Source organism: Phocoena sinus, chromosome 21 (genome assembly GCF_008692025.1).
Source record: "Phocoena sinus isolate mPhoSin1 chromosome 21, mPhoSin1.pri, whole genome shotgun sequence".
NCBI classification, from domain to species: Eukaryota; Metazoa; Chordata; class Mammalia; order Artiodactyla; family Phocoenidae; genus Phocoena; species Phocoena sinus.
This window is the reverse complement of record NC_045783.1, coordinates 12,563,368-12,821,030: the sequence shown is the minus strand read 5'-3', so window position 1 is coordinate 12,821,030 and position 257,663 is coordinate 12,563,368. Positions and strand designations below refer to the sequence as shown.

Below are 257,663 nucleotides of genomic sequence, written 5' to 3'. Positions count from 1 at the left end.
TATTTTTTTTTCTTTGTCAGAATTCTGAATGTTAATTTAGCATTATTGTAAAAACTATAAATGACCAAATAAAATAAAAGCCCTTGTCATTTGGAAGAAGAAAGTCAGGGAGCAGTTAGATGACGAAAAGGGGGTGTGGCCAGGGGACCACATTTCGGCTGGTGGATGTGGTCTGTTGATGTGATAGCAGGAGGATCGGGCCGCAGTTCCCATCCAGGCTCCGTCCTTCAGGGAATAACTTGAATTCTGTGGTTCTCACTGTCTCTGTAAATCGAGAGGAGAAAGCCAGGGTGAACATTAGGAGACCTTCCCAGGAAGAACAATCCAAGTGTTCTCCTGCAAAGTTTTAGACCATTGGTGTGTGGGGGTGTCAGCAGGTGTGAGGGACAGGGGGAAAGGGGCCTTGCGCCAGCGGCCCGCTGACTGAGGGAACAGGTGACGGCCTTCCCTGAACTGACCAGTTGTCCTGGCCTTGTGCAAACCCAGTGGCGGAGCCAGGCCACGTGCTGTGGGCGGTTTCACCTGCGACAGGGCCTCTGTCTCACCAGTTTCTTGCGGCCCTTCGGCCATGCATCAAGGTCCTGGGATCCGGTGGTTTTCAGAAGGACGAGCTGGGAGCGGTTGAATCTTGCGCCTGGTTTGAGGGCTCCCCTTCCCTTTCCATCAGCCTCTCCGGCAGCCACAGATCAGGGCGTGCACTCTGCCGCAGGGGAGAAGCAAGGGGGCCCGACCCATTTTCCCTGTGTTGGGCACAACCAAGGAAACCCTCCACGGGTGAAGGGCTTAGGGTGCAGGCCAGGGGGCTCAAGAGACTCTGCTACTTCCCCTCCCTCTGCAGCACAACGTCCTTTTCTGGATGGGCGATGCCAGTGAGGACGGATTCACCACCACTGGCAAGGGGACCTACTGCCTGGGAGGTGCGGGCGTTACTCTGGAGGAGGGGCCTCTGAAGTCTCTCTCCCCATGCTGGCAGTCACCTCCTCACGCCCAGGACCGTCCTCCGGCGAGGTGCTCAACACTGATGGATCCTTGCTCCCTCGCAGATTCGTTTCCATCCTCAAGAGTTACTAAGCCGTCCATCATCCGGGTCTAGAGCAAGGAGAAGCTTCCTCAAAGGTGGGCCACGATTACCTAACTCAGAGCTCCCTCTTCTGTCACTCCAAGTGTCAGAATTAGAACTGGGGGAGAAAGCCATCATTTTCAGATTCAGGTCAAATAGGCAAAGTTTAAAATCTTTAGTGCCTTCAATAACCGTAAAAGATAGCAGAAAGCAGACACCTGTTTAAGACGTGGAGCAAGGGGCATTTATAAGTAATTCACCTTCTGAAATGTGCCGTCAGGAAGTTCCCCAAACAGGCACAGTGAAAAGCTGCTACATGCTGTTTTAGGCTGAAGTTGTCAATAAGTTATAGCCAGAGGTAACGGAAAGAAGAAAATTTCAACCCTTTGAAGTAACCATGATAAAAAAAAAAGACTCTCAATCACTTAGCACACCTTTCTTCTAATGCAAGACAGCATAATAACAGGGAGGCATCTTCTAGATGTGGTCATTTGGACACGTGTTCATTCATTTATTGAACAAACATGTGTCAAAGGTTTAGGATGGGCAAATTAAGGAGGCAGTGGGAATACAGGGGTAGGATCTCCACGCTGCCCAGAGTGACTTTATCAGTGAACACAGGAAGTAGATAATTAGCAGACAGGAAGTACTCTACTATGATACATATCCAGGGTTCAGTGAGAGGAAAAAGACTCATGTCTTCAGTTTCGGGAACATTCCCAGGAGAAGTGACACCCACCGCTGAGCCTAGAAAGACCTAACCAGGCACAAGGCGGTAAGTTGAGGCAAGGGAGTCGGCAACATGGGAACTGAATGAGGGCCCCAGAGACATTCCGGGAAACTTGGGTAGTTCTGTGGGCTAGCCCTGCAGACTTGAGTCTTCAGTGTCTCGAGAGCAGTGTGCCTCTCAGATGGTAGAGTGAGACCCGGGTTCAAATCCCACCCCTACCACTTATTAGCTGTGCAAGAAGCTTTTCCCCACCCCATGCACCCTTGACCCCATATATGCACACACAGCTTGGTCTGCTCAAGAGTGTTCCCACCTCTAGGGACTGCCCTGGTGGTCCAGTAGTTAGGACTTCATGCTTCCAATTCAGGGGACGCGGGTTCGATCCCTCGTCAGGGAGTCCAAGATCCCACAAGCCGTGCGGCGTGGCCAAAAAAAAGACTGCTCCTGCCTCGTAACTTAGAATCAAGAGGTCTACTAACCACCTAAGCCTAAAATCTCAAAGGCTTAACACAAAAGCAAACCTATTTCTTACTCACATTACACGTCCAACAATGGTCAACTTGGCTCTACTCCACATGGACACTTGGGGACCCAGGCTGGTGGAGGTGCCACCATATTGTAGCTGAACCTTCTAAATAAGTGGCCTCTGGAGACACCACGAAACCTGAAGAGAGACCTGGAGAGCCAGGTAGGGGCTGCCGAGGCCAAGCCTTGAAATGACAAAACTTATTTCTACCCACATCTCCTCAGGCAGAACTGAGCCACCTGGGCCCAGTCTAACAGCAAGAGAGGCTGAGAAACGCAGGGGAACTTGAGGATTTTCAGTAAAAGCGGATCGTTGCTGCCGTACCTGGATGGTAATGAGAAACTAAATAAGGTCAAGATTGCAAAGCATCTTGATTTCCAGGGTCAAGTGTTAGCACATTACCCTGGAGGCATCAAAGAGGCACCACAGAGGCACAAGTAAAAGGCCAACGTTCAAAGTGTTGCTTTAGAAAATTAAAACTAATGCCAGGATAAAGGATGGGTTAGAAGAAGGCCCTAGAGTGAGGGAGACCAGTTTAGAGGATGTTGTCACAGTCTTGGCATTTGGTAATAGAGATGTCTGAGCACGAGAGAAGGAGAGAGAAAAGTGGAGTGAACAGTGCATTTTCTGTAGAAGATTGATTACATGGACTGTCGAGATTGGAAATCCAGATTTTGGAGTCAAGAGGTGATATTTGAAACCATGAGAGCCTGCAAGGGAGGAAGGAGAGGGGTCCACCCAGAGCTTCGCTTTCCCTTGGCAAATAGGGCCTGGTGCAGGGACAGTGAAAAGTCAGCTCCCTCAAGGGCAGCCAGTGTTGAGAAGGCAAGATCTAGATTTGGGCTTTCTATGTTTTTGGACATTTCTCATGCTTTGCAGGAACAATCAAAGGACCAAGGATGAAAGTCAAGATTTCCCTGGTGGCATAGTGGTTAAGAATCTGCCTGCCAATGCAGGGGACACGGGTTCGAGCCCTGGTCCAGGAAGATCCCACATGCCGCAGAGCAACTTAACCCTGTGCGCCACAACTACTGAGCCTGCGCTCTAGAGCCCGCGAGCCACAACAGTTGAAGCCTGCACGCCTAGAGCCTGTGCTCTGCAACAAAGAGAAGCCACCGTAATGAGAAGCTCGGGCACCACAACGAAGAGTAGCCCCTGCTCGCCGCAACTAGAGAAAGCCCACGCGCAGCAACGAAGACCCAACGCAGACAAAAATAAAATATAAATAATAAATAAATTTATATTAAAAAAAAAAGACCCAATGCAGCCAAAAGAAACAACGAAATAAAATGAAGGCATGTTACCTTTGTAATAAGATTATAAAGTAAGGTTTTTAATATAAAGAAGAAAAGAAAAATGTCGAATTAAAAGCAAATTTCTATCTCCATTAACCGATCATTCTTCCATGAGAATCACATGTGTTTCAGTCCTGTGACCCCTGCCCCCAATCCTGACACACGTTTCCTGGACCCCAACGCCCACGGGAACTGGCTGGGAAGATTTTACCTTGGTGAACACAACATAACACACACACACAGCCCTGTTACGGGCAACTCAGTGGTTCTCTCTGTTCATCTTTATCCAGTCATTCCCTGACCTATCAATTAGTGAACTAGACTTACTGTTTGGAATAGAAAGTATCACATTCACTGGATGCGAAGAGAAAATCCCCTTTCTAGTCTTCCCACACTCTCCCCTTAGGCCACCCACCTCGTTCTTTATTTCAGGAAGCTCCTCTTTAAATGCCAGGTGTTGCAACGTGTAAGCTGTTGGGCACAAGACAAGTAAAACCCGCTCAGAATACAGGTGAATAAGCAAAATTCTCCTACTGTTTTTAAGAAAAAAAAAAAAGAAAGCTCAAGGTGGGTGCTGTATGCGCAGAGTCAAGAGCCTATCTTCATATATGAAGGATGACATCCTGCTAAAAACACAAAGGGTTCTGCTTTCATGTTTGACACTCTCAATCCGTGGTGTCTTTAGGAGACTCCTATATCAATACCCGCGATAAGCATAAATGACAAAAATAGACCATAGAATAGCCCAACACAGTGGTTAAAAATACTGCCTGTGTATTTAATCGTATTTGGATGCAGAACCTGGCTCTGTCCCTCCCCTCGTGAATGACTCTGGGCGAGTCCCCGGGCCTCCATTCCTGCTTCCTCGCCTGTGGAAGGTCAGCCGTGACTCCGCCGCACAGGGCTGCGGCAGCTACAGGAAGAGACAAGCATGGGAAGTGCTCAACCTTGTGACTCGTGCACAGGGAGCCCCTACAGATGAGGGGCCCTCTTCAAAACACTGCCGTATGATGAGAAAGTGAAGCCCCAACGTTTCAGTGACAGGACAGGGCTCAGCACAGGCCAAGCCACCCTCCTAGGACCCTGACACTTGCTGGCAAATTCACTCTTTTACTCAGTGAGGAGTGGGACCCACTCAGGTGCCCTCGGTCTCAGACATTTGGGCTGGGGAGGGCACCCGCAGCGGCAGCACAGCCAGACGGCATCCAGTCCTGGCAGGGAAACTGAAGGCAACACACTTCTAGAGATGCCGTCATCAGTCCCTTTGGTGGGACTTGCCCTTGGCTCTCCACGCTACAGCTCTGTCATTCTGGAGATCCAGGCTTTCCAAGGCCATGGCTGAATAACCAACTCTTCCTCTTGCTTCTTACTCATCCAGGGCTTCCGCTGCCTAGAGGCTCTGCTCACTGCCTTTCTCTGCTCCTCTGAACTCCCCAGAAGGGGCTATAGACATGGTAGGCGCCAAAGGCATCTTCTATGTAGCTAAAGCACATTGGATAAATTAAACATAGAGCTACCATATAATTTGGCAATTCCACTTCTGGGTAGATAACCAAAGGAAAGGAAATCATTATCTCGAAGAGGTATCTGTTCTTCTATGTTCCTAGTGGCATTATTCGCATAGCCAGAAGATGGAAACAACGTAAGTGTATGTCAATAGATGAATGGATAAAGTAAATGTGATATATATATACATATATATATAATGTATATATAATTGAATTATATTCTTAGAAAAAGGAAGGAAATCCTATCATTTGCAATAACGTGGATGAACCTAGAAGGTATTACGCTAAGCAAAATAAGCCAGACAGAGAAAGACAAATACCACATGGTATCACTTATATGTGGAATCTTCGGAAAAAAAAGTTGAACTCATAGAAACAGAGAGTAGGAAAGTGGTTTCCAGGGGCGGGGGGTGGGGCTGGGGAAAATAGGGAGCAGACTTTCAGCTATAAGATGAACAATTTCTGAGAACCCAAAGTATAGTACAGTCACTACAGTTGATGACACTGTTTTATAATTGAAATTTGCTAAGAGAGTAGAACTTAAATGTTCTCACACACACAAAAGAAATTTAAATACGGGGAGTGATGGGTGCCTTAACTGACTCATTGGGGAGAATCCCTGCATAACGTATGCACATGACAAATCACCACATTGCCCACTTTATCTTACAAATCTATTTGTCAATTATACCTCAGTAAAGCTGGAAAAAAATTCAGATCCTTATGTATTCCTCTACTTGAGAACATTAATTTGGGGTATTCTGAAGTTGGCCACTGATTCCTCTTATCCATGGTCATCAACTCTACATGCGGGTGATCAGAAAAGGAACAGCTCCTCTGTTTCAAATTTTGTCCAAAATGCACCATTCACTGATTTTTTTCTTCACAGTGGGAAACGTGATGGACTGGAAATTTTTCCATAATATAAAATAATCGTAATTATCTGATTCCATGAAGTAAGCAATGCCTCTTAGGAAATTGGAAACAGTTTTCCATTCTACTCATCTTCACCGGGCTCTGGTTTCCTTTGAATACCTCCGAAAGAGACATTGGATGTTTTCAGTTTCAATGTTATATGCTCAGTAAACTTGCATTCACTAAACTGAGTTTGAAACTATCTCTAATCCAGTTAAACTCAATATGGGGCAATCTCAGAAGGCAGGGACTAGGATATGATTTAATAAAATCAACTGTGTGGTGCCTTGATTGGAGAAAGACTGGGAACCAAAGCCTGGCAGGCAAGCGCTCAATAAACTTTTTCATGTGCACAGCTTGGCCAGTGGGTGAATATACATCCAGAACTTGGAAAAAGAGGAAAGGCCAAATAATCAGGGATTGACAAGATTGATGGGGCACAACCCATGCAGACAAGCAGGGAATCAATGGACACAGATGGAGTCAGAAGAGGTAGCCAGGCTGCTGTCTTCAGGCACAAGGAACAGGTCACTCCCGCGCCTGGATGCAGCCTCTCCTGAAACAGCTCACTTCCCTTGCCTCTGAATCCTTTGCTCACCAAGCAATCTACGGATCGCTTATTTAAATTCTCAGGTGAAATTCAAACTGGGAAAGGGGTAGAGACCTGAGCATTCTGATGACTGGAAAGGGATAAATATTTGGGAAGCACTGAAAAATGTTGACTGTGAAACAACTTCGGAATCGGTACCCAGAAATCTCTGTTTCGCATGGTTGATTCTTCTCCTACTCCGTCCAGAGCTCCAATAGATTTCAAAACCAGCCGTGAGCTTTGGGAAGCAATTTGTAAGAAGATGAACAACAACAAATCTGACTCTAAGCTCCAAATTCTTCTCCTTGAAACACCACGCATCTGGTTTCTCCCAGAACACAATCTCTCTTAATCCAATTTAAAAGCATGGTTTCCGTTCACTTTTCAAGAATTATGCAAAATAAACATTTCAGCAGACAGGACTGTGTATTAGCTTTGGCTATGCCGCTTCTTGATAGAATTATCTCACTGCCTTCCACGGTATGGCTTTCTAAGCATGGTACCCTCTGTGGTCCCACATTAGATAAATAGCCGGTAGAACGTGCCACACAGTCCAGATATGGAAGTGTCACATTTACAAAGTCACTACTCTAGCCCTGCAGTGAGGGAACAATATTAATTACCTCACTCCTGGTGTGGAAAATGACTAAAATGACCCATGCCACAAGGATGTCAAACTGTCTTTTTTAATCTGACACCTGCACTGGAAATGCTAGGAATCTGTGACACTCACAATTAAATACCTGAGATTACCGAGCACAAGTTCGGACAAGGCTAATTTAGAAATTATTGTCAAGACTCACTGAGGAACTGTCATCATCTAGGAGAGAACAAAAGGTTAAAATACCAAAAAGCCCCGCAGAGGGGCTCTGCACATGGTTTCCCCATTTAGAAACTGAACTGAAAGTCAAGGACATCTACTTCATTTAGACTAAAAGTCACAAAGATTCAAAGACAGGTGGGATTAAGAACAGTCAGTGGTCTTGAGCTGTTTCCAGAGAAGAGCTCTTTCCAGGAAGAAAAAGGAGAAAAATCCAAATACTGAACCTCCCTTCTCTCCTAGGTTTTGGCGAAGAACAGAGTTCGTCTCTGACTAATGTTTTTTTTGCGGTACGCGGGCCTCTCACTGTTGTGGCCTCTCCCGCTGCGGAGCACAGGCTCCGGATGCGCAGGCTCAGCGGCCATGGCTCACAGGCCCAGCCGCTCCACGGCATGTGGGATCTTCCCGGACCGGGGCACGAACCCGTGTCCCCTGCATCGGCAGGCGGATTCTCAAACACGGCGCCACCAGGGAAGCCCTGACTAATGTTTTTGTGTTAAAGTTTTGTGACACTTTTTTTTGCCCTGCACCGAGTAAAACTGAGACAGGAAGTAGTAAAAGATAAAAGTGCCAGGTGACGAGAAAACCAAGATCTATCCTAAGACGGACTCAAACTCTCAACAAGTCTCAAGTATAGCCCAAGTCATCCTTTAAAAAAAAACAAAACTAAACTAAGACTCAGAGAAGCACTTTCTATATCTTACATATGACAGGAAGATATTTCTCCTCAACCCCTTACCTGGCCAAATACAGACTCTCTGACCCATTTCAAAGAGATTGTCCATGTCTATCTGAAATATTAGTATTCAGAATATGAATAAAGTATTTTTGAACAAGGCATGACTTAATGTAAACCAAAGCTAAGAGAGTGGGAAGGAAGATTAATCTAAGAATATTACATGCAGCATAATGACAAACTAAAACCTGGCCAAGATCAGATACATTTCTTAGGGAAAAAAACCACCCTGTGCACTAAATCATGAAGTTGAGTTTTCAGTTCAGTAGCTCATGCTTGGGCAACGGCAAGGTGGGGCCCATTACAAAGGTGGGTGTCGTGCTGATGGAAAAGTTGGTGGAGGGGGGATTATAACATGAAACCATTTGGCATCTGTTAGCCAATGACAGCTCCAGAAAGGCCCAGGAAAACCCACAAACCGGCTGCGGGAATGACAGGTGTGAGAGGCCAGCACTGGTTTTTTTTGTTTGTTTTAACATCTTTATTGGAGTATAATTGCTTTACAACGGTGTGTTAGTTTCTGCTTTAAAACAAAGTGAATCAGGTATACATGTACATATATCCCCATATCTCCTCCCTCTTGTGTCTCCCTCCCACCCTCTCTATCCCACCCCTCTAGGTGGTCACAAAGCACCGAGCTGATCTTCCTGTGATATGCAGCTGCTTCCCACTAGCTAGCTATTTTACATTTGGTAGTGTATATATGTCCATGCCACTCTCTCACTTGGTCACAGCCTACCCTCCCCCCTCCCCATATTCTCAAGTCCATTCTCTAGTAGGTCTGTGTCTTTATTCCCATCTTACCCCTAGGTTCTTCATGACCCTTTTTTTTTCTTAGATTCCATATATATGTGTTAGCATACGGTATTTGTCTTTCTCTTTCTGACTTACTTCACTCTGTATGACAGACTCTAGGTCCATCCACCTCACTACAAATAACTCAATTTCGTTTCATTGTTTTGAGAGTTTTACATCCAAGACCCCAACCAGGAAAGAAAGAAGTGGACCCACCTGCTCTCCGGAGACAGCCTTCTCCTTCCCAGGAAGCGGGACCTGACTCAGGACACAAGGACACATGCAGGATGTGGTACTGGAGGTCAGGTTGCCTGCTCCCTGTGAAAAACCATTAAAACAGAGTTGCTACTTGCTTTTTGACATTCCTGCGACCGCTTTAAAGACACAATCTCTCCGCTTCAATCCTCAGGTTACCAGCTCAAATATCATAAACGCACAGCAGGCTGGGGGTTGAACTGTAAAGTAGGCAAAGCCAGTTTCTTGGGTGGCCACAGCTGTCTGTCACTGAGCTGTTTTCTTTCCTCTCTACCTCCGTATGTGTTGGGGTCCACGTGTGACATGGAACAGAGCTGGCTGGTCCTCCCGTGGCTGTGGTCGATAGATGCCCTTCGATGCTACTCTGGCTTGTGGTGTTGATGCGGGTGCCTTGTGCTGCACAGGGCCCCCCTCTGCTTCTAAGGATGGAGGGCTCACTGGAGAAAGAGTAACGGGGGCCGCGGGTCAGTCATCAGGGGAGGGAGCCTCAAATTTGAACCTGGAATTTGGAGGGAGAGCCTCAGATAGGACAAAGAAAGGGACCTGGTTTTCGGGGCCACGATCTTGATGGGTGAGTACGTTCTCGGAAGATAAGACAGGAGCTGGGACTCGACAACGCAGACGGGCTGACCCGGTTTGTGCCAGGTCTTTGGAGATGGAGAGGAATGAGCTCAGCCTTTGAAAGTAAGCCTGTTTCAATGTTCACATGTACAGTGTTTTCTTCTTCATCTGCTTCACCTTCTAGAACCCTGTTTGAAGGGCCCAGTCTGCTGTAGCTGTATTAACGGGAACACGGAGAAGGCAGTGGTGCCCAGGCTTGGGCAAGAACTTTCAAGTACGTACAGCCCTGGGGTCAGGGTCGGCAACAGAGCCCAGTGACATAAGAGAACCCCAGCAGAAGTGAAACCTTTACGAAGAAGGGAGCCCGGGGGTCCCTCTCCACCTAGAGGTTCTCTTCTGGCTCTAACCTTTGATTCTGGACTTTGGATTCTCATTCTAGATTTATTTAATTTTCATTAGGATGTTAGTTTTGCTAGTTTTACTAGGAAAGTGGTGATCTTACATTCTAGGCTCTTTCCCCCTACCTCCTAACAAAGCTCACTCCTAAGAAAAAAATCAGATCAATTTATTTAGCCAATATAGTCAAGACTTTCTGTGTGCTGCGCTCCAGGGAATGTTCTGGAAGCTACTACTGGGTGCTTCACTCCTGGCCCGCAGGGAGCCGAGACTCCCACTGGTGAGCGCTATCTCCACCAGCTGGTTCCATTCTAAGCCTTATCTCTGAGAGGGAATGAGAAAGTTTTATTTTATCCTCCCTTCAAGGAATATCCGATGTCACCAGCAGTTCGGGGCCAGTTTTCCGGACCCTCATATCTTTGCAAGGCCAATTCCGGGCACGGATCCCAGCTGACCATATTCTCTTTCGTGGCTCTACAACACTGATCAGATGAGGATACTTAGCACATTACCGAGTGACTCGATCTGTTTACCTGTGAGTAGTGAACAGGCAGAAACATGCTGCACCCCAGCTGCCTGGCTTTTAATCGCACTAAGTTCAATCTCCTAACAACTGTTTTCACAGTATCTTGCCCACTAACAAATTTAAATCGACACCCGGATAATAAACTATATTAAATTACAATGACTCTCCTAGCCTTTGGTGAGATACATATGCTAATAAAGCCTTATTCTGAAAGGAGTTAAAAAGTAATTGTTTCCCTCCCTCTTCCTGTGAAAGGCAACACCCAGACAGGAAAAGAGTGAAAAGACAGAACTTGAAAATAAAGAGAACATCAAGGTATCATCCCTACAGATACACATCAAAAACCAGGGAAGTCCATCCTCTTCTGAGGAAAGTCTAAACTTCCAAGCCTTGTCTCAAAGCCTTCTCACCCCCAGTGCCATTTCGGCCTCAGGCTCAACGCCCAGATTCAGTGCTTACAAAATGCTGTGAAATTAAAAACAAGAAAAAACTAACTGCCGTAAAAATACGAAAATGAAACTACAATATTATTTCAAATTCAATTAGATATCTAGTGTATTATTTTACTAATACCTAATAAAGAACCACAGATTGGGTATTGAACAGAGAAATTTATTTTCTCACCATTCTGGAAGCTAGAAGTCTCAGATCAAGGTGTCGACAGGGTTGGCTTCTTCTGAGGCCTCTCTCTTTGGCTTGTAGATGGCCATCTTCTCCTTGTGTTTTCATATGTGCTTCCCTGCACATGTGTTTGTGTCCTAATCTCTTCTTAGAAGGATGCCAATCATATTGGATTAAGGCCCACCCCATACCTTCATTTTACCTTAATTACCTCGTTAAAGGCCCATCTCTAAACACAGTCGCATTCTGAGATACTGGGGGTTAGAACTTCAACATATGAACGTTGGGGATATTTATAAAATATTTATAAAACACATTATGTCCGTATGATTATTAAACTTAGAATCTACAAATATTTTATTTACTTGAGATGTTTTATAGATTTTAAAAGTTATCACTTTATATGAATTCCTAAGTGCTCTCAATATAAAAATTATGCCCAATTGTAAACTAGATGAATTACTTGTAGACAAGTATTCATGGGAGCGATTTATATTTCCAGCCCATACTTCCCTTCCAAACACCACACCTGTATAATCTAACGGCCTGTTTGACATTCAGATGTCTACCTGACGTGTCAACATCAACAGGTGCAAACCCCCAAACCTGCTCCACCCACAACTTTCCCCTTCATCCTCATGGCAACCACGTCAATCGCTCAAGTCAAAAACCAGGGGGTCCAATCCTGGGTCCTGAGTTTTCTCTCAACCCAAATCCAATATAAGGAAATCCTTCCGGCTCCAACTTCAAAACACATTCATATCTGAACACTTCTCACCTCCTCCCCTGCAATGGTAGAGTCCCCGTTATCTCCAGCCTGGTTACTGCGCTCGTGTCCTAACAATCTCTTTGACCCAAGTCTTGTCTCTCTCTCTGTAATCTCTTCTCAACACAGCAGCGAGCGCAGTCTTTGTAAATCTCAGTTAGACCGTGGCAAACCCTGTCATGCTTTTCCAGTTCACTCAGAGTAAAAGCCAAGGCCCCCAAACAACCTACAAAGCCCACAGCATTCTGGTTCCCTGCTCCCTCTTGGAGTTCATCTCTCCCCCTTGCCCAGTCTTGGGGGCCTCCTTGCTGTTTTTCCAACGTGTTGGGGTGCTCTTGCTTTAGCAATTCCCTCCGCTGGGAACAGCCTTCCCCTAGATAGAGGAAAGCTAACGTCCTGACCTCCTTCAAGTCTAAGCTCAAATCTAACCTTCTCTAAAAGGCTTATCCCAGCCACCATTAGGAAACCTGTCCGCTCTCCGGGGATTCCAAATCTCCCTTACGCTGCGCTGCCCTTCCTTCCTTCCATGGCGCCCTCCGGCACACCATCCGTTTCGGATGTTTATTGCTGCTGCTGCCCCACCTGCCTGCAACCTGCTCGAGGTCAGCTCTGTGTCTGCTCCCAAATGCATCACTGCCGCCTAGACTGACATCGGCCCCACAGGTGGTGCTTGGTAAATATTTGTGGAATGACTTACTTCACTTAGGATGATAATCTTGAGTTGCATCCATGTTGCTGCAAATGGCATTATTTCATTCTTTTTTTTACAGCCGAGTAGTATTCCATTGTATATATGTAACCACATCAGCTTTATCCATTCATCTGTTGATGGACATTGAGGTTGTTTCCATGTCTTGGTTGTTGTGAATACTGCTGCTATGATAAACCATAATGGAAAAGGGTATTTTAAAAAAGAATGTGTGTGTGTGTGTGTGTGTGTGTGTGTGTGTGTGTGTATATATATATATATGTAAAGCTGAATAAAAAATATTTGAATGAGTGAGTAGATAAGTGAATTCAGGTACAAAATCTTTGCAACACTTTTCAATAATACATCAAAAGTGGTATTGAATGTAGAATATGGAGGACTTTTACATGAGGGTTGCTTCTAAAACTAAGAAGGCTTAGTCTCTTTGGATATTCTGCTCTGGCGGCTCCTCTATCTGTTTTTTTTTTAACAGAACTTTTACAATTCCTAACAAACAAGGGTATCATCTTCTGATTTCTGAGATAATTATTCACCTCTTCCTCCTATTTCTCCACCAAAATAACTCCAGGATTCATGTCTCTTCCTTACGACCAGGTATTTTCTGGACAATTTCTAAAAGAAAACAACATCCCAAAAAATGCCCTTCTGGGGCTTCCCTGGTGGCACAGTGGTTGAGAATCTGCCTGCTGATGCAGGGGACACGGGTTCGAGCCCTGCTCTGGGAGGATCCCACATGTCGTGGAGCAACTAGGCCCGTGAGCCACAACTACTGAGCCTGCGCGTCTGGAGCCTGTGCTCTGCAACAAGAGAGGTTGAGATAGTGAGAGGCCCATGCACCGCGATGGAGAGTGGCCCCCGCTTGCCACAACTAGATAAAGCCCTCGCACAGAAACGAAGACCCAACACAGCAAAAATAAATAAATTAATTAATAAACTCCTAAGCCCAACATCTTCTAAAAAAAAAAAAAAATTGTCCTTCTGGAGCCCAACAGCCTGGGTTTGTACCTGGCTTCCCTTTCCTCATCTGTACAACATAATAATTCGCGGTCGTTTGAAGATTAAAGGAATTAACACAAATTCTCCAGAACAGTACCTGGCATACAACAAGAGCTAAGTGTCAGCTATTTTTCCTGTCAGTGTTACTGCATCATAAAGAAATTTTTCTGTTAGATATACACTTTATTAGTTTAACTTGGTTTTAAATTATGTAGATCAACAGAACCAAAAATAAAGCAAAGCAAAAATAAAACTTCTGTCTTTCTGCATCACACAAAATATCCAGACAGGTTTTCACCAAATGTGGAATCATGTGACTTCAATACAGTGTCAGTGGTATGGTCAAAATTCACTTTGGGAAAACGCCAAAGGAAATTGCAGAATGATAGGCGGTATTTGTCCAGAACAGCAGAAACTCAAGTGTAACAAGAGTCTCATAGGACTGAAAATTAGGAGAGACGTGCTACACATATTAAGATGCCATTGACAGAGAAAATCGGAGACATTTTGAACGTAAGCCCTAAACTGCAAATCACAAGGGCAAACACTCCTAAATGCAGATACTGAGTTGCTTTCGAGCTACTTTCATATGAGTAACTCTGTGCAGGCTGACCCAGGTGAGATAGGGGAGTTGTTACATAACGGTTAATGCTTCTCCAAAGCAACGCTAGGGCGATCGTGGATCAGGTAGAAATAAATCAGTCCCTTTGGAAAAAAAACCCTGAAATTATTCACTCACTCAACTTTAAGTCTGAGGGAGACGATGAAACGTGGTGAAGCACAGGCTTTTGGGATATAAGGTCAACTCATGAGTAGGGAAGAGATTTATAACAGAATTTAAAAATTATAAGTGACTTTAGAAATGATCATTTTGCAGTTGAGAGAAATTAATAAATGGACAGGTTAAATCCATAGCAAAAAGAAAAGAAAAATCTCCTCTCTTGGGGCTCCCTATAATGTATGGATAATAAAAGATTAAAAATATATTAGCCTGCAGTGTCAAAGAGACTGGAGAGGGGTTATGTGCAGATGAGGGATTTCCACCGAATTCTGTGAGGTAGAAAGCCCGTGGAAAGTGATGGATGGGCCAGGCGAGGAGGAGGGAGAAGCAGCAAGTGCCTACCTGGGGGAATTTGGATCAACGGGAGGGAGAGACGGTGGGCCCAGCAGGACTCCTCTGGGCCTTAGGAACTGGAGACTTCAGAATGGCAAAAGCGGGGTGAAACTTGAGGCCGCAAACATGTGGCTTCTTTAAAGATCAGTAAATTAAGCAATCAACCTCCCAGCCTATTACACAGAATACTATTAACCTAAGCATTCCAAAGCTGAAGAATCATAGTTTCTCTTTTGGAAAATGAAATAGCTACCCTCTCCTCAAAAGACCTCCACATTCTGGTTTTTGATGGGCTCCCAGCATAACAGCTGCCTTCCTGACTGATAGACCTAAAAAACAAAACAAAACAAAATAAAACAAAAGCCCAATCTTATCCCAGTATATAAAGTTCTCAACCTACTTTTAGATTCTTACTCTTAAATATGAATGGACAACCTGGGAGCAATAAAAAGCACAAAAAAGAGAGTTCATGATAAACAGATTGAAAATGTGATCCTAGAAGGAAAGGATAATGTGGAAAATAGGGAAAGAACTAAATAAACATACAACTTTGGCATTCCCAAAGACATTGAAGAATTACATTGTATCTATAAAATGAAAGCAGGATGTTTTGATAAAGGAATGGATATGAAATAAGTTGAAAACTATTACAAATTAAAAGTGTGGAGCCAAGATGAAATAAACCAGTTGTGTAATTGGAGGAAGAGGTCAAGGAAATCTCCTAAAAAATAAAACTGACAAAGACATGGTGTAAGAGAAACTATAAGACACTAAGAGGAATATGCATGAGGTCTTACATCTAACAAATAGGGATTTGGGGAAGAAAGACTAGAGAAAATGGAGTGAAAATTAGCAAAGATATAATACAGAAAAATTTCTGGTTGAAAAATCAGTCTCCACATTTAAAGAGCCCACTTTAATAAATGGACAAATGGATGTATGAAAAAAGACTTGTATCCAAGCACATCATAAAGAAATTTCAGAATACTACAGATAATAAGAAGAATCTAATAACTTCTTGGGAGAAAAATCAAGTAACATACAAAATATCAGAAAACAGAAGCAACACCGCAGCCTAGGAAAAAGTAGAGGGAAAAGTATACTTAACCCTAGGCAAATAATTCATCAGTTTTGAGGGTGGATTATAGTCATTTCCAGATGGGACAATCTGCAATTACTTGAAGATATGCTTAAATTAAGCAAAGAACAGGAAAATAAAAGGTGAAGGGAAACAGAGTCTCAGGCAAAGTACAGATGGAGGTAGGTCAAGGGAGTTTCCATGTAACAAGTCTGCAGAGAAAGTAACCAAGCTTCCAGCAGGAGAATCAGAGCTGTGAAAGGGGGATTTCCCGGAAAACACTGGGCACAAGAGAAATACCTACTGTTATAGAACATTTCAAAAGCTTGAGGACATAATAAAGAAAAGCAATGCAAAAAATAATAATAACTTAAAACGCCAGGATAAATAAAAGGCTGTTTACAAAAAGAAATCTCATAAGTAATTTTGTGAATTTTTAAAAATTGTGGTAAAATGCACATAATATAAAATCACCTTTTTAACCATTATACAGTGGTGTTTGGTATATTGACAACGTTGTACAACCATCAACTCTATCTATTGAATCGTTTCAGTGCTTTACTCCAAAAGGAAACGCCATGCCCGGAAGCAGCCATGCCCCCTCCCCACCTCATTCCCACCTTCTCCCAGCGCCAGCAGCCACTTTTCTGCTTTCTGTCCCTATGGACTTGCCTATTCTGGACATTTCATACAAATGGAATCATACAATGTGTGGTCTCTTGTGTCTGTCTGGCTTCTTTCACTTGGCATAATGCTTTCAAGGTTCATCCACTTTGTAGCATATATTGGTACTTCGTTCTTTTTATGGCTGAATAACATTCCATTGTATGAATACACCATATCCATTCACCAGTTGATGGACAGGACATGTTTGGAGCCTATCTCAAGCTTCAGTGGAGCATCAAGAATAAAGGACCTTAAGATTTATGATTAAAGCTAGGCTCCAACAAATAACCTGTCTCCTTTTGGGAGGTAACAGCTCCTGGCTTGTCATTAGACCCTGGTGCTGGGGGGACAACTCCCTATGGTCCACCAGGTGACCAGACACCTGATACTTGCCATTTATGAACTGGTGTTCTCTGGTCCACCTGGCCATAAAATTGGAAATGTCAAGAAGTGCTCAACCATTCCAGAAAGATGATATACACAGGTTGATGCCTACCTGCTCCTGAAGGCACAAATTAGACCCAGGAGCAAGCCCGTCACAACCCAGCACGCCCGCCCTGGCCACACTGGCAAACCTCGGCCGGAACCCACGGCCTCAGGGCAAGTTCTCAATGACCAACTGACGAAGAAAGACAGCAATTCAAGCCAGATTTAGATGGCTCTGGACCAGATGCCAGCACCAGCCCAAAGTGGGCTATCAGTCATTGTAGCCCCACTTAGGGGCAGCCCTGGACATGGGGGAAAGGAAATCCTCCCATGGGCAGTACTTTGCCTGTAAGGGGAGATGGCCTAGAGTAAGACCCTGAATTGATCCATGGAGTGGCTAATGGCTGGCCATATGGTCAGAGGCAATGTCATGGTTAAAAGAAACCCCAGAATCTAATTTTATTAAAAGATATATATATATAATTTTTTTTTTTTTGCTGTACGCGGGCCTCTCACTGTTGTGGCCTCTCCCGTTGCGGAGCACAGGCTCCGGACGCGCAGGCTCTGCGGCCATGGCTCACGGGCCGAGCCGCTCCGCGGCATGTGGGATTTTCGCGGACCAGGGCACGAACCCGTGTCCCCTGCATTGGCAGGCGGACTCTCAACCACTGCGCCGCCAGGGAAGCCCGACACATATTTAAGGTTATGAAGCAAGTCTACTCTCGTGAAAGCATTGCAGGAAGCGCTCTAGCGTGTCACTGGCTTTCCTCTCTGCTCTGCTTTACTTTGGGAAACGCCGTAATTGGAGAAAGAAAAAGCTTCACTCATCCCGGGTGGATGAAGCTTGAGAGCAATAAAAGAGCTCTGCACTTAGAAAAGCATTTGATAAACTCCGTGGCCACAAGAAAGCCCTACACTTCACCTCGGTCCCGTCCACGATCTTCCCCCACATCAGGAGGAATCCGATGCGGCAGTGGTACCGGCAGCGAGCGCTGAGCTCCAGCCGCGGCCCCCAAGGGCAGAATGAGCACTTCTGCCAACTCTGCAGGGTTCGGTGACGTCATGCTGATGATAGCCTGCAATCAGCCGAGCTGGGAGCACTTAATGGCCACAGGCCCCTGCACACATGCTTTAAAGTTAGACAGGTTTGGATTTGTAGCCTGCTTTAACAATCTTATTAGCTTTGGGCCATAAGTCAGGACCACCGTGCTTTCATGAATCCTAGGCCCCTCATCTATGAAATCAGGTTGCTGAATGCATCTTGAAAGGCATAATCTCTAATCTAGGAGAAGGGCCAGCATAATACTGGGGAAATAAGGGAGGTTCAATTATTACCTAGTTCACTTTCCTTAAGGCAGCTGGAGACTTAACTGAAATTTTCTAGGGACCTGGCAGTTTTCCCTATGATTTTAAGGCAATAAGGGATAAAGAAAGTAGGAACGACTCAACCACAGCTCTGAGGAAGTAGAAGTGCAGGAGGCACAACCATGGGGAAGGCTAGAAATGGCCAGCAAGCCACTGCCCTGCGATGCTGTTCACCCCACAGTCCCCTCCGCATTCCTATGTGAGGTCCCAGTTTGCTGCATCTGAGCTATCTCCATCTCCAGGCAACCCCAAAGTCCTTTCGCCCTTAGTGCCAGCTGTGATTACTGAAATGTGGAGCAAGTTATCCATCAAGTGAGGTTATTAAGCCTCAAACCCTCTGAATCCTTTGGAAAAGAAAGAAAAAGATGTGTGTGTGTGTGTTTGTGTGTGTGTAAGAGAGGGAGGGAGGGAGTGAAGAAGAAGGGGCAGGAGGAGATGAAGGAAGGAAAAAAGAGAGGAAGAGGGAAAAAGCGCACAGCTCTTTCCCTTGATGTCATCTATTATGTCTGGGAATGATGGTCTTGCAGAAACATCTGGGACTCATCATCTGCTTTCTGCTCCACCAGAGAAGAGATGATTTCTGGATATTAATCTAACATGGGGGCACTCTATAAGCCTACCAAAGGGAACGGCAGGCTTTTCTAATTTATTGTGCCAGATGAGAGAATTTAGAGATTTGAGGGAAAGTTTTCATTGCAACGTCAATGTGGGAGTCCTCAGGACTCTCCCTATCCAGATAAGCACAAGCGGCACCTGTTCTAGGGAAGACTCAGACTGAGGAAAACCAGCTCACATTCTTGGTTTCATGCATACACTCGAAAGAAAAAATAAAAGTTCAAGGGCTTTTGAGACTTTAGTCAGCTAGGGTAAGAACAAAGTCGCGTTTTCTAGACGCAGTCAAGCCGTTTGCAGCTGCGATTCTCTTCTGTAGGTATTGATGATCACTAATAGCTTGAAAGAGTAACCTACAGAAAAGCTGGTGTTCAATTCACCTCTAGCGGAAACAAGCTGGCTCAGGTAGAAAATCACCGTCCAGAGCTGACAATGAATTTGCTATCACGGCCGACCATTTAGAATTCACTTCAACCTCAACAGATCTTGGGACAATTCGGAGATGATTTCTGCGATGCCTTGATTTCCTTTCATAAGGAAGGAAGCTCCAAGTTCAGAGTACATGTAGGAGTATGGTTGATATAACATATAAACAGATGTCTAATAACCAGGAAAGATATCAGCATACTTGCCAGTTCCCTGGGTATATAGAAAAGATGGTTTTAAGTCAAAATACAGCTGAAAGAAGTGCTCTTTTCTTCTTGATGACTTAAAAAATGAAATATTTATAGGATTTATAGAATTTTGTAAAAGCAATCATTTGCTGATTGCCAATTTGACTGTTATTTTCAATTAGGGAAAGAAGGTCTCCAGCTTTTGTGTGTTAAAAGTTGTAACTGTTTCTCGGGGGCTCGAGACCAAAACCTCTCATTTTATCGATGCTTATGACATATACTCAGCTATTAATCTTTAACAGTAAAGGCGGAGCATTCCGTCTAAGTTCTAGCATTCAGTGAGAATCTAAACATTTTCCCCCAATATTCGTTCATTACAGACAATTTCTGGTTCAGTGAAAGTGCACGGCATTACAAGACAACATTTGAAACGCTAGGGAGAAATATTTTTTCACCTATTTATCATCCTACAGGGTTTTCATTTTCTGCTGACTGTTATGACTTGAGAATAGACGGCCTCACTCAGGGCGGGGGTGGGAAGCTATTTATGAATAGTTTGTGATTTGGAGCAGCTGCTCTTCACCATATATCATCCTTTTCTTGATAAGCATGTTTTCACAAAAAGCTACCGCTAATAAGCAGGTGCGTGCTAAACGAACGGCAGCAGGGCTGTTACCTTGAAAGAAAGATGTCAGATAAAAAGCTCCTCCAGGTTGAAGTATCCTTGACTTTCTTCATTATAAGAGAATAATAATTCTGAAAACATGTTGCATCTTGGGAGTCTAATGTTCCAGATAGAGAAGAATACTGTCAAGTAGTTTCCATGCATCTTTCACTCTGGACTCAAACGAAAAACATAATGAGAGGTGGCATCCTCACGGGAATTAGAAATGCTTGCATTCAACCTGTACAGACAGGCTGAAAATATCTGGGTTGTATTGGAAATGTTTTCCTACCAAGCTGGAGACCTAATCATACCGGCACTGTGCTTCGAACTTGAGAATGACGAAGTGGGAACAATTCTGAATTGGAATATGCTGTTGCCGGCCATCTAGATGAAAAAGATATATAAGCAAAATAGTTCCTTTTCCTCAAGACGTTTATAAGAAATGACTAACTCAGTTTCCCATGGTGTACTTCTAAAGGTGAAAAAGCCAAGAAATCTGTTATCCTAATACTATTTTATTAAAACTTAATTAGGAGATGTGCGATACCCTTGCCTGCTGGAGGCTCAGTCGATAGGCAGAATAATTCCCCAGATTATACACCAGAACCTAACCCTTGAATACAGATGGTAAAGGAAAGGATACAGTTGCAAAAAATACCAAAATGAAATGACCTTTAAATATGTTAGAAACTAAATTTTATTATAACTTCTGGAGGGAGTGTAATTGGACTCAACAAATTGGGAATGGTAATTTGACAATATATTTTAAAAGCCTTAAACATGCATAGAGCTTTTGACCTAGGAATTCTAATCTCAGGAAACATTCAGATTTCTTCAAGGATGTATAGTGCAGCCTAAAAATTCCAACATCAGGAAAACGTTTAAAGAAAAGTCCGACAATGAGAAACAGAAGGAAAATGATTCAAGGAAAGACCCATTATGCAGCCATTTAGAGGAATATGGCGGAAGAATATTTAAAGACATGAGAAATGTTCATGACAACTATGGAAAAAAGCACGTTAACAAAAATAGTTTGGACTACGTGGTCCCAATTTTGTTTAAAGATATTGTAAAAATGTTAAAAAGAAATGCATACTGTATACTACTTGCGATCATCTTTGGGTGATATGACGATGCATAATTCTCGTTTGCTTCTTTTCTGCTTTCTTGTAATTTTCAGATTTCCTATGATAAACATATATTTGTTTTTAATTAAAAAAAGAATTAACATCAGTGAGGCATAATGAACAGACCAGACATTCCAAATGTTTATCTGTTCCCCACCTATGAATGGCTGTCCCATTCCTCACACTATTTGTGTGATACTGCACCACTATTGTTTGTACGTGTGAATACACACCTGTGTGCTGGAATCTTTTCGGCCAAGTACAATGCAGTGGTCATGTGGTACAAGGGGGTCAGTGGTTCAACGACAAGGCTAGTGATGGTTCAGGAGAGATTTGTATTATAAGCTTAATTCTAATTTTACTCATTTTTCAAATATATAAATAAGTTCTATCTCAAATATTTTTCAAATATCAGTGTTTTTGTTTAAAAAATTACTGCTGATAATGCTTCCCTAGGAATACTGATAAGAATGCCCCCCGCCCCCCGCCCCAAGAATATGTCAGGAACAGAGCCACAAGTTTTTGCTTAGAAACTTCTTGAAAGAATGGACTTTCATTTCATAGGCTCTTCATTTAGCTATCCACTCTTTGAAACAAAACAGAATAAAATGACATATGTTGAGGGGAATTTGGTATAAAGTCAACCCAGAGCAAGGCTTAAAATTTTTTCTTAGCTGATTTTTAGTATTTGGGAGTAATAGGCAAGGATTTTGTTAGAACTCCCTGGTTAGGCTTTTAAAATAGTCACCGCTACAAAATGAGTTAGTCACATCTGGGGACACTCTTGTAGGCAGATATGACAAAGATGGTCAAGAAATCAAAATCAAGGACTTGTTTTAAAAGTGTGTGGTGGGGTGGAGGGGAGAGAAATGAGCATATTAAAAGGTACAGACTACCAGTTATAAGATGAGTAAGTCCTAGGGATGTCATGTGCAGCCTGATGAATAGAATTAATACTGCTGTCAGCTATATAGGAAAGTTGCAAAGAGAGCAAATCCTGAGCTCTCAACACAAGGAAAATTTTTTTTCTATTTCTTTAATCTTATATCTATATGAGATAATGGATGCTCACTAATCTTTTTGTGGGAATTACTTCATGATGTATGTAAGTCAAATCCTTATTATTTAAGTACACCTTAAACTTATATAGTGCTCTATGTCAACTGTATCTCAATAAAACTGAAAGAAAACAATTTGAACCTCATGTATTTATCTAGCTTTGCAAAACCTAGTCTACAACTATAGGGTCCTAAATTTTAAAAATGCATCTGCTCTCATGGACTACATTTTTGGGGTGATATTTTTTTAAAGTCTATAGTTGAGATATATTTATTACAAATAATGGTAAGAATTGATTAAGTGCAACATGAATTGACAAGCACTAGATTTCCAGGTAGAGTAGGAAGTATCTGAAGATTCTCACTTAGATTCTGAGGGCAAATGAGACAGATCATTTGGGAAGAATATTCAATTACGAAAGTAATGACTAAGGAAAAAGAATCAAGCACCAGCTCATACCGCGTCCACATGATTCATCTGTCTTCCCTATGTGATGGCTCTTACTCCGCCCTTAAAAGAAGAAACAGTCCTTACCTTTAATCCTGGATTTCCCCCCTCTTAATCCTACCTCCTCTGAAGAAATTCTGGATTGCATTTTATTGAGACCAGGAGATTGTTTTTGCTCTGGAAAGCAGGAAGCACATAGATCTGCAACTTGAAAAATTAAGAAGTCTTTTTATACTCAAGAGAAATGTGCAAGCTTCAGAGTTCAGCCCCATCAGAGGTGAAGTGTCCAGAAAGTGCTGAGGGGAAAGGAAGGACTTAGTTGCCCAGGGAGGATTAAAACACAGGACGCACCTCACTCATGATTTATGACCTTTCTTTGGGTAACTGTATTCTTAAACATTTTATGTTTTCATAAACAGTGCTCTGACTTTAAATTAACATACGCTTACCGTAGAAAAATTGGAATATACGGAAAACTAAAATTAAGAGGTGGATTTCATAGAGGCAAGACTTTTAAGAAGAGTGGAATTAGAAGCCTCTGTTCAAGTTACCTGCAAAATCTCCCCGAGGGAACTAGACTGTGTCATCATTGAAGTCACCTTGACCCACAACCATACCCCAGGGTAGGACCCACATCCCCATTTCTGAGCCCTGGTGCCACAGAAAATAACATTGCTCCAGCACGCCTGCCCAATATGCCAATCTCCAACACCACAGCCGAACTAGAGCTTGAGGGGAATTTGGTATAAAGTCAACCCAGAGCAAGGCTTAACATTTTTTCTTAGCTAATTTGAGTATTTGGGAGTAATAGCAAGGACTTTGTTAGAACTCCCTGGTTAGGCTTTTAAAAGAAGTCACCGCTACAAAATGAGTTAGTCACATCTGGGGACACTCTTGTAGGCAGATACGACAAAGATCGTCAAGAAATCAAAATCAAGGACTTGTTTTAAAAGTGTGTGATGGGGTGGAGGGGAGAGAAATGAGCATATTAAAATGAAAAATTAGCTGTAGTCAAGATCTCACAGATGCAAAAAGAGAAGTAGCAGGAGGTTCGGGGAAGAAATGACAAGAAACAGAAAGAAAAACATGCGGCTAAGATGGGCGAGAAAACCCCTGAAATCCAGGGTGCAAATTTTCTGTTATGCTTCTGTGGATTGTTTGCATAAACAATAGTCAGCAGTCTTTAGATCTGAGATACGGTTAAAAGGAAACATATTGTGTCCGTGGCCACAGACAACCCCACCACTTTGGGGAGGAGCCACCCCTCACCAGCAGCCTCTTATTCCCCCGCAAAAGGACTCCCCACATGCCACTGAGTGAGCTTTGCCCCCTTCCCATGTCAGACAGTGGTCCATTCAATGGCTCCCGAGTCACAGCCCAAGAGCAAAGGATGGAGATGCCCTTGGAAGAAGGGACTAAAGCTTCCCATTAGCTTTAAATCTCTGAAAAACTTTCTGACACTTCAAAAGCCATGCCCTCGTTACTGGTGTTCTTTTGGGAGAGGGAAGACGCACCGAGGCAAAGCAGCAGTAACAGTAGTAAGCCCATCTCCAGAAGGCAACTTAGGTCAGAAGCAGACACGAGCAAAGCCCCCGAGGTTGTTGAAATCCTGCTTGAAGCCATCTCACCGAGCCCATTCCTTGCACAGCCCAGCCTACAGAAGATTTCCAAGCTCATAAGGGCCACCAAGAAACAGTCACAAGAGAAGGTCCTCCCCCAACCCCAGGAAATCCAATAAGTAGTATGAAAGTGCCATAAATTGCTTAGCTGAGGTCATGGTTTGGGGCGGGAGTCCGAAGCCTAGACTTTAAGACAAAAATTGGGAACACAGGGTTGGAAATGATAAATTTGCTGCAAGAGCGGGAAAGAGGCCATACTCTTGTCAGGACATGGAAGTAGGAAGGGATGTTCAGAGAGGCCTTGTGATAGAGAAGGCATTTGCTCTGGACCTTGAAATATGGCTACAATTCACATATGCAGAGACTGGAAGTGGGGAGAAGAAAGTAGTGTCTTATCAACAAGCATATGGGTATTGCTATTAAGCCAGCATACCACTTTCTTTCCAAGTACTGACAGTGTGACATAAGGAAAGAGGCACATTAAATAATATTAATCATGACCCTTTCCCCTCTCACCCTTAAAATTCTTCAGCACGAAATCCCATTAGGACCTACTAAACCCATTAATAAGTTTGTGATCTTCACAGCACTGCCATATTAAGTAAGGAAAAGTCGAGGAAACGTTCCATTCTTTCCACTTTCATGTTTATCCATATTTATCTAATCAGTTTCACAAAATGCAATGGATGAACTATTATACACATACACTGCAACTGAACAATTAAATGAATGGACGGTGATGGTGGGAGCCAGGATCCTCACTGCTGGAGTGGAGGTTATAGCTTAGCCGGGGGGCGGGGTGGTGGTGGTGGCGGTGGAGGGAGAACGGTCTATGCAGTAATGGATACGAGCTGGATACAACAGTATGAACTCACATTCAGCTTACTAGAGATACAGATGTTCCATCTGGAAATATTTATAGACATGTACATGTACACAGGTTAGTATACACACAGGTGTCTCCTTGTTCTATCAGTTGAGAGGGCTTAGAAATTATGGCTCTCCGACACTGGTGGGCACACCGACCACCTAGATCTTGGTTTCTAATATCATCTTTCAGTAAAAGAAACTAGGGTTCCTTGGAGAAGTGACTGATTCCGAGACTGGAGTGGGATATACAGGAGGAGCCTAGAGCATCCTATAGTGCCAGGAAGTTAGGACATGCTCAACAAACGAACAGACAACCACAACAGTGGGGGTGTGCCAAAGGGATACAGAAGCCCACCAAAGGAGCAAACAATAGCAAAAGCTTGAAAAATAGAGGCATAACATAAATAAAGTGGTAATGGACCACATCTCAAAACATAAAATAAGTATCTGTGGGCATACAGCAATGTGAATAAATTATTGTATAAATAAGTGGGGAAGAGACAAATTTCCCGTACAGAATTTCACATAATCTATTTAGATACTCTGCCCTTCAAGAGATGGAGCATAGCTCCTCATTCCTTGAGTGTGAGCTGTGCTTAGTGACTTTCTTCTAAAGAGGACAGTATGAAAACGAAGAAAAAGAGTGACTCTGCAGTGAAGAGACCTCACATTACCTGAAGCCAGGTGATCAACATTCACGTCAACAGTGGTGAGTCATACTGATAATATGCATTCTTGATACACGATGATGAACAGAAAAATGGCGGTAGGGACAAACTGAGGGAATCTGAGTAAAGTATTGCTTTAGCTAATAATGTATCAGGATTGGTTCATTAGTTATGACCAATGTGCCACCCTGAAGCAAGATACTAATAATAGGGGAAACTGGTAATGGAGCATACAGGAATTCTCTGTACTGTGGTTGCAGTAATTCTGTAATTCTAAAACCGTAATAAAATCTTTGTTTAAAAATGCAATGGAGGGACTTCTCCAGTGGTCCAGTGGTTAAGACTCTGTGCTTCCACTGCAGGGGGCACGGGTTCAATCCCTGGTCAGGTGACTAAGATCCTGCATGTTCCATGGCGTGGCCAAAAATAATAATAAATAAGTAAAGCATTTTTAAAAATATTTAAAAAATGCAGTGGAAGTGCTTTGCTCTCAATAAGCTGTCTACAAAATATTCTGACTGCTGAAGTCTTTAGGGAATTCTCTCCAAGTATTGGTAGTTCTATCAACTGGCTAGAGCAAAAGTCAATTGTAAAAGATAAGCTCTATTGTGCCCGTTTGGCTGACTTCTTATGCGGCCAGATGGAGCCCCCCCACCATCCATCTAATTAGATCCCTTTTAAAGACAGGAGACACGGAAGGGAAACAACTGGAAATGGCATCTTCTGTTCCCAAGGTCATCTCTCTATCCCCGAGAACCTTGAAACCTTCCCAGTCTGAATATCGATCCTTTGACATTCAACACAGATGTCCCACGAACTACCATCAAAAACATATGAAGGGACGAAAGAGAAAAAAACCCTTGTCTTTTCCAGTCCATTTAGGATTTCTTAATCTGTCACACGTCTTGTCAACAATGACAAGCAATATGAAGCTGGACTATGTAGGGCAGACCAATTGCCACCTCTGCAATCTGATAGGATAGCAAAAGGGGAAATGTCATGATTGTGGAAGGTATTCAAGAATGACATTTTAAATGCTAGAACCATTGAGCTGTTATTGATGTTAAAGGAGGTGCCTTTCAGGGGGAATTTTCCCCTGCAATATAAGATAGAGTAAAGAATGGGAGATGCTGGCTTGAAGCACAGATACAAGAAGGTTCAAAAATAATTTCCCGGGCTTCCCTGGTGGCACAGTGGTTGAGAGTCCGCCTGCCGATGCAGGGGACACGGGTTCGTGCCCCGGTCCGGGAAGATCCCACATGCCGCGGAGCGGCTGGGCCTGTGAGCCATGGCCGCTGAGCCTGTGCGTCCGGAGCCTGTGCTCCGCAACGGGAGAGGCCACAACAGTGAGAGGCCCGCGTACCACACACACACACACAAATTTCCCAAGCTAACAAATTCTCAATACATCATTAAAACGGAGTTACACTCTATCTTTCTGCATGACATCTCCTTTTGTTTTGTTGCCATTTACAGATTATAAAAAATACAGAGATCTTTGGTCTAATGCAATATCTGTGTATGTATCTATTTAATCATCTATCGTCTATGTATTCATCTACCTAATCATCTATCTACCCATCCATCTAATCGTCTATCTACTGATCATCTATCTATCCATCCATCCATCCATCCAATCGTCTATCATCTATCTATAGCATATATCGATCTCTCTATCATCTATCTATTTATATCTCTGAAAGTTTCTGGTGATTTCTCAGGCCTTTGATGAATCAGCTGGTAGTAGATTTATAGCTAAGTGTTGGAGAACAAAAGACTCTTGGTGCAAAGGTGAGTGGAAATGAGTTTGAGGAAAGATAGTGGCCTTTGGATATAAGGAGTGTAAGGCACTATAAATGTGAAAATATAAGTGCTAGTAATCAATTGTAGTTATATACAAAATTACTACGTATATAACTTTCATATTATTATACCTAATATAATATATACAATGTATATACAATTGTGTGCAAGATATACAATAATATACAATGTTATAATTATATTAATTTATGTCTTATATTAACATAATAGTTATTATTAATATAATTAGTGTTATAGTCTATATATTCTATTCTATATTATATACTACATTATTATATAAAAAATTGAGATCAGGAATGAGTTCAAACATTAATAGACAAGAAAGCATAACAAACAAAAATTCTTAGTTTTATACAGAGAAAAGAGTAATAGAGTGAAATAAACCCAAGGTAATAGAAAAGAACAATGATGTCCAGAACTTTATAACAAGGAAGGAAGAGAAACAAGGGGGACATGAGGTGGTCTGGGAGGCACGTGTTTGAGGACTTTGGGGGCTGCCTAAGTAACCCACGTACACGTTCACCTAGACAAGCCCAGGCTGGCACGTCCACTCCAGTTGAGCCACAGACACTAGTCCTAGATCTGATGCTGAGGAAGAGAGAATCTGCTCTTCACTGAACATCAGTAGTTCAGTTTTGCCCTTTGAATTTCCAAACTAACACCTCTGGCCTTACTTCTCTTATCTAACACATTGCACCTCCCTCCCCCTCTTACCATCATACTTGTAATGCAACGCTTCTAAGAAGATCCACCCCAAACCCTACCCAGCCTATCTTGCGTGCAGGTGCCTTGAATTTTTCTTGAAATTCCTGTGCGGTGTGTTAGGCTCTGTGAACACTAGTCACACACACTTATTCCATGTGTTAGATGACTAGCTATTTGCTTCACAGGAAAAATCTGGAGCCATGGAACGCAAAGAGGGGGAATATCACTAAATCCAAGTATTCCAGTAGTAGGGATAAGATTTCACAGTTAAATAAATGATTAAAGTCACCAGGTGAATAACTTTATTATTCAGTGGCTCTTGATTTCACAGCTGTAACAACAGAGATGGCAAATACCAAGGACTCTGCTTGGATTTTCTTTACAGAGGAAAAAACCCCAACCACTCCAAACACTTAAAAATAAATTAAAACCACACCATTTCCTTTGGAAAGAAAAGATTTTTGTGAACTGTGACCATTCTTACAGAGGAGTCAGAATCCTGCCTTCCAGCTTCTTAGTGAGTCACTACATTTCCTTCATGTGTGCAGCTCACTGGAAGGTTCTCAAAGGAACAGACAATTACCTCTCCTCCAGCACAGAGGTTTTCGGTCCTAGCAGAAAACTCACAATGTACTTCCAGTATCCTTGTTTTTCCTAGCTCCATGCTTGAAAAAAATGAAGCGTCTGTATTGAGACAGTTTAAAATACATATAGACAAACTTAACTAAAATAAGGCTTGTCCTTCAAAGTAGTCACCTTGGGTTTTCCACACTTACCCAAATGACACTGTCATGGTTCAAAAGATCTTGGGAAGCCTGCTTTGAGTATTGCCTTTACAAGACAATCAGGCTCCACCTTACAGCTCCATATACTGGTTTTGACTAATAATGTTGTTTCCTAGCTTAACCATCTGCTTGACAGCAGATAACTTTTGGTTTGCAAAAATCAGGTGCATTCTCCCAGGGCAGCGGTGACTCTCGCCGCCGCTGGGGAGAGTCAGAGCAGTGCGGAATAGATTCTGAGGGCAATTAAACATGGAAGCACTCCAAACTTGTGCAAGGGCCTCACTGGAAGACGTGAGTAGCCTCTGAGTATGTTCTGGAGAGGGGATCACATTTATTTGGGGGTAGCAGATGTGATATGAGTGATAACAAAACAAAACGAGAAAACCAACCACATTATAATTCCATTTATAAAACTTAATTATATGCATCCATAAGCCTCACTCAGTCTCAAGTTTGAATAGCTAGCTAAAAATGGGACTTTTCAACATTCCTCGAAAAATTTTGATCAGAAATTTCCATTTTCAGTTGTTTTAATTCAAAAGCTCTAATAACCAAGATTGTGCAATAAAAATTTGTTATGACGTCAAATTAATTGAGGAGAGAAATAAAATGGTCTTATGTAAGGTATTTTCTCTCAAGTACTAAAAAAAAAAATCCACTTAGACATATAACCAAATGTTATTTAATATCTTAAAAAGTAACACAATCCAAAATGGATATTTCACACAACACTACATAAACATGAACACAATATTACCATATGGAGGGACTTTCAAATATAGACTTACAAAAATCCCTGTGCTTTTTTTTCTTTTAAGTTATTATACTAAGCATGACAAGTAATCATCATTTACAATATGGTACACTGACACGATAAAAACCATGTTACAAATGTGCTGTTATAAATCAGTAACATTAGGGAAGACATTTCATGACTGTAATTATTTCATATGAAATACTATACAATATAAACAGAACATCCATCTTGGATGACCTTTACAGCAACCAGAGACCAAGTAATTAAAAAATTTTTTTTTCAGTGCAAACACATTTTATTCAAGGCAGTCTTGGCTGCAAAACTCCTTTCTAACATACAGTAAATCCCACTTGCACTTCTTAATTCATTTACCCTAATGCAATAGTCACATTCAGTCACTCAGAGAAAGATACCTGCAGAATTATGATCCCTTTAAACTTAATGTTGAAATTTAATTCTCTTCTAGACAGTTGTATCTACGTCAACTACGCTAAGGACCTTAATTTGTAGCTGTCAGTACTTACATGAAGGTGACCCTAGGGCAGCTCTAGTCCTAACCCATCCTTGTGTGCACAATACCACACACTGCTTTGCCCTTCCAATGTGGAAACCACGGCGGTGTATCGGTATGTAAGTGGGGGGATGGGAAGGAGGCAGGGAGGGTGGACCTCGGAAGCAAGGAGCCGTAAGTGCGTACACCAAGATGAACTTCCTGTAACTGCAGAGGATTCGTGTTGGAGGAGACCTCAGATCTCAGATTTGGTAGCTCTTTTTGGTGGGCGCAAGGGAATAGGCATGCCAAAGCCAGCCTCTGGACAGGGAGGGAGGCAGCCGTACACGGACCAAGCAAGCTCTTAGCCTTACACTGGCTTCCAGAGTCATTGCTGCCTCACCTAGGAAACCCCCTTTCCCTAGTTGGCAGGGCGTGTGTGTGTGTGTGTGTGTGTGTGTTTTCACATTTGAAGCCAGCAACGAGCAGACAAAGCCCTGTAACTGATCATAAATATACGATCATCGTCATCAGGTTTAGTTCCCCTTGTGCCTTGTAGAATTCTGAACCTTGCAAATCAGCAACTGTAAGTCCTAGAACAAGTGTAAGAATACAGGATTCTGTGTGAGAGGGGCACTGGCTGGGGAATCCCTCCCTTGGGATGTTGCTGTAAAAGACGCAGAGATTAACTCCATCAGGGAGACGCCAATGTCTATTTCCAACACACCAGGAAATTTAATAACGAACTTGCTCATGGATGTAACTTATGAAATGTCTCCCAAATAAAAATCTATGGCAAAACATTGGATGTATCCTTAATACTGTAAGACCTTCCGAGAGAGTTGACAGAGTGATGGCTGATTCTTTTATCTTACTTGGCAAAGATCAGACTGATAGTAACCTCTTTCCTGCCCGTATTTTACTATCCCAGAGCAAAGCAATGTCTTCCATGGCTTCTGCATTCATTTTTCCTGTGTTCTAGCTTCCTCAAGCCCTCAACGTGTGCAGAAATTGGCTCAACAGAAGAGTATGGGTGGGAGGGGCCTGGGGGGCTGGGGAGTCGGGGGTAAGGAAGGGATCGCTTCTGCGGGGGTCCACTGTCACCTGACAGCGCGCTGATAACTGGTTCTGTGACTGGCCTGTGATACACGGAGAAGGTCCCCGACCAGGATCTTTCATCTCATAATTTGAGAAAAAAACACTTAGAACTAGATCGGCTTCCCTGGGAAATCCAGATTCTTCAAAGTAGGGCTCAATAGAGTGTACTGAATTTCAGTTGTGCTAATGAGAAGCACTGTGGAGAGTACTTGATAACGTTTTTAATGAAAATTTCTGTCTCAGCACCTTCCACTGACAGGAGCAGTCGTGTTCCTGAAAGACAGTATTTTAGCACGGGATTTAGAGAAGCCCAATATGAAATTGTAAACAAGGGTGTATGTCCAGATCTACCTTGGACCACAATAGCATTTGGGTGGATTTCTGTGAAACTCCCAACACCCTGAACTTTTTGAATGAAAATGGACAGAAGTATCAAGTTGTATTCGTTTTCTTTGACTTTATTAGCACACATCAGAAAAATAGCATTGTATTTCGTGATTTCTCATGATGGTCTATCAAACAGATAGAAAATAGATCACTGATAGCTGCCACTGTGTTTCCGGGTAATCTTATGTCACTCCTCCTGTTTATTCATTTCAAGTATGGGTATTACAAATGTGACCTGCTTTGTTAATTGTGAATCCGAATGCTTTGGAAGCACTTTGAGATCCCAGAATGAGTTTGCAAAGTCCTCATAGGTTGTTGTTGGTTTTTAATCAAGCTCCAAATACTGCCCGTGTTATAAATTGTTAGACTTTTCAAATCAAGATCACTATCGTACTGTGAGCAATATGCCTTTCATTTAAGTTAAAAACTTTATTTTCAAGTACACTTTGTGGTGATAAGTGGTTCATCCTGGGTAGAATTTTACAAAGCTGTGCCAACCTAAAAAACAAACAATGCTTTCGTTACCGCTGAACAGGTTTTTTTTTTTTTCTCCCCATGGTGACTGCAATATAATTTAAATTTATATTTTAGAAATGCTGGTTGGGTTATGAAAAAGGGAGACTGGGGAACAGCTGGTGTTCAGATTGTTGTGACTCCAGATTAACTCTCAATGGATGCTTCCTGAACTTGAATTTCACAACATTGGAGAAGCCTTCATTTGTTACTTTTATCCAGCTAAGTCCTTTTTCTGCTCTTCTTATTTGTTTCCTTTTTTTGATGGACCCCTCCCCCTTTTCATATGCTTATGAAGGTCCCCTGAGATGTGCAAAATATATAAAATGAAATAAGAATTATGGAACAGAAGTTGTGGATACAACGCACAGCTCTTTTAATTCAAATGAAGTCTGAGCTCGATATGGTAGCATGCAAGTAGTGAGGCCCAAAGTGCTTCAAAGTTGGCAGTCCAAATCTCTGGTGTGTCTTGTGACCGAAAACCTAGAATTCAGATCAGATTTTATAGGAGTCAATAGCTTGCTGAATTATGTTTATCAAGTGGCTCTTCGCCGGAGAGAACTCACAGCAGGAATGAGGTCCGGGGCTGGTGGCAGGAGCCGGGGCAGGGGAGACAAGAAATTTAAACTTCCTTTTTTCATTCACAACAAATTCAAGTGTGCTTTTGTGGGGAAGAAGAGAGACAGGTTTACAGACGAGAGTGAAATAATGCCGTCAGAGAAAAACCATGGCAGTGAAACAGTCACAAGTCCACATAATCACTGACACACACACAGAACGCCATGGCCTAATGGTTAAGAAAGTTTTCAACTTTGCTTTTCCAAACAATACACTTGAACGCACTGCTGCCGCTTCATCAAATTTATGGAGGTAGTTATATGTAAAAATAAAAATTACCATAAAGTAATATGCTGTATCATAATAATACATACGTGTGCAAAATGCCGACAGATGGGTTGACCCTTTAAAGTTGAACACTACACAGAGATTCAACCAGATTCAGTTTTGTAAACCTTTCAGTTGATAAACTCTAAGTGAAGTCTAGATAAGCAGCCATGGGCCACAAAGCTATCGTTTCCTGGAGGAAAAGGATGCTGGCAAAGCTTGGAGTGGGTCACTGAGAACATCGCTGCAGACCATCTAGGGTCATATTTGTAATGTGCTTCCCGCCACCACTTCTCCCCCGTTCAAGAATCCTGATTCGATTCAGACGGGCATATTTCTACGTGGAACGTCTGCTCACATCATATCCTCTTTGAAGTCCATCATTTCTATGCTAATGGCTGCTGGTCTAAGGGAGTTTTTTTTTTTTTTTTTTTTAATCATGTACCTCATAGCATCAGGCAAAGCGTGGTACACATTTTATTCCAATGTCTTCTGTAAACCTATTTCTTGTGAAATGTTGATAAATTCATATTTTAAAGCTTCTCTTAAAGGTAATGCTTTCCTTTCCTGTTCACACAGTATTTGATTAGTATAATGGCTACCTTAGGAGGATCAACTAGAGGCTGATGTATTGTTTCAATGGTTCTATTATTTATGAACTGATGGTGTGACAGACGCTGGAGGGCAGGGTTTTGGGGAAAAAAAAGAATTTAGAAGAATTTAGTAATTGTGTGGCATACAACTCCCCAAGGAAACAGACTCTGTATATAGTCTATTCGATACGTTATCATTCCTCCCAGACAAATTTGAGCAGTGAGAGAAGAGTGCATTTCTGAGAAATCAAGGCATGCCTTGGAGGAAATAAGGCATGGGACTGAAAGCCAACTGACTTAAGCATCTTAAAGGTGCGGGAGTTTGCCAAGAAACGTGCTCACGTTTCACTATAAGCACAAAAAAAGGAATCTGTACTAAACTTGATGAGTCCAGTTTGACCCAATGCAACTTCCAGATACCTGAAAAAGCATGAGGAAGGACCCAAATGTTTCAAGAAACAGTTCAACTGTGTATATGACTCCACTCTTTAAACAGATGCCTAGTGATTCAACCTAATACCGAAGCAGAAGTGTTTCACAGATCCTATGCCAATTGCTGAAATCTGAGGTGAAAAGTTTTGGATATATATTTTACGGTATATGGCTCCAAACATCACATGCCACTTAACTAAATAAAACTTTTTGTCAGACCATTTACTTGTGTCACATGTAACCCTTTTGTGAATAATTTTCCGTTATCTATAGATTTATTCCATGGTTCTCATAAAATAAGACATGGGAACTTGGAGGTGCCTCTTTCTTAGAAGGCTGAATCTTGATTATTTGTAATCCCTTTGCTGCTGAGAACCTTCTTTGTATTCAACATGACATATTGTAAACCAAAGCAAAATGTTAACAAACCATTCTGAAATAAGTTGGGCTAAAAACTATACATCTACCTAAAAATGCCTCCTGAAACTGGTTACGAAGTATCTGTAAACATTACTCTGGCATAGTTCATGTATGCATAATTGTTATTCCAATAAGTTTTAGGGGCGTACAAGTTAGGATGACACCACACTTGCAGAATGATCACATTCTGTTGTTAATTACATGGGCACATGTATATTTCTAATCAAAAAGTATTTTAAAGTTTTCTCTATAGATATCTTCCCAGGAATAAAAGGCCTGAAGTTCAACTCCCCCTAAATTTGCTCTTTCCTATAACCACTAAAAATTATCTCCCACAGCCTAATTTAGGCATTCTATTTAAAACTACATAAAATAGATTTATGTCCTTCCATTAGAAAGAATAACGTCCCCAGGCCGTAGTCTTCGTTTGTATCACAAAGAACATTTTGATTTTAAACAAATTATCATATCTATTATAGTAAGATAGTATCACCGTCAAGTATCACAAGGAGGAAATGATCTTCCTTCAGTATCTGATGAACACCTCTACAGGTCCCCATTACCTCTCCCATCACTTAGTGCTGTGCCCCAGCCAGGCTGGGAGACCCTTCCTTTGTCCATTTCAGATTCAAAGGCCTATATTCCTGTTTGTGATTATGGAAGGTTAAAAAAATCAGACAAGCATCCGTGACACATTTAAAATCCTGAAAACAAACACTCCCAGTATTTGGATCACGACCCCTTCTGACACACTTCCGTGGGCTCCCGCAACATCTTGTCACGAAAACTCACAGTGCAAAATGACTGGGGCCTAAACGATTCACACACACTGGGCTGGGGTCCCCTTTAGTCAGTTTGGCATTGATTTCCCTAAAGGTAGACCCTTGCAGTTGACATTTTGTGGAGGCTTAGTTTTTGTTTTGTTTTGTTTTTTGTTTTTGGAAGTGTCAAGGATCAGTGTTCTGTGGCACCACTCGGTCACAGACTGGGAGCAACACACATCTGTGGCATTTTAGAATGGACTTGGCAACTGCATGACATCGAAAACGCATATTACACTGACAGTGTCTAGACTTTCCTATGTGTGCTCAGTTACAATTAGTGAAGCAAAAGTATACATATCACCCCTACTGCTATTCTTGTTGCTACAGAGCCATAAATGTGAAAAGCAATACTCTGAAATAACGATTTTGTTGTTGTTGTTTTTTGCCCTAGCCTACTTAGCAGCACAGTTTAAGTCAACACAAAAACTGCCGTTGAGATGCTTGTCTTCCCGAAGATGTAAACAACAGTCCCAGTGCCGTAAACTTGGCTGTATCGAATGAGACAGGAGATGTGAGGCAGAATGACTATCACACGCTAGTAACAGAAGCTTGCAAGCAGCTGGAAGGTTTCTGTAATTTCTCAGCTTCATTTGTGGGGCTGTCCGTACTTGTTCGGAAATTGAAGGCCGGGCCAGCTCCACCGTGGGCCGGGCTCCAGGTAGGGTTCTGACGACGGTTACTTTCAACAATGCTTGATGTGTTGGAAGCCAGGCTCTCCCGAGTGCTAAAAGAGTAAAAAGGTTTTGTTTGGTTTGGTTTGGAACATAAATAATTATATATCGAGCCCTAGAGGAAGAGCAAATGATGCAGTTAATGGATTTCCTCTGTCGGTTCATCATGTCATGTATTTACCATCTCATACTGATTATTCACATATGCTCCTCCAACCTGGACTTCGGCAGCTTTCACAAGACATGTTATAATCAGCATGCTGAGTAAAGGGTTTTTATACAGCTAAATAAATGTCTTCCCTTGCCTTTCACACTCAAGGAAACGCCTTCAAGATCTGATGTGCTAGATGGCTATCGCGTTCGTTTTTAAAAAAGAATAGTCTTCATAAATATACACAGGTAGTGATTTCATTTCAGGCTTGAAACTCATTGACAGAACTGCTCCCGAACAAACTCCATAATTTTACCCTGATGATTTTGTTTTCATTCTCGAGTAGCAGATTTTTGACTTTGGCGGTGAACTTCAAGTAAGGCCACTAGCCAGTATGCCACACTGATGGGAATAAAATTCTTTTTAAACACTTCATACCTCTGTTTCAAACATATAATGTTATAGTAAAAAATACATTCTATTTTCAGATAAGGAATCTTAGATTTTCCCTGTTTACATTGACTTGGTAGAAATATTTTATTTTTTAAAGGATTCTTATAGAACAGAGGTGGTTTAAAGGCTTTAGTATTTCGATTTCTCTTTTAGTTTTTCTAATTTAGAAATACTTGAAGCTATTTTATTGTTCCAAGAGGTTTATAAAATTTTACATGTCAGATGTGTAGGGCAACAGCAGAAATAAGATTACTTGGCCTGATTGATCAGAATTGAATGGGTTTCACGTTCAAGGTCCTCAAAATGGTAGTAAGAAACATCAACTTATAAAGAGGTGGAAGAAACCATAATGATGCTCAAAACATCCACTCTACTGGATAGATTCAAGATGTATAAAATATTCTACATGTGGGTCCCCATCACTGACTGAAGGTCAAACTACATAGGGGACATCCTCACAGCTCACTTTCATTCCCATCCTAAACTGACAGCAATTCTGTCTGAACATTATACCGTGGCAGCCATTCCTGACAGGCTATTTCATCCTAACCCCCTTGTGGCCTTAAGTTTGCTTCTCATCAAAAAGCCAAGAGTTAATTGTTTAAAAGGAATGTTGTTCACTGGCTACCAAAAAGACAAGTGGACCCTTCCTGACTGCAGAGGGCACGTCTGGAAGGTTAATACATTCATAGAAGTAAGTTAAGTTCTCTCATGAGGCTTACCGTAAATCTGGGCGTGCCCAAAGAATACATCATCACTAAAGCAATGGAAAGTGCCAGACTTACCTACTTACCTGCTTTACACCTCCTCTAAGAAAATTCATCAGAGGTTTTCCAGGACTACAACTGAGGGTCAGGTGGAGGAGGGAAGAAGGCAATAGACATGTAGAACCTCAAAGAGGTCACGGCGCGTTCCTTCAGTTTCATTCTTAATCACAACGATAACTTTTTATGGCATTTGACTTCCTCATCTTTAAAACAGGGCGAGCTATGTGTCACACCTACTCACTGAGTGACTCAGAAGAAGAAGTAAGCGATAATGAGGAATCCGTACACCAAAAAGCTAGAGAAACACAAGCTATTTCTGTAGCACATCTGGCATCTGATCAATTAAGCAGCCACTGCGGGTAGGCTTGGGAATCTATACACTACTAATGCCGTCTTATTTCTATGGGAAAATGCATTTTGAGGTCTCAGGGATCCACTTTTAAACCAGCTTTTGAGGCGGGAGTTTAATTTATCAAGACCCTACTGTCTTCCAGGCACCATCAACACACATCATCGCAACAGATGGTCTAAGGTAGGAGCTCTCTGTACTCAGACCACCCTTGACCACGGCCAACATGTTAATAGTGATAAATACATAGAGCGTTCCAGTGTCTCCAAAGGGTATATCTCATTATTGCTGTGACACTGAGTACAATGTGCGACAGTCATATGGAAGGCTGTGGATATGATGGTGAAACAGTTCACGGAGATGGAAGGTTAGCAGTAACAATAGACCCCCAATTTAAAATTCCTTACTTTTTTAAAGAGAACTAATGGAGTACGACATTAAAAATAACATCTCAGGAATTTATAGGCAGAAGAACGGAACCATAGGCCCTGCTGCGCCTCTTGCCGCACACGTTTCCCTTGGACCCACACTCGGACGGCACGGTACGCTGTGCAGACACATCCCTGGCAGCCTGAATCCCTCTGATTTTCATATTGTGGTTATCAACCGGTTTTTGGCCTCAGATTTGGAATAGCAGGCTTTGCATGTCGGGATTTTTCATTTGCAATATTAGATCTCACAGCATAGTTTAAGTTTCTGCCTTGTTTCCTTCTCTCAGTGCCCTTTGGTTCCCGACAAGAGGGACTGAAGACTTTTGGAAATGTGGCTGAACGTGACCTCTGAGCCAACACTGAAGACTGAGAGTATGAAGATCATCTTTTCTGATTTTGATTTTTCTCTTTTTTTTGGCAGCGGGGACGAGGTTAGATCGTAGTTGCTCTGTCAATTACTGAAAAATCTGAGTAAACGGCCCACTTAAGATTCCTGTATCTCGCAGTGGTGGAGAGGTGTCAGCGTGATAATACTATACGGCTAAAATGCTCACGCTGGAGAATAAAACTCCTTGTAACTCAAATATTCTCCTTCGCAGACCATCTTCATACATCAGAAAGGTAAATTAGGGCATTTACTGAAGTATAGGGAGATACTTCAAATGAGATAAAATAAAATTTTAAAGTAGTTTAAAAATAGATATAGAAAATAAGTTTGTCACCCAGCTTCTAACCAAAGGATATTAATTACGAAAGGGGTAAAATTAGGAATTGTTCTGTAGATTCTCTAACTGCATGAAATTTACGGGTGATCTACCTTTTTCTGTAGAGAAAATTCCACCTAATAACACTGGGCAGATACATAGCTCCTGGGTGAAGACTGTCTCCTTAGGAAGACCTTTTTCTTCTACCAGGACAACGCATTTGACCTTGACTACATTATTAAAGCAACGCAAATAAACTTAGTTCAAGAAATAATCCCATTCATAAATTCCATATTCTGTACTCCAAATCTAGAGATAATAAAATATATCCTGTGGAGAGATTGGTTCAATGATTACATGAACGTTTCTTTTTACTTGTTCCCAAACAAAAACTTTCAATATTATGCAGTGGTAAAGTTCTGAGTTAGAACTCACTAAACTACTCTCAAGGTCTCCTTAGCAGCTATCTCTGGAGTATTGCGGTTTTCCCTCCGTGGAGGTCCAGGGGCCAAGAGGGCCAAAGGAATTGCTGGAAACTGGTGCAGAGAAGCATCAGGCAGGGAGGCTATATAATAAGAAACAGTAGAGCATAACGTCCAGGCAAATGATGCACACCTTCCATAAGCGATGGTACTGAACTTCTACCATCAATAGCAGACTTTCACTTATGCTTATCTGGTATCCCTACTAGGAAATCAAGAGGAAAAACAAGAGTTGAAGAGGGAAGTAGAGAGAAAAGAATATATAAAATAACTGGTTAAGATTCGATTTGGGATTAAAAAATATTTAGCAAAAATTACGTTTTAGAAAAGTCACTTAATAGGCCAGTAGTTTTCAGACTAAGTGCCATGGCCCCCCGTAGTCTCTTAGGGTCCTTGAGGGATGGGCAGAGGAGATCTGGGACTCCTGGTCTCCACTTTAACCAGAGTGCCATCTCTGTGGTTTGTTTAGACATTAGACTTCCACACATGTGTTAACTTGGAAAAGAAGGTTACACGACAATAAAAAAAAAAATTAATAATAATAATAAAAAGAACTAGCCCTTTAAGAAATAACAAAGGCCCAATAAGGGACAAACAGAATAACGATTCCCAATTCTGATTTTGGGTTGCTCTGTCCCCAAATTATCCATAGATAGAGTGAAATGATTACAACATAACTAATTTTAACTCTTAATAATTAAAATATATGAACTACATAATCATATCTTGGACTTGTTAAAATAATAAATATTGTAAAAAGTTGGGAATCACAACAAATGGGAGATGTCAATCTCTCAATGTTATTTCTGCATCTCAGAGTCACCAATCTGGAGTAGAATTTAGAAGCAGAATCAGGTCCCAAGTTGCTCTTGGAAGAGAAGGAAGAATTAAGGAGAAAAAAGGAAAGTTGCATAGACTCCCTTTTGCTTTCGAACCCCCTGAACCACTTCACTGCATTGAACGTGGCCATCGGGCACTGCACACTCTTAGCTGTCAACCTCTGCTGAATTACCAGCACCTACTGAAAAGAAGACACCACGATCAGCATGCCTAAATGGTGTTAGTCCTGCAGGAGGAGAAAGAAAAGTGCTGGCACATGCTTTGAACTGATGGCGCACAGGCCCCTAATCTTTATGTAACAGGAACAGGTTCCATGTGTCTGCAGACTTTTGAGCGTGAGAGGAAGATGTATGAGAGCAAGGGGCGAGGGCAGCATAAAAAGTCGGGATTAAAATAGTAACAGGCTTCTAGATCCACTGGAAAGGTTTTGAAATTGGCTATTATATTCTCATTAGAAGGACTCCCCATCCTTGAGTCAATCAAGTTATTCCCAACCCCTACCTCCCACCTCCACACTGACTACTCATTCTACTCAAAAAGTTACTATTTTTGAAGGATCTTTAAAAAACCCTTCCTTTATCAGCATGGTGGCAATATAAACATCAAAGGAGAAATACTGGGAAATGTTGGTGTTAGATTGGATGGGAAGGGGCCAACCCACCAGTCCAGATTGGTGATCTCTACAGCTGCAGAAACATTTGTTTCAATTCCTGAAAAAGAAGTCAGAAACAGGCTGTTAACAATACAACTCACACAACTCTTAACCCTCATTCACAGAACTGAGACTGTGAAATCAGAAACCTTCCGAGTTATTTTATAAAGCCCCAGGCCCCGGTAGGTGTATGTGTGTGCAGAGAGATGCCTCTTCCTACCGTGGGGAGTTGAATCCACTGTCCACCGTGATACTGCTGCTGTCCATGCTGTCCAGACGCGCCGAATGGGTGGCCCTCTGGTTGCTGCTGCTGTCGGTTTCCTTTGGGGCAAGGAGGGTGAGGTTCTTCTCAAATTTCCTCTGTAAGTCTCTTTCCTTCTCCCTTTCCAGGAGCCACTGCATGGTTCCCACATCGTCTCTGTTTTTCTCCTCCTCTGTGTTCTTGTTTGCCCCTTCCTCGGACTCATCATCATCAGAGACGTTGTAATAGTCAAAAGAGGCCTCCTGGTTCCCCACTGACTCCTGCTGACGCTGGGAAGCTGGCATGGCTTGTGCAGCCGAGGTCCCTAGGGACGGCTCCAGCTTCTCACATCGGCCTGGCAGTGTGTCTGCGGGTGTCTTCGGGTGAGATCTGAGGACGGACAGGCTTGATTTGTGATAGCTGTTTACAGACAAGGTGCTGTGAAGAGGCTTGAACAGTGTGTCTTTGCTGAATATCTCTTTCCTCTTGTCCAGGCCGCTGGGTTCAGCACCGTGATGCTGGATGAGGCGTCCATTGGCAATCCCCTCGGCCACAGCGCCCGAAGCCACTGGGCCCCCGCCCGGCCCCTTTGGCGACTCCTCCTTGTGCCCTACAGGCTCCCTGGAGGGATGCGGGGCCTGCCTGTCCGACAGAGGCAGCTTTTTCACCCCTTCCGCCAGGGTCAGAGTGTCATGGTCCTCTTTGTTCTTTCCCAGAGGTGACGGCGCCGTGAGCACCGTCTCGCTGGAGGTGTTACACTGGAAATAGTCATCCGCAGCTGTTTTTGTTGGACAGGAGTTGAGTTCACCAAAGGATGGCAAACTCTCGGGCAGTTTGCCTGGCTCCAAGAGGCTGCAAGCACTGGGAGGTTCCTTGCTGCCACTGACTATTTCTGGAATACACACCTCTTTGTAGCTTGTGGACGAAATGTGAGCCCTTTGATGACTGACAGTCTGTGCAGGCCTTAAAGTACTGTCGTCAATGTAGGATTGGCTGGGGGTCTGGTCGTCTTGGCTACAGCCTTCAGCCAGGTCTTCAGGCATCCCCAGAGAAGAAGCACCCAGAGGACCTTTGGAGTTATCCATGGATCTGGACCTCTCCTTGGCCTTGTTGGATCTCTCATTCCTGGACCTTCGGTCCTGGGTATGGCTGTGGCTTCGGTGCACTTTTGAGTGGGAGCTTCCCCGGGAAGGCTCAGGAAAAGGCATCTCAGTTCTCCTTTTGGCCAGTTCCCCAGACACGTCCCATTCTGGAGTCATGGGGAAATGAGACTCAATCACGTTCGCGTTGCTATGCATGACGAAGTTATCACCTTTGTGTTCGATGATGAAGCAGCCTTCCCGGGGAGCCCTGGTAAGAGGATCGCAAAAGTCGTACTCTCTTTCACCCGGGATGTCCAGACGGGAGCCATCTGACGGGTCTCCTTTGGACACTCGCGTCTTGCTGTGCGACCGAGACTTTCCGTGGGACTTGCGATGCGTCCGACTCTTTTTACTTCTTCCGCTGTGATGGGCGGAGGACCCGGCTTTACTCCTGTGTGCTTTCTCTTCTTCAAGTTTCTTCATTAGTGCAGTGTGCCGCATGACATTTTCCACGGTCAAGTCCGGGTTAATGCGCCTAATGAGCTCCATTTCCACCTCCCGAGGGATAGTAGTTGGCGTGTCCTCGTCTCGCAGGGGCCACTCTTCGGGAGGAAACTGGGCGGAAAAATTGGCTAGCTGTTTGGTCTTGTCTTTTTTAAAACTGAGCCGGAATAACTTGAGTCCGAATTTTTTGGACTGCTTTTCACTGTCTTTAGGTTTGGAGAGAGTTTCCGTCTTATACGAAAAGTTGACAGTATTTTTGCTCTTTTCAGTGGGTGGCACCTGGCAGAGGGAAGGAGGGTAGTACGGGTCTTTGCAGTCCTTGGCGGTCTTCCTCTGCAGGGTGGCCGTGTGCACGCCGTGCACATCTTCCCTACAGCAGTGGCAAGAGTCGCAGTGGTTCCTGGGCAACGTTCTTTCCCTGACGCAGCCTGAGGCAGAGGGCGTAATGGTCCCGGGCTGGGGAGAGGTACACTGAGACCTGTCAGGTATCCTCTCATCCAAATGGTACCATTTACTGTTAGTTCTTATGAGGGAAGGAGTTATGAAATAAGTCTGTGGGGTTACGATGAAGTAGCCATCTGGAGTCGGGTAGATCTTCCGCTCCCGGACCAGCGTGTTCAGCGTATGCCGGAGAATTTCTTGGCTTGGGGTGGGAACACCTGAAACCCAAAGGACACACTCGTGAGAATGAAGAGGGGACGTGGTGTTGATTCCGGAGTTTTCCAAGTATGCTCTGGACTGAATGGTCCCCCTGCCGACCCGATCCCCACGTTCAAGCCCCGAACCCCAATGTGACAGTAATAGGACGTGGGGTGTTTGGGAGGTGATGAGGTCATGAGCGTGCAGCCTCTGTGATGTTGCGTTATGAGAAGAGCAGAGACTAAGCCCTCTCTCTCTCTCTCTCTGTGTGACTTGAGGGTACGGCTGTCTGCAAAACAGGAGGAGGGCTCTCACCGGACACCAAGCCTACAGGCGCCTTGGTCTTGGACTTCCCCGCCCCCAGAGTTGTGAGAAATAAATGTCTGTTCTTTCAGCCCCCCAGTCCATGGTACTTTGTTACAGTAGCCCGAATGGACTAACACAGAATCTAACTAATTTTGCAAGCCTCTAAGTAGTATCAGACAGAAACTAAGCAGGATTCACAGGTGTTCATTGAGTTTAGTGTGAATCCTAGTTTTCTCTGATAACTCTTATGGAATATTACTACCAACAGAACAGGAAAATATAAAGGCTGGGAAGTGAGACAGGGATGATAGATGGCGTTAGGTGGCTGCTGTTGTTAAAAACCTTTACTGAACTGAATCGTTAAAGACAGAAATTTTTTTTTGGCCTCCCGGCATGTGGGATCTTAGTTCCCCAACCAGACATTGAACCTGTGCTCCCTGCAGTGGAAGCACTGAGTCCTACCTAACCACTGGACCGCCAGGGAAGTCCCAAAGACAGAATATTTTTAAATGAAGAAAAAACGTTTTCGGTATATATAAATTTACAAAAAAGACTTTTTCAATAAAAGCAACTGGGGAAACAGGGTTGAAATAGCCATCTTGGTATTGAAAAACAAATCTAAAATACATAGAGGCTACCACGTACACTTGGAGTTACTCCACGCACTCATTTTAAGATTAAGTTTACTTAATAAACTTAATTTTATAAATTATATCAAAGGGCAACTAGACTTGACCATTGTTTAGGATGTACTCTCCAATTTTGAAATCATCACCTTCAAATTTGAAAGTGATTGGTGGAATTCAGGTGAGAAGTTCATCCTTGTTGGCAGGAGCCAGCAGGATGAAGGTGGTTTCTCAGATTCATAACCAGAGAGCTCTAATAAATACACCAGTGAAAGCTTAGAGGCTCTACATCTATCTGGTCACTGAGTCCCAAACTGCTGTCTTTGCTAGAATAGAAATTCCAGAAAAAAATCACAGATATTCCTTTGTACAGGGACTGATATCTTTTTCAAAGGGTTTTGTGTGCACGTTTAAGCATTGTCTACTTTGAGATAATTAAGAACATACATTCTTAAGAGAGTATAAATTCTCTAGGCTGTAGCGCATTTATTTTATTTCTTTCGTATTCTCCCTGCCTCAGTGCTAGGCAAATCACGGGTGATAATATTTCTAAGACTGACCTGAATGATGTCATTTGGAAATAGGTCAGGTTGAATCATCCTGGCAATATTCAACCGTGTCTGACCCACAAAAATGGCAATTTCAGTGGAGACTGAAAGCACGCCACCCCCCATTCATATGTTTAAGTCCTAAACCCCAGTACCCCAGAATGTGACCTTATTTAGATATGTGGTCTTCATCGAGATAATCAAGTTAAAATGAGGTCATTAGAGTGAGCCCTAAGCCACTATGACAAGGGGAAATTTGGACACAGAGACATCACAGAGAAGAGAAGATGTGAAGAGACCCTGGTAGAAGGCAGCTAACTACTAGCCAAGGGGAGAGGCTGAGACAGATTCTCCCCTCACGGCCCTTAGAAGAAACCAACCAACTCTGATGATATGACTGTTTTAGAGAACTACTACAGCTGGTGTCACCTTAGGCAACTTGCTTAACCTCTCTGAGCCTCTACTGACTGTCATCAAAATGTGGACAATAATAGTACCTACCTTCAGAGGGTTGTTGTGAGTTTAAATGAGTTTAGTGTATGAAGAACACTGCCTGACACAGTGAGCGCTCATAAATGTTAGCTATCAGTAGTCTCAACTTTGGGTCAGGATCCATGGAAACCCCCGTTACCTTCCAAGAACATTGTGTAACAGCCTAGAACAGCTGGGTAAGCTGAGAAGTTTAGGCTCCCCCAATCCTTCCAAAACTATGAAAGTGAAATACAAAACCACTGGAAACGGCCTGCAGTTCTCAAGGGGAGAGTCCATGTATGAGTAAGTTACATACCCATTTTTGTCACCCTCGTCAGAGGGCACCCATTGTGATCAAGGCAGAAAAGATAACACTGCTTCTGAATGACGTATTGTTTAATATAATTATTTAATTTTTGAGCTACACGGTTTCCTTTTTGTCTAAGGTTCTACTCTGGAGCAATGTATGTTGGTTTTTATGCAAATGTATGTTGGTTTTTAAGGCTGGTATAATAACAAATTTTTTTTTTTTTTTTTTTGAGGTACGCGGGCCTCTCACTGTTGTGGCCTCTCCCATTGCGGAGCACAGGCTCCAGACGCACAGGCTCAGCGGCCATGGCTCATGGGCCCAGCCGCTCCGCGGCATGTGGGATCTTCCTGGACCGGGGCACAAACCCGTGTCCCCTGCATCGGCAGGCGGACTCTCAACCACTGCGCCACCAGGGAAGCCCAATAACAAATTTTTTAAAAAAAATTTAAGGTAGTTTCCGTACAAAACAAAAATGAGTGCCAATTGAATTAGTGATACAACCCAAGCTATATATTTGCAATTCGTGAGAGCCAACATCATACAGAAAATGCTTTGCCCATGAGAGGAGCAACTTAAAAGCAGCTTCTACGCCCCTGCTAGTAACACTACTAATATTCTGCTTCTGCTGAACAACCTCAGGGGGCGCGAGTCACACAGAAATTTTTCAAACAATGGTAAGGCTCATTTAGAAGAATTCATGATTGACTGGTTTACGACGCTGCTATAAAAAAGGAAAGCTGGGCTTCCCTGGTGGCGCAGTGGTTGAGAGTCCGCCTGCCGATGCAGGGGACGCGGGTTTGTGCCCCGGTCCGGGAGGATCCCACATACCGCGGAGCGGCTGGGCCCGTGAGCCATGGCCGCCGGGCCTGCGCGTCCGGAGCCTGTGCTCGGCAACGGGAGAGGCCACAGCAGTGAGAGGCCCGCGTACCACACACACAAAAAAAGAAAAGCTGGAGAGTTATTCATAAAAATAGCTATTACTATAAAACAAAAAATTCACTGTATTACAGAATTTGCTGATTGGAGGCCAACCAAGTGCTGATCTTAGAAAACTCACAAAACTATATGGAATCATGACTACAATGCAATCATGTTTACTTACCACTTTCTGAGTGTTCCCAAATGAAGGAATAAGAAAGAGTTTCCAGAGAGAATTTACATTTAAAGTTTTGATGTCTTGGATTTTCAAGTGGATCAATCAAATAATGTTTAATTTGAAAAAACAAATTAGAAACATTCCCTGTCCAATCCATTTTCCATACCCCTACCTGTGAGTTTTCAAAGCTTTACCTGAAAGTCACTGATATTTATGATTATTATTTTATTATTAAGCTCCAGTATAATGACTGGTATCTTCAACTGTCTATGAAACCCAGGATTCCACTGGAAACCTGTAGGGCTCAACTGAAAAGGGGATGTGGCTGTGATAGAGATTGTCAAGGTCTGCGTATTCCATCACTTCCGTATTCTAGTCCCAAAGGTCATCATGAGTTTGGATTTTGATAGCGTAAAGAGCAAAGGTAAGCTTTACACTCAAATAGAGCTGGAATCTGACCTCTCTCTTTTCCTACACTTTACATCTCTCAAAGCAAAAACAGATATTTCAATATACTGCATGCCAATGCAAGGTTATTTAGACTTATATACCACTTTAATCTTGCAAATCTGACAATTGTTGGAACAGAGCACATATGTACATGTTCTGTATGGTAAGCATTGTAGACTGAAAACTTAATGGGCTTCTTCGGATGATTTCTTCGTGTTTGTGAAGGACGTTGGCTGAGGGGGAATTCAGTAGGAAGCGATGTAAATGGATGAACTGGAGACAGAACACAGTACAGATAATGTTAGTCTCCAGCAAACTCGAAAGTCAACTTCAAGCCCATAAGCAGACTTATAGGTCTAATTCTATTCCCCTGAGGGTCAGCTTTCCTCCCGGGAAGATCCAGGTGTAATAACTTAACAAGTAGTAGTCCAATTTAAATGATCACTCTGGATGGATGAGGACCTATTTATTTATTTTTAAAATTCATTTACTTTTAATTGAAGTATAGTTGATTTACAATGCTGTGCTGATTTCTGCTGTACATAAAAGTGATTCAGTTATACATATATACATTCTTTTTTATATTCTTTTCCATTATGGTTTATCACAGGATATTGAATACAGTTCCTTGTGCCATATAGTAAAACCTTGTTGTTTATCCATTCCATATATAATAGTATGAGGACCTATTTAGAAAGCTGAGAAGCAGTAATTATTCTTTTCAAACCTTTAAAAAATATTCTTATTTCTATAATGTGAACTGGTATATAAAAGTTGTTTTCAAAAATTTAACCAATATAGGGCTTCCCTGGTGGTGCAGTGGTTGAGAGTCTGCCTGCCGATGCAGGGGACGTGGGTTCGTGTCCCGGTCCGGGAGGATCCCACATGTCGCGGAGCGGCTGGGCCCGTGAGCTGTGGCCGCTGAGCCTGCGTGTCCGGAGCCCGTGCTCCGCTGTGGGAGAGGCCACAGCAGTGAGAGGCCTGTGTACCGCAAAAAAAAAAAAAAAAAAAAAATTTAACCAATGTAGAAAGATGATAAAAAAGTTTAAGTATCTGCATATCAGACATTTTTACTAGAAGACTTTTTAATAAAAAGTTTCTTTAGAATATGGATGTCCAAAACAGGAAGAGGCCAAAATCTAGACTATTCTTTCTATTTATAACATATGCATTAAAAATAAGAGCTTGAATGTTTTAATAATATTCAGTTAGACTTCAAAACTTTATTTTCAAGTAGTAAAATAATAAAAAGTAAACAGTGTTACCTTTAAAAAACAAAAAAAAAAATTTGAATCCCTCCAAAGTTTTAGAATTGCACTGAAATACATTTTTCAAACAGAATTTGAACAGTATTAAGTTTTCTAAATTGTTCTGTTCTGAAGTAACTTAAATGATGCGAAAGAAAAGCAGAAAATCAAAGGAAAAAAAGAAAAAAAGGAGGAAGAGAGATAAGAAAAGAAGGAAGGCAGGCAGGAAACAAAACTTCATTTCGGGAAATAGTAGTTTAAAATACAGAGCTACTGCTGAACAAAGTTTTAAATAATTACTACCTTGCCCTAAACCAGTGGTTGGCAAAGTTTTTCTGTAAAGAGCCAGATAGTAATAACTATTTCAGGCTTGATGAGCCATATGATCTCCCAGTTGCCACTATTCAACTCTGTAGCCTAAGGAGCCAAAAACAATATATAAACTAACAGGTGTGGCTGTGTTCCAATAAAACTTTATTTACAAAAACAAGTGGAGGGCCACACGCAGCCTGCAGGCCATAGTCTGCCAAGCCCTGCCCTAGACTCAGGTTTGTATGGTGTCCTTGCAAACTTCTAGGGTTGACCAATAAATCATCATATGAAAAAGGTTGTTAGCTCCTCTTGGTCCATCTGAATGCGAGGCCTTGGGATTTAGGGTCACTTACCATAAAAACTAGCAAAGAGTTGTTCTATGGATTTCTCTACAAAATATTCCAACTTAGTGGCACTGTTAGCAGCTGTCTGGCAGTGACCCACAATTACCTATTACATACTTGCTCTGTGTTCTCTATTTTTTTAAATGAATTTATTTTATTTTATTTATTTTTGGTTGCATTGGGTCTTTGTTGCTGCACGTAGGCCTTCTCTAGTTGCGGCGAGCGGGGTCTACTCTTCGTTGTGGTGCGTGGGCTTCTCATTGCGGTGGCTTCTCTTGTTGCGGAGCACAGACTCTAGGCGCACGGGCTTCAGTAGTTGTGGCTCATGGGCTCTAAAGCGCAGGCTCAGTAGTCATGGGGCACGGGCTTAGTTGCTCCACGGCATGTGGGGATCTTCGCAGACCAGGGCTCAAACCCGTGTCCCCTGAACTGGCAGGCGGATTCTTAACCACTGCACCACCAGGGAAACCCTCTGTTCTCTATTTTATGGTCCTGTAATGGGAGACATGTAACCAAGTTTGGAAAAGCTATGGGATCTCTCATGAACCTACATAAAAACAGAGGGATTTTAAAAGCAGCTGGGATGTTTGATGTCAGAAGAGGCTACCCAGGTAAAAGGCCAAAAAGAACAGCCTTCCTTCACAAGAGCATTAGTTCATGAACACATTTGTCCCCTTAAGTAATCTCACCTGGGATTCTCTTATCTTACTATTGAACGGGAAAGGAGTCGCCTGGAAGTTAACAGAGAAAGACAGACAGTGAAGAATATTCAGAAATAATAAAATGTTAGAAAATTTAAGATAATCAATAGGTTGAAGGGGTGGGCTCACGTCAGAACTTTTAAAGAGTACATGTAATTTCAAAACATATTACCGTCGACACTTGAACAAGGCAGGGGTTAGGGGCAGCGCTCCCCGTCGTGGTCAAAAATCCGGGTACTGCTATCTCTGCCTCAAAAACAGAGGAATTGATAAATGACTCACCCAAGGGCAGGAAGCTGAGATAGTCTGGTTTTGATTCCACATATCGTGATCTCTAATTGAACACAAACATTCCCTTACCCTTAGTTAATTTAAAGATCTATGAAAGGAAAATACAGATACTAGATTTATTGAAAAAAATTCATGGATAAATGAACTCGCACAGTTCTAACCCGTGTTGTTCAAAGGTGATAGTTAGAAAACCCCAAAAGGAGGGGAAAAAATCACTGGGAGAGAAATATGAAGTTCCTTTGGGGCAACAGGAAAAGTGGGGAGACTCAACACGGTGGGTGACTATTTAAAAGTAGTCCCTCTGCCGTCTCCCCATGGGTGGGCTGCATTTCCCTACACCTTGACTTTGAGTTTGGCCAGGTTTGCTTTGGTCAATGAAATGTTAGTGGGCGTGGCATGACCAGAGGTCTGAAGAGCCCCAGAGCCCCTGGACTTGTTCTCTTGGGCCTCTGCCACCCCAACGAGCAGAATAGGTCCCCTTCTCCAAAGAGGACGGAGTACAGGTGGAACAGTCACCTGGCAAGTTCCAGCCTGGACCAGCTGACTCGTGGAGAACCCGCAGACCCACGAGCTAAATAAATGTTCATTGTCATACATCACTGATGTTCTGTAACTGTTACCCAGCATTTGTGTAGCAAAAGCTAACAAATGCAGCCAACAGCTCATTTTACTGAGGTTTAAGGTCTCTTCTAGGTCGAATGAAAAATATGTCAAGTGTTTGTCGCTCATTTTTAACGTAAGCTCTGTTTCAAGCTAGGTATGGGTTGAGATCAGGCCAAGTTGGCAAACTGGTGGCCCAATAATGTGTTTTATTCGACTTGTATGTCGTCAGCATACACATGTTAAAATACACACACACATGCAAATTGCCATTATTTAAGGAAATTTATAGATTTCACCTAAAACTGTATTTCCAGGTTGTCTTAAAAAATTAGATTTGGCAACTCTGGGAGGGTTCTATATTTTTTGGGGGGGCAGATACAATACACTGGAGCTGAGTAGTGGGCTGCTTCTCTTGAGACAGGACATGAGAATTCCTCAGCTTATCACCACTCCTAACATCTTCTAGCACTGGAGGCATCAGATACTATTCATACAGTGGCTGGGCTATTATCTTCTTTTTATAATACTTAAGAGAAAAAGACGATCCTGCAATCCCACTCCTGGGCATATATCTGGAGAAAATTCTAACTTGAAAAGATACATGCACTCCAATGGCCACAGCAGCACTATTTACAATAGCCAAGATGTGAAAACAACCTAAGTGTCCATCAACAGATGAATGGATAAATAAGATGTGGGGTGTGTGTGTGTGTGTGTGTGTGTGTGTGTATTTTCTCCCCCCAATAGAATATTACTCAGCTGTTAAAAAGAATGAAATAATGCCACTTGCAGCAACACGGATGGACCTAGAGATTATCATACTAACTGAAATAAGTCAGACAGAGAAAGACAGATATATCAATATTACTTATATGTGGAATCGAAGAAAAGGATACAAATGAACTTATTTATGAAACAGAAACAGACTCAAAGACATAGAAAACAAACTTATGGTTACTAAAGGGGATAGCAGCGGTGGGGGGGGTGGTGGCAGAGATAAATTATGAGTTTGGGATTAACATGTACACACTACAATATACAAAATAGCTAAACAACAGCGATCTGCTGTATAGCACAGGGAACTACACTCAATATAGGGTAATAACCTATAATGGAAAATAATCTGAAAAAGAAAAAATATATATACATAATCACCTTGCTCTACACTTGAAACTAACAACACTGTAAATTAACTATACTCCAATAAAAGAATTTAAAAATTTTAAAAATTTTAAAAGGAAAAAGAACCATTTTGTTTAATTTTTTTCTTTTAAAATAAGGTCAGTTTAATTTATCAAATAGCATACTCTTAAAACTCATCAGGCCGTGACACGAGCATGCAAGATAATGTTTATTTTTGACATGACTCTCTTTGTAGCTGAATCCCTTAGGACTTAAATTTTCAGTTGTTTCTGACCCGGTCCCACGAATGAAGATGTTCACGTACTTTAAGAAGGTTGTGTTGTAAAGGTTAAATGGAATTGTGGTAGTCTTTCACAGAATTCTTCAAGGATTCTGATTTAATTTCTTTCCCTCAGTGCCAATTAAAAACTATTACAGCTGAAGAAGGCAAATCATTTTTGAAGTGACACTAATGCTTTGGTTTTTAATTACAGAACTAAGAAAAGTTACTGGTCAGTTTTGTCAAAGATTTTTCTTTTCCTATTGAACTTAAACATGGGATGAACTGTCCATAGGAAGTCCCAGGACAGCCAGAGCACACATCCATTTGGGAAGTGCCTCATTCTTTTCTTGTTACCTGGGAAACAGGTGGTCAGGTGCTCCATCAGTGCTTCTTGGGTGACAGGTTTTCTTGCCGAGTTCATTGCGGAGATGGCCAAGCAAAGGATTTCCCCGAGTGGGATAAACTGAGATTGACTGATGGGAGACATACTGATTGGTGACACATCACCTGTAGAAAGACAGTTTTCAAGTAAGTGGTTCATTAAGACCCAGCCACTTGTCACACACACACCTCCACACACACAGGCGCCTCTCCCGTGACTCTCACCTGTTCCTTGTGCAATGAATACAATCAACCCTCAACACTGAGGTGCATTACAGCCACGTCCTCTCAGGTGGAAAGACGTGCACAGAACGGCGGAAGCTTCAATTGCTTCTACAAAGAAGACTTGCGTTTAAAACCTGAGATCTTGTTTAAATAGACTTGCTACTGAAAGGCTTGCAACAACGGAGCCTCTTCAAATGATCTCTGCTTTTATTAACTCGGAGCTGATTTGTTTAATAACTGTCATTCACATCTCGACAAACGCACTTGTGGGAACTTGAGGATTCATTCATTCAAATGCTGGGTGCCCTTTGCCCCAGGCATCTGCTGGGGTCTTGGGAGTCACTTGGAAAAGTGAATAAGTCCCCTCCCACCAACATCTCTGCCCTCAAGGAGTTTCCATTTAAGCGGAGGAGACAGACCAACGTTCATCGTGCGCCAGAGAAGGCTGAAAAATAAACTCTGGGGCAGAGGGTAGAGTGATGTATGTACACCAGCCGGAGGTGAGGACAGAGCTTAGAACCAGGAAGTGAGAGGAGGTTTTACCAAGGTCGTGCAGCCTGAATCCGGTGCTGAAGTGGGAGTGTGCCGGGTGGCTGTGGGGCGTAGGGGTATTTTCTGGGGAGCAGCAGAGAAGGGAGACAGGTATATAGGGACTATTAACAGCAAAGAGCTGAGTGCCCAAGACCTTCATTCTATGAAGGATGGTGCGCCAGAGAAGGAATTTAAGGAATGACAATGTCAGATATGAATTTCAAGAAGAGGACTCCAGTGGCCACGTGGAGGATGATCTTACCACCCAGGAAGGGCTCTGGCATATCCTGCACACGTTTGCATCTGAAAGAGCCAGTGCAGGTGGGGGGAGGCTGCAGACCCAGAAGCCAGGGGCAGACATGGCCAATGCAGGTGGGGGGAGGCTGCAGACCCAGAAGCCAGGGGCAGACATGGCCACGTTTAATGCACATAACTGCCTTCCTTTCTGCAATCTTGGCGTCACAGTGTGGTGATTTTCAAGTCATGTTCCAAGGAAGGATCCCTAGCATTCCCCAGAGAGGCTTCTGGGGGCAGGGAGGGGTGCCCCCAGCAGAGGGAGGGGTGGGAGGGCAGGGAAATCTGCTCCTGACATCTGGGTGCCACCTGTTTCCTCCTTGGGGTTCTGTAAGGTTTCACTTGAGAAAGGCCATTCAGAAAGGGGGTGAAACCATCAGCGGAGTAGAAAATCTGTGAGCTTCTTTCCCACATGGATTTACATAATCTCTCCTCTTGTTTCCAAGTATGATTTCACTCTTGTTATAAATCACCGTGACTAACCAGAACTGGACTTGGGCCAACCTGTGGCATTAAACAACAGCCTCCAGGAAGGTGTCTGGGTGCTCTGGGGTGGACCAGCCTGCTGCACCCAGCCACAACTCCTAGTTTGATGGGGGAATCCTGAGGCCTTTTGGGAAAGAACGTGAACCCTGCTTTGATGGACTGGATGGGAAATGCTTTGCTGGATAAAACCAGGCAACAGCACCTGGGAATGAAAACCAACAGGTGAGGGGGTAAGTCTAACAGGTGCACCAGATGGAGCATCAGGACCCCAGTGTCAAAGGTTGAAGCCTGACCCCCCCCCATCCCCAGGACCAGCTCAGTCCAATGCTCCCCTCTTTCCTGCAGCCCTCGGGGCTCCAATCAGCTCTGCTGTGGCTCCATTCTCTGAAAGATGGGTCTGACAAGAGGGAGACACTTCCTCAACAGCCAGAGAGAGGGGGGAAATACACAAATCCAGAGCAGCAGAAACCAGGAGCTGACCTAACTTAAAACCCACAGACTGCCAGGGCCTATGGGATGTAAGTCTCATAAAGAGATAGACCTCTGAGAGATGCTCGCAAATATTTGTTGGGGTAGCAGAGGGCAGAAGCTGGAACACGGAATTCTGGGAGGCAGCTGAGGATGTGTTTCACTCACTGGCTGGTGAAGCTCAATTCATATTGGTGACTCAAAAATGACAGAATTGGGCTTCCCTGGTGGCGCAGTGGATGAGAGTCCGCCTGCCGATGCAGGGGACACGGGTTCGTGCCCCGGTCTGGGAAGATCCCACATGCCGCGGAGCGGCTGGGCCCGTGAGCCATGGCCGCAGAGCCTGCGCATCCGGAGCCTGTGCTCCGCAACGGGAGGGGCCACAACAGTGAGAGGCCCGCGTATCGAAAAAAAAAAAAAACCAAAAACCAAAAATGACAGAATTATGTGGACTGTGCCCATCTCAGTAGGCAAGCTTGCTACTGCCTAGAAGAGTGTATTTAAATCTTTGAAAAACTGTTGTACCCTTCATTCAAACACAACCGTATTCTAAAGGCTCCTGTGTAAAGGATGAACTAATGGTGGTGGTGAGATGCAGTAGAGGGGTGTGTTTGGAGCTACTCATGTTCAAATCTCCCCTCCCCATGGTGGCTGTGTAGCTCAGCCATAGCCACTCTAAAGATCTCTCCTGTGGATCCTTCTCTGTCCCTCCACCTTCTACAGGACAGGATGAGCCACAGTGAGGCAGGTTTCTTAAGAGTTGCTAGGTTGGTTACGTGGACTTCAAAGTCACCCGGAATTTTTTTTTTTGGCCATGCCACACGGCATGTGGGATCTTAGTTCCCTGACCAGGGATGGAACCCATGCCCCCTGCAGTGGAAGCACGGCATCTTTTTTTTTTTTTTTAATATCTTTATTGGAGTATAATTGCTTTACAATGATGTGTTAGTTTCTGCAGTATAACAAACTGTATCAGCTATACATATACATATATCCCCATATCTCCTCTCTCTTGCATCTCCCTCCCACTCTCCCTATCCCACCCCTCTAGGTGGTCACAAAGCACCGAGCTGATCTCCCTGTGCTATGAGGCTGGGAAGCAGGGCATCTTAACCACTGGACCTCCAGGGAAGTCCCTGGAATAATTTCATAAGTCAGATGAAAAGGACAATGGGGTCAGCTGACAAGCACGCAGTGGGGTGGGGTGGGGAGATCAAAGCACGTTCCAGTACCTTTGGCTCTGTGCATCATTTGGGAGGGTAACACCTTCTAGAATTTGCCTGTCATACTTATGGACTTCTCAGAAGACTAAAGATACAAAAATACTAAATAGGATTTTTAAAAAATAATGCAGGTCTATTTTCTAATTTCATATATGTTATAGGGAACTTGAGCTTTCTGTAAAGAAGGAATGACTATTAGCAAAATTAACGAGTTTAGGTCATGCTTGTCCTTATGCTGTTAGCTGAAATTCTTGTTTAGTTTAACTAACAAATATCAAACGTTTACTGATCTTCTAAGTTAATTTCTTTTCAGTCATTGCAGCCAACTGTAAGAGGCAAGTAAGCTTTAAGTGTCTCTTGAAACGCATTGGTATTGAAAAAGCTCAGTTTCACTATAATACTGAATACGTGGAATAACATTTAACTCAGGAGAGAGAATCAAATGGAATTTGGATGCTCTAAGTGACCATCTCCACGTCCTCTTGTTTTTATTTTATTTAATTAATTAATTTATTTATTTTGCGGGACGCGGGCCTCTCACTGTTGTGGCCTCTCCCGTTGCGGAGCACAGGCTCCAGACGCGCAGACTCAGTGGCTATGGCTCACGGGCCCAGCCGCTCCACGGCATGTGGGATCTTCCCGGACCGGGGCACGAACCCGCGTCCCCTACATCGGCAGGCGGACTCTCAACCACTGCGCCACCAGAGAAGCCCGTCCTCTTGCTTTTATACTGCACTAAGATAAATTACTTCTCACTCCCGTCCCACCCCACCGGCCATCCTGTGTCCTCTACACCCACATGCTTCCTGGGTCTCTTCCCTCCACTCCATCTGCCATGTGACCCCTACCCCAGGTCACTGTCCCCCTCACCTGGCCCATGACAATGGCTTGATGCCTCCTAGCACTCTCTCCTACCCAACTCTCCGTTCTCCACAGAGCAGTCTTCTTAGAAAAGCGTAAAACACGCTGCTTCCCTGCATGAAATCCTGCAGTGACTGCCGACTGCGCCTAGGAGATCGGAACTCCTTGCCGCGTCTACGCTGGCCTGAGCCTGTCCACCCACATCTGGGACCATCCGCCGACCCCTCTTCTGCTCCCCCCTACAACATGCTCACAACTTCCTCTGTTCTTTGAACTCACCAAGCTTTTTCCCCACTCAGAGCCTTTGCCTTTGTTGAGCCCCTGCCTGGGATGTGCTTCACGCAGATCTCTGCAGGACGGGCTGCTTCTCCGCCTCTGGGTCTCCATTTAAACAGGGCCTCCTAGGGAAGCCCTGCCCAGGCACCCGGTCTAATGCTGTCCTAAAACCACAGCACACTCTCTCTCATGTTACTGGATACTATGGTTTATAATAAGAAATATATGTTTGGTCTTCATCCCCATGTCTGGCACAGAGCTCCTAAAACCCTTGGAATTTCCTAAGTGGCGAGAGAGATCAAGGTATCTTTGTTACATCAGTGAGGTGATTTTTGGACCCGCACCTAAGGATGGGGGCTCATAGCCAGGAGAACTAACCACGTGGTTACAGGGTTGGAACTTTCAGCCCCGCCCCCGACCTCCGCCGGGGAGAGGAGAGTGGCTGGAGGTTGAATCAATCTTCAACGGCCAATGATTTAACCAAGCATGCTTATGTAACGAAGCCTCCATAAAAAACCAAAGGATGGGGTTCAGAGAGCTTCCAAGGTTGCTGAATACGTGGAGATTGGGGAGGGCGGTGCACCTTGGGAGGGCATGGAAGCTCCGTGCCATGTCCCTATTCCCTGCCCTATGCATCTCTTCCACCTGGCCCTTCCTGACTTGTATTCTTTTATAATACACTGGCACACGAGTAAGTAAAGTGTTTCTCCCCGTAAGCTGCTCTAGCAAAGTAACTGAACCCAAGGAGGGGGTGGTGGGAGCCTCCAATCTATCACCAGTCTTTCAGAACACAGGTGACAATCTGGGCTTGCAAGTGACATCGGTGGTCAGGGGTGGGGTGGGGTGAGGGCACTCCTGTGGACTGAGCCCTTAACCCATGGGATCTGATGCTTTCCAGGTACATGGTGTTGGAATTGGGATGAACTGTGGGACACTCAGCTGGTGTCAGAGAATTGCTGGTGGAGTGGGGACCCCCGCCCCACTACTGGAATTGGTACCAGGGTCCTTCCAAGTCACTGTCTTCACTCTCTGAATGTGTGTATGTGTGTACTGGTATACTGTCTGTCTCACCCACTAGAATATAAGCTCCAAGACAGAAGGAAACGTGAACCCCACATTCCTACATTCTCAGTGCCTGCAATAACGCAGAGCTCACCCCAGACACCCAGTACTTGTTTGCTGAATGAATGAATATCCATTTACAACATCGGAATCCAAGGGATTGCTCAGGGTATCCAAAGAATTGTGATTTTATTAATATATGTTGCTAAATAATTGCAAAACGAACACAGAATTTAATGAGACCGAATATACTTAACCATGAAATTTCTCCCTATTAATTTTGCCCCAAACATAGCAGTTACCACAGAAAAATAATTATACATTAAGTGAGGGCTAAGACATGCATTTAAGATCTCTATAAAAGGAATTATAGGTATCGATCAACACAACACAACATCTTATTCAAGTTTACAATGATTTTCTTTGGATCTTATATCAGACCTACTTAAGGAACCAACAAGTCATTCTTAAAATATGCTACTAGAAAATTCTTCCAACAACTGGACCACATTTATGGTCAAAGAAGAAAACAAAGGAATGTAAATACTGCTAAAATATTATTGGTCATCATAATCTATAGAAACGACCACATTTTGCATAAACTATGAATTGTTACTTGTCTATAATTTATAGGATGGATTTTTCTATTGCCAGAATTAGTTCTGAACATATTCATAAAGACAGCTCCGGGAAAAGCTCACGGCTACCTTGTGGGCTAGCCAATTCTTTCTAAAATGCTATCATTCTGTCCTATTGTTCTAGAAAGCAGGGGTAAATAGGTTTTATCTCAGCTTTATTTTCTTACGAACATCCATTTAAGTCCAGTCCTCAGGGAACATTTGTCAAATCCAGGATCAGTCAGATCAAGCCAAGCACAGTGCCTTGGACAGAGCAGGCATTCAATAAATTTCTGTTAAATGAATTTAAAATGTGAGAAGGCATGACAATATTACAATTCTAAGTAAACCTTGTTGATTTTAAGAGCATTTCACATTAGATTCCAAATACCTCAGGGAATATTTGGACACTTCTTTCGCTTAACGTACTACAGTCAGGCTAAGAAGTATGAGGACAAAGGTAAATGTGTCCGGTGGTGATGAGGAGAGTGAAGGATGCAGCCGCCGTGGCAGAGGCGGGAGTGAGCGTGTACGGCGCAGTGCGCTGAGCTGGGGATGCTGACGGCCTATTCTGGCACATCTGGAGCAGGCTGGGGGTGAGACGGAGAGAAATGCAGCCTCCTCGTAGACCAGAAGGCTCCACACTCTTACCCTTTATGCTGACAGGAACCCTGTGTATGTTTATACAGGGGAATTACATGACACGTTTGTGTTAGAAAATCACTCTTGTGCAACTGTGGGGAACAAACTGGTGACTATTACCACCGCCAGGCAACTGAAAGGAGGGTCTGCGACAACAAGCAGAAATCATGCATGTGCCGACTTCCCGTCTTTTATCTTCTACAGATGGTGACTTCTACCTCAGAAATATCTTTATCAGGCCCATGCATTTTTACTATTTAACCCCTTCTATCTACTCTCCCTTCCAACTTCTGGCCAGTTACTTTAGTTAGAATTCTTTCAAAAAAATTCTCTCTCACATAATTCATCCTTTCAAGAAATTTATTTGAGTGCCTCTTAGATACCCCAAACCTCTGAAACTCGAGTTCCAAAATCGTTCCTATCTTGGTTCTTTTTGTAGGAGAAAAAAAAAGTAACCAAAGCAACTATAATAAAGCTCAGTCCTCTATGAATGCCATTTTCCCCAGTCACTAATTTAGGTTCTCTGTGCTCCCCAACCTTTGCATACGCACGGGGGGGCAGGGCGGGGGAGGGTCGCAACTAAGAAGATGTGACTTCCATGACAACCTACATCCACCCCTTCCCAGATGATACCCATAGCTTTCCAAAAGATACCTACCAGAAAGACAAACGTAAATCTATTTCCTTTCATCTTAAAGTACCCATCTTCATACCCATCAAATACGAAAAGGAAAGCTGTAATTTTTCCAGGTGGATCACATCACAATAAACTATAATACAACCTTGAAAGTTCCCCAAAGTTCATCTTCTATCTTAGCCTTCTTTGAATAATCTTTTTTTCCCCAAGTACCAGCATTCCGTTCAAATTATCCTGTTTTCCTCTTTATTTTCACATACTGTTTTCCATCGTAAATGTCAATTCACTCTGTATTCTGGATTGAAGTTACCTTTGACCCTAACGAAGTTCATGAACCAAAGCAACCTACTTACAAACGTAGTTCTGAAACTGTACTAATTTATCATTGGGAAACTGCCAATATAAGAAGGCATTCAGGAGATAGTTTGGTAAGTGCCCAGTCTCTAATAACAAAATATAATTGCCACTCTGTGTCTGCAGGTGAGGGTTGGGATGACATAATTTCAAAGATTCCTTCAGACTCTCAAATTCTTTGATTCTATATCAATGCAGCAGAATTCTGGCATAAAAGCAGAATATAGTACCGCTGTCTACCTCTGTTTCCGTCTTGCTGGAGAAAACTAGTTTAATGCTCATCCAACCGGAAAAAGTAGGCTGTAATTTTAAAAACGAAAGCAAAATAGATTGATCGGCTATTAACTTTTTCCCGTGTAATAAAGGCTTCATAATTTACTCTTTTCTAACTCAAAGTCTTGCTCCTTAGGACCAAAGTGTGCCTGTTTTTGTTCTCTGGACTGCCAAAATTAACACTAAAGTTAATATTATAGATGTCAATAAAACTACCACATGCAGTAGATACCGTGACTCGTAAAAATGGTCAAACACGCCTGTAAAATGTACAGTGGGCACAGTGATAATACAGGTCTATTCCTTTCAACAAACTATTCATAGAACAACGAATGTGCCGAGTTTTATCTTCAATACCCTTGGGCCTGGGGAAATCATAAGCTCTCTGAGGTTAAGTGAACAGTTTCTCGGAGGCAGAACGAATCAGATGAATCTTGTGTTTTACAATTTAGTTCAATTTATTAGCTCCGATTTTATGTATAGGTGTTGTTTTTGGTTCTTTTAACAGACGGTTCTTTTTTAAAACGCTGTTCTAGAAAAACACACATCCCCTTCCTATACACCCTCTTGCAGACCGAAATACCCTTACAGAAGGGCAGAACACACAACAACCCCCATCAACTCACACGCTGCTTCATTTTAAGTAGCTTTCCCTTGAAACCAAATTACTATACTTGACTTTCAAATATTTGTATCTGAAATTTAAAAGGCACCCAGCATTGAAAAAGGCATTTTTACCAGTTTACTGTATGTCTGGCTTAAATGTCACTGATCTCAGAAATTTAAGGCCGAGTCTTCATTGTAATCGTCGATGGCAGTAAAGTTGACAATAAAAAATTTTTTTGGAAAATTTAGAAATTCTCTAACAGCTTTTCTAAAGCTCCCTGGTGCTTTATTTCAACACTTGATGGAGTTCTCTTAAAGAAGGTCTAATTCCTAAGCTTATTATTTAGATAAACTGTTTTAATTCAAAAGAAAATGTAAATACGAGGCTCTCATTAATAATCCTACAGTTAATGGTGTCTCTTAGCTATGACTTACTAAGAAACTTCTAATGAGAGTTAAATAAGAGTGGTCATGGTGGCAGATGGCAGACACACACACACACACACACACACACACACACACACACGGGTTAACGTCCACCGTATCACCTGAATCTGCTTAGCAGCCTGTCTAATGCAGAGATGCACTAGGTATAATGACAAATCAGCTGGTTCATTGGTTTACAGAAGAAACCCGTTATGTTCCCGAGGCTACAAGCTTTCATTAGCCATATTAGCTACTACTCTTGCTACTGAGATTTGACTACTGATGAAAAACTGTCATAGGATAAGCAGAGATGGACAAGCCACAAAGGGTGGAGAATCAGATAGAGAAGGCAATCAGTGGACAGGGAGAAGTGAGAACTGTAGTTCGGGAGCTGTCTTCACCATCACCAAGGATGATAACAGACATCTCTCTAATCATAGACCTTGAACACTTCTGGATCGTTCCGCTACTGCAATAGATTTGTAGCTGAAAAGTCACAATGAAAATATGAGCCATCGGGCCAATTATCCGTTTCCATAATTCAAACCTTTGCTAAGAAGTCTCCACATTATAACCCGAGTGGGGCGTATGTTAGGCACTATGGAATAAAACATTCGCACATCGGGCACTCAAATGTTGTTGAGTAAATAGGTACTACACATATAGACGAGGCAAGGTGAGACCCTGCTAACCGCCGAGATGTTTCCCATCAACAGCAGCCTCCTTGCTCCCTAGTCCCTCATCCAGGGCTCAGTGAAGGCCATTTACCACCAGTGATAAAATCATGATGAAATACCAGTCCTAGATGACAACAGGTAATAAAAGCTCTCAGATGTCATGCAATTCTGTACGGCACCTGGCTAACAAGAGTCCTGTGGAATCGAGTGTCTTCTTTTTCTGCGTTATAAGCGCATCATGTAGGACAGAATCTAACGCCCTATTTTAAGCTATCACACACTTCTCTTCCTTCTCCGTTCTGTATCAGAACCTAACGCCAGAGACATATCAGATGCTCCAAGTTCTGCAGATGATACTCTTCAACTATAGTTCAATACGTCAGTGTCAAATATCCAGGGTCAGCCTCTTCCACTCTTTCTAAGTTAGAAGCACCACAGCTGACGCTCAACCTTTGTTTTCTTTGGTTCATCTGTTTAGGTCCCAACTATACTGCAACCAATTTCTGTAAAATACAGTCGTAATAGAACCAGAAGGCCTAATTAAGTGCAGTTCAAATATATATGTTGATAGTTCCCAAATTACAACCAAATCATACAGAATGACTGCCACCAACTCCCCAATGAAGGAACACCTACCACCCCTTCAAGCTGTCATTGACAGAACTATAGACAAGTACACAGGGATGAAAGAGTACAAAAGGCCAGACAGACACACACACAGAAAAAACTCCCAACTCACTGTACCCGAAGTAACTTTTCTCTCCAAAGTCAGGCATTACAAGACAGTGGCAGAGGCCATGGACTCTAAGCCACAACTTTAAGTTCAGAGCCCAGTTCTGCTCCTCATGAGCTGTGTGATTTGGAGCAAATTAATTCATTTTTTGAGTCTCACTGCCTTCTTTTGTAAGGTGTACACAGTGGTGTTCACCTTGTAGAGTTATTGAGGGGATTAAGTGCTGACATGGTCCCTGAAACCTAATAGATATTTAATAAGTAGTTAGTATTAACATCATTGTCCCCAAGCCTATCTAAATTTATTCAACTTACTCTTTTTTTTTTTTTTTTTTTTGCGGTACGCGGGCCTCTCACCGTTGCGGCCCCTTCTGCTGCGGAGCACAGGCTCCGGACGCGCAGGATCAGCGGCCATGGCTCACGGGCTCAGCCGCCCCGCAGCGCGTGGGATCCTCCCGGACCGGGGCACAAACCCGTGTCCCCTGCATCGGCAGGCGGACTCTCAACCACTGCGCCACCAGGGAGGCCCAAACTGCCTTTCTTCTTAATCAACTATTTGTTGAGTGCTTTCCATGTGCAGAGAACTGCTAGGAGATGGGAATTGTGGAGAAAGGCACAAATCTTGATCCTTGCCTTCAGTGAGCTTATAATTTAGGTGGGGAAACATGATATAAATGTGTAGAAATATAAGCAATTATAATATGTTCAAATTACTGTTTAAAATGTCCTTAGAAGAGATGTAAGAAGAAAGTACTTGAATGGCTAGCAAATTAACTCCTATAATTCCTATGATAGGAATTTGGTCTAATTATATCTATCTATCTGTCTATCTAGAGAAGTTAATTCTATAACAGGGCTAAGAAATGACCTCCTGCTGGAGTATCAGAGAAAGCCCTTCTGTGGGAGGGAAATTTTGAATAAGGTATTTAAGGATGAGTAGAACTGATGGGTGTGGGGACATTATATTCTCAGCATGGTATGATGTGATCAAACATCCTTTGAAACTGACTCAACATCCTCAACTTTGCTTTGAAAATGCCAAGTACTAGGCACAAAGAAGATACATCTTTACAATGAAGAAAGGAAGCAAGCATTCTTTCCTTTGGTGAGAGGGCGAGCTATGGGGGTGGATATGAGAGCAAAGAGAAAAGAGATGTTTGAGGGCCCTGTCCAACGTACGGTTTGCATTATTCTAAAATGTTCTAATTATTATTACAAATGCGTTTCACATTCTCAGAAATATTTTTTTTAACGGAAAGCGCTAAAACCATAAATTGGATGAAGTGGTAAAACCATGCTTTCAGATTTGCCAAGGTTCACTTTGGAAAGGTAGCATGTCACGTACATTGGAGAACCAAATTTTACCACCTCACTATTTAAAAAGAAAAAAAAAAAGCTTTTGTGTGAAAAGCCCATGGACGTTGTAAGAAAACAGCTCAGTAATCGTCTGGATCCTACAACAGACTATGATGAAATACGCTTACTTCCCCAGCAGTTAACAGCTAACTCTGTCTGACGTTGGAAGCAGTCCCCGAGCATATAAAGCAGGCTTTCTCGGATTTTAGTGCATTGCGTGTAGGTTAACAGGCCAAATAACACACCAAATTTAGGGAGTATACTGAAAAGAAAAAATTTCAAAAAATATTTACTGAATGCCTCCAGCAGAGGAATGAAAGAGATATTTCCGCTGATGGAAATCTGGAGAAGTTTAATTATTTCCTATTTGCACATCCTACAGCTGACTCTGGTCTCTGATGTGAGGCTGTGACATGAATCATGCTGGCAAGGCTGCATCTGGTGGGCACCTCCATGAAGCACTTCTACTGCCTAGGACTGAGGCTGCGGGGGGATTATCACAGCAAGACCACGTTTCAGAGGACAGGGCACCCTTATCAAGGGAGTTGATGACCATACATTTGTATCCATAACCATACAAAATATGGATACATTTTACCATATTTCTTTGCACACAACAACTCTTGAAAGAAAAGCAGGGGAGACCTACCTGACCCTTTCTGGACTGGCTCCATCCCCCAGGTAGCTTTGGCGCTAAAGCCTGATGCATGCTAGGGGGTAGTATTCAGGCACAAGAAAGAACCAGTAACAGAAACAGACGTCCTAGAATCTGGAATAAGAAGAAAGAGTAAACCTTCAAGTCATAATATCCTAAATGAGCATTTCAGGTTGGCTACTGAGGGCACGTGGAACCCAACAGGAATCTGGTACTTTACCTTGATACGTCTACTTGGAAAAAAAAATGAGTCCCTCAACTCTCAGCTCTTCTGACAATTCAGGGCTGGAGATGCTGTTACAAGTTCAGTTCAAAAGCTGGCAGGAAGCACCTTTAAAAAGCTTTATGAATGGACTTTGCTGGTATGATTTCAGAGGGAAAAAGTCCTCTTTTCCGTTCTTTCCTCCTATTTGCCTGGAACAGCTGGCATTCCGTCCCATACCTATAGTCCCGTCTATCGTGGCCACTGGTCCTGAGGCAATATCCCACCGCAGTGCCTTGGGCATCTGCGCGTCACTCCTCTACTGCCTTGTTCTCTGCAAAGTGAAGTCATAGGGCCGGGTCAGCTAACCTGGCTTCTCATTACCCTGCCCAGAATCCTTTGTGAGCTGAAATGAGTCATCACTCCAAGAAAAGCTACAGCCTCTGGTTGTCGGCAGGGGCGCCTTTGTCTGTGCAATGCGGAGACTCTGGGCTGGGAATGCACCCCAGGCCCGGGGCTGCGAGGGGCACATCCTCCTCTCCAAGGAGCCCAGGCCCCCTCCCATGCATTGAGCACCAACTCAGATCTTTTCATCATGAGAACAGGGAAAAGGGCAAATACCTCCGGATGTTTGGAGAAAACACACACACACACGTTAACAAGGATCTGCCATCATACACTCACCAGTTCATAATTATAAACCTGACACATGCGCTCTCTTTTTTTTTTTTTTTTTTAAGGCTGGCTTTTCATTGCAGAGAAGGACGTGTCTCCCTCCTGTGTGTAAGAGGCGGTTCGACTGTACCCCAGATCAAAGTTTAGCTGCAGCGAGCTATCTGTCAAAAATTCCAGTTGCCGGGCAAGTCCTTGCAAGCCTGGGTCGCATCATTCCCAATGCAGTGCCGGCCGCCTTGCAGCAGAGACAACCCGGGAGCCAGCACAGCTTCTGCCAGGAGAAGGGTGGCATGGGGAATGAGGTCACTGTGTCAAGAGCTCGTTCTCCCCGTGAGGTGCCCCTGAGCTCCCAACACCACGGAAACCACGGCGGGGAGGGGGGTTGGATGATGCACAGGGTTTCTTTTACATTGCTGCTTCCTCGGCTTTTTCTCTTTTCTTTTTTAGAATTTCTGTGCCTCAGATCGGTAAGGCACAAAAAAGCCATTCCAGATCTGTGCAAAAACATCCTTTTCACTGCACTGTTTGTACTGCACCACACGCTTGGTGAGCCCCACGCTGAATCGCTCTGGCATAGGCACGTGTACACATTGTATTTACACACCCACGGACACACGGACACACAGAGGAACTTATTTTGACAGAACCGTAGAGAAAATGATTCATCTCTGTTTACAGTACAAGAAACGACACAGGAAATGGCTCGAGACGGAAAAGGGGTGGGAGTTGGGAGAGAGGAAAGGAGGAGAGGAATATCAACCATCCCGTTAAGACCACAGAAAAATGGAGTCTGAGAGGAAAAGAATAATTAAGAAGGACATGAATGCTGTTGTGTTGGTACTAATTCTGCCCAAACTCCCCCAAACAAAATAATACCCAAGCAGGCACCTCTCACTAGCTCCACTCAGGAACCAAAGAGATACCGATAAATTATCCCCTACTCCGAATTGAAGTAGATTTGGGTAGCTGAGGATGTCTGCAGAGCAAATTCTCCCACATCCTCATGAATACAGTAGCTAACCAACAATAAAGATGAAGTCTAGGATGAGACTGGAGCTGGGAAGTACAACAATGTAATGAATCTCTCAGCAAGACTACCCCGAATCTCTGAGGTAGAAGGGTTGCCAGGCTAAAGCTCCACCAGAATCACAGGGTGTCTTCACACCTGTGATTTAGCCCATCTTCAAGGCCCTCTTCCCTCAGACCTCGGGCCTCGTCCGAGCCAGGCACATCCTCCGGTGAAGGCCTCCCCCGCCAGCTGAGTCCTGGAACCCCACACAGTGGTTCCCATTCCGCCCTCAGAAAGCTAACCGACGCAGAACCCTCTTCTGTCTGATAACTCATCTGATGGCTACAAATAATAATCCCGTGCCTACATTCTAAGCCGTCTCTTCTCTAGCTGCCCACAGTGTGGGACACCGTAGGTAAGTCTTATTGTGCATTTATGGATCTGCTGGTATGTTCCATCTCAACATTATTAAATAAAACTTCTTCAGCTCCTTCTACCACCTGACGCTTTTCAAATCCTCTGCCCTCCTGGTTCCTCGCCTTTGCTCCCGCTCGGGCGTCTCAAACTCCCTCTAAAAATGTCATATGAAGAACGAGATAGACTCCGTGTCTCCCCACGGCACCATCACCTCCCCCGCTCTGGGCTCTATATCCACCTGATCTGAGACAGTGGTAGGCTTTTTGCTATTGTCACACTTTCAACCCCTAGAGAACTTTTTCACATTATCTGCAATTAAATCGGGTCTCAGTTATGCAACTTTAAAAAAAGAAAGAAAACGTCATCAATTATGCCGTATTCGTCTTATCAGAAACAGTCTGGTTGTGGTGTTCCCTTCCAATGTATTAATTCCTCTCCTTGGATATGCCACCTGAGCTCCCATCCATGACAATGTCTCAGTCTGCGGCCCAGCGCCAGGGCCTCCTCCCAAGACAGCTCACCTCTACTCAACACTCTGAGCTTGTTTATGTTGGTAGTCGTTATAAATCCACTGAAATCCACCTAACTCAGCCCAGTCCTCTTAGGCATAGTCTGATCGCTATATATATATATCGCTATATCGCTATATATATATCAGATATATATATATATCTGATCGCTTATATATATATAAGATCTATATCGAGACATCTTGACCTCTGGCACCCTAAGAGAATCTAGGGAAGCAGCTCTAGGTCACTGGACCACCTCTCGACAGCTAAAATCTCGTTTCCTCTATGACGTAGAAAAGGTTAAGTAAGTGGATAAATATTTTCTAATATCCAAGCTTGTATGTTTCCATCTCTATGTGGGCCTATTATGCCCGCATATAAAAACTCATCCAAGCTTTATAAGGACCCACTGAGGTAAGTACTGTTATTAGCACCGTTTTAAAAAGAAATTAGTTGCCCTCCTCAAGCTTCCACAGCTGGTTAAGTGGCAGAGGCAAGATTTGAACCTGGGGCAGGAGGCCTCAGAGGTCTGCCTGTCGACTATAGCCACTGGAAACAAAATTAAAAAAAAACCAGAACTCCATCCCTCAACTTTTACCTTTAAATGGAAGCCAATTCCCTTTGTCAGCACATGAGGCCAGTAAGGTGAGGCCCCCAGGCTGGGAGCAGGTGCCTTTGCTCAGTTCTCTAGCCCCTAACGGAGTGTGTTACAGCCTCAGCCACAGACTGTCATCGAATGGCCATGCAAAGGGGTGCAACTGACCCGCCAAAGCCATAACCTCCTTTTGCAGTCCTACTAATACAGAGATGAGTTTTATGATGGACACTCATTAGCCTCAACTCAGAAATAAAGGCAAGAAATCAAGGCACTCTGATGTCTTAGCTGCCAGTCTCTGATGGAGAGATGCACACACGAATCAACTGCAGACATAATTAGCAGTCCTTCTCCTCCGCCTGGTACCTTTTCCTCCTCTGAATAACAGAATCAGTGCTACAGTCAAGACGTACGAACCTCAGATAGAATATCGCGGAGGTGATCTCCTCGGCTGGTGGGGTGTAGGCAGAGGCTGCGCTTGGCATGTGGCTGGTTCCTCAGCAGAGGATTAAGTAGCAGCAGCACCAGTACTGACACAGTCACACAGGATCTTTAAAAAACGCTTTGATGACTAACGGTATAGTACGGTCTTAGGGCGACCGTACTTGATAAAACGGAGAGCCACGAAATGCCCTCAAATCAATTAAAGATATTTATTAGGGACCTAACTGCAAACATTTAAGATAGTGTACATAAGGCAGGGTATATACGTGGGTACACAAACTTTTTCATGAACAAATGACATGGTCTCCACTCTCAAGACGCTTCTAATGAAATCGAGGAAATAAGGTATTCACACATAAAGAGCACCAAGGATACAAGACAATGTCTGTCAAAAGGGAGGAACAGGTAACAGGTGCCTCTAAAAATGCAGGAGAGAGAACCTGGGCGGAAGCAGTCAGGAACGGCTTCCAGGCAGGACAAGCTCGTCCTAGCATCTGGACAACAGGGAAAGGGCATACCACCAGTTAGAACGCGAGCTCCATGGAGAGAAGGATTTTTGCATGCTCTATTGTTTACAGATGCATTCTTTTTTTTTAAATTGAAGTAGAGTTGATTTGCAATGCTGTGCCAATCTCTGCTGTGCAGCAAAGTGACTCAGTTATACACATGGAGACATTCTTTTTTATATTCTTTTCCATCACGGTTTATCACAGGATACTGAATATAGTCCGTGTGCTATATAGTAGGACTTTGTTGTTTATCCATCCTATATATAACAGTTTGCATCTGCTAGTCCTAAACTCCCCATCCGTCCCTCCCTCACCCCCACTCCCCCTTGGCAAGCACAAGTCTGTTCATACAGATACATTCTTGAAGGGTGCTTAGCCACCGGCAGGCAATAAATCACTCTGTGCTGAATGAATGAATGACCTGGAGAGAGGAAGTATGAACCAAGGTATGGAAGTACAGATGGGAGGGGCATGAGGCAGGAGCAGCGTGTTCATAGCAGGGCGCACAGGGAGAGGAGGGAAGAAGAGGTGTCCTCAGATCCGATTAAGGAGAGTCTTTGAACGAATAAGAAAATGACCCACCTGACACTTGCCATAAATTTCACTTATTTGTTATAGCCTTAATCAATCTCCCCCCCTAAGAAGCATTACCCTATCTCTAAAAACAAGTATTTATAAGCTGACGGCAGCTCATTAGAGGGAAGCTATGTTGACGGCATGGTCAGACGTTGCCCACCCCCGGGGTCCTCTCCACCTCCCATCACCACGGAGAAAGAAGTCTGTGATGCTAGGACTCTCTTCCCTTTGCAAAACTGTACCAATAGGGAAGAAAAAAAAAATCCTAGTCTGTAGCAATATTATATTAAACCTACCCTAATTCAATGCAGTTCAACTCGACCAACATTTACTAAATACAACGTGGAAGACTCTCTGCTTGTCGCTGAGGTCAGTACAAGGATGAAGAAGTCACAGCTCCTGTCCTCACAGTGTGGCAACAACATCTGAGTCATTCAAGGCAAAGAGGGACAGAGTGCCACGAGAACAGCGAAGGATGGTTATTTCTAATACAGGAGAAAGACGGCAAGGAAGCATGGAGAGAACTGGGTGGCATTTCAGGAACAAGGCAGCAGTTAAGGGACCCCAAAGATGGATAAGGAAAGGGGGAGGAAGAGAAAAGTTGGAGACGTCTTTCCAGGCAGTGGAGCAGCGTGCACAGTGCTGACGTGGAGTAGAGAGTCCAGGAGGTTCTGGAGCATGGCTGATGGTCTATCTAGCGTGGCTAGAGTGGATTCACAAAGGAGGTGGGTAGAGATGAAGCCAAAGAGTAAGTCAGGCTAGGTAAGATTTTGAAGAACATGAAATTCTAGGAGAAAAAGGCAGTTTTTACAGGGGAGTAATGCTACCGACGCTGAAAGTTTAGGTTACTCTGGCAATGGGGTATGGGATGCATCCAAAGAGAGAAGATAATTACTGAGACAAGGGAAGGGCCAATGATTGTGAGAGACCAAATGAGATGCAAAGAGGGCTTAAACAAGGAACAGAGAGAGGCACAGAGATATGAGGTACTTTCCTGTTTCACAAAGGGACTGTCCAAAGTTTCCAGCATGAAAATCAGAAATGCATTTCTCGAAGTACCATGTACATCGAACACAACTTGCCCAGAATCTATCCAACTGTCTGTGCTACGGTGATAGTCTGACATCTGGAGAAGTGCCCAGGGTAGAACATTAGTTCAAACTGACAGATAAAGGGAAGAGACGAAACCCTGTAAACAAAAATCCTTGGGCACCCGTAACAGATCAGACTTTCCTGGTTACACAAAAGCTGGGGAAGGGGCACAAATTAAAACTTCAGCGAAAGTGGTTTCAAAAACAGAAAGCTCCAAAGTTTTCAAGTTATAGCCCAGGGTTTACTGAGTTATGTGCATTTTTATTACGGTGGAAGAAACAATTTCAATTAAGTTGGATTTGATGCAGCACGGTATAGGCAAGGAAACTAAACATTTAAAGAACAAATACACTTGGTATTTGTTAAAGAGCATCGGTGTGAACACAAACTGAAGAGCGTGGCTATTCCATGTAACTTCATAAAATTTTCACACTCTTTGGATCAGTCAATTCTCATAGGATTAGGAACACAGAATAATGGCATTTTCGAGCTGGAGGAGACAGAAAGTCATCTCGTATGTTATCATTCGACTGAAGATAATCCTGGGGGCCAAGCGGGGAAGATGACTTGCCCAAGGTTACACAGAGTTAGTAGCAAAGCTAGAATTAGCATCCAGACCTCCTGATTCTCAGTGCAGACATCTCCCCACGACTCCACAACACCCTGTACAATTGATTCAAAGAAAATTAAACTCTAAGGCTTCTCCGATGCACTTTGGATGCACTTTGGATACAATACAGTAAATTAAGGAGGCAGATGTGCAGTTCTCCATACTACACACTGTGGGACAGATTATTTCTCCGTTCTCAGTTCTTCTAATCAATGTCCAAAGAAGGCAAGGAAGGAAAAAGAAAAACGGAGAGGCTGTGAGTTTTCAGTTTAAGTGGTAAGAAAACTATGGAAAAGTGTGGGGGAAATGAGAGGTTACCCTTCTCAATTATGATTTTATTACAACAGCATTTGGATTTGTGGACTATTCACTTCCAACACACCTGAAGGGATCTCAGACATTTCTACTTAGTATTTTCCATTGCACAGGATAGTGAAGGGATGCCCAGAGAAGTTTGCAATACGCAGAAAAAAAAAGATTCTGCTTGGAAGTCTCCCTGAAATTCATACAAGCTCTGTATTATGCTCTCTAACATATCGCTTTTGTCTTAATAAAATTTTTAAAAATTGTATCCATTGAACAATATTCAACATTACTTTCCAAAACTGACAAGTGAACTGACCCTCTGGGAGGACCTCCACGTTGATCTTGAGGTTGTATAAACCTGCAGAATAGGGCCCCGGTCCCCGGAGGCAAATATGCCCTCAATTTGAGAAGCAACAACTACATCTGAAAATACACCTGAAAGAGGTATTTCCCAATTAGCTTTCAAAGTTATCATCAGTATTTCTGTTGCTTTAAAGATATACCATGATTGGGTCCTAGAGCTCTTTTAGCTGGAATTAGTTAGAAGATCAAAGAGCTGAGAAACTGAATTACTTTATCACTGGCTTATTTAATTATGACCAAGTTATCCTCTCTGTGGGTTGCATTCCTCCTCTGTAAGATGGAATCGGGGAAAAAAATATGAAAGTTGCAAAGGCTGCCATATTTTTTCAAAGGAGACATATCTCCAGAGCTAACCTTTGACCTCAAGGTGCTTCTAATTAACTAAGGAATGAAAAGTAAACACACATGAAAGGAAGGTATCACAATACTTCCCCAAGAAAACTATGAATAAGAGGGGGAAAATGACTGAAACTAAGTCCAGATGGACTGGAAAGTAAAGAAATACCAGCCAAATCTTTCCATCATGAAGCTGAACTCGGCGTACTGGGTTATATTCATATTTCCTACAGGCTCCCATAGAATCTGTCAAAAGGGGTGAGCCACTAAACCAACACACGCTTCAGAGAAGTTGAGTCTTTCCATGGACTGCTTTCCTGACATTTCAATACACCCTGGTCTGACTGCAGCTAATGGCTACTCTACCCCTATTCCCAGAATGAGAACAGGGTTCACTGTATCTTCAGTACCCCAAAGAGTGGTTTCAGCCCCTAAAGTGGTCAAATATTTGCTGACTGAAAACAAAACATTATTTGGGTTCCTTATCACACACTTCTCTGTATCCACTAACTTCTTTTGCTGACGTCAATCCTCAGGGTTACCTCCACAAATCGTCTTATAGAATTTAGATCATACACCTTTATTAATAAAGTGTTTATAAAGCTAGGGGAAAAAATCATAAAATCCTGATGTCAAAAACTACAAGCCAGTCATATTTTGCTTTTATCTCTCTATAATGAATAGATGAAACTAAGAGAATTTCTTTGTTGCCTGGGATCACAGTGATTATACAATATATTTGCTCAGTGTAATACAGTAGCTACTGGCCACATGTGGTTACTTAATTTAATTTAAACGAAATTAAGTTTAGTTCCTCTATTTCAAGTGTTCAGTAGCTACACGGCACTAGTAGTCACCATACTGGACACAACACATAGAGAACATTTCTATCATTTCAGAAAGTTCCACTGATCAGTACGATCTGGTTGACTAAGAAGCAATCACAAGACTATCAGGTATCATTCCCTTTGACCATGAAAACCTATAATTTTAAAAACATAATTTAAAAAATTAACATATGCAAAATCAAGGACTTTTTTTAAAATTTATTTTTTATTTATTTTATTTTTGGCTGTGTTGGGTCTCTGTTGCTGCACGCGGGCTTTCTCTAGTTGCGGCTAGCAGGGGGCTACTCTTTGTTGCGGTGCGTGGGCTTCTCATTGCGGTGGCTTCCTTGCTGCGGAGCACAGGCTCTAGGCGTGCGGGCTTCAATAGCTGTGGCATGTGGGCTCAGTAGTTGTGGCTCCCGGGCTTTAGAGTGCAGGCTCAATAGTTGTGGCGCACGGGCTTAGTTGCTCCATGGCATGTGGGATCTTCCCAGATCAGGGCTCGAACCCATGTCCCCTGCATTGGCAGGTGGATTCTTAATCACTGCGCCACCAGGGAAGCCCTCACACATCTTAGTTTTAAACATAATCAGGAAAAATACTGGTTGGAAATTTGCAAACACAAAAAGTGTTTGTCTTTTGGTTGGTGAGATTACAGCTGACCAGATTTGAGATTTTTCCAAATTTCCTAACGCTTCTGTACTGAATATGTGTTACTTCTTTAATTAGAAAAAAAATTTTTAATGTCATTTAAAATATTTGCCTCTTAAATCAGACATTTTGAGGTCCTTTCCAGTCCTTTTCTTGATGCAGTGGGGACTGCACACTTGCCTAGAATTTTGTACTCCTCCTCCAGGTAGGTGATATTGATAGAGGGATGTTTGGAATACCAGGGCTACTGCTCAGAGAATTCTTCACTAATTTTTATGGGGTCAATCCACTTCTTTCTCCCAAGAAGGCTCCAGGTAAAATGCTTCGCCCTCTGATTAACTGCAATTTTCTCTTTGTTGTCTTTCAGAAGGCTGACTGGTAACACACACCATCCAGGGAGCCCCTATTTTTTTTCTGAATTTAATTTAATTTTTTTTATATAGCAGGTTCTTATTATTCATCAATTTTATACACACCAGTGTATACATGTCAATCTCAATCTCCCAATTCATCCCACCCCCCCCACACCCCTGCCACTTTCCTCCTTGGTGTCCATATGTCTGTTCTTTACATCTGTCTCTATTTCTGCCCTGCAAACTGGTTCATCTGTACCGTCTTTCTAGGTTCCACATATATGCGTTAATATACGATATTTGTTTTTCTCTTTCTGACTTAATTCATTCTGTATGACAGTTTCTAGATCCTTCCATGTCTCTACAAATGACCCAATTTCGTTCCTTTTTATGGCTAAGTAATATTCCATTGTATATATGTACTACATCTTCTTTATCCATTAGTCTGTCAATGGGCATTTAGGTTGTTTCCATGACCTGGCTATTGGAAACAGTGCTGCAATGAACATTGGGGTGCATGTTATTTTTATTTTTATTTTTTTTTGCACTACGTGGGCCTCTCACTGCTGTGGCCTCTCCCATTGCGGAGCACAGGCTCCGGACACGCAGGTCCAGTGGCCACGGCTCACGGGCCCAGCTGCTCCGCAGCATGTGGGATCTTCCCGGACCGGGGCACGAACCCGTGTCCCCTACATCGGCAGGCGGACTCTCAACCACTGTGCCACCAGGAAAGCCCGCATGTTTCTTTTTGAATTATGGTTTTCTCTGGGTATATGCCCAGTAGTGGGATTGCTGGGTCATATGGTAATTCTATTTTTACTTTTTTAAGGAATCTCCATACTGTTCTCCATAGTGGCTGTATCAATTTACAATCCCACCAACAGTGCAAGAGGGTTCCATTTTCTCCACACCCTCTCCAGCATTTGTTGTTTGTAGATTTTCTGATGATGCCCATTCTAACTGGTGAGAGGTGATACCTCGTTGTACTTTTGATTTGCATTTCTCTATTAGTAATGTTGAGCAGCTTTTCATGTGCTTCTTGGCCATCTGTATGTCTTCCTTGGAGAAATGTCTATTTAGGTCTCCTGCCCATTTTTTGATTGGGTTGTTTGCTTTTTTAATATTGAGTTGCATGAGCTGTTTATACATTTTGCAGATTGATCCTTTGTCCATTGATTCATTTGCAAATACTTTCTCCCACTCTGAGGGTTGTCTTTTTGTCTTGTTTTCCTTTGCTGTGCAAAAGCTTTTAAGTTTCATTTGTTTATTTTTGTTTTTATTTCCATTACTCTAGGAGGTGGATCAAAAAAGATTTTGCTGTGATTTACGTCAAAGAGTGTTCTTCCTATGTTTCCCTCTAAGAGTTTTATAGTGTCCAGTCTTACATTTAGGTCTCTAATCCATTTTGAGTTTATTTGCATGTATTGTGTTAGGGAGTGTTCTAATTTCATTCTTTTACATGTAGCTGTCCAGTTTTCCCAGCACCACTTATTGAAGAGACTGTCTTTTCTCCATTGTATGTTCTTGCCTCCTTTGTCATAGATTAGCTGACCATAGGTGTGTGGGTTTACCTCTGGGCTTTCTATCCTGTTCCATTGATCTATAGTTCTGTTTTTGTGCCAGTAGCATATTGTCTTGATTACTGTAGCTTTGTAGTATAGTCTGAAGTCAGGGAGTCTGATTCCTCCAGCTCTGTTGTTTTCCCTCAAGACTGCTTTGGCTATTCAGGGTCTTTTGTGTCTCCATACAAATTTTAAGATTTTTTTGTTCTAGTTCTGTAAAAAATGCCATTGGTAATTTGATAGGGATTGCATTGAATCTGTAGATTGCTTTGGGTAGTATAGTCATTTTCACAATCTTGATTCTTCCAGTCCAAGAACATGGTATATCTGTTTGTATCATCTTTAATTTCTTTCATCACTGTCTTATAGTTTTCTACATATAGGTCTTTTGTCTCCCTAGGTAGGTTTACTCCTAGGTGTTTTATTCTTTTTGTTGCAGTGGTGAATGGGACTGTTTCCTTAATTTCTCTTTCTGATCTTTCCTTGTTAGTATATAGGAATGCAAGAGATTTCCGTGCATTAATTTTGCATCCTGCAACTTTACCAAATTCATTGATTAGCTCTAGTTGTTTTCTGGTAGCATCTTTAGGATTCTCTATGTATAGTATCAGGTCATCTGCAAACAGTGACAGTTTTACTTCCTCTTTTGCAATTTGTATTGCTTTTATTTCTTTTTCTTCTCTGATTGCCATGGCTAGGACTTCCAAAACTATGTTGAGTAATAGTGGCGAGAGTGGACATCCTTGTCTTGTTCCTGATCTTAGAGGAAATGCTTTCAGTTTTTCAACATTGAGAATGATGTTTGCTGTGGGTTTGTCATATATGGCCCTTATTATGTTGAGGTAGGTTCCCTCTATGACCACTTTCTGGAGAGTTTTTTATCATAAATGGGTGTTGAATTTTGTCAAAAGCTTTTTCTGCATCTATTGAGATGATCATATGGTTTTTATTCTTCAGTTTGTTAATATGGTTTATCACATTGATTGGTTTGCCTATATTGAAGAATCCTTGCATCCCTGGAATAAATCCCACTTGATCATGGTGTATGATCCTTTTAATGTGTTATTGGATTCTGTTTGCTAGTATTTTGTTGAGGATTTTTGCATCTATATTCATCAGTGATATTGGTCTGTAATTTTCTTTTTTTGTAGTATCTTTGTCTGGTTTTGGTATCAGGGTGATGGTGGCCTCATAGAATGAGTTTGGGAGTGTTCCTTCCTCTGCAATTTTTTGGAAGAGTTTGAGAAGGATGGGTGTTAGCTTTTCTCTAAATATTTGATAGAATTCACCTGTGAAGCCATCTGGTCCTGGACTTTTGTTTGTTGGAAGATTTTTTTTTTTTTTTCCGGTACACTGGCCTCTCATTGCTGTGGCCTCTCCTGCTGCGGAGCACAGGCTCTGGACGCGCAGGCTCAGCAGCCATGGCCCACGGGCCCAGCCACTCCGCAGCATGTGGGATCCTCCCAGATCGGGGCACGAACCTGTGTCCCCTGCATCGGCAGGCGGACTCTCAACCACTGCGCCACCAGGGAAGCCCTGTTGGAAGATTTTTCATCACCGTTTCAATTTCATCAGTTGTGATTTGTCTGTCAAATTTTCTATTTCTTTCTGGTTCAGTCTTGGAAGGTTATACCTTTCTAAGAATTTGTCCATTTTGTCCAGGCTGTCCATTTTATTGGCATAGAGTTGCTTGTAGTAGTCTCTTAGGATGCTTTGTATTTCTGCGGTGTCTGTTGTAACTTCTCCTTTTTCATTTCTAACGTTATTGATTTGAGTCCTCTCCCTCTTTTTTTTGATGAGTCTGGTTAATGGTTTATCAATTTTGTTTATCTTCTCAAAGAACCAGGTTTTAGTTTTATTGATCTTCGCTATTGTTTTCTTTGTTTCTATTTCATTTATTTCTGCTCTGATCTTTATGATTTCTTTCCTTCTACTAACTTTGGGTTTTGTTTGCTCTTCTTTCTCTAGTTCCTTTAGGTGTAAAGTTAGATTGTTTATTTGAGATATTTCTTGTTTCTTGAGGTAGGCTTGTATTGCTATAAACTTCCCTCTTAGAACTGCTTTTGCTGCATCCCATAGGTTTTGGATCATCATGTTTTCATTATAATTTGTCTCTAGGTATTTTCTGATTTCCTCTTTGATTTCTTCAGTGATCTCTTGGTTATTTAGTAACGTATTGTTTAGCCTCCATGTGTTTGTGTTTTTTACGTTTTTTCCCCTGTAATTGATTTCTAATCTCATAGCATTGTGGTCAGAAAAGATGTTTGATATGATTTTAATTTTCTTAAATTTACTGAGGCTTGATTTATGACCCATGATGTAATCTATTCTGGAGAATGTTCCATGTGCACTTGAGAAGAAAGTGTAATCTGATGTTTTTGGATGGAATGTCCTATAAATATCAATTAAATCTATCTGGTCTATTGTGTCATTTAAAGCTTGTGTTTCCTTATTAATTTTCTGTTTGGATGATCTGTCCATTGGTGTAAGTGAGGTGTTAAAGTACCCCATTATTATTGTGTTGCTGTCGATTTCCTCTTTTATAGCTGTTAGCAGTTGCCTTATGTATTGAGGTGTTCCTATGTTGGGTGCATATAAATTTATAACTGTTATATCTTCTTCTTCGATTGATCCCTTGATCATTATGTAGTGTCCTTCCTTGTCTCTTGTAACATCCTTTATTTTAAAGTCTATTGTATCTGATATGAGTATTGCTACTCCAGCTTTCTTTTGATTTCCATTTGCATGGAATATCTTTTTCCATCCCCTAACTTTCAGTCTGTATGTGTCCCTAGGTCTGAAGTGGGTCTGTTGTAGACAGCATATATATGGGTCTTGTTTTTGTATCCATTCAGCAAGCCTGTTTCTTTTGGTTGGAGCATTTAATCCATTCACATTTAAGGCAATTATCGATGTGTACGTTCCTATTATCATTTTCTGAATTGTTATGTGTTTGTTTTTGTAGGTCCTTTTCCTCTCTTGTGTTTCCCACTTAGAGAAGTTCCTTTAGCATTTGTTGTAGAGCTGGTTTGGTGGTGCTGAATTCTCTTAGCTTTTGCTTGTCTGTAAAGCTTTTGATTTCTCCATCGAATCTGAATGAGATCCTTGCCTGGTAGAGTAATCTTGGTTGTAGGTTCTTCCCTTTCATCACTTTAAATATATTGTGCCACTCCCTTCTGGCTTGTAGTTTCTGCTGAGAAATCAGCTGTTAACCTTATGGGAGTTCCCTTGTATGTTATTTGTCGTTTTTCCCTTGCTGCTTTCAATAATTTTTCTTTGTCTTTAATTTCTGTCAATTTGATTACTATATGTCTTGGCATGTTTCTCCTTGGGTTTATCCTGCCTGGGACTCTTCTGTGCTTCCCAGACTTGGGTGGCTATTTCCTTTCCCATGTTAGAGATGTTTTTGACTATAATCTCTTCAAATATTTTCTTGGGTCCTTTCTCTCTCTCTTCTCCTTCTGGGAACCCGATAATGCGAATGTTGTTGCATTTAATGTTGTCCCAGAGGTCTCTTAAGCTGTCTTCATTTCTTTTCATTCTTTTTCTTTATTCTGTTCCTCAGCAGTGAATTCTACCATTCTGTCTTCCATGTCACTTATCCGTTCTTCTGCCTCAGTTATTCTGCTATTGATTCCTTCTAGTGCATTTTTCATTTCAGTTATTGTATTGTTCATCTCTGTTTGTTTGTTCTTTAATTCTTCTAGGTGTTTGTTCTTTAATTCTTCTAGGTCTTTGTTAAACATTTCTTGCATCTTCTCGATCTTTGCCTCCATTCTTTTTCCGAAGTCCTGGATCATCTTCACTATCACTATTCTGAATTCTTTTTCTGGAAGGTTTCCTATCTCCACTTCATTTAGTTGTTTTTCTAGGGTTTTATCTTGTTCCTTCATCTGGTACCTAGCCCTGTGCCTCTTCATCTTGTCTATCTTTCTGTGCATGTGGTTTTTGTTCCATAGGCTGCAGGATTGTAGTTCTTCTTGCTTTTGCTGTCTGCCCTCTGGTGGATGAGGCTATCTAAGAGGCTTGTGCAAGTTCCTGATGGGAGGGACTGGTGGTGGGCAAAGCTGAGTGTTGCTCTGGTGGGCAGAGCTCAGTAAAACTTTAATTCACTTGTCTGCTGATGGGTGGAGCTGGGTTCCCTCCTTCTTGGTTGTTTGGCCTGAGGCGACCCAACACTGGAGCCTACCCGGCTCTCTGGTGGGGCCAATGGCAGAATTTGGGAGGGCTCACGCCAAGGAGCACATCCCAGTACTTCTGCTGCCAGTGTCTTTGTCCTCACAGTGAGCCAGATTCACTCCCTGCCTCTGTAGGAGACCCTCCAACACTAGCAGGTAGGTCTGCTTCAGTCTCCTATGGGGTCACTGCTCCTGGGTCCCGATGTGCACACTACTTTGTGTGTGCCCTCCAAGAGTGGAGTCTCTGTTTCCCCCAGTCCTATCAAAGTCCTGCAATCAAATCCCACTAGCCTTCAAAGTCTGATTCTCTAGGAATTCCTCCTCCCATTGCCAGACCCCCAGGTTGGAAAGCCTGACGTGAGGCTCAGAACCTTCACTCCAGTGGGTGGACTTCTGTGGTATAAGTGTTCTCCAGCTTGTGAGTCACCCACCCAGCGGTTATGGGATTTGATTTGATTGTGATTGCAGCTCTCCTTCCATCTCACTGCAACTTCTCCTTTGTCTTTGGATGTGGCGTATCTTTTTTGTTGAGTTCCAGTGCCTTCCTATCGATGACTGTTCAGCAGTTAGTTGTGATTCCGGTGCTCTCGCAAGAGGGAGTGAGCGCATGTCCTTCTACTCTGCCATCTTGAACCAATCTCCTCAAGGACTTTCTTGATGTACACATTCTATAAGCTTTAGCACATATGCAGATTTGTGTAACCACCATCACTATCAGGATAGAGTCAGATATAGAACACTTTCATCACCCCAAAAAACTCCTTCACACTGCTCCTCACACACCTCTAATCCCTGGAAACAACCAATATGTTCCTTGTTCCTCTCATTCTGTCTTTTCCAGAATGCCATGTAAATGAAATCACACAGTATGCAACCTTTTGAGACTGGCTTCCTTCACTGAGCATAATGCTACTGAAATTCATCTATGTTGTATATTGGGTCATATGGTAAGGGTATAAAAACCTTCATAAAAAAACCACCAAACTATTTTCCAGATTGGCTATACAATTTTGCAATGCAACCAACAATGTAGTTCTAGGAAATTTTTTTGTGGATTTCTTGGGATTTCCTACATGGTCAATGATGTTGTCTGCAAATTAGAACAGTTTTATTACAACTTTTAAGTGTTTAGTTCTTTTTTGTTTTTTTTAAGAAATTTTTTTTAAGGAATTCCAAATTGATGCTGAACAGGAATGGTGAAAGTGGCCATCCTTGCCTTGTTCCCAGACTTAAGGGGAAAGTATTCAGTCTTTCTCTATTAAGAATGATGTTAGTGCAGAGTTTTGTTCTTTATCATGTTAAGGTAGCTGCCTGATACTCCTAGATTAAGAGTTTTTATCGGAAATAGATATTGAATTTCATCAATTGCTTTTTCTGAATCAACTGATAACATCATGTGATTTTTCTTGTTTAGTCTTTCAATATGGTGTATTACACTGATTGATTTTCAAATGCCTTGCATCCCAGGGCTATTCCCCTCCTGGTCGTGGTTTATTATTTTTATAAATTGCTGGATTCAATTTGCTAATATTTTGTGGAGGATTTTTCCATCTATGTTTATGAGGGACATTGGTCTGTAGTTTTCTTTTATTTACTATCTTTGTCCAGTTTTGGCATAAAGATAATGCTGGTTTCAAAAAATGAGTTGTGTCACCTCCTCCTCTATTTTGGGGAAAAGACTATGTAGAATTGGTGGTATTTTCCCATAAATTGTTTGGTAGAATTCTTCAGAGTTCTATCTGGACCTGTCTTTGGGTTTTGGTTTGCGGGGGAGGGTAAATTTTAACCATAAATTAAATGTATTTAAAGGATACAGGATCATTCAAGTAATTTATTTCTTCCTGGGTGAGTTCTGATTTGTCCTAAAAGAAACAACATTTCTTTCCATTTCATCTAAATTGTTGAATTTATGTGCACAGAGCTGTTTGTAGTACTTGCTTCTCATATGTTCGATGTCTGGGGGATCTGCAGTGATATATCCTCTTTCACTCCTAATATTGACAATTTGTGGCTTCTAATTTGCTTGTCCATCTAGCTAGAGGTTTATCAGTTTTACTGCTATTTTTAAAGAACCAGCTTTTGACTTCATTGGTTTTCTCCATTAGTTTTGTTTTCAAATTCATTGGTATCTACTCTTTATTATGTCTTTCCTTCTTCTTTAGATTTATTTTGCTCTTCTTTTTCTAGTTCCTTTACGTGAAAGCTTAGATTGTTCATTACAGATCTTTTCTTTTTGAACATGAGCATTTAGCCTTTATATTTCCTGCTGAGCCCGGCTTTGTCTTCTTCACATGAATTGTGATATGTTCTATTTTCATTTTTATTCACCTCAAAATACCTTCAACTTTCCCTGACACTTCCTCTTTGGTCTACGGATTACTTAGAAGCACATTGTTTAATTTCCTAGTATTTGGAGATTTAACAGTTATCGTTCTGTTATTGATTTCTTGTTAAATTCCACTATGATAAAATAACATACCTTGAATTATTTCAATCCTTGTAATTGCTTTTAGGTTTCCTTTATGTCTCAGGATATCTGCTATCTTTGTGAATGTTCTCTGAGGATTTGAAAGGAATGTATAGTTTGCTATTTGGAGGAAGAACTTTTTATAAATGTCAGTTAGATCTAGTTGCTTGATGGTATTGTTCAATTTTTCTATATCCTTACTGCTTTTCTATCTACTTTTTCTATCAATTACTGACAGAGTGGCTGAATTCCCAACTATAATCATCCATTTCTCCTTTTAGTTCTATTTGAAGCTCTGTTGTTAGGCACATACATGTTTAACATACTCTTTTTTAAAAAAAATTATTTTGATAAGAATTGTTTAAAATGAGATCATCCTCTTAACAAAATTTAAAGTGTACGATAGAGTATTGTTATCTATAGGTACAAAGTTGTACATCAAATCTCTAGAATTTACTCATCTTGCGTTACTGAAATTTTACACACCCATTTCCTCATTCCTCCAGCCCCTGGCAACCACTGTTCTGTTGTTTGCCTCCATAACTTTGACTATTTTAAATAATTCATATAAGTGAAATCCTGCAGTATTCATCCTTCTGTGACTGGTTTATTTCACATAGCATAATATCCTCAGGGCTCATCTATGCTGTTGCATATTGCACAATTTCTTTCTTATTTAAGGTTTAATAATATTCCACTGAATGTATACACCACATTTTCTTTATCCATTCATCTATCAACAGACACTTAGACTGTTTCATACTGATAATATTGCCTATTGTGAACAGTGCTGCAAGGAACACGGGAGTGCCAATATCTTTTCAAGATCCTACTTTCAGTTCTTTTGGATAAAAACCCAGAAGTGGGATTTCTAGCTCATATGGTAGTTCTATTTTTAATTTTTTGAGGAACCTTCATACTGTTTTCCATGGCAGCTGCATCATTTTACATTCCCACCAATGGTGTACAAGAATCACAGCTTCTCCCCAACGCTTGTTATCTTTTCTTTTTCTAATAACAGCTATCCTACCAGGTATGAAGTGCGATATCTTATTGTGGTTTTTGATTTGCATTTTCTGATGATTAGTGATGTTGAGCATCTTTTTATAGACCTGCTGGCTATTTGGCTTTTTTTTTTTTTTTTTGGTACGTGGGCCTCTCACTGTTGTGGCCTCTCCCGTTGCGGAGCACGGGCTCAGCGGCCATGGCTCACAGGCCCAGCCACTCCGCGGCACGTGGGATCTTCCCGGACCGGGGCACGAACCCGTGTCCCCTGCGTCGGCAGGCGGACTCTCAACCACTGCGCCACCAGGGAAGCCCTGGCTATTTGTATATATTCTTTGCAGAAATGTCTATTCAAGTCTTAAACTGTTCAGTTATTCAGTTACTAGTTTGTTTCTTTGTTTGCTATTAAGTTACAGGAGTTCCTTACATATTTTGGAAATTAACTCCTTATCAGACACATATGTGATTTACAAATATTTTCTTCAGTTCTGTGGTTGCCTTTTTACTCTGTTGATTGTTTCTTTCACTGTGCAGAAGCTTTTTAGTCTGGTGTAGTCCTACTTGTGTAATTTCGTTGTCTGTGCTTTGGGTGTCATTTCCAGTGATAATCACTGAAATCATTCAATGACTATCATTGCCAAGACCAACGTCATAAAGTTTTGCCTCTGTTTTCTTCTAAGAGTTTTGTAGTTTCAGGTCTTATATTTAAGCCTTTATTCCAATTTGAGTTGATTTTTCTGTATAGTGTAAGAGATAAATAGACTTTTTAATGACATATTGGGGAATTTACCCATTTACTTTTATGTAATGTTCTTTATCCTCAGTAATTTTCTTTGCTCTAAAGTCTACTTTTTCTGACATTGATATGTCCACTCCAGCTTTCTCTCTTTTTTTCCAGCCCTGATTAATCCCTTCTATGTAATATTAGCTTCCATTTATTTATTTGTTTGTTTTTTATTTGCATGGCATATTTTTTACCTTTTAACCTACTCATATCATTATATTTAAAATGTATTACTTGTAGGCAACATATCCTTTGGTCCTTTTTAAAAAATCCATTCTAACCATCTCTGTTATTCATTTGGTATGTTTATTTATATTTGGTGTAGTTATTTATATTTTGGAATTTAGATCTACCATTTTATTATTTGTTTTATGTTTCTACTCTCATTCTGTTCCTCTGTTTTCCTTTCCTACTTTCATTTGGACTATCTGAATGCTTTTAGTAATATTTATTTATATAAATAGTATAATTCTATTGAGTTTTTACTATGTGTCTTTGTACAGTGCTTTTAGTTATTGTTCTAAGCATTTCAGCATACATATTTAACTTCACAGTCTACTTAGACTTAATATTTTACTGCTCCAAGTGACCAACCTTACCACCACATTGGTTTCTTTACCCTCCTCTCTTTATGCCATATGTATTACATGTATATACACTGAAAACTCCATCAATGCTAGATCTGTTTTCCATCATCATACATATTTTAAAGAACTTAAGAGAAGAATGGTTAATTACATTTACCCAGATATTTACCATTATTGCTTTTCTTTCCTTCCTGATGTCCCAAGTTTTCCTCTGGTATTATTTTCTGTCCTTCAACATTTCTTTTAGAGCAGGCCTTCTGGAAGTGAATATTTTTGCTTTCTTTTATCTGACAATGTCATTATTTCACCTTCTTATCTGAAGGATATATTCACTGGATATTTTAAAAATACTTCATTCTGGGCTTTGTGGTTTCTAATGACAAATCTGCAGTCTTTTCTACTTGTTGTTCTATTATACATTGTTTTTCTCTAAATGCTTTTAAGATTTTTCTCTTTTTAGTTTTCAGGAATTTACAATGTATCTGAGCATAGATTTCTTTCCATCTATCTTGATTAGGATTTGCTGGGCTTCTTGAATCTGAAAGTTTATGTCTTTTACCAAATTTAGGAACTTTCTGGTCATTATTTCTTCAAACGTTTTTTCAAATCACACTAGAACTTTAATGACACAAATGTTAGACATCTTTGGTATTGACCCACACACCGTGAGGCTCTGGGTTTTTGTTTTTGTTTTTTTTCAATCTTTTATTCTCTGTTGTTGAGATTGGATAATTTCTATTGATCTATCTCCAAGTCCACTGACTTTTCTATTATCTCCATTCAGTTACTGAGCCTATCCATAAACGTTTAATTTGGGTTATTACATATTTCAGTTCAAAAACCCTACCTTGGTTCTACATTATACCCTCTATTCCTTTCCACTCTACTTTCCCATTCTTTTCAAGAGTGTTTATCCACAGTTCTTGGACCATAATTATAATCGTTGATTTAAAGCCTGTCTAATATATCCAGCATGTGACACCTCAGCATTGGCAACTGTTGACTATCTGTCCCCATACAAATTGAGGTTACCCTCCTCCTTCATACGTTGAGGAATTTTGAGTAATATTAATCATTTTGTCATGAAACCCTGATTCTTTGAATCCTAAGGAAGATGCTGATTTTTTTTTTTTTCATTTTAAGAAGGTGATCCATTTGGTTAAGTTCCAACTGCCATTTCCAAATCACCTCCTGTCAGGTGTGATGTGAATGTCAGTGCGCTCAAAGCTTGTGCAATGCTATCTGGATCGGTCCCATGTGTGTGCCATCCAGTGGTCAATCTGAGACCCCTGTGATGGTCTAGTTCACATTTCAGCTCTCAAAGCGTCTGGAATGCTACTTAGGGTCAGATCCACACACGCACAGCTCCGAAGCGAGCCGCAGTTCATACAGTATTTTACGTGACAGCTCTCCCGCGCTCCCTCCTCTGTGTGATTGTCCCAACACTTTCCAGTTCCCTGGGGCCCCCTTTCATGGCCCTTCTGCCAGAGCCTGGGGCTTCAGTTTCCTTGCTCAGCTGCGTACTTTCAGCAACTGTGTCTCAGTCTGGTGCCAAGTGGTGGGAGGACAGAGAGAGGAAGAAAGCAGTAGGAATTCACCCCACACTCCTGGGACTATAGTTCCTCTCATCAGAGAGAGGGATTCCCCTACCTGCACAGTCTTAGATGGCTGTCCAGCACCTCCTGCTGCTGCCTCTGCAGGACTGACTGCAGGTTGGACGGGAGAGAACGAAAAAAGAGGAAAAACTCACTCTGAACATAGGAGTCCGTTCTCCTGGTCCTCAGGCCGGAAAGTGAGGACTTTGATCCTGAAGATCTTTTGTGCATATCAGTGTGTCCTACTGGGCTCTGGGCTACCTCTATGCCATGTGATACTAGAGAGAGGGACACAGGAAACTCACGACCAGTTTGGTGGTACTTCTAATTCTCATCTCCTTCCCCAAGCAGCCCTGCTACCATGTACTTTTCAGAGTCCTAAGAGATGCTCCAGGTCCTCTGTCCAGGGCTCCTGCTACAGTCAGTGGGAAAGCCAGGGTGGAGGGTACTTATCCCACCCTGCTCAGAAGTGGACTCTTCTTTGTGTTGTAATTACTTTTCATTGTTTGAATAACAATAATAAATAAATGATAAATACGTGCTGTTAATAATAGAAGCAAATACGTTAACGTTGGTCTTTGTTTTCCTTTTATAGGGACTTCCTTTTATTTTAGGATGTATTTAATTGAGTTCTTTTAAAAAAGTTCAGCCTCAAAAAGGTATCCTTTCAGTTCATCTATTTGCCAACATACCAAACAACTCCCCCTGCCCACCTCTGTGAAAATAGTAGACAGACATGTTAACTAGAATTTACCTCCTTTTTTTGGTCCTGGCCTCTTTGGCATAACATTTGCTTTAGACTCACTAATGAGCAGCTGAAGTGATTGACGTGGGTGCTGTCCTCTCATTCGCCAAGTCCATGCTCTGGCACGAGGACTAATGAGCTTTGTTATCAGTGTCAGAGGGACCAGGAGAAATGAGGCATGCACGCTACCCACACACCAGATCATTAGCAACAGATGTAATTACTGCCTGCCCTGCTTCCCTCTCTGACCCTCCCTCTTTCATCTACGCCTCCCAGAGAGAAGCAATGGGTGCTTCAAAGACTCCCCCCGCAGCCTTGGCTGAGGCCATTACAACTGAGACACACTGAGAGTTTTACTCAAGTACGTCCAGTCCTCCTACTTTTACTTCACACTGTTGGCACTTGTGGTCCCCAGAGGCGTGTCCCTCAAATTGGTTCATATCTGAGCCCGACTAGCTTCTGTCCTCTATCCACTCACAAAACTGCACCAAAAGCAAAACTCTCAAACGTTACCTCCCAGCAATTATACCCCCAGCCATAAATAACTTGACCCCTAAAGTCTAATGGCCTCCTCACGGGGGGATGCCACCCGATGGTTCCATTAAAAAGAGCTCTATGAAGGCAGTGTTCACATCACACGTCAGATGGTGCCTATCACACAGTATGATGTAGCTACAGCAGTTTCGTCATAACGGGACCGCCAAAGGCACCGTTGAACAGGAATTGTTAGTGGATCGCATGATGAGCGGGCAAGGTATATGTACAATCTACTCTATTCCTGAGTGGAAGCTCAAAGTCCCATCTGCAGCATGAGTACATTTGTTGGACAAGGTTTATGTAGAGGGGATAGACTTTCCTGCTTGGCCCAAATGAGGATTTTAATTCTGGCTACTGGCAACAGTGCGTGGGTGGGGAAAATGAGGAAAGAATGAAGGGCCACTCAGCTCAAACTGCTTTACGTGGAGGCCCCCATGTTGCGAGTGGGGAGTCACCACAACATCTTCCTTAAGCGTATGCGGTGACTGCCCTTCCTTCTGCGTGATCCCCCCGTGACCCTTGAAGGGCAGACTCAGGTGAGGTGGGGGACGATGATGTGACCTGGGGTGGGGAATGGGGCCCCGGGGTGTCCCCTCAGTGAGGGACATGCTGTGCCTGGCGGGCCCTGAGCAGTGGGACGCCCAGAGGAGCTCCCCCAGCCACCTGAGAAGGCACAGCTCCCACTGTCCACCCCGGGCCTGGGAATCGTCGCAACCGAGTTATCGGTGTGGACACCTCTGAGAGGTATTCAGAGCACCAAGGCCACTGGCAACGTCTGAAATGCGACATTCAACACCATCGTTTACTGAAACAATGAGAAATTATAAAGTGAGTAGAATCTGATTTCTAAGTCAAACTCAGGATAGAAAATTCAGCTGAAACTACACACACACACACACACACACACACACACACACACACACACACACGGTTATAGAGAGAGAACGAGAGAGCTGGCAAGGATGTATAAAGTATTTTCTCATATCTGGGCAAAGAGCAGCATGCATAGTCTATATAGAGATGGGAATGGGTGACTGATGAGCTCTTTCATAAGGTTTATTTAAATCTGTAGCCCTAGATCAATAGTTTCCATAACACCAGGGATGTACATTTACCATCTAAAAACTGCAAAGCCTGCAAATTATAACACGAGAGTCAATATACCAGGAAAAAGTACAAATCAAACTCCTTTTTAAGAGTTAAGTGTTTCTGAACTGTTGATATAATTCTAAATTTATAAAATTTATCAGCAAAAGCTATCTGTATGCTCCTTTACAAAAAAGAATCATGGTACATTTTTTTCTTCCGCATTTTAACTTTTCTTCTTTTCCTTGCTGATACAATCACTGCCATACCAAGTTTTCAAATTTTTATCGTCCTTTTGTTTTTCTGCTAATGTCTTTTTCAAGTACCACAAACACTGATGAAAGAGACTGTTCTCTTAATAATCTGTTCAGATTAGTAAATGTTTGTTAATTTTGAAAAATCAGCATGTCTACCACATTCATATTTTTAAATAAGGGAGTCAATTCTTATAGGGATAGCAAAACTGTCCTCTTTAAAGTTCCACACCCCAGAAAATGCTTGTTTTAAGACCAAACAACTGATGAAGACACCATTCCCAATGTGATACAATATACTATTACTTTATGTTAGAATCTGACATATGCTTGCTGCTATAGCGTAAAGATGTGTGTACTTTTGCAAGTATTTAAAATTTCACGTTCTTGTATTTATACTATTTACCTTTTATCCCTTCCTCCCCCCACCAACTCAAACTAGTCTCAAGAAAGAAAGAAAGAAAAATTCCCTGGCAACAAAGCTCCTTTTGATCAATCAGCTTTGGGGCACAAAGTGGTCCGGAAAAAGTGTTAGTCTTTTCAGCACTGGGCTTGCAGCAGTGGAAGTGCCAGGATTTCTGTCTCCCAAGCTGTCCTGGGCTGGTCACCTGGGAGCTGGGTGGTCCAGACGGCTGGTCCAATATTTTCCAAATTCTGGCCCTACCTCTGTGCTTGACCGGACAATGATGTCACCAGTTCACAATAAAAAGAAGGAAAAATTAGGACGCCATGGAAAATTGTTCACTGAAAGCTGCCTTTTACCATGCTGTTCTTTCCTCTTGTTTGCGTGTGTGTGTTCGTGTGTATACGTATGTGTGAGACGTCCTCGCTTTTCATGTTAAATGTCCTCTCTTTTATGATGATAATAGACGATAGTTTTTTTAAAAAGTACTTTCTTGCCAGAACTAAAAGTTGGTGATCTTAAGTTGGTCTACACAAATTTCACTGAAATGCTTTTGGTCTCTGTGAGAACCGTCAGATTAGATTTCAGATTGACGGGAGGAAGGACATAGATTAAGCTGACAGTCCTAAGTTGACAGTCCTAACACACAGCCTGCAGCCATCCCACACCCCATTTGTGAGGCCCGGGATTTTGAAAGCAAAGTGTTACTGACGCTGATATCTTCTTGATTCATAAAAGGCATGATTTTCAGCTACTTAATCAGCATGCACTAATCAATTTTTTTTTACTAGATCGCCTCATTGTTTTCCCTTAAGCTTTGTCTTCTTCATTTTGTCTTTCTCTGATTTTAAAAAACTGGACTTTCATCTTTCAGTTTCCAAGATTAACATTTCTAAGTCACCGGTGTATAAGTTTTAATGTTCTCTACTTTTTTAGCACTCTGTATTTCATAATCCAGAGCTGTTGATGTTTTGAATCCAATACAGGATTCTCACTACTTTCCTTCTTAGTATCACCGTTTTCACTACATCCTAGAAGCCAACTATGTCTGACTTGAGAAAACTAAAACAAAACCAGCAAGACAATTGGAGCATAGGGCAATCAACAAGTTGTCTAAGTGAGGTACACCTTGGGCCCCAAATATCCAACTGTCAAGCTATGGTCAACCCCCTGGGTGGCCAGTGTATGTTCCAGTGTCTTTCCCACCGTCCTTCATTCATCCTTAAGGACAACCAAATACTATCATGTTCCCCTTTCCTCCTCTTGCACCGTTTACACTTTTGTGATAATGGCACCCACTATAAGCTTTTTCACTTGTGTGCACACACCCCAATCATCTTTAACCACTTTCCTCTCACTTCTAATGCCCACCTAGTACTTCAGAAGCTTTCTCCCTTCCCCCCTCCTATTAATAACAATATCTACACTTTATTGAGTGCCTGTACGTACCAAGCATTATCAAGGGGGCTGTAATATGCCATTTCATTTATTTGTCACAAGAACCTTATGAAATAAATACTATTATCTCCATGTTATACATGAAATCCAGGAGAGTTAGGGTCCCAGTCAATAAACAGGTTTAATAACAGATGATCATAATAACTATGATATTGATAGAGTTATATCAAGGGAAAGGGAAAAGGTTTTAAGCAAAATTTGACAAAGGAACAATATGCTTCTTTTTGTTTTTTTTGCGGTACGCGGGTCTCTCACTGCTGTGGCCCCTCCCTTCGCGGAGCACAGGCTCCGGACGCGCAGGCTCAGCGGTCATGGCTCACGGGCCCAGCCGCTCTGCGGCATGTGGGATCTTCCCGGACCGGGGCACGAACCCGTGTTCCCTGCATCGGCAGGTGGACCCTCAACCACTGCGCCACCAGGGAAGCCCAACAATATATGCTTCTTTTAATAGCTCTCAAAAGTACTTAGATTAAGCTGCAATTTCCACACCTGTCGTAGGTCAGTCCCTCGAATTATAAACTTATTTATGCATTCACATTGAAGATGGCTAACAACTATTTTTAATTCTGTTTCTGTTTTAGTGTTTAGTGTCTTCTATTCTCCACAGCCATCTGTAGTACTTTTATTTCATGAACTGAATTGTGTGGTTTGGCCTGAGTACATAACCACCGCTGAGCACAGCTTCTGGAGAAAGTGAATTCCTGGAAGGGTGCAGCGTGATGAAACGGCAGGGTCTCTGATGGACTCGGGAGACCCATCAGTCTGTCAGTCAAATGCAGAAGAGCTGACTTAGATGACTGTGGCTCATTCCAGCTTTGGCTTTTCAGTTCCAAACAGCTGACTTATCAATTTCTTTGGGGAAACCAGTCATGTGTAAACCATTAAAAGGAAATCTGGATTCTAAATTCACATCTTGGGTCTGAGTTTCCTTTGGCTGCTTCTAGAAAGGAGTGCTTGCCAGGGCTCCAACCTTTACCCTCCTCTCTGCCCTGCTAAATCCCCATCAGAGGCACTCCCATCCACCATCCCGGTTGTAACTCTCAGCTCTATAGACGTGATGGGGGCCAACTCTCCCTCTCTCTGGTCCTGAAACTCTCCCTGACCCCCCGACTCATCTCTCTCTCCTCTGTCCTTAACAGACAACTCCATCTGCATGTCCCCAGTGCCTCAAACTCAACATGTCCAAAACAGAATTTGTGATCTTTCCCATAAATCCTGCTACCTCTGGTATCTCTTAGTCTGGATGATAGCACCATCATCGAGGTAGACACACCGTGAATGGAAGATTCCTGTTTTCTCTTCATTGACCATCTGCCCTACTCCGTCGTATAAAGAGTCAATAAAGCCAGTCTGCTCACTGTCTGGATGTCTCTAAATCTGTTCCTTCTCTTCTGCTTTGTTGTTAGCCAGATTTCTGCCTTGTTGGACCACCATAAAATCCTCCTGCTGTCTTCTTCCACCTACTCTAAGCACGACTACCAGAATACTCTTCCTGTCTGATACTCCTGTATTTATCTAATATGCCTGGTTTCATCCACTTGAACATAGGGATGTAATCAATATCAAATACTCTAAATACGTTGATACCAATGACATCCCTAATTTCAAGTAGATAAAACCAAAGATGTTACATAAACACAACTGATAAAATTTTATCATATCAGAAAGATATCCCTCTAGAATAACATATCAGAGTTGAAGAACAAATCATTTTTCTCTTATCCCAGCAGGAAAAATATCTCAGGAAGGCTAGAAGGATTTGGTCACGGGAGCAATTAAATGCCAACAGGAAATAAAGAGCACTGGCATTTATTGAGCAGCTACTACATGGCAGGTACTATATATCAGGTACTTTATGCAGGTAACCGTAATCAATACAACCCTGAGGGATAATCCTCATTTAAAGAGCTAAAACTAAGTAATCTGTTCTATGTCTCCTAGTAAGTAAGTGGTACATCCAGGATTCAAATGGGGTTCTGATCAGTATTCCAAACCTCTACACTCATCACCACCCCACATCCCCTCTTACCAAGAAAATGCTGAAGCTTACAGGAGCAATGAGTGACTAAAAGATTCACATACACGGTATAACTGTTTACATTTAATTCAACCACAATACTTCCTTTCTTGCTGAAATTTCAAATTTCAAGAACATAAGATTTGTATGTTGATTGAAGGAGGAACTAGGTAGAGATGAGAAACTATTTGATGATAAGGAAATTCAACTGGCAGCATAGGTAAGATTTCAGAGATCCCTTCCATTTCCTGTGTCTGAGGTCAAGAGTCACTTTTCCACATAAAAACCCACCATTTTTTTTTAGCAGCCTGATAAGATATATGTATCAGCACCTATTTTATACTTAGCACTAGGTGAGGTGCCATGAGGAACAAAAGGAAAATAAAGACATGGTACTGTCCACCTCCAAGTAAATGATCAACTCAGGGACGCCAAGATAAACATGTAGTAATTGATAAAGTCAGCAACTGCTATCCCAGTACCTGACACTATATATTACATACAACTTTACCATGTAGTCAACCTAAACAATAATAGTTCCAAATATAAAAGGATTTGACATATTAAAACCACACAAATGGGTACATTACACCATAATAAAGGAGATTCTACATCATAAAGACCTGAAAAGTAGTCCTTTCTAAGCCTGACATATGAATATTAATTAATAATCCATCTGAAGAACTGATGTGACTTGAAAAGTTTATTCCCTAAAGCAGATACTCTCCCTTGCATAATTTCCAGTGCTGTTAACTCAACTAGAAAACCCTCTCTTCTTGAATGGAGGAGAAGTACATTTCATACTAGTCACTGTTTCAATTATTAACATGCTGAATTAGCATGCTGTGAATTGCTAAGGTTTTATTTTTATCATATTAGAAAGAATACAACATTTCTAAATGAAATCAACACGTAACACTGAGTTCCCTATTACAAGAAGTTGTGCCACTTATAACAATTACTTTAATAGCACTTGATTAATGAAGTTAAGGGTTATACAAATGAAACTTTTTGATGTCATGATAAAGTCCATGAGAACAGAAACAACATTTTTTTTCAATTGGGGATAAGAGTTATTACTCTCCTCATGTTTCCATCTGAAAGAACTTCCTTTAGAATAAAGATCCGGGTGTGTACATGGGTCCCCCTCACTCCCACCCCTGGGAGGCAGTGACTTTTGTGACTGGGGGGTCAAGGGAGAAGGATCAACTTAGAAGGGATAAGTGACCAAAAGTCACACTAAAGGAATGTAGAACAATTAGGATTTTGTCTAATTCCACAGCCTTAAGACTTCTGATAGTCTACCTTCCAGAGGCCCTAATTTTATTCTCCTTCTTTTAAAGTTTCGCTTTTCCTGCAAAAACTTTTGTTTTCACTGCTCAATAAACCCCATTTTCTAAATATGGTGGGCTTGTGATAAAGGGTGAATTTTTAAAGAAAAGTATTTTTTAATCTCTTAAATCCCTCAAATTATTTCCCCTCTAGATTTGCCCAAAGGGTCATATTTTTGAAAACTTTACAAACCATCAGTAGTATCAATCACATGTCACTTTTGAGCAAAGCCCTTTGCTAAGCAACTAGCTTCATTTGATAATATTAATGATGCAAGGGAGGCCCTGCAATACTGTATCTGCCATTAATCTCTAAGCATCAGGCTTCGCATCCAACAGAAGTCATTTACTGTGGAGCCTGTCACAGGATGTAATGACTCACGCTAGTTGGAACTTGCCATTCCTCCCCTTCAAGAGGGCTTCCAAACTCGTAAAAAGCTTGTGAAATAGTAAATTAAACGGCAACTTTCTTGACTTTTCATTTCACCTTTAAGATGTTAATTTTGCATGTAAAATACTCTAAAGTGACTTAATAATGAAGATTTTGCAATATCATAATCTGACCCACAGAGATACACTAAATCCCCGAAATAAAAGAGATTCGAATTTTACTACTTGATGAAGGGAAACAAATTAGCATGGAATCGCACGAAAGAAAGACGCCTTCTCATAAGGATGAATAAATATGATTTCCAAGTTTTAAAGTAAGGCTCGCTTACAGCCTGCAAGACAGCAAAGATAGCAAATCCTGCCAGTAACAAGTGGACTGTATTACAGAGTATCCAATTCTATGAAAACTCTGACTCATTAATGAATCTGAAAACTGTTTCAATTAGCAAGGCATGCCTGAGATTTGAAGCTACGTTAGTAACTTATCACCAAAGAAATGAAGGTAACAGAACATCAAATTTCTCTTAGAGAAAAAGTGCCTGTCTTATCAACAGGTGGATTTTTCTCACATGCTTCACAGGATCACTGCATCCTGCTTTGTTTTAGACAAAGGACTCTGGCCTCCTTCCAAGGCCTCCCCATTTATGGAGTAAATGCAGGCTGTTTGGCTTGGGCATTTGAGCCACTAGACAGTATCAACATGTTGGTGAAAAGTCACAACCCAAGATCCTATTGGTGCCACAAGTATTTTGAACCAAATTATTTAAAACCTAGATATACTGTCACATTTATTTATCCCTGGCTCTGTTTATAAGTCTTTGCTTACTTTACTTATAAACAGAAAACATCCAGAGGGGTAAAGTGAAAGCAGGCTTTAAATTCTTTCAAAGAATAAAGAAAGAGTGGTTTGCAACAAGACCAGATTCTGACTCCTGCTGCCTGGCCTCGGATTCTGTGAACTGGGATGGTGTAGCTGGAGAATCATCCGGTTTTAACCACATGCCCGTGGCCTGACCTCAAATAAAGCAAGGTAGCTGGCAGAGTTCACTGCATTATGCAGAAGCAGCAGAAACCATTGGTTACCGTTAAGGTTTTTACTCTTTTTAAAAATCCATTTAAAGGCTTATAAATTTTTATGAACTCTTTGTGCGGTAAATACAACAGGGTCGCAATACGACAGCTCGATGAGCTCTGTCCAGAAACCAGTTCTCCTCCTTTGCAACTGTGACAACACAGACCAGGTCATCCACTCAGCTTCCCCCGGTTATACCTACAGCATTTGGAAATGCTGCCCTAACCTTTCCAGGGCACTAGGTTACTGTTTACGAATGTGATGAAACAGCCTCTAGCCACCTGAAAAAAACCCTGGAGAGAATCCAAGTCACGGTATTATTGAGGACCAGAGTTAGGGCTTAGAATTTTAGCTCATGTGTCTCTGTCACAGCAGCACCTTAATGTATTTGTTTCACAAGCCAGCCATAAACACTTCTAGATCTCTTCATCTGTAAATACAGTTCCCCTTTAGAGCTTTAAGTTTCAACTGTCAAGCCATTATTCAGCATGTTACTGTGGAACAGTCAGATACTACGTTCAATTAGTAAAAAAAACACACAAAACAAAACTATATAAGATCAATATTAGGATATAAACCGGCCAATTTCAAGGAATCTAAAACGAACTACACCTCCTGACCAAGCGAAACCAACACTCTTTACAACCCCCTTTATATCTATTAAAAGACTTATAAATAAAAGACTTCCGAAAGTAATCAACGCCAAAATATTCTCTAGAAATGAACAAGTTTGCTTACCCAACATAAATGCACTTTAATACATCATTTATCCATCAATAGATACTGCCACTGATGCCAGCAATCAAAAGAAATGTTGACTCTAAGCAGAATGACTAATATGGAGGGTGATCTCTTTTTTTAGAATACGCTTGAGAGTCTATATGCAACATACACACGTGTTATCTATAATACACACATGCACATATAAAAGAATGAATAAAAGCAGCCGTAAAACTTCTTAACATGTTATAGTCAGTAATTAACGCAAATAAGAATGAAAACACTCGAGACTGCAGTCTTTTGGAGGCAGGAGCTCATAATCCCCAAAGATTCAGAAGCATTACCTCATTGCAGCCTTGAGACAAGCTGAGCATTCACTGTAGGTCTTACCCAGCATCCCCTGGTTCACACAAAGACAACAGAGGCGTGACCAATCACATTGTGGCTAGCAGGCACTGTTTCAAAGCCCTCTCCCAATATTACCCATTGACATGCTGGCAGCCTGCTGAACTTGTCGTCATGGCAACACATCCCAGCTGCTCACCGAGGCTTGTTATATTACTTTCCCTTTTCACCACTCACTTAGCTAATTAAAAATTTAGGACTATGTTTTTGCATGTTGGACGCAAACCGAAACAATGCAAGGTCCTTTTTTCTTTTCTCTCTTTTTTTCTCTCCCCCCAACGGAGCTCTTAAAAACGCTGGGAAAAGCGATTTGAAGGACACTCCCATGAAGTCCCAATATAACCAATCAATAGACAGACTGCATGTAGCTTCAGGCAGATGGAATTTGTCGCTAAACCTAGTCTGCAGCAAAGCAAAACCACACCGTGAACGTCGAGAAGGATGGTCTTCTTGTTTTGAAATAGACAAGCCAATTCGGCAAAGATGATTTATGTTGAGATGTTTGCGCTATTCTTGGTCAAAAATGTTCTTTAAATATTTTTTTAAAATTTTGATTCTGATTTAAAGCAGCCTTTTACCCATAATTCCACAACGCAAGCAGAGTAAATAAATAAATAAGGCACAGAGGAAAAGATCCTGCAAAAACTGCCAGTACGGCAAGCGCCAGAAGAGGTTCTCAGCATAAAGCATGCCTATGAACCTGCCATATGTTTTATATTTGACCATCAAACTGTACCACTGCTGGAGCAGCTCTGCAGTTGAAAACCCATGGAAGGAAAAACGCCAGCTTTTGTTTACCACAGCTCAGAGAAATAAATTAAACCTTCCAAACTCTTTCAGAGATGATGGCTGCCTCACAGAGATGGCCTTTTAAAAACTCCCCTTCTATGTCTAGTTACACCTCATAACTGGAGTTGATACCAAAGGCATTCTTAGAATTCTAAGGTCAAAATTTCTCTTGCTATTTCAGTGCGCCACTTAACATATAGTAGAAAGAACATTAAAATGTGAACCTACTTCACTGTCAAGAAGCAGAGATAACGAACATGAAAGTGGTTTTGAAAATCCCAGTGTTATAGTTTATAGGAAAAGTCGGCCCTCATTTCAATTAAATGGGAAAATCAAGATATCAAAATCAGGCCTGGGTAGGCAGCTTGGTCTTTGCTTCCTCTCAGGTAGGTCTACTCATTTCTCTGCCTTAAGTCACCCAGGGCTGCCTGACTGGGAACATTCAGCCCACAAGCACAATGCTAATTCAGAATCAGACAGGCAGGGCATCTCCTCTCCGGTATTACCCACATCTCTGAATTTTCAGGTCTGCCAACAATTACCACAGAAAAGAAGTCCCACCCACTGAGATGGTTAGAAATGGAAACATCAAGGAAGCCATAGAGAATTCTAATTTGTCTGGGAGGGCTATGGGAAGAATACCAGCTGTGAAATTGAAGGAGAGGTGATTGGCATGGCCATTTTGGGTATCAAAGGTAAATATTGTTTCCTTTCTCTCTGTCTTCTGACTCCAAGTAACCAACAGATGGAAATATCTATGATGAGGCTCTTGGTTAAACATGGTAGACTGTCAACAGTAGCTCCCTGTGAAATGACAGTAAGAGGAATATAAAAGAAGAGAATGAGAGAGAAGATGAAATCCTCAAATAATTCTGGAAGCTGGACAAGCAGATGGATGAGAGGTAGCTGAGTTAAGAGAGTGAAGAAAGTTTAAATATAATATAAGAGGAAAAGCAAACCACGGATGGTGGTGTGGGTGTCGTGATTCTGAAACAACTTTGTGTGTATGCTGAGACAGAGAAAATTTGTAAATATACTGTGGGAGGAGGAGTACACAAATATACACTGGGGAAAGGAGAGAAAGAGCTCTGTGATGGATGCGTGTGTGTAATATGTATGTGTGTAGCTTTCCCCCTAGCTCTGTCCGCTGAAAATCCTAGAAGCAAGGTTACCCCAGTAGCAATGAGCACATTTAGTCTTCATGATCTTTGGTTCTAAATACTGTTCCCCACTAAAAGAAAAAAGGTTTCCTTAGAGAAACGACTGCTTCTGGGTCTGAGGCAGGAAATGCTTAAGTGCGTCAGAAACATCTTTTTGTTCCAGGAAGCAACAAAAAGGCTCAAAAACCGACGGAGACACCTCAGGTGACTCGGCAACGAGACGGAAAGGGTTTCCACAGCTAAATAGGGAACAAGTTAAGCATCAAATAGCATGTATGCAAAAGACTACGACACATTGAATAAAAAAAAAAAAACCATGAGTTCGTTGTGATAAAAAACAAACAAAAATTACAGGGTGTGCAGAAGAGGAGAGAGCTTTTTCTGAAGCAAGTGAACGCCAATTCATAGCTTTGGAAGAAATTATAGAACCAGAATTCGCATCTGTCACCACCATTGTAATAAAAGTAATACAAGCAAGAATTACTGATGCATGGCAAAACCATAGGGTAAAACATTGTTGAAGATCCACATAGTCTCAGAATATCAACAAATAAATTACTGTTTTTTTACATCTTTATTGGAGTATAATTGCTTTACAATGGTGTGTTAGTTTCTGCTTTATAACTAAGTGAATCAGTTATACATATACATATGTTCCCATATCTCTTCCCTCTTGCGTCTCCCTCCCTCCCACCCTCCCTATCCCACCCCTCTAGGTAGTCAGAAAGCACCGAGCTGATCTCCCTGTGCTATGCGGCTGCTTCCCACTAGCTATCTATTTTACGTTTGGTAGTGTATATATGTCCATGCCACTCTCTCACTTCGTCCCAGCTTACCCTTCCCCCTCCACGTATCCTCAAGTCCATTCTCTAGTAGGTCTACGTCTTTGTTCTCATCTTGCCCCTAGGTTCTTCAAGACCATTTAAAAATTTTTTAGATTCCATATATATGTGTTAGCATATGGTATTTATTTTTCTCTTTCTGACTTACTTCACTCTGTATGACAGACTCTAGGTCCATCCACCTCACTACAAATAACTCAATTTTGTTCCTTTTTATGGCTAATATTCCATTGTATATATGTGCCACATCTTCTTTATCCATTCATCTGTCGATGGACACTTAGGTTGCTTCCATGTCCTGGCTATTGTAAATAGAGCTGCAATGAACATTGTGGCACATGACTCTTTTTGAATTATGGTTTTCTCAGGGTATATGCCCAGTAGTGGGATTGCTGGGTCGTATGGTAGTCCTATTTTTAGTTTTTTAAGGAACCTCCCTACTGTTCTCCATAGTGGCTGTATCAATTTACATTCCCACCAACAGTGCAGGAGGGTTCCCTTTTCTCCACACCCTCTCCAGCATTTATTGTTTGTAGATTTTTTGATGATGGCCATTCTGACTGGTGTGAGATGATATCTCGTTGTAGTTTTGATTTGCATTTCTCTAATGATTAGTGATGTTGAGCATTTTTTCATATGTTTGTTGGCAATCTGTATATCTTCTTTGGAGAAATGTCTATTTAGGTCTTCTGCCCATTTTTGGATTGGGTTGTTTGTTTTATTGATATTGAGCTGCATGAGCTACTTGTAAATTTTGGAAATTAATCCTTTGTCAGTTGCTTCATTTGCAAATATTTTCTCCCATTCTGAGGGAATAAATTACTTTTTAATTACAAAGGGAAAAAAACAATAGGGAAGCTATGCTGACACCACTGCAACCAAATGATCAAATTTGGCATCACCAATGACACAAAGAGCCACCATGCCTCCCAATGCCACACACTGAAAAACATAGCACAACCTATGAAGTATTCTTGCCCCCAAAAGGTGTTTAAATCTAATCATAAAGAAATAATCAGACAAACTTCAAATTGAGGAACACTCAACAACACCATCAGCCTGTAGTGTTCAAAAAGGTTAACGTCATAAAAGCCAAGAGGGAACTAGAAAGCTCTCCTAGATTAAAAGACTGGAGACAGGGCTTCCCTGGTGACGCAGTGGTTGAGAATCTGCCTGCCGATGCAGGGGACACGGGTTCGTGACCCGGTCCGGGAAGATCCCGTGAGCCATGGCCGCTGAGCCTGCGCGTCCAGAGCCTGTGCTCCGCGACAGGAGAGGCCACACAGTGAGAGACCCGTGTACCGCAAAAAAAATAAAAATAAAAAAACAGAGCTTTAATAAGTTAATAGCTTATCCAAAGGCTACACGGTCCCTAGGGCAACAGCCCTGGGAACCAACCCCCGAGTCCCTGCCTAGTGATTATTCCCCAAATTATGTGTTAAACTAACAGTGATGTGAATCTAAATTGGAAAACACTCCACCTGCCCATTTTGAAATGCTACATATCAGTTTAAGGACAAATAATAAATGCGCAACGTAAAAGTCGTCTATCTACTTGGCTTTTACTTTTGAAAGAAAATAAGGCTCCTTATACTTGACAAGCATCGCCATCTATTTTACTCTTAAATAGAAGCTTGTTACAACAGTCTTGTTATAACAACTTAGGAGAGCACAGAATCAAGTAAAAAGCCAACGGATTATAATTCGATGCACCAAGTGCTATAATATTCGTATGTACAAAATGGTGTTGGGACACACAAGAGGGAACATTGAGCTCTGCTTGAGAGAACCCTAAAACATGCAACAGACACGGTGAACACCAAGGAGGTTTCAGGAAGGACTAGGGAAAAGGCATTTCAAGGAAAGAAAAGAGTATATAACGCCCAATACAGAGCAAACGTATTGAGTGCTAAACAGTAAGGCAACTATAACTTTATTTCATCCTCATGACAACGCGGTCAGGTGGTCCCATTACTGTCACTTTTTACAGATAGGGAAACGGAAGCACAAAGAGAGTAAATAACGTATACAGCTGGTGGAAGAGTGGAATTCTGTGTACTATAACCAAAGGGCTGAAACAATACGGCACATCTGGGGATGTGCATCATATGAGAAGCAAAAGACAGACCCGTCCCCCAAACCACACAATTAATACACCAGGAAATGCTGAGACCAACAGTTAAGTATTACTCACTATTACATTCTTGCTCTGTCCTTGGCACTTTTCATATACATAATCCCGCTTAATCTTCACCACAATAATCTCTGAAGTAGTTATTCTTACGACAGTCATTTTACAAACGAGCAAATTCAGGGCAAGGAAGGGTGATTTGCCTGACGTCACACAGCAAATAAATGCTGGACTCAGAACCTGAAATCAAGTCAGTCTGACACCAAGCCTATGATTTCAACCTCTAGGCTATCCTGCTCTTTCATTAAACACTGAGAGGTCATTTGTGGGAGGGAGACGCAAGAGGGAAGAGATACGGGAACATATGTATATGGATAACTGATTCATTTTGTTATACAGCAGAAACTAACACACCACTGTAAAGCAATTATACTCCAATAAAGATGTTTTAAAAAAAAGCATTTGTGACCTCGAATTCAGCAGATACCTCGCATTTGTTTTAGAACCAGACCAGTTATACCTAGAAAATATGACTGCATTCTTATCAAAATCACTTTCACCCTGAGTGCCCATTTGCATAGAAAATATTTTAAATTGTTCCATTTAAAAAACTGGAGTCCTGAGGGAGCTATGTAGCTACATTCAAAATGTATTATTCAGATTTAGAACATTAAGTATTTCATGAGTGAAGCCTTTTAAAGAGCATAAAGAAATACATTCTAAAAGGAGGATAAGATGACTACGGTTCTTAGCAAGGAGAGAGATGATGCGTCCTAGCAAAACAAACCAAAGATGAAAGAATATACTGAACAAGGACAAGGGATCATTTCCCAAAGTCTTAGACCCTAAACTACAGAGCCCCTGATTCGCCACTAAAATGGTGTGCTCTGGCTTCAGGGATGTAAAACAACTTCACTGTACATGGTTTTCCTCAACCCTCTGCATCATTTATAATCTTCCAAGAAAATCAAACCTTTTTGTATTCACAAAACTTTTTCTCCCGAGAAATGCCAGGGGTCCCATTTCTAGGTGCACTTCTATAGGCACTCAGAGCACCTTGCCCCCATCAGAACCAAGGTGAGCGCTACTAACTTTTGTTCAAAATACACATGCAACCTGGAAATGACCTATAAAATCTAAAGGACAAAATTACTTTTTGGTCTAAATAAAGAAAGAAATCATGCTACAATCAATAAATAATAAGTCACTTTGCTTTCTCACCAACGAACGGGTGTCCTATCACAGCTCTGTCCTCTGCTAAAAGGAGCTCTGTCTCTCCCATCTCCATCCCCCAAATCTGCAACTGGGGTTCTTCTGTGTTTTCCCTTGTTGGAGAAATTTTTAAACTACAAAGAAATTTTTAAAGTAATAAACACCTGCTGAGCCACGACCTCAAATGGGCAATTGTTGAAATTTTGTCATTTTTTCCCATTTTTGTCAATTTTTTCTATAGAAGAAATGAAATCTTTCAGGTAAAGATGATGCATTCATTGTCTGCATACCCAGAGGCAAGCACTCTCATGAACTTGATGTCAATCCTCCCAGTACATTTAAAACACTTTTCCATATGTAAATGTACGCACAAACGATATCTGGTAGTTTTGGGCGCATAATAAGAGGCTAGTTAAATGGTATCATATTGTACGTTGTTCTGTAACTGTGTCTATCTTCTTTGTTGATGTGTCCAGTATCTACTACAAGGTCTGGACAAGGTAGATATTAGATAAATATCTGTTGACTGAATGAAAGGTTTATAATAGAGCAGTTCCATAATTTGTGAATAAATAAGTTCTTCTAAACATTTCTTTACTAGTAGACATCCTGGTGCTCAAATGCCAATAGAGAATTTATACTTAAATGACTTTTTCACTCATATTTTATTTATTCATTTATTTATTTATTTATTTATTTATTTATTTATTTTGCGGTACGCGGGCCTCTCACTGCTGTGGCCTCTCCCGTTGTGGAGCACAGGCTCCGGACGCGCAGGCCCAGCGGCCATGGCTCACGGGCCCAGCCATTCCGTGGCATGCGGGATCCTCCTGGACTGGGGCACGAACCTGCGTCCCCTGCATTGGCAGGCGGACCCTCAACCACTGCGCCACCAGGGAAGCCCTCACTCATATTTTAAATGCATAAGATGCTCAACCTCATTCGTCATGAGGGAGATGCAAATGAAAACCACAGGGAGATATCACTTCACACCTGTCAGAATGGCCAGCATCAAAAAGACAAGAAACAAGAAGTGTTGGTGAGGGTGTGGAGAAAAGGGGACCCTGATGCACACACAGTTGGTGGGAATGTAAATTGGTGTAGCCACTATGGAAAATCGTACAGAGGTTCCTCAAAAAATTAAAAATTGAACTACCATATGACCCAGCAATTCCACTCCTGGGAATTTATCCAAAGAATATAAAAGCATTAATTCAAAAAGATATATGCACCCCTATGTTCATTGCAGCATTATTTACAATAGCCAAGATATAGAAACAGCCCAAGTGCCTAATGACAGACAAATGGATAAAGAAGTTGTGGTATATGTACACAATAGAATATCACTCAGCTATAAAAAAGAATGAAATCTTTCCATTTGTGACAACATGGATGGATCTTGAGGTCACTAAGCTGCTGAGTGAAGTAAGTCCAATAGCGAGAGACAAACACCATATAATCTCACTCATATACGGAATCTAAAAAAAACAAAAAACCCGCAAGCTCATAGATTCAGAGAACAGACTGGTGGTTGCCAAAGCCTGGGGGTGCAAAATGGCTGAAAGGGGTCAAAAGGTACAAAAGCTACATCTATAAGATAAATAAGCCATGGGATATAATGCACAGCATGGTGACTAGAGTTCATAATATCGCATATTTGGAAGTTGCTTAAGAGAGTAGATCTTAAAAGTCCTCATCACAAGAAAAAAAAATGTGTAACTGTGTGGTGACCAACGTTAACTAGGCTTCTGGTGATCATTTCCCAATATATACAAATATCAAATTATTATGTTGTGCACCTGAAACTCACATAATGTTTTATGCCAATTACACCTCGATAATAAATACATTTTTAAAAAAATAAATGCATGCTCTATAATGAGTATGCATGAGATCACCTTAACGTAGTATTTGAGTCTTCGCTAGAGATTGGAAGGCTCACGTATCAGTGCCACGTGAACTATTCCAGTTCAGCACTGATGCTTGTATTTTCCAGGATAAGGAGAAGTAGGGGAGCTCCCATCCGCATTATGCACAGTCTGGCCAAGACGCTCACATTGCAATAGGGATACACTCATAAATAACTACTATTTTGTTCCGGCTTATCATTGTCACCTATTTGGTGATGTATGTCCCAGCTTCCTAGGAAGATTTAGCTCTCTCCTCTCTGTATATGTGTACTCTGTTAGAGTATTTATGACACTGTAATGTATTGATAATTGGGGGGGGGGTTTACACGTCTGTCTTCTGTACACCAAACCATGGGTTCTCAAGAGGGGTACCGATTTGTAGACATCTCTGAATCCAGGGCACTTAGGTCAATGCTCAGTAGTAGCTGCAGTACAGTGGATCTCCTGGGTAGATTTTTAAACTATCATAAAACTCAAGAATGATTTCTACATTTCCACTTCTCATATGTTTTAAATTCTTGATCACTTTACTTCTTTATATTTTTATTCTAAAAACATTTTTAACACAGAAAATTCCAAACACTCAAAAGTTGACAGATGATTATGCTGAACACTCGATCACCCAGTTTCGCTAATGAACTCATTTTCATCCTTCCTTACAGAAACCCAAACTGGAAATCATAGATGGTGTATTGTGGGTATGATTTATTCAAGAAAAACTGTGCAAGCTTATATGAAAAGGAAAGTCCTTGGCCCTACATCAAAAAAGGTATTTCCAGTTAAAATAAAATATTTCAGATTTTAAAAAAATGCCTCCCTGCTTTAGCTAAGTTTATCAACTGAATAACTTAGTTACTGGTCTTGCTCTTGAAGAGTGTGTTCCTGGCTTGTCACCTTTGCAAACACAAGGTCATTGCCCCATAACATCCTATACCAACAATTAATGTAGTTAAATGATTAAATGTGTTTAGTAATGAAGGATCGGTGTTCTCTTCCAGCCTAGACTTCCATCTGGAATACTGAACCTTATTAAATTTGGAATCTCTTGGTTTCTTTTGAATGCCACTCTGAAAGCTGACTGCATCCCAGATTCACATGTTTTTCTAGAAAAGTTTTAACTCACTACTGTCAGAATTGGAATTCAAAGCCCCAGCAATAGGATGAACTGACCTGTAATACGAAACAGCAATACAAAGACAGGGGCCTATTTCTTGATGACTAGGATAGTGTTAATAACTCACTGCAGTTCAATAAGAAATGCTTTCAAAATTAAATTCTTAAAAAAAAAAGATGTTTTTTAAAACCCACATGATAGAGAAAATCGTTATAACTGTCACCTATCTCTCCATTTGAACCTGTACTAGCCTTGCAGTTCTACAAAGGTTTTGACTGTCATCTGTTTTCTCACGTTGAAACAGTAGTTGGCCCATGTTTTACAAACAAAGAACTTTATCTCTTCTTTTTTCGGAGTTCCTGAAAAGTCATCTTACCAATATATATTATGCAATATGGAATTACTTTTTTAAGAAAAGGAAGAGGGGCTTCCCTGGTGGGGCAGTGGTTAAGAATCCGCCTGCCAATGCAGGGGACACAGGTTCGAGCCCTGGTCTGGGAAGATCCCACATGCTGTGGAGCAACTAAGCCCGTGCACCACAACTACTGAAGCCTGTGCGCCTAGAGCCCGTGCTCCGCAATAAGAGAAGCCACCACAATGAGAAGTCTGTGCACCACAACGAAGAGGAGCCCCTGCTCGCCACAACTACAGAAAGCCCACGTGCAGCAACAAAGACCCAACGCAGCCAAAAATAAAATAAATAAATTTATTTTTTTAAAAAAGGAAAAATATAATTGAAGGGCAGCTGGAGAACTAGAGGTTTTTGTATATAGGTTATAAAAATGAAAGAAGGAAGCATAAGTATCACATAGGTATGAGCTCAGAAGAATCAGAAGCCTCTTAGTGATCCTTCAGTGAACGCTTGAGACCAGATCTAAGACTTGAAGTCTGGTGCAATGGGGTGAGTCATGAGTGTTCTATAATTATCTAAGGGTTTTTTAATTTATGTCTTGCTTTTTTAAGCAAGAAGCTTTGCATATATGTGTATCACGAATGCATGAGAAAAGTGCTTTACAAATGTCTAAACTAAAAGGAAATGAGCTGGTTGATCGACCAACAATAAATTGGACTGTGCTTGTCTACTCTCAATGTCAAAGTTTATTTAACTGTTGGCTGCTGAGCTGTTAACATCAAAATTACACTGATTGAGACAAAATCAAAGATTCCTCTGCTGTTTACACATTAGGGATGAAGGCTAATTACTTACTAATCCTTGAGGGTTTTAAACACTTTTGATGTACTAAATACCCCTGAGGACCATACATATTTTTTAATGGGTTGAGGACAGATCCTTCAACACATGTGCAATCTAATAACTGACGAGCAACAGTCAGTTGCCAGGCAAGATGATGTGACAAATGTCAACAGGGGGACCATCACGGCTCTTATCACAGAGTAGTCTCCCACTCTCCAGCCAAGGTTTACAATAAAAAATTCACAATCTGTTGATCTGTATGTCATCCCCGTGTTCCCTCTGGTAGAGCTTTTTAATGCATAAGACATAAATGTAATAGTATTAATATGAATTCCATCTACCATTTGCTGAGGACTTCCTATGTGCCAGGCGCTGTGCTAAGTACTTTAAGTATATCGCATGATATCCATCTTGCTTATCACCACACGCTCAGTAGGCTTATTCGGTACAAATCCCCAGTACACAAATACTAGGGTGCTCAAGAAATATTTTTTGAATGAATGAAAGAATTGAGGGTAGGAGGAGAACCAGAAGAATGGGTGAGAATGAGTATTATGAACAAAAGCATATTACCCAAAGACTCCATCTGTACACTGAACCCAGAGTTCAGGACGGTCATCTCCTAGAGTAACGGGTTTGGTTCACGAAAAGATAAACTAAAGATGACCAATGCTTTTTTACTAACTCACCATCCTTATCTCTGGGCTAAGTAAAAGAAGCTAGATCAGAGCTTACTTCCTAAAAAATGGCTGGTTAGCCATAGTGGATCAAAAATAAAACAAACCAAAATACCAAGCTCTGTGTCTCCTGAATGTTTCATCTTGGTGTTAGCCTGAATGAAAACTCATCTCTTTGACAAGGTATTTATCAACATGCATTTACTGAACAATTATTTGATGCAGGAAATAGAAAACAAAATTTTGAAGCATTAAAATAAATGGGGTCGGACATTTAGAAAAGGCAATTTACATTTAGAATAAAATATAGTATGTCAATTACTTTGGATAATGAAGACTAGGACACTCTATATTTTTTTTTTGCTGTACGCGGACCTCTCACCGCTGTGGCCTCTGCCGTTGCGGAGCACAGGCTCTGGACGCGCAGGCTCAGCGGCCACGGCTCACAGGCCCAGCCGCTCCGCGGCACGTGGGTTCTTCCTGGACCGGGGCACGAACCCGCGTCCCCTGCATCGGCAGGTGGACTCTCAATCACTGTGCCACCAGGGAAGCCCCTAGGACACTCTTAAAGTCTAGCTTTTACATTGCTGATTAGGGAGTAAATTTAGTATCACCAAATTAGAAAACGTGACTTGACCTCTGTCGGACATCATGCCAACAACCAGCTGGGGTTAGCTTACGGTTTCAGATTAGGTTGTGCTACAGTCCCGCTGAAAGCAACATCTCCGAGGAGCTGGCTTTTGGGTGGTGGCTCTGACAAAAAGCAGTGCAGTATTGTGCAAAAATCGGTATGGAGTATGAATAAGGGTGACAATGACCAATCTCATTCCCAGGTTTGAGAAGTCGTGCAGTGCCCAGCGTATGCACACACATCCTTAGGAAGTTACTGGAGTTGCTGTTAGGACATCATTTAAACACTCCTTCAGTCGTTTGGACCTAACTAATTAGTAAACACAACAACGAGGTATTTCTTTGGCCACAGGAGTGCCATAAAAACATTACTGAGGCACGAAAGGCACCGTGAATCCACAAAGTCAGGGAACCAGTGGTTGATTTCAAGGGGCACCTTGATTTTGAAATGATAAAAATGTGCATCTTCAAATAAGGGAACACTGTTAATTATGATCACCCCTGACATATCTGTCACACTGTTCAGAATTTTCAGGAATATCGCCATTTTGCAGATGAGGAAGGTGAGGTGCAAAGAAACTAAGAAACATCTCCCCGGCTCACAGAGCTAGAACACTAGAACCCAAATCCAGGACTGTCTACCCCAACATCGGCCCCCTTCATTCTACCACAGCTCACATCCCTCTAGCAAATACTATGGCACATTAGATATGACACTCAAGAGATGCTCAGTAATTATTAAAAAAGCTGTTATCGGGCTTCCCTGGTGGTGCAGTGGTTGAGAGTCAGCCTGCCGATGCAGGAGACACGGGTTCGTGCCCCGGTCCGGGAAGATCCCACATGCCGCGGAGCGGCTGGGCCCGTGAGCCATGGCCACTGAGCCTGCGCGTCCGGAGCCTGTGCTCTGCAACGGGAGAGGCCAAAACAGTGAGAGGCCCGCTTACCACAAAAAATAAAAAAATTTTAAAAATAAATAAATAAAATTTAAAAAGCTGTTATCATCTGTAGTGGATTGAGTGGTGGCCCCCAAAAGGATATATCTCAATTTCAACCCCCAGAACGAGTGACTGTGTCCTTATTTAGAAAAAGGTCTTTGTAGATATCATTAAGGATCTTGAGCAGATCGTACTGGATTAGCTGGGTGGCCCTAAATCCAATGACAATTGTCCTTACAAGAGACAGAAGAGAAGATACAGAGAAGAGGAGAGGCTGTGTGAAGACAGAGGCACAGATTGGAGTCACAAGACAAGGACAGCCTGAAGCCACCAGAAGCTGGAAGAGGCAAAGAAAGATTCACCTCTTAGAGTCTTAGGAAGGAGTGAGGCCCTGACAACACCTTGGTTTCAGACTTCTGGCCTCCAGAACTGTGAGAGAATACATTTCTATGGTTATGAGCCACCCAGTTTATGGTACGTTGCTATAGCAACCCTAGGAAACCAATACACCATCCTTAGGCCCAAGGTACCAAATGATTAAGTTTGGTACCTTGGGCCTAAAATCCAAAAGCAGTCTTCTACCCTGTATGTACCAAGGAGCTGACTCTGACCAATTTTATCACATGGCTCTCTTTTGAAAAATTTATGAGTAGCCTATTAAAAGAGCATTTGAAATCAGAGCTAATATAATGTAACAACTGGTGTTACTGTTCAAGGTTAGAAAAGAATCTAAAATACATTTCAAAACAATCATCCGAAAATTAGGCAGAATGTGGTCTCCAAGGTCATAATGAGTTTTAGAGACCAAAGTTATCACACAGAAGCCACAGCAGTTGAAAGAGCAAACTTTGGTAATAAAACAAATTCTACTGTAAACAAAGTGATGGGAAATTAAATGGAAAGAGAACACTCTTTCTTTTAAAAGAAGAGAAAAAATGATGAGGACCCTGAATGTCACAGGAAAATTCCAATGTACAAGCATTCACCAGATGCGCCTAGATAAAGGAGTGTTTCTAAGATGAGCTTACAAACCAAACGTCTGCTTGTTTCTTCAACTTCAGATGGATTCATTATACCAGCACTTCTCAAACTATCTGTGGCAAAGGATATTTTTGCAAAATATAATAAAAATGAATTTCTGGGGAAAAATGAAATGAAAGACAAAAAAAGCAATCCCACATTTTTTCTTTTTTTCCCAAATTTTTATCATTGTAGGCAGACATAAAATTACATTTCAATAAGTATAGTCAGAACAAATAAATCACAGGAAAAAAAGACTTACAAATATTGCACATTGCTGAAAGTGTGTTCATAGACAATTAATTTAGAGAAATGCTACTATACTTGTAATTCTCTGACTTTCTGTAATTGTGACGAAACAAAATTTATGGAAGAAATAGTATTCTGCATACTAAATGTCTACACACACACCCTGAACAAACTAAGTGTATCTATAAAGTTTTTAATGTGACAAATGAGCTTGCTGTTTGCTTGTTAATTTTCTAATCTAAACTGGATGGATGGCAGTGCTATTTGGGGGAGATAATGCGTCTCTAAAACGCTTCTCTAAAATGTTATTAAAACTTTTTGTTTTAATAACAGTCATAGTAGAGAAACCAGTCTCACAAAAGGTACGTCAGTGGGAATGGAAATTTTAAAACAATTCAGCAAGCTTGGGATTTTTTTTAAACTTTTACTCAAAGCCAGAGATGCTGTATTTTCAAAACTCATCTTTAATCCTCCATCAGTAGTCGATGCCAACAATTTATCCAGTAAAGTTAGAGTTAGGTTTAAATCATCTACCAATGAAATAAATGGTTTCCAGATTTTATAGCCTTTTCGGTTAGAGAAGCTAATCTTAAAATGAGGTGTCCCAGTGAGGACACACCATCAGCAGTTCACGCCATGAGACAGGTGCTAATAAACGTGCTTGGGTGTTGCTGAAACATCAAACTGCTATCAGCTTTTAGATGCTGCTCTCGATTTTTTACAATATATTTTATTTATATTTTTTTTGCGGTACGCGGGCCTCTTACTGCTGTGGCCTCTCCCATTGCGGAGCACAGGCTCCGGACGCGCAGGCTCAGCGGCCATGGCTCACGGGCCCAGCCGCTCCGTGGCATGTGGGATCTTCCCGGACCGGGGCACGAACCCGTGTCCCCTGCATCGGTGGGCGGACTCTCAACCACTGCGCCACCAGGGAAGCCCTAAAATATATTTTATACCACTTTACTGAGGTATGATTGACATACAAAAGGCTGTACATGTTTAATGTACACAACTTGATAACTCTGGAGATAAGTGTACACCCGTGGAACAGAATAATACCCATAGTATTAACTACACTGTATTGTATACTTAAAATTTGCCAACAGGGTAGATCCTATGTTGTGTTCTTATCACACACACACACACACACACACACACACACACACACACAATGACAGTAAATAAAAAGGGCAGGAGGAAACTTTTGGAGGTAATGGATATTTTTATATTTTTATCACATAGTCTTCCAGGAGTGTATCTCACAAACTAAGGTATAAAAACTTATGTATATGGCAAGAGGCAAGATTATGTTTCAGATTACCTTGATTAACAAAATTTCTAGCTCTGCCTTCAAAAGAAGAGTATTTCTTTTTAAAAAAATGTAGCTTTATTGAGGTATAACTGACATGCCTACTCTCAGTTCGTGAATGTAAGTCCTCATGGACCTATTTGCCAACCTCACTCTGAGTAGCTCGCAAACCAATGCTGACATCCCCAAGCAAATAAAGGAAGGGGCTTATGGCTTCCCTGTGCACTGGAAGTAAGGCAAGAAGACACAGTTTTCTCTCCACTGTAAATTCTCTCCTTCAAGTCAGATGAAGAATTTATTATAGCCTTTCAAGAAAGCTATGTCTAAATGGGGAACTGAAACTAGGAGAATTCTGGGTTAATAATTTTTTTTTTTAATGGCAGGTATTTATCTCAACTGAACCATCATGCACATTAACCAGTTTCAGTGTGCTTGGGATTTTCTTTGTAAGTTACCAAGATTTCTCTTAGGCAGGGCACGACCCAGGGAAAGAAAAGCCCAGTGAATGTCCGTTAAATGGAATGGAAATCACCACAGTCCCCATCAAGGGATGCTTTAACTGTGCATCAGACGCCCATGCGCTGCTTGGAGTCCATAAAAATATATGCACGTGTAAATTCAAGATAATGTCATGATTATTTCCCTCCTTACTTATGATGCCTATTTCAGAGTTGGTTAAAATTAAGAAGATAATGCCTTTGTAAAGACAACTCATCATACCTAAAAGCATCAATCCTCTGGTCACAAAATTACATTTAAGGATTGTTCATTCTTATAAAACTCTTTTCAATCATTAGTTATAATGGAAATAAGGTGACACAGCATTTACAGGACACATATAAGTGTTTACAACAGATAATACTGCATGAAGTTTGAAATAAGACCAAAGGTCATATAGCACCAAACGTTTATACGGACCTCTAGGAATACAGGCTGGAAATTCTAAATATCAAAGAGCTCCATGCACCTGGCATTTCTCCTTTAAATAAACTTATTTATGATTAAATGTACTCAAAAAAAGTTCTTGGTTTCTCACAATCTAGTTTTTTCACTTGTGGTCTTCTGACACAGTTCTGCCGACAGAATATTCCTGTATAATCACAATTTCAATGCTTTGGTCTGTATTTTCCATTTTTGAACAACTTTCTTATACAAAAACACCACCACCACCATAAGGGCTTACAATAAAGTGAAATAACTTAGTACACTAGAATAAAACCGTTCACTCAATAAACTCATGATCGACTGTGAAAAGAAAAGAAAGTATGCAAAACCCTTACAGGAGAAATACAAAGAGAAATACATCCATTCCAGCCCTACAGACACAGAAGAGCTGGGCTGAAGTGATCAGAGTGACATTTTATACCAGCATGGCTTCAACAGGACAGGTAAGGAAGTTTCACAAACATGGCACAGAAAGACTCCAGAAGGAAGAGCAGGCTTTGCCCAAACCAGGAGGAATACTGAAGGAGTAACTTATGTTTAAATTCTATTATAGTAGTATAGTATATAGTATAGTATAGTAGTAGGTATTCACTCCTACAATTTTCTAGGGAGTTGATCCCCAAATGCTACATTCCAGGCCTAAGGGAAAGACAGCCGTAAACACGAACTTGTAATTGCCTTTCTTCATCTTCCTCTGCTTCTCCTTCAGCAGGGTGAGACCCATGAGAGAAGTCTGGGACATTTGAGAGGGCATTTTGTTTGCCACCAGGCTTGAGAGAGCGCCACTGTGTTTCGGTGTTCGAGCTTCCCGGGATGCTGGACGCTCTGACGTGCACAAGGCAGACCCTCAGAACACGTGTTCCTGCGTGTACCTCCCAGCGTCCTGTGGGACATCCACTGTGCGAAATATTTATTTGTAATTACTTGCACTTAGAACTCCATTCTACATGTTAACACAAAACCGTTTCACGCAGTTTTAATAAACGCTGAATTTTCCAGGATTATAACTGGACGTGGAACAAACCCTGCTTTGTTTGAAATGTTGCCTTGAGTTAGTCCGCATTTCAGAAAACTGTGTCCACAACGGCCATGGCGATTATGGTTTCAGCCACGTGTGCAGCACAGCTGGATCAGCTGCCTTTGCACTTGTGGTGACTCCCCTGACAGAGCAAGGCATCTGACGACTTCATCATAGTTTCCAGTGTGGCCCTCTCCAAGCATTTACATATTAAAAAAAAATGGTTTTTTTTTTTTGTAATTAACAAAACATTATTGTATCATAAATTACCTTCTTCTTATCTCCACTTATTTTACAATTAGGTAACAAATCTATTCTTTTGAAATTATGTATGTAGGTAAGATTATATTTCTGGGTAGGAAAAGAAGCATCACCGAAGTATTTATTGTACAAAAAAAAGGAGGTCTGTGGAGGCTAAGAGAGTTGAAAACTACTGCTCTAAATTAAGGAACTGTTGAATAAAAGAATCTGGATAGTTGTTTTAATTAATTCTGTCACTAACTGCTGTGTAACTAGGTAAGTCAGGAAAGGAGACAGAAATAAAAGATAGACTATAGGAAAATAAAAGATGATTATACACTTTGATCAAAATGCCGAATAAGTCTGATCCTGATTTAAGAGAATGGGGGGCTCCCCTGGTGGCGCAGTGGTTGAGAGTCCACCTGCCGATGCAGGGGACACGGGTTTGTGCCCCGGTCCGGGAGGATCCCACATGCCGCGGAGCGGCTGGGCCCGTGAGTCACGGCCGCTGAGCCTGCGCGACCCGAGCCTGTGCTCCGCAACGGGAGAGGCCACAACAGTGAGAGGCCCGCGTACCGGAAAAAAAAAAAAAAAAAAAAAAAAAAAAAAGAATGGGGATGGGGCAGGGCATTCAGGAAGGAGGGGCAGTGATTGTTCAGTTAAATATCATATTTATTATTATTATTTTTAACATCTTTATTGGAGTATAATTGCTTTACAATGGTGTGTTAGTTTCTGCTTTACATATACATATATTCCCATATCTCTTCCCTCTTGCGTCTCCCTCCCACCCTCCCTATCCCACCCCTCTAGGTGGACACAAAGCACCGAGCTGATCTCCCTGTGCCTTGTGGCTACTTCCCCCTAGCTATCTGTTTTACATTTGGTATTTATATTTAATCTTTAAATAGGATGGAATCAGGTTTGACTTTCTTGTCGTTTCCAGCAACTCTATCCTCTTTATGTGAATTAAGACACCCTACCTTCAGTTTACTTTTCTACTTTTATTCTTTCTCCCTTTGTCAATTTTTCCATTTATTAAATTTTAAAAATCATATTATATTAAATATCTCCCTAAGACATTTCAAATCCTTTTGGGGGAGGGAGAATGAGGTGGGGTGTAAATAAATAATAAATGCTCTTCCAAAGAGGAGATACTACATTTTTAATTACCATGTTCAAAGCTGAAATCATTAGGAATACCCAAGTTGGGTACAATGACATAAGACTCCCCCTTTTTAAAAATAGATTTTTATGTAATCACTTTAATTTCAGTAAGATTAAACATGCTTAAGAAACCATCCACAATTATGTCTTTTGCTAAATGTACAGTATCAAATTTAAAATTAATCACTATCATTTAAAATACATTGGGGAGGGCTTCCCTGGTGGCGCAGTGGTTAAGAATCTGCCTGCCAATGCAGGGGACACGGGTTCGAGCCCTGGTCCAGGAAGATCCCACATGCCGCGGAGCAACTAAGCCCATGCACCACAACTACTGAGCCTGCGCTCTAGAGCCCGCAAGCCATAACTACTGAAGCCCGCGTGCCTAGAGCCCGTGCTCCACAAGAGAAGCCACCGCAATGAGGAGCCCGCGCACCACAACGAAGAGTAGCCCCCACTCGCCACAACTAGAGAAAGCCCGAATGCAGCAACAAAGACCCCAAGCAGCCAAAAATAAACAAAATTTAAAAATAAAATACATTGGGGAAAGGTATGATAGTTCTGTCCACAAATTTAAATACATGTTGCATGCAGAACAGATATTCTGCTTCTGAAATCTTCCATGAGCTTAAGGAGAAACCTTTATATTGACGCCCATTAAAAATGTACATATTAGGATAATATAAACATTAACCAAGAAAACATTCAGAAAGCATTGTCATATTTTCCATTGCCACTTAGAGTGTATATCTGCCTCTTGCCAAACTCACATGTATGTTCTAAGGATATATGGAAAAATATAGTCTAGCTGTTTAGAATACGTGCTTTGTAAATACTAGGTATTTTTGAAGTAGTATTCTGCAAAAGGCTATAAACATTGTTCAAATGAGGAGCTCTCATGTGGGACGTTTCTTTAAGTCTAAAGCTGCAGAAACACCCACATCTTCCACAGTTCTGACAGGCAACTGAGAAACACCGCTGCTGTAGGAAGCTGGGATCCTCTTTTCATAGTCAACTTTAAGTTGCTTCAAGAGGACCAGCCATACTAGCCATACTACTTCTCCCGAGGCTCAAAGTGGGGAATAGATTATTGCAGATTGACATGATTCCTTGAGTAAAACAAGGCAAATCTATGGGCTCAAGGTCTTGATGGGGAATCAAAACCATACGTAACAATATTAGTATGCTATGCAGGCTGATTTTCAGGTTAATGCATAAGAGAAAAAATGTCTATCACACATCTCTACTTGTCCATCTGCATAAAAGTGCCTCAAACACAACACATCCAAAATGGAACTCACCAACGCCCCTACCCCAAACCTGCTTCTCACCACTGCCATCTGAGCAAATGACGGCACTCTCTTCCCCAGAAACCTGGGGGCCACCCTCGACTCCCCGCTTCCTGCTCAGCTGCCACATCCCATCCATCACCAAGATCTGTCGGTTGGGTCTCCAAAGTACATCTTAGGTCTGGCCACCACTCTGCCTCTCTGCTGTCATCATAAGCTCCCAGGGGTCACCTTCTCAGGCCTGGGTCCCTGGAACAGCCCTTACTTGGTCTCCACGCCTCCCCTTTGCCCTTCCACAAATCAAAGTTTTACTACATCACTTTCTAGATTAAAAGCCTTCCGTGGCTCTTTGTTGACTGCCTCTTGAATAACATGCAAATTCCTTAACTCTATAAGTAGGGTAACCATGTGTCTCATGGGAGAGTTGCAGCTTCTGCCTGCTATTCTGGTGTATTTATTAATAGTGCCCCTTTCCCTGGCCCAAGCATTCCAGTTTGGGTGATAAATTGTATAGTACAATGCCCTTCTGATTTGTCTGACTGTTCAGACTCAGTTCCTGCTTCTCCTTACCTTGGACACTACCTTCCAAGGAATAGTGAATTTCTTTCCGTTCCTTTCTTTCCCAATAGCCTGCGGACTCTATGAGAACAGGAGCCTGTGTCTTTTACCATCCTTAGACTCCTGGCACCTAAAATATTGCTTGTATATAGACGCTAGATCATTGAATAAATCAAGAGAAGAGTACCAGGAATAAGGTAGCTTCCTAAGGAATCTATTGTAGTAGATGGTAAATGAAGATCTTTTAGGAAATTAAAAGAAAAAGCTACTCAACAAGCTAGGGTTTGGTTTTAATACAGTCACTTCAACAACAAACTCTAGTTTCTAGATTGAATATTTTCAAGGCTATTTTGATCCTAATAAAGACACTTTCATTATCCCCCAATAGAAAATTCTATTGTGGCTTTAGCTCAGGCTCTCTGATTTAAAGACATCCATAGAAGTCACAAATGTTTCCTGGATTATCATGCAAGAGAGAAAGAAAACATCGTAGATCTGGGTCAATACTTGAACCAGGTTTTCAGAAATACTGATGGATGGCATAAAAAAATATAGTTTCTTCCTCCAAAAAAAGAAAAAGGAAAGAAATGTAGTTTCTGTTATTCTATTAAGCTTTAAAAACGAATACTGAAAATGAATTTCCTTCTTAAAAACAAAAGTTATATAGTTAGGATAATTAATTGTAGTAGATGTACAAAAATAATCAGTGGCCATAATGCAAACAAGACAGGTGTTGTTATCTCAGAAATGCATTTCACTACAAGCTCATCAATGCCTCGGCCCTCCACCATCCAGTGCTGCTAAATGGCCTTTTTTGGAGTACATGAGGCAGGTGAAGTGAGAGTTATGAATCCTTAGAAAGAGTCTCTTTGTTCATTTGTGTTTTGGGGGATTTTTTTTGGTTTTTTTTTTTTGTGGTACGCGGGCCTCTCACTGTTGTGGCCTCTCCCATTGCGGAGCACAGGCTCCGGACACGCAGGCCCAGCGGCCATGGCTCACGGGCCCAGCCGCTCCGCGGCATGTGGGATCTTCCCGGACCGGGGCACGAATGCGCGTCCCCTGCATCGGCAGACGGACTCTCAACCACTGCGCCACCAGGGAAGCCCCTGTTCATTTGGTTTTAATGCTTCCAAAAGACTCAGAAGAACCATGTGTGACTATGACCAGAGATTCTATCACTTTCTCAGTCTCACTCAGTATACTTGAAATATACACAACAATTGGTTATTGATAGAAATTCCACCTCAAAGTTACGCTCAGATAGGTAATGACCCAACATATTTGCACTTAATGTTGTATAAGGAGAGGATACGTATTTCTTCTAAACCCACCAGACCAAGCGCCATTCTCTTCCTTGAATTCCTAAAACATTTGTATCTAAATATGTACTGGGTTTTTCGAGGGAAGGCAAATGTCACCACAGAATCAAAAAATAGCACAAAGTATTGAATTTAATTATAGCTAGTTACTTGATATACAGGGTACAGTTCTATAGTCTTTTGGTCTCACCCTATATGCTGTACAAAAGAAAATAATCGTTAGTAATGAATAGGTTCGAAGACTTCAGCAAATCTCTACTACATTTTTGAATATGACTATACTCCATGTAATTTTTCCAGTAACTAAAAACGTTAAGTTACTTCTTTATGTCTTCAAAGATTGTGTGTATGAAACTGAAGGCAGCAATTAAAATATATTCATCTGAGTACACTCTCGAGATGGTTACAGGAGTTATTTTTTCTGGCCTTAAATTACATCGCAGATCCAAACCATCACCAAATTTTGTATTTTACACTTTATTCGAAGCTTGTTTTTCTCTGGATAAGAACTGTGGCTTTCTCAGACATCTTCAGTTCCTCCTAATTCCTATCACCAAAAGTAGTGGCTGGGGTTCTTTTCAGGACCATTTCCAAAATGAAGCCAAGTTTTTAATTCCCTCTTGTCTCAGAAACTTTGAGAATAGAACCAAAGAGCCCCAGGGCGCTGGATGCTGGTGACAGGTCATCACGGTGTTAGTGGTCCACATCCACATTGACAGGACACACGAGTAAAGTCTGTGCTGAGCAAAATTACACGTTTAATCTAGACCTCCTTCCCGATCACCCATTAATAACTGAAATCTCTACTAAGTCTCTGAACACAAGGCTTTCCTCCCCACAGTATTCTCCACCTGAAATACAAATTTCTCAAGGATCTTAAGAGGGCAAAATACAAACTCCTTTAGGCACTGAAGTAACCTTATGCGAATGTGTTTTATTACTGTTGTTTTCCACCCCAAGAAGCTTCTCTTCACATAAAAGCAGCAACTGGGGCTATGGGCGTTTAGTGGCCACCTCTGGGAAGATGCAGTGCCGGACAGGAGGTAACACCAGACACAAAAGTGTCCCATGGTCTGAGCTGCTCTCCTTCCTAACCGAGGTAAAAGAAACAAATGCACTTAATAAGACAGATGTCCTGAACTGAAAACGAATCTATGAGAAAGAAGCTGCCACAGAGCTGGTCAGCAAACAATGCAGGACAGAAGCACTGAAATAATGCACCGCGGCTCCTTAGGGCCTCTAGCCAACTGGGAGCACACCTGGAACTGCGTCTTCTCTGTGCAGGACCGTGACCACCACGCCGGCCCCATCACAGCCTCTTCCAGACTGTCATCAACAGCAGAGAGGGGCACAGAAGCCAGTGAGATTCTAAGCGACGTGGAGGGAAGCCCGTGGCCTGCTGGGGGGTCTGCTCACTTACCTGCAGAGAGGAGGGAGGGTCTCTCCAAAGGGAGCAGAGAGAACAGACTGATGGCAGCCCCTCACCGTTCTGGGTAAGTCCCAGAAAGGGCAAAACAAGGCAATAAATTAGGATGTGGCACCAGTGCACACGCGCCCTCCTGCCTCTTGTCAAAAATGTCAGCTGGCAACCTCATGACTATTAAGTCCTAGTTGCTGCTTCCAGATCAGTAACACATGTACTGGAAAAAGCACCACATCTATTCTGCAAAGCCAATCTATTCTAGACCCACTGTGTTACACTGCTCCCATGGGTCAGCGGGATTCTAGTAACTGGCAGTGAAGTCTTTCCTACCTCTAAGAAAAAGGGTATAGTTCTAAGATATAAATGACCCCTTTTTAGAGCCTCAACGCTCCTTATTGCTATACGCAGACCATATATTTATTATTAATAATAATAACTATTAGCTATTATTGAGCACAAATTACACGCCAGGCGCTACTCTCAAGGTTTTACATGTATTAAGGCATTTAATCCTCAGAACAATTCAATGAGTAGGTGCTATTACGACCCCATGTTACACATGGGACACCGAGAGGCCAGGCTGCACAGCTGGCTACGTGCAGAGCCTGTATCCAAAGCAGGGAAGCCTTCTCCCAAACCAGGGCCCGGAGTCAGTACCTGATGTCGACTCTACATCCAGAAAAACTGAAAAGTCCAGTGTGCAAAGAATCGATAACTGGCCAGAAAAATAAAAAGATCAAGGTCAAATGAATAACACTCCTCACGACATACCGTTCTGACCCGCATGCCATGCCACCAGTTTTGCACTAATACCACTCTTCCCCTTTCTGTTCATAGCACGCTGGTATTTTACTCACTGCCCCATTTCCATTGCCTAATTCTCTTACGGATCTGGTTAAAAACATCATTTGCTTTATTCTAACTGAAAGGTGGAGGATAACATACTAAAGGTTTTTACTAGGAAAACTTAGATCTGGATTTGAAACTTAGCTTGGACGTTTATCAGCTGTGAAATGTTCAACCCCAGACTGCTCATCAGTAAATTGATATAATAATAGTACCAACTTCATAGAATGGGTCGTCGTATTAAATGAAAGAATATAATTGGCATCTAAGAGGCCCTCAATAAATGAGGGACATTATCATCATGAATTCTAAAGTATTCTTTAGGGAAAACAATATGTTTATTATTTATTTCTTCTGGGATATTTACTTACTTATCATTTTGAATGTTTTACTTTTTTTTTTTTTTTTTTTACAGTACGCGGGCCTCTCACTGTGTCCCCTGCATTGGCAGGTGGACTCTCACCCACTGTGCCACCAGGGAAGCCCTGGATATCATTTTTTAATTTTATTTTTTAAAATTTATCTTGAATAATTAATCTTGAGCATCTATTTATGTCATATGTATGTATTATTTATGAATTTTTAGAACTTCTGTGAGGGAGACATAAAAGGGAGGAGATATGGGGATATATGTTTATGTAGAGCTGATTCACTTTGTTATACAGCAGAAACTAACACACCATTGTAAAGCAATTATACTCTAACAAAGATGTTAAAAATATATATATTTCTTTTTAAAAAGAAAGCAAAAGACCAAAGATGTCTTTAAGGATGCAGAATTATCCTCCCATAAGACAAAATTTCATTTTAATTTGAAATCTACAAATTTGGAATTTGGGGATTATGGAATAGAGTTAGGCTGAAGGTCATCTTTAGTTCGTACAGATAAGTGGCATAAATAAGGTTTCAAGGGACCATATAATTTCTGAAGAAGGGAAAAGTAACCTGCTTTCAAGTACTAAAGGAGCAATCTCTTATATGGCAACAATTGGTATGCTAATTATAAATAATTTATCCATTTGTTAGATAGCCTAAGGACATGAAAGTAATGACCCCATTTCATTAAGCATTCTATAAAATTTAGGTCTTTCACTTATTTAGACAAGTTTTCCTCCTAATTATCCCAAATTAGTGCAATTCTAGTCCTAGTTATATTTATTACATTGTCTAGTGTGGAACATTACATACATGGCAAGTTCCATCTGACAAAGGCCTAATCAGATGATCAATTTTTCTTGACTAGAGCTAGAAAAGAACACCAACGGTTCTTAAGAAAAAATTCCTAGGGATACCATACTCAGATTTCAGTTATTCTTGAAACAACTTTAAAAGTGAGTTTTGGACAACTTAGCTTGAGAACAAGATTCATATTTTTGCCTATCGTATTTCTGCCCAATTTGAGTTCACCTTTTGAGTATTTAGAATACCATCATCAGACAGCTATCCAGAAGATAAAGCAGCATCCACGGATCACCTTCCTGAACACCATCAAGACCACACCTCCAAATGACACGTTGGCTCCAGCTTCACCCAAAGGGAGAAAAGGATCAACGTCCTTATCCGTCTTGATCCTTCTGCTTGGCAAAGTGCCAAGCCTAGAAAAATCCGAATATCTGGTTTTTCCACTTCTGCACTCAGATTAAAGAACACTAGTCCTGAAAACACACTCAATCAAATTAAATTAAATTTAAAACTAAATGCCGGGCTTCCCTGGTGGTGCAGTGGTTGAGAGTCCGCCTGCTGATGCAGGGGACACAGGTTCGGTGCCCCGGTCCGGGAGGATCCCACATGCCGCGGAGCGGCTGGGCCCGTGAGCCATGGCCGCTGAGCCTGCGCGTCCGGAGCCTGTGCTCCGCAACGGGAGAGGCCACAACAGTGAGAGGCCCGCATACCAAAGAAAAAAAACAACAACACATGACTAAGAATGAGCCTATAGAGTTAAATATTCTTGTACCTGAGGGGTCATCTCCCCCCAGCAGCAGAGCACAGGGAATTTGTGAAAGTTCTAGCTCAGATGAATGTAATTTCCATACATTTAATTTACTGCATAGTGTTAAAACCCTTTTCTTTAAGGAAACGGTTTACTAATCAAATCTCTCCCAGACCGCCCTCTTGGCAACAAGAAGTTAAAACAATCGTTACGCAAATATTAAGAAATTCTAATCCTAAGAAATTGAATACAAGTAAATTTGACCTTTTTCGTTCTGTGAGTTTATTTTGGTGCCTTGATTCTAAAGTTAAAAATACAGAGAAACCATAAATTACATTTTTTAATTTAAGAGCTGACAACTTTGTGTTATATTTGTTTTGTATTTTAAAGTCTAGTATATAGAGAATTTTAAGTGTTCGCTAGTTAACTAGCCATAAAACAGGGGGGTGGATTAAGAAGAGATATAATTTTTAACTACTACGTAGTGTCTAAAAGCAATTTTTGTTTTATTGAAAATACACAGTATATCATAAAGCTTTGGGACTGTTCTTAAATATTCTAAAGAATGGGAGTTTGCTCCTGTTTTTGTATTACTTTAAATATTACATACTCCAAGGATTATGCAGGTGCTAAATTCTGCAGGTCCTCCTACTAGCAGAAGTACTAAATGGAGATTATGCATTCATATTATTCACATTCATTCCGTTGCCATGGGTTACTGAACTCACCCTCCTTGACCACTGAAAAACTAGGAGAAACTGTAAAGGATTTTCTCAGTGACCCTCCTATGGGAAAATCACAAGGACAGTTTTTTTCTTTTCCCCCGAATAGAAGATTTTATAAAACACATCTGATGTGTTCTAAACCAGTTAACTGACTCTTATCAAAAATACAGTTCATTTACTCAATTTTAACCATCGATACTTTTTTTAAGTCATATCCACCAAAATTCCTAGTTTATTATTGTCTTGACTACCTTGGACTTAATCCTATCTTATACCATTCAGACCCATACAACTCCTCCTTTTTTGACCCCGATAGCATTATTTTAAATTGTTGTGCTGGGTACTGTCAAATTATTCCATTATTTGGACCCTGGCCTATTGCAATGCTCAGAATGACTTGCTCAGTGTAAACTCTTACAACAGATGGCAAAAGTTAGATGGCACGAAATCTCATGTTTCTTCAGTTTTTCCTAACAGAAAAAGTACAGAAGAGAATGCGTCAGCAGAAGAAAATGGTTTACAAATGAATGAAATTATGTTTACTCGGGGGGACTTCTTTCCATTTGAAGTTTCAATGTTCTTGTCCGGTGCCTTTTGTGCCTAGGAACTGTGCAAGCCCAACGACTTCATCTCCTCCAAGAATGAGGGGTGTTCACTGCAGGACAGACAGTTCCCGATAACACCGGGCCAATTAAGACAGCGAGGAACTCACGGCGGATGGATGAGACACCCCCTCCAGCGTGATGAGAAGAGGAAGGGTAAGAAACAGCAGCACAGAACTATTCCAGCAATAGCCTCCCACGCCCCCCAACGCCCTGTCAGGTTTTAGGAGACTCTACGGTTCTTTGGGCAAAGCAAGGTAACTCTCAGAACATCAGCCAGCAGAGTAGATTCTTTTCCGATAACACACACAAATATTTGAGGTGAGACTCGTTAGAAGAGGCAGGGAACTCTGAAATCTTTCCTCTCAGTACAAGCCAGGCCTCTCAAGCGAGCTCCTTAGGGCAAGTGCAAGATGAACCACCGGGGTAGTGAAAGAAAATATTTAATGTTTACATAAAAATAAGAAGGTAATTTTACTAACAGGTGGCATGTAGACTAAGAGTCGAGTACATACAAGATTTAAAGTGTGTGAGTCTGTGAGCGTGTGCGCATGTATAAAATCTCAGTGTTGTCTTCTGTGATGCTTCAGATATTCATTAGTGGCTGCCTCCCAGGGTTGTTCTGAGACTACGTGAGGTCATTCTCACGCACCGGCTGGTACCAAGTACATGCTCAGTAGACCCTGGCTCCCTTCCTTGTGGGGGAAGTGAATTGGGGGTAAAAAGGCTCCCTCTTCATGTCTACATTTCAGGAGCACACAGGAACTCTGTTATCTTGATAGGAAGCATGTCCTCAGACCAACAGAGGAAGGCTGTGCTCGTGGCCCAGGACCTTTGACCTCCGGCTTCCCACGGCCAGGCTCAACAGAAACCTTCCAGGGCCTGTCTACACAGCACTGTGTAAGGATTAACCACAGCTCTCCTAGGCCCTCAGCACAGCCCCAGCCCAATGACGCTCTGCACAGCTTCACTGGAGAGAAGGTGCTTTCCCACTTCCGGTGGCACCTGACAGCGCATACCTCCACTTCTGGCCCTTCAGCTCAGGATGGTACACCATCATGTACTCTGCCTTTGGCATCCTGAACAAATGTTCTTTGAAATTCTCCACATGTTGAAACCACCCACACCAAGCAGGGTACAACATACAGGAAAGCAAGATCTGCCACCTCCCAAAACCATGCTTCTACCAGCAAAAGCCAAGGCTTTTGTCATACTGCGGCTCTAGAATTAGAGGAGGCTTTTGAAGTTCAATTAGTCGGCCGCAACCCTGGAAGGCAAGCCGCTTCATATATCAATACTTGAGGTTCTTCTCCAGCTATTTCCCCTGGACTTGCAGGCAGGGAGAACTGGGGAGGGGCAACGTGTTGAAGACAGGAAGCTTTGGATTCCCAAATCCCGGCTGGCCAGGGTCGGCGTGTCTGTCTCTACGGTGAGGTGAAGCGGAGGTGCTGGCAGCTCTGAAAGCTTCGGAGGAGGGAAAACCCTCTCTCCTCCCCCAGCTCAGGCTGTCATCCCAGAGCCCCGAGTCCTGCTGCCAAACCATCTGCTAGAAGGAAAGCTGCTGAAATCTTAACACGTGAAAAGCAGATCCCAAAGTGTGGCACTCCCTTTCCGCAACCCAGGGGGACGTGCTGACCTGAGATTCCAGGGGACCGTCACTACTATTTAAAGCTCACCAAGGGAGGAACATGCACTTGATTTGGAGGAGAGAAGGCACTGGGCTGCCCTTGAAAGATGTACCTTAGCCTCCCAGCTTTCCCTCCTCACGTTGCGTTTCTGCGATACTCGTTTTATTGCAAACGCAAACGCATACAAACACACAGCTCAACCAAAACCTTGGAAGAGGCTTTTTCTCTTTACCTTATTTGGAAAAGTCCAAGTCAATATCTCTGATTAGACAGGGCACCATTTCCCTGATTTTAGGTGAAGCCAAGTTCTCTTAGATTTCTAACTCACAGGAATACTGAATATACAATGACTCTCCACCATGCTTCCTAAGATGGAAACTCCAGAACAAGTGAGCCCCCTTAGGTAAATGAATAATTCTGTGGATTTCTTAGAAGACCACATACCCAAATCAATAGGTAATGAAATATTTGATCTGTGATTAAATGAGGACCAAAGTATAAGAATCAGATTGAGGGCTTCCCTGGTGGCGCAGTGGTTGAGAGTCCGCCTGCCGATGCAGAGGACACGGGTTCATGCCCCGGTCCGGGAAGATCCCACATGCCGCAGAGCGGCTGGGCCCGTGAGCCTGCGCTCCGCAACGGGAGAGGCCACAGCAGTGAGAGGCCCGCGTACCGCCAAAAAAAAAAAGAATCAGATTGAACTCTGATTGTTTTAACTCTACCCGACCCTGGACAAGTCACCTGTCATCTCCCTTCTTCTACAGCCTCAGGTGTAAAATATTTAGGAATGGGTCACTCTCGTAGAGTTATGTCCCCAAAGAAATAATAATACAGTAGCAAAAATGTACTAAGTTCTTACTATGCGTCAGGCACTCTGCTAATTATTTTACATGCATTTGCTCATTTAATCCACATAGCAACTATAAATTAGATACTACTGTATCCTCATTTTATAAATGAGAAACAGAGGATATATTGCCAAGATTACACAGGCAGCAGGGGGGTGCCAGGACACCGATGTCCTGTCTGACTTCCAAGTCCTAAATCAAAAAGCTCTGCCACTACATAAAGGCACTTTACGAACCTAAGAAGCCACTATTACAAATGTGGAAAAGTCCACCTGACACTACAGCCATCTTCATTGTTCGGCTCTTCCGGGCATGTTCAAGTCCTTGGCTAAGTGGACTTTTCAAAACTTTTTATTTGTTTTAAGATAATCAACAGCTGTCCATTGCCTTCATTATAAATAACCACTTAGCAAGTGTGGGGGGGAAAGATGGTCCAAATACTCCTTTCAATTATTTTAACACCAATCAAAATGAAAATTCAAATGAGTTCTTTAGGTTCACAGGAAGCCCCACTACCACTACAAGCTCCAGCATCCAATCTAAAGTGATGTTTTATCTTAGAAGTTCGGTGGATTCCAAAAAGCTATATTGTTTTTTCATGGAACATCCATGCTGGAATTTTTAGAATCCCAAAACAGAAGCTTGTATATGTACAACCCGGTGGATATCTAAAACGCCCCAGCGTTCACTCCTTTGGCCCAGTGTGAATGGATCAGGCTTCCTGATAGGACACAAGGGCCCTGGAGGCCGCTTATCATCAGTCCCCAGGGGACTAACTAGGAATGTGAATGCGGTTAAAGAAGGAAGTGAAACAAAGAGGTCAGAGATTTCACTGAAACTATCAGAAATGTTCGCAAGACAATGGGTCCCCATAGTTGTACGTTTAAATTCCTACTGTATGCCTACTACATTCCTAGCACTTGCTGGAACAAAACCAAGTGAGACTAGAGCCAAGTTCACAAAGAGCTTCACAGTCTAGAGGGAAGATCCGGCGAGAAGATGAGGACAGATGTGTAAATGATGTCAGAGGCGGACAAGGGTGCCACGGGAGCACCGGGAAGGGGCAGCTCAATCAACAGTCCACCAGGCCAAAGAGGCTTCCTCGAGAGCTAAGACCGGAGCTGAGTTTTATTTGATTATATTTTATTTTTGGCCACGCTGCACGGCTTGCGGGATCTTAGCTCCCCGACCAGGGATTGAACCCCGGCCCTCGGCAGTGAAAGTGCAGAGTCCTAACCACTGGACCGCCAGGGAATTCCCTGGAACTGAGTTTTAAACACGAAGTAGCTAGATGCAAGGAAGAGGGAAACTGGGTGTTGTTGGAGAGATGGAAACAAGGACCCCGGAAGCTTTTACAAAATGAAGCCAACGTGGCTGCAAAGTAGAACTCAACTATATTTCTTTGTGTAGGTCACATGCAATTTATTCTTGACAGCATCCTCCGAAGTGACAACTTTGAGATCCTGTTGGGAGTCTATTTGCTTCCTTTGGGGTTCTTCTGTTCTTATGCACGGAAACCAATGCAGTGCTTTACGCATATTAATTCACGTAATTCACCCCGAACCTCATAGATACATACAATTATTATTCCCATTTTGCAGGTAAGGAAACTGAGGCCCTGAATAAATAGGTAATTTATCCAAATTTACCCGCTCAGTACTGGAAAGGCTGGATTATGAAGCCATCTGGACTACATGTCTGCTCTAAATCACTCTGCTACACGGCCTCTCCAAAAAGGAATTTACTGAAAAGTATTGAGTAACTCAGGATTGCGGGGAGGCCTGGAGATCCGGGCTTGGAACTCGGTAGTCAAGCCAAGCACAAACCCTGCAGCTGGCACCCACCTACACTGCCACACATGAGACACTGCCTGCAGAATGCCATCTTGCTGCCACACCACTGCCAGCCAGGGAACGTGCCCCAGAGCCCCCCTACCCTGCCCCACAAGCACCAGATGCAGAGTCTGGAAAGGAGTGTGTAATTGGTGAAACCACGACCGTGAGCCAGGCACGTCAGAACATCAATTCCACGGCCAAGTTCGGTGTCCACGTAGAGAAATGAGGTTCTGCCTCCCCCCAAGGTCCATAAGGTGAGTGTGTTGGTTTCCTAAGACGCTGAAACAAAGTACCACAAACTGGGTGGCTTAAAACAAGAGAAATTTATTCTCTCACGGCTCTGGAGGCCAAGAGTCAGAAGCAGGATTGTTTCCATCTGGAGGTTCTGGGGGACAATCCCTTCCATGCCTTTCCACTGGCTTCTAGCAGTCGCCAACAATCCCTGTACTGCCTTGGCTTGTAGACCCATCACTCAAATCTCTACCTCCATCCTCACATGGACGTCTCCCCTGTGTCTGTGTCTCTTTTCTTCTTCTCATAAGGGCATCAGTCACACTGGATTCAGGACCCACCCGACTCTAGTACGACCACGTATTAATTCCATCTACAAAGTCCCTATTTCCAAATAAGGTCATATCCAGGGTTACCAGGGGTTTTCGGGGGCACACGTTCAACCCACAACAGTGGGGAGATACAGACAGGGGAAGGGGGTTCAGATGCTGGACAGCCAAAAAAAATGACAAGTATCCACAGAACCTCAATTGCTGGGGCAGAGCCTTCATTTCACCTAATAACGAAATAAATGACTTCAAAGCAAAAGTTGGATGTGCCGAAAGCAATAAATTGGTCTGTGAGCTCTTAGGGGAACCAACTAGACAGGAACTTGCAGTAGGGGTGAGGTGAGGGTGTTAATTACAAAGCTAGAAGGGTCCTCCCTCTGAAACTGTGGCCATCAGAAGGAGACGGCCAGGCTTAAGCCCTGCTACCTCTAATGCCCACAGGCACCTGCCAGATATTTCTCTTTTATCTTCAAAAAGAGAAAACTTGGCCTGGAGGGGCCATCATGGATTTAAGTAGGAAGATAAATGGAGATTTTAACTGTGTATATGCGTTACCTAAGCCATAAATTTTCAACTAGATCGGTATATGACAGATGTTTGAAATATACGTTATTTACATAGCTGGTCTAGTCTTTTGTGCTGCTGCTTGCATAGCTCTGAATCCTTTTCAAACCAGAACTAGAGATACCAAAAGCACATCCCTTTTATCAACACTACAATAGCTTCTGAATAAATGCAAACACTAATCAAAAACATCCAAACATTAAAAAGCTCTTTACTTTTAGGAAAAGAGAGCAGATGATCTCCAAGCAATCCTAACCTTGAGTCTCCAGGTTTTCAGAAACCTAAGTAGGACTCAATGTTAATGGAATCCAACTGACCCTCCATCTGCTGGAAATAAAAATAAGCAAGTCACCTGTTCCCCTCTAAGAAGCGGAACATAAAGTACAAAAGCTAAACTATTCCCGTGTTCTCACTAACACTGCTGAGTGGTTGACCCCCAAACTATACCTGGAGCCTCTACCGGTCACGTGAGTGCCCACCTCTCTGCTTGGACAGCCAAACCATTACGTCCAACATGGAACTCATCTTCTGCTCCGTTTCCCCCAGCCTCCTGGTCACATATTGCATTCTTCCAACAAAAATCTCTGATTCGCCTTTGATTTTCTCTCCCCTCTTCAATCCAGTCACTTAAAGGAACAGCCAGGCCCTTGGTCCCCATAGATGCTCCCTTTGCCCTTCATGCTCATCCCTCCTTCCTTGGATACGGTTTTCACTATGAGGCATGAGTACCACTCAGGTATGTGAGGGCATTTCAGGTGGTACCTGGTTGAATCATTTTTTACTGAAATAGGAATATATGAACTGTAATGGGGGTTAGAAAAATAATTGTCAAATGAAACCCATAATTTCATATAAAATTAAAAATTTTTCTTTTACATCCATTTAAATATAAAAGTGGGTAGAGTTAAAGAAAAATATTAACTAAATAATAGCACAGATAGTATATGGACATGGTTTACAAATTCTTAAGGGTGGTGTGCTAATGCCTAGCAGTGTTGCAAAACACTGCTCTTGGGTGGTCCCTCATCACCTTATGCTTGATAACCTCTGTTCCCTCAACCGCCTCCCAGCTGGTCCCCTAGCCTCCCAACTCCCATCTCTTCCATCTATCCTGTAAGCCACAGCCAGACACCTCTTCCTAAGATGCTCCTTTCATTATTTCTCTCCCAAACTCACAAATCTGATTCCTACCCCAATAAACTCCACCTAGATTTCAAGAGCCCATCTGATCTAGCTACACATTATTTCTAGTTACATCCCAAATTTACAGTATGGCAAATTTCACACTGACGTTTTCCTTGCCAGCTGAATGTCTTGGTTCTTACTGCTTCTACAACCTTCCCCCAGTCCTCTGCCTTCTCTGCTCTTCAAATCCTACCCAGTCCTTCGAGAAGCAAGTAAGTCCTCCTTCCAGGCAACCTTTTTTTATTGACATCTCTCCTCTGAAGTCCTATTCCACTTACACCAACCCTATCGACCAACCCCGCTTAACTCTTTTTTTTTTTTAAACATCTTTATTGGAGTATAATTGCTTTACAATGGTGTGTTAGTTTCTGCTTTATAACAAAGTGAATCAGTTGTACATATACATATGTTCCCATATCTCTTCCCTCTTGCATCTCCCTCCCTCCCACCCTCCCTATCCCACCCCTCTAGGTGGTCACAAAGCACCGAGCTGATCTCCCTGTGCTACACGGCTGCTTCCCACTAGCTATCTACCTTACATTTGGTAGTGTATATATGTCCATGCCTCTCTCTCGCTTTGTCACAGCTTACCCTCTCCCCTCCCCATATCCTCAAGTCCATTCTCTAGTAGGTCTGTGTCTTTATTCCTGTCTTACGAAATTGAGCTATTTGTAATGAGGTGGATAGACCTAGAGTCTGTCATACAGAGTGAAGTAAGTCAGAAAGAGAAAGACAAATACCGTACGCTAGCACATATATGTGGAATTTAAGAAAAAAAAGAATGTCATGAAGAACCCACTTAACTCTTGATTATATTCCAGTATTTCCTGCTTTCTAATGGTCAACTCATTGAGAGCTGGTCCTACCAGCCACAATAGGAAGTCCTTGAAGAGTAGAACCTTCTGTTACAAAAGGATGACGCACATTAGGAGTTCAAGACATTTCTTCAACCAAGTTTTTAAGAGAAGCCATGTTTTATTCATTTATCCAATAAATATTTCCTGAGTCCCTGATATGTGTCAAGCTCTGTGGTTGTTGGCAAAATAGAGATGTGAATAAAACACATACTGTAACTGAGGAACTCACTGGCTAGTAAACCCGAGGTACAACACAATGTCACCATGCTGTTGTAACACAAGTACAAAACAACCATCATATGAGTGATCCGCTCTAGGAAGAGAAGGGGTATATGAGCTTGTTCTGGAAGGCTAAACAGGATGAGCCTTATATATTTTAGCTAAATATCAGACTTTTAAAGATGGCGAGCACACTCTCAGAGGTGTCACATAAATCACAAAAGGCAACAAGATATTGCAGAAGGCAAAGAGTTTCCAGAGCGTGGAGTGTAGGGTGGTGGGGGAGGGATGGAAGGAGGGGTGGGAAAAGCAGGGGAGGTCACGCCATGAAGAGCCTTGGTCTCAGACTTCACCCCATAGGCATGAGAAACGTTGAAAAGAGTTGGAAAGTAACATGACCAGTTTTGCTTTAGGAGGTATTAAAAACCTAAAAAACAAAACCCCTCTGGGGACCCGCAGAGCAAGAATTGGACATGGTCAGTTTGGAAGACACTGTAATAGAACAGAAGGATTTCAACAACAGAGATGAAAAGGGAGGGGGAGATTTTAGAAATATTTAGGTGGTAGAAATCAATGGGATTTTCTGGCCAACTGGTTGTGCATTCCAATGTCAAATAAAAACAGTCTGGGGATTAACTACTGAAGGAAAAGTTCACTATCTACTTAAAAAAAATTACCCATGCCATTTCTCTCCCATGTTACTGTGGTGAAGGTTAAGTTAGCATTGACTATAGTCTATAGTCTTACGAACGACAAGAACCTCTACTCTAAACCTGATAGACTAGGCATCACGCAGTTTCTATGACTGATGTACAAAACCTGTCCTAGTTGCAAAAGTCGGCATCTGAACCCACCGGCAAGGATCCAACCAGACTCTGCTCCTTGGTTATAGCTGCACTCGGCATAAGCCATCTTGTACCAAAGAACATACAGTTGTCTGAACTGCCCTAACTCTCTGGGGCTATAGAGAATTTAAGCCACAATTGCTCTGGAGGTGTAAAAATGCTAAGGTTTTTATACAATATACTCATATTCCTTTTTTCAAATAAAAACGTTCACAAGAGCGTAAAAGATGTTGAAATACCGAGAGGTGACCTTTTGTAAGCACATTCACGTTCTCCTGGGAAACAAAGAATAAAGTCATTCACCACCAAGTGTAATATTCCTCACTTCCAGAGGCCTGATGAAAGGAGTCAACACAGGTAGTTTCAAATGAAAGCACAGCTGGAGCAGCGAGGCTGGAAATGTATCTCTGCGAGGAGGTATAAGGAGGCAACAGGATGCTCTTTATGAAAACCTGCACGTGATCGGAACCTGCCAGGGCTTCATCCCTGTCCCCTCACCCCCATTAGTTTGGTCACCAGGACAAGCCCTAATGCAGCCACTTAACGTAACATCTGGGGATGACAGGAAATAAGACTCCATTGCAAAATGAGCGCTATTCCCACACACCCCACATACGGAAGCACATGACTCCAATAAGCAGAAAGGGCAAAGGTTATTTCTAACGATTTCTGTGTAAGTGCTGAGAAATCCTGGGCTTGCCCATTACAGAGGCGCTGCGGAGCCCAATTCTGTAATGGAAATGCGGGCCAGGAGGGCCCATTCCAGACGGGGAGAGGTCATGTTACCCGCCAGGGACACAGCTGGTTTGGGGCAGGCCCAGATTAGAACCTCAGGTGCCCATCCTCCACTCCCAGAAAACTCTCAAAATAACAGAACGTAAGGAACTGGGCCCCACAATCCACTGTGCCCCAGAATTAGTTTCTATAAAATGAAAACTAATAACTCATCAAGGTGGCGTCCTGGCCATTCCTCCCCGCTGATTTATATTAGTTAGATCGGCAGACAAAGCTGGTTTATAGATGTCAGTTTGCGGCTTGTGTTTTCTTTCTTTTCAAATCCTTTAAAATTGTCTGCCTTGTTGTTTCTTAAAATGACAAACATCCATCCAAAAGTACCATGACTTTGGGGGTGTCTCGTTCACAGGGGACGCCTTTTATGCACATGCTCTGTAGGACCTTTAGAGTGGAAAACAAATCACTTTGCAGTCCTGATCAATGAAATGTCCCCAAACTTGGTGGCATGCCATGTGAAATATAAAGAAGCGGCCATCCCCAGGGCTTGGGGAGAGGAAAGTGAAGTAGCATCATTTGTATAAAGAGGTCACAGTTCACAAGGTCCTGACAGAGAAGGTTCTAACACCTTCATTAACAAAGGTTTGGTGCCTTGAAAATCATTTCATGAAGGTAGGTGAGTATATTTTCATATATAAAGCCCTAAGGATTATACAGCTATGTGCCTCTTTATCGGGAGTTTTCTTTTCTCTTTAGTTAATTAATATCATAATTTCTAGTTTTAGAAACTGTGGGAGAATAATCCCACGTGCATTTGGCCTAACCCCTTTTCTTATTCAGCTCATGGATGCACATTTTATTATTCATCTTGATTTGAACAAAAGGCAAGATTTTCCCCCCTTCTGCTCAGAAACTACCTTTGGGAAATTAATATTCAAGATGAACAATGAACTCATCTCATGGCCTGTGAACTTGCTGGTTGCCAGGAGGCCTGTGAATTCTTAGGATTATTTTCGATTTGGTAGCATGAATCAGGGGCTTAAATAGTCATATAAGGCATGGTCTTCAAAATTTAAAGTTTCAGAATTCTCTAACTGTCCGTTTGTAGGATCTCCTTAGGTTTGATATGTGTCTACTCTAACCTCTTGAGCTTAAGTGTAGTTTATCCCAAAGGTACGTGAAAAAGCCAAGGCTAAATGTCAAGCCTGTTGCTATAAATCACATTTCAAACTGGTAGTTACTTATTAGTGAAAAAAGACTGTTTGAAAAGGTTCTGTCTCATTAGAAAGCGATTATGGAATGCCTATAATTTTGGCTTAAGTAAAGAGAGTTAAACTTGAAATACCTACTGTGAGATAGTAGGCCAGATCAAAAGGACAGCTATTCAAATTTCCAAGGACCTCTCCTTTCCTAAAGTTAAAAAAAAAAAACAGTGATTTTCACCATATTTTTAAGGAATATTTGTTGGAGGGGATTTCTCTTTCACCATATTTTTAAGGAATATTTGTTGGAGGGGATTTCTAAAAACAGTCTCCACTGAAGTTATTTCAAGTCATTTAGTATTTCTCTGAAGAAGCTTATCTTGTCCTTTGAACCCAACAAAAAAACCTCTTTTTACTGAGAATAAGTATGCTAAATACTAGTAGCTATTATGGCAAAATGACTGGACAAACAGAAAGAAGAAGTATGAAAAGCTTCATGTGTTTCTAAGCTGCTTCATTTTCTATTTCATTTCATGTGACAAAGGCTCTGTTTGTATCCAGAGTCACTAACTTGATGTAAGTGGACTTTCTTACATTTGTTAAGGGGAAGACAACTTCTCCCAAATGATGTCAAAGTGTCTCAGTATACCATCTATTACTATCAACACCGGTATTTGGAAAGGAACCATATTTGAAAAGGAAATTGACAAGCTACTCTCAATCTCCCCCAAAAAGATGTGTATGAGAAAGATTCCACCTACTCTCCCAGTGTTCATTGTATGTGTTTGTCTTAATATTTACTTTATCCTTCCATGAGCCCCAACCCTTTTTATTATACATATTGGCTAATAATTATACATATTGTCCATCCTTGGACAAAACCATATTATACCCAACCCTGCAGCCCCATGAGAATCTAGCAAGGCACTTTGCTTGAGGTGGGGGGAGACTCCATAAAATGCTGAATGAATAACACGGCTCTTCTTCCCCCACCTTCTGGTTTTCTTTTCTCAGTAGTAACCTAACATGAAACCTGCACAGACAACCACCAACCTGAAAGAACTGATCCTTCAGTATCCCCATAGGACCAGCTTACTATTTACAAGTCAAGAAATAAGAGAATCAAAGAAAATGAAAAGCTTCTTCCTCAAGCCCTCAAAAACGCCTTGAAAAACTGGCAATAGCAGAGAAGTTCTTTAGCAAAGAATAAAAATGTGATCTTAATGATGCTATGACAAGATAGGCGAAAACAGGCTCCATGGGAACGTGCCTGAAATCATTACAGGGTCTTGCAGGTTTGTTGAAGACATTATGGCCACCTGCCCTCCTACAGCCTCACTCTTGGTATCAGTACTGATTCCTGAAGAGGGGCAAAAAAGAGGCGAAACTCTTCAGTGTGGAATGAAGACATTCAAACCCCAAGGATATGAAACCTGAGATTATCTGAACACTCAGTGTAGACATGGGTTTATGGACATACGTGTTTTGAGGTTACACTTGGATTTAGGTGTATTTCAAAATTTACTACCACCAGCCTGAAGAATAAAGCAACCACAGCAGTGACTGACTTCAATTACTGAAGTATAAACTGTAGTTGTCACTTCCTTTACAAATCTGGCATTTCATGACAGGGAAAATCAAGGGAGCCTTATTGCCAAGACAGTACATCCTTATGTCACCAGATTTTGCAGTAAAAAAGACGGTTATTTTATTTAGGTTTTATACTCACGGAAATGCACTCACAAGACATTTTTAAAGCATGAGATACCAGCCCCAGTTTTGTTTTTTTTTTTAAACTTGCTGCTTTAGGAGAAAGATAGTAGAGCTAGACTTTGAGTACCAACTGCAAGCTTAAAGCAATCTTCCCAGGATTTAGAGTGATTTGGTATAGATGTGTTTTCAAATATAACCTCGGTTTTCCCAGGACATTTTGTTTAGAAGAAAATGAATTCATTCAGAATGAAAAACAAACAAACCAAAATTGGTGTCTTCCACGTCATTACATACAAGTGGTCGACAGTAAGTAAGGAGAAAACAACGAGAAGAGTTTCAGGATTTTCCTCCTTCAGCGTTTCAAGTATTTTATCCCTGGGTTTCCAAGTCACACAGCAAAGCCATCCGCTGTATTTCCAAAGGCAACTAACCGGCGCCGACAGAAATGCTTCTATGCGTTTTAAGATGAAATCCTTCATTCCCGTTCACCGTTTTGTTTGTCCTTCCTGTCTGACATGCAAATACATGACACAGCCTCCATTCTTTCCTTATAACCTGATTCAAAACAACATATGTTAAATCCACACAAAATCATGTGAGCATTCAATCCGCATACACACCATTACCCCACCGAATGCATTCAGTGGGCTGCAACACAGTTCCCTGCGTGTAAGCAGACCAGCCTGAGACCTCTTCCCTGACTCAAACCATCCAGAACTGTGCATGGAACCTGTTCCCTTTTGAAAAAGAAAGGCTGTTTAAATACCCACTATGATAATAACTGGCCACAATGCGGGAGCGAGCAAAACCGATACTGCGGGCAACGGCGGGCGCAGGCTCTTCCACAAGCTCAAGGAGGCTGGGCGCCCGAGCTGGCGGTCATTTATCTGTGCAGCCAAAACGCCCGGCACGTCCCCCTCCCAGATTTCACCTAACTAATAGCTCTCCAACCCCATATTGAGAGGGCCTGCTGTGGATCTTGCGGAGGTACAAAATGGTGGATGAGAGCTATTTTTTTTTCCTGCTTTCCCCATAACTTATCGCATCCATCACCGCCCGTCCTCCCGGGGAAGCACCCCGGCCGCGGCGCTCGGAGCACGCCCCGTGGCCCCGGCCTGGGGGCAGGGACGCGGTTACCAACCTGATGTCATGTAGCCCCGCGAAGCCTGGGGCGCGAAGGCCGCGGGGAAGCGCTTGTGCAGGCGGTAGTCCTTCTCGCTGCGGGACCTCATGCGGTCCGAGGCCCGGTCTGAGAAATCCGAGCTAGGCCAGGCTCGCCGCAAGGTTGTGCTCCGGGTCTTCTTCATGGTGGGGAGGGCGACCCGCTGCCCCGATCCTCGGGGCCTCAGCGCCGGGGCGCAGCACGCGGCTTCATCCGTCTACGGCGGGCACGACCCGGGCGGACTCTGCGCGCATTTTCCCAGCCCCTCCTCGTCGGCGTCTACACCGCCAGCGGCGGGTCCGGCCCTCCCCACGCCCCCACACCCCCCCAAGGCGAAGGCTCCGATTTTACACACGTCCCACAATGCATTACACTTCATTTGCAATCCACCCGGCTTATAGCTTCCAGATTCCTGGGGGGAAAGGCACGTTAGGAGGCTCCCCGGCCAGGAGGAGGCGGGGAGGGGGCGGGCGGGGTGAGGGCGCCGAGACTTGCAGCGTGAAAGCAATGGGAGCGCAGACAATGGCCCGATTCAGCGCAGGAGTGCTTAGCCAACTGTGAGCCACGGCACAAAAGACCCAAACAAATGAGGAAGCCCAGGCCTCCGGTGGTGACCCGGGATCGGGCGCCCGGGAAGCCGGAGGGGCGGCGGCAGACCCTCTCCGCACCGGGCGGCTCAGAGCGAGGCGTGGGGATGACAGTGTCCAAGTCGTGTCCCCCTGGGGCTATCAGCCGCGCGGCCCGCAGTCCCGGGCGCGGGCTGGCTCTGCCTCCCCTGCAGTCCTCGGGAGGCAGTCTTCATTACAGAGGCTCGGATGGGGGGCGCGTGTGCACAGGATCCGAGCAGGCTCTGCAGTCAGCAGTTGCGGCGGCGGGCCCCTGCCGAATCCAGGAAGAGTCCTCGCGACTGCAGCGCCTCGTCGATCTTCCTCCTTCCAAGGCTCAGGGTGGTGTGCGTGCGTGTCTGCGTGTGCGTGTGTGCGCGCGCGCGCCGACACGCATGTGCCCCCCTACACAGGCATGCTCCTACTTACTGGCCGCGGCGGCGACGGGAGCCATGGCTGCCAAGGATGCGGAGCCTGCCGATCGCCACCCGCACGGCGGCACCGCTGCTCGGTCGCGAGCGCGCAGAACAGCTATTGAAGGACCGGAAGCCAGGAAGCCGCTCAGCCTCATGCTAATCACCGAGCTGCCTTAAGTTAGAGCACGGATCCTGTCAGGCTTCTTATTTTCATGTAAAACACCCTGCGGCGGCTCTGGGACTTGGCTGGTGCCCCAGCCAGGAGTCAGCGCTCGGATATTTACATCTTTTTAGGATGGCGCCTCCCGCTTGCAGAAAGGGAGAGAAACCGCTCGGTGGGAACAGGGCAGTCTGCGGTGCCCTGCCTTGCCCACCTGCGCCAATCCCGGAGGCAGCTAGATCCGGGGGAGGGGTTGCCACCCGGAGCTCCGCCGACAGCCGCAAACGCCCGGGCACCTGGTCCACGCCGCCTGGAGGACGCAGCGAGGGCGTCTCCGGCTCTTCCTCGCTGTCCCTCGAGCCCCCGGTGTCAGTCACTGCCAGCCCGCTAACCTGCATTCAGGTCCACAGCCCCACTACCCGGCTCGGCTCTGCACCGCTGTTTCTGGTCCAACAACCAATCGCTAAAGGACAACAATGCGCGCTGCGCGGGAGGGGAGGAGGGGGCGATGCGCCGCCCCGGCCGAGGCGCCGGGCCCGGGATGCCGGGCCGGGACGCGGAGGTCACTGCAAGTTAAAGGTGCGCGTCCACATTGCGGAGAACCCCGACCGCGCTGCGCTGCGGCCGTTTTGTCAGCTTGGCTTCTCGTTTGGGTTCCCAATAACGCTTAGGTGTTGTAAACAACAAAAATAAACCCGATTCTTCTTACGTCTTTGCGCTTTTTTCCATTTGTGACGATGCAACGTTCAAAATCATGTTTTATGCTGTTCTACATATTCGCAGGTGCCAAGGTACAGAGACAGGGATATGAAATCTTTATGAACCTATGATCTTTTCAGGTTGATACTGTAAACCCCCCCCCCCCAAAAAAACCCGCACTGGGTTCTAAATGGTTAAGATTCAGGAGTTTTAGCACAATTTGGTGCTTTTCCAAGGCTTTAATTCTTTGCGGGGGGGGCAGGTTCTCGAAGAACGACACAGAGAGGGGCGAGGTTTCGGCAACAAACATTATAGAACCTAGAACTTCCATTCAATATCTAAGGGCTGCCCTCTGTAACCTGGGGCCAGTGTAACTGATCTATCTCCCGGGAACCCGGGGGTAAACAAACAAAAATCTCTAAGCAACTTGTATTTACACTAATCAAAATTTATTACTTATTAATACAAAATTTATTACCGTAAACCAGTTAGCTAATATTCAATGATATTTTTTAAAAGTTAGAAACGGACAGTCTCCCAAAAGGCACATTTTGCTAAATTGTCTTCTTTACTGTAAGAGGACTGCTAAGAACAGAAAGCCTCCAGCTTTTGAAGCTAAAGAAGACTAAATGTGTAAAGAACCATAAAGGTAATAAAAAATAATTGTATTAATGAATGCATGAGATATTGACATTTAGATATCTCAATCCAATTCAACAACTACCCTACATCCCATGAGCCAAAAGTGGTTATATGAATGATTATAATGGTTACGACTGAAGGCTAATGGTGATTGCTGTGACAACTGTGATACTTATTCATTTAGCAAATGATTTTTGACTGTCTAGTATATGCTGTGATGGATGCTGGGCAAACAGAACAACACACACGGCCCCACGTAACTTATGGTCTAGGTAGTAAGCAAATAAATGCACGGATTGTGTTAAGGTCTACAAAGAAGAATCACCTCCATGAAAAAATGACAGTTAATCTGAGACCTACAGTATGTGGAGTCATCCAAGCAAAGAGTAAGGAGAGTGATGTTTCAGAAACTGGGAACAGTGCATGCAAAGGCCGTGAGGTGGGAAAGAAACTTGGCTTCTGTTGGAAGAAGTGAAAGAAGGCCAGTGTGGCTGGAATTGGAGCATAAGAGGAAGGCGTGTGATGAGATCACGGATGAAGCCAAGAGCTAGATCACGAAAGGACTTGCAGGCCATGTTAAGGGTTTTGTATTCTATTGTATTATGTGAGCCACTGAAGGGTTTTAAGCAAGGAAGCAATGATAGTTTCAGAATTTCTATATAAAAGGGGCTTAGAAGAGGGATTCTGTTTAGGGGAGGGGTCATCCAGGACTTTTCCGGACTGTAAATTTGAATCGCACTTGACTTAAAACTGAGAAAATATTCATTGTTCATCTGAAGGAATGGGGGTGGGTTGATGGATATTCTGGGAGCAGAGCTACAGCTCCACTCAGCTACCTCTGAATGCTGGCCTTTGCAGAGCAGCGATATCACCCAGTGTCCATACGCAACAGAATGCTCTTGGAGCCAAAGTCAAATAGCCAGACACAGAAGAATCAGGCGGTAAACAGGCTGGGTTAGCTTAATCGAATCAGGTAGTAAAGCAGGAGAGGTAGAGACAGTTAAGTAATTTATCCATCCAAATTAAGTGGCAACATCAAAAGAAGTTATGAAGGTAAGACTTGAATCTAGCAAACAACATACTGTGAAACCAACGCTATGTAAAGAAAGTGGAATCCCGTTATTACAGCCACTGTTAAAATCAGACTCAGTGTGTCCATCTGTCCTATGAAAAGATTCACTCTGGTCATACTCAACCCCTAGGTCCCTAGTCCTAGTTTCAAATCGCTCAACCTACTTGAGACAATCAAGTATCTGGGTCTTGAACTGTCCATCAAGTAAGCTCAGTTGTATAATCCCAGTTTCCTAGTAGGAAAGTTTAGAATTAAATAGCGAAATGATACAGCAAATCACTTTCACAGTACTCGTAATTTTTAAATCAGGCTTAATAATTTGTACATTTGGTATTTACACATCAGATAGAGACACTAATTAGACCCACATGTGCTTTGTGATTCTAATTCAGATGTATACAGTTGGCCCTTGAACAACCAGGTTAATTCAAGTATAATTTATAGCAGCCATTCCATCCACGGTTCCTCAGATTCAATCAACCACGGATGGGCCATGTGGTATTTACTATTGAAAAATACCCATGTGTAAGTGGAAATGGGTAGTTCAAACCTGTGTCATTCAAGGGTCAACTGTAATTGATTTTAGACTTGTAATTTTAAGTTGAAAGGTAGAAGAATTTTGACTTTGACTCACTCCTCATTTAAAACCTTGGTTTATTAGATTTACAAGAGTTGAATGAGTTGAATAGTTACAACTATGTAAGCTCCATGAAGGCAAGGGATGTTTTCTGTTTTATTCATTGCAGTCCACTGTTCTGCTTTGTTCATAGCTGTGTCCAGTGGCTCACAGTAACTGGCCCAGATGTGATGACTAATGAAGTCTGATTAAGTACTCTGAAGAATCTGGTTTGAAATTTTCCATAACTGTGTTTCTAAATGGGGCTAATTATTGAGTAAAAGGACTTTAGTCTTCAATGTGAGTTGATCAAATGTTTTTCAAAGGCCCCTGAGAGTTACAGTTTTAATTTTATTATTTTTAAAATACCAAATTTACAAACTGAATGCATTGAACCTAAAAACTGAAGGAAATTTGATTTTCCCATTTGTATCTCTAATCAAGGAAAATTTGATATTTTGAACTTGTATCTCTGGTATACTGAACATTCATTAAAGACCTAAATATAAGTGATCTTTGCTGTGCACAGAAAGCCCCACTTTGGTATGGTAAGAGAGCTAAGTCCACAGAAAGGAAATAGGTGTTTATGTGTTTACGTACGTCTGTGATATATGCATCAAACTTTGTGATTAAAATATTTGTTAAATAAAAATCAAAATTCTGAGTCTGATAGTCATTTATCTTGCTGCTGCGTCCTGAAACATAATTTGAAAAAGATATTAACAGTTTCATTTGACAAATGTGCTTTTAGTAAAAAAAAATACATATACACACCTTAAAATTGTGTGGCTGCGTGGCCCAGGTTAAGAAGCTGAATGGAATCTGGAAATGAATGTGTCCCAAAAGGACGAGGGCTTTTTCAGAGGCTTTCGAGCTGGAAGATTGGGAGTATTTCTTATGTGACGCATATATACACTCATATATTTGCATGTATGTACATATGCACATTCATATGACCTGGGCCTCCAAAAGTAGCTAATAAGGTAGCTGACCATGTGTTTGGTAGATAAATCTTTGTCCTCCTTTGCCCAGGCTCCAAACTGCTAGCTATAATTTTATCAGAAAGCTTGAGCATTTATTGTCTTAGAAGATGCTCTCTTCTTATGTGGACCACCAGCGTGGTTGCCAGGGCAGTGGTCACGCTGCTGGCATGAAGGTCTGCAGCTCCCAATAAATAATGTGCTCTGGGGAACCCCTGTCCTGAGATACATTAACAAATGTGACTTGGAAAGAGGGTTCCATTATAAATTCAGAAGATGTGCTAAAGTTACAACAGGCCTGCTGGACTTCTCAGAGCCTTTCATGTGTAAACGCACCTTGTAAATCCACCAAGAAAACAACAACAACAACAACAACTGCTCTTCAAGCTCTAATCATAGGACCACCTGTCGCTGGAACACATTTAGGCAAACAGATCTAGACAGGTGGTGGGAGGTGATAAATCCATGGCGTAAAACATGTTTCGGAGAAGTCGTAAGTTTGATGAGACAGTGTATATATTGGTCTTTGCACCCCTATCAAAATCTAAGCTGAATTTCCCTTAGTCTCTCCACCAGGTACATTGTCACCTATAACCCACTGCCGACAGGGCTATAATGAATAATGGTGGTCAATGAATTCTACTCCCAAAGAAAGCAATTATTTGGGGATGGAGGAACTCACCAAGGAGAAGTAACTCAAGAGGGTCCTTGAGTGTTTGGGAGAATGGAGAGGCTGGAGTAGGCTGGCAGGATGATGACATCCGTCTCCAGGCCAGACTAAGCGAAGTCAGAGTAACAGAGGGCAGGTCGGTGTGGTGACGCCAAGGAGAGCAGGCATTCACGTCTTTGCTGGGGGCCTGGGAAAAGTTCATCTTTGAGTTCCACTGTTTCAACTGTCATGGTGATAAGCTCTCAAAGTGAAGATCAGAGGTAAATATATAAACGTTCCATTTCACTGCTGGCAAGCAGAAGGCATCAAGAAAAAAATAGTCAAGTTTATTATTACGCTTGATCACTAAGGGGGGGCACTTAAAAAACCTGAACCCTTTCTAGATCCTTTTGTTCACCTATGCATCCTGCTTTGCATCAAATAACAAAACAAGCTGAATTCCAGTGGGGGCCAGCAAGTAACAGTGATACCATACTGTGGATGCTACTGAGTTACATAGCTGAAATTCAGAGCACCCACAAACTGGGTTTAGGAAAAAGAAAGAAGAAAACACCCAGGCACAGCTAGCGTGTTTTCAAGAGCTGCAGCATTCAGTGGTGCCCAGCACACCCTGCTCAAACTGGAGCAGTTACCCAGGGTGGAGAACAGAGTCCAGAGAAGGTAGAAACAACCTGCGTCCGTCAACAAATGGAAAGAGCAAGTGTGAGGAAATTCTGACACACGCTACAACATGGATGAATCTTGAAGGTATTATGCTAAATCGGCTAGACACAAAAGAACAAATATTGTATGATGCCTCTTAGATGAGGTGCTTAGAGTAGTCAAATTCAGAGACAGTTGTCAGGGCCTGGGGGAAGGAGAGGGGGAGTTAGGGTTTAACGGGTATCGCGTTTCAGTTTGGGACGGTGATAAAGTTCTGGAGATGGATGGTGGTGACAGTTACACAACAACGTTAAGGCCACTGAACTGTACAGAAAGAATTAAAGTAGTAAATGTTACATATATTTTATGCAATTTAAAAGATAAAAAAGAATAGAGTCCAAGAAGCAAAGGCACAGTCAGGAAGTGGACAGGGCGGAAGACAAGCTGCTGTGAGCTGGTCCTTTCACCTGCACACACGCGGGGCACACAGCCTCGCCTTTTTTTATGTTTGAAAACAAATGCTGATATCAGGTAGACCGAGAATATAAAACAAGCTCAAAAGTAAACTGGCAGGGTCAGGTTCCACCCAAATATAACTGGAAAATGATTCTTTCAAAGGTGCATTTGAATTTGTCAAGATCTAGAGAAATTTTTTAAAAGACTTTTTAAAGTTTAGGGACACCAAAGTTTTTGCTCTTTAAAATTTATATTAACAAACACTCCATTTCTACCAGCTGGAGAAAGGAGCCTGAGCAAAGTCACAATGGTCAGAAATCGATGGAGGGAACCCTAAATAGTCTTGTTTGTCTGAAAGGCACGAAAATGTCAGGGACTCGTGAGCCACTAAGCTGGAAGGGTATATTGGGACAGTTGGTGGAGTGTTTGGGATTTCAGGTCAATTAGTCTGTGCATAAGTATAGAGGGAAAGGGGCGCGTTGAACCCTGAGCAAAGGAGAGACATAGCTGGGTTTGGACTTGAAATCTTAATCCAGCGGGAACTGGCTGCAAGCTTGAGGGAACTTTCCAAGGTGACGAGAATGTTATCAAAACTGAATTGTGGTGATGGCTACACAATTGTATAAATTTATAAAAACACGTAGCACACTTAAAAATGGTTGGATTTTGTGGTATACAATTATACCTCAATGATACTGTTTTAAAAAAATTAACCCAGCCATAGAGTGGAGGATAACCTGGAAAACTTAAAGACTTGAGCTAGAAAACCAGTTAGGAGGAGACTGCCATAGCACAATTGAGAGGATGCTAGTCAGAATCTGATTTCTAACAGAAGGAATGGAGAACAGTGAACAGGGAACATTGCCAGGTTCAAACCTGCCGACCTACACAGTTGATCTGTGAGAGGCTGGGGAGTGTAGGACAGACAGGGCAGTGGAGGGCAAACAGAGGAGACAGGGTCACGGGTAACTCCAATGTTTATGGACTGATTCCACACATAGACACTGGGAAATCATTTTAATTCTGGATCCTCCCCTTTCTTGAGCTTTGAAGTATTTATGATTTATGCTACTGATTTTGGTCCTTATTCTCATACTTTCTTTCCACTGTTAAATAGTTCCAAAATATTATACAAACACACACATTTTTCTTCGTGCTAATATAACTGGCAATCTCTCCATTACCCAATCCATCGACAAATTTCGCCCTTATCTGGCTTCCTGCTTGGCGCTATTGTCTACTCTCTCCTCTTAAAATGTTTCCCTCCTTTGTCTTTCTTCCTGTCTCTCTCCACTGGTTCTCCTCTTACCTCTCCAGTCCACCTCCACCCATTAAACACTGGTGTTCCCTGGATTCCGTCCCCAATCACCCTTCTCTACCTTCAGTCTCACCAGCTGAGCTCAGCAACATCCACTGCTCTGTCTTAACCCCTAGAAATGACTGATTTCCAAAAACTCTCCATCAGACCTCCCTCCTGATCTCCAAATCCTTATTTCCTACTGCCAAGTGAACATCTTCCCCAGATACTACACGGACAATCAAACTCAAGCTTCTCATTACACACAATTAACCATCTTCATCCGCGTGCTCCCAACCTCTGGCTTCTTGGAATACATTTCTGGACGTGGCGAACGGCACTCCCAGCCATTCGGTCTCCCAAAGCGAGGACCTGGGATGCATCCTCAACTGCTTCCTGTCTCTCACTGCTCTCCTCCCATCCACCCCATGCCTATCGCTACACTCAGTCCATCCCCAAATTCTTGTGTTTCTACTGCCTTCCTATATCCTGAAGGCCTGAGTCAAGGCACTGGGGAAGGAGAGGGAGGCCAGACACAGCAAGCCAGTGTCATGTGCCTAAGATACAGAAAGGGTAACCTAAGAAATTCAATGAAGTAAGACTGTTGTAAAATTTGAATATTAAAAATTAAAAATATGTAATCAAATATCTAATTTATTTGCTTGAATACATACTTCAAAATAAGTTTATCCGTGGGGCTTCCCTGGTGGCGCAGTGGTTGAGAGTCCGCCTGCCGATGCAGGGGATGAGGGTTCGCGCCCCGGTGTGGGAAGATCCCACATGCCGTGGAGCGGCTGGGCCCGTGAGCCATGGCTGCTGAGCCTGCGCGTCCGGAGCCTGTGCTCCGCAACGGGAGAGGCCACAACAGTGAGAGGCCCGCGTACCGCAAAAAAAAAAAAAAAAAATAAGTTTATCCGTTCAAAACTGAAACTTGATAATAAGCAATTTGTCATCAGTAATCAATATTAAATAGTTTAAGGCAAAAATCAGACTGCACAATAGTAAGACAATTATGTGTTTCAGTCTTATGTTAACTTGCACGGAGAAGCCTCAGTTCACATGTGAACGCAGCTGGAAATCGTACAAGTATTTAACCATCTTTTCTGATACAAGATTTCGACACTGAAGATGAAGCCCCTGACTTCTGCTCAACAAACTTTGTTACCTGAGGTAAACCTCGGGATCTGTTTTTTTCTGCATATGCCGCGTATATAGGAATATCCACTGCCCTATTCTTTGAGAAAATACCCATGAGGCTCTTCTGTCAGGGTTTCGCGTCTCTCTTCAGAATGGTTAAAGTATTCTCAGTGAAAGGATAAGAGTTTTAAACAAGTTGTTCAGTCAACTAAAGGAGCCCATTTCACCACGCTCTCCCTGAGCAGCCTCTACATCCAGTGGCCTCTTTCAATCTACCTCATACTAGAAACCTGTCTTGGCAAATTAGCACGTGTTGCAGCTATATTTGTTCATTTGACGGACCTGCAGTTATACTCATAAGCTTCAGGGAATTAAAGGGAGCACCGAAATGTCAGCATTTACAAAGCCAGGAGTCACTAGGCATACTCTCACAGAGAGCAAGCTTCCCCTAGAAAGACCTAATATTTTTCTCAAACCCTAAGAGATGATTAGTGGACTTTCTCACTGAAAGCCAACAAGCTTCAGAATGAAACAAGGGTCCGTTGGAGTCACCACACCTCTTCACAAGTTGAAGGGAAAAAAGGAGAAATTCAGTTGCCTGACTGACATGACTGACAGTTGTGACAATTCATTAAGTAAATCTTTCCATTTTCCGACTTGCCCTGTGTAGACAACAGTGAGCGACTTTGCTTCTACTGCCAACCTTCAGAGGCAACACAGGTCCTCCTGGACCACCCGAGATTTCAGCACAACTGAACGTGGTGGCTCCGTGAACTTTGTTCAGCTCATAATTGACTAACCACAAAAGACCAGCTAAAATCACAGTATCAGTGGGTTCCTCCGATTGTAGTGACTGGTCTCAGTCTCGGTGTGATCAGAAAAGGTCAGAAAAATTGTAACTCTCATCATTTTATGAAGAAGAATACCTTATCTTCACACTGAACGATTCCTTGAAGTATTTTGCCATGAGAGAACCAGTAGACTTTTGTGAGGTAGAAGATATTTCACGATTCTTCCTCATCTCATGACAAAACCATGAAGATCATGTGATCTGTAAATCCACTCACTGAGCACAGATAAACAGTTATGAGGAGTAACACCTAAAAGTAAAACACGGCACACACAGGGCCACACAGAAATGGCCTCCACCTCGCGGACCCTCACACGTCCCCGAGTGACACGCGGCATCAATCTGTAAGCCTTCGTTTCTTTTGCACTTTTTCCTTAAAAGATCAATATACATATGAGTTCTCACTGTTCCTCAGCAATGTCAATCTCCGTCTCCAGACCTTCTCGGAAGCTGCCCTGTTTGCCTAAGATGCCTATCACCACCTTGTCCTCCTGGAAGACTCTCATTCATCCTTCAAGATTCAAATTGCAGTCAGTGCTCCGACAAACTTTCCATCTTCTCCCTCTCTTTGCCTCCCACACCCTCTCCTGCAGAGTTGGGAGCCCTGGTCCCATCTATACAGCAATCTGTGCGCTTCCATGATGGTGCTTACAATGCTGTAATAGAATGCGGTACCGTACAGAGATGTCCCCTGCTTCCCTGGCTTTCTGGTTCCTTGAGACCAAAGACTGTTTTGTTCATTGAACAGATGTTCATTGAGCACTTGCTATGTGCTGAAGACGGCTACAAATTCTGGGATTCAAAGTTTAAAAACAAAGTAGCAATAAGAACAAAACTGTCTGTGATTAAGGAGTCTCCATGCCCATGGGGGAAGATAACAGTAAACAAATTAGTAAATTATACAGAATATGAAATAGCAATGAGTGGAGTGGAGGAAAATAACGCCGGGGAGGAAGGCTAAGATGAAGGTTTTCGATTTAAGATGGAGAGGCCAGGGAAGACTTCACTTCGTTCATCTTTTGAAGCCTCGTGCCTTTTAAAAGTAGGTTCTCTATAAGCAGGTGCCAGGATATGTTGATTTTTGGCCCTCTGCAGCGTTGTGTTCCTCGCAGAAGCCCAACAAATGCCCATGGATTTCTAAAGTGGTTTCAGGGTCATAAAGGAATATCATACCTACTTTGTTTTCCCTCAGATCCACTAGTAGCTAAGGAATAATAAATAATGCATTATGTTTGCATAGGACCTTACAGTTTATTGAGTCTCGTAAGGTCTGAGGTCAGCAAGGTAACATTTGTTATCATAATTAAAGATGAAAAAACGAAGGCTCAAAGGCAGTAAGTGATTTGCCCCAAGTCATACAGAGGTTGAAAAACCAGAATTCCTCTTTTGAGATTCCTCTTTTGAGCAGGGTAGGGCAGGATTTTTCCTGCCCTACCCTGCTGCCCCCGTAATGATGGATGGGGGTAGTTACTAAATTTAGGGTTATATGTTAATTGCTTTTGGGTAGTCCGAAGCTCACAGAAATCTTTATATTGCTAGAATAGTCCCCCAATTTCTAAGTTATTAATAACTTTTTATGAATATATGTGCGTGTGGAAGAGACGACAAATTTCTTTGGATGACTCAAATGACTCCCTCGGTTGGTTTATACAGATGGTGCATGAGATTTAGACCTAAATCCACACACCTCCTTCAGACTAATCAATCTTGAAAGTTTTCTTTTCTCAATTCTGTTTGCAGGTCACCACAGAGCTGCTTCCCAAGCCACTGAAAAACCACACGATAACACAGATGGATTTTAAAGGAGGAATCTTTTTTTCAACACGTCACTTCCTGTGCTTCAAAGAAATGTTATACAGGAACAATTAAAATCATATATGAAAACATAAGCAAAGTTCCAATAGGTTCCTGTTCTATCAAATTACAATAATTTTTTAAAAGATATTTAAATTCCTGACTCTATTTAAGAATAACTACTTTAACTCCCAGCAAATTATAGGACTTTTATGTGATATCCTTTAATAATTACTAATAACATTTCGACTTTAATATAGAATAAAAAATACACAGATGAGATTAATAATTACTACTAAGTGCATTGGAGAGATTTTTTCCAACTCTCCTTCAATATTTCAAAATTTAAGTAATTAGCCTTCTGGGTAATAATCTTTAGTCTTCCTATTATTATTCATTTGATACTTTAAAGGTGCTATGAGACTTCTATTTCAAACAGAGAGGGTTAACTATAACCTAATAATCATTTGCAGTAGCTTTCATTCGTTACCATGTTACTTATTATTCAACGAGGACATTTTTTTCAAGTAAAAAGGATGCTATTAATTACACTAGGACAAAACGCTTGACCAGAACCCTCCTGGTCCAACAGGGACATACGGTCACTCTACTTTTAGTGGAAGAAGGCTGGTCAAAAAGTATAATTTTTGCTTTATAAGAGGAACAAATAAATGTAAGTGGGGAGACAAGAAAAACTGCCAGTATGATCAGATATTTTAAAATGTAAAATACTGGCATTTGGGGGTGTCACCATGTACTCTTCTTTGTCCCCTGACTAATGGGGGTGGAGGCTCAAAGACCTGTGGCCAAAGTTTAATTTTTGGCAAGACATAAATTGCATTGGTTCTGCTATGATCTCGTTTACCCAAGCCAAAAATTGGCTGAGGTAATTCCATCTGATGGCAAACGCTTCCTGCAAGCAGAATACACAATACAGCATAACCTGCATTCCCCAGCCTTTCCCCCCCACCCCGCCTTGTTTTCCCAGTTCCCACAAAGAACGAGGGACTACCTTCTTAAGAGGCCAGCGGGGGCTCCCTCCAGGCCACCAAGCTGAGCGCTGGCAGCAGGGGGAAGGGACAAGTGCCAAGTCCTAACATTTTGCACGTGGACTGTGCTTTGTGACACAGACTAGACTAGAGGTGAGGGCCCGCCCTCGTTTCAGCCTACAGGTGAGTTTCGTGTGGACACACCTTTGTGCCGGTCAGGAAACTGCTACCTCTCTGTCTTCATGGCTTCTCAGAAGAAAGGAGTAACATCCTAGAAATGGGAAAAGGCCAAACCCAAATAAGAAGCTACAAGAAAGAGACAGAAGGCAATAAAGAAAAGAGAAAGTTGAACCCAGAGACAGGATGGAGACACTGTTTTGCGACACAGTTTTCTTCCAAAATCTTAGAGGGAAGCTGATTTCCAGAGAATATCTGATCTGGCTTCCTGGCTCCAGACACTGCGTGTTTAAACATCTCCAAGTTCTTGGAGGTGAGCCTCCTACAGAGTTTTCCAGAGCCAGGACACATTTTTAGACCTAAATTATTTCCGTTGCAGACCTAAAGAAATCCATCCATGTTTGGTGTTGACATAAATGTATTCATGGAGCCAGCACCTATATGCTAGTGAATGGGTGGCACGGCAAATGGGATATTTGAAATTTAGATCCTGTAACAATTGAAATATAACTTGCTTAGAGGAGAGGCTAAATACGTCTTAAGTATGCATCAATTATGAGAACGTCCGATTTGCTTTCACGTGTCACGACAGACCATTATAATCAACACCATAACCTCAGCAACTAAAACAGAAAAGCTTAAAAGGAAGGGATTTTATGCACTTGTCAGAGTCCAAAATGACCAAGTTCAAGAACTGCAGCACTGCACTGTGCCCATGAAATCAAGGCAAAAGGCTCCTCCAGCTGCGCGCCTGCACGTTTCCAGGAGGCCCACAGGCCGTAGGACAGGAGAACAGAGGGGAGAGGCCTTGAGCCACCCTGGAGGGGTACAGTTCTCTCCACCCACCCCCCACCCCACCCCAGAATCTTGCTAAGGCAAGGATTTCCCTGCAAGGATTTTGCTAAGGCGGAGGAGTTTAGGAGTTAAAAGTGACGACTCTGGAGCACATCTCTCAGTGTCTGAATCCCAGCATCTCTACTTCCCAGCCGGGTGACCTCAGACATGAGCTCTATCCCTGAGTTCTTCCTCTGTAACACGGGGAAGACAAAAGTGCCAATTTAATGGGGCTGTTCTGAGGATGAAATGAAGTATGTGTCTGGCAATCAGTTAGTGCTCAGTAAATGTTACTTTAATTCATTTTAGTTAACACCCTCGACCGGGTCCAAGGCCGACACACCCCGACTGCCAGGTCAGGTGGTGCACCCCCTGGGAAGCTCAGAAAATTCTTTACTGTGCCATGCTAAATCATTTAAGTAGTCTCTTTCTCTCTTAATGTCTTCTCTTCTTCTATTCTTTCAGTGATTACCCCGATATTTCAACAGGCATTCTTGAACTTGAAAACAATCTAAAATAAATCACCATCTCCATATTCTCCCAAACAACACAAATACCTGACAATGATTCAGCTCTGTACAAACATATATTGGCTCCCAGGTTATTGTTTCATTTCCTTCCTTCCTTCTTCCTTTCTTTCTTCCTCCATCTCCTGCTTCTTTTCCCTCCCTCTACTCCCTCCCTCCCCCCTCCCCCTCTCCTTTCTCTGTCCCCCCCCTTTTTTTTACGGTTTTAAATAGTCAAACCTTGTTGCAGTTTACCCTGTTTACCAGTTTCTTTGCTCAGCATGAACAGGCCAGTTCCCTTGGGGCTGAGTTGCTAGCTTAATGGTACAGAAATGTGGATGGAGCTAGATTTGCATTTTATGAGATCGAAGAGGCAAGAAATGCTATGAAATATTTCACCTGGAAATTTATAGTGGTTTTTGTTTTAATCCCGGGGCTTTTGAGGATATATGGTCTGCTATATTGCTGGAAATGGAATCAAGCAGCTCACTTTTTCTTTTGTCTCTGACAGGAAGAATTTCTTAATAATTATAAAATCTGAGTTTTTCACCAAAAAAAAAAAAAAAAGAAAAATAGAGACCATTAAAAGAAACACACACACATGCATGAAACAAAAGTTTCCAGACATCCTTTACCATTTTCACAATCAGTCAGGTATGATATGGTGATGGTCCCCTCTCTCTATTTCTCTCCCCCTCCCTCCCTCCCCTCCCTCCCTTCCTCTCGCATCAGTGGGCTTAAGGCAACGTGGCCATGTGGCCATTCAGAGACCTGCTGAGAGGGCAACCCCTAAGAGGCAGCACAGCACAGCAAGGCTCAGGGAGACAGGGTGGGGGTGATGGAAAGCACACCAGGCTGGTCCCAGGGTTCTTAAGCTCATGTCTTCCTTCCACTGTGGACTTCCTCTGGCATTTTGAGCAAGTGTCGTGTAACTTCTCTGCTCCTGTATTGTTTTACCCACCAACCTCAACGAGGTACTGGAAAAGATAAGAGCTCTATAGAGAAGAACACTGAAGGAAGGATAAAGAACACCAGCATGGAAGTTCTATGCCAGCCTTTAATAATTCCCAGCAGTCAACTCACCAAACCTCTATGACTCTCAATATCTTCATTTAGAAAAGGTGGGAACTGCACTCAACAGCTGCCGCGTCCCTTTCCTGGTTCAAACACCACGACGTGCTACCATAATGCGATAAATATGCAGACATTCTGAAGTCTAGGAAAGCGCTACATCTCACTTTTATTGATATTTAGAAGAGCTGATTAGGGCCAGAGTAATAATAAATACATACTAAGTCATTGATCTATTTCTTTGTGACTTTGAGATGATAATAACGCAAGTCACGGTAAAATTTGACTTTGGAACAACAGGAAGAATAAAAAGAAATTCTTAGGAACTCAGAATTTGACACTATTGGTTATGCCAGTTCAATGTTAAACACAGAATTTGAAGTCAGGTCCCAGTTTAAGTCCTGGCTCAGCTCCTTACCTCCTCTGTGTTCCTGAACAAATTATTTAACCTCTATAAGCCTGCGTCTTCTCATCTTTAAAATAAGAACGGTAAAAATATATAGTGGTCAATTTAAATAAGATAATATATGTAGAGCTCTTGGCTCAGTCTTATATCCAGGAAGTCCCTGCCATCAAAGATGAGCAAGTGGGGGCTTCCCTGGTGGCGCGGTGGTTGGGAGTCCGCCTGCCGATGCAGGGGACGCGGGTTCGTGTCCCGGTCCGGGAAGATCCCACATGCCGCGGAGCGGCAGGGCCCGTGAGCCATGGCCGCTGAGCCTGCGCGTCCAGAGCCTGTGCTCCGCAACGGGAGAGGCCACAACAGTGAGAAGCCCGCGTACCGCAAAAAACAAAAAAACAAAGATGAGCAAGTGGGCTAAAACTTAGTAGAGTCAAGGATTTTCACTAAGTATTTACCTGATTAAGACTTAAAGTCTTATTTGGGGGAGAAAAGCTTGTTTTGTTTCCCAAAGACTAAAGAAAACTAGCAGTAGCAACGCAGCTCTACTTGGTGTTTGCTGGGCAAAAAACAAAGGATTGCGGTCTGCGTAGAAAACACCCACCAAATGAGATGCCCAGGTACTCCCTCATCGTCCGCATTGATCCGGGACCCTCCACCCGTGTACAGACCACCAGCAGCTGTGGCAGTTCAACACTGCCTAAACCAGCACCTCGGACCCTCCAGGGGGCCGGCCCACCATGCAGGGCACCTCACCCATCCCCTTTGGCACAGCTCGTGGCCATCCTTCAACACAGAGCAGATCTGGAAACCATTAAAGTTCCAAAGAGAAGATGAGTAAAATTTTAGTAAAAATTGGCACCGTCGATGAAGCATTATATTGTAGAAAGCACAACAGTCAAAGCCCTCCATAGACGGGGGCCTTAAACCCTGGGGAGTTTAACCGCAGATGACACAATGGCATGGTCCCACGGCCTCTGCACCTCCTGAGGTAAAGCTTCCACCCTTTCTGATCTTACTCAGTCCCCCAATGGCATGCACGCACACATCGGGCGCTGCCAGAGACCGTATACACTGCCCTGAGTTCACCCTGGTTCCCGGGCCCATGTGATCAGTCTGCCTGGTTTTCTATCTCCTCGCCCATCTCTGATTCTTGGCCGGATCTCCCCGTTTCGAAGTCTTCTATGTGTTGACCTGTGTTTCTAATGGTGGTCTATCTCCCCTTCACAGCGTGAGCATCCCACCCAGGCTCTCCTCCCACCAAATGAAGGTACCACCTTCAACTTCAGCCTACCTGTCGTTGGCTTCCCCACCCACGCTGGTCCTACCTCAACTCCGACCTGACCTAATGGATGGCGGAAGTGGGGCAGACACAAGCCAGGGAGGCATAAAATATGGCATCCAAATATACAGGCAAAGGGTAAGGGCACCGAAGGGGTGGAAGATAGGGATGAATCGAAAATTAGCGGGGTCCTTCTTCTGCAAGAGGGCGTTGGGGATTTCACTTCCGGATCGAGAGAGCTGAAAGGAAGCAGTTGGCATATTTTTAGCAAACTGGGAAGACTTAAAGGAAGAGGTAGGAAGGGAGAGAGAAATTAACATGCCGAGAGGAGACTATCCTGGGACATGGAGCTTGTGCAGGGGACCGGAAGTCAAGAATGAACGGAGAGGAAGTGTCGGTGGAGAGAAGCAGAAGTGAGCCAGTGACCCTGGACTCAGGCTGAGCCCGGCAGGTGCCCCTGCAGACCTCGAGCCAGTCCCCAGCCAGGGCCCTCCAGTGCCAAGGTCCTCTGATTCTAAGTTGCTGCGATGCTGGAAAAAAGATAGTTTTTACTTTGCTCAAAGGCTCAGGCCCATCAAACTTTACTAACTTAATGTTTTCATTTTTATTGTTTGTTTGTTTAAGGTACGAATTTGTTCGCATTAGTTTGCTAGGGCTGCCAGAAGAAAAGACCACAAACTGGGCAGCTTCAACAACAGAAACCGTCTCACAGTTCTGGAGAAATCCAAGATCAAGGTTTGCGCAGGGTGGGTTCCTTCTGAGAGCTGGAAGGTAGAATCTGCTCCAGGCCTCACTCCGAGCTTCTGGCGCTTCTGTGGCCATCTTGGCATTGCTTGGCTTCTGCTGCATCACCCCTGTCTTCACATGGCATTTCACTGTATGCATATCTGTGTCCAAATTTCACTGTTTTATAAGGACACCAATCACATTGGATTAGGGGCCACGCTACTCGAGTATGACCTCATCTTAACTAACTGCAACAGTAACAACCCTATTTCCAAATAAGGTCAGATTCTGAGGTCCCGGGGGTTAGGACTTCAACATAGGAATTTAGGGGGCACACAATTCAACCTGTAACAGTGTTGTTGATGACAATCCTTGGACTCCTTCAAACTCCTAAACCAAAGCTGGATTCATTCAGAAAAATAAATAAGTAAACCAAGCGAGATGGCCCAATAATGCTTCAAGAACTTTTTCGGTAGCTTATAAAAGCAAAACTTCCCTTTTGGGAAAACCTGTGCATATCACTTACACAGGAAAGAAGCCAACTTGTTTTCTGTGCTCGAGAGAAAGGGAGCATTTGCCCCTTTCCCTCGTCCAAAGCCAAATTAGCCCAAGAAATAAGGGGTAAATCGGCTCTGCACTATGGTCACCTGCATAATTGCGGGGTTTGAACACTTTCCAAAAGAATGAAGTGGTTGAAAGGGGTGGGGGAAAAGCAACACTTGAGATGTTTAACTCTCATTAACAGGAACGAGAATCTGTCTCGTTCCTGTGCAGACTGTGTGAACCTCTAGCTTCTTCCTTGCCAAGCCCCAGGGCCCATAAATAAGCAAGTCAGAATAAGAAGTAACCACGGGATTGGCAAAGAGCAGGCAGGAGCACACATCCAGATCCCAGTTACGCACTGCTGTCTCCGCCAGACCTCACAAGGGCTTCCTCCTCCGCGCTCCTTCAAGGCCAGGAGGAAACAAGCAGGACGGGGCCTTGATATACCTGGGATCTGGATGGCACTACAGAGAGGTGGGGCGTACAGGGTCTAGAGGCCGCCTGCCCAGGTAAATGCACTGGGCCACTGACCATCCCCGTATGATCACCCCGAGTCTCAATTTCCTCAACTGGAAAATGGGGATAATAATAGAACTCAGGGCTGCTGTAAGATTCAAATCAATTAATCCGCATGAACTGCTTAGACAATGCCTGGTACAGAGAAGGCACTGCAAATGTTAGCCACTATTAGTACTGCTTGGGGGGCATAGGCTTGGGGGGGGTCTTGCTTGGAGCCTTGAATCCCCATCCTTTGAAAAATGAACTTGTCTCATAAATAAAAAGAAAATGGAGATCTCCAACACCCTAGTTTTCTCCCACGGTGAAGGAGGATACAGATACGTCTAAGATACTTGCCTCCATCCTCAGGTATTAAAAAGATCCTGGATCTAACACTTATCAGATGTATAACCTTGAGCAAAGTCCAAAAATCTCTGCTAGGCCATCGTTTCCTCCAAGGTAAAATGGGAAAAGTGGCTTCCTCTCAATGTGTGTGAAGAATAAATATGAAAATGTATGTAGTGCACTCAGCGGAGTAACTGCTAATGACTGGTGAAGGGTTTGGTCAAGAGCGGCAACACATCTGATTATAAAGGGGGAAAGGAAGGTCGATTCTGGGCCTCTAGAAGCCTTTACACTGCCTTAGTGACAACTGTGGTGGTAGGGGGGGAGCTTCCTTTCTAAGGACATATTACTTTATCTCTCTCACTGTATAAACCCCTGATGTAAATGATGTCCTCCAGCTAAGACATCCTCGTGCAGGGCAGGGCTGCACAACCCTGCATCAGGACCATCGCAAAACGGTCCTGAGCTGATGTGCCACAGAAAAGGCTCACAACATGGACAGGAACGTGTTGTTCAAGGGCCTCGCATGATTCTTCATGCGTAGAAGGCTTTCAACGAGCATTTGTAGGCGGAGAAGAAAGGAGGTGATGGGAGTTGTCATCACGGATTGTTTGCTGTATGTTCAAGCAGTGGGATGTCAGTGTTTGGGGCAGTGCTTTTCAGAGGGTAAACAGGTAGTTGAGAGAAAGATGGTTAGGAGGAAAAGACATAGTTGTTGCCCCTCCTTTGCTATGTATCTTGCCCTACTAATACCTGCCTAATTCCAGCCTGGTTCTCTCTTCATTCCCACCTGGGAAGCCCTGTGACAGCGTGCCAGGAGCTGCAGACACAGAGCAGCTGCCCGAGCGCCAGCTCTCTCCCCACTTCTTTTGTGTCCCCAAGTATCCTCAACGGGCTCACAGACACGCAGGCAGGATTTATTCTCAACGTTTGTGTTGTTGAAACATCCAGGGAGTCCCACAGTTAGAGACATCCCATTTACAAAGCATCTCTTGGGTACAAGACCCATCTCCAAGGACGCCTTCCCAATGCCCATCCTTTCTGCTTTTCAAGAACCAACCTGAACGACCCTTATCTTGCCTCTGTCTACACCTTCTGGCAACCATCTGAAACCCTGCCACGGCCTCTGGCTTTCATACCCTGTAGGGCCCCCTCCTTCTGCCCCCTGCTTTTTATTCCCTTCCACAATCCTCTGTGTCCACCCTGTCACTTGGGCCCTTATCTCTGGGGCCAGAGAAATTCACTCCCTCTGGCCAGCAGCCTCAGAGGACACTGGACTCAAAGTCCTTTTCCATGCAAACACTGGCCTAGAGGGGGTTACAGTGCCCCTGTGTAGGGGACTTTCTATTGGTTGGGGCCTTGAGCTATAGGCCAAATGTAATAAATGAACTTTAAAGACATATGCATTTTTAAAGGAGGGTTTCCTACAAATCCCACCGTCAGAGAGTTACACAGCAAAAGGATGAAAGAGCAGGACCTCGGGAAGACGGCCTATCGGTGAGGGAGACACAGAGAGGCTACTCAGCCACCGGGCTGGATGTCCACATCTTTAGCTTCCAGAAGCTGGGGCATCTCCTCTTCCTTCCTTGGCACCACTAACACAGCAAAGAAGAGGCAGCCAGCCCCGGCGCAGGCCCACAGATGCAGGAGAATCACCGTAACTCAAGCCCGGCGAGGAGGCCGCAGACAGAAGGGGAGGGTCGCACAAGGCAGGCCTTCGGAGACCCCAGTGGTCCCAAAACAGCTGCCCCAACTGTAGGATTTATCAGTGATGTAGTCCCTCTCTCTTTTTTTTTCTGAAACACTTGTCCTTCTTAGACCAGCCGAAACCAATGGCAGAGAGAAAAGGTAAAACAAACAACAACAAACACTACAAAAGATGAAGAGGGAGGACTTTGTTCAGATTTGGAAAGGTGGTGCGAGGTCAACTGATGACTGTGATGGGGGTGGGAAGAAAAATTTTCAGCAAATCTCCAGGCTGGCTGTGGCCCCAGTAACCACATGACACAGGTGTATCATGTCCCGGAAGTGACTCTGACCTAGATGGAGCAAGTCTCCAGTGCGTTTCAGATCACACTTCTCTCTACTGTTAGTTTCGGGTGTGTGATGACAGGAACACAGCACCGAGCGCACGGCTGTACTTCCACGGCAAGTTTTTCTCTTTTCTACCAGCTGGTTTACACACTGGGGTGTTTACTTCCATGACTGTGGCCTTCAGGAAGATCTGGCTTCCTGCTTCTCACCCCCAGGATCCAACTTTTCCTAATTTTTCTCTAAGGAAGAAAAGCCTCCTGTAAACATTTCTGGCGTTAGCCAGCTTGCCAAAATTCCTAACTTTCTCATTACCGCAGACAAGCATTGAGGAGATTTTTTTGTTTCGGACTTTATATCCTGCAGCTCAGATTCCACGCCCACCTGAATGTGTTAATGAGATGGGGTCGTCATTCAAAACCTGCTCTTGGCTTCCACCACTGAAGACATTTAACAGAAGGAGTTGAAGTAATAAGAAATGCACCATCAACCGTGTCTCCCAAAAGAATCAACCTGTCTCCCCTAACTTGTAGTGAAGAGAATGTGTCCCCAACCAAAAAATATTTTATATCCCATGCTAGGAAACTAGAGCTCTAGGAGCTGAAGGTATTCACATGTGCTGACACAAAGGAAAAATCTGTCATGAACCTGCCACCAAAAATAGCCACGACTTTCTCCTCTTCCGTGGTAACAAGTTTCTTTCATACACTGATACTTGACTTGAAGGGATACAAAGACAACAGCTGCAACATCTTTGGAAAACATCACATTAAAAGTTACTAGTTTAGGTAGAAAGGAGAATTAAAACACTGCAAAATCAAGTGAATATCTAGTAAATTCCTTGGTGATTGTAAACTTGTGGCATGTTTTTTATCAGTGATTTTGACAGTCCTTTATAGCCCCTCTCTCTTTTCATTGATCTAAAATGCCCACCGTTCTTAACTGCATGTATGTCGCCTTTGAAAGGAAAAATATATTTGAAATAAAATGGTCATACAATATTTATAACAGATTTTTTTAAGCCAACTATAGGCTATTTGATAACATTATGGAATTACCGCTAATTTATTTCAGTTAATAGTAGTACCGTGGTTATGCTTTTTAAGTGCTGATCTTTTGGAGATGCATACTGATATATTTATGGGTGACATAACACGATGTCTGGATTGCTTCAAAATAATCTGGGGTGGGAGAGTAGGTAGGGATATAGATGAAACAAGATGAATCATGAATTGAACATTGCCGAAGCTGGCTGTTGGGCTTGTGCTTCTATTCTCGCTACTTTTCCGCACATTAGAAACTGTGCAAAATAAAAGGAAAAAATGTAACAGCTATATAAAGCGGTCTAAGTTTTTAAAATCTCCAACAATAACATGCATTCCTTGGAAAACTTTCCTCCTGAGTCTGGAGAGAGGTGAAAAATATCACTACATCCTATTCTGAAATCAGTGACCAAGACACTGGAACAGGAGTTAGGCAACTGGGGTTCTAGCCTTGGTTTTGCCACTTTCTGGCTTTGTGACCTTAAAACAAGTCCTTTGACTTCTGTGGGCTTCGTTGCTTCATTTCTAAAGCAAATGGGTCAGACCAGAAGTTTCCCAAGGTCTCTTCCAGCTACAAGATACGATGAAATATGAAGCCCACTTCAAAATAAGCAGCGAAGTATCCAGACAAGCAGTTTAAAGGGCAACTCAGGCATAGTAAAGCCTAACAGCTGCTAAAACTCTACAACGCATTTGTCCGACTACAAGAACTAAGCATTCAACCTAAATGTCGGGAGAAAGATATTTTTCTGACATTGGCTAAAGTCTTGGCTTTGTTTCCTCTTTATGCAGCCAAAGGTAAACTCCAGAACTGGGATGGAATGGAGTGATAGAATTTAACTGAATTAAGTTTCACTGAACTCTTGCAATGGCCCAGGATTAACTGACCTACTGGGAAAGGAGAAAGAGTTTTATGTCTGGGAAATGCCCTGTCTTCCCTTTTGTAATTGCTAAATAAAAAAAGTGGGAACCCAGAGCTCAAGAACCCATAAAGATCGATATAAATGGAGAGTAAAGCGTCAAAGGAAATAAAACTCCATATACAGAAAAACAAAGCCAGGTCTAACGTGGATCAAGGGAATGGCATTTCATCTCAGGGATTCAGTTTCCCAAATTCCATTTGGAAGTCCTCATAAAGAGAGGACTTTTGTGTTTTAGAACAAACAATTCCACTGTAATTTTTCAGAACAGTGAGTTGGCTATTTATGTACATTAGATCCGAAGCCCTAATATCTGTCACTTACCCATACTTCTCATAAAGCATATTGCAGAATGGTACTTTAGCTAGGGCCCACATTACCTGTAATTAATTCAGTTCTAGGTTAGTTCAAGTTCAAAGCAGTCGAAATCAGTTATTTTAAAGTTGTTGGTTCAAATTAGTTTCCACCTCCCAAACAGAGATGCCTAAAGATATATCTATCTATAATAATTTTGGTCATTATCTGCCGGTATTATGAAGCTACACGGGTGATGGCTCACATGCCAGAGAGAGAATAAAATCAGATGGAAAATTTAAATCGTGGTATGAAATAGGCTTGAGTGAGGACGAGAATAACACAATTAAACGTGGAAAAATTACTCTGTGCATTTCTGACTAAACAGCATCCTACATAGAGATTGCAATATTTTTATTAGGTTTTTCTATACACCTGGGTAGTAACCCCTGTTGAATTCTGGTGTTCAAAAAACAACACTTTGATTTAGTCATTTAACAAATATTTAAGAGCCTAAAATGTGCCACAGTGATGTCCTTTCAATTCACTGAACAAGCCCTGTTCTTGTTCTCCATGATTTGGCTTAAGATTTCCTCTCCCCACTGGTGCCTGAGGTTGTATTTCTTTCCTGGACAATCTCTGAGCTTATAAGTAACTTCAGCAGCCCTTGGAGCTCAGATAAGATAATTTTACTTCAATCTCATTGAAGGTGAAAAGGATCTTTAAGAGATTGGCACCACCCTACTGTACTGTTTGTCATATTTAAGGAAATTTTCACCCTCATTCTTTCACTTGGTACCTGAAACCAGAAAACCCAACCAATGAGACAAAACTAACTGCTATCTATACAGTGGTCTAAATTTTAAACATCCAACAGTAATATGTATTTATTGGAAAAATTTCCTCCTGAGAGTGTACACAGATGGGAAAAAAAAATCACTAAATCCTATTCAGAAATAAATTACCGAACAGTCAAATCTACTACCCTACAATGTTCTTCATGTGTCAGAGGTAAGATGCTAAAATTTCACACTTTGGTTGTTCAAATTTTAAAATGAGAGGAAAATAATAAAATAATGTCTAATCTTTCTGCTGTCTCTTTCACTACCTTTTCTGGGTCTATCTCTCTCCATCTCTCATCTTTACGGGCACAAATCCCACGTTGATCCCAAGCTAAACATTTCAGTCTTATCTTTTCCATCTTCCTGGCCTCCAAACACACATTTTCTGGTATAGTTCATGTAGATGACAAAAATTACCTTTGTCTCTGATCTGGCCATGACATTGTCTTTTTAAACTTCTAACAATATCTTTCAATTCCTCGGCAAAATCAGCACGATGCTTTATCCTCCACATCGCGTCTTCTGGTTTGTTCGGTCAGTTGGCTGGTAGACTGGTTTATGCCTAGATATGTTAGATTGGAATCAAATGGTCTGATACCTGGCCAAGAAGACTTTTAAAGCCATCTGCTCCTACGCCTGCACTGTACGGTCAAGAAAATGAGGCACAGAATGAGTTTCCCAAGGCCATGCAGCAAGGCGGCAGCCCAAAGTGGAGGAAGCCCCAGGTCCCTGACTGATTCAGTACTCTTTGTACCATTACACGCTGTCACCTTTTCATATTCCTCACTTCCATTCTTCCCAAGTATAACTGATCCCTCTTCTATTTATCATCTAGTTATTATCTCACCCCCTAAGCCTCCTGTGAAGCCAGCCACACACCTAAAACAGTTCCCACTCACCTCTCCCTCGACTCAGCAGCAGCAAACCAACTATGCCACTTGTAACTCCTAAAACTGTGCTCCATTAGGGGTTTGGGATTAACAGATAACACTACTAAATATAAAAGAGGTAAACAACAAGGACCTACTGTATAGCACAGGGAACGGTATTCAGTCTCTTGTAATAACCTATAATAGAAAAGAATCTGAAAAAGAATATATATATATGCGTGTGTAACTGCATCACTTTGCTGTACACCTGAAACTAACACAACATTGTAAATCATCTATACTTCAACAAAATAAAATTAAAAAACTCTGCTCCAGATTTCTCCAAGAAGCTAATATACACAGCTTGTCCATTGCAAAATGGAGAAATGTGCAACACAAATGCTAGGGATCCAACATTGCTAATGATAAATGATGTCGTTGAGATGTACCTTACTTTAACTTACGGCTACACAAGCCTTACTGACAGAGCCACCATCGGAAAAGAAAATGACTAACCGTATCCTACGGGCCTGTCACATTCTCAACCCATGTAGGATGTTCAGTTGCTGGTGAAACCACCCACTGAGGGAGTTCTGTGGCTGCCTCCATAGTACGCTTCTGGGAATTTTTATTCTCTGGGAACACTGTACATATACCTGCATTTGATGTATTGGCTAAGAGTAGCAAGGTGTGTGAATGGTGCATGCAGGGTCCAGGGAGGTGGGGAAGGACGGGATGATGAGAGGGAGTGGGGACAGCAGCTATAATAGAGGGGGCAGGGTCCCATGGGCAATGGGTCAGTGGAGGCTGGGATGAGGCTGGCTGAGGTCACTGCAGCTAATTTATACCAACTTCCCCATACACACATACACCCTTCAAACACTAAACTAATGACACATACAAGTTAATTTGAGAGAGATCTGTGGCTCTTTATCTTTTGTGGAAACAGGCTGGGAGCACTTGAAGTTGACTGTTGTTATGTGCCAAGTCCTTTCATTACTCCAGCTACGTTTTACATGACAGACACCATTGTGCAGATTTCAGCACAGCTTACAACTTCAAAAAAAAACTAGCAATGAGTAAAGAACAATTCCAGAGAGTGGGGCTTTCACTGTAATTCTTTGGGTAAAGGAAAAACAAAGCAAAACCAAAAAAAAAAAAAAAAAATTAGGTTTACCCCTTACAGGCTATGCTTTATGTTCCTAATCTCAAAACAAAGGTTAGGATTAAAAGCAGTGGCATTAAAATCGCCTGCAGTCCCCGCTTTGAAGTCTAATGATGACAACAGCTGAAATCTTTGGCAACTTTTGAGAAGGCAGAGTCCTTCAAAATCCTTTGAAATGTTAAATACTAAATTGAAGAAGTCATTATAGAGGAAGATTTTTCATAAAAGGTACACAATGAACATGGTTTTTAAATTCACACTCATTCACTTTTCTTTCAACACCAAAACTGCATGCATGTTCCCGATTTGCTATTGTCTGCAATTGGAATTCAAAATCAAAATCAGGAACCAACTTCCAGGATTCAGAGCAGGAAACAATTGTTAAAACAGAATAGTCGGTCCTTAAGGAGTGACAAATACTTCTTACTTTGGAACTGCTCTCACTTTTTATGGGGCAAACCCTCCACTGAAGACCTAAGAGAAAATCTTTCCCAAAAGCAATCAAAAATTGTTTAATGTGTCCAGCAAGGCCCAGCCTTGGCAAAGTTATAGAAAAGGAGCTTGAGCTGGACAGCTCTCTGGGTGGGGATCCAGCTCTCCTGGGTGCAAATCACAGCTCTTTCTGCAGCTAGCAGGTGGCCTCGGATGACTTCCTAAGCTGCCTGGAGCTCAGTTTCCTAGTCTAAAATATTCCAGCGATCATTCTTACCGCAAAATACTGTTGTCAGAATTTAATGGGATAAATTATGTGAAAGAGTTAAGTGCAGTGTGGCATCAGGTAGGTGTTTAGAATTCTTAACAGAGTTTAAAAAACAAAAAACAAAAAACAAAAAACCCTTTATCCTCAACCAGAAGCTCAAAGCTTCCATGAATTCCACCCCGGTGCCCATAGGATGCAAAACAATATTCCAACCAAAGTTACAGGTCTGTCTCCTTCTTTCACCCACGCTAATCTTTATATATTTGGACCCATTCATTCTTACCATCAGTGAATTAATCTAAAGGCTGGATTCGTTCTCACATACTGTTCATGTTTTCCCCCCACTCCAAAATAATTGAGCAGAACTTTTCCTGAAATGATTATTCTAGTTCAGTGCCTCTCAAACTGTAATCTTTGTGATTGTATTACAATGCAGATCCCGTAGGTCTGGGATGGGGTCTGAGATTCTCCATTTCTCTCGAGCTCCCAGGAGAGGCTGATGTGTTGGACCACAGACCACACTTGGAACAGCAGGGTTCTAGTTCAGGGAGAACAGGATTCCAAGACCCATAAAATTCTAAGCTAAAAGAGAACTTAGGGATTGGCTTTTATCCCAAAATGATAAATTGGTCAAATTCAACTCACACATTTTTAAATTTTCATTTTTAATCCGTATAGTGTTTTTAGCAATTGGGGGAGGGACTTCCCTGGTGGCGCAGTGGTTAAGAATCTGCCTGCCAATGCAGGGGACACGGGTTGGAGCCCTGGTCCAGGAAGATCCCACATGCCGCGGAGCAACTAAGTCCGTGCACCACAACTAATTGAGCCTGCGCTCGAGAGCTCGTGCTCTGCAATAGGACAAGCCAACGCAACGAGAAGCCCACTCACCGCAAAGAAGAGTAGCCCCTGCTTGCCCCAACTAGAGAAAGCCGGCAAGCAGGAGACCCAACGCAGCCAAAAATAAATAAATAAATCTAAAAGAAACAAATTGGGGGAATTTTCACATATTTACAGCACCCAAAAAAAAAAAATCTGTAGATACTGTAAAAAAATTAATAAACAGAAACCTCAATTAAATAGAGTTGGGAGACCAGAAGGGGGAGCTCTCACACCCTGTGATGAGCCCAACAGCAAGAAGGAAGACTCCCCTTCTTTCCTGGCCAGGACTCGGCCAATGAAAAGCCAGGGACTCTTTGTTTTCCGTGGCCCTTCAAACTTCCTTTTCCCCTCTATAAAAGTTTTCTCCTTCCCTTGCTGTGTGGGGATTTGCCCGCGGCTCCCCGTGGCTGCAGACCCTGAATTGCGATTCTCTGCTGATCCCAAATAAACCCATCTTTGCTGGAGAAACATCTGGCCATCTGTTTGTTTCAGGTTGACACTAGCATAGCCCAGGGCCTTTACTCCTGAATGGAGCTGAGTTGTGACCCTATGTACAGACCACACGCTCTCCAGGGCTCCACAACTCCAGGGTCCTTCCTCCACACGAAGGGAAAAAATATCAGTGGCTGTGTATCACGGTGCATGCACTGTTGCAAAGTTTTCTCACACTGAGATCTAATTCTCAATTCCCAAGTCACAGTGGTACTCAGAGGGCCACGTGTGTCAAGCCGCAATGGACAAGAATGTGCCCTCGGCCCACTTCACCCGTTTACATCACCTACCTGACAAGCCCTGATCGGCCCTGCTCACTCTGCAGACAGGAGAGGGAGGACACAGCAGCTAAGCAACATGGCTCAGGCCGTAGCCAGGCGTCAGAGAGAAGGGCAGGGCCCAGGTCCTCCCCGGGCAGGCGGCCCGAAGGGTGGCCTCTGCACAGTTGGGGCCCTTTAGCACCTCTCAAATCATTTCAGTTGGCAGCCTCCCCTCTGGCCCCGCCTAACTCGACTGAATACTCTCATTTGTAAAATCCTCCTTCCTGGTGGAGCTCCCTTTCTGGTTATAAACAAGGAATGCCAAGGAGCCTATTGGTCACATCCCCTCACTGATCAGAGCCAAACAGGTAAGTAGCTGAGCCAGGGCTGGCGCTGGCCCCGGAGGAAACGAAGCCCGGCCCGTCTGGGAGGCTGCCAAGGGCCTGGAGCTTGGCCAAGTCGGGGGTAATGGCTCAGATTGCTTGGAGTCTCCCCTTCAAGTTCAGATGATAGACATGGTCACTGTCAAAAAAGCCTGTGTGCCAGGGACAGGGTTCAGGTGTCCCCAATAAACAGAACCTGGGTCAACAGGAGATCTGGTCCTCTGGAGGAGCACATGGGGGTTCGGGCATCAGCAAAATGCTCCTGTAAACGTGCTGGCTAACTTGGGGCCTATGGGACAACAGCATCCAAGGTGCTGGTGTAAGATTAAAATCAGCAAAACGACATCCCTCTCAAGAGTCAGGTTTTAAAGTTGACCCTCCTCTTCCTCCTTTTTTTTTTTTTTTTTTGCAGTACTCAGGCCTCTCGTTGTGGCCTCTCCCGCTGCGGAGCACAGGCTCCGGACGCGCAGGCTCAGCGGCCATGGCTCACGGGCCCAGCCACTCCGCGGCATGTGGGATCTTCCCGGACCAGGGCACGAACCCATGTCCCTTGCATCAGCAGGCGGACTCTCAACCACTGCGCCACCAGGGAAGCCCCTTCATCCCTCTTTTGACAAGACACATACTGTCACTCAAGTTTCTCAGAGGGCTTTGCAAAGAGGCACAAACTACCACTGCGTGAAAGGCAAGGGAAGAGCCAACGGATGCGGAGGCTGGAAGCCAGGCTCCCAGGGCATGTGAGGGCGGACACCCCAAGTCACGCTGCCCCATGGTACCCAGTCCCCCGCTCTTCTCCTCAAAAGAAGACCTGGTCTGGGGCACACGCGCAGACTCCCTAGAATAGCGATTCGGCCTCGGGAAGTGCTGTCAACAAGGAGGAGAAAACAGAACCCAATGCTTCTTCCTTCTGCCCCATCTTCTAAGGCCCTGGCCGTGGCATCCACCATCACCTGTCTAAGATCAAAGCCTGTAGGAAGAGGAGGGGGGAAAGAGAGAGAAGGGAAGAACCTCCGTTTTGAAGAGAGTAATAACGAAAAGAATTGGAGTTTAGTTTCTCCACAATCCCCATCACCTCAGGCCCCCAATGACAGGCTTTGCTGAAGACCACTTGGGGAAGAATGCTGACCAGTGAACGAGGCAGCAGAGAACCACTTGGCGCCCGAGAAATGGGAGCTTTTGACACGTATGTGGCTCTATTCCTGAGTGTGCACAGAAACCAAAGGTTTCCCACAATACGCAAATTTAATTCTAGTGGAAACTATACTATATTTGTAGAGTCTCTGTGTATATTTGTGCACAGTTCTATAAATCGAGAGAAAGTACCGGTAAAAAGAGTTCTGTACAATTACTTGAAATGATAAGTACGTTTTAAAACACTCAAAAAAGTGATACAAGCTTATTAATAATCTCAGTCCTCCTGAGACTCTGAGCTTTCCAGGAGTCAATCTGAGACTACAGCTGCTTCAGGAGAATTCCGTAAATCCAAGCTCTGGCCACATGGTTCTCATACAAAAGACTTTCTTCTTCAGTTCTGACTGCAGGGAGGGCTGAGGTTGCAGAGAAAAGCAGGCACCCCTAAAGAAAAATGACTTCCAAAAGGCTCACTTTTCCCAGGGGATGAAGACTTTCCCACAATGTCATCGATAAGACAATATCCCAACTGAAGTTGCAGCTACAAACGTGGGTGGCATGCACCCAGGCCATTTTTTTTTTTTTTTCTCCAAGTCTCTGCAATCTGTTTCTTGCCATCTGCTAGGATGCTGGTAGAACCGCATCTGAGTCAGAGCACCCCTTCTCGAAGGAAGATGGAATGATGGTCCACTCACCACGTACTTACACAAGCCACGAGCCATTCCAAGGAGGGCAGCCTTGGAAGCTTTGAGCTGATACAACCACAACACCGCATTACCATGGAGCTTCCTGCGCAATTTTTAGAAGCACAATAACAATGGGGATGAATCTAATTATACGCCTGATTGAAATAGCTCTCTTCCAAAGAGCTCAAAGCCTGTGCGCATACATTGCCCCACTTAGCCTTTCACCGTACCTGCGAGACAGTAAAGGGTGGTATTATTATACCCACAGTACCTATGAAAACAATCCCAAATCACTGTGTTTCAGAAGCAAGGTTACATGTCGTGTGCTGCTGGCACGGCCCTTTCATAGTTGACAAGGCACTCTTCAACACCCTTCTAAAATCAAGAACACTCCGAGAAATAAACCAAACCTCCCCATTTTTATATGGGTGCAATACAAAAACACTTATGGAAAGATCTAAACGCGCCAACAGGATGTGACATGTAGGGAAAAGACTTAAGACATCCTTCATATTCAAAATGAAGAGACAGCGTCTGAAAAATAAGTAACACTCTAAAAATCTGAGCAGTAACATTCACAGCTTACGCACAAGTCTCGGAACGAGCTGTTCTGAAATTTTTCGGTCTTAGGGTTGATTCCAGGGTTTTCAGCGTTCTTCAAACTTTCACTGAAGAAGCAAACAGCAGAACCACAAAGATGACTGACTAATCTCATGAGAGCAGATCTGAATTCCAAAGTGTCAGATACATAGATATTGGAGGGGGAGAAAACACAGAATTAAAAAAAAATAAGCAGATGATCATTGAGTTGTCAGGACCAGAGCCATCGATTTACGTGGGTTTATCTTGTTTGTTTACCCAGCTTTTGGCAAAAGCAGGCCCCGTACCCTAGCAACAGCTATATCATATGCTTCTTAGGTTACAGCGTACCCAGCTTCTAATTTTAAAAACCGCCACTTCAGAATCTGCAAGAGGCCCCTTTTGTTATTAATGTTAAATATGCCTTTCAGGTCTCTGATGCATAGCTTTTGTATTTCTCCCTTATATTTAAATTTTTAAAATGCACTTGTGTTTTTTTTTTTTTAAGTACATATAATGTTTATACATATTCTGGAACCTGACAATTACTCTGCCTTTAGGGTGTATGCTTCAGTATGAGCCTAAACTGAAGGTATTTCCAGTAAATAAGTGATCTTAAGCAAGACCCAAATGGCTCCCCTTGATGCCTTGCTGTCTTGGTGTAAGTTCTAGTTTATCCATATGATAGGGTTTTTTAAGCTGCAACCCTTCGTATTACATTATTGCATTCAGATACGAGGTACAAATTTTTATCCTCACGAAAGTAACTAACTTGGATACATAAGATCCACTATCTTTCTATTATAAACCCCTATTCCTGTAGTGAATTACAGCTGCACTTTCTTTTTTCTTTTTTTGTATCTAATGTTTCATAAGAAGAGCTCATGGTCTGTCAGAGAAATTTTCCAAATGATAACTTATTACATAAGGAATTCATTTTTTTACCCCCTAAAAAGGACTGGGCCTGAGGTGGTAGTTACAAGGCAGAATAATCACAAGCAGATGTAAAAATACTTACACAAAGTAAAAGAATAATAATAATAAAATAAACTTCATATGTTTCACTCCTTTAAAAAAATGTCAGCTACGGCAGGCAGTAAGTTGGCCCCTGATTGTCATTAATTGCCACCATTACGTGCTGCTGATGGCTCCTAATGGCGCTGTTTTTCCGAGCAAGGGTTTTCAATTATTTTTCTGGCACAAAAACCTGTTCACACATACCACAATGTTCTCACACCAAAACTGAAGTGACTGGGAGATTAAAAGCAATTAGCGTAATTTTACTCCCTGGCATGGGTCCTGAAAGTAGATCAGGATACACAGTTTTCAAGGTTCAAAAACTTTTTCCAGTTTAGCAATTTGAAAAAAGAGCAGGAAACGCCTATCAGAAGTACTGAAAAAAAGACATGCCCTCTGAAGGGCAGCCAAGAAGGGGGCAAAGAATTCGTATGCCCTGAAGGGATGTCATAGTCCTTAAAGGGAAAAAGAGAGTTGAAAAAGAAAATAAAAACAAAACCCGAGCACACCTGGAGCACCAGATCTGACCCCGAGGACTAGAGGCCATGGTTCCCGTGTAAGGGTGGCATCTCCTCTTAAACCCGGGCAGGAATGGTGCCCACTCACCAGAATGATAATCACTGCGGCCCCGCATTAGATAAAACAGATAAGGAATCAAAGAAATACAAAACTCATAAATAACTTTAGGCAAGCATTAAACACGCCACATAAAACCAGCATCTGCCTTGTTTCTAGGTCTGAAGTTTAACCTTCAGGATATAATCACGTAAGCTTTCAAGCAAGAACATTTTTGCATTCAACAAACTCCATGAATGTGGGCTTGCCAGGGGAAGACTAGCTGGAATTAATAAAAACTGTGAAATAAAGGATACTCTTATATAACACTGTAAATCAACTCTACCTCAGTTTAAAAAAAAAAAGAGAAAATAAACAAGTATGGTGCTATTAAATTTTTTTTTAAAAGAATACTTAGAAAGTACACTTTTATATTTTTAAGAATAAAGTTCTATCAACAAACAAGGTCCTGTTAACCAGCAATTCCACTCTTCATGTGGTAATAACTGAAACCCTCCCTGCTCAGTGAAACAACTGGAATTCATAATTATTATGTTAAAGTCTTAGCACGATGGAAATGCCATGAGGATCATAATTGTGTGATACATGACTATTCAAAGAAAGAGTCTTAAGTCTCTGAAGATTCTTATTATTAGACAGTTTACTCTCATTCTTATAAATCAGATATGTACACAGGTGTTCTTTGACTTCAAATTTATAAACCACAATCTGCTGTAGAAGGCACTGTCCCAAGAAACAAGGTTGTAAATGGTGATGCACGCCAAGTCCAGAGTACAAAAAGCCAACGTTACCCCTCATATAGGTGAAGAAATTACTAATATTATGAGAGTATTAATGTACTACTGTGGTGAGCCGGCCCACCATAGGCATTTTAATCATACTATGGTCCTAGCACTCGAGTTCTAGTAAGTTATATAATAGCATTATGGTTTGAAGATACTAGTACTATAGTATCACAGCTGCATGAAGAGTGAAATAGGTGTGGGTAGTTTCGTCTAAAAATTTCTTCACTATTTTAAATGATTTTTTCCTTTGGAAATATGAGTTCTGAGCTGCCCCAAATCAACTCATAAACAGATGTTGGTAAAGATTCCCGTGTCACATTATGGATTGTCTGTTTAAAGCTGTCCTCTGTTAATTAGAAACCCATTCCTTGATCCTGACATAATAACGCCTGGAATTAATACATCACAAAAAAAGAAGCAAGGAAAAGCAAACCATCTCCAGGATTCCTTTAGACGGCGGAGAGGAATGATTTTTAAATAGCTTATCAATGTTTTTCAAGTGCAGGAAAACGTCCAAAGAATGGTCTCTTAAGTAGCTTTAAATAGTCACTGATTGTTTCTGTTTATACAATTATATAATCTAATAAGCCGTTCACAAATCCGAAAAATAACCCTAGTCCAACTTTTATCCAACTAATCACAAAATTTAAAATTAGTAAAGCCAAAATTAATAAAGATTGATTCTGAGTTAGCAAATTAACAGCATGATAAATTACTGTTCTAAGTATTCAGACTTATTCATGCCGAATTTCACCTCTACTGATTTAATCTAAGGAATGAAAACATTTCCTATTTTCAAACTGTGGAATCAGGTGGTATATAGATACAGTAATACAAATTACCTCCAGCGATGAAAATATAACTTAGCAAGTTGAAAAGGTGATACATTATAGTTTTTAACCTTTCATGGGATTCCTATGGCTACAGTAAGAAAGAGCTTAGAAATACCTACCTTAGGACCATCTGTTTCTACCCATCAATCTATATGCACCATGGGTAACACACATGGATTAGGAATAGCTTTCACTGATAGTCAGTTTCTAGCCACTTTTAATAACTTTGACAGTATTTTTAAGCAGTGGATTCTGTCTTGTTTATTGTTTATTTTCTTTCTTTTCGGTGGCAAAACTGTTGTAAGACAGCAGAAGCGCTTGCTTTCTTGTATTTGTCACCGATATTGAAAACAGCCTGCATCACACTGTACTGGTAAACTTTAATTTCACTAACCAGAGCCTTCACATAGCAAATAAATACATCATCAGTGCTTATTTAGTTGTTTAAAGTTATAGAAAATCATCTGAATTTCATCTGTTACCATGAGGAATAATACCAGCGTCAAATGAACCTGGGGAAATCCCTCAAACCCCAAACAAACCCCAAAAGATTCAAGGGTAGTCCCTGCATTGTATTAAAGACATTTTCATGGACAAGAGCAGAGAAGGGGGGAAAATGGCTTACTTTTAATAAATGGGTTTACTCTTAACAAAAGGGTTTACTCTTAATAAACCAGAAAACTCAGTTAAGCCAGGCACCTTATTTCCGCTCTTTTGAGGTTTTGCTACATTCCATAAGGTCTTGAATTGGAGGAAAAGACTAGCATTGCTGCATCCAGGAGAGAAACTGAGCATGTGAGTCCTTCTCAGCCATCAGGACCACAGCACTGCTGTGACAAGCCTCCCCCTAGTTTAATTATCAGTTCCTATTTCCCTAAGCTTTTCATGGACACCTGGGCCACCTTCACCTCAGGGAGGACATTCATCTTTGGAGAAGGTTCTGCCACCTCACCAGCACACCAGGACACCGTAGTAAGGTTCAGATCTGTCTTTTGTTAACCAACCCGTATGTATAGGAAGGACTTAAAGAAGTGACTGTCCATGGCTATCTGGGATTCTAGCGTCTTCCCTAAAAATGTCACTACACTTGACTAGCAAAATAGTCTCTGTGATTTATTGGCCTGATGTCCAAATGTTTTCTTTTTTTTTTTTTTTGGCTGTACGCGGGCCTCTCACCTTTGTGGCCTCTCCCGTTGTGGAGCACAGGCTCCGGACGCGCAGGCTCAGCGGCCATGGCTCACGGGACCAGCCGCTCCGCGGCATGTGGGATCTTCGCGGACAGGGGCACGAACCCGCGTCCCCTGCATTGGCAGGCGGACTCCCAACCACTGCGCCACCAGGGGGGAAGCCCCCAAATGTTTTCTTAACATTTCACCCCAGATGCCACTGAGAGGCTGCAGTCACGGAGATAATGCTAAAGAGACGCATTTAGGGTAAATACAGACTTGCCGAGCAAGTACCCAAATCCCAGACATCGGATATACTCCAGTGTTTGAGAGGCATATTAATTTCACTCCCTATCCTACAAATTTCAAACGACACGAATGAAAAGCTGAAGGAGCTCTGATGCCTCCTTCTGCATCCCTACCTCTCCGTGGGTGCTCTAGTGACATGTGGCTCTTTGTAACAAATTGCTCGTTTACCCCACAGAGGGTAATAGATAAATCCCTATCTATTACCCTCTGTGGGGCTGTGAGATATCCAGAGGAGAAGCTATTTCCCTCTGTATCTCCTGAGCTCAGCACAGAATCTGGACCAGCAAAGGGGCTCAGTGAACATCAATGGACTAAAAGTAATGGCACAGGCCAAGCATTAACTATATGGGACAAGAGCCTGGATGGGAAACATACCCCAAGTTCCTATAGGGAAATCTGTTCTTGGGATGACAAAGGACAAGTAATGGCCAGTCCCACTGTAATGCAGGATCATGGTTGGATGGGCCACTGTTCTGAGAGACTATGTATGACCTTTTTCTATGCTTTCAATGATGATCTGATCAAGAAGGAATTAGACTTCTTCTCTGAAAGCTCACTTGGTGCCACTGCCCTCAGTCCCCCAGCCCAGGAAGAGGCATGTCCACCCTTCACCATGCTGCCCTTTGCTCCTTGGGCTCTTGGGCTTAATATGTTCTATTCTTTCACCCTCACTTCCTATGTCATATTTTTGAAATCACTCTTTAAAGCCTCGGTAAACAGTCTCTGTAAGTTTTAAAGGCAATCTGGGAGTTTTCAAAATCAATCAGAATTTTGGTGGAATTTCCTAAAAAAGTGCTATCTGGAAATTAAAATGGGAGGTTTAGAGAAAAACTGTTTTCTAAACACTTGAGGGACTGACCCTTGGAATATGTACGGAGTGAACACATTCCTACCTTGATTTACTCTAAAATTGATAAAGTTGTTTACAGGCAGCTATAGAACTGAAACACAGTGATAGAAAGTTTAGCCACTGATTCCTTGACACATAAAATTGCCCCTGCTCATGGAAAAAAAGAACTAGAAGCAAAAGATAGCTTTTCGTTCTCTCCTCCAGTTTGTACCACAGATAGCAAACTTGAGGACGAATTGCTTCAACTCTAGACATCATGATTTACAAAATAAAATACACTGATCATTTCATATACTTTATGTAGACTTATATTACCTGCCCCTAACTATCCATGAGCTAATATTTTATACCCTTTAAAGTGACTGCAGAGCCTCAGTCGATCAAGACTGCAATAAAGTGTAATTTACAACCAAATCAGCAGTCCAAATATACGAGTGATAAGAAAACAAACTTCAAAGATTTCTACTACTGACAACCAGAAGACCCAGGTGATTAAATGTCTACATGTGCCTAAGTTTTGCTCTATTCCTAAATTTCTCAAGTACAATAATATTAAAGAAAAGTTAAATGTAAAACTTAGAAAGAACAATAAGAAGGGGATCCCAAAGAAGGTGCAAAATGCCATACAATGAAATAATGTCTTTCTTGGTGTGAATAATCTGTTAGATTCTCAACCCCCTTTTGAACAGGAAAATGTTTCATTCAACAATACAAAAAGAGAAAAACAAATACCGTACGCTAACACATATATATGGAATCTAAACAAAAAAGAAGAAAAGGTACTGAGGAACCTAGGATACAGGGCAGGAATAAAGACGTAGACATATAGAATGTACTTGAGGACACGGGCGGGGAGGGGGAAGCTGGGGCAAAGCGAGAGTAGCATCGACATATATACACTACTGAATGTAAAATAGCTAGCTAGTGGGAAGCAGCTGCATAGCACAGGGAGATCAGCTCGGTGCTTTGCGATGACCCAGAGGGGTGGGATAGGGAGGGTGGGAGGGAGACGCAAGAGGGAGGGGATATGGGGACATGTGTGTGCATATGGCTGATTCGCTTTGTTGTACAACAGAAACTAACACAGTATTGTGAAGCAATCATACTCCAGTAACGATCTGTTAAAAAAACACTATGAGAAACCAAAGAGAAATCTTACAAATCAGATATTAAATTCAGAACGAGAAAAACAACCTGATTCAAAACTCGCAGCTGCTCTAACGTTATCACCATTGAGCACGAAGGCCACTAGTCACACCTGAAGTGTCGTCAAGATGTTGGGCTCAGGTTCAATCTGATTCATAGACAAAACTAACAACAGGGGGAAGAAAGGTAAGCTCCTTTACCCTTGTTCCTGTTAGCGATGCTTCTGCTTGTGCTAACAGGAAACAGTGACAAAGTTCAAGTGGTAGTAGCTTATAATCTGGAAAAATACCATCATTCTATGAAAATGACAAATAGCACACTGGAAAAAATAATACAAAGGTGAATCTAATCTAACGGTAACATTTCTTTGGGAGATCGGCCTGTCCCTGCTCTTCGTGACTCCACAACTTCCAGCAAAGTTCTGTGAGGTCGGGTCATCCGGAGAGGAACCAGCCCTGGTCCTGAATCTCTCTCAAGAGTTTGATCCTGCAGCCAAAACCCTTTCTCGTACTGTCCTGTGTGATGGCTTCCTGGAAACTTAAAGGTGAAATCCTTGTCCTCGTAAGAAACAGTGCCAAAAAAGTCAAGTAACATGTACAAGGTCCCAGAGCTCATCTGAGTCAATGCCGAAACTGAAACTCACTTCTCCCAGTTTCCAAGTCACTCCACTTACTGTACCACATCCTACAGACCAAGTCCACCTGGCAACCTTTGATGTCATTTGTATTTTCCACAAGGATTTTTGGGAAGGAAAGAGATAAACTTAGTGGGAAATGCATCATTCCTATCTGGAATATTAGTTAAAACACACATATATATTTCTTTTAGAAAAAGATGGCGCTAGCAGCATATTTCTACACTGTAGTAATGTGAAAATTATCTGTGGAAAGGTAATATGATGGAGTGTCTACGTGCACAGACCGCAGACCTTGGGTGCCTGGGTTCACATCTCAGCTGTTCCATTCCTATCACCGTGACCTCTCTCTCTTTCGATTCCCTCATCTACGCTCTGGGGATAAGAACACCAGGGTCTACTTCAGGGCTTTACTAGGAGAATTAGATGAGTTTGTATTGATATATGTCTGGCATATAAAGCATTAGTAAGTGTTATGAAACTGTTAACTATTTTTATCTTGAAGGGAGGTGCTATAGGCATAAAATAAATACTGTAAGGACGACCCAGTAGTTTTTATGTAAAAAAAGCAAAAGCCTGAGAGTTCCCAAAACACAAATTGTTGCCGTTTTAGAAACACTAGCAAGGGGCTTTGAAACTTGAAGCGAAAGAGCAGTTAAACGAAAAGCAACAATGCTGGTCCAGTGGGTAAGACTCTGCGCTCCCAATGCAGGGGGCCCGGGTTCGATCCCTGGTCGGGGAACTAGATCCCTCATGCATGCCGCAACTAAGACCCGGTGCAGCCAAAATAAATAAATAAACAAACAAATAAATAAATAAATCTTTTTTAAAAATACAAACACATCATTGTCTGGGCCCCTGCACTTAGACAATAACTCGGGTCTAATTAGGAGGGTATCATATATACCAGCTCCCTCCGCCGACATCATCTTTCTCGCCATAAATCATACAACATGCCTCATTAAAACAGATGGTTCTTAAACCACGCCTGGAAGCTCTGAAGTCTAAACCGTCCCACTCAGAACACCAGGGGGGACAGGACATTAAGAGTGTCAGAGCAGGTTCACCATGGAAAACATTCTTTCCTCGCTCGGTGTAATATGATATCTTGGAGGCTGCCAGTTAGAGACACTGGAGAGAGAGAACGCGAGGGGAATCAGCAATCAGGTGTTCAAGTTCAGGGCCAGCTCATCTTCTTGAAGGGGCTGAGCTCTTGTTATCAGAGAGCCGTGTGGCCCCTGGAAGGTGGGTGGGGAGCTGAAATGGTCCCCTGCACGCACGTCGTTCTCTCCCCACAACTAGGCTGCAAGTTTTCTCCACTCCACACCCAGGTCTGCTGGGAATAACAAAGAAAACTGGACCCGTGGCAACCTCATTTTTCTCATCCGCAGCCAGCTTCCACCTCCATTTTTCCTAAAGTGATCGCATCACTCCCCAGTTTAAACTTTGTTCCAGTGGCCGTTCCGTGCCCACGTGGTTCAAAGCCTTCACAACGGGACTCCCCCAAACCCACCTTGGTCTCCACAAGGTCTCCCCATGCAGCCTACACGCCAAGGTTTCTTGTTTCTAGGCATCAGTTACACGATTGTTCCCCTCTGCTTGGAATTTCCTTTCCCTCCTCTCTGCCTTCCCGAGTTCGTAATTCGTCTTTCTTCTTAGCCTAAATCACTGTTTCTTCTTCGGTGACTCTTGTTCTTCGCATCCCCTACGTGCCTTGTATCTGCCTTCCTAGAGCCCCCCATGCCACCCTACATTAACCATCCTCAATTCTATATTCCTATCATGATTTGGGGTACAACGAGCATGGCCTTTTTATTAAATTGTGTATATCTCCCCAACAGACTATAAGCTCATTTAGGGAGAATAACAGTGCTTTGTATTCACCCTTCTATGTGCTTCATATGTTTGCTTGTTGTCATTTCTACAGCCATTGTTCGTTCCTTTTCTAAAGCCTCTGCCCACCTCATTGACCAAGAGGTAGGTAACCCAACAAACCTGCCCCATCCTACTCCTGGTAGCCAGGAAGACAGATGAACAACCAATCTTCTAAACAAAATACAAACGATCCTTCCGGATATGTGCGCACTTTCCACTGTGTGCAAAGCTCAGCGAGAGCTTACACACACACACACACACACACACACACACACACACACACACACACACCAGGTTTTAGCCCCAAGGAGCAGAGACAGCATATATGTGATAAACCACAAGTCAGTAAACACTCATAATACAGGCAGGCCTCGTTTCCTTGCCCTTCACAGATACTGCGTGTTTTACAAATTGAACGTTTGTGGCAACCCTGTGTCAAGCAAGTCTATCAGTGCCATTTTTCCAACAGGATTTGCTCACCTCGTCTCTGTGTCACATTTTGGTCATTCTCGCAATATTTCAAACTCTTTCATTATTAATATTTGTGATCAGTGATCTTTGATGCTACTATTGCAAAATGATTACGACTCGCTGGAGGCTCAGACGATGGTTAGCATTTTTTTAACAATGAAGTATTTTTCAGTGAAGGTATGGACATTGTTTTTTAGACACAATGCTATTGCACACTTAATAGACTACAGTATAGTGTAAACATTACTTTCACATGCACTGGGAAACCAAAAAATTCCTGTGACTCGCTTTATCGCAATATTTGGAACCGAACTCGCAATATCTCCGAGGTAAGCCTGTACTGGCTAAAGGTGAGGTACAGATCATAATAGCTCCAAGAGAGATTCTTAGTGGACTGTTTGGTCAGTAAAGTCTTCCCAGAGGAGCTGGGATGTGAAGAACTGTGATCTTTGATATAGGTGCAGAAGAAAGAAAATAAAGCATTCCACATTTGCTAGGAAAGATCATTGGATCCACGGGGAAGACAGAGGGAATATCATGAGAAGAGATTAAACCCAGGGAAATGCAACGTTTTTCAGGAGGATTATAAAACAATTGGTTTTACTGGGGCAGATAATCGAAGGGGTAATGGGACATAATGCTGGAGAAATGGTTAAGGAAAATATAGGTCGAGAGGTTTGGATTTGATGCAAAGAGGGATTTTCAGGATAACATTCTTACAAGATGCTATTAAAGGGGTTGCGGTAGAGGTTCAGTAGTTAAATAAATTAGGAAAATACTGTTCTATCTCCCTTCTGGAGATTAACAATGTGTATTAGAATATTAAAGGCACTGAGAAGTCCTGCAGTAAAAAGCCCCATTTACCTCTGTGTTTCTTCATATTTCAAATTTTTTTGTTTTGAGAACCTAATTTAAGAAGTGCTGAACTCCAGGCAGAGTATTAAAATAAAGTAACATTTTTAAAAAGTGTGGACCACAGAGTTAAGAAAATGAAGACAACACAGATGGAGCCCGAGCTAGGAAACGGGGAGAAACACAAGTGTTAGGAGACATGAAAATCTGTGAGGAATTATAAAGTTGAAGCTAGAAGTGAATCAGGCACTTTCCCACAAACTCTGCCAGAATTCAGGAAGCTTTCTGTGAACATCTATCAAAAACATTTCCTGCAACTTCAGATATAGTTGTGTAAATCCCTAGGTAAGAGCAAGAAAAAAATTAAAAGAAGAGGAATCTTCTGTACCTGGCAACAGGTACAGAAGATTGCAAGGGATCTATAAATGGACTCTCTTCTATGTACACATACATCCTCGTAGATAATAACCCAAAATCAAAGACATGCGTGGTTCAGAACATTTATCTCTTAAACCAGATGAGACTGGTTCCGGCTTTGACATCCTAGTACCCAGAAATACAAGCGCATCACGGCACCATAGTAATGGAAATGCTGTGAGTTCAAAGGACAAAGGAATTAACAGGAGTGATCAAAACGGGAGTGGATTTATGATTTTCAACACTTTGGATCTCCGTTTGTCCAGGTCCTTCATGCTAAGCATATGGAAGTGCTTTATGAATGTGGTTTCTAACCCTTTCATGTAAGAGAGGAGTTTTAGGTTCACGAAATAATTGAACTCTTTCAAGAGACCATTTAGTAAACACTAAATAGCAACTCTTCGGGCTGGTATTTTCCAAAAGGCGTTCCGAGAACTGACCCAGACGTCAATGGATGCTGCGTATAAAAAGCGGTTCTGTGGCCAGGGGTGGGAAATGGCTGGGTTAAAGTATTTCATTACTGCAGAACTTCTCAGAGCCTTTACAACATTTTACATTGGGACTCTCCAGGGGGAGGGGGCACTGTGCCCCATGTCCACATGTACTCGACAGGGACCCCTTCTTTCATGAGCACTGTCTGTGACTGATGCTCCACAGATAACCTTTTGGGAGACACAAGAGCACCTGGCCCCTGCAGGAGTTAGCTGGACTCTTAGGCAGGAAGAGTCTGAGCCATTACAACGTTACCAATGCAAATAGGAGGATGGCTGTGCTCCTTGTGTGGTAAGGAGTTCTGCAACAAGGCTTAAGGCCTCACAGTTTCGATCACAGGACACGATCAGACCTTTTGGTGGACGTTACACGGTGGTCATGAGGATCAAAAAGGTATAGATGAACCGGTTTGCAGGGCAGAAATTGAGACACAGATGTAGAGAAGAAACGTATGGACACCAAGGGGGGGAAGTGGCGGGGGGCGGGTGGTGGTGGTGGGATGAATTGGGAGATTGGGATTGACATGTATACACTGATGTGTATAAAATGGATGACTAATAAGAACCTTCTGTATAAAAAAAAATAAATAAAATAAAATACAAAAAAAAAGAAAGAAAAAAAAGGAGATCCTACATGTGAACGTGCTTTACAAAAGGAGAACGTGTTACGCAGCGTTCAGCAAGACGGTGCTGGGGGGACGGCGTGGAAACAATCCACGCTTCCTTTCATGGCACTGACGACAGATGGTCTTACGACCCGACCCATCTCAGTTAGAGCAAAACCCAATTTCCTCCCATAGTCTATGAGGCCCTCACGATGTGGACTCTGCCTCTTCAAGGACCGATTTCTCGCTGGCTTTCTTCCCGCTCTTCAGACATCCTCCAGACCCCAGGCTTCTCCCTCCACGGGGGCTGCCCCTCCCCAGGTCTTCCCAAACCTCACTTCTCAGGAAGGGCCTTCCCTGACCCCCCTTTCAGAAGGATCCTTTGGTGGCCATTCTCCAGCCCCTTAACCTGTCTTATTTTCTTCACAACACTTTGCAGCATCAGAAAACATCAGATTAATTTATTCACGTATCTTTTTGCTGTCTGGCTCCTGCCTCTAGAATGGAAGCTCCCTGAGGACAAGAACACTGTCTACCCTGTCCACCGTGGTTTAGTGCCCGGAATCTAGGAGACTCTCCCTAAATATCTGTTGAGTGTTAGAAGCTTGGGGAAGTGGCTACTTGGTGAGAAGGGAAGGGGGAGTCAGGCAGATGGGGAGGGATGAAGAGGCCTCTGGGATACTGCTAACTTTCTCATTTTCACCTGGTTGGTCGTTCCCTGAGTACCTCTCCACTTTGTGATAATTCCTCGAGCTGCCAGTTTATATTTTGGCTCTCTTTGGGGTCATGGTTTAAACTGTTTTCTGACGTATTGGTGTTTATATCATCATGAATACAGGAACTGATAATTGTCCCTATTTTTGAGGGCCCACAAGGAGCCCTACAATCTGCTAGGCACTTCACCTATGTCATCGCATCAAAGCCTCAAAAAAAACCCTCAAGTAATCACCACGACTCACTTCACAGATGAAGAAACTGAGGTGCAGAGAGAGAATGAGTAACTTGTTCATGGTCACACAGGCAGCGAGAAAAACTGGATCCCAAACCAGTTTGTTCTAATTGTAAAATTCACATGTGTTCTACTAAACCCTGCTTGGAAGACACTTCTAAAATCAGGACCGGTATCCTGAGGTGTCCTTATCTTTCCCCAGGACCTTTTCTACCTGGAGGCTGTCACAGGCCAAGAGTAGCTGAGTACCCTCCTTCCCCCTCACCTTCTTGGGTACCTATGAACTTCACAGCCAGGGCAACTTCACCTTTGCATCAAACACACCAGAAATGGTCTAGTCGGGTGCAACGGCAGACAGTGGGCAGGAGGGGCACTGTTTGCCCCAGAGCAGCAGGGTGAGGCCCTGCCAAGGTGACAGGATGGCCCGCTCTCATCGGGGGGTTCTCTGGACTCCCCAGGGTTGGGGCGCAGCTTCTTCTCTCATCCTGGAGCTCAGGTCTACCCCTGAACTTGAAATCCGACCAAGTTCTGGTGTTTCTCCTCATGGCACTTAGAACTTCTTCGGAAGAAACAGTGCTTCTAGTCAGGAGAGATCTGGGGAAATTAGCGGCCTGGGGAGAAAATACACTTTGATCGTTTTTCCCCCAAATAACGACTCGCATCATTGGATTCGTGGTCCGTAACAACGGAGAAGGATCTGCTTCTCCAACTAGTGGGTCACCTTGGAGTGATTAGCATGGCTGCCAAAATATAATTCCTCGGCAAATGACTAATGGTAGCACAGACAAGTTTCTACAGGAAGAAGCCTGGCAGGTGAGCCCTGTGGGAAAGGCCCTCACTTACATCTGAGGAAACTCAGATGGAAATGAAATTGTTTACTTTTCCTTCCATGTGTCTGACAGATCCCCCCAGTTTCTATGGGGCTTATTATAAAGGTGTCAGACCCTACCAGAAATGTGATGGCAGCCACACATTATCAAATAAATAAAAAGAACACTCTTTTGTCCTACCTTTGAAGTTTTCTTAAGTTACTCTGAAAAGCATCCCCCCTGCCAAGTTTCCTGTTTCCTGCATAATGAGATACGTTCTAATTAGCATATCACAAATATTCCTGATCTTCTTTACAAGTCCGGATACATTTTTAAATGTTTCTTTTAAAGTACATCAGGATTTTTCACACTCTGTAAAGAAGCAGGAGAATTAAAGCAATGTGTCAGCTCAATTCTCCATTTCGTTTTTTTTTCTTTCTTTCCTTTTTTTTTTTTTAAGTAGGATGGAGGCATTGGGCAATGGAAGGGTCATAGGACTTGGAAGCCAGAAATCATGGATTCTGACTGGCTGAGATGCTGTATCACATTGGGCAAATTGCTTCACCTATGACAGCCTCAATTTCCTTTTCTGTAAAATGAAGAGGTTGGACTAAATGGAAAATCCCTCACAATTTAAAACACTGTGATTCTATTTGTGAAACTTGAATAATTCCTTGTCTCCTTATTCAAAAGCTGGAGTGAGTTATTTTCTTTGAGTTAAAAATTCACAGTGAACTAAATACAAAATGGGGACAGACATCAGCAAAAAGGGATGTGATTTTAAAAACACAGATATCTAATTGTAGAATTATGTATTACCTTTGAACAGCAAAAAGGGTTTTTGCTTCTTCCCCAGAGAGGAATAGTTATAGTTTTGCCTAGCTTTAATGTGTTGACAAATATGTAAACACACACACACACACACACACACACACACACACACACACACTAAACTGCCTTTATATGAGTGAATAAAACTGACATGAACTAATCCTAATAAAAGAAATATTGAGATGAAGAAAATGAAGTCTTAGACATCATAAAGGCTTTCTAGTCTCTTGCTAGCCTAGAAAAAAACAAATCCAGTCAGTTCAATAAAATAAGCTGGATTGTCCAGTAACATTTGGGTTTCCAGATTTGACTTATAATATCAAAATCATAAAAACACAGAACTCGATCTTGGTTTCTATCATGACTTGCTGGGGAGCAAGGGCCAGGCTGCTTCTCTGTGCTTCACCATTTAACTGGCCTGATGAAGACTGGGTGGATTGAGAGCTCCCTGCAGAGGCCCTTCCCCGTCTGGACCTGCCATCTCTTTTTCACCATGGCCTTACCCACACCCGCACTCCAGCTCGCCGCCTTCCTTCCAAGGACTGCCCATGGCACCCCATTTTGCAGACTTCTCTCCCCCATCCTCTTTGATCACCAGCTTGATATTTTTCACACTTTTACATATGAGAATATTTTCATATGTGGATACCGTGGAGAAAAGTTTAGAAGGTTAAATGTCAGAGCTTTAACAGGAATGTTATCTGAGTGGTGAAACGTGCCTTTTCTCTTCTTCTTTCTTTCCTTCGTTCTCTGTGTTTATCTGCATTTTCTAAAATGTTTCCATCATGAACATGAGCTACTTGGGTAATTTTGGTAAACCTCCTCTGAATCAGTAAATAGCCTATTTATAAATATTAAAGAGGGCGGGAAGGCAGTCGTGAGGATTGGGCCGCTGGCAGTGGCAATGGGAATAGCAAGTAGGGAGCAGAATTGAGAGCGATTACGGAGGAGCTGCTGACACAAGCAGGTGAGTGACTGGGTGAGGAATTGAAGGGCAATCAGAAATCTGCGTAACACCCAGGTTTCCAGCCTAAGTAGGTGGGGGACAAGCTGGTTCCGTTGCCAGAAACAGAACAGTATGGGGGGCACATAACTTGGAGGAAAAGATCATTTCCTCTTAGACACGGTGTGTTTGAGGTGGCGACAGGTCACCCAGGAGAGCCTGCAGTTCAAGAGAGGGGTCAGGGCTCCGGGTCAGGGCTCCGGGTCAGGTGCCCCCAGGGGTTCTCATAGGACCAGTATGCCTCCCCACGGGGCGGCTTCCCGACTGTACTGACGTGAGCTAGGTACCTGTCTCTCCTCCTCCCTGGACCACAGGCTCCAGGAGGCAGGCACCCACCTGTCGTGTCACTGTGCCACCCTCAATGCGTAGATGGACGCCTGGTGCCGAGGCACCTAATACACGTTGGAGAAGTAGATGAGCGAGTCCTCTACGGTGACAGCTCAAGGAGGTGAGTGGGCATATCCGACGGCGAAAACAGGGAGACCGGCGGGCCTGAAACTTGGGAAATTCTCACCTAAGTGTGGGCGGAGCAGTACTGCCAATAAAACGGATGCAGAATGGATGCCAAACAGAAACAAAGCAACTTTCCAGAAACCAAGGACGAGCAAAACAGAAAAGGAGACCAACAACAACCGCCGTGGCTGAGAGCTAGTGGAACAGGGCTGGAGAAAAGTTCATCTATCCCAAGGTTACTGGTGATTCGGGGGAGAATAATTTCACAAAGACAAAAAAAACGAACGAAAGCACCACAGTCTTTTAAGTAGCGTGGTGCAGAGGTAGAAGAACAGAGCTCGAGGAGAAGCTGAGTCAGGGCAGGACTTCAAAATCACAGGGGTGGGATCCTGACATGTTAGTACACGGGAAGCAAACGGTCTAGGCTGCAGTGGGAGTTAGCGGGGCTGGGGTAACCTTGCAGGAGGCAGGATTACCGCTGAGACGGACGAGGAAGGCTGGCTGCATCTCTGTCCTCTGAACCCCTGCAGCACGCGGGCCGGCACCACACAACCTGGCTCTAATTATACACTCACATTATTCGCTGCTGTTCCTGTGCCTTCTCCCCTCATTTAGATGGCACGGACCAAACCTTCAGGACTTTCCATAGCAAATTCTCGATGAGAGTTGGTAGTCAACGGCTTAAATCCCATAGGATAAGTTTCAAAGAGAATAGAGCTACCGACATGGAATACATATGCAATAACTTTTCAACAGACACCACTGCAAAAAACAAAACTATTTTTAAAGTAGCAACGTGACACCTTCCTCCCCTTTTTCCCTAAGAGCAAAACACCCCCATTATCTTATGGCAAGCCGGGGACAAGTGGCTGAGAGCTGCGGCGGCTTCCAGGTAGGCAGATTCCTGGGTGGCTGGAGACAGATCTCCTAGGGCTGGCCTGCTTGGGTCCCAGGGTGCACACCTAGGACGTTTCCGTGAGAGGTACATCCCTGCAGCAAGACTCCATGCAAATCAATCAGGGAGCCCCCAGCGAGGCCAGGAGTGAAACTCTAGACGGGAAGCTGACTCAGAACAGACCCGCCAAGGCAGCTGCCAGCTTCGGCGAGGCTTGCCCTGCTCCTGACCCAGCTGGAGCAGCTGGGACCCGAGCGGTCCCAGAATTTGCGTGATGAACTCAAGATTCCTATCGAGCTGGCATCACTAAGCAGCTAAAATGCCAAATGTCACTTCAAAAAGAAGGCAGGATGGGGGCTTCCCTGGTGGTCCAGTGGTTAAGAATCCACCTTCCAATGCAGGGAATGCAGGTTCGACGCCTGGTCAGGGAGCTAAGATCCCACAAGCCACCGGGCAACTAAGCCCGCGTGCCACATGGAAGAGCCCGCGTGCCGCAACTAATTCCTGACGCAGCCAAATAAATAAATAAATATTTAAAAAAAAAAAAAGAAGCCAAGATGGAGGTGAAGGGCTCACACACACTCGCACACCTCCAGACAAATCATTAACATTCCTCAACCCGTCATTCCAACTATACCTTCTGCTGAATATGACCTTGCTGCTCACAAGTATTTTGCAAGAGGAGAAATCAACTATGCCAATTTAGCACTTCTCTTAAGCTTTAAGGTGCTTACACAGACATTTAAAAATATGTTAGAAACATATTCATAAACTTCACTGAAGATTTTCCCACACAGATATTTTTAAAAGTTTGCTAAACATGCCTATTAGTTTTTCTTCAAGAATAAGCTTGGATTTCTAAGCTACTCTTGCTGTAAGTTACACCTTCCAGCAAGAAAAAATGAACATGTGGAAATTATATGACTGTTTTTAGAACACTGGGGTCCATTTAATATATTGAAGCAATAATCTATCAAATAGGACCCAAGAGTCCAGAAAGCCTCATGAGCCCTTTCACATATGTTAAATTACTCCCCTGAGACTGGTCTATGAACTAAGAATCTGCATCATTAATTAAAGAAATGGATTGGGCTGTCCTAACAAGAAAGTACAGCCTGCAGTGAGAGAGACTCATATGCACACCTTAATTGCAAAATGAACATTGGGAAGAGTAGTTTTCAGAATTAAGCACAATGTGTGTGATTCAACGTAGTTGCTAACCTAGGGTTCAACAGGTGTGGGACCCTTCCCTCATTTTAATTTGGCCAAACACTTCATATTAAATTATGCTGAGAATTTAAGTTGACCGAAGAAAAACATTGCAGAGAAGAATATCTTGCTAAACATTAAGATTTACAGGCTTGCAAGGAAAGAACAAATCTATCCATGGAACATTTCATATCCAGAAGACTAGTCTGAGAGCTAAGATTTTAATGCTGCCAAACTAGCCAAGAGCTGCCAAGTATTATACGAAATTCGTATGCACATTAAAAAAAAATTCCCTGTTTATAAACAATCTTTCATATGTGTTGGATAGAAAAGCACTGAGTGACAATTAATTGGCTGACTTCTGCAATCTGTCATTAATTGCTATTTCCAAGTTAAAACCATCCCATTAAATTTTATTCTCAGAGCTTTATAGCCAACCCATTTATAAGAAAGTTTCTATTTCTCAATGAGATGTCAAATAGTTTACCTAATGGTCCCATTGCCATAGGATTTAACTCTTTTATGTAAACATTTTAGATACACTGGCCTCTCTTATTCACTACTTGTTATTTTAAAATATACATTCTCTTTTTATAGAAAACGGATAAGCTCATCTCCCCTCTTCCCACCCCCATCCCCAGCCCCCCCCCCCCCCAGTGAATCTAGCTTTTCAAGGGCTAGCCTTTACAAGTTGAGGTCCAAGATTTCCGAAGAAACATCAGCCCTGATGAAAGCACACACAATCCAAAAGTTTTGTGTTTTATGCTTAGCCTCTATACAGGTCTCAACCGCAGGGAAGGTAGCTGTTGGCTCAAATTATAATGTCCGTCAACATGAGGCAGAAAATTAATCTAAAGATGCTTAATGCAGGCTCATCTGAAAGTACCTTCTTTTGGATAATAAACAGAAAAATACTAGCTAAGTGATATGTGACAGTGATGAACCAATCATTTATCCAAACACTGAAATGTGTCCCATGAAGATCTTTCCACAAGTTTCTGGAAAGAACACGAAAACACACTATATAAGAACAATCTGAGATTGGAGAGCAATTTACAAATAAGGCTACATTGACAGAGAAACCATGAAAGTACGAAGGCCTGGTATAATGAAGGTTTATAACAATGGTAGCTCCCACAAGAAACACACAAATAACTCCTCCTGATGTTCCAGATTTTCCACAAATGAATTATTAGGACACGGTCACCAGACCAAAAAAAAAAAAAATTGTCAGGTTTTATGAAGCATTGTACTTAAAATTCAGACCAATTTCTGAGTTGCTTCCCTGTAACAACACACCCCAGAGTTCAATATACTTACTCTCCGGTCTGGGTCCTGGCTTTCTGGTTTTGCACGGGGTCTGGAAAATGTACAGATGGTAATAATCTGTGGCTTTACTTCAAATCCTGACGACTGCCTTTACTCTCCTGATTTCCTTTGGTGCCAAAGATGTCGTTCTGGTCCAGAGTTCCCGCATGTTAAGTGAAACTCCTGTCAACATTTTATTACATTCAGCACTTCAGGTTTCCTGAGAGCTAGCTCCAGCAGTAAAGATTGCTATGCTCTGTATATTTTTCAATCCTCTTTTTCTTTTTTTACCTCCATGGAAGGGTGCTGGTCTCTCCTTAAGCAACACAGAGATTTCAAGCCGTACGTTTCCAGACCGCATTAAAATAAATACTAATGCAATGCATTACTAGCTTCAGACATTTCTTTCCTTCCCCCGGTCGCTCTGGCAGTGTTAATTTTCCCACACTCTCCTAGAATGGGGAAGGCTTGTCTGGGCAAGTAAGATAACACTTGGGCAGGAGATTAAAAGCCCACACTGAAGTCATTAAGTACCTACAGGGCTGGGCCCTGAATCCACTCAGCGTGGTCTCCAAACACCGTCACCTTGACTAGAAAAGCAACAGGAAAAGGCTAACGACTAAGAAAATCTCATTTCGGCATTTCCAGGCCCTTGAACCACCTGTATTTTACATAACGAAACAGCACTTCAACTCAGAGGCCAGAACAGGAGGAAATGCCTGACTTTCCTTTCATTGTACCTTAAATCACGTGACCTGTGAACAAATATTGAGGTCTAGAACTCGGGTGATCTTAAGTCCTATTTTTTGAACTGTTCACCGGGTGAACAGTTCCAGTGTGTAATTATTCCCAACACTGACTTTTGCTCTCAAAAGTGTCCTGACCTCATCAACACTTGGTTACCTTACCTATAGCTTTGACTTCAGTTCTGGAAAGTTCTTTACATTTGCCACATGTGTTTGAAAAACCAGTGGACACCTCTACCCCCAAAATCACAGGTTCAAATAAAGATTTAGCCGTTCTGACTGTTGAGAACATACACCTTTCTCCTATGTATTACTTGTACTTAGACACTCTTACACCAGCTTATGAAACCATCTATTTTATGATATTGATTTTAATTATTTTCCTTTTTCCTTATTAATGTAAATCTTGAAAAGCCCACCTCTAACTTAGTACAGAAAAAAGAATCCTTCATGGCTTAAAGGAACACTCCTTCCAAGCTACAGGGTGCCGTCAGAAGGTTGAAGCTGTAGAAGTATTTTGATATGGGTGTGATAAGACCGCATCTCCCCTCCTCCCATTTGTTGCATGATTACAGAATGAAGGAGGAAGCAGCAACACGGTCTTCTTTGGCCATTTTTGAAAGAACTATCATTAAAGAATCTTGGGAGTTACCCATAAATAGCAATTACTATTAAGGGAAATCATAAAGAATAAACACAAATCCTTGTCTAAGGGATGGGAAAGTTGGTATCCTCTGATTTTTTTTTTTAATCCTTGAAGAATTTAAATAAGCCTTTTAGGCATAAGAAAATGTAGATATCTGGGAAAATTGGGTATAACTGAAAAAATTAAGAAAGAAGAATCAACCAGAAATATGAGAGATCTGGAAAAAGAATTCATGGGGAAATCAAAGAAACAGGAAACAGAGACAACGATTTGAGGAGACGGTTTCTCTTCATGTCATAGAAGCCGAACGCCTTCCCCACGCCCTTTCCCTATCCTGTCTCAATTCCATCACCATCTTGATGTGGGTGACTCCAGCCTTTATTTCAGAGGTCCTCTCTCTCCCAAGCCCAGTCTCACATAATCAATTTCTCATGTCCCTACCTCAAGGGGTTTTAGCATCAAAAATAATTGCTGCTTTGACATTCCATATTTTTGATAAAGCCAGCCACCAAGGCTCAAACGCCAACGTGTCTTCCTCTTGCCAAGTCCCATAAGTGCTATCTCCAAAATATTTCTTGTATCTATCCTCTATGAAGCTACATCTTTTCTTCTCCCTCCCAAAGTGGGACCACTTGATCCCTGTCTGTGGTAGCCTCAGCCCAATCTTCAATTCCCACCACCAATCGCACCCTGAGATGTGAGACCTTGCATTGAACCCGAGCCAGCTCCGCCCAGGGGTCTGACATCAGGTAGCGCTGGCTACCAGTCTCTCCCTAAAGTCCCAGCTTTAATCAAAGGGTTCCTAGCTCCCTAATCCCAGCCTGCCTCCACTCCCTCAAATAACAGGGCTTCACCCCTAAGCTTTGCTCCCAAGCTCTTGTCCTGCTAAGTGCCCAGTAAGTCTGGCTCCTCCCGAACTTGGGACTCTTGCCAGTTTCCCAAGTTGGCCCTGAAAAACCCTTCCCCAATCTCCAGTTCAATGCTGGAATCTGCTAGCCCCGGCACACTGTGTTTATACCCAGAGTTGACTGGTTGTCTAAGGGCCCGGAGATTACCACACCTGCCAGAAACTGCTTGCCAGCTCTAAATGTAATGTAAACTCCCACCGGGCGAAAACCAGAGCCAGAAACACGGCACTCAGCAGAATTCCATTTGCTCCATCTGGGCCCTGACGTGGGCTCCGGGCCCCTGTTCCAGCTCTGGAAATGCCACGGGCTTCGGCTTTCTTCGGCTGAGTCGACCCTTTCTGGTTTTACCCCCATTAAATAACAACTTGGACACTTTGTTTTCCTGATCTTCATTTCTCACCCCCTTGCTCCCCCAATAAAGATGAGCGCTTGCTCCAATTTTTACCTTCCAAGCAGCCGCCTCCCGCCATTATCTGCCACCCCTCCTAGTTTCTGCCCGTGGCCACCACTGTCCATTGCCTACCTGACAGCTACCCTCCCTCTTTCTTCCTGGCTTACAGAACCCTGATTCTTTGATCTCTTGAAGCACAGGCCCTTCCTCAGCCCTAAGGAAAGAATCATACCTTGTCATGGTAATTTGGCCAGTGACTGAAAGGAATACGCATGTGACCTATTCATGGCTAATTAAACATAAGATGTCTTCTGAGGACAGCTTCCTGTCCCAACTTAAAACCAAACAAACAAACAAACAAACAAACAAAAACACCAGGAAAAGGGCTCGTGCCAATTCTCTGCCTTGAATGCACAGGAGATAGCTGGAGCTGCAGCAGCCATCTTGAGATCAAAAGGCAACAACAGAGGACGTGCAAGCCAATGTTCTAATGACAGTGAAGAGAAAGACCAAGGGGGCCTGTGTTCTTGACAGCATCATTGGGCTACTTCCCTAGCCCTTGCCTATCCATCCCAGGTTGCTCGTTATGTGATTCAAATAAATTCCTATCTGTGTGAGCCAGTATTAGCCGAGTTTCTGTTACAGGCAACCAAACCCTGTTCCTCTAATAGAACAGACACATGGACTGCATAACTTTCTAGAAGACTGTGCTGTGTTTGGTGCCTGAGGTTGGGTTGGTCAATATCCCCCCAGTTTCCTTTTCCCTTCTTCTCATTCAACCTTTCTCCTCTCCAATTTGCTCTATACCAAAGGTATTGGCACTTAGCTCGCACACATGTTTTGTTTTATATATATAATATTTTTAAAGTACATGAGTGACAACAGTGAAAACAGTGGAGGAGGGAATTCCATGGGCCAGTTCCTCCACAAAACAGCTAATAAAAACTGTTAGAATCAACTTTACCTGCTCTAAAGCTTTACAGCAACCAGGTGAACACATAATCAAGAAAAAAGTGGCTAAATGTCAGTAAGAGGGATTTGTGGCATTTTGACTTCCCTAGCCCCATGCCCCCTTACCCAGCTCAATGGTGGTTTTGAAGACACAACCCACTTCCCCCAAGCAGACGTTGTTTTCAAATAATTATGGTTATGTTTGACCTGCCTGGTGACTCCCTGAAGGACAGATGCAAAGGTCTTATGTTTATTTCATCTAATTCTGAACTCTCCCTGAGTGAAGAGGTGAGTACCCAAGAGGCATTTGTCAAAAAGGTTTAAAGGCAAATGAATTATCTGCTGCCACTTGGGGCAAAGGATACTGTTTGCGACAAACAACAGACGCACCAAAAAGCCTGGTAAGAGTGAGATACTTTGGGAAATAAAGATTTTGAAAGCTCCTACATGTTCCTGGGAATCTAAAAGTTCATATACATGGTATACCCGCAGAAAAGATCAGAGAAGGTCCTAATGTTGCATTTCAAACTGACTTTCAGGCTCTGTGCAAGCAGGAAGTGAAAACTAGGGCAGAGCTGTAAACGGCATGGTGAATGTTGAAGGCATGCTCCAAACACACACAGCCTACTAGCTATTTAATTTTTGCTTTTTTCTCTCTCTCTCTTCCCCCTCCGCCTCCTTTTTTCTTTTCTCTTCTTTTCCTTTCTTTCTTTTTTATTTTTTGGTTTGAGAAGTTTAAGGAAATCTCTGTCAAAATTGCTAACTGAACACTACACTAACCAAGGACATCAATGGCTTTATATGACAAAGAATATAGGCTTCACAAAATCGTTTCAGAAAAATCACTAAACAAAGATCAGCGACCACAAAAATCAAGAAAAACAAGGCCTGAGGGCTTCCCTGGTGGCGCTAGTGGTTGAGAGTCCGCCTGCCGATGCAGGGGATACGGGTTCGTGCCCCGGTCCGGGAAGATCCCACATGCCGCGGAGCGGCTGGGCCCGTGAGCCATGGCCGCTGAGCCTGTGTGTCTGGAGCCTGTGCTCTGCAACGGGAGAGGCCGCAACAGTGAGAGGCCCGCGTACCGGGAAAAAAAAAAAAAACTATATAAAACAATAATTACAAATCTATGTCAATGGGCACACATGGTATCAAAATGTAATTTGGGACAACAAAGCACATACGCACAAGAGAACAGTAAACAGTGAGAGGTTGCATTCCTAAAGCACTGAACAGCCACAACCCCCTAGAGAAGACAGCCTCTCTGCCACATCCTCTCCACTTTGCTAGTAAACTACTTGGTCTTTACAGGCATTTGACTTTACAACTCCTCTGTTTAAAAGTGCTTCCCGATTAATCATGCTTCTGCTTAGAAACCCCAAATGGCTGTTGATTTCCTAGCAAATAAAATTCAGTCTACTTGGTCTGGCATCAAAGACCTGGAATGTGTCCCTTTTCCATCTTTTTGGCCTCATTTCTAAGAATTCTGTGTGGCACATTCAACAATCCAGAAAAAACTGAACTGTTGACTCTTCCTATTTCCAATTTCCCTAAACCCATTCCCTACCTGGTTTAAGCTTTACTGAAGCTTTTCCAGGACTGGATGGAATGACTTTCCCCAGCTTTGTAGGTGTAAAGTCCATCCAGCCAGTGATATTCCTTTGTCCATTCTCCCTCCTGGAAGCCGTCTCTCCCTCTTCTGGACTCCTGTATCACTTTTGCTGTACTTCTCTGTAAGTATTACTTTCTATTTTGTATTTAGCTGTGGTGGACATTTCTTATTGTCCCTTTTAGATTGTCAGAGAGTCATCCCTGTTTCTTATATATTGTAAGAACAGTATACAGTTTCTTTGCACCGTTATTCGCTAAATTGTCTTTAAATTTTAAATTTAAGAAATGTGAAAATAACTGACAAATCATGTTCTGTATTTTTGAATTTGGAACAGAAAAATTCCTTAGCACCAAGTTTGGAAACAAGCAAGAATTCTTGGGTTTGAAAGTAAAACTCAAAACAAAACGCTGGGTAATTAATCTTTTCTCTTTTTTTTAATATTGGTGCTTTTCTATTTAAGGAAAATATTATAATTTTAAAAAGTCCTCTCTAAGCAGCATTTACTTCCTTTTTTTTTGCAGTACGCAGGCCTCTCACTGTTGTGGCCTCTCCCGCTGCGGAGCACAGGCTCCAGACGCGCAGGCTCAGCGGCCATGGCTCACGGGCCCAGCCGCTCCGCGGCATGTGGGATCTTCCCGGACCGGAGCACGAACCCGTGTCCCCTGCATCGGCAGGCGGACTCTCAACCACTGCGCCACCAGGGAAGCCCGCATTTATTTCTTATAAATAAGAGAGGAACATGTGTGCTGATTATTTTTAACATGTTTACTTTGTTTGATTTTCAGGTAGGCAATCCTCACAAAACACTCCCTAAACTCTCTTCTCATTTGCTTCTCAGCTTCTGCTCCCTTACAATCCACAAGAAATCAGAAAAAGTAAGAATATTTTAGCCACTGGACCACAGCATTATTACCCTGCAATATTTCTTTGTGTCACTTAATGTTTAGTGGTTTCAGATACATCTTTACTCTAATAGCTAAACATAAAAGACATGGCTAAAGTGTTTACAGATACATTTTTTTTTAATCTGAAAGCTACCCAAGACCTTCTTAGTCTATGGATTACACACCTTTACATCATTGATATTTATATACTTTGTCCATTTAACTTGACTTTGGCTATCAGCTGTCAAATTCTATTTAGTCTCCAGATGAAATGAGATAGTTAAAACAATCTGTTAATAATTCTGAAAGAATTCTCCTGAAATATTAAGGCAGAGAAAAAGCTCTGTTATGCTATTAAATAGTGGACATGTGTATGAACATGATGAGCTAGAATTCACTTTTATATACACTTCTTTCTTAATAGCTTTACCTTCCCCCAATTTTATGTACTTGAAAATCCACTGATACTTCAGCCAAATGAACTGCTTACACTTTTTTAGTAGTTATTTCACCTTGTCAGTGAGAATGTGGAAGCAGTTTGGAATTACTACGTGAGAATATAAGCTCCATGAGGGCAAGAACTTCCACAGTTCTGTTCACTGACTGTTTCTCTTCATCACCATATAGTACCTGGTACACAGTTGGCTCTCAATAAATGTTTGTCCCACATCTGTTGAATTTGTAGAACTAAATCACAAAAAGATTGAATTTCGTAGTCAAAGAATTGCAAATATTCTTTGCAATTAACAATTTTGTGTGTGTGTGTGTGTGTGTGTGTGTGTGCGGTACGTGTGCCTCTCACTGCTGTGGCCTCTCCCGTTGCGGAGCACAGGCTCCGGATGCGCAGGCTCAGCGGCCATGGCTCACGGGCCCAGCCGCTCCGTGGTATGTGGGATCTTCCCAGACCGGGGCACAAACCCGTGTCCCCTGCATCGGCAGGCGGACTCTCAACCACTGCGCCACCAGGGAAGCCCTGCAATTAACAATTTTGCTGTCAAAAACAACAAAGTTATTTTTCATGATTACTTTCTAAAGTTCCATCTCTTGAACTCTGAGGTTCTTTTATAGAACCGGATAGAGCATCATTTAATCAGTGTGGGACAGGTCACCTTGCTGACACACAGGGTCGTTGCAAAGCAGAACTGCTTTAGGTAGTAGGATCCATTTAGTAAGCTGTCATTTAACTACACTTAATGACAACCTATTCACCTGTGGGAGCAGCTGCCTCTCCGAGAGGTGAACAAATAGCTCTCTTTGCCTTGGAAGAAATAGACTCAGTACATTTGAGCCTTTTAACAGCCTCCCTATTTATAATTAGGAGTACTCTCAGTACTCACACCATCACTTGTGCCATTAGATTCTATAAATATAAATGCATCTCTAGTGCTTCTTTCTTTTTGGTCTCTGCACTCTTTCTTTGCAACTTCCATTTCGAACAGTCCTAAGACGTCTGTTCAGAGTTCTGAAGTCTTCAAATGGCTCACAGACATGGTATCACCTGGCACTGTAGATTCTCCACCCATGACCCCAGTGGTCCACAAATGTAACTCCCCTTCCTTAGGTATTTTCTAGGGGTGATCTGGCTATCTAAAGAAAAATAGATAACATCTCTTTGTTTGGAGTAAAATTTAAACAAAAGGCATGAGGAAATCTAATGTAATGTTGGGAGAGGAAGAACTCTCTCCTAGAGACCCTTTACCCTTTCGCACTGGCTGTTCCAGGCGTGCCCCCTTGGTCCTCACTACACCCCTGCCCGTGCACGTGCTCCCATGACCATTCAGACCGCAGGCTCCTTTTCCTCAAGCATCTCTCCCAGGCTGGAAGGCCCTCTAACTACCCTCACCTCCCCACCCTGGGGTATAGACACCATTCACAACCAATCTCAGGTCTAGGCTTGACCCTAGCTGCTCCAGACACCCTAATCTTTTCCCTCTCTGAGCTCCCTTAACAATGGCAGCAAAATGCCCCTGGGTGGGAGTGGTGAGTGCTTATTTCAGCTTCAACCGAAACATTCCCTTGCTTGTTTGTTTTACATATAAGGCTCCAGGTAAGTGTTAGTTGAAGAAAGAATTCTGTCATTAAGAAAATAAAATAAAAATAAAATCCAGAAACCATTGGTTTGCAGTGCTAATTCTGGTAAACAATTGGTTACTGGATTACTTAAGGTTTAGTCCTACCTTGCAAACCAAATCAAGAGGCTTTTGAAGGGCAGAATGTATCTTATTTTTTGTAGGTATCACCCTTGGTATGTAGTATAATGCTATGTAACATGGTAAGTGTTCTAGAAAATACAGCTGAGTAAATGAATTTTAATGTTAAAATTAGAATATATCATACAGACACCCCTCCTCTAGAGATGAACTTTGTGGGGTGCCAGGAATTTCTATATCTCTGTGTGGTTGGTTGTTATAGGGGTATGTATCTACGTGTGTATATATATATATATTTATATATACTATATCATTGAACTGTACACTTAAAGTTAGTGCACTTTTTATATGCTTTACTGTATTAGGTTAGCCCTCAATTTTTACGTAAATCACACAATTAAAAAGTAAGAAAAAATGCATTTGCTCAACAAGCATGAGTTGAGTCCATATTATATTCCTGGCTCTGGGCAAGGTACTGTGTTCCACATTCATTCACCAGTGACTATACACTATGAGATGACATAGTCCTTTTACACTCACAGAGTTTAAAGTCATGTGGGGAGGATAAACAATTAAATAAGCAATTGTAGTCAAGAAGGATAAACATGCACTAAACCTGTACAGTCACGCCAGCATCTGATCTTATGATGTGTAGATATTTAAATGCAAGCTTTCACAATGTAAATGGAGAAGCCCAGATTCAGATACAGGCAGTCGCTCAGTTCCCTGCCCACCTGGTGACTCCATCTGCATCCACCACAAAAGCAGCACCTCTTCAGAAGGACCAGGATGGACTCAGCTGCCCAGGGTCCCTTGGTCCCTCCCTCCTGGCTCACCAGCCAGTTCTGGGGCCTTTGGGTCTCCTTTGCCCTTGAGGGTCCCTTTCTCCTGGAGCCCCCTGAAACAGGAGGATGTGAAGGAGGGGCGAGTGAATTACCTTTCATTGAACACCGACTCTGTGCCAGTTACCGCACTAAGCAATGTGTCAATTCTTCCCACAAACCCTCAGACTTTTGTCCGATTCTGTCATCCTCATTTCATGTATAAGGAAAGTGAAGGTGACGGAGAATAAATAGCCATGAGTGACAAGGCTGAGACTGAAATCCAGGTCTGGGGACCAGGACTGGGGCTGCCCCAAGAGTTTCTCCTTCCAGAAGTTCAAGCAACTCTCGGGGACCTATGTCAACCCCTTTTACGGACCCAGAACATCTAGGAGAATGGAAGGCTGCCCACAGCCCTGCTGCGCAGCTCATGAAAATCAAGGAGACCAGCGTGTCCCTCTGTCTTTCCCCATAACAACACGAGCTTCAGGAACCAGCTGGCCATCCCAAGGTTCAGACGCCTCCATTCCAAGCCTTCAGATAAACACACTCAACCCAAAGGAAGCAGCCCTACGGATGCAGTTCCCAAACTCCAAACGCTGTAAGAAGTCCTAGCCTAGTAAAATCATTCTATTTCCTAAATGGAAGATAGCCTTGAGATACGAGCCCTGAGGGAACTGGATACTTATCCTGAATATTTGCTATCATTAGAAAATGACTTCTTCATGTCTTGCTTTTAAAAAAATTTTTTTTCTATCAGCCATGTTGTGTTTTGTTTTGTTTGGTTTTTCTCTTGGACATAAGTTTCTGTTTCGAACAGCATTTCAAAAAAGCAAAATGTAAATTTTAAAGTGCTTTATTTTAGACAAATCTGGCCAGCGCAATAAAGAATCAGTTTTAATTTCCTAACCAATATGTGCTTATCCCTAATGTCCTAGGGGACTGAGCCTTAAATGACTGCAACAGAATGGTGACTTTATCCTAGTAGGAAAAAGGCTTTACCACCCCCTTAATTTCTCCAACACTTAATCTGAGACACAAAATAGCAAGACAATCAAAGATGACAGAGCTGGCAGGACACCTGAAGCTGAAACAGGAAACTCTGTATCCAGCCTCAAAGATAAGGTTTAGACAAGCGCTTTTCAACCACCAGGAGGTTGTAGGAAGTAGTGTGATGTGACAATTACACAGGACATGAGTTTCAGGCCTAGTTTCAATCTCAGCTCTGTCACTAACTTGTGATGTGCTCTTGGGCAAGTCTGTCCAACTCCCACACTTCTGGTCTTGATCTCTACAGCCAGCGGGGTCACACCATAACAACACTGGCCAATTGACGCGACAGGGTTGTCATGAATAGCAAAGAACATAGCAATTATAACACACACACACACACACACACACGTTACACAACTGCGCAATTATGGGAATCTAGCACGGCGGCTGGGTAGGAGGAATATATGACAAGTCATGAGATGCAAAATTCTGCATGGGTATTTACTGGAAGAAGTACATTTCAGCCTGCACGTCAATCAACTGAGCCTTTCTCCTGGTCTCTGCGTCTTCTTCTTTTCAACCCCTGTTCCCTTCCAGTCTTTAAAACCCGCTGCCCAGCTCAGTCACAAATTGGGATGTGACTTTTGGGTGACGAGGATGTGCAGTCTTGGCAAAAGCAAATACAAGAACTCACTAGCCCTCTGAGAGTATTCATTTCCATTTTGCTCTTCTTAGGAAAATGGAAATAAGGAAACTGGAGAGTGTGATGGACTGAACGTTTGTGTCCCTCCCGCCACCCTCAAAGCGCAGAAGTTGATGCCCTAACCCCCGATGGGAAGGTATCTCACCGCACCTGAGCACAGAGTATTCAAGAGAACACTTGCATCAGGAATTAGCAGCCTGCGCGGCACAAAGCAGGCATATACGGCGGTAGCCTCAGAAAGAGAAAAGAGATTGTCGGAGAAGCTGAACTAAACGACAACTGCCTCAATCTGAACTTCAGCTAAACACACACAATCTCTTTTAAGTAATCCCCACAGAATAACTAAAGCGGGAGTCAGCAAACTAGGGCCCGCACACCAAATCCAGCTTGCAGTTCCATGGCCCGTGAGCTAAGAACTGTTTGTCCATTTTTAAATGGTTGAGAAAAGACGGAACTTCATCACATGTGAAAATTACAGGAAATTCAAATCTGAGTGCCCGTAAATAGAGTTTTATTGGGACCCAGCCATGCTCATCCATTTACATATGTCTAGGCTGCTTTTGTGTGACAAAGGCAGAGCTGGGTAGTTATGACAGAGACCATATGGCCCATAAAGCTAAAGATATTTACTATCTTGCCCTTTATAGAAGAAGTTTGCCAAGCCCTGATCTAAAGTTCCGTTCCCATGAAGGTAGACTAAAGCTTCTGTACACAGACAGGGCCGAGCAAGTATAAAAAGTGAGCGGAAAACAGAGGGTACAAAAGCAAGTTCATCTTCTACGTCACCGAGCTCTGAGGAGTTCTAGAAGTCGGGGCGAGGTCCCTCTGGGAGAAATCTGGGCAAGGTTCTGAGCAGCTCATCCCTCCTCCCCAAAAGAGTCCTTCTGCTTTCATCCTTATATATTGGGATGCCATGTGTAATTTTATTTGAAAAAAGGGTTTTCTTTCCAAGACAAATAAAGAAGTCTGAAACTCGCTGTGACTTATTTTATCGAGGAGAGATGATTGCAAACTCAAGCACGCTTCAAAGGCAGTGAATGAAAAGGGACCATTATGCATGGAAAATCACACAAACCAGAACTAAAACCCAATTTGCTAAGAACAGAACGCGGGCAGCCAGCATGGTAGGTTCTAAGAAGACGTGGTCTTTGTCATAAAGCACTTTCTTCCACCTCGGCTTAACCCGTTCCGCACACAGCCCTGGAGCACCCTTCATTAAATATATAAAATCGCAAAGCAATTGGATTCACAGGCCTGTATGAGGGTCACACGCCCATTTTCCTGGTGGCAGCCCAATCAAAAACCTTAAAGAAACTACAAAGTGTTGCAGGGCACCTATAACTTATTTTTATAAGTAATGAGTCATTAACAGGCACTTCGGGAGGTAATTAAAGGAAAACTAATAGCAGCAGACTGTAAGGCTTGGAGTTTTCCTGTTTGCTTTGTTAGTAAAGCCACAGTCTTCTACATGCCATTTAAAGTCTCTGCAAAATTAGTTTAGTCGTGTAGTATGGAACTAGTAAACTGATATACGCTAGGTTCCGTCTAAAGAAGCAGCTCTACCGTGTCACTAGATGTGCAAGCAGGAGCTGAATGATCTGTTGGGGAGATTGCAAGAGGCTTCCTGCCTTGACGGTGGGATAGGATGTTCCCAGGAGACTTTCAGGCCCGAGAGCTTATGATTTGATAGCGTTTCTGGCTGAAGGGAGTATTCCAGATCTCCCAAACTCGAACCTAGCAAGGTTTGCAGTGTGAATGTTGGCGTGGATTCTCCTTCCTAACCTTGGCGAAAGGGTGGTTTGGGGCCTAGGAGATCCAACCTGGTAAGTCAGCCACATGCCCCAACACGTAAGAGCTGCTGAGGGTGGTACTGTATTTATTAGCTGGATCTGTCCAGGTGCCTGGGTGAATGAGGGAGAGGTAACTGACTTCGTAACTTGATATGTTTATGGGACTGCAGGTGATCTTGTGTGTGACTGTCTGAACGTGAACGTGTGGGTCTGCAGTGACCACAGCTTGGTGTAAATATGTAACTGGCCACGTGTATGTGACTATGGTTGTGTATGATAATATGGGAACACTTGTGTCCTAATAGTCTCACACTCGAAATACAGCAGATACTGCACCACAAAAATAAACAAACAAATTAATTAATTAACTTTTAAAAATAAATTAAAAAAATAAAAAAGCAGCTCTGGTACATATTAATGTATTTGTTTATTTTTTAAAAAATATTTATTTATTTGGCTGTGCCGAGTCTCAGTGGCAGCATCCAGGATCTCCTTTGCGGCATGCGGGTTCCTTTCAGTTGCGGCACGCATGTGGGATTTAGTTCCCCAACCAGGGATCGAACCCGGGCCCCCTGCTTTAGGAGCGCAGAGTCTTAACCACTCGACCAGCAGGGAAATCCCTGATACGTATATATTAAGACTGAGTCTTGTGGAACGCCTGGGGCAGTCGATACTTCTCAAATACTTCTTCAAATCAAGAAAGGCAGAAAGAACTACTAGGGAAATGAGGAATCATCTGTGCGTTATATTTTTATAAATATGTGTTGTAATGAGCATAAAAAGATCAAGTGACTTCATTATCCACCAAATTTTTTCTTACAGGGATTAAATGAGGAAATTAATTACATAAGCCACTCACCGGCAAGAACAGAGCACTTGCTGAAAGCCAGGCCAGGACTCACCATCCCAAAGTTAAATCCTTTTCCATACAAGTGACTCTCCCAAATCGTACGCATCCATTGGAAAATAAAACTCCCACCATAAATATTTCTCTTACCTGCTATTTTTCAATATCTTGATTCAGGCAAGATCAATTCTGTATTTGTTTTCATTATTCATCCAATAGCAAATCCTTAATGAGTTGCTTATTTTCCCTGCCTCTGTTTTCTGAACTTCTTACCTATTCTAAAAAGTTGTCCTATATTTTGCACTATACGGGTATCCAGTCATCATGCCGTATACCTCAAACTTGTACAGTGCTGTATGTCAATTACATCTCAATAAAACTGAAAAAATATATATTTTAAGTTGTTCTAAATATTCTAAAATAGCAAGTGAGACAACTTCCAAATGTACCTCACTTTAAAGTAAGAAGCAGTCTGGGCAGTAAGAGGCAGCGACGGGACCTACCCGCATGCTAAGGAGGGTTCTGATTCTTTAATAACAGTATGTTGAAAATGCTCTCCCTCAGACCTACAGCCTGCAGTGTCTCTAAGAACATACTGTAACCACATTCCTGATCACTTCTGTGGCCAAATAAACAGACTAAGACTAAATCTCAGGCATGGAAGAGGGGATCTGGCACGTTTGAAATATGCAGGTGGGACAAGCCCCAAAGTATTAGAACTCCCAATGAAGCTGTTACTTTTGCTACAATCATTTAGAGAGGATTTCTAAGAGGCAAAGTTGAATTGTGGCAATTCTATACAGTCAAATATAGCTAATACACACACACACACGCCCCCCACACACACATAAAATCCCTCTTTGATATATATATATATATATATATATATATATATATATATATATATGCTGTAAGAAAGCATCACTGCAGTGGATTTGCAGCGACAAAGTCAGACTGATATTGCTTTTCTTCGCTTGCCCCCTGGTGGGGAGGTAACTGTAATCCACTCGAATGAAAAGGACACAAAAAGCCAAAAGGATTCATCCTTCAGATAACAAGAGTTCAGCTGTAAAAGTACAAGGACAAAGAAAAGACACTTGAAACAAACATAGGATTTTCCAAATAAGCTAGGAATCATTATTTTCTGTCACCCATCCACCCTCCAAAAACTCAGCCTTTCACGCCCACTGCCTACTGCTAACAATAAGGTATTCAAACATTCCAATCTAGGTCCGAAAAACTTGATTCCAAAAAGTAAAGTCATGACTTGCATCCCCTCTCCCCTAATCACTCCACCCCCAACACACACACACACACACACACACACACACACACGCACTCAGGAAAAAGAAAGGAAGCTTTGCAGGCTGAGTCTTCATGTGCCACAAGCCTCCTCTGTGTCCTTCAAAGGGAGTATTTTATAAAAAGAAAAACAAACAAAACCCTTAGAATGTTCACCAAAACTAGCTATGGACCCAGTATCAACTAATTTGGGTATTTTGAAAGTTAATAACTTCATAATTCATACTTACAAGTTATATGGATTCTTAGTTCATGCAATACACAAAAAATATGTGTGCCATTTCATCACCACAGATAACTTATAAGAAGCAAAATAACTCATATTCAACTTACTTCCCTTAAATTATGAATGATCATTACCTATTAACTAGAATGCCCTAAAATGGAAAAAATATGCAATGTAAAGTCAAAAAGCCACAGTTCTAACTCTAGCCTCTATCATTAATTTACTCTGTCGTCTTACAGTGTAAACTTCCGGGCAGTGAAAGTAAGTTTCTCAACTGTAAAATTAGGGCCTTGAGTGGAGAAGTCCCCCAGGGTCTCTGCAGGGTTGACGTTGGTCGTTCTAGAAGGAAACAGCAGATGAGCCACATCTTCCATTTCCCTTGATCAGAGTGCCCTCTAGTGGCCATCAGGAAAATTACACAATTTTAAAGTATTTGTGCATATATATAGGAGAGTGCTAAATCCCGTGGTACACCAACTTTTTTGGATAGGTGTGATGGTTAATTTTATATGTCAGCCTGGCTAGGCCACGGTACCCAGATAATTTGTCAAACGCCAGTCCAAATGTTGTGATGGCACCTTTTAGATGCGATTAACATTTTGTCCATAGATTTTAAGAAGATGTCCCTCCATAATGTGGGTGGACCTCATCCAATCACTAGAAGCCTCAAGAGAAAACGAATGAGGCCGCCCAAGGAAGAAGGAACTTCCAGACTGCCTTTGGACTCAAGACTGCAACATCCACTCTTCTCTGGGTCTCCAGCCTGCCAGCCCACCCTGCAAAATCCCAACTCGCCAGCCCCCCATAGTGCGAGCCAATTTCTAAAATTAAATCTCAATCAACCACTCGCCATATATTTATAAACCTGTATATACACAGAGACATACCCACACACCCTATTGGTTGATTCTCTGGAGAACCCTGACTGATACAATCAGTGATCCTTAGGCACTTCCCAGAAAATGCGCATGTACTTCTGTCTCCAAAGGGAAAATTTCTGCAAGTTATGAGACTTGGTGGTGGTGAGAGTCTGTGACTCATGTGAGGGGGTGGGGCAAAGTGGTGAGCTACTCTGTCTACAAGCAAACAGGTCCCATCATGCATCACTGTGAACAATGAGCTATCCCAAGTGAGGGCAGCACAGAAAGAGGCTAAACTCTCTGAAAACTGTAGCACAATTTTAAGTAAGAGTATCCCTGTGCTGGCCTTGAAGAGACAGGGTCTCTTCACACACTGCGGTCGCCATGGAAAACTTCAGACAAAGCAACCTGGCCATTTATGAGAAGCTCCTTGAACTCCTGGTATCTTTGATGCAGTCATTTCATGTCTCTGTAAATAACAGAGTTAGTCAAGATTTGTACAGATATGTTCATCTCAATGTAAGTCACATTAAATCTCAAAATGATCTGTAAGAAAAATGAACTATGACACACCCACAAAATTATCTTTTAATCATTAAAAATATTTTATATAATTCTAATGATCACAAAATTGTGTTCAGAGAAAAAAAGCAGGGTATGAAATTAGTTTTTTAATGTAAAAAGTATCATTAAATGTAAAGAATGTCACTAAATAGATTTCTGAGTAGTGGCATTATATGTGACTTTAATTTTAATTTCCTGTATTTTCTAAATGATCCACAGTGAATGTGTTATCTAATAATTTAAAATAAAATGTTTTTATACAGTGAATGGTACTTGAACAGATATGTGTACACCCGTGCTCATAGCAGCATTATTCACAGTAGTCAAAAGGTGGAAGCAACCCAGGTGTTCATCAACAAATGGATGGATAAACAAAACGTGGTATATATTCATATAATGGAACACTAGTCAGCCTCATAAAGGAATGAAATTCTAATACTTGCTACAACATGGATGAACCTTGACAACAGTATGCTTAGTGAAATCAGACACAGAGGGTAAATACCTATGATTCCACCTATGTGAGGTACCAAGAAGAGGCAAATTCGCAGAAAGTAGAATAAGGATTACAGGGGCTGGGCTGGGGGATGGGAAGTTAGTGTTTAACAGGCACAGTTTTTTGCGGGAATGGTAAAAAGTTTTAGGTATACATTGTGGTGACGGTTACACGACATTGTGAACGTATTAAACGATGAATATTATGCTAGGTATATTTTATCACAATAAACAGAAAGGGAATGCCCTGGGATGCTTTTTCCTGCTGCCTGAGGCAACTCCAGGGATTCCTCCTCTGCTCTCAGAGTCCTTTCCTACTGCTACTGAAGTACATATACCTTCATCCAATGGCATAATTACTTGTCTATATAGTGGTCTCCACTTTTTTACTATGAGTCCTAACAGACAGGGATGGACTCCAATTAATCCCTGTACCTCCTGCACACAGCAGGGTAACTGGCACGTAGGAGGTGCACGAAGAAACATTTGGCAGAAATGATTGTATGAAAGACAGAAAAGAGAGTCCATTCAAAGATTTACTGAACCTCCTTACCATTAATCAAATTAGAAGCACACATTCCAGATCAACTGGGATGTCCCCAAGTAAAGCTTCACACTGTCACGGGGCCAACTAGAATAGCTTCAGAAAGCTTTAGAGTATAAAATTATTCCCCCTCTTCCAGTTTCATGAGGCTGTCACAAGAGGTCACGGACTCCTGCATGGAAAGAGTTGGTGACTGGGATAGACATTACTGGTGCTCACTGATGTCAGGTCTCCCCTCCCCAGGACACGAGGACCACACCTCCGAGACCCCTCTCCACTGGATGGAGCCGTGGGGTGAGGTCTCGCCAAGGGCTTGTGAACAGAACAGATGTAGATCACTTCCGGGATGAGGGAACGAACAGTCCCTGATTAACTTTCTGGTTGTTCCCAGAGTTGCACCATAAGATTGAAGCAGCCTGGGTCACAGACTTCGTATGAGGATGAAATAACGCTTAAGGTGTTCAGCCACTGAGATGGTGGGATCGCTTGTCACTTCAGCATAAAATAGCCTATGGACTGGCACAGAGACTCTGATTTCTGGTGGTCCTCGGGTACCGCTGCTCCTGGGAGCCCCTGTTCAGCTACCAAATCCAACCAACCCGAAAGGCAGGATCTGCTGTGCCTCTTCAGGGGATATAAGCCGATCCCAACAAGCTAAGAGGAGTCCAGACAACAAATATGAAAAGTCACTGACTCTCGAAACGGGCCAAGCATTTGAACAGACATTTCTCCAAGGACGACACACACATGGCCAACAGGCACATGAAAAGATGCTAGCATCATCGGTTATCAGGGAAATGCACATCAAAACCACAAAGAGGTAGCACTTCACACCTGCTAAGATGGCTAAAATTTAAAGGACGGACAATAACAAGTGTTGGTGAGTATGTGCAGAGATCAGAGCCCTTATATACTGCTGATGAGATTTTAAAACGGGGCAACCACTCTGGAAAACAGTCTGGCGGTTCCTCAAGATGGAAACATAGTAAACATAGTTACTATATGACCCAGCAGTTCCACTCCTAGGGATACAGCCCGGAGACATGAAAACATATGTCCACACAAACTCACGTAAATGTTCATAACGGCGTTACTCGTTATAGTGAAAAAGAGGAAACAAAGCAGATCCTTTCCCTCACAGGAACCACAGAGGTCTGCAGACCAGCTCTGTACCCCTCGGGTCACACAGTACTTTGGTGGCAGAGCCAGGACTACCAAATCTACCAACACCAGTGCTGTTTTCACTACAGTAATTTTCCTCCAGTAACGAATGACACGAAGGGCAGTAAGAGGAGAGGAGTGAGAGCAAATAGATGCTGATTAATAATTTTTAATATATTAAAACCTATTGGTTGCCAACCCTGCGTTAAGGTCTTTGGACATTATTACCTTCTTTGCCCGTTTCCGGATGAAAAAGCTGAGGTTCAAAACACACTAACTTGCCTGAATGTCACACAGTTAAGAGGAGAAACTGGAATCCAAGCTCCGAGATTCTCTACTTCAAGATGCACGTTTCCCTCCGCGCCACCGTGGGCACCAAACTCTAAAGGTCGCTTGTCCACCCCAGGCCCAGCACCTGCTCATCCCCGGGCTGTCCACTGCCCCTGGAACCCTGGATCGTAAAGATTGCTTGTCTCTTCCACCACATACCCAAAGCTCCTTGAGGCAGGGCCCTCAGCCCTTAGAACGAACTATGGTTTGTTGAATGAATGTCTCAAACGGAAACTCAAAGCAAGCAGGGACTTCCCTGGTGGTCCAGTGGATAAGACTCCACGCTCCCAATGCAGGGGGCCGGAGTTCCATCCTTGGTCGGGGAACTAGATCCCTCATGCCGCAACTGAAGATCCCACGTACCTCAACTAAGACCCACGCAGCCAAAAATTAAAATAATAATAATAAAGAGAAATTCAAAGTGAGCAGCTAATGCTCAAGGAGAGACTTTGTTATCCCTTTTCCTTATACGAATATCATCTGAAGATGAAAAGAACGTGGGATACAGGCAGGATCTTCACTATGATTTGAGAGACGATGGGGAAGGTAAGGAATTCTACAGCCGCCGGCTTCGTTCACTTGTGTGAGTGCACAGGACCTGGACGCCCCATGCAGTTAATTCACACGGGCCGAGACAGCAGCCCCCGCCATGCTCCTAGCTCCACCCTGCAGACTGTAGGAAGCCAACCTCTCACCCCAGAGATCACCAGTACACCCAGGCTGCTCCCAGCTCAGAGGGAATAAACCACAGACGAGGTAGTCACAAGCTGATCAGCCACCCAACAGCTTTCCCTGTATTAAACTTCAGAGTTCAAAACGGTTCACGGGAAACATGCAAAGTATTCAGAAACCCATTGGTTCAATACCCATTGAGGACGACAATATTTTGGAATCATACTAGGCTGTGACAGGGAAATGAAACACAGGCTAGTGAATGCTTTACTGCTTACGAAATGCTACTCTCCTATGAAACAAATAATGCTATTGAAGCCATTCTACAGATGGGAACACTGAGACCTGAAGCCATCACATGCTTGCCCCAGGAGGCTCAGCTGGTTATAAGCAGAGGAAGTACATTCATGCCTGGACCCTGTGACAACAACACATTCTCGCGTTCTTTCTATCTACTTTGGCCAAACTGCTGTCAGCCTGGAATGAAAATATACTGTAGAAATTCCAAGGCTCTCCCTGCTGTATGGCACAGGGAACTCCACTATGCTGTACAGTAGAAACTAACAACATTGTAAAACAACCATACCCCAATTTAAAAAAAAGAAAGAAAGGCATCCCAAGGTTCTCTTCTGCCTCCAATATTTCCATGGGTTCTTTGTTCACTGGCTACGTCTCTGCTGTGGCGAACCTGTAACGATTTTTTCTCATGTACCATGGTCTCTATTTGGATTTCTTCAGGATATTCCCTACGTAACCTGAAGGTCTTGCAGGGCGGATTACACAGCTAAAGGAACATTTGACGAATAATCTTATTCTGTGGAAGAAATACCCATGCTGTGAACTTAGCTGCGGAAACAACTTTTTAAGGGCATCTCAACTAACCCCAGCAGCTTCATCATCACCGAAACTGAGTTTGACCTTTTTTTTCTTTTTCTTTTTTTCTTGTGGTACGTGGGCCTCTCACTGTTGTGGCCTCTCCCGTTGCGGGGCACAGGCTCCGGACGCGTAGGCTCAGCGGCCATGGCTCACGGGCCCAGCCGCTCCGCGGCATATGGGATCTTCCCGGACCGGGGCACGAACCCGTGTCCCCTGCATCGGCAGGCGGACTCTCAACCACTGCGCCACCAGGGAAGCCCTGGACTTGACTTTTTGCAGGCAGTTATTAGATGCACCAAAAATAAGTTAAATTAGAAATATTATTAAGAATTAAACTCATCCGTGTTAAAACTAACTGAACCATATCTATCTCAGGGAAGGAAGTTTAGGTACACCATCACCCTGGATCATCTAAATCTGAACAAATCAGCAAAATATTCTTAATAATGGACTAGTCTTCCGAAGTCATGTAAGATTGGAAGAAGGCAGCATGGCATAGCAGAAAGTTTTAAAGTAACTGAAACTGCAGTGTTTGGTCTGCAGAGGTGAAGTTAAAAAGACACTCAGTATTACCCCTTAAATATATATAAGGGACTATGTCTGAAGTTTACCTCCTTCTTCATTTTAATCAAGGAAAGATTCAGACAAAAAGTATAATGGCGGTAAGATAAGAAACTAGTAATAGGCTCTAGAATTGCTAGAGTTGACCTCAGGGAGGTAAGGAGAAGGTGGTTAAACTTGGGGAATCGGGAGGATTGGGGGAGAGTAGTGAAAAAAAAAACAGGCAAAGCAAAGACTCAGAAGTGGGGACAGTGTGCTTGGGGCCACAGAGACAGAAAGTGACAAAGAACTGGATTAACAAAATTGATTAAAAGTTTTGGTTTTTTACAGCACAGTAGAGTTTTTATGTGATGCTCAATCAATGCTTCACCACAAAATTCCAACATCTAACAAAATATTTCTAGACCATCCTTTCCCCCATAACTGAAGTCTGATATTCACCAAATATTTACACATTTCTCAGTTTTCCATCAGGGTCATCCAAAACTAATTTTCACTATGACATAATTATTGGCGCTTTCAGGAACGCTCTAACCCTGTTTCCTGACAGGAGCTGCAGTATGGCAGCGCGAGTAAAACGAGAGTCCAAGTTCAAGGCAGAGCCGGGGGCGGAACTGAGCACAGGCGAAAGAGGCAAGCTTCCTTCCCGCCCAGCTTTTCCTTACATGTGTGCAGTTTTCTGTGCGTGTGTTTTCATGGGCAACCTTCTTACTGTCTGTACCCTGCCTCTCGTAGCTCCTACTCTCCTGTAGGCCTCTAGCAACTTCCACTGAAATCTGCCACCCCTCTGCTGCCCAATCCCACCAGGAGAAAGAACCCCATGCCCTCCAGCAGCCTCAGGCTACTCAGGCCTGAAGATCAGCCTAGTTTCGGGGGCCTCTCCACTGAGAGGGACTGACCCAGAATCCCATACCTCCTAAGGCCTGTCCAGGAACGATCTAAACTTGAGAGGGTACGTTTGAACTGAGAACAACTTTACTTCATTAATGATTTAATTACAGGCAGCTAACAAAAAAATATTTATTTTCTGGGCTTCCCTGGTGGCGCAGTGGTTGAGGGTCCGCCTGCCGATGCAGGGGACACGGGTTTGTGCCCCGGTCTGGGAGGATCCCACATGCCGCGGAGTGGCTGGGCCCGTGAGCCACGGCCGCTGAGCCTGCGCGTCCGGAGCCTGTGTTCCGCAACGGGAGAGGCCACGACAGTGAGATGAGAGGCCCGCGTACCGCAAAAAAAAAAATACATATATATGTATTTTTTTTTAATTTTTTTCTAAAAATGCAGACCTGCCTGTTACAAGAACCGTTTAAACATTTCACATAGCACTCTCATTCAACGGTCCTCTATTACTGTGACCTTCCCAAATGTGTTGATGGTGGATCAGGTGACACTGAAACCATAACGAATTTCCTATTCTTGGAAGAGGATTCTTAACTGCTGTCCTTCAGTTGTGAGTGAAGCACATGACTCATTTCTTGTCAATCAGCCACTGGCCTATGATGAAAAGATATGTTTTCCCACCCCGGCTAATTTCAACCAACAGATATGCCCCATATCACCCTCGAATACTTCATCTAACCTCCACATGAGGAATGACAAACAGCCAGGCCAGAGCAGCCCGGCGCACACTGAGACAGCAGGGTCAAAGGTGAAGCCAGTTCCCAGGTCAGGGTACAAAGACGGTCACAACCGCCTCTCCCGACCCAGCACTTAGGCCTTCATTCGACATCTTCTTTTCTCCCAAAGGAAGATGTATTCAACCGCAGCTTCATTTCACTGCTTGCGGAATTCAGAAAACAGTATCATGACCCATGACGTCATCTCTCAGTGCATCTGGAACGTCTTCCAGCCAGCTGAGAATTTAATAAACCACTTCTGCTTGCATTTGGCCACTGGGAGGGAAATCTTTTAATTATAGTCAGAACATCAAGTTACATGTGGCCCAATTTTCTACCACGTGCAAAGACAACAAGTTGGCATAAAGCAAATGAGAAGGCACCGGGTGATCTGACATGGCTTTATTAGGGGCAGAAGTGAGATCAGTTCTTGTCAAACAGACACTGGAAACAGCACCGCTCCCTGAGGCACTGTGCCCAGAGCCCGGTAAAAACCCAGGGACAGCCTGGAAACAGGCACAATCAGCCTAACTCCAGCAGCTGCCAGCGGAGAAGTGGTCCACAGGGCTCTCTAATAGCACCCACATGCCTCATCACTGCATGAACAGCTACAGGGGCACAGTAATGCCCATCTTCAGGACTAACCTAGAAAATATCTGTGAAAACACCTCACATTTGGGCCTGACACAGAGCAGGTTCAATAATTGTTCCCTTTTCTTCATGTCTCTTTGGGAATATAAATTCATTGACCCAGAGAAGAGAATTACTCAGTTTCACTTCCGACAGGAAACAGATCTGTTTATAAAGTGCATGAGATTAGGGTTAGTTAGGTGCTTTGGGCTGTAAGTAACAGAAACCCCAAGTCAAGCTGGCTAAAAACTGCAGAGGATATATATCGGCTCACATGACTGCAAACTCCAGAGAAAGGGCTGGAATCAGGAAGGGCATGGCCCAGGGGCTCAGACAAGGACCAGAGACCGATTTCCCTACGAAATTCAGAAGGCGCTGTGTTACTATTTATCCTAGTGACTTGCAGTCTTTAATAATGACTTACTGTATAACACAGGGAACTATATTCAATATCTTGTAATAACCTATAATGGAAAATAATCTGAAATATATATATAAACATATATGTAACTGAATCATTTTGCTGTACACCTGAAACTAATGCAAACTGCAAATCAACTATACTTAAATTCAAAAAAAAAGCACAGCAGATTAAATGTCTCACCAAAAATCCAGTAGCTTCATGATTCAGTTTTAAGAATAACTTTTAATGAGTATGAAAAATGATTGGGACATAAAACAAATACAGTTTCTCTAACCAAAGAAAAAAAAGATAGGTTTTTAAAAACACTGAAAGCCACCTCTTCGGATAGGAATAGAGTAAAAGTTTATTCCTAAAATCTCTTGTTTCTTAATGCTAGTTGGCAAAATATCTGGAGGAAATCAGCCTACTTTATAAATGCTACTGAATAGAACAGCTGAAATAAGTAAATTGCTGTTCTAATCTCCCGGTTGGCACCCAAACCAAATTGTTTTCTTTCTTATGCCTGTTCCAACTTAAACCTACTTGATGAAACTCATATGTCTGCAGCAGCAAGTTTCAGCAGTGGATTTTACAGCATACACATGATTCTCAGTCTAGTTTTAAAGTCCAATTCCATCAAACTCAAGGTAAATCACGATACTTTACTTTGAAGTTAGGAAGCCCCTCAAAACAAAGGGATGAGTAATTTCAAAGCAAACAGAAATATTTCACAGAATTTCATTTTTCCCATTCTCTGAATGCCTTCTCGTTAGATGAAGACATTTTCCAGTCCATTAGAGCCAGACTGAACAATAAAAGCATATACCTAAAAACTTAAATCTGTCACCACTGGGATTATGCCACTGATTCACCCTCCTCCCCGCAAACACATCTATTTCCTTTACTCAAAGACAGGATCATCATTAAGCTTACCCCCAAATTTCTATCAAGATTTTTTCAAGGAAAAAAAAGCCAGCATCACGACTTCCCAGCTGCCACTGAAAGAAGAATCAAGTGGAAAGGCAGAGATAAAGAATGGAATGCAGAAGATATACACGTAGGACAGAATATGATTTCAGATTCTAAATACAAACCACAAGCCATACCCATCACATTTTCCGGGGGCTGTTTCTTCCTTCCACCTTTCCTTTTTTCTCCATCAAGTCCTCTACTCCTGCATCATTCACCCCAAGCTTGTAACCTTGGAGTTACAAGCCAATGCCCTCTGGTTTTTCCTGAATCCAGTCAGTCACCACAGCCAGTTGACAGCTCCTGGGACATACCTTTCACCATCCTCACGCTGTGCCTTGCAAAATGCAGACACGTGATATTTGCTGAATTAAGTTCAGTAAGTAGATATTTTCAGGTATTCTGCTTCAAAAATCATTATGAAAAACAGGCTATCTTTTGTTTGGGTCCTGATTTGAACCAATGAACTGTAAAAAAAAAAAAATGTTAATGCAGCCATCAAAGAAATTTAAAGACAAACTGGATAGTTGAGACTAGGAACAACCGGTAACATTTTTAAGTGTGATAATGGCCTTGTGATTATACTGAAAATCCATCATTTAGAGATATATACATAAGTATTTACATGGAGGTTATATGTCTGGGATTTTCTTCAAAATAATCCAAAGTGGAGATGTAGGAGGAGGTGGGGATACAGATGAGACAAGACAAGAAATGTACTGATAAGCATTGACGATGCCTAAACAGGAACCCATTATATGGTTCCCTCTATTTCTGCATATGATCAACAGTTTTCACATTAATAAAATGGGCTTTTTTCTTATTCAAGTGCCATAAGAGTACAGAGGTTGTAGCCAGACTTTCTGAGTTCAAATTCTGGCCCTGCTCCATAGCATCTGGGTGACCTTGGGCAAGTCACTTAATCACTCTGTGCTCCAGTTTCCTCATCTTGTGTCATCAACAGCACCTACCTCAAAGCTTTGTTGAGAAGATGTAATGTCTGGCATATTACAAATACTTTATATATTTGCTATTACTGTTACCATCACTATCACTGCTACGATGATGACTTTTTGTATTATTAGTACCTAGCGAGACAACTAAGCTCGATGCTGAGAATAGAGGGGAATGTAAAGCACATTCTTTATCTCTTGAGGGTTTTTCGGTCCAACTGGGGATTCGTGACACATAAGGAAAAGAAGGAGAGAGAACTTTGGAATAAACACATTCTATGTACTAAACACTAAGCTAAGTCTCTTCCTGTGAATTATCTCACCAAACCCTGCAGGACCCGTTCCATCTCCTCCATGAAAAATTAGCTCAAGATCTTCAAAGCATCAACAGGTGGCAAAGAATGTCTCAGCTACATCAGACAGATAGCCACCACTGACCTCCCGACACAGGGGAGCGAGCCTGGGCTCTCGGTCCTAAGTTGGCCCCTTTTTAGCAAGTGTCTTCGATGGGCAGCCTCCTTGGTCTCTAAGAGCCAAGGATTATCCACCATGTTTCTCCACCGTCCCCAAGCTCAAGGCCATGTGGGAGGGAGGGGAGACGGAGGACTCTCCGCTCGCGCAGGCCAGGAAGAAAGCCAACTCGGGGCTCCACACTTGGTCCAGGGTAGGAACACAGACTGGCTGCACTGACCTATCCCTGTCCAGGAACCCAGGGAGCTTGCATAAGCTTTAACCCTTCACCACCCGGCAGTCTACTCTTCCACATGTTCCCAGTGAAGCCAGAAACCCCGGGGGAGCTGGGGTCAAACGCATGATGTCCTTGTTTCTCCTACGGTGCCTGGTATCCATGTATCACATGATAAGTGCAAAATGCTCCGTCAGTTAACATACTGTTGTTTTCATGAAATGTACATTTTTCTCTTTGCTTCCTTCTGGAGTTTATCCCACAAGTCAAATAAATAGAGCTTTTGTTAACCAGTTTGTCAAGAAGTAAGTTTTTTTTGTTTTTTGGGTTGTCTTTTTTTTTTTTTAAACGATCACACAATAATATTTTTGTGGTTGTTTATCTGAGAGCTGTGCAAGTTTACTGAGATGGCTGGCTGCTCCGTTTAACTCTCTCTAGCATGCTTTTTCATATCAGAGGTAACTGACATTTATCTAAGGAAATTACCCAAGGCCCGTGGCCTAGGAAAATAAAATTGGCTTAAAGGAAAGTAGAATGTAGGTGAGAAATAATTTATATTAAAACGTGGGGAACATTGGGAGGTGGTGAGAATATTTTATTAGCTTTATGACCCAGAAAAAAAAAGTAAAGCTTAATAGGGAGGTATCCCTGCTTAAATTCTCCCATTCTGGCCAGTCTGAATTTATTATAGGATTATTTTAATCCCAAATAATTTTCAACTAGGTGACAGTTTATGGGATGAAGCTCAATGAAACTGTAACTTAAAACCGTCAAATTATTTGAACGCTTGCTGTCTCCTCACAGCTAAAACCCACTTCTCCTGGAAAGCGTGGCAGCCAGGTTTACAAGATACAGGGCTATACACGTCTGCGTATCTGGGGAAAAGATGGAGGCCCGAGGCTGCATTTGAAGGACAAAGTTGTATTGTTGTTATACCGTTTTTAATGTACGGTGTACACCACCCTTTACAATATTTCAAACGTGCCGAAGAACAAAACCTTCGCCTGGGGGTCATTTACAGTCTAGGGGCGCAGATGGAAAGAGCCCAGGAAAACTGTAGGAAAAGCCCTAGTAATCACAGGAATTGAAGTTCTGCTCATCAGGCAAGTTTTCAGCCCTGCTGAAACCGTCCACCAGATGGACTCGGGAGCATAAGATGATACCTGTGGGCACTGGGTTGGGAACTACGACCATGTGCTTTGCTGTAGCCTCTTGCGGGCCAAACATCTGACAACATGACTGGGCAGGAAAAAGGAATAGCAGAGGCTGGTGGGAAGGAAAGCCTTTCATTGCACAGTTTGCCTTTGACGATCTCCTTCTGGACAGCCGTGGCTTTCTGATGGTCATTTTAACAAGAAAGGGGACCCCTACTAGATTATCGTAATTAAATTTCCAGGGGAACCACAGTGGGCTGGGCAGAAGCAGGGGAGTGTGTGGGAAGAAGGATGCCCCGGGGAGGACCCTGTGGAGGCTGGCACATCTGGGCAGAAGCCTCAGCACTGCCCCCTCTACCTATCCGACATCAGGTAAGACATGTACCCTCTCTGAATTTCAGCCTCTTGTAAAATGGAGATAAGAAGAAGAAACTCATTGAGTTTCTGTGAAGATTAAATATGTTAATGGATACGCATGGGCCACTTCAGCATCTACCATATAGCTAGGGTCCAGTAAATAATAGCTTTTTTCAAGGTCACGCTTAAGCAGCAAAGGGGCCTGCCATCTCTGGAAGGGCACAGAAGTCCCGTCCAGGCTCACAGTGATGGGTTGACCCTGCCAGGCCATTTCACTGCCAGCACGCAGGTGTGTGGGGTGCAGGTGACAGACACTCCAGGCCAGAGTCTGAAAGGCTGACAGGACCCGGAAGGAAGGGGGTGTGAGGAGAGCAACGCAGAAGCCGGGGTGCCCCTGGGCACTGGCCTTGGCTCTGGGACACCCTGGTTGTGAGACTTGACACAAATCCCATCACCTTTCCCTGCTTCAGCTCCCGCTGAGTGAAGGGCCACCGCGGAACGCACAGAGAGTCGTAGGGTCCAATTTCTTAACCTCCAACTCTGAGACCCAGGCCCCCCGCTACTCACTAACAGACCCCTGAGGCTAGAGTTGGGGTCCAGCTTGACAGGGACAGGACAGGGGTGCTGGGGGCAGGCTGCCTGAGAGAGCTGGGCCCTCCCTTCCCACCAGGCAGGGCCTGAGAGGAGCCCAGGGCCTGGCAGCCCCGACGGGGCGGCACTGCCAGCCTCACCCTGGTGACCCGCCTGCCTACCAGCCTCCCCGAGAGGCCCCTGGCCGACACCTGTGACATCAAAGCAGAGAACACAGAAATGCGTGAAGCTGCGACCCCTGCCCTTTAAAGCCAGGGTCTGGATCACCCTCACTTCTCTTCAGAGTCACAGCTGAAAATACCCAGAAAGTAGTGGGGAGAGAATTACAGTCTTCTAAACAGAGGAGCAGTCCTCGATGCTCTGGCATGAATAACACCGGTGTCATGCTTTCACTTGTGCTTTATATGAATGCTCTCCTACCTGCTAGCACAGGTTCCCACCTATTCAGAGAGGAAAATGAGGCCATTATCCGCATTCCGTGAAGTACCATATGGTTACACGACGGCACCCAGCCAAGGCAGCGTTCTAGCCAAGCCTCTGTGTACAATTCAAAAGCAAAATAATGTCGTTACGCTATATTGGATTAGCGTATTGGATTGGCATCAGGGAAGGAGGGCTGGGGTAACAGAACTCCGAGAGAAAAAACGCTTCGGCTTGTTTTCACGTCTAGTTTCAAGGTTACTTTGAACATCTCAAAAACCACAATTGGATTCAGCCAAATTTCACTCGCCCAACAGCCTGGTATTCAATCAGCCTACTTGGAGACCAAGTATGAAAAATTCAGTCCTTTGCAAGATACAAGATACAATATAAACTAATAATAAATTGTTATGTATAAATAAGCAGACCAAAAAAAAAAAAAAATACGTAAAACAGGCTAAGTGGTTACATTTGTTTTTTTTTTTTTTCTTCATGTATTTTTTTAGTCCAAGAGAACAGGGACTGGTCTGAGTCCCACAGCTGTTAAATTCAGAGCAGAAATGAGAATGCTAATCCACCCAGAGCTCTTGACACCACAACCCGGCTAATCATCTGACAAAGGATTATGTCCACCAGCCCAGCGAGCTACCAGGACTGCTCAGGTATCCCGAAGCCTTCCACAGAGGGCAGAAAGGGTACTAAGTAATAGACCTCCTTATGGTTAAGACCGTCATGATGAGGACAAACAGTGAAAAAAAAGAGAGAAACAGAAAGTGAGAGGTATAAACACAAGCAGGTTATCGTGGACACAGACCATTTTATTATTGAAATGAAAATAATCTGGAGTTTTCTTCACTGTGCGACTAGAACACACCTAAAGAACAGAATAATGAGGGAGCTATGCAAAATCATTTTATAACCACTAATATCGATTAGGGTTCTACTTTAATTCTGATACTGATCACACCATAAGTCGTATTCCCTAAGCCCTCCCAAACTCAACCGTGTTATAAAAGTATTTTCTAGAACATTCGCTCATCCTTTTTAAGAGCATCACTCTGCTTTCTCTTCCAGGAGCCGTTCGCAGGGGAAAATCTGCAGCCCTAAAAGCTAGCAAGTCAAATGGAGGAAGAAATGTATCTTCCCACTGGTGATTTACTCTGGCAGTATTTTTCAGGCTTCCTCAACCATGCCTCCTTTTGGTAAACATAAAAATTACTTGCTTTCCTTTAGTTTTACTTTAAGTTTCAAAATTAAATATATCAATGAAAAATAGCCATGAGAAATATCAGAGGGATAATGTTTTCAAAGAAAAATACTTACAGTAACCTTGAAATATAAGTCTTTTTCCTTCATCACATACTATTTTTAAAGAATACTGAGGACGTGTGCTCGCCAAAAGGATGAGTCATTTCTTCATCAAGTGTACTGCTGCTTCTTTTCATTGTCAGAAGCAAAGGAAAAAAAAACAGGCTAGCTGACGAAATGTGAATGAAAGAAATAACATAATACCATGAAGAGCATGTTTGCTTGTTTTTAAAATGCAAATAAGGAGATCACCACAGTCATCTGAAAAGTATGTCTGACTCCTGAATCAAATCCCTTCTCCAAAACTCCTCTTGGAGTTCTCTTTTCAGGAACATCAGGGAGAAAAAATCTCTCCCCAGTAAGCTCACAAATGCAACTTTCCACCAGTGTCAAGAGTAGATTGCCTGGGGCTTCCCTGGTGGCGCAGTGGTTGAGAGTCCGCCTGCCAATGCAGGGGACACGGGTTCGTGCCCCGGTCCGGGAAGATCCCACATGCCGCGGAGCGGCTGGGCCCGTGAGCCATGGCCGCTGAGCCTGCGCGTCCGGAGCCTGTGCTCCGCAACGGGAGAGGCCACAACAGTGAGAGGCCCGCATACCGCAAAAAAACAAAAACAAACAAACAAAAATGACTTACAGGAAGCCTTGAGAGTGTTACCAAATTTAAAAAATAAAGAGGTGGTTCTAAGTTTTTAAATTAGCTATAAATCTGTGAAGTATAATGTTGGTCTTTACCCCTTGAAGCATCAATTTCTGCGTATTCAGGGTTTCAATTTTTTTCTACCAAATACACAATGCTCCAGATGAAAACTGTTCATATGTGCAAAGAAGTTGGTCTTTTCCCTGGAGTTCCCAAAACAGGGGTATTATGTCTTTTTACTCACAAACCTGGCAAGTATATTTCCCTGTGATAACCCATCAAAGGATGAACCCTGTAATCAGCATTCAAAGGTTTACCAAGCAAGGTACATCACTGGTGTTTAGCACACTCTTCTGGACACGATTAACGATCGAGTTAGTAAGGACTGAGGTCTTCTCTTCTTAGATTACTGAGTAGTTTTGGAAGCCAATGTTTTCTAAGCCGGACCCAAAATACCCAGAGGGTTTTCTTTGTTTTGACTCAGCTCACAGGCTTCCAAGGATGTCGACACCATTTCAAAGCTGTAGTGGTCGGTGGTCTCCTATCTTAAGAAGATAGCAGTCCTTTTTTTCTTCTGTCATGACTTCCAGCAGACAGCAAAAGTGATCTAGGGCTACACTGGAAATTCAATAGCTTCAACTGCAATTCAGACTTGTCTTAGAGTTGAACAAAGACATCATCTGGAATTCTTCTCCACTTCCTCTCCAAAGAAGTCTTGACGGCTGTAAAAACCCAGTTTTCAAGAGAATATCTTTCATGAAAACTTCTCTTTCTTTTCAATTAAGAGATTACCTAATTTGAGCCTTTCACAGCTTTATTGGATTCCTGGTAACATGTTCCAGTTTCATCCGATCTCGTGTGTTGGAGAAAAGTGAATTTTCCAGAGGGAAAATAAGTTCACCATTTTCTAAATAAGGTTTTCATGACTAAGCCTAAGTGACATCATTACTCAGCTTTTAAAAGCTACACAATATGTGTTTTATTCTTTAAAACATACACTCGTGAATCCATATGTGACTAACGCCTCATGAAATTATTTATTGTCTTCCAAATTCACCCAGGAATTCTGAAGAGTGTTTGGCCAGGCCTGCAAAGTGAAAAAGATGTTGAAGTTGAACATTGGAGGCTAAGACTGCCCAGGCGTCCAATCATGGAAGCAAACTTTTTGATAATTTCGTGTAGCCTATTATGTACAAAAATATAAATACAACTTTTTCAACATTTTTATGCATATACAACTGGTTTAAATTTGACAATTTCCTCTGTCCTCCTAAAAAACAGGAACTTCGCAACACCTTTTTTTTTTTTAACATCCTTATTGGAGTATAATTGCTTTACAATGGTGTGTTAGTTTCTGCTGTATAACAAAGCGAATCAGCTATACGTATACATATATCCCCATATCTCCTCTCTCTTGCGTCTCCCTCCCTCCCACCCTCCCTATCCCACCCCTCTAGGTGGTCACAGAGCACCGAGCTGATCTCCCTGTGCTATGTGGCTGCTTCCCACTAGCTATCGATTTTACATTTGGTAGTGTATATATGTCCATGCCACTCTCTCACTTCGTCCCAGCTTACCCTTCCCCCTCTCCGTGTCCTCAAGTCCGTTCTCTATGACTGCGTCTTTATTCCTGTCCTGTCCCTAGGTTCTTCAGAACCATTTTTGTTTTTAGATTTCATATATATGTGTTAGCATACGGTATTTGTTTTCCTCTTTCTGACTTACTTCACTCTGTATGACAGACTCTAGGTCCATCCACCTCACTGCAAATAACTCGGTTTTGTTTCTTTTTATGGCTGAGTAATATTCCATTGTATATATATGTCACATCTTCTTTATCCATTCATCTGTCAATGGACACTTAGGTTGCTTCCATGTCCTGGTTATTGTAAAGAGAGCTGCAATGAACATTGGGATGCATGTGTCTTTTTGAATTATGGTTTTCTCTGGGTATATACCCAGGAGTGGCATTGCTGGGTCATACGGTAATTCTATTTTTAGTTTTTTAAGGAACCTTCATACTGTTCTCCATAGTGACTGTATCAATTTACCTTCCCACCAACAGTGCAAGAGGGTTCCCTTTTCTTCACACCCTCTCCAGCATTTATTGTTTGTAGATTTTCTGATGATGCCCATTCTAACTGGTGTGAAGTGATACCTCATTGTAGTTTTGATTTGCATTTCTCTAACGATTAGTGATGTTGAGCATCCTTTCATGTGTTTGTTGGCAATCTGTATATCTTCTTTGGAGAAATGTCTATTTAGGTCTTCTGCCCATTTTTGCATTGGGTTGTTTGTTTTTTTGATATTGAGCTGCTTGTATATTTTGAAGATTAATCCTTTGTCAGTTGCTTCGTTTGCAAATATTTTCTCCCATTCTGAGGGTTGTCTTTTCGTCTTGTTTATGGTTTCCTTTGCTGTGCAAAAGCTTTTAATTTATTTCAGGTTCTGAACTGTTACTCCTGCTGGGTGACCCAACATGGCAACTTGCAGTGACCTGATTTGAAAGTTCCTGTGTTTACCTCCCCACACGTGGGTCACATGGCTGCACATTAACAATAAAGTCCATTATTTCCAATTATGATCTCATTTCACACCCTTTCCTCTCAAACTATGAGAAAAAGAACTCTTTTCCCCTTCCTTGAAAACAAAAATATTCGGTGATTGTGGTTTCCCCTCTTGCTGTACAAAGAGCTGAAGAGACCAGTTTCTCTGTGGTTTTTCTCAATTATCCAATTTATTTATTTTCTTTTTAACTGAAATATAATTAACATGCCATCTAACCTATTTTGTAAAATCTATACCCCAAGTCTTATTTTCTAAAGCAGTGTTGTAACTCAAATTTAATACAGTTAACACAGGCTGTTAACTGTAATCACCATTAGACTGATATATTTTGTAAATTTTGCTAAAATTATGCATCTTTTGGATATAATTACATTTCTCCCACTTATGCCCTTCAGAATGGACGTATTAAAAGAGGCAGCACATAATAACTCCCCCCCCAAAGGGAGACCCTTTAAATAGAATATTTTATTCAACTTTTCTCTTCATTAAATTTTTACACTCAAAGTAACATCACTTTTCACTGAAGAAAATCTGAAAAATTTTTGGAGGGAAAAAAATAAAATCACCCATAATCTTATTACCCAAATACAACCACTATTAATATTCACAATATTAATATTTAGTGTTTTTTTAATACAACAAATGGAATTTGCAGAGGGTCCTACATGCTAGTCACAGACTCACCATAGAACCTGCCTTATGTGTTAAAAACCCAGGCTCCTGGCTGTCTCACTAGCGATTCTGACTCAGGAGATCTGGGGTAAGCCATATAGTATTTATTGACTTATTAATTAATTTATTTATTGAAAGTTCCACAGGTTATTCTGATGCACAGTCAACTTTGTGAATCACCAGTTTCAAGCACAGATTCCAGGTCCCAGAGACCTGGGTCCAGACCTGGTCCTATCACTTAATATGGTTGAACAAGGTTATCCAACCTCTATGAGCTCAGTTTATTCATCCACAAAATGGGCACACCGAGAGTCATTTATAAAAATTAAGCAAGGGGCTTCCCTGGTGGCGCAGTGGTTGAGAGTCTGCCTGCCGATGCAGGGGACATGGGTTCGTGTCCCGGTCCGGGAAGATCCCACATGCCGCGGAGCGGCTGGGCCCGTGAGCCACGGCCGCTGAGCCTGCGCTCCGCAACGGGAGAGGCCACAACAGTGAGAGGCCCGTGTACCGAAAAAAAAAAAAAATTAAGTGAGAGGGGCTTCCCTGGTGGTCCAGTGGGGTGCAGGTTCGATCCATGGTCAGGGAGCTAAGATCCCACATGGCTCATGGCCGAAAAGCCAAAACGTAAAACAGAAGCAATACTGTAACAAATTCAGCAAAGACTTTAAAAATGGTAAAAAAAAAAAAAAAAAAAAATTAAGTGAAAAAATGTACTTGGCACAGTGCCCAAAATATAGTAATTATTCAGTACATTGTAATTATTTTACATAAAATAATTACCATGTACCAAGAATAATGATAAGTTATTCTTTCCCATTTTTCTCTATGCACCTGGTGTGAAATTTTCTTCTGATCTGGATTGCTATGAAATACTACATATGCTTTCAAGTAACATTATATATCATAAGCATTTTTCCACGTTGCTTCCTATGCTTTATAGACGTTTTAATGGCTGTATAGCATTCCATCTAGTATATAAAACCATATTTACCTAATTATTTTCTACTCATGCTTTTTAGGTTACTTGCAGTCTTTCTTAACAACTGTGTAATGAGTAGCTTCCTATATATAGCGCTCTGTAATTGTGGATTACTATCCTAGCTATAGTCCTAAAGCTAGAATTACTACATGAAAGTATGTGAGTATTTAGATGGCTTTTTGATACATATTGCCAAGATGCTTTCCAAAAAAATTTTTTTTCAATTTACAATACCACTGGCAATGTATTAAGATATCAGATTTGGGACTTCCCTGGTGGTGCAGTGGTTAAGACTCCACGCTCCCAATGCAGGGGGCCAGGGTTCGATCCCTGGTCAGGGAATTAGATCCCACATGCATGCCACAACTAAGAGTTCGCATGCCACAACTAAAGAGCTGGCAAGCCGCAACTAAGGAGCACGCCTGCTGCAAATAAGACTCGGCACAACCAAATAAATAAGTAAATAAATATTAAGATACCAGATTTATCACAACATTACCAGCACTGAGTAGTTTTCCTCCCCCCCCCATGTTAGAATGTGTAAAATGGTAAACTGTGGCACGTTAATTGATTTTTGGGGGGGTTTTTTTGTTTTTGTTTTTTTGCAGTACTCGGGCCTCTCACTGTTGTGGCCTCTCCCGCTGTGGAGCACAGGCTCTGGACACGCAGGCTCAGCGGCCATGGCTCACGGGCCCAGCCACTCCTCGGCATGTGGGATCTTCCCGGACCAGGGCACGAACCCGCGTCCCCTGCATCGGCAGGCAGACTCTCAACCACTGCGCCGCCAGGGAAGCCCTAATTGTTTATTTGAGCAAACAACGATTCCAATCAGGCACTGCCAAAACCAAAAAGTGGTTAGGAGGCTCCCTGGTGGGGGGCTAGGGCAGAGGTGTTTATGGAGAAGAGAGGGAAGCAAAGCAATTATTTATTTGGCTATAACCTAAATGTTTGCCTTATGTGAAAAACTTTAGTCATTCAGCTGTTATGAGTAGTTGTTCTTGAGTTTCATTTTCTCAGATTCAAGAAAATCTAGACAACTATAATATTTATGAATAGCTGTTCTTCAGTTTCATATTCTCAGATTTGAGAAAAATCTAGTTGACTCTGGATTCAATTTGCTTACATAAGCTACCAAAGACGCTAGGGCTACCCCAGTCTAATGGCCTCCTTGTCTAACTACTTTAATAAAAGGCAGTTTAGAAATTACCACCAGCAGCCAGTTAGCATTAGCTATATTTGCAAGTATACTTATGCTATACTTACAAATCCACACCACATAGAGAATTGGACTAGGACATATAAACTGGAGTTTACAGTCTCCATCCTCAAAAAACTTACAGTCTAATGGGAAAGACACATTCAAAGTGAACTGCTAATATAAGCAAGTAGAATATAAATGCCAGTTATTTTAAAATAGGTGAGCATATACATGGTAATCATTTTCAACTTCTGTGACTTGAGAAGGCAATACCTTAACTGAAATGCCTGGATAATCGTTTTGGCATGAGGACAAAGTCGACACAATGACCTACCTACTTGGAAAATTAAACATGTTGGCAATATTACAAAGGACTACATTCACTCATTCAAGTCCACATGCTTAAGTCCTCAGAAGTTCTGAGTACACAGGGTCAGGGCTCAGAGAAAATTACTCACATTCCCTCTCTTTGCACAGTTGTGCATATTGTAAATCCCTCTCCTTGAAAGTAAAAGCATTTGCTGAATAGATTATACTCTTGACCCTCAGACTGGCCAGTCCGGATTTACATTCTTACAATCCATCTTACAAACAGTCATTGAAACGATGTGAACTCACCAATTCACATGCCCTTCAGAAATAACTTACATTCTGTTAGGATTTAACCGATCCTTCCTTCTCCTACTAATAAACTTCCAGAATTTTTAATAGGAGAGGAGGAGAGAAAAAAAAAAAATTTAAGTAATACTTATTTCAGCACAGCACTTTATTTTTTTTAAACAAATCTAAGGTCACTTAAATATTTAGGCACATTAAGAGGTATTACGCACAATAAGACTTTACCAAATAATCATCAGTTTGAGTATATATAAATTTGAAACCCCATTTAGTCAAATTACATGTAAATTTGCTGACTAAATTTGCTTTTACATTTTCACTACAAATATAGCTACATCCTGCTGGATTTTATGGAATCCAGGCTTCTTACTTTTGGTCACGTTATAAGGAGTAGTCATGTACTTGAGAACAAAAGAAACTGATACTATTTTAAGAAAACATCCTACATTGTAAATCAGCTATACTTCAATTAAAAACAAAGAAAAGAAAAGAAACTTTGGAGTTTTCTGAGCCTTGTTTCTCCCATAGTGCCAAAGAGATATATAAAGTGTTTTTTTTGTTGTTGTTGTTTTTTATTTGTTCATTTTTCGGTCTTTTTTTTTTTTGGCTGCACCACATGGCTTGCAGGATCTTAGTTCTCTGACCAGGGATTGAACCCGGGCCCTGGCAGTGAAAGTGCAGAGTCCCAACCATTGGACCGCCAGGCAATTCCCATAAAGTGTTCATTTTTAAAAGAAGAAAGAGGAGGAAAAAAATTCATCAAATTAAACCTTTTTCCTACAGTAATTAGTCACATGTTGCTGAGTTATTGCCATCAGCAATTTCCATCTGATTCTGTCTTCACGGACTTCCTCAAACTGAAGATGTGCCCCTGTTACAAGAAGCTTCTATTCTCTTTCTTGTCTTTATTTATTCCTTGATTTGGTATAAGTAGTTTCAAACATAAATGAATCTCCTCCACATGGAAGAGATGGAAGATTTAACACAAGGGGAGAGTGACAATTTCCAAAACTGTCACCCGAAGGGACAGTCTGGTGCTTGTACTATCTGAAAACTTCTTTCTAGAACTGCCTGAGAACGCTGCTTGCTTTGTGAGCCAGTTTAACTCAGCAGCAACGCCAACATCCCTCACCTTTCTGCTTTTGATCCTGGATCTAAGACTCTTGCACAGTATAAACTGACAGGCAAAAATAAAACAAAACAAAAAATCCAGTTTCCAAATGACATTGATGTAGCCTCCTTAGAATAAATCCAGTTTCAAATGACATTGATGTAGCCTCCACCCTTGCAGGACATTTAGTCCTGTCCAAAACTTTCATGAGCATACTTGGTCCATGACAAATGGCTTTGGACAGGACCAAATATTAAGGACCTTTGGGCATGGACCAAATGTCTTACGGACGTTTTGGACAGGACCAAGTGCTAACTGGGTGCCGCTGCCCATGCACCCTCCCTGTCCTTTGAGACCTGGTCAAGCAGAAGCATCCTCCACAGCCTCTAGTCCAACACTGTCCAAAGGGGGTTTCTAGGTCAGGAAGTGGATGTTTTACTAACTTAGGTCTACGTTGGCTCCTTCCTGGAACTGCAAGTTAGCAGCTGTGGTTGTCTCTCTCTCTGCTTCACTCCTTAGGATCAGTGGTAGACAATTTGGGGTTCACTTATCTATAGAATAACCAGGTTGCAAACTACTGCTCTAGTTACAAGGTCAAAAGCAAAGCACCAAAGAAGGTACTTAACTCATTTGTAAAAATGGTACATTACTTCGGTTCAATGTAAATTATTTGTAAAAAGCTGATACTGTAGGGCCTTCCATGTGAAATATAAAAGTTTCAAACAAGAGCAAACATATCAGTTATTATAATACACTTAGTGGTTCAATATTCCTAAAAAGACAAATACTCTTCATATTGGGTTAAAATGCAAACTCTATATCCTGCTTATAAAACACACACTGAAACAAAAAGATACAAAAGATTAAAAAGCTGTGACAAAGCAAGAGAGAGGCATGGACATATATACACTACCAAACGTAAGGTAGATAGCTAGTGGGAAGAAGCCGCATAGCACAGGGAGATCAGCTCGGTGCTTTGTGACCGCCTGGAGGGGTGGGATAGGGAGAGTGGGAGGGAGGGAGACACAAGAGGGAAGAGATATGGGAACATATGTATATGTATAACTGATTCACTTTGTTATAAAGCAGAAACTAACACACCATTGTAAAGCAATTATACTCCAATAAAGATGTAAAAAAAAAAAGATTAAAAAGAAAAAGGTGGCAGTGATTATATGAATATGTATAATTTACATAGATATACAACTATGTATATTTATATGTATATAAAAGGCAAAAATCAATAGTAAAGATATGTGTTGGATATCAAAATACATAAAGTTAAAGCTATGGTAATACAGTGAAAGAAATCACATAATTTTGGAAAGATGACATTAGCACACTTACCACAGTCTTTGACAAATAAACTGTACCAAAAAATGAGAACATAGAAGAGTTAAACAATATAATATAAATTTAATAACAGAAGTTTTTTTTTAATTCCTTGTTTCAAGTTTCTATGAAAAATAGATCTTGTTCTATATTAGGTAACAAAATGTCAGTAAATTTGAAAAAAATACATGTTACTGAGTTGACACTCTGACAACTGCAAAATAGCGTAAGAAATCAATGACAACTTTTTAAAAAAATTCACAACTTCTACGGGGAAAAGGAGAGAAAGAAACTTCTCCAAAATAGTTACTAGGCCAAAGAGAAATCAAAATACTAATTATAGACTGCTGAGATGATCACAGCAATGAGAATATTATATACTAAACTTATGGGATATAGCCAAAGCTGTATTCAACAGCAATTTTATAGCCTTCATGACTTTATATTTTAACAATCATACGTGGACTGTGTAAATCATATTACCCAATACTTCATCCCCAAAATCTATATCTTTGCTAATTTTTTTTTAAAAAGAAAAACTCCTTCTAGCATCATAACCAAAAGTAATTGAAATACACTTTATCACACCAAATTAATTTTTTTTAAGTTAGGACAATTCAAGAGTTACATTAACACTCTTAATGTAACTTTTAATGCAGAAAATAAAAATACCTGGCTAGGAAAATAGGAACACCTTACTAAGAGCAGCAAAGACTTTAAATTAGATTCAGTAAAATAGAGCTGATAATTTGCTTACTCATAGAATGTAAAAACATAAATGACATTTAATCCTGAAACCTCAAAAAAGAAGAAAAATTAAACAGTGAAGAACAATGTGATGAATTTGCCTTATAGCACCATATCCCATTTTTCTCATTAAAACAATTTTCTCAGTACACTTTACACTGCCCCTTTATTTTTATAAAAAGGAATATTTCAGTTGGTAGCAAAAATTGTATCAATTACTTTCTAAGTCTCCTGTTTGGCAACATTTGAATAAACATCTGGCACAGCCGCTATCCTGCGACCAGCTGCTGGTCCTGCATTTTAAATATCAAGACCACAGTATTGTCTTTAACACTCTGCTTCATTTATTTGGTGACATAAAGCTGTGTGTTTTAAGCAAGCTCCATAAATCATAATATAAATCAGTCTACTGTGTTTAACATTCAGAAGAAATTACAGTACAAGAAGAAAAAATTATCAGTGATCGTGATCGAAGTCAAAATCTTCGTCCAGCAGAAATGAAAAGCAGTTTTAAAAGGGCTGACAGCTCCGACTCTGGAGTCAGATTGCTGGACTGAAATATGAGATCTCTTGCTCATGTAAGGTTACTCCCTGAACCTCAGTTTCCTCTCCTATAGAATGTTAGCATGACCTCTGTAAGGATTAAATGAGACAATATACTAAAGTGCTCAGAACAATTCCTGACCTACAGTGAACATTAATAAAAGTTCATTCTTCTTTTTCCTCCTCTCCCTACCCCACTCACCCCTTCCCCCAACTCTGAAATAGAGCCAGTAGACATTTAATAAAATGAAGGAGCAAATGGCATAAAGACTGCCCTCTAGAATGTTCCTTCTTTGGTATAAGAGGAAATGTTAAAAATACAGGGAAGAGTAGAAGAAAGATGCTAGAGTAACCACCGTCATCTGGCGCGTTCAGAGATGTGGTTTCTGAAGTACTGCTTTCATTTTTCTACATTAGGGCTTCAGTCTACTAACTTAAAGTCTTTTTCTTTTACAAATTAATAACCAGACTCTGATGAAAGGAAAGTGATCAACCTAGACAAATTATGCTGGTTAGTAAGTCCCCCATAACAACAACAGAAAGAAGCATTCATGTCTCCTGAGATTCTGTATTAACTGCAAAGTCAGCAGGCTTTCCAAGTCTTCCCAAGCTGATATTATCAAGACCCAAACAGAATGAACCAAGGGGGGAAGGACTAGCCATGAGAACCTAGAGGGAAAGACGTGGCCTTGGAAGAAGACGGTTTGAGGGTCTGGGCAAATGGTGACAACAGAATGAGACTATGGCACAAACATGACTATAATCAATGAGGAGAAGAGTTGGAATTTCTTTCCAGAAGGATGGCAGTGTTCACTGAACTGTGTCATCCTTTCCTCTCCTCTGGAGGAGTCCAGAAGTGTCTGGTTTTTGGCCAGAAGCAGAGATAAAGAAGCTAACGTGAACTGTCCAGACTGGACAGATCTTTCCACATGGCAGGGAGAAAACCCCTCTCCTGCAGGACCACAGATCAGATCCTGTAACGCTCCTCCTAGCCTTGGCAGGATGGGCAGAAAAAATGCAGAGAGCTCAGCCCCGACCCCCAGCACTGTCTGACAGGTACATCAAACTGCCGAGAAGAGGACCTGATTCCTGGCAAGATTCTTTCCAACTTGAAATCGTCCTGCACCTCACACAAAGCAGGCGGCTTCCATGTGATCCCTGCACCCTTTATTTCTCTTCTTCTGTATCCAGTTGCCATTTTTCACGTGCAGTCATGGACTTGTATCCTCCCACCCTCCTGTCGTTTCCCCTTCCGTTTCCCACAGGGTCCATCCCAACTCGCCCAGGCACAGCCTCCCGGCTCAACCCACCCACAGGGGCCCCAGCCAGACAAGCAGAAGTATTAAGTAATTGAGCTGGAGGGTTGGTGGGTCTGTGACCGTGTGGATAAAGCACAACTGCCGCCTTGAGAAGGTGTCACTTTAAGTCATTTAAGACTTCAAAGAGACCACTTCCCTGGTGGTCCAGTAGGTAAGACCCTGCGCTCCCAATGCAGGGGGCCCAGATTCAATCCATGGTCAGGGAACTAGATCCCATATGCATGCCACAACTAAGAGTCCACATGCCACAATTAAGAAGCCCGCATGCCGCAAGTAAGACCTGGCGCAGCCTAAAAATAAAAATAAATAAATAAAAATAAATACTAACAAAAAAACCCAATAAAGATATGGACACTTGCCCAGCTATTCTATTAAAATAAAGAGAGAAAGAGAGAATTCAAAGAGGGGAGGAAATGGGAATCCTGCAGGAGTGGCTGCAAACACTTCCAGCCTCAGGCCAGGCTGCAGGCAGCCTCGGCTGACAGGTGGCTGGGAACTGCAGGACCTTCCCAAGAGCAGAAAGCAGCTTAAAGGGGCAAAAGAGCCACAGGTTTGGGAATATCTGTAAATAAATAAAATTTTGATTTGAAAATCAATCCCCTCTAAGGCATTAAACATGTAGACAGTTCTCCCCTCTTTTTCAGAATGAAAGTGTCATTGGACACTATCTTGGACTCATGAAGGTCACTTCCAAAGGTGTGCGTAGCCTGGAATCTCCGAAGATAATGTTCCTTAGAAGAGCAGGTGCTGAGCTCCAGTGTCGTGGAAATGGACACATAAGGAGAACTTCAGTTTCTAAAAAATTCAGGGCGGGGAGGACTTTACTTAGAAGCAGAAGGGCAGAGATGAAATCATCATCTTTTGTTGCAAGATTTAAAGGGAAAAATTGCCCAAACCCGAGAGGGAAAGTAGACGACATGGGGAGGAGGGTGTCTGGCACAGCACTGGGGGAAGGGTGGCAGTGATGGAAGGAAATACTAAGAGAGGATGCAGACACAGCCATCTTCCAGCAGCATCCTCTGAGCACCGGCATGCTCATCTTAAAGACAGTCTGCAGCTATCTCAGGTGGTAATAAGGTGCAGTCCCGCCAGACTGAGCCCACCGCTTAGAGATGCTGGGATGCCTTTGGGGACCGCCGGGGACCCACAGATTCATGAGAAGGAGGTTATTTTGGACGTACTATTAATCAGCCAGCATCCATGCAGACCGGGGGGCTTTAGAGGCTCCCCGCGTGTTTGGTATTGGGAAGGAGGAGGTGACATCCCGGTTTCAGAGACATGTCATTTTACATCGACAGATGGGCTCTCGTTATAGAAAATTCTATTATAGGACCTTCACAAGAAATTGAGAAAATGGAAGAATTTTACTGTGTGTGTTTGAGCCTTAAGAGTAGAATCGCCAGCACGGAGGTACGCTTTCATTGCGTTAACAGCACAAGAACATCGCAAGCCCTGGGGGCCGTTCCACGTGGTGGCTACCACCATCCTGTGGCCTTTCGCATTACTTGGGTCTGCCCCCTAGGAGACCTGCACCCCCAAAGACTCTGATGAATCCCTTTACCTCTTTATCCAAATCATTTGTCAAATTCTTTAAAGAGATACCTGACCCTTGGGCTTCCCTGGTGGCGCAGTGGTTGAGAGTCCGCCTGCTGATGCAGGGGACACGGGTTCGTGCCCCGGTCCGGGAAGATCCCACATGCCGCGGAGCGGCTGGGCCCGTGAGCCATGGCCGCTGAGCCTGCGCATCCGGAGCCTGTGCTCCGCAACGGGAGAGGCCACAACAGTGAGAGGCCCGCGTACCGCAAAAAATAAAAAATAAAAGAGATACCTGACCCTTGACAGTGTCCAAGTTTATTCTTCTCTATCAAGAGAGACTGATATCAAAATATCAAGAGCCGCATCCTCCAACGCCAGTGTGACTTTACAAAGCTCTTGGCATTGGACCTTCTCAAGGATAAATGTGTGTGCATATATAATATATACTAACAGATTATATTCTTGTATTGATAGCTTGTACTTTATCAATACATCTATTTAACCGCCTCATTGAGATAAACTATACATTAGATAATTAGTTCCCACCAATTAAGGAATGCCTGTGATTGTATTAAGTCTACAGCTGTAATACAGAATGGAGGAGTTCAAAACGTGTTTCTACCCATGTAGGGTGGGTAGAATAATGATACAAGTACAATCCAAGTGACTATGTTAAAACCCACCCCATACCTGAAAATTCGATTTTTAAGGTGAGCACACATCTTTGTGTGGGATATTTTAAGCAGAATGAAACGTTTGAAATTATTTGTAGCAAGTACTTTGGATAAAACAAACCTCTCTGGGTTTTTTACCCCTAAATGTGTGGTGACCTCAGGAACGGAAAGCACCTGAGTGCCCTCACTCCAGCACAAGAAACACAGATGGGCCTTTCAGTTTTATGCCCCTTTGAAAAGAACCTGGGATAACCTGTACATTCACCTCTTAACGCAAGAGGGAAATAAAGGCTCAAGACCAGCATTCCGCAGTAAGAAGGGAAATAGATAAATTTTTGAAAAGCCTCTCAGTTATCACAACAAGGCCTTGAGTCTCAGAAGTTCATTCTAAACGCTTTATTACAATGAAACTGACACACGTTTACTGAAAATTTCTTTGAGCCAGAGTGAGGTAACTCATAAAAATATCTTTATGACTAGCTAGAAATGAACAAAACCTGAGATGCATCACTGTTCACTGTTTAACCTTAACCCTGAGATTTTAATATGAGAGGTAAGCTTCTCTAAGAGCGAGGCCCACGTCTGACGATTTCCTAGATGTTCTACAGACCCCAACCCAGTGCTCTATGTTTATTGGACGCTTAATGCCTTGTCAGCACAGAATAAAACTCCAGGAGGCTCCACATGGCCTGGAGTTGGCCAGCCCCTCTGACCTCACCTCCTGTCACACCTTCCATTGTCTGGCTGGCTTAATAAGCCCCAGCCTCACGGGCTTTCCTTTCTGTTCCTCCAGCGTTCAAGCTGATTTTCATCTGCTCCTCCACTGCTGGCCGAGAGCTCATCCATCAGTCAGGTGCTACGCGAAACAAGGGGCATTATAGAGCTGTCACTCAAAGCACTGGCAGGGAATGTGGCTTTGGGGCAGAAAATAAAGAATCCGCCCTCCTGTGAGAAAGCCCTGCAGAAAGATTATTAAACCACACAAAGCAATGGACCGACCTGTTTGGCCTAAAGGAAGCTCAAGCAGGATGGTCTCAGGCGGCATCCTGGACCCAGCACTGGTTTCCCTTTTTCTTTGTGTTATCTAATGGAAAAGAAGAACCTAGCCGCCTCCAAGCAAACCGGCTGCCATTGGGCTACCTGGCACCCTAAACTGTTGGGAGGTTGTATGTACTGGGGGCTGGGAAGGAAATTGTGGCCAGGACAGCCTAAACTTGAATCCTATCTGTATGACAAAAAAGAAACAAGCAAACAAAAATAACGATGCCTGGGTCCAGACCCCCTCTCTCTAGCTTACCAACCAGGTACCTTTGGAGAAGTACTTGTCACTCTGTTCCACAATGTCTCCATTTGCAAAATGGGTAAAATAATGATACCTAAATAGTTTTAAAGGTTGGTTAACAAAAAGATAGCACTTAGGAAATAGTAAACGATCAGTAAGTGTTAGCTATCGTCTCATATCTTCTTGTCACTCTCTATCATCTGCTCAATTTTTACAACACTTAAAACTCTCTGAAATTCTAATTTCTTTGTTTAATTTCTGAGGTGTCTGTTGCACCCCCCAGAACAGAATCTGCAAAAGTACAAGGGCTGTGTCTGACTTGTTCTCCACTTCAGTTCCCAGAACAAATCCTAGAAGACAGAAGGTTCTCCAATTGTTGAATGACTCAGTATCTCCAATTCCAAAATCTTTACAACACTCATGAGGCAATCCCAGCCATGAGCTTAGGACACTTATTCAATTTTAAGTTGACTTAAATGAGTCAACTTTTGGTTGGGATATATACAAATTCTTTTGGCATATACATTTTTAAAACAATTGTCTTAAAAATTTACTACTTGGAGAAACCACTTTAAGAGAGCAACTTTCTGAGAAAACCAATAAAGATGTTGGAATAGAATGAAGGCTTGATGCCCATATGTTCTAAACAATTTTCTTTTTATTGACATATAGCTGACATATAATATTATGTGAGTTTCAGGGATACTCCGGCTAAAATTTTTTCTAATTTAAAACATAAGTCCTGATTTAAAGCCTAAAAAGCATGTTTGGTCCTCTGTTAATATCTAAGGATAAATGGGGAAAGTATAAAGAGTCACTGGAGAAGACAGAGGCACTGAGCCATGCTCCCTGAGATCTGAAATTAGGAGAATCTATGGAGATTGCCGGATCTGGATAAGGCTGGCGGGTGGGGAAACCCCAGAAGCCCCAGGAGGGAGGAGCATCTAGGCTCTGCTCAAGGGCCTCTGGGTGTGGGGCTGGGACTGGAAGGCCCTCTAGACTCAAGCAGGCTAACGCGATACCTTCCGTAGCACGCAGAGCCTTGACCATGGGAAGGTACCATAAGAGAACAAATGCACTCACACAGCACCCACCATCTCTCCCCACGACGCTTTCAATAGACCTTTAGCTGGTGCACCTGCGTCCAACCCCCTCCCAGTCCCATCCAGCGCCCTCACCGGCCCCAGAATTCTCATTCTACCTAAGATCTAACTGTGTCACCCCTCCCCCTGCTCAAAAGTTACCAGGGCTTCCCAGTCATCACCTGTGGCCCAAGCTTCCCTTCCCACTGTCTTATCGCACCACTGCCCACCCCAGCCCCAGCCAGCCAGTTCCCAAACGTGTCAGGACCTCCCCAACGCCGTCCTGCCCGGGTGGGAAAGCACTCCTGTTCTGGAGGGAGCCCTGGCGGCCGGCATTTGCACAAGGCTTAGCGCAAACCTCTCTGCTGGGAACCCCGCTCCCAGCCCACCAGGCAGGAGTACCTGCTCTTTACTCCCGCCCTCAGAGCCCTCCTCACGCTCTCAGTTCTTGTGTCAGCATCTCCGAAAAGCCTGAGTGCCTCATCAATCTTTATAATCTCGGGAGGGACACAGAGCCTGGCACTAGCGGGCACTCAATGAACACGTATGGGGTTTAATTTAGAGTTTAATCAGAATACTCAGCACAATTTTAAAACATTCCTAGTTTCCTGCACACACACATCCCTTTTGAGGGTCCTGGAAAGAAAATGCCTGAACTATTTTTTCTACATGCCCAGAGTAGGTCATTTCTAAGTAGTGGATTGAAATATGCTAGCAGGTCATTTCTAAGCAGAGATTTGAATATCCCAAGTCAAAACTATTTTTCCTTTGAGTTGCTTAATTCCCTGCTTCTTGGTGGATCCATAATCATCTCCTCCTTGTCCAATCCCCACCTGAAACGTGTGTGGTTAGAACCACATACTTTTGGAATTACGGGCAAAAGTAATCTGGATTGCTGGCAACTTCAAGACGCATGTTTCAAGTTACAAAGCAAAATACTAACTTGTTTTCAATCCTGCTGTAAAAGTGTAGGCTTGCCTCAATTGTGCTGGGGCACAGCCAGAAAAGGGGGTCTGGGCAGACCTCTTGTCCACCCCTCTCTCTCCACTCCAGGGTGGGTTAATACACACACACACACACACACACATGCACACGCACACACGCGCGCACACACAGGAGAATGGGAGCTCAAGATGGAGCAAAGCCATTCCTCCCTTTTCCCCACTGGGAGGATCTAACAGAACAATTTTATTACCACGCTCTAAGATGGGCTCTCAGAGACCACCTGGAAAACAAGCAAATTTCGTGAATAATTATTTACCATAAGTATAATAAAATGTAAACTGGCATTTGCCTACCAGCTATTTAAGAGGACTACTTATGACTGATGAATTTAATTCAGGTTCGACAAGAGGAAATATAATGCCTTCTGTAATGCTCATCTATGTGTCTGGTTTTGTGGCTGTTTTACACCCATGAAATAATTAGGGAAAATCACAAAACTACATGAAAGTAACTGATAATATAGGTAGCACAGTCTGAGGGATCAGTTGAAAGTTATCCTGCAAGAAATGCATCACTAATGATAAAGTCCCACAGACAGTGATCAGCTCCTGCTTTTGTGTATATAAATTAGATGGCGTCAAGGGATTCCTATGATAGTGGCGCTCGGTCTTTACAGATTTACAGCTAGGCTCCCTCTGAGCACACCTTCGTGGTTTGGAGTTTGTTTCTTGTATTTTTGAGCGCATGAACTTGTCCACACATATATTGTGACTTGGAATAAAAGGTCGTGAGCCAGTCATCAGGGGCTCCCAGACTTCGGAGTTTCAAGGCTCCATAAAAGATCTTGCAACAAAAAATTAGGAAGCTTTGCAGCAGACACTGAGGTTCCCTAAGAGAATTTTTATAGGAGATAAACTGTCGCACGCAATTCAGCATTTTACCATCATTACTGAAGCAAAACTGGAATTCTGAACCCCCAAGACAGTTCAGAAAAGTTAACCACTTGGATCCCAGAAGGCATCACCCATGCTCCTTTATCTGATGCTGGTTTCAGGAGGTAGTCCCCTTGCTTGTCATCACGGTACTGAGTTAAGGGCTGAGCCAGTGCAGCTGCTAAAACCACCAGCTGCCCGTCAGCCTGAGACAGTTCAAGCTGCCAAGGCAACAGGCAATAGTCAATCAACTACAGCAATCTCGAACCTTTAAAATTGCCAAAATAGTTCTCCTTGCTTAATATGACAGATCGCCAATTCCTATAAGTTCACACATTCTGCTAAAATGAAAAAATATATGAACTACTGAAATATTTACAAATCAAATGCTATTGATACAATGTCTGGGATTTCAAATGGTGGGGGAGATTTATAGATGGAGTAAGATTGTCCATGTGCTGATAAATTTTGAAGTTAGATGATGGATTCATGCAGATTCAATATAGTATTTCTGATTATACGGGACACCCCCCTTATCTGTGCTTCCGCAGTTGCAGTTTCAGTTACCCGCAGTCCCCTGAGGTCCCAAAATATTAAATGGAAAATTCCAGAAATAAACAATTCATACATTTTAAATTGGGTGCCATTCTGAGTAGTTTCATGAGCTCTCTCCCCATCCTACCCCGTCCTGGGGTGTGAATCATCCCTTTGCCCAGCGAATCCGTGCCGTGTAGGTTACCTGCCTGCCCATTAGTCACTTAGCAGCCGTCTGGCCAGCATCACTTCAACAGGGGTGGTATCGCAGTGTTTGTGTTCAAGTAACCATTACTTTACTTAACAATGGCTCCAAAGCGCAAAAGTAATGATGCTAGCAATTCAGATATTCTCTTACTGTGTCTAATTTTAACATTAAATTTCATCATAAGTATGGAGGTATAGGAAAAAAACAGTATATACAAGGGTTCATCCGGGGTTTCAGGCATCCACTCCGGGTCTTGGAATCCTAACCTCATAACCTCGCAAACAAGGGTGGGGAGGGGAACCCCCGTACAAGTTTTGCAAATTGCTTAAATTTTCCAAAATAAAAAATAATCATGAAGTCAAGTTTAAAACTATTAAAATGCAATCTCTACAGTGCATACAAGTGATTACATATATTCTTACTTCCTAGTGTGTTGCAGTTCTACAGTAGGAGAGCAGATCTTGACCCTTTACTAAGGCAGCTTAATTACAGGGACTCCACTGAGGTTTTTGCTAACGTCAAAAAAGAAAGTTAAGACACCTTCTGAAATACAGTACAGGTTATAAAACATACAAGATGAAAGCTTTACTAATTTTTTACCTACTCGATTTAAAGGAAGCTTTATTAAGGAAGATTTCTGCTATGTGAAAATAGACAAAACACAACAAAACAAAAAAGATGCTATAAATTTGCCATATGTATAGAGGAAGGCACTTTAGCAGGTAAAAGCTATTCCTTCGGCAGAAGGTAGCCTAACAACCCTGGCGAACGAAAAAGGCGGCTCTTCAGTCTTTTAGCGTTTGAACTTTTGACCTCTTCCCAAAATGTCATGAAAGAATTTCTAAACCGTGGGACTAGAAAGAACGCTTTCTTTCCTCAAATCGTTTCACAAAACATTACTCTTTACTATATACGCCTTGAGCCACCGAGCCCAAAGTACAAAACTAAAAAGTAAAGTCTAAAAGAGATGCAAACTGGATTAAGAAAAATACATATGAAGTAATGCAATTAAAAACAAAACAAAACAAAACAGCCGGTCGAGACAGCACTGGAAGTGCGGCAGCGAATATCACCTTTCGGGCTCTCTTCCCCGGACACGGTTTTCTCTTTTGCTGAGGATCAGGCTTTCCACTGTCCTCCTCGTGTCCCTTCCTTCCTTCAAACTCACAAAATGACTTGAAGAAACATGTACTGGAGGCAACGAAACCTACAGCTCAGTCTTGCAAGGACACAGCGGCGCTTAAGAGTCAACCCACACGGAGGGGGCGGAGGGACGCGTCTCCCGAGGCAAACGCGGCCGGGCCGGGCGCCTCCCCAGGAAAGGACGCCCCGGGGGCGCCCGCGCACCTGGCCCGCTCGCCGCCGCCTCCCGCGGCCGGGCCCGCTGCCACCCGAAGCTACCTGAGCGCTGTCTCTCCACTTCTCCCGCGTCCGCACACGCGCCCCCGGCCCCAGCCGAGCTCAGAAGGTGAGACCCGCAGACCCGAAGCGGCCGCGGCCCCGCCGAGCCTCCCGCGCCGCCGCCCACCCGGCAGGCCGCAGGCACAGCCTCGCCGGGGCAGCCGGGGAGGCTCCCGCCAGCTGGCCAGAGGCGGCGTCCTCGCCAAGGTACAGATCCGCGGTTTAGGTGCCAGGAAGCTCCCCAGTCCAGCACTTGCCCAGGCTGCCGGCCCCTCCCCGGGCGCGGCGCGGGGGTGGAGAGAGGCGCGGGCGCCCGGGGGGAGCGGGGCCAGCGCGCCGGCTCGGGCGGGGCAGCTGGGGGGGGTATGCGGGGGATGGGGGGGATGGGGGGGTTCCCGCGGCGCGACAAGACGGGACAGAGCGGGCGGCGGCCGGACTCACCCAGGCAGCGGATGTGGAAGCCCGAGGGCGGCCGCAGCGCCCGGCGCGACCAGCCCTCGCGCAGCGCCTCCAGATGCTCCTCCTTGCCCTGGATTAGCAGGACCTGCTCGTCGATCCAGCCCAGGAAGAACGTCTCGGCCACCGCGGCCGTGACCTTCTTGTTCCAGAAGTGCTGCATGTTCTCGGCTTTGAAGTCGGCGAAGATCTCGTAGCCGATGTGGTGCCGGGCGAGCTGCCGGGGCTGGGCCGGGGACGCGGGCCGGGCGGCCTCGGACCTCTCCCCCGCCGGCCCCTCGGCGGGGCCCAGGACGATGGCCAGAGAGTGAGGAGCAATTTGCAGAAACTTCTCCATCTTCGGAGGCATCCGGCGTCCGCGCGCGACCCCGCTCACCGCAGCCGCCGCCTCCCGCCGCTCCCGGGAACAGCAGCGCGAAGTGCGCTGCGCGACAAACGAAGAGCGTTAGTGCCCACCCCCGGGCCGGCCGCTTCCCCACACATCCCGCGCCCAGATGCCGGGGACGCCCCCGCGCAGCCTCTGCGCGCAGCCTGCAGGCGGGCGCAGCAGGTCACCACGCGGGGGAGAGGAGGGGGTGCGGAGCCCGCTCGGGCAGACGGCTGGCGCGCATTACCTGCAGCTCCAGGCCACCCTCCCTGCACCGCTCATTTTCCAGCCTCGGCACCCTGGCCTCCCTCGGCGCCCGGCGGCCCCGGCGGGGGGCGGAGACGCCGGAGGGGGCGGGCAGTTCGCGCCGAGTCCGGGGAACCCTCCTGGCTGGACTCGGCCGGAGGAATCCCCCAAAGTCCGCTGCGGGAGGTGGTCGACGGGGTGCGGATAGCCGGGGCGGGGGCGGGGTGTGAGTTTAGGTTGCGGGGCCAGGGACGCACGGCGACACATGGAAGGCACCGAGTCCGGAGCGGTGAGTGTCGCTCCTCCCCACGCTCCACTCCGCCCTCACCTCCCACCTCCTGCTGGAACAAGTGGCTTCGCTGACTGGTTGATGTGCCCTTGGAAGTGGCTTTTTTAAAAACGTAGTCAACCACGAAAAATTGTCATCCGTCCCTCCTCCCACGCTCTCGTGGAACTCTCCTCCCGTATCTCCATCACGTACTGTGGGCCTGAGATAGAAGAAACCTAGTCATTCCCAGCGTTACCTACCCAACCCTCCGTTTAGGAAGAGGATACGGAAATTTACCAGGAAAGGTAATGATTATGCTTTTTAAAAAAAGAAAACAAGAAACAAACCAAAAACCCCCACTTCGTTAAGCTTCTTTGTGTACAAACTCTGTTTGGCTTGTTTTTCATTGAGAAAGTTTAGTTGTATATTTAGAGCCCTAATTAATTAACGCCAAGGCTTCATGCTACATTTCCCTAGAGGAGGGTTTCTCAGCCTTCGGTGTTTCACAGAGTCACCTGCAGCTTTTTTTTTTTTTTTTTTTCCCCCGGTACGCGGGCCTCTCACTGTTGTGGCCTCTCCCGTGTGGAGCACAGGCTCCGGATACGCAGGCCCAGCGGCCATGGCTCACGGGCCCAGCCGCTCCGCGGCATGTGGGATCCTCCCGGACCGGGGCACGAATCCGCGTCCCCTGCATCGGCAGGCGGACTCTCAACCACTGCGCCACCAGGGAAGCCCCACCTGCAGCTTTTGTCAAAACATAGGTATCTGGATTTGGGTCTCTCCTGCTGTGGAACCTAATACTTTTTCTTTCAAACAAATTCTCTGCTGCTGCTGCTGCTGGTCCTGGACCATACTTTGAAAACCTTTGAACATAAAAAAATGTTACGTGGTGGGAGGGATCGCTGAAGTGTTTGCTACTGGCATCCTGGGATTCTATTACCATGAAAAAGTTACTAAACCCAAGTCCGAAGACCTGGGTTTTAATCTTACTGAAGGTGTCCTTGGACAAGTCACTGAACCCCAGTTCCTCCCATTTGCAAAATGGGAGTTGATAAAGCCCCACTCAAGCCCACGTCGCTGGACCGGAGAGAGCATCAAGGAAGGACATGTTTGAGAAGTCGCCTCCGATGATAAAATGTGCAGTCAGCATGAGAGTGTGTGCTGCCACTAGTCACAGAAGCCAGGGGCTCCTCAGGCCTTAGAAAGCCAAGGAATGGATTTGACGTGAGGGAGGCAGCCATGGTCGTATGAATGCATCCTGCCCTTGGAATCTCCCAGGCACCCGCGGAGTGGTGAGACCTGATCATTTCTTGCTGGGCTTTTAGTGCTTTAGCACTAAGCCTCAATTTGGCACCAGTGACACAACATGCTTCGCCCTCCCTTAGTGCCTGGGCCTCAGGAAGAGAGGAAGTGGTAGTGGCTGGAAAAATGGAAGAAGGAAAGATGTACCTGTGACATTTTCTTTTTTACTTAGCAATTTTTAAAATTTTTGTATTATGACATAATTTCAGACCTAGTGAAGAGTTGCAAGAGTAGTGCAAAGAATACCCATGTATTGAATATCTTCACCCAGATTCCCCAAGTGTTAGCATTTTACTACACTTTTCAATAACCCTCAGTTCCCAGTTGGCCCACAGTACCCTCCGTGCATGGACTCAGGGTCACACATGTTTCTACTCCATGTCAGTTTCACCAAAATTTGCCTGTAAATATAGCTTTTTTTTCTTCCTCGATCTTTCCCTCTCTTTGCTTCTGCACCCATCCACAGTCTCTCTTCTTGCAGCCCCCAGTCTTCAGCGGCTGCAGCAGCAGGAAGCTAGGACAGGGATGCATTGGGCAATCCTTCAGATGTTAAGTAATAAAACCAGTCAAGGAAAAATAAAAAGATGTAGGGGGAGCAATGACCAAGGAAACAACTGTAAGTGTAATTATAGCATGAGATGCACGCCTTGAAAGTGTCAAACAGAAAACTGTCAGAAAGAAACAGGAGGGGGCTTCCCTGGTGGCACAGTGGTTGAGAGCCCGCCTGCCGATGCAGGGAACACAGGTTCATGCCCCAGTCCGGGAAGATCCCACATGCCGCGGAGCGGCTGGGCCCGTGAGCCATGGCCGCTGAGCCTGCGCGTCCGGAGCCTGTGCTCCGCAATGGGAGAGGCCACAACGGTGAGAGGCCCGCGTACTGCAAAAAAGAAAAAAGAAAAAAGAGGACCTACATTAGATAGGATACTGGGGTCTCTAGGAGGAGATGGGCATTTACTCCTGCCCAAAGGATGAGAAGTAGCCTATCTTGCCAAGGCTGCATAGGCCACACTTCTGATGTCACTAGAAAAGTTGTACTCTGTCTTTTATCCCCTTCAGAGAGGAATTTGCGTGTATCATCACGAAAGAAGGTGCAAATGTTTCTTGGCAAGGAACTATTTCCTTCCCTAGGTTCAGTATCCAAGACCTTTATATTGACCCAAGTACTGGTCAGATTTCCTGGTTATTTTCCAAGGAAAAGTATTTAACATTTATCAAATGCCTCATTTTTGCAAAACTCAATGAGAAGGAACAATTATTATTCTAATTTTTCCAATGAGAAAACGAAGTTCACAGACGTTAAGTAATTTGGCCAAGATCACACAACTACTAGTTGATAAACCGAAAATTTGAACCAGACTTATGACTCCAGAACCCAAGTTTCCTCAGCCTACACTGCAGCCTCCAAAGGAACTAAGAACCTGCAAGATAAACTAGTATTACTTCATTCAGAAGGAATTATTGCACCAATTTACTTGAAAATGTTCAGGAAGAACTTCTTGGGTAGCTCGTCAAATAAGAAACCCTCAAACCCCCTGGGGAGAACAGTTGCCTCAGTTTTGTTTTTATTTTATTTTATTTTGCGGTACGCGGGCCTCTCACTGTTGTGGCCTCTCGCGTTGCGGAGCACAGGCTCCGGATGCGCAGGCTCAGCGGCCATGGCTCACGGGCCCAGCCGCTCCGCGGCATGTGGCATCTTCCCGGACCAGGGCACGAACCCGCGTCCCCTGCATCGGCAGGCGGACTCTCAACCACTGCGCTACCAGGGAAGCCCCTCAGTTTTCTCCATAGTGAAGTTCAAGGTCAAGTGGGATGTTGTGCAGAATGAAAGAGCACTGTGAATGAAATTCTTTATCAGCCCTTCTCCCCACTGCCTGCCGTCAACTGCCTGCCATTCCTGCAGGGAAAGTGGGCTTTGTTAAACCTACTCTGGTCCAAGCTTATCAGTTGCTGGTTGTCCCACCAGGATATAACAGACTCTCAGACAGTCATCACTCAGGGATGTGCCTTCCAGCCTAAGGGCCCTCAGTTTGGAATTTCTGTTTGTGGCAGATGGTGTTTTTGAAAGATGGCTGCCGCAACACTTCCCACGTTTGTGCGTTTCCGTAATGTGACCCATTTCGGTAGTGTGACTCCCCCATGAGGAGGCAGCAGTCTCTCTCTCCACCCCCTTGACTCTGGTCGGGCCCGTGATTGCTTTGACCTACAGAGTAGAGCGGAATTGATGCTGTGCCAGTTCTGGGAATAGACTGATTAGCTTCTTCGTTCTCACTTCTGCTTCTTGGAAGCAGCCGCCTTGTAACAAGTACAGCTACGCTGAGCTCATCATGCTGTGAGGAAGCTCAAGCTAGCCACGAGGAGCGGGTGTGGAGAGAGAGTAGTGCTGGCCAACTCCAGTCGTTCTCACCAGCCCAGCTCAGGCACCGGCACATGAGTGAAGGAGACATTCTAGACCCAGCAGACACCAAATGTGGAAGACCCGAGACCCCATACTAGTAACCCCCAATCGAGCTGTCCCAGGCACCTCTGGGCATTCAAGTCAACCCAACTAAAGCTTCCAACTTTGTATAACCGAGCCATCCCCACTGTGTCTCGTCTCAATTCTTTTTTTTTTTTTTTGCGGTACGTGGGCCTCTCACTGTTGTGGCCTCTCCCGTTGCGGAGCACAGGCTCCGGATGCGCAGGCTCAGCGGCCATGGCTCACGGGCGTAGCTGCTCCGGGACATGTGATATCTTCCCGGACCGGGGCACGAACCCGTGTCCCCTGCATCGGTAGGCGGACTCTCAACCACTACGCCACCAGGGAAGCCCTCGTCTCAATTCTTGACCCACACAGCTATGAGCATGATAAAGTGGCAGCCGTTTTTCATCACCGAGTTTTGAGGTGCTTGGTTACAAAGCAATAGATAATTGGGCCGCTGTTGCTCTCGTATTGTTTGCACGCATCTTGGGGCAGTCTAATGGATAAGAATCCCGGCAGGAAACGAGATTTCGGTGATGTCCTGATCGTGGCATCTCTGGAGAGTCAACTTTTATAAAGCAAAAAGGAAGTCCTGCTATGTTATTTCTATCTCACAAGTGTGATAGGTGCATTTAGACTCCTAAGTCCATAATTCGAGGCACCAATCGATTAATGTGTCAGAAAGAATGACATCTGCACAAACCATTCAATAAAGCCTCACTGCAGTAGGAGTCCAGAGTTTCCACAGAGCTCCTATCACCATGGGGTTACCGCTTGTTCTAATTAAAAGCCCCCTAAAGGATTCTTTCAAGGGTAATCCACCAACACCCTTAATTGTAGCGCACAATTTACGCAGTATTATTGATTTTGTTTGATGCTTATGACTACGTGCTTACCTACTAGCTGGAAAGAGGCTCTCAATTAAATGTCTATTACTGTTTATACCAGGTTAATAATAAAAATAGCTGACATTTACATGGTGCTTCCTATGTGTCATGTACCATGGTAAGCACTTTATATATACTCATTCATTTAATCCATGTGGAAACCCTATGGGGTAGTTACTATTGTCATCCTAACTTTATAGATGAGAAACTCATCCACAGAGACCTTAAGCCACATGCTTGGGGTTTTGGTGACTTGGTATAAAGGCCTCAAACCAGGATTCAAATCCAGGCAACCTGGTTCCAACCACACTGAAGGCCCCCTCCACTCTTCAGAGAGTTTGTGACGGTCTTGTTATCACAGCCGCACATGTATGAATCACTTACTTGAGGATGCTGGCTCCATCCAGTGGTTGAGAATGAATTTGATGTTGAAAAGACTGCAGAAGTACATCACATGCCTCACTTCTCCCCACAACATACCAAAGACACTTTCCTTAGTCAAGACCTATGTCGATCTTCCTTACAGGGAAGACTTTCTGATGGCCTGAGACACTTTCCCAAAGTAGCTCACAGTGCTTCTAAATGCCACCTGGATTCCTCACTCTTTTTCCCCCCAAAGAACGAATCTCTTCTAAGACAAAATTTAATATTGCCACCATAACTGAGAGCTTCATGTAGCCTAATAATGAACTGTGGCTGGTTCTTGGAGGCTTCTGCATAATGCTTCTGTGGACAGTAACACAGCCAGGACCCTTCTGAACTCTGGCCTTCATATGGCACCAGCCCTGGCATCTCATTACAAAGGCAGAAGCCTATCCCAGTGTGCAAACTATATTTTTCTTTGTCTTCTGTTTCTATTCATGGTTTGTTCTTGTTGGATTCCTATAGCTGTGCATGGGAGCAGTTAAGGGTAGAAACCAGTCTACTTTTCCCTATGAAAATAGTTTACAAGTTTCCTGCCTGTAATGGTAAACCCAACTCTACATACCCCAAATTTTATGCCAGAATTCCATTTTATTTGAACAAAAATTTCATTGGCCACATCAAGCTGCGCTTGCATGTGGGATCCTCCCGGACCAGGGCACGAACCCGCGTCCCCTGCATCGGCAGGCGGACTCCCAACCACTGCGCCACCAGGGAAGCACTATTGTGCATTTTTTAATGGAATGTTTTAAATATTGGATGTCCATGTCCTTAGAATGCATGCCTCAGGCTTTAACTCTGAATGATTGGAAGTTACTAAATCTTGCTGCCGTTCATTAAGAATCATATATCAAACAACTGTTGTACTCTAGGCAGTGTTCTGAGTATGACACATAGAGAAATAAATAAGACGTAGCCCCCTTATTTGGGGGGGCTTACAGTTTGCAAGAGGAGACAGACAAATAACCTCCCCAAAATGGAATTAGGCCTTCTTAGTGCAGTAGTAGAAGCATGTACATACTATATGGGAGTACAAAAGGGGGAGGGAGATAAAAGGAAGGAGAGGTTCATTAAATAGGTGACATTGAGAATGAGATAAGACTCCATACGCTGGGTAATATTGAACTAAGACTTGAAAGGTAAGTACTTATTATACGAGGTTGACGTATTACATACAGCTCTTTCCAACCTAAGGGACATGATCCACTGGTGAGTCTCTGTCACTGGGCAGTGTGTCCAAGAAAACGGTTATTAGCAACAGAGTACCCATTTGGGATTGATTCCTTTTGATTTATTTTTAAATTAAGGTAGATTCAAAGTTCCTCTAGTAGTAAGTTTACTCAATCCTTTGCATACTGCTAGGCTTTTTAGATACGAAAGAAAAGGGCTGGAGTTACAACTACCCTGCCAGGGTTTGTGCATTTCACTAGTGTTCCCATGAGGTTGGGTCCCTCATGTAAATGGCATCTGCCATGTAGGCTGTGGTGGGGAAAAAAGACATGGCAAACTGCTACCATAAAGCATACTGTACTGTCATTAATTTCGTAAGTATGTGGATGAGCATATATAACACCTTGTTACTATTTCATGTGAAATAACAATCGCCGATATTAATAACAAAGCAACATGATACACACAACTTTTACATATTTCCTCCTACTAACTGGAATAGAATCAGTTCATTATGTGTTGATTTTTTTAAAAAAATCTAATTGCCAAGTTCTACCCCTGATTTTGTCTCCTCCAGATAAGGAAGTGAATGCTCAGGGTCTGAGATCTCCAACAGTGGAAATTATAACCTGCCGGGACACTACCATCTTGCCCAAAGTGCCGCATTCTCCAGTAAACAGACCCTCCCTTCTCTGAGATCACTGCAGATGGCAGCTCTCCAAAGGCAAGAGAAGGGCCAACTAAAAATAGTTTTAGGAAAATGCTCTGGTTAATCAGATAACTGCTATCTGAAACAAGCAGATACCAAAGCATTTTAAAAGACAGAAACACAGTCATTCACAAGAGAAAGCTTAATGATCTTATTCGTGTTGTATTTGTTAAAGTGGAACTTCAAAATCATCTATATCGGGCATTCAGTTATAAATGGAATTCGATTCCTACGGTGTTTTCCACTTAGTTACTTTAGCAATATGACTCACCAGAGTTTAGAAATTATATATAGTTAGTCATTCTTGGTGATTTATTCTAGATGAATAAATGTACTCTTTTTCCAAAAAAAAAAGTTGAAGTAGTTTTATTTGTAATTTTATTAATTATTTATTTATTAATTTATACTATTAATGGGGATTGTCCTGATAATTTAGAAATGCAAAATAAGTGGCAATCAACAAGACTTGTCTACCCTCTGTGACAGTTATTGTGAATCTTAGTATCTTTTCAGCGCACCACTTTTAATGTGTTCTGTTTATCCTACTTAAATATTTTAAAGGATGTAAATTGAACAAGTAATTCGATAAGCACTCCATGTCTAAAAGTTATATTTCATATTAGAATTAAATATATACATACAGTAAAGACAACATATTTTATTAGAAAACATATTATCAAGAAAAAAGTACATTTAGGTCTTCCATTTCTGGCAGTGGAGCACACTAGATAGCCTAAAAATTTCTCAGTACAAGCACTTAAAAATGATGCATATATATAATACCACCTCTTGCCCTCACCTTAGGCTTTCAGGTAGGATGGAGTCGCTTATGGCAGACCAATGATTCTGCCAGGAACAGCTAGAAAAACTAGATAACATATAAACATTGTCTGCTTAAAGGCATCACGTGGTTGCTGAAGCAACAAGGAAAAAAAAGGAATAAAATTTCTGAGGGAGGCCCGTGAAGCGGTGATCTGACCTGCAGACAGCTTTCCCTAAGGAAATGGGTTAATCTAATTCCTGGCTATGAACAAGAGTCCAGAAAGCCAGTCTTTTATTTATTTATTTTACTCCCCCGACCAGGAATCGAACCCGTGCCTGCTGCAGTGGAAGCGCAGAGCCTTAACCACTGGACCACCAGGGAAGTCCCCCCAATCCCCTTTCCCTGAGTAGACTTCTGAGTAGTAGAGAGCTGCTTCCGACAGACAGAGAAACCAGTAGACTTTCTGGCAGTTTCATACAGTTGGAGTGATATAATTGCAAGGCCTCAAACATGGCAATTTTCTGTTCAAAATAGCTGCAGAGGACGGGAGGATAAAAAGCCGAGCTGAAACCCTCAGAAAACTAGAACAAAGCTTTTGTCGGCTTCAGTAATGATGAGACAAGGATTGGAGCTCACGATACGCCAGGTGGAGGAGTTCCAGAATGTACATCAGGTTCTCAGTTGAAAGCATCAGCATGAAGATGGATGAGACAAAGGTAAACTGCAATGCAAAATAGAGCCTGCTCAGTCCCTTGTTGAACGAAAATGATCAGCTCCCACTCTATCTGCTTAACAAGGGAAAGAGGGAACTTTCTCTGGAGGAAGAGATAGTATTACCTGGAGCCTCTACAGTATTTTATATACAATGTCCATCATTCAGTTAAAAAATTCCAAGGCATGCCGAGGAAAAGGACTATATTGAGTCTGTTGAGTCATGGAGGAAAAAATATACTCTAAACAAACCCATAGCAGACAAGAATTTCAACATAATTATAGTATGCTAAAGAAAATAGAGGAAAAGATGCGTAAAAACAATAGAGAATTTTAGCAGAGAATGGAAATATTTTTAAAAAACAGAAATCTTAAAAAAAGGAAAGTAAAATCTTTAAAATTAGAACTCAGTACATGAGCCTATGCCCAGACAATATACCATTTTTTACCTACTAGCGTGGTTATAATAAAAAAGACAGACAATAAGAAGGGTTGCTGAGGATGGGAAAAACTGGAGCCCTCATACCGTGCTGGTGGGACTCTCAAATGGCGTGGCCACTTTGGAACACAGTTTAGCAGTTCTCAGAAAACGAAACAGACCCACATAAAACCCAGTAATTCCACTTCTAGTAGTCTACCAGACAGAAATGAAATGAAAATGTATATCCCCACAAAGACTTGTCCACAATGGTCATAGCAGCATTATTCACAATAGCCAAAAAGCGGAAACAGCTAAAATGTCCATGAACTGATGAATGGAACACAAAATGTTGAATATCCATGCCATGGAATGAAGTCAACCCTCAATACCCATGGGGGATGGGTTCCAGATTCTATAGTATAATGGATCCTCCGTATTTGCCGACTCCACATTTGTGGATTCAACCAACCACAGATCGAAAATGTTTTTGACTGTATGAAATGTCCAGAAAAGGCAAATTTATAGAGACAAAAAGGAGGATTAGTGGTTGCCTAAGGCTGGGGTGGAAATGGGGGTGATTGCTAACGGAGAAGAGGTTTCTTTTCAGAATGATGGAAATGTTCTAAAATTAGATTGTGGTTATGATTGCACAACTCTGTAGACACACTAAAATTCTTTGTATACTTAACAGAAGTGAATGTTATGCTGTATAAATTATATCTCAATAATGCAGTTAAAAATAAAGATAAAACCCAATAAAAATGATCAAATAATCCAGTAAAGTATGTCCTCAGAGTATATTTTAATAGTTTGTTCGCTTGATTTACAACTGTGGAATATGTAAACATGTGGTATGTGGATCTCCATTTGTATTAGGGACAGCGTGTCTGTCATTGTCGCTGGTGGGACCACGCACAGATTACTCGGTTCACATTAGGAACCAAGCACCAAGAAGTGGGTGATTGGCTTGAGAACCGTGACAAGGAAAGAGAGGAAAATGCACAGGATTTGGAAAGTTCTGATCATACTGATGGAAGCTGTGTTACACCTACTACCACGAAGGGCTTAGGGTTGCCTTTTCCTTAGGAGTTCTGCACAGCTGAGTGTATAGACTCCAAGCTCAGAACATATTACAATTAATCTACTTCCACATTTCCTCCAGAATGTTCCCATCACTATCCCTAATCCTCTCATAACCCAGGCTTTGACTTACTTTTTCAGTGAAGATCACAGACAAGTGTTACTCCGGCCATAGCTAGAATTAATGCTTTCTACGAAAATCTGATTTCTCTGTTGGTGCTCTGTTTTCCTCCTAACTCGGAGAACTCAACAACAGAGATTTGTCGTCCATTTTCTAAATCACTAACCCCCTTAAGTCTGTCCTAATCAATTCCATGGGTAAAATTAAAGAACAATATATTGAAAATAAAAATAAACTTACTTGGTCACGATTTCGGTATAATTCAGCATCTTTACAAATCACCTAATTCCTGTACTAATATTACTACATGGTTCGAATTGGGGAAAGTATTGCAGCTAAACAAAACAATGCCGTGGTTCTGAATATGGTCAGACCAGTCCAAACACTGTGGTCTCAGAAAGGGAAAATGCTTCTATGCTTTATCACGCATTAATTAAAAGCTAAGTGCTCTTTCAAAGTTTTGCTTGGTTGGGCTTCCCTGGTGGCGCAGTGGTTGGGAGTCCGCCTGCCGATGCAGGGTACACGGGTTCGTGCCCCGGTCCAGGAGGATCCCGCATGCCGCGGAGCGGCTGGGCCCGTGAGCCATGGCCGCTGAGCCTGCGCGTCCGGAGCCTGTGCTCTGCAACGGGAGAGGCCACAACGGTGAGAGGCCCGCGTACCGCCAAAACAGAAACAAAAACAAAGTTTTGCTTGGTGGCCCAGGGATCTAAGTGATTACCACCTGCATTTGATGAGTCAGACTCTAAATATTAAAAATGTCCCCGCAGGCAACATCTGTTTCTCAGATCTGCCCTTTTGTGGCTAGAGAGTTGAGCCATTTGGGAGACTCAGATCCCCAGGCTTCCTGTCCACCCTGTCAGCCCTCCTCTTTAAGGGATTATCCTTCACGGAGGTTGCCTCTGCTCTAAAAGGACACGCAGGGAAACCTGCAAATGCACAGGCCATGGAGAGATTCTCAGAGACTGGGGGTCACTGAGGCTGTGGGTAGGCGAGCTGATGGATTGTCTCCATTTCTCCCCCAAACTCCTTCTCCATCCTCCTCTATCTTGCTCTCCACCCAGGAGCCTGACTGCCATGGGCTGCACCAACAGCTGACTTGCCCTCTTACTTCCAGTTAGATCTGGCCCAGAAATTGGCAAGACAGGGGAGGCCAGGAGGAGAGAGAGAATGGGGTATTTATTCCCCCAACAATTCCCAGTCAGGCTTCGGGGTGGGCAGTAGTGTGTTCCTCTCCCCAAGGCCACGGCCCCCCTCCAGGGCCCTTTTCTACAATGGCAGGTCTTGCTGGGTTGGTGACCACTCCCTTCCCTTGCTCCTTGCTGCTTCAGAGAGCAGTACAGGGCTCTCTGCAGCTGCTACCCCCGGGATGCTTCACTACCCCTTGTTAGATTCTCTTAACGCTGCCCCCTCCTTTGCAAATACTCCTGCATAAAACTTTCTTCACTTACCCCTTTTGAGAATGCCATCCATTTCTTTCCAAGATCCAATGAGTTAATAGGAGTTACCACTGGTGAGTGGAACCGGGAAGAATTGATAAAGCGTTTAACATTTTATTTTATCCTGCTCTGTATTTGTTTTTTATATTTAAAAATGAGGGGACTGATGGGAAAGGGGTGCACAAAAAATGAGTAGGTGTTACTTTGATAATTAAACACACACTCTCAAAAGAAAAGGAAAACTAAGCTAAAATTAAATAAATAATATTATTCATAACAGAAAACACGTAGGATTTTTACCTATTTCTTGTCACTATGGGAAGAAGTTCAAAGATATATACAGTAGGTTTGTTCTAAATGATGTCAAGATTTGCCTATACATGTGTGTCGTTGTGTTATATTGATAAAAATCTTTTTTTTTAAGTCTCTAAAAAAATGGAATTCATCACCGCGTATGGACTCATGAGCAAAAGGAAAACTTTAAAATAGCTGTTGAGGAACAAAGAATCACAACATTGCATTTAAATGATATAATATCATACTATTTACTCTTAAAAAATTTACCTTGAAAAATTGAAAAAAATCCAGAAAGATGCATTTGCTAGGGTATTAGTGAAGCACTGATATTCAGGTGCAGCTAAATGAGATCCTCCCCAAAACGATTTCTTTTTTTTTTTAACATCTTTATTGGAGTATAATTGCTTTACAGTGGTGTGTTAGTTTCTGCTGTATAACAAAGTGAATCAGCTATACATATACACATATCCCCATATCTCCTCCCTCTTGCGTCTCCCTCCCACCCTCCCTATCCCACCCCTCTAGGTGGTCACAAAGCACTGAGCTGAACTCCCTGTGCTATAAAATATATCTATATTTTGAAAGTGATATAGCATCACTTTCCCAAGTTAATGTTCTTCCTCACTCATAATAAATAGAAAACTAGATCTCTGGGTATCATAGTGAATGCGTCTCAAAACACATGTTGAATGAAAAAAGCAAATTCCATAATGCCTTATTGTGCCATTTCTGAAAAACGAAATCCACAAACAACACTGTGTCCTGTTTTTCAGAAAACACCTATTTATTATGAACCAGGCACTATGTTAAGTACTTTGACAAATATTTACTCATTTATTTCTCAGAGCAGGGAGGCTCTCGTATCACAGATCTCCTACAAATGAGGAAATGGAGGCCCAGAGAGGTTGAGTTACTTGCACAAGGTCACAAAGCTTGTAGAAGACACTGGGATCCAAATCAACGTGGTTAGACACCATAGTCTCTGCTCCTAACGTCACGGCCTCCTGTGACTCTGAAGAAGCCAGATGTTGGCCCCAGGATTAGGAAATGCTGAAAAAGATACTGCCCTGCTTACCTCACAGCTCTGTCTCTATCTCTAGACAAGCCATTGGTACTCTCCTCCTTTGTCCAGTCACAGATCTTCTAGGATAGATATTTGAATGTCTCCATCCCTTTGAGAAGAATACTGGACAGTTGGCAAACTCCTACCGTCCGGAAAAAATGTCATCCTTCCTGGATTCCCATTTATGTCCTCAGTGACTACCACTGGCTGTGGGCAACTGGATTTCTGTTCTCTTACCAAAGGGCTCTGCTGTGTTGGAAAAAACACTCAACTTGGAGTCAGAATATCTAAGGTTGGGTACTGGCTCCACCACTTAAGAGCTGGTGATGTTGGAAAAGTTACCTGGACTTAGGGACAAAGATAGCTGACTGAACACATCTTCCCCAAATCCCACTAAACTTCAGTAAAGAAGAAGAATCAATACTCTTTTTACACAGGGGAGAAAGCATTGTTCTTGTTTGTTTATTTGTTCATTTTAAGGAGGAGTCTTTCATTATCACTCACCACACAAATGTTTAATGAGGGTGCAGCACTGTTGGAAAAAGGGCTTTACACTATATTGGAGACAGAAGATCAATATATCTGAAATAAAGCAAACATTAAAGATGATGAGGGCTTCCCTGGTGGCGCAGTGGTTGAGAGTCCGCCTGCTGATGCAGGGGTTGCGGGTTCGTGCCCCGGTCCGGGAAGATCCCATGTGCCGCGGAGCGGCTGGGCCCGTGAGCCATGGCCGCTGAGCCTGCGCATCCGGAGCCTGTGCTCTGCAACGGGAGAGGCCACAACAGTGAGAGACCCGCGTACCGCAAAAAAAAAAAAAAAAAAAAAAAAAGATGATGATATTACCTTGCCTAATTATATGGAAGAGAGTATGGTTGCTTTGAAATTTCAGAACAAGAGATCAGTGAGGACTGAAATGGTCAGAGAAAGTTTTGTGATGAAAAGGAATGTTTGCTAGGTCATAAGGAACATGGGTAGCCTTGCATGGACAGGGCAAGATATTTCTGGTGAAAGAAACGTGACAAGAACACATCTTTGTGCTTCCCTGGTGGCACAGTGGTTGGGAGTCTGCCTGCCAATGCAGGGGACATGGGTTCGAGCCCTGGTCCGGGAGGATCCCACATGCCGCGGAGCAACTGGGCCCGTGAGTCATGGCTGCTGAGCCTGCGCGTCTGGAGCCTGTGCTCCGCAACGGGAGAGGCCGCGAAAATGAGAGGCCCGCGCACCGCGATGAAGAGTGGCCCCCGCTCGCCACAACTGGAGAAAGCCCTTGCACGGAAACGAAGACCCAACACAGCCATAAATAAATAAATTTATTTAAAAAAAAAAAAAAAAGAACAACAGCTTGCAGCTGGATCGGTGAGGAGGTGAAACCAGTTCATCTTGGAGAGTCGTGCATCTTCTCTGCATCTCTACGACCTATATATCCACCCACCCACCATCTACCAGCACCTGGCAGTTTACAGGTCTTGGCTAATGTTTTCCAAAATGTAACTCAAGACCGGGAATTGCATTGGATGCTATACTACAGACCTTCTTGAAAACCAGGTAGTGGAATTTGGACCTGATTCTAAAGGAAATGACTAAATAATTGTCTTAACTGGGGATGGATGGTGTTCTGTAACTGCAAAATGCTCTTTGGGGAAAGTCAGTCCATAACACACAACCACAAGACAGACAAGGGACCAGGAGAGTCTCAAGTACGTGTCATTACAAAAGAAACTGGTTCTGGAAAGACCTTCCTTGGATCATATAAAGGAAGGAGCAAGAAGCCCAGTCTAGACAGTGGCCAGAAGAGCCAAAACAAAAATCGTCACACACTCACACGTTAGTGTTGTAAAATCCTCAAATCAATATTCTCCGACCGGACTGAGCAGAAGTGAGTTGCTGCCCATGTTCAGAGTTACCAAAACATTCACCTAATAGGAATCTTCTTTTGGAGAAGAGAACTGATTATTTTGACCTAAAAAAAAAAATCCTTATTTATTACAAACATACCTACATTTTTCTAATCATTTTGGTGCTGACCTTGTCGACCACAATATAGTTATACATCAGTTCCTTTAATGCGACCATTATAATACTGCTAACCTAATATAGAACTTATTCACAGAGACAGAGAACAGAATGGTGGTGATTGTTCAATGTGTACAGAGTTTTGGAAGATGAGAAAAGTTCTGAGGGCAGATGGCAATGGTGCTTGCACAACAGTGGGAATGTACTAAAGCCGCTGAGCTATATACTTTTAAATTGCTTAAAATGGTGAATTTTATGTTATGTACATTCTTAATTAAAATATACATTGAAAAATTTTTTTTGGAAACTTAAGTCTCTTCCTTTGGAAACTGGAAAGGTCCTGCTCAGGCTATCCATAGAGTTTTAGCTTATTTTGAACGAATCCCATTTGCCCTTTGTTAAGACCCAGCAAGGCAGTGGCTCCCTGGGCAGTGCTGTGGCCATGCCCAGATTCTCCTCTCGCCCCTGGTGCTTTTGTCCACCTACTCTCTTATACCCTCCATCCAAGCTGACTATAACACAGAGCTCAAGAAACTCTTTGTTTGAAAACCTCCATATTTTCTGCCCCCAAGACTGGGTCATTAGCTCTGCAAGTATTCTCTTGGACCTACCGTCCAACCTGCTTAAGCCTCTGTCTTAATTGCACTGAAGTCTGTTTCCTCCCTTCTTCAGACACTTGCCAAAGCCCTCACTTGCCTCTCGCCCTTGAAAACAAACCACAAAATAAAATAAAAACAAACCCTGCTACACTTTATTCCCCTTGCGTTGAAATCTTACTACACCAAGTTAAAGTTCAAATCTTTGTGAGTTCATGGTTTCATTCAACAAATCTTACTGCATGTCTGCTACTGGCAGGGATTGAGTTTAGCACTGAGACTGTAAAAGCAATTAAGACACAACTTCAGTCCTTGTGAAGTCTGTGGTCCAGCGGAGGAAACACATAAATGAACAGGAAATTACAACCAGAGTAAAAATGCAACCAGAGGAGTAAGCAGTGGGTGGGGTGAGGGGCACATAACCCAGCTGAAAAGATGGGAAGAAAGGTATTTGGGGAAGAGGAAACAGCATGGGGGTAGCCTAGAGGAGGCGGCTAAAGCAGGGAGCGTAAGCAGGTAAGTATTCCTCAAGATTCTAGCATCCGTGTACAGAATGGGAAATGCAGGTTCTGGATAGAACTGCCTCTTTGGTTTCCCTGTGAAGCGGTATGGCCCTGCCTTAGGAGATGAGAGCCCCACATTAATTTTTCCAGCTTTTCCTGTTCAAAATTTCAAAAGAACCTTAAACATCAGCACGAGAAAGGCCACACCTCATCTTCCTTTTTTTTTTTTTTTTTCACACCTCACCTTTTGAGCTTAACTCCTGGAAGATACTCTGCTTTCAGGATGACAGCAGATACCGGATGTCTTCTCCCTTTCCCTGTGATTTTCTTCTTTCCTTCACACTGGGTAGAACGACACTGAAAATAATATGCATTATGTGAAAGCAACTTGAACACTCGGAAGTATGATCCAAGGGTGAAGGATGAATAGTCACAATTACTAATAGGATACATTACCCAGTGGAAGGAGCAGAGTCTGAAATCTTGGGTGTAGCCCCTCTTCTCTGACTTCTGTGACCTGAAGTAAATTCGACAACCTCTCTGCAGTGCACCTTGTCATTTTTCCCTGTCTTGCACTCTGTATTCTTAAGGAAACGTTCATCTCTGACTACACACACACACACACACACACACGCACACACACACACAGATATATATACAGGTAGCTGATGCAAATGTGGAGGTACGTTAAAAAACTTTTTTGACATAAATGGTCATTGTCTAGGTAATCAGTATACTGTCCTTTTAATTTTCCTGAATGTTTGCAAACTTTGATAATGCAAAATTTGAAAACATTTAATCTTCTAGCCAACCTTTAA

At 42.8% G+C, this 257,663-nt stretch overlaps 1 protein-coding gene and 1 non-coding gene across 4 annotated transcripts; both read right to left on the bottom strand.

Annotated features, from left to right (window-relative positions):
- Positions 1 to 33,967: 33,967 nt before the first annotated feature.
- On the bottom strand, positions 33,968 to 241,391 carry STOX2 (storkhead box 2). Of its 3 annotated transcripts, none has more exons than XM_032618483.1 (5): positions 239,997 to 241,391; positions 52,880 to 53,032; positions 41,570 to 43,835; positions 41,359 to 41,407; positions 33,968 to 36,573 (listed from the first exon to the last, which is right to left on the bottom strand). In XM_032618483.1, the coding sequence occupies exons 1-4, from the start codon at positions 240,358 to 240,360 to the stop codon at positions 41,401 to 41,403; spliced, it is 2,790 nt and encodes a 929-aa protein (XP_032474374.1). In that variant the 5' UTR covers positions 240,361 to 241,391; the 3' UTR covers positions 33,968 to 36,573; positions 41,359 to 41,400. The 3 variants fall into 3 exon arrangements, with proteins under 3 accessions (XP_032474374.1, XP_032474373.1, XP_032474375.1); XM_032618482.1 differs by lacking the exon at positions 41,359 to 41,407 and having other exon boundaries at positions 239,997 to 240,435; positions 240,626 to 241,391; XM_032618484.1 differs by lacking the exons at positions 41,359 to 41,407; positions 239,997 to 241,391 and adding an exon at positions 143,835 to 143,939.
- Positions 202,259 to 202,331, bottom strand: TRNAR-CCU. The gene has a single exon. It is a non-coding gene; the product is annotated as a tRNA-Arg (tRNA).
- Positions 241,392 to 257,663: the final 16,272 nt, after the last annotated feature.

Bases quoted from the DNA above. Each gene is read 5' to 3' on its own strand.
- STOX2 (XM_032618482.1), bottom strand. From the start codon at position 240,360: ATGCCTCCGAAGATGGAGAAGTTTCTGCAAATTGCTCCTCACTCTCTG. The intron at 53,033-239,996 runs GTGAGTCCGGCC...GTCTTTCTACAG, and splicing joins CTTCCACATCCGCTGCCTGG to GTGATGTGTCACCAATCAGT. The intron at 36,574-41,569 runs GTAGGAAGAGGC...TTACTCTTTTAG, and splicing joins AGTGGATTCAACTCCCCACG to CACTCGGGAGAGCCTGGCTT.